Source organism: Heterodontus francisci, chromosome 4 (assembly GCF_036365525.1).
Source record: "Heterodontus francisci isolate sHetFra1 chromosome 4, sHetFra1.hap1, whole genome shotgun sequence".
Classification (NCBI taxonomy): Eukaryota; Metazoa; Chordata; class Chondrichthyes; order Heterodontiformes; family Heterodontidae; genus Heterodontus; species Heterodontus francisci.
This window is the reverse complement of record NC_090374.1, coordinates 105,332,609-105,620,966: the sequence shown is the minus strand read 5'-3', so window position 1 is coordinate 105,620,966 and position 288,358 is coordinate 105,332,609. Positions and strand designations below refer to the sequence as shown.

Here is a 288,358-nt window from a genome sequence, read left to right as displayed (position 1 = left end):
CGGGCATACCACTGGTTCAATACATTCAAAGGGCAACAGTCTTACAGATGGACAGGTAAAACATTCAAACTGCATGACACCCCCTCGAGAGGGGCCTGCAATAGTTAATATAATCACTAGGGCAAAATGGGCTGCTAATCAGGATGAGGAACTGATTCAGCTATTAGACCCGACGAAAGAGAATCCAAAAGAATATCCATCAAAGTACTTCTATTCAGAGACCCCCACTGGTATTGTACTGGTTAAGTTGCCCAAAGGTGTCTGGAAGGTACCCTGAGTCACAAACGAGAACAGCTTTTAAAACAAGCTCACAAGGGTATAGGTCAGGCACATAGTGGTGCCTGAACAATATTCGGCAAATTGACTCCTTTATGTTGGTGGCCAGGCATACTTAAAGCCTGTAAAACATATGTGGCAAATTGTGAGCCATGTAATTTGATCAAAAAATCATCACTTATTAAACTGCCACCGTTGGCTCCTGTGAAGCCTAATAAATCAATGGAGAAATTTTTTGGTGTCTTCATTGGACCACTTCTTCCATCAATGGGGTATAAACATGTTCTCGTTTGTGTTGACGGCTGCACTTCTTCCTGCTGGCTGGTCCCCACGAAAACTGTTTTGAAACCGCATTTGTGAATGCTATTGCTTACATCATTTCTGTTGCTGGTGCACCCAAAATCCTCCACTCTGATCAAGACGTAGCCTTTGTTTCCAAGGTTTTCAAAGACTATTGTGTGCAAAGGGGGATTGGGTAAGAGCACAGCACATCACGTCATCCGCAGTCAGTGGGACTGGTGGAATATAAAAAACAGGAAGTAAAAAAGCTATTATCCAAACTGTTGACAATCAGAGGGATTAAGTGGGCCGCCATCATTCTGGAGGTACAGTTATCACTAAATAATGTGCTCATCTGTACATCAGGGACAGTGTTCCCTGGAACACCATATTATTTAATGTATGGTGTTGAAATGCATACACCACTTACTCGCAGTTCTTTTATTGCCTCTATGCTTTCTAACTCTTTGATCCTACAGCAACTATTAGAATTAAAACAAGAAATAACAGATCAAGTTCATGAAATTGATCAGAGGATCAGAGAAACTAATAGACAAAAACAGGTAACTGACAATGCTTGGCAATCTGTAGTGGGGAGTGGGTTCAGGAGAGAAAGTTTGAACAGAAACCTGATTTGAGACCTAAGTGGAAGAAACCTGTTCAAATACATTCTGTGATTGATGAAAGAACTGTCAAACTATTTGCTAACCAGCTGAATGGCAAGCAATCTTACCTGAAGAGGTGTCCTGAAGGCTACAGGAATGGAGGAACAGTACAAGGTGCAGTCGTACACTATTTTTCAGGACCCAGCCTGGAGGATGGCATCGGGAACAAAGCTAATCAAACTGCAACCAACTGCATCAATAACTGTTCCTCCCTGACGCCAAGACCTCGCAGCGCCTCAAAGGTTAGTTTCATAGGGAACCACACTCGGCGCAAAGAGCAATAGTCAAGTCACAACGACTGAAGAAGGAAACACTGTGACAAAGGAACGAAACACTGCAGACTCTCAGTGATGGGACTTGCTCTCGTGTAAAGCGAGGATTAAGGTACTAGAGGATTCTTTGTTAAAGGTCTTCCGGCTGCAGGCAGTGCATGTGACATGCCAAGGATGTCACACTATGCGATTTCTTGCAGAGAAACAGAAATAAAACATTTTACTGCATTTGGCCTGTGTGACATTTGGGGGGGAAGTAATGAGAGTGATGTTCTTATTCATCATAACATTGGAAGAGTGCGATGGTACTAAGGAAACCATGGCGGAATGGATCTTCTTTGTATCGCCAAGTTAGCCTCTGATGGAAAGTACACCTGTTATAAAAATCATCAGGTTCTGAATTACTCTTCTATCCAGGTGACCTCAGAATTCCCTGATGTTAAGCTGTTTTCATTTTATTTCTGGTATGAGGACGTTGGCTGGAATGTGAATAAAAATAGACTAAAGCACATTTTAGTTTATCTCAACAGGACTTTATCGGTTCAAGAGCAAACGGCAGCTATAGAACCTTCCTTCTCTACCTCATCACATGGTTTTATCGATCGATCATTGATGTTGGACATGTTGTGATACAGACATCTTATGGAACATTTTGCAACCTCAGAATGCAGACGCTTTGCATAATTTTATTCTGAACTTTGTGATAGAATTAAAAGATTTATTTTTGGAGAATTTAGATGATCCATGTAAAACACAGACTATGATTGTTGTCAATTAGCCTTTTGTATTGTTGCACTGTTTTACATAATAGGTTATGACACTTTATTGAATGTTTATATTTTAGGCATCGTTTAGTTTAAACAATCTTTTTTGTTGTTCGCCTTTATACGGGTCGGGGGGGAGGGCGGTGATGGAATATAGTTATAATAAGCTTAATTAGGTAGCATTTAGATATAGTTATTATATTACACCTTTTAGAATTAAAGGTTTAATAAATGGTCAGTTTTCACGACTCACTGACATTCCCCTTTAAGAAGGTAGAGTTAAAATTTCAAGGTCTTTCAATATCCCGGCTGTGAACCAGAAACAAGTTGGGAAATCCATTGTGTCTATGTTGTCAGGGACTTGGAAGATAAACACACACATTGAAATATCCTGTGTAACATCAGTAAAAGGTAGCAATAAACGTAATTAGTTTATGGGGTTGTTGATGCAGACAGATTGGCTCAAAACATTGCTTTAAGGTACCATAAAAAAGTCAATTATATATAATAAAACAATAAATGGAATGGGCTTACAGGAACAAGAGGTCTAGTAAACACAATTATAAATATTTTGACCAGGTGAATGCTCAATTTCAAGAACAGGGGATTTCCAGTAACACATTAAGTGTAGAGTTAGTTAATCATACTACCAACTATACATCTTGAAAGCAAGAAAAAACACACACAGAAAGGTAACACCTATATGCTAAGAGATCACATTACACTTTAGAAGCAGGATAAACATGAGAGTTTTTGAAGCAAAGATTAGAAGTGTTGAATTCCTCAAACAATACTTCTCAACCTGTGCCTTACACTTTCCAGATGTTGCCTGACCTCTTGCTGCCACATTTTCCGTGATGGTGCCGACACCAGAGGCACTTCATGAGTCTGAGGGTCAGCATGGGCCTGTCCTGCCACAGTCCTCTGACTGTCAAGTGGCCAGGGCTGTCACAGCCTCTGGCAGCTGCTCGTGCACATCAGTGCTGTGCTCACCAGGTTGTGTGCCCAGATCTAACCATGAGTGCAAACCCACTGATGTGCAAGTATCTGCACTGGTGGAGGGTGCAGTGGTATGAAGTGATGCTGGACCCTCTGAGGGACTTTCCTCCCCTTCAGAGGTGGCGGGTCCCCTGCAGTCTCATAGGGTCTTTGAATAGGCACCGCGTGACCTCATTACGAGAACAGAGGCATGCAAAGGTCAAGGACCTCGCCTCCCAACGTATCACAAGGGATCTTGAGCAAAGGCAGAAAAATATTGTTGAGGTATGGATCAGCCATGATTTAACTGAATTTCAGAACAAGGTCAGGGCTTGAATTGCCTACTCCTGTTTCTATGTTCCTATAATAATTAAGCAGAGGCTTTCATTGATGAAGATGAAATCTCTTTAAATACCACTTGTGAAAGCTGTTTATCAATTATTCCCATTATGATTTGCTGCTTGGGCTAAGGAATTGACAGTTGAGGCACACACGGCACCAATTTTTAAAAATAGCCTAATGCAGATGCAGAATCCTTATTGTCATAACTAAATGATGCCTGAGCTTCTTACCAGTGATGCTATTGATGCCCATCAAGCACCCGAATCAATATGGTGTCACATGCTCTTCTAACAGGGAATTGCTGTATTCAAAACTTGTGAGACACATTGCAATTTCTCTCCAAATGAATAGAAAAAGTCACATTTTCAGCTTTCAGCATTCGTTGATGTGCCTAGAATATGTGAATAGTTCTCGGGTCAATTATAGCACAGGACAACAATGTCCATGAAACATTTTTCTTAATACTACAATAAGAAAAACGGGTTCTTCCAATGAGACATACCTTAAAAAACAAGCTGTTATGACAAAACAAATGATGGAACAACTTTAACAAGGTAATCATATTTGCCATTAAAGTAGAAATATACCAGAATGTCTTTATTCAAACAGATAATACTTCCAAAAACATTAGAGTTTTGTGGTTCTATTTTCAGGAAACATCCGTCAGAAATCCACAGAATCTGGTAAGATTGAAAGGGACTCTGATCTTTTTCTAGAAGTGTAAATAGGCTACTTATAAACCCATATACTTCAAATATTAACTCAGTTTTACAGTGGAGTAAGCAATATAATTGTTAATTTTCAAAAATGAAAACAATGAAAATAATAGGCCTTTTCTCATTCCATACTTGCTTACAGCAATAACTACATCACTTTACTGATTCAATCAGAATAGGCAAAAATGTAGTGTATAGGAATCCGAATTGAAGCAAATAGTAATAATAGATTATATAGCTTGAGAAGAGTTTGTTATTTTACAAACTAGAATTAATTTCAATATTGAAAATGACCAAGTTCTGTTTCCAAGAAGATATAAAATGATGGCAGGAGAAGTTGCCCAGGAGACAAAGACCACTGGCAAGGGGATGTTGGATTTAAAGGAGCTCACTGATATCAAGCAGCAAATTATCCCTGCACACCTACCACCCATACCCCCATTGCATGGGTGTGTTTTCAACCAGTTCATCTCTAACATCTTCCAGTTCTAATGAATGTATTTACCTGAAACATTAACTCTGTTTATCTCTCCACAGATGCTAACTGACCTGCTGAATGTTTCCAAGATTTCCTGTTTTCACTTCAGATTTCCAGCATGTGCAATAATTTGCTTTTATACAGATTATACAGAGCAAGGACTGAGAAAGAGAATGAATTACAGTAGGTGAATTAAATGACACATCAGGTACACAAAGAGAAATAGAGAGGAAAAAGAAAGAATGGATTAAGAGAGAGGGGAAAGAATCAGAAAGGAAAAGTAAGGAAAAAATGTTAAATGTAAAATTTTCTAAGATCTTCTAAAACAATTCAAATCTGAAGGAATGAGACCCCACACTTATAACTGTTCATTTTCTGGACAAGGGAAATTAATTGGTAGTCATTAACAATTATTATGTCATTAAAAGGTACTCCTTCTATTAGTTACTAGACTTAACTTTCTATGACAAGTTTAATGGGAAATTAATGTGCAAATGCAGCAAATTCTTGAAAATGAAGGATAACTTGCTGTTTTTGTGAAGCTAGCAACAGAATAGTGCAAATTAGCCAGCAACATGTGATGATTTGCAATATGCAAGGTATCTCTTCCTCACTATAGGTTATTGGCCAATTTGTGCATTAATAATACATGTGTTGTTTACACATTTTATTTCTAGCAAGTTCTAGCCCATTGAAGTGATGCTGCCTTTGAAAACATAAATAGGCTTATATATAATGAAGTTACTGTAGCATTTTACTCAGTTTAAGCCATAACTAGTGTTTTAAACAATATCAATACTTATAAAGATCAGCTTCCATAGCCAATATCTGAAATCATATGACAAGAAAGACTGGCTGTGGGAAAGGTAATAACATTAGTTTCTTGTGTGAGAGAGAGAACAAGTATTCAATATATGTGCGCGTGAGAGAGAAGTAGCAAGAGAAAACCTTTGTATTTTGTGAGAAAGGAACGCTACTGATGTCTCTGTGAAGGGATGAAAAGCAACAATGTTTCTGTGAGAGATGAGGGGGCAGGATAGTATCTTTGTGTGAGTGAGAACTATGTTAGTGCCTGTCAGATGTGAAGAATAAAATTATCATCTTGGTGAATCAGGGCAACATCACCATCTCTGACAGAAATAAGGCCTCAATAACTGGGAAGAAAAAGGGACCAGTCAGGGAAAGAGGGCAAGCCATTTTGTATCATACTGAGCAATTTTCCAGGTTCTTGAAAATTCAAGTTGTAAGAACAGATGGGAATGCTTTTAGTTTCCTCTGAGCAACTCTGTAACACCAACTGATTCTGAAATTTAGCAAATCATTCAGTACAGAGACTCAATTATCAGAACTTGGTACCATCACAAACTGACATTGGGCCTCTTCAATCCTCTCAGAAATTACCATAAAAATGTACTGGCAGGTAACGTTCTTAATACGGCTTAAAAGTAATTGCAGAAGACTTGTTTCATTTACAACAGCGTGTCAATGATTGAGAAAGCATTTTACAATGGTTAAACTTATCTTTTTATTCCCTTTGTTTCTTGTCCCTCTGGAAAAGCATAGGGCAATGGCAAGGTCAGCTAATTTGCAATGGTCGCTACTTTATCAAAAGAAGGAAGATGCTCCTTGTTATAAAAAATAATTATATCCATGCATCAATTTGTACAAATCTATGTACTATCCCTTGAATTAGATACACTTCTTTGGCCTCCTTATCTCGAGAGACAATGGGTGAGCGCCTGGAGGTGGTCAGTGGTTTGTGGAGCAGCGCCTGGAGTGGCTATAAAGGCCAATACTAGAGTGACAGGCTCTTCCACAGGTGCTGCAGAAAAATTTGTTTGTCGGGGCTGTTACACAGTTGGCTCTCTCCTTGCACTTCTGTCTTTATTCCTGCCAACTGCTAAGTCTTTTCGACTCGCCACACTTTAGCCCCGCCTTTACGGCAGCCCGCCAGCTCTGGCGAACGCTGGCAACTGACTCCCATGACTTGTGATCAATGTCACAGGATTTCATGTCGCGTTTGCAGATGTCTTTAAAGCGGAGACATGGACGGCCGGTGGGTCTGATACCAGTGGCGAGCTCGCTGTACAATGTGTCTTTGGGGATTCTGCCATCTTCCATGCGGCTCACATGGCCAAGCAATCTCAAGCGCCGCTGACTCAGTAGTGTGTATAAGCTGGTAATGGTGGCCGGCTTGAGGACTTCTGTGTTGGAGATACGCGATGCCAATATCATCACCCTCTATAAAAACAAAGGTGACCACGGTGACTGCAACAACTACCGTGGAATCTCCCTGCTCAGCATAGTGGGGAAAGTCTTTGCTCGAGTCGCTTTAAACAGACTCCAGAAGCTGGCCGAGCGTGTCTACCCTGAGGCACAGTGTGGCTTTCGAGCAGAGAGATCGACCATCAACATGTTGTTCTCCCTTCGTCAGATACAGGAGAAATGCCGCGAACAACAGATGGCCCTCTACATTGCTTTCATTGATCTCACCAAAGCCTTTGCCCTCATCAGCAGACGTGGTCGCTTCAGACTACTAGAAAAGATTGGATGACCACCAAAGCTACTAAGTATCATCACCTCATTCCGTGACAATATGAAAGGCACAATTCAACATAGCGGCACCTCATCAGACCCCTTTCCTATCCTGAGTGGCGTGAAACAGGGCTGTGTTCTCGCACCCACACTTTTTGGGATTTTTTTCTCCCTGCTGCTCCCACATGCGTTCAAGTCCTCAGAAGAAGGAATTTTCTTCCACACAAGATCAGGGGGCAGGTTGTTCAACCTTGCCCGTCTAAGAGCGAAGTCCAAAGTACGGAAAGTCCTCATCAGGGAACTCCTCTTTGCTGACGATGCTGCTTTAACATCTCACACTGAAGAGTGTCTGCAGAGTCTCATCGACAGGTTTGCGGCTGCCTGCAATGAATTTGGCCTAACCATCAGCCTCAAGAAAACGAACATCATGGGACAGGACGTTAGAAATGCTCCATCCATCAATATTGGCGACCACGCTCTGGAAGTGGTTCAAGAGTTCATCTACCTCGGCTCAACTATCACCAGTAACTTGTCCCTAGATGCAGAAATCAACAAGTGCATGGGAAAGGCTTCCACTGCTATGTCCAGACTGGCCAAGAGAGTGTGGGAAAATGGCGCACTGACATGGAACACAAAAGTCCGAGGTATCAAGCCTGTGTCCTCAGTACCTTGCTCTATGGCAGCGAGGCCTGGACAATGTATGTCAGCCAAGAGCGACGTCTCAATTCATTCCATCTTCGCTGCCTCCGGAGAATACTTGGCATCAGGTGGCAGGACCGTATAGATACATATATCAGAGTAAATTCACCAATCCTGGACTCAGCAGATAGCTGCACTTGAAGACAGCATGGGTCGGAGAACTGGTGCTCCAGTGCTGGATAGCTTATATTCGGAATATTCCATGGCATGTGTCTTCAAAATAGGATTGAAGTTATAGGGTAAAAATCATTCACACTGTAACAACAATTACATGGAAGTCCAAGTAAGCTACAGCTTTCTATTCTTCTTCAGTGAGTTTATCCATTAAGTAGCTAAACCATACAGACCATGAATGATCTAGTTTCAATTCCTGATCTGTACTGACTTAGCTGATTTCAGCCAGGTTAGTGGTAGAAATGCCACAAATGTTGGTGACTCTGATTAGGGAGGGAAAGTAGGCGCTGGCTTCTGCTTCTGTTCATTATTCAGTGACCCTTACTAGATGTATGAGCATTAATTGAGGGCAGCATTAGGCTCAGTTGTGGTTCAATTGACTTTTTAACAGCTTCATTACCAAAAACATTAGTAAAGTTCCCCTTGTGTGCTGGCAAACATTCCTCCCCTAACATAAACACAAAAAACATCTCATTGCTGTTTGTATGATTTTCCTGATGAAGACATTACCATCGATGCTTCCCATGTTTTCCCATTGTGCTGCAAGGATACCTGCTCCTTATTCCATGCACTACCAACACAATGCTTCCTCCTGTAATTACACACTATATGATCAGCAGGCTGCAAAATGTCTGTGGCCTAACACTCCCATGCCAATGTCAATTATTCAATACCCCTCTACTCTTCTTGCAGAAAAAGATGATCCATATCAAGAGAGAGAAGTGGCATTGGGAAAGGCTCCCTCAAACTGAATTTTCTCCCTTTTGAGGGGCTCTCAAACAGTTTCAGGGCAGAGACAATATGGAAGAAACAAGAAATGGGAAAGCTGAAGGCCTAGTCTTGGGTTAAGGTTTGTGCTTTCCTTCAATTATTCACTGACAGGCTGCAATCAGATCATGAAATGAACATTAGTGTCCTGTTTGTCATTGTTTGGAAAGTAGATTGAGCTGTAATTGCCTTGGACACTAACTCCTAGTGTTACGGCCAGGTGAAGAAGGGGGTCGCAGGCTTCCCTTTCACCCCTGCTCTGGTTTGACCACAACAGGATTTATCCCTTTTTTAAAATAGTGATTCAACTTACCACCTCAGTGAGCGCTTGTTCCTGTTCCTTTAATATAATTGCAAATAAACAAATCAGACAGGTGTTCTTGAGTTTAAACAAGAAAGATGTAAGTTAATTATTATTAACATCTAAACTGGTTAAAAATTACTAAAATATGCAACGCATTCACGCACACATTCACACGAGAGTCGCACACACACACAAATAGATTACAGAGGGGAAACAGAATTGGGTGGTTGGAGTAGAGTCCAGAATAAATGGAATTTAAATACTGAATATCAGTCCCAGAGTCCTCAGTTGAAATTGTAGTCCTGAAGTTCTCGCTGGGCCATGTTCACAGTTGTGGGCTTGCTTCTCAGGCTCTGGAAGGCAGAAGAGGGGGGTTAATCCTTGTCCCCTAGTTGTTGGCTGTGCTGGTCTGTAGGCTTGAGGCTTTAACAGTTGCAGCTGAGGCTTCTCTGGATCTTTACTGGAGAGAGAGAGAGAGCTGCTCTGTGGTTGGCTTCTCAGTTATTGTTCTCTGCTTTCTGAGAGACAAAGCTTAATCTCTCCAGAGCTGCACAAGCAGTCACATGACATTCCCAAACCTCTTTGTGTTTTAATGAGGCCCTTCTGGTAGCTTCTCTGATATTCTTGACTGTACCCCTCAAGCTGCTCAGTCACACTTGGTGGGGGTTGGCTCTTTCAAAATCAATGGGTGTTGATGGCCCTTGACGATTGTACTGACAAGGCCATTTCAAGTAATTTAATCAGAGAGCACCCCATTGTTCTGGCTAGGTTGAATCAGTCATGTTGTCTCCAGTCTGGTCTTTTGGTGTTTCAAATGAAAATTGCAGTAGCCATCTTGGCTGCAGTTTGCTTTTTTAAAAAAGTTATTTGTGAGAATTTCCAGCAAAAGTCTGAGGCAAAGTTCCAACCAATGAAATTAATATTTCCCATTTGGCATGTTTTCATGACACTAGCTATTGTCCTTCTATCATTTCTCTAGATCTGGCATAAATACAGGTCCTGATATATGGTTGCGGAAAGACTATCTCAAGTTGAACCATCACTCATACTTGCCCCCTACCCTCACCCCTCCACCACAATCACCAGCTCAGCAATATTCAGCTCATGGAATCTAAATAGTGAAGTTTGGAATGCAATGAGTGATACATGGAAAGGAAGTGAATAGGTGCAGGTGGAGTTGGCAAAGAAAAGAAGAATCAAATCAGAGCCTGAAAGTCAAATCACGTCCTTTCTTTGCTGAAGTGGACATCGACACACACTTCAGAGGTCCAATTTTTAAGGGGAAAATGCTTTCTAAGCATAATAACAACAACAGCAGTAAAATGTCCCAAGGTGCTTCACAGGAGTGTTATCAAACAAAACCTGACAGCCAGCCACAAAAGGAGATATTCGGACAGATGATCAAAAGTTTGGTCAAAGAGGTAGGTTTCAAGGTGTGTCTTAAAGGAGTAGAGAGAGGTAGAACGGCAAAGATGTTCAGCGAGGAAATTCCAAAGCTTTGGTCCTAGGCAGTTGAAGGCACAGCAGCCAAAGGTAGTAATTAAAATTGGGGATGCATAAAAGGTTAGAGGAGTGCAGAGATCTTGAAAGCTTGTAGGGCTGACGGAGATTACAGAGAAAGCGAGGAAAGAGGCTATGGAGGTATTTTAAAACAAAAATGCCAATTTTAAAATCAAGACATTGTTTAAATGGGAGCCAGTGTAGATCAACAAGCACAGGGGTGTTGGGTGAACTGGACTTGGTACAAGTTCGAACATAGGCACCAGAGGTTTGGATCACCTCAGTTTTACAAAGGGTAAAATATGGGAGGCCAGCCAGCAGTGCATTAGAATAGTCAAGTCTAGAGGTAACAAAGGCATGGATGGCACGTTGAAGTCATTGGACATTATATCTAGAACATTTCAGCACATGATGACTTGTGAAGGGTTCCACAACTCAAGTTGGTACTGTTCCATGCTTTTGGAACTCTGCAGTCTACAATGAAACATACGTTTCCTCTGGAGCTGCCTTGAACAGAGGCCCCCATGCACCATACAGGATCTACTTTTTTACCTTTCCTTAGACAGGCTAGAGTTTATATGAGTAGGAGCTTCAGTAATTTTATAAGACACTAAGACACTAGTTCGGCCTCAGCTGGTGTATTGCGTCCTGTTCTGGGTGCCCGCACTTTAGGAAAGACATGAGGGCATTGCAGAGAGTACAGAAACGAATATAAGAATGGTTCCAGGGATGTAGAATAGATTGGAGAAGTTAGGACTGTTTTCCTTGGAGAGGAGAAGGCTGAGAGGTGATTTCATAGAGGTATTCAAAATCATGAGTGTTCTGGACAGAGTAGATAGAGAGAAACTGTTCCCACTTATGAAAGGATCGAGAACAAGAGGGCACAGATTTAAAGTATTTGGTAAGAGATGCAAAACTGACATGAGGAAAAACTTGTTCGCGCAGAGAGTGGATAAGGTCTGGAATACACTGCCTCTGTGTGGTGGAGGCAGGTTCAATTGAAGCATTCAAAAGGGAATTAGATTGTTATACGAAAAGGAAGAATGTGCAGGGTTACAGGGAGAAGGCAGGGGAATGGAACTGAATGAATTGTTCTTTCGGAGAGTTGGTGCGGACACGATGGGCCGAATGACCTCCTTCTGCACTGTAACAATTCTGTGATTTTTTGATTCTGTAATGCTCTCCTTGAATTTTCTGTTATATCAACCAGTGGATCTGCTTAGACAGGGATAGGTATAGAATGAGCTTAAATGATGCTGTGCCTTCTGATTGGCAACACCTCTGTACCTTTGTGCCCCCGCCTTATTGAATGCCTGCAAGATCAAACTGCCCCTGCAACAACAAAGGAGATAGAGCCTGCAGCTCAGCTCACAGAGGTCAATGACCACTATTATCTCAGAAACCTTTAAGTGAAGCGTAGTAGCTAGCCAACCCTATGCACCAGTCATCAGCACGTTATTATGGATAAGAGTACGATAGTTAGGCACCAAGGACAAATACTGGGGTGGAAAACGTTAGAGACTCAGATGAAATGTAACTAAATAAAATTTTGTGGCACTTCATTTGCATTGTTTCCAGAAAGTGTGGATAGGAATCTAGGGTGATCTGCATGGTCTGGTTGGTGGTTGAAAAATAGTAATCATTATTGTGGTAAGGATACTTACTTCCACAATATGGTGAAAATGTTTAGGAAGGACCATTTATGGAAGGAGGCGAAGGTATCATCTAAAGAACTCATTAATCAAATGCTGGAGGATCCTCCTAATACTGGTACAGGACTTTGGGGTGCAGGTTTCACTCTCCGTTGGAAATTCCCCACAAGTTGGCACATGTGGCAATTCCTGGAGTACTCCACCGTATCTTTGTGGAGTTTTGGCCAGTCAAACTGCTGTCTTATGCGGGCTTTGATCTTTTGTATATCGGCATGTACAGCCACTGTAGTCTTGTGGGGCCTTATTAATATTTCTCTCTGGTACTTCTGTGGCACCACTAACTGGTGAACTACTGTACACTCCTTGCCCTCAGGTCTGTGAGGAGAACTCCATTTCCTCATCAGTACCTCAATCCTTAAATAGTAGCAATCAGGGGCTCCCTCTGCTTCACTTTCAGACTGGGCAGCCTGTGCTAACTCTTGCAATACTGGGTCAGCTCACTGAGTCTCAACTAGGGAAAATCCATTTAATTCATTCCCTGTGTCTCCTAACTTTCCAAAGAAAGTCTCGGATAGGCAGACCTCATGGTCATCTGCCTGTAGTGCCAATGCAGTCTCCTCTGGGGGAGCTGGTTTGATCATGGCCTGATCCACTATACATTCAGGGAAACTACAGGGGTCCATCTCCTGCCACTGCCCTGTCTCTCTGACCTCCCGCGGTTTTTCTTTCACTACTGGGGAGGCTACCACCTTCACCCCTGCCAGATCATTACCAAGGAGCTGATCAACCCTGTTCACAGGCAAACTAGGGACAATCACTATGGTCACCGGCCCTGAAACTAGGTCACACTCTAGGTGTACAGGTACAGGCATACACTGCCCTCCAATACCATTCACCACCATTCTGGTGTTCACTGCATTCTCTGGGGGAAAGATCAGGCCTTTTTCCAAGTAAAAGGGATATAATGGCCCCTGTGTCCCTGAGAATTACGATTGGCTTGCTTGCCCCAGTCGAGGGGTTTGGGGTTACTTTCCCTACAGACACAAAACCCTGAAAACCCTCAGGAATTCTATTAAATTTTCCTGCACTTGCAGCCGTAAGCTTCCTGGGTCTCATTCTTACTGCAGTTAAAGCCACAGCTTGTTCTGCTGTGCTTTCCATCAGGATCCCTTCTTCACTGAGCGGTTATGTCCTGATTAACCCTACAGGTTTTCCCTTTAGTTTCCAGCAGTCAGCTCTTAAATGCCCTGCTTTATTACAATGGAAGCACACAGGTCTCTGGGTCTCACTCTTGCTCAGAGCACCTTCCTTTTTGGCTAGAGGAGGGCCCCCTATGTCTCCTGCTTTCCTTTCTCTCCCAGGACTGTTTAGACTCCTATCAACTTCCCACCCTTTGTCCTTTTTGGAATTGTGGGGCTGACAAGGAAAGGTTCTCCCCTGAGAAACCAACTTATAAATTAAAGCAATCTCATCGGCCAGAACGGCCGCTTGCCGGGGTCTCTGAACCTGCTACTCCTCTACATGGGTCTTTATGGAGAGTGGGAGAGAGTGTTTAAATTCCTCTAACAGCAATACTTCTCTGAGATTCTCATAGCTGAGCTATACTTTAAGAGCCCTCAGTCACTGGTCAAAAGCCAGCTACTTACTTCTTTCAAATTCCAGAAAAGTTTGATTAGCTTGCTTCTTGAGGGTTCTAAACTTTTGGCGATAGGCTTCAGGTACTAATTCATATGCCCCAAGGATAGCATTTTTGGTCAGTTCCTAATTTGATGAACTCTCATCTGGCAACAGGGAATAAACCTCATCGTCTTTTCCAGTTAGTTAGCTTTGTAATAAATGAAGCTAGGTCTCAGCTGGCCGTTTTAGCTGCCTTGCCAGTTTCTCAAAGGACACAAAATATTCTTCTACATCTTCTTCATTGAATTTTGGAATTAGTTGAGCTAGTTTTAACAATTTTGTGCCCAGCCCTCAATTACACTCCTCCATATTGGCCTTGCTTTCACTGGGGTTACTCTGTCACCCACTAGTTAACTCAAGACACCTTAGCTCTCTTTCTTCACATTCTTTCTGGAATATTCTTTCTCTCTCTCTGTCCTCTCTTGCTTTCTCACTCTCCTCTTTCTCTCTTTCTTCATGTTCCTTCTGGAAGGCTCTTTCTTTCTCCCTCTTCTGCCTCTCTCTCTCTTTTTCCTGTATCTCCCATTCTTTTTCTCTTTCCCTGTCTTCTAATTCAAATTTCCTTTGTTCCAATTGTACCTTTGCCAGCAGTACCCTGTCTGAGTCTACTTCTAACACTGCTTCTACTTCTTCAGATTCAAGAGGACAATGATTGGCCACTAACCTAAGGAGTTCAGACTTCCTAGTCTTTTAACTCATCCCAAGTTACTTCACCCTGGCTTGGAGAGCTTCAGTTGCAGACATGTTAGTATTCAATCACACACAACCACAAGAAAACCTGTATTGAAATCTTGCTCTTTTTGATTGGGAACAATTTGGCATCCGACTTCCAATTTTTCACATTTGCCTGTGGGTTAATCCCGGACGCTAGCACAAAAATTTCTGTTATGACCAGGTGAGAAAGGTGTCTAAGTGTTCCTCTCAGCCTTCACCTAGTCTTATCATAATAGGGTTTAATTTTAACTGCACTGTGTTTTTAGCTCCCCCTTGGTGAATCCTTGTCACCGCTTTCCAATTATAAGGCAAAGAAACAGCACAAAAAGCTTCCTTAGCTTTAAAAAAGAAAAGTTGAAATTTATTAATTCAGTAAATGTCTACGGATACATGAGGCTCCCACGCCAGCATGCATACATGATATACACATGCAAACAGCATGGAGAAACAGCAGAAGAAAAATAAAGTGGAAATGTTTGAGGCAATATCTGAGGAGGTTTTTTGTGTTACGGGTCTTCGAGCTCACTGTAGTGTCCTTCATTGTAGGTAGATCTTTCTTTTCGTTGGGGCCCAGTATTCTTCTTAAACTTGGTTCGCTGTGGGAGACTTTTCTCTCTTGGGGTTCATGTTTCTTAAGTGGATTTGGAGATGGGCGCAGACAGACAGGAAAGACTGTGACAAGCCAACCAGGAGAGATCTTCTCAGTCCAGGGGCATTCTGCTTTCTGCCCAAACTGTTTGTACAAATTCAAAAAACTCATGTTGCCCAGAAGGTTAGTCATGTGACTAGCTAGTTTGACCATGTCTGTTTGTGTATTCAGCCATCTGAGCAGTCAACCTGGAATGCGAGTTCCCCCACCTTCAATGGCTGGTGATCAAAAGTCCATTGTGGGTTGAATGTGTCAGGGAATGGCTGTTTTGTCCTTCCAACCACTGTCTGTTAATATACAAATGTCTTTCCAACCAAGATCTGGCAATCTTTTTTAAAGCACGTCCTTTCTTCACTTCTTCACTTCAACAACAGTTTGAGATTTAATGTCCATGTGGTGAAATTTATATGCCTCATGCTTGGCAGGTGGGGGCCTGCATGACAGAGGTAAGGCAAATCTGGCAGAGTTGCCAGAGGCCATGTGCAGCCATGAATGGACGATGGAGGAGTTCATCCATGCCATGAGTGCTGCCATCTCTCAGGCATGTGAGCACATGGCTTCCTCCACTGAGAGGTTGCTGACCCTCATGGAGAGCCAGATTCCACAAATGTGCACAGACCTGCACACCATCCTCTTGGCCATGAGCTCAACTCAACAGTGGCAAGGTGAGAGAAGAACTAGGCACCTTGAAAGGGAGGAGGAGAGACTGCCCTACACAGCTGGTGGCCCTCCTCAGGACACTCCGAGTGTGGTCTGCGGCTCCTCAACCCTTCTGCCAGTGATCCCAGTTCCAGTAGGTGCGATGACTGAGGGCACTCCTGAGCCTGTGCAGGAAACCCTCAGCCAGCTGGAATCCTCCAGGCCTCAGGCACCCAGAAGACATCCGCCAAAGTCATCCCAGGCCAAGGGACAGCCTGATCAGCAGCTGCCTCCAGCCCTGCTGCTATCGCAGGGATTACACTACATACAAGCACACGAAAAATGTATAAAGAGGAGCATCTCGATGCACTTGGGAATTCAGAGGTGTATTACATTTGATCTTTATATTGGTGTTATAAATAGAGCTCACGCTCATTGTTGTAAAATGCTCATTTTTTCATGCCTGAATTGTGAGATGCTGTCTGCATCCTTGCTCCTTCAATGGACTGCCATTGTTGGCACAGGCCACCTTTGGTAAGTGTCTCAGATGTGCCAGAGCGTATGGTGAAGCTAGGCACTAGACACGGAATTGAGTTAGAGAAGAGTGACAGGCAGAATGCAGTGAGGTGAGTCTTTATTGAGTTCACCTTGAAAGGCCATCATGGTGGAAGGAACTGGGCATGTATGAGATTGTCTCCTGCCTACCTTATGCATCTCTCAATGTCCTTGGTCTTTGGTGCAAGGGAATCAATATCCAGTGGTGCCTGCTCATCTCCCTCCTCCACATCCTCGTCGTTGGATAAAGAGTGCTGATCAATCATGTCCTCTTCATGCAAGGCTTACTCCTCTGCAGTGCCAGACTGTGCAGAGCACAACAAGCCACCATGAAACGTGAGACTCTTGCTCGTGCATAGTGCAAGGCTCCACTAATCAATCAAGGCACAAGAATCTAATCTTCAGCCTGCTTGATGGTCACTCGGGTGGAGCCGTGGCAAATGTTGTACCTCTTTTCTGCTGCAGAGCAAGGGTTTCTCACAGGCATCAGTAGCCATGGCTTCAATGGGTAGCCCTTGTCCCCAAGAAGGCAAATAGGGGGCCTGAAAAGCTGTGGCACTTGGGGCTGTCACAGTATCTAGACATCGTGGCTGCTTCTCAGGAAGCGGACACACACTTTCAGGAAACGCTTTCAGTTGAACATTGATTGAATAGATGCCCTTCCTGTTGATGAAGGCGGCTGGCTGGTCTGTTGGAACCTTGATGGTCACATGCTTGCATTTAATGACACCTTGCACCTGGGGGGAATCCAGCCATGACCCCAAATCCGATGGCCCTCTCGGCCTGACTGTCATGATCAATTTGGTACCGCGCATAGTCGCCAGCCCTTTTGAACAGGGCATTGGTCACTTCCTGGATGCAGCAGTGGGCTGCCGCCTGGGAGACCCCACATATGTCACTGGTGGATCCCTCGAAAGATCCAAATGTGCAGCGGTTGAGTCCCATGGTGATCTTCAGGGCCACTGGCATTGGGTGTCCACTGAAGACCATCTGTCGTAGCTCGTCCTGCAGCATGGCGCATAAGTTGGTGATGACCTCCCTGGAGCCGCTGCACATACATTTGGATGTAGCTAAGGCGAGCCTAGTAGACTCTTTGGCACAGGTAGACCCTTCTTGGTGTGGCTGGCTGCTGCTGCTCTCCTCTTGGAGCTTCAGAGACAGGCATGGCTACCTCCTTGCCGTACCTCCCTACCTCTGATCTGCTGCTGCATGGCACGGGAGTCCAGACGAATGGGTGTATGGGGCCCAAGTACCCTTCAGCACTGTCCTTGCAGATACAGACTTGCCTTGGCACCTTTCCCTTGGCTAATCCCCTTGAAATACATACTAATGTCCCTCAGTTCCCACCCTTGCAGATAGACCAGCATCGAGAGATTGCCCATTGAACCTTTGCACCTGAGAGATTGCCCATCTGTGCAGAATGTTTAGGATGAGAGAGTCTAGGATCCATCCCAGTGGAAAATCGAGGGACTTCACGAATGGGTGGAAATCATATAGAACTGATTCCTGCCAAATGTCCCATTCTATTGTGTTGATCTAGCACCCAGTATTGGAATATAGCAGGAACCAACATGAGCCCAAGAAATATCAGGGCGTGATATCAAATGCAATTTATTTTATTCCTAGGAAACAAAGTACAATTGAAATATAAATGATTGATTCAACCATCCACCTACCTTAATATTTCAAAACAGTCATATTTAATACAAGGTTTCATTTGGGACGCCACCAAGAACTTCCTTTGGTTGGAGTGAGATTGTAGATCTATGATTATGATTTGGATTATAGCTGTCAAATTTAAATGAAATATTGACGGAGGTTTACATTTCTTTGTTAAAAACAAAAAATATTGTTTTACAAATATAAACTGGACATTCTACAGATAAATAACCAAATGTAGTAACAGGAAAGTAGGTAATCATTGTCATAGCACTATTGGATTGCTAGACAGAAAATTGTTGAATTTACCAATTGGTAGACAAAACTGTTATATCTTCTAACTGTGTATTGCAAATAACTTCATTTTACGAGGAGATAATGAATTTCATTCCTGTTGCAGTTTTGTTGTGAAATGTCTGTTTTCAGAGATGGGTCCAAGGTGTTCACAATGACAACTTTCCAATCGACATCAGAGCAATTTCGACGTTCAGAATCAGAACATCTTCACAGTTTCCAATTTCATGAATATTTTCTCGTTGTTTTGTCCTTGGAAGTGACTCTTAATTCAGGTAGAGTAAAATTCATAACACTAATGGAACAAAATAAAAACGGACCTTGTTAATTGGGTTTCAATAGTTATGCAGGGGACCAGTAAATCACACTATGACTTCTAAAAGATAAGGAGTCTCCCTTAAAAAATGTGTTAATGTCTCTGGGTGAGGACGGTAATTTAATACATTTATAAGAGCTGTCCTCTGTGCTGAAACCTTTCTGCTTATTGGAAACAAAGGCGTACTTGAATCAATAGCCCACTGGCCAGTTGATATGGTTAATTTGTATTAACCCATTCCTTCAATATCCATCATTCCAGCTGTTTGCTTCCATTGCACTTGAGTTTCCTTCACACGTGTGTCACAGCAAATGCATTTTTTTAAAGAAAATGCGCCATAACACCGCTTCAGAATAGAACATTTTCCATTTTGCCTCCGATAACCTTGTGCAGCACAGGCATATATCCCTGGGGCACCGCCTTTCTCAGTTTATTTTCTGGGAGTTGGTGGGGTTGATGGGGGTGGTTGTGGTGGGGAGGTGGAACGGACGGTGTGGGAGTGAGTGCCATAATTCTCACATCGCCAGAATAGCGCTTTGTATATTTTTTCTTGCAATCTTGAATCGTTCGTTGATCTGAGGGCCCACGACATCAAGTGCCAAATAGTGGAAGAATGTGAACATTGACACATTTACAAATGATTTGGAACATTCAAGTAGCTGTAAAAAAAAAGTATTTCTTTTGTATTCACTTTTTACTCGAGTCCTTCAAACGTGGCTTTAAAAGGATCTTGCTTCAGAAACCACTTACAATATATAAAGAATTGCCATGTAAATGTATGTCAACTCAATTAACCACAATGAGCTTTGCCAAAAAGTAGTTATATAACTCGTTAATTAAGGAGAGCTAAATTGAATAACAATTTTACAATGACTTTTGAAAGAAAAATATTTAACAATTAAAAACAAAACAAGTCCCAGACGAGGCTAAATGGTATTGTTTTGGGGGAGACTGTGAGCCAGTGGGGCCTCCTTATCAAAGCCAACATCTTTACAATTACAACTTTCGCCATCATCACAGTGCCGTCAGATGCTGATTTTACTGCTAATCTCTAGTCTTTGCAATTACCTCAGGGCAAAAATGAGTAAATTGGAGTGACGTGGAGGTGCTATCGGAAATGAAATGGGAGGCATGTCAAAATGACAATATATATTACATGGTTAAAAGAATAAATGATTCGTGCGATAGCTGCGGGTGATTTCAATTGTCTACAATACGCATTCTTTTTAAAGTGAATCTCGAGAACTGATTCCAATTCAATGCAGATTTGCTCGAAGCATCTCCTTGGATGAGCAATACCGTCCGTACATCGGATTGTAAGGAAAGCAACGTATATATAGGATTTGTGTACACATTCTAGCTCAAAACTTCACACAGGAAAAGCATCAAATGTCAGTTGTAGACGTTGAAACCAACGGATCTGGAAATGCAATGCCTATTTGCAGCGGTAAAGAAATTTGGCTCTTTTGTTTTTGTAGTGAACTGTTTCTAACTGCGTGTCAGTGTTCTTAAAATAGAAATCACACGGGATTTCCTATAAATTTGATCTGCACAATGTGTTTTCGATACATGCGGATTAATTTGCCTAGGTAGGAACTGACATCAAACAAGCCTCTGCATTCGTATTTTTTAGTGAATTGCAGTCTCACTTCGTGCTTTAAGCTTCCAAAGTACAAACGTTGGGTCAAATGAATATTTTACGGCTGCGTGGGGTTAGATACAAAACAGTTAAGTATACTCTTGACTGAAATGTTCGCATATGTAGTTTGCAGCGACAACGTTGTCACACATACGGACATAGAGAGAATATTTTTCAATGAGTATTTTTCCTAATGAACGATTCTGATCGATTTTGCACAATCAGGACGCTCGAGCTGGGCGTCTGGACGATGGAATTGATTCCGAGTCGAAATGTTTAAGCAACATGATTTTGCAAGGCGAAGAGGGATAGTTAGAAACCAGAACTAGCAACTTCAAGCTAAACCGAGTATTACTGTCTTTCTTAAACAACTTTGTTAAAATTTGCACATTTATGTTTGCAAAAAGAATTATGGGAAGAGACGTGGAACTAATATATTTAAATATCGAGTATATATAAGTAAAATAAAGCCTTAATCATTGCAATGCTCTATAAAGCAACTTAACATTTTTTTAAAAAGCACGGCATAAATTTGAGATTTAGTGCTCATATTCTTCCCTGCTACCTTACATTACCTGAAACCATTACATATCAGGAGGAGAATTTGAGTTACTGTAATTCATATTATGCAGAAACGTAGAACTCTGAAGCAACGTTAGAGGTGGTGTATTTCTGAGCTTTGTTGCGGTACATGACAGGTGGTTTAAAATTATGCGCAAGAGCACAGCATAGATATTTCCATTCCATGGTTGTGACCTTCACGGAATGTTAATCAACAGTCTGTCATTTTCATATGTTTTCCGGCATGGGGGCAGGAATTAATGTCATATATCTCCCAATTCTGAGGACTGCCCACAATAATATAGGGTCGTCTAAGTTTGCCGCTGCAAAGCTTTCTGTTTTGCTTTTGACACTGACAGTTCAAGTGATGTTCGGAGAGCGATTGGGTTCCTTTTAGTCACAGTTACCTATTTTGTACTTACGTTATTATGCTATGCAAAGTATGTAACTGTTAGAGAGCTAGGAATGTAAACTAGCTCCATAACCGACGATCAACTTTTGCAGTTGTCCGTCCGGCTCCTCCATAATGAGATTATCGGAAAGAGCGAGAGTCTTCTGAAAAGATGATATTCCGCTCGCATTAAGGCGGAATCTACCGCTCACATTTACAGTAGTCCAAACTAAAACACATTGAAGTGATAGAATGAAATGATCTCTGTTATATAGTGTGCTTCTTGCATTAGAAGCAGAATCCTCATTGGTAAGCTATTAAGCTGGATTTTTATGGCACTGGTGAGCAGTTCTGGTGAGTTTTGGACCCCAGTCACTTAGTGAATAGATTAATTATAGCATTGGCCATTGAGTACAACATATATTAATATCTAAACAAGGGTTACATGCATATCTATTACTTCCAAGGCATACATGACAAAATATGTTTTTCAACTAATAAGTATTTAAAGGGAAAATATTTCTCAAATGTGAAGGCTCATAATGTGTGCAAAGAATAATGACAACTGTTTATATTTCTTTTATAATCATTGCAGTATTTTTGGAATAAAGTTTATTTTTGGTGACATCCTGTACAGTGCAGTCACCATGGACGTTCTGCATACTGATTATTGAAGTATCGAACTCCAGAATCGATTTTCTTACAATTTTCTACAATTGGTATAAATCGTGAAAATATTTCAGATCTTAAACAGTCCTTAATTTCTCCCTTTTTTTATCCCAGTCCAATAAAGGGTCATACAATAGTACCAGCAAATCCTGCCGAGGAGTATAATGGATTCAAGCGAATGAAACATTTTCTTTATTGCTTTGTTTCCTTTTCGTTGACCTGACCAGTTATGCTTTATATAAAATGACTTAATTTCCGTTAACCTGCACAATAAGACAACCAGGTCCCGCACTGCCCAATGTAATTTTCAAATCAAATGTTACAGATAGAGTGAAAGAATTAGAAGGCATTTGTTTTTGTCTTACCATTTACGTCAACGTCAGCAGTTGAAGCAGGTTGAGACATCTCAATAAATATATAAGCGCCAAGTGTGATTCATTTAAAATTAGGCTTAGTCTGTAATAGTGATTTATTTTTGGGAAGTTGTGTGCTAGTAATCGTTAGGCTGGTCGTGCCAAATATTCAATAGATCTGTTAAGTTAGCAAGCAGTCTGTGCTCTCAGGTGCACGACCTATCATTACTTCGTATCCTAAACTGTTGCAACTTTGCCTCTTTTGTTCACTTTTCTTTAATGATGGATTTCCATAAAGATCACCCACAACAATTCTGACAGTATTTGTAAGCCAGATCATTTTCTAATACAGGTACAATTTTCTGTCCATTTTGTTTTGGAACTAAGTTGGAACAGGCGACTTCAGGTGAAACATATCCTGTTGTATCTCAGTTATAACAGTTACACATTCAGAAAAAAAAGGAGGAAAAATAAATAGGTAGGGGCCGATTAGAGCAAGAGGAACAACGTTGAATTTTTACATCGGATAAGGATGTTCACTATCTATGGAGGTATTTATATATGAAAGGCAATACCAAAATTGAATATAATACTTACAATCTTTGTCATAGTCATGAGAATTTCCTCATAAGTTTCACAAAATTAAAAGAACATTTGGCTAATGTTGGGCCGTTGAGGTTTCCACCAACTCCACCAATTTCTATAGGAATAAACTAATGTATATATAACCATATGCTCAAAGCAATCATTCTACTAAGTTTAAAGGTAGCAAATATCTCAAAAACTCTTTACGCTACTATAGTACTACAGAACGGAAAATTGCTGATTAATAACTGCCAAACATACATCGCCAATTTTCAAGATGGAAAAGTAGACTTTGTGTCAGGTAATACTTAGGAAAATACAATCCTAATCAAAAATATAAAACAATTAATGATTTATTGGTTGTCTTTTACGATAAATAAGCTTTGAAATCTTTGTCTTAAAGCAGGGGTCATCACATAAATTTACATTGCAGTCAGGTACATTTATGTGTGTCTGTTTGCTCAAGCCTAATCTCTGCACTTGTTGCTGTTGACACAGGGAATGCCACTCGATACGTCTCCGACAGTCTGCGAGTTGACGATGTTAACTTGCTTTGCTTTCGCGTTTCTAGTTGTGAATTAATGAGCTGCATTAGGAAATTGAGTTTGATATTGGGTGATGAGCCCGTGAACGGAACGCCAAGGCAAAAGAGATATTAGAAAGGATGATCAAAGCTTGGTCAAAGATGAGTTAACGTCAGCAATAACCACTGGCTGGCAAAGTATATGTGAGCCAGGACAAACTTCTATTTTTCTGCAACAATGTACCTTAATTGCAATCTCAAAAGAGGACACTTGTTGACCCAATATGTCGCTTTAATTTGACATATCATTCTTCCTGCCTTTTTGAATGAGATTGTCAAGTTATGACTAAGCTCTGGAAATAGTTATGCTGTGGTCAGATCTACCCAGCCCAGACTTATAGAACCATTGGCACCGACACTCTTGTAGGGCTCTCCATCAACTGAAAAGTGGTGGGGTGGATTGTCAATATGATCTGTAAAGGCAAGTGTCGTGAGGCACCTCATGTACTGTATTGAAAGAAACTGATCTGCGTTGCACTTTACGTAATGTCAAATATGAATTGTTTTTTTTACGGATGTTATGAATAAAGTATATCTTTGGGGAAAAGGTAAACTTTTAACCTGCCGAAGTGGACAGGCCAAGAACCCGTTCCAAATCCTCAGGATGGGTTATCGAAATGGATGGAGCTGGCTTGTGCCACCTGCAAGGGTGCAACAAAACGGACAGAACAGAAGCTAGAATCCAAAGCATGTTTGACCGTTGAGGTTTCCACCTATCTCAGGCAGCAACCTCATAACTGGTTGTAAATCAGGGTCCTGCAATATACGAAGGACCCAGAAGCTGTTCTAATGGCCTACTGGATGGAGTATCTATTGTGGAAGAAAATTAGTGAGTCAGTTGAGTTTTTAAAATCATCTGAAGCTTTCATGGTACTTTCTCTAGCACAAACCCACAAATTCTCAGTTAATTTTGCATTCAGTTCTCCAGTAGTGGGATTTGAACTCGCAACCATAACCATTAGACTATCATTAAGTGAGGAGCGGGTCTCATTTTCTAATCTACTCCAAAAATTCACACCAGGTAGATTTATTCTATTTAATTATTTCACAGAACTCAAACAGCCCAAATAAGTAGATTCAATTTTAACTTGGGCTGACTGGTGTAAATGGGACAGTAGCAGCACAATGGCTCACCATCCCACTTATGCCACCTCTCCAGCTGCCTCCACCTTCAAAGGGGGCTTACCTCCAAAGCGGGGTGTGGGGGGGGGGGGGGGGGGGTCTGAAATGTTGACCTATTTCAGGCGGAGAAACCCTTTTAATATACAAATTGAGGTCCTATGAACTACATAGTGCCTCAGCTAACATTTTATAACAGATTGGAATGTTTGCCTTGCGTGCTCCATTCAGTTTCAGCTGACAATCTAGCCAAAGAAGAGCCCAGGAGTAAGTACTCACTTATTTTAGCAGGAATGTTCCTCTGGGCTAAATTATTATATAACCTGAACCATTGTTAATCCAGGCCCCCTACACCTCCCAAAAATGGGTATGCCAACCAGATATTGGGCCAGCTCAAAATTGATCCCAATTATTCTTATATATGCTAGCACAGATCGGATGTCCACCAAAGCTACTAAGTTTCATTTCCTCATTCCACGACAATATGAAAGGCACAATTCAGCATAGTGGTGCCTCATCAGACCCCTTTCCTATCCTGAGTGGCGTGAAACAGGGCTGTGTTCTCGCACCAACACTGTTTGGGATCTTCTTCTCACTGCTGCTCTCACAGGCATTTAAGTCTTCAGAAGAAGGAATTTTCCTCCACACAGGATCAAATGGCAGGTTGTGCAACCTTGCCCGTCTAAGAGTGAAGACCAAAGTATGGAAGGTCCTCATCAGGGAACTCCCCTTTGCTGACAATGCTGCATTAACATCCCACACAAAAGAGTGTCTGCAGAGACTCATCAACAGGATTGCGGCTGCCTGCAACGAATTTGGCCTAACCATCAGTCTCAAGAAAACGAACATCATGGGACAGGACGTCAGAAATGCTCCATCCATCAATATCGGCAACATGCTCTGGAAGTGGTTCAAGAGTTCATCTACCTAGGCTTAACTATCACCAGTAGACGCTAACAAGATCATCGAAATACTGGAGGTTCATTTCAAGTCTTGAGATGGTTCTGAATAAAAGTCTTCAATTTAACCATGACTTTTTAAGGAATACAATATTTTTGCAGTGACAAAAATGGAAAATGCTGGAAAAACTCCCCACGTCAGGCAGCATCTGTGAAGAGAAAAACAGAGTTGACGGTTTGAACTGGAGTGCTGACTTGGGTTGCATTAGAGTGCTATAGTGGAAGTTTGGTAACTCAGTATAATTAAGGGTTAATTTTATCTTAAATCTAATCTGTCTTTTTATTTAGCAGATTAACTTAACAGTTGCTGTTAGGGTTGGAGAAGTTGAGTTTTAGACCAGTTTTAAACAGGGTTCACTCAGGCTCTGCTTGCAGCCAGCTGCACCTTGTTAATTAGATAACTGGCTTAAACCAGTTTTCAGGGGGTGAGAGTCAGTCAGTATAAAAGTGAGCCATCTTACAGTGCTGACTTTGTTTGCACTCGAGTGCTGACTTGGGTTGCATTAGAGTGCTATATTGGAAGGTTGGTAACTGAGGAAGTTCGGTAAGGAGGGAGTGAGGAGCTCCTTTATTTCCTACCTGTCCTCAGAGTGAAGGGAGCCGAGAGCTTCCAAGGAGCACAGCTGACTGGGAGAAGACTCGGAGGGCAGAGTTCCGGACCGGTAAGTATAAAAAAACTTATCTCTGGTAAAAAAAAACCTGAAAGTGACGTCACAGGAAAGCTGTGACCTGATTGGCTGGTAGGGAATTTTTTTTACTGAATTTGAAAATAAAACATTGATAAAAATTGATTAAAACCCTAATGAACTAACTAATAAATAGAGTAACTAAACCAGAGGGAGGAGATTACTGTATTTACTTAGCATTTAATATTTATAGTAGGAATCTAGCACGAGGGACCATATAGTTAATTATAACAATTTAGTAAGGATTTAATAAGTATTTATTTATTTGAAATTAATTTATTAATTAGTGCTAGAAATGTCAGTTAGAGGGGTGAAGTGCTTCACCTGTGAGATGTAGGAGGTCCATGATGTTTCCAGCATTCCGGACGACTACGTCTGCAGGAAGTGTATCCAGTTGCAGCTCCTCACAGACCGCATGGGTCGGTTGGAGCGGCAACTGGATGCACATAGGAGCATTCAGGTGGCAGAAAGTGTCATAGACAGGAGTTTTAGAGAAGCGGTTACACCCAAGGTGCAGGCAGATAGATGGGTGACCACTAGAAGGGGCAGGCAGTCAGTGCAGGAATCCCCTGTGGCTATCCCCCTCTCTAACAAGTATACTGTTTTGGATACTGTTGGAGGGATGGCCTATCAGGGGAAAACAGCAGCAGCCAGAGCAGTGGCACCACGACTGGCACTGTTGTTCAGCAGGGAGGGACAAAGCGCAGAAGAGCAATAGTTATAGGGGACTCTATAGTCAGGGGCACAGATAAGTTCTTCTATGGACGTGAAAGAGACTCCAGGATGATATGTTGCCTCCCTGCTGCCAGGGTCAAGGATGTCTCTGAACGGACAGGGGGCATTCTGAAGGGGGAGGGTGAACAGCCTGAGGTTGTGGTACACATTGGTACCAATGACATAGGCAGGAAGAGTGATGAAGTCCTGCAGGGGGAGTTTAGGGAGTTAGGTAGACAGTTAAAAGACAGGACCTCTAGGCTTGTAATCTTGGGATTACTCCCTGTGCCACATGCCAGTGAGGCTAGAAACAGGAGGATAGTGCAGCTAAACACGTGGCTGAACAGCTGGTGTAGAAGGGAGGGTTTCAGATATCTGGACCATTGGGATCTCTTCAGGGACAGATGGGACCTGTACAAGAAGGACGGGTTGCATCTAAACTGGAGGGGCACAAATATCCTGGCTGCGAGGTTTGCTAGCATCACTCGGGAGGGTTTAAACTAGTGTGGCAGGGGGGTGGGAACCAGAGCAGTAGGACAGCAAGTGAAATAAATGAGGGGGAACTGGTAAATAAGGCCAGTAAGACTAAGAGGAAGAGCGGGCAGGCAGATGTTGCGGAACACAGCGGGAAGTGCGTTTGTTTCAATGCGAGAAGTATAACAGGTAAGGCAGATGAACTTAGAGCTTGGATTAGTACTTGGAACTATGATGTTGTTGCTATTACAGAGACTTGGTTGAGGGAAGAACAGGATTGGCAGCTAAATGTTCCAGGATTTAGAAACTTCAGGTGGGATAGAGGGGGATGTAAAAGGGGTGGGTGTGTTGCATTACTTGTTCAGGAGAATATCACAGCTGTACTGCGGGAGGATACCTCGGAGGGGTCGTGCAGCAAGGCAATATGGGTGGAGGTCAGGAATAGGAAGGGTGCAGTCACGATGTTGGGAGATTACTACAGGCCTCCCAACAGCCAGCGGGAGGTAGAGGAGCAGATATGTAGACAGATTCTGGAAAGATGTAAAGGTAACAGGGTTGTAGTGGTGGGTGATTTTAACTTCCCTTATATTGACTGGGTCTCACTTAGTGCTCGGGGCTTGGATGGGGCAGAATTTGTAAGGAGTATCCAGGAGGGCTTCTTGAAACAATATGTAGATAGTCCAACTAGGGATGGGGCTGTACTGGACCTGGTATTGGGGAATGAACCTGGCCAGGTGGTCGAAGTTTCAATTGGGGAGCATTTCGGGAACAGTGACCATAATTCCGTAAGTTTTAAGGTACTTGTGGATAAGGATAAGAGTAGTCCTCGGGTGAAGGTGCTAAATTGGGGGAAGTCAAATTATAACAATATTAGGCAGGAACTGAAGAATTTAGATTGGGGGCGGCTGTTTGAGGGTAAATCAACATCTGACATGTGGGAGTCTTTCAAACGTCAGTTGATTAGAATCCAGGACCAGCATGTTCCTGTGAGGAAGAAGGATAAGTTTGGCAAGTTTCTGGAACCTTGGATAACGCGGGATATTGTGAGCCTAGTCAAAAAGAAAAAGGAAGCATTCGTAAGGGCTGGAAGGCTAGGAACAGACGAATCCCTTGAGGAAGATAAAGAAAGTAGGAAGGAACTTAAGCAAGGAGTCAGGAGGGCTAAAAGGGGTCATGAAAAGTCATTGGCAAACAGGATTAAGGAAAATCCCAAGGCTTTTTACACGTATATAAAGAGCAAGAGGGTAACTAGGGAAAGGGTTGGCCCACTCAAGGACAGAGAAGGGAATCTAAGTGTGGAGCCAGAGGAAATGGGCGAGGTACTAAATGAGTACTTTGCATCAGTATTTACCAAAGAGAATGATTTGGTAGATGATGAGCAGGGAAGGGAGTGTAGATAGTCTCAGTCATCTCATTATCAAAAAGGAGGAGGTGTTGGGTGTCTTGCAAAGCATTAAGGTAGATAAGTCCCCAGGGCCTGATGGGATCTACCCCAGAATACTGAGGGAGGCAAGGGAAGAAATTGCTGGGGCCTTGACAGAAATCTTTGCATCCTCATTGGCTACAGGTGAGATCCCAGAGGACTGGAGAATAGCCATTGTTGTTCCTTTGTTTAAGAAGGGTAGCAAGGATAATCCAGGAAATTATAGGCCAGTGAGCCTTACGTCAGTGGTCGGGAAATTATTGGAGAGGATTCTTTGGGACAGGATTTACTCCCATTTGGAAACAAACAAACTTATTAGCGACAGGCAGCATGGCTTTGTGAAGGGGAGGCCATGTCTCACTAATTTGATTGAGTTTTTTGAGGAAGTGATAAAGATGATTGATGAAGGAAGGGCAGTGGATGTTATCTATATGGACTTCAGTAAAGCCTTTGACAAGGTCCCTCATGGCAGACTGGTACAAAAGGTGAAGTCACATGGGATCAGAGGTGAGCTGGCAAGATGGGTACAGAACTGGCTCAGTCATAGAAGACAGAGGGTAGCAGTGGAAGGGTGCTTTTCTGAATGGACTAGTGGTGTTCCGCAGGGATCAGTGCTGGGACCTTTGCTGTTTGTAGTATATATAAATGATTTGGAGGAAAATGTAGCTGGTCTGATTCGTAGGTTTGCGGACGACACAAAGGTTGGTGGAGTTGCGGATAGTGTTGAAGATTGTCAGAGGATACAACAGGATATAGATCAGTTGGAGACTTGGGCGGAGAAATGGCAGATGGAGTTTAATCCGGACAAATGTGAGGTAATGCATTTTGGAAGGTCTAATGCAGGTGGGAAGTATACAGTAAATGGCAGAACCCTTAGGAGTATTGACAGGCAGAGAGATCTGGGCGTACAGGTCCACAGGTCACTGAAAGTGGCAACGCAGGTGGATAAGGTAGTCAAGAAGGCATACGGCATGCTTGCCTTCATCGGTCGGGGCATAGAGTATAAAAATTGGCAAGTCATGCTGCAGCTGTACAGAACTTTAGTTAGGCCACACTTAGAATATTGTGTGCAATTCTGGTCGCCACACTACCAGAAGGACGTGGAGGCTTTGGAGAGGGTACAGAAGAGGTTTACCAGGATGTTGCCTGGTCTGGAGGGCATTAGCTATGAGGAGAGGTTGGATAAACTCAGATTGTTTTCACTGGAACGACGGAGGTGGAGGGGCGACATGGACAGAGTGGATAGTCAGAAGCTTTTTCCCAAGGTGGAAGAGTCAGTTACTCGGGGACATAGATTTAAGGTGAGAGGGGCAAAGTTTAGAGGGGATGTGCGAGTCAAGTTCTTTACACAGAGGGTGGTGAGTGCCTGGAACTTGCTGCCGGGGGAGGTGGTGGAAGCAGGTACGATAGCGACGTTTAAGAGGCATCTTGACAAATACATGAATAAGATGGGAATAGAAGGATACAGTCCTCGGAAGTGCAGAAGGTTTTAGTTTAGGCAGGCATCAAGATCGGTGCAGGCTTGGAGGGCCGAATGGCCTGTTCCTGTGCTGTACTGTTCTTTGTCCTTTGTTCTTCGTTTCAGGTTGTGTTACCTTTAGAAGCCATGTTGAGTATGTCTAACGGCCCCTTCACTAACTGATTGATCATCAAGGGCATCTCTTAGGATCCCTTCAAGAATCTTACTATTGTTGGATGTCAGGCTGATGAGCCGACATGTGCTATCTTCCTGTCTAAGGGAACTACCCCTGACTCTATTTGAGTTATTGAAAATACTAGCAAGAGGGCCACAGAGCACTTGTCTCATCTCTTTAGAAACCTTGAGTGGATACCTTCTTGACCTGGTGTCCAATTATTGATATTGCCTATTCTATCCAAGATGATATTTCTGTTTTTTTAATATTTTATATTATTTAATACATGGTCTCCCACGTCTGGAAATAAGCATCGTCCACAGGAATACAGACTGATGTGAAATAATCATTTAACTGCACTGCCATAACTTGGAATCAGTTTGAATCTGTCCCAAAATGTCTTTCAGGGGCTCTAAGATTTTTAATGTTTTCTCACTCCTGATTTCACAGAAAAAGCTTTTGCTATTACTGCCACAATTGTGCACCATTTTCTTTTACAGAGATCTCTTAACTACTTTTGTCTCCATCAATTGCATATGATATTTGTCCCTTTTCTCCTGAGTTAAATTCCTTAAGTTTGTAGAATACTTTTGGCTTCAATCTAATTCATCTGAGTACATTTCTTGTCAGCTACAATGATTCCTGCAGCTTTGCTATCCTTCACCTATGAGAGGTTCCCTAATGCAGCTAAAAATACTGCAAGGGGCCCACCAAAATAAATTCAAATAAAAAAATAAATTGTTGCTTTTTACCTTTGGGTAAGTTCTTTTGTAGTGAAGGCCAAGAAACAGTCATTTGTACCTTCTTTTCTTTACTATATGTAAATACAACAGCACCTATTGTTAGTTGAAGGTTCTGCTCAAATAAGTACATTCAGGACTATATTCAGAACTTTCCTGCAAACTTTACTAATGGGACAGTCCTTCCAGAACTTGTCCCAGAACCTGTGATTGTGCAGCACTGGGGCTGGTCAGACAATCCAAGGTATGCCATGTCTGTGGATGTCCTATACGTTGGCAACATTAGAGAGTAAACCTGGGGTTTCACAGGACAAAAGTGTTAATATGTAGCATCTGGCAGCACTGCCAAGAGCAGGAAAGAATGACAGTAAAGTATGTGTTTCTCATTGGTTTTTAGAAAATGCCTGAATTAATGTTTTCAAACACTAACAGCGAATAAATATTTAAATATTTGTGTCATATGGACGTTGGAGTGAAAGAGTAAAGAATTTGGAAAGAAGTGCCCAGGACTTCTGCCTATAGAAGTGAGGCAATAGTTTTTTGATTTGTTCCTGGAAAATCAATAACTGAGGGAAGAAATTGTATGAATCCAAAGGGTATAATTAGACTTTAATTTCAATGAGGAGTGCCATAATTTGTGGTGAAACCAGGATGCCACTGTGTTTCTGCTGCATTGATGATTTACAGGAAATTACTGTGGTGGGAGATGGGGTGATCATTTCTACTCCCAATCCCATTGTGTTGTTCCAGCACATTGGAAGTATATCCAGAGCTCTTCAGGAATTCTTCCCAAAGTGCCTTTCATAGATCCAGCAGAACCTCTGAATGGTGTTCTGAGTCCAGGGAAGGCCATAGCAAAAAAAGATGCAAATGGTAATCAATCAAAGCAGCAAGTGGAAGGTCCATTCTGCACACTTGTGCCCCCTTACAAGGATCAGCAGAACATTGGAGCTTAAATAGGATGTAAATTAATAAAATTGATAGTCGCCAATTTACCCATTCAGTACTTTTAGATTCTATAAGAGAAATTTCCTGCAGTTTTACAGCAATAACTCATATGTTGCACTTGTGATCAAATACAAATCTCAGGCACTATACCCTGGGACCAAAAGTGGAAAATATGTGTAGACAACCTAGCTGTCATGCTTAGCCAATGTTGGAAAGGACTCCCAGAACGGGCATTTTTACGATAGAAAAGAATACTGATTCAGACCTTTAAAGACTGCGAAACAAACATTACATAAATGTAATCTGTCTACTTACTTTGGACTTCAAACAGATAGGATGACATGGAAGATGAATGCAAAGTTAACAGACCTCATCCGTTTGAGATTATAGGATTGCCTTCCCGTCTCCATTGAAGTGGATGTGTGGAACAGATTGTCAAGAAAGCATTTTACTATTGTATCACAGGCAAATTCACTTGATGGTCATTCCCATCGTTTTATATTTATAGACACTGCATCAGTGGCTTTGACATCTTAAGAGTTCAATGTCAAGAGTTTTACTGGTCAGAGTCTCAGTGATTCAGAGGTCAGAGAAGTAACTACCGTGGCAGGCTAGTGGGGTCCCTTTGCATGTGCATCCTGTTCTATGTGGGAACTGCACGACGTATCATATGTTCTGCATAACCATGTGTGGAAGAAATGCCACCAGTTGCATAAGCTTAATCTTCGGTTTTGGAGCTTGAGGAGTGGCTGGAGTCACTGTAGTGCACCTGCAGAGTCTGAGAGTTAACTCACAAGTTCCAGGAGATGGTTTCTCCACAGCTACAGAGTGTGCAGGAAGTGAGGGAATGGGTGACCACCAGACAGAATCGGAGGATGGCACAGGTGAAATAGGAATCCCCAAAGCAAGTGGCACTTGATAACTGTCATGCTAGGCCCCCACCTGCCAAGAATGAGGCACATTAATTTTGACATGAACATTGATTTTAAACTGTTACTGGAGTGAAGAAAGGGCTTGTTAAACAGATCAGCCGTGGCTGGAAAATACATTTGCATATTAACATGTGGTGCTTGAAAGGACAAAGGACCATTCCCTGACACATTCAACCCACAATGGGCCTTGATCACCAGGTATTGTGTGTAAGAGGAGAATTCCAGAAATTGCTAAGGTGATACAATCCAAGACGTGGTCAGACCAGTTAGTCACATGACTAACCTGCTTGGCAACCTGGGTTTTTCTGAATTGTACAAACAGTTAGAACACAGAAAGTCTGTTTGCTCCTGAACTGAGAAGATCTATCTTGTCTGCTCCCATCTCTTTCTCACAAGCCTCTGAATCCACTGAAGACACATGAACCCCAAAAGAGAAAAGTCTCCTACAGTGAACAAGGTTTAAGAAGAATACTGGGCCCCAATGAAAAGCAAGAACTACCTGCAATCAAAGACTCTACAGTGAGCTCAAAGAACCGTAACAAAATCTCTTCAGATATTGCCTCAAACGTTTCCACTTTATTTTTCTTCTGTTCTTTTCTGTCTCCATTTGCATGGGCCTGTCGTGTATCAGTAGGCGTCAACCGAATTAGAATTTAAGTTCAAGTTTAATAAATTTCAACTTTTCTTCTTTAAACCTAAGAAAATCTGTTTGTGCTGGTTTCTTTGCCTTATAATTGGAAAGCAATGAACAAGGATACATCAAGGGGGAGCTACAAACATGGTCTGTTAAAATTTAAACTCTGTTACGGTAAGATCAGGTGAAGGCTGAAACGGACTGGTAGACACCTTTCTCACCTGGTCGTAACAACTGGCTTACAGTTTTGAACACTGGGAAGAGTGATGACTCCTTGGAGGAATGCAGTAAGAATCAAAACCTGGGTGCCACAGAAAATTTGCACACAGAGGAAAAAGAAAGTAGAAATGCAGTAACAGTAGGAGATTCAATATTTAGGGGCATAGAGAGGCATTGCTGTAGCTGCAAATGTGATTCCCAAATGTTGCTTCCCTTGTTCTCAGGGTAAAGAATATCACTGAGTGAGTGCAGGGCATTCTGCAAGGGTAAGCAGAATAGCCAGAAGTCGTGGTCCATGTTGGAATCAATTACATAGGTAAAAAGAGTGTTGAGGTCCTCAGGCAGAGTTTCAGGAGCTTGGAAAAAGATTAGAAAATAAGACCTCAATGGTAGTAATCTCAGGATTACTCCCAGTGCCATGTCCTAGTCAGTATAGAAACAGGAAGAAACGACAGGTAAATGAATGGCTGGAGAAGTGATGCAGGACAGAGGGTTTCAGACTCTTAGGTATTAGGTTTGGTTCTGAGGGTTCTGGCACCTGTACAAGATGGATGGGTTGCAGCTGAACAAAGCTGGGACCAATGTTCTCACTGAAAGGTGAACTACTACTGTTGAGGAGTTACTTAAACTAATATGCTGGGGGAGGATTTGTGAGCTGCAGACACAAATTGCTACATGGGATTATGACATTGATGCATCAACAGAGACATGGCTCAAACAAGGTCATGAATGGGTTCTTAATATTCCTGGTTACTAAGAATTCAGAAATAATGGAGAAGAACAAAATCGAGGGGGCGTGACAATGTCGATAAAGGATGATATTACAGTTCTAGATGGAAAGGATATATTAGATGGTTCCAGCGTTCGCCAGAGCTGGCGGGCAGCCATAAAGACGGGGCTAAAATGTGGCGAGTCGAAGAGACTTAGTAGTTGGCAGGAAAAAAGACAGAGGCGCAAGGGGAGAGCCAACTGTGCAACAGCCCCGACAAACAAATTTCTCTGCAGCACCTGTGGAAGAGCCTGTCACTCTAGAATTGGCCTTTATAGCCACTCCAGGCGCTGCTTCACAAACCACTGACCACCTCCCGGCGCGTATCCATTGTCTCTCGAGATAAGGAGGCCCAAAAGAAGAAGAAGGACTGAATCTAATTTGCTTGAGTTTGCAACAAAGTGGGATTTGTTACATTGTTGGCAGTTCCAAACAGCGAAAAGGAGATAGGGAAAAATATACTTGACTTCATTCTCACCAATCTGCCTGCCGGAGATGCATGTCCATGACAGTATTGATAGGAGTAACCACTGCACAGTCCTTGTGGAGTCAAAGTCCCGTCTTCACTTTGAGGATACCTACCATCGTTTTGTGTGGCATGACCACCATGCTAAATGGGATACATTTCGAACAGATCTAGCAACACAAATCTGGGCATCCATGAGGCGCTGTGGGCCATTAGCAGCAGCAGAATTGTACTCAACCACAATTTGTAACCTCATGGCCCCGCATATCCTCCACTCTACCATTACCATCAAGCCGGGGGACAAACCCTGGCTCAATGAAGAGTGCAGGAAGGCATGCCAGGAGCAGCACCAGGCATACCTCAAAGTAAGGTGTTCACCTGGTGAAGCTACAGCCCAGGACTACTTGCGCGCCAAACAGGGTAAGCAGCATGTAATAGACAGGGCTAAGCGATCCCATAATGAATGGATCAGATCTAAACTCTGCAGTCCTGCCACACCCAGTCATGAATGGTGGTGGACAATTAAACAACTAACTGAAGAGGTGGCTCCACAAATATCCCTAGGCTCAATTATAGGGGAGCCCAGCACATCAGTGCAAAAGATAAGGCTAAAGCATTTGCAACAATCTTCAGCCAGAAGTACTGAGTGGATGATCCATCTCGGCCTACTCCTGAAGTCTCCAGCATTACAGATGCCAGTCTTCAGCCAATCCAATTCACTTCGCATGATATTAAGAAACAACTGAAGGCACTAAATACTGCAAAGGCTATGGGCCCTGACAACATTCCAGCAATAGTACTGAAGAACTGTGCTCCAGAATTTGCCGCACCCCTAGACAAGCTGTTTACAGCTACTACACTGGCAGGTACCCGGCTATGTGGAAAATTTCTCAGGTATGTCCTGTACACAAAAAGCAGGACAAGTCCATCCCAGCCAATTACCACCCCATCAGTCTACTCTCAATCATCAGTAAAGTGATGGAAGGTGTCATCAACAGTGACATCAAGCGGCACTTGCTTAGCAATAACCTGCTCAGTGACGCTCAGCTTGGGTTTTGCCATGGCCACTCAACTCCTGACTTCATTACAGCCTTGGTTCAAACATGGACAAAAGAGCTGAACTCAAGAGGTAAGAATGACTGACCTTGACATCAAGGCAGCATTTAACCGAGTATGGCAGCAAGGAGCCCGAGCAAAACTGAGTCAATGGGAATCAGGGGGAAAATTCTCTGCTGGTTGGAGTCATACCTAGTGCAAAGAAGGATGTTTGTGGTTGTTGGAGGTCAATCATCTCAGTCCCAGGACATGACTGCAGGACTTCCTCAGGGTAGTGTCCTAGGTCCAACCATTTTCAGCTGCTTCATCAATGACCGTCATTCAATCATCAGGTCGGAAGTGGGGATGTTCGCTGATGATTGCACAATGTTCAGCACCATTCGCGACTCCTCAGATAATAAAGCAGTCCATGCAGAAATGCAGCAAGACCTGGACAACACCCAGGCTTGGGCTGAGAGGTTCCAAGTAACATTCGCGCCACACAGGTGCCAGACAATGACCATCTCCAACAAGAGAGAATCTAACCATATCCCCTTGACATTCAATGGCATTCCGATCACTGAATCAATCACTATCAACATCCTGGGGGTTACCATTGGCCAGAAACTGAACTGGAGTAGCCATATAAATATCGTGGCTACAAGAGCAGGTCAGAGGCGAGTAGCTCACCTCCTGACACCCTAAAGCCTGTCCACCATCTACAAGGCACAAGTCAGGAGTGTGATGGAATACTTCCCACTTGCCTGGATGAGTGCAGCTTCAACAACACTCAAGAAGCTCGGCATCAACCCAGACAAAACAGCCCGCTTCATTGTCACCCCATCCACAAACATTCACCCCCTTCACCACCGATGCAAGTGGCAGCAGTGTGTACCATCTACAAGACGCACTGCAGTAATGCACCAAAGCTCCTTAGACAGCACCTTCCAAACCCGTGACCTTTACCACCTAGAGGGACAAGGGCAACAGATACATGGGAACACTACCACCTGCAGGTTCCCCTCTAACTCACACACCATCTTGACTTGGAACTATATTGCCGTTCCTTCACTGTCGCTGGGTTAGAATCCTGGAACTCCCTTCCTAACAGCACTGTGGGTGTACTTACCCCAAATGAACTGCAGTGGTTCAACAAGACAGCTCAACACCACCTTCTCAAGGGCAATTAGGGATGTGTAATAAATACTGGCGTAGCCATTGACGCCCACATCCCATGAACGGATATAAAAAACGATGAACAAATTTGTTGGAAAATATCAAAGGCATGTAACAAATATAGTGTAGTAATATAAGAAATCTTTAATTCCCAAATATAGACTGCGGATACACAGTGCTAATGGTAAGAAAGGAGAGGAATCTCTGATATGGGTACAGGAGAACTTTCTTGATCAATGTATCTCCAGTCCAACAAGGAAGGAAGTAGTGTTGGATCTGGTTCTGGGAAATGAAGTAGGGCAAATGGAGATCATCTAGCTAACAGTGATCATAGCATAATTTGATTTAAAGTAACATGGAAAAAAAACAGAAAATATAGAAGGTAAAAATGGTCAACTGGGGAAGAGCTAATTTCAATTATTTAAAAATAGACCTAGCACAGTAGATTGGAAAAGGCGATTGCAGCGTAAAGCAGTATAGAAGCATTTGAGGACATTGAGGGAAGATATAGTTCAGGAACAAACTAAACATAATCCTTTGAAGGGATAAGGTGGAGCATCCAAAGCTAATGCACCCTGGATGACAAAGGAAATAATTTTTTAAATAAAATATAAAAAAGAGGCTGATGACAATTGTCAGGAGTGAGATTCAGTTAAAAGCCAGGAAGATTATGAAAAGTACAGGAGGGAATTGAAAAAGTTAATACTGGATGCAAAGAGAGGTTACAAGAAAAGATTTGCAGGTAACATCAAATTGAACCCTAAAACATGTTATAAACATATAAAGTATAAGCAGTTAGCTCAATAAAAAGATGGGTCTTTTAAGAATCCACAAGAAAGAAGACTTGCATTTATAGAGCACCTTTCACAACCACCTGACATTGCACACAGCCAACGAAGTACTTTTTGAAGTACATCACCATTGTAATGTAGGAAACACGGCATCCAATTTGTGCACAGAAAACTCTCACAAACAGCAATGTGATAATGGCCAGATATTCTGTATTTTTGTGATGTTGAATGAGCGATAAACATTGGGCCAGACACTGGGGATAGCTCCCCCAAAATAGTGCCTTGGGATCTTTTATATCCACCTTCAAGGGTAGATGGGGCCTTAGTTTAACATCTCCTCTGAAAGACAGTACCCCCTCAGTACTGCACTGGAGTTAAGCATAGATGTTTGTGTCTAAGCCCTGGAGTTGAACTTGAACCTAGAACCTTAGAACTCAGAGAAAAGAGTGCCACCAACTGAGCCACAGCTGCTACAGAGAAAAAGGCCCCACTGGGAGTTTAACCCAGGATTGTCTGTTTATTGAGCAAGCATTTTGACTAGCTGAGCCATGGAACCAAATCACAAAGGGTCATCTTCATGTCAAAGCAGATGTTATGACCAGGTGAGAAAGGTGTCTAGGTGTCTTTTTCGGCCTTCACCTGGTCTTATTGTAACAGGATTAAGTTTTAAACGCAGTGTTTTGAGCTTCCCCTTGGTGAATCCTTGTTCACTGCAAAATTTATTAGAACTTAAACCTTAATTTGGTTAACGCCTACGGATACACGCCACACCCCACACTAACATGCATATGTGATATGCACATGCAAACAGACAGAAAAGAGCAGAAGAAAAAAATAAGTAGAGAGGTTTGAGGCAATATCAGAAGAGTTCCTTGTTACTGTGCTTCGAGCTCACTGTAGTCCTTTTGTAGGTAGTCTTGCTTTTTGTTGGGGCCCAGTATTCCTCTTAAACCTTGTTCATTGTAGGAGACTTTTCTCTTGTGGGGTACATGTGTCTTCAATGGGTCTTCAGTTCTATGAGAAAGAGATAGGAGCAGACAGAAGAGAGGTCTTTTCAGTCCAGGAGTAAACAGCTTTCGGAGTTTTAAAACTCTGTGGCAAGTTCAAATTCAAAAAACTCCAACCTCCAGTTAGTCATGTGACTAAACTGGTCTGACCAGGTCTTCTGTGTATTGGAGAAGCAGGGACTGGGCCCTTTGTTCCAATACTGTCTGCTAGTATGCAAAAAAGGTCTTTCCGGCAAGGGGCTAAGCAATTCCTTGTGATAGGCCCTCTTTTCTTTCCAGCAGCAATTTTAAGTTTTAATGTTCATATGACAAAATAATGTGTGTCTCATTCTTGGCAGGTGGGGGCCTGCATGACAGCAGAGGAAATGGCTAAATTAGTAAATGAGTACTTTGCATCTTACTTCACAAAGGAAGTGCATGATATGAACATTAGATTAAAATAGGAGAGTGAAGTTATGGACAGGATAGCAATCGATAGAGAAAAATGTACTAAAAAAATAAGTATTATTGAAATTTGGTAAGTCACCCGATCCATATGGAATGTGTCCTAATTGCTGAAAGAAGTAAAGGTAGAAGTAGTAGAGGCAGAGTCACAATCTTGCAGCACTCACTGGATGCAAGAATAGTGCCGGAGGACTGGAGGATTGCTAATGTTATATCACTATTTAAGAAAGGAGAGAGGGATAAACCATGAAACTACAGGCCAGTCAGCAGAGCATTGAACATGGGGGAGTTATTGAAAACCATTATCAGGAACATAATAAACGTTCATTTGAAAAGGCATTGGTTAATCAAGGGGAGCCAACATGAATTTGTTAAAGGCATATCACGTCTGACAAATTGATTGAACACTTCGATGAAATAACAGAGAAAGTTGATCAAGGTTAGTGTAGTAGAGCCTGTATATATGGACTTTTGGAAGGTATTTGACAAAGTGCCATACAGGAGGCTTATTCAGAAGATGGAAGCCCATGAATTAAAGTAAGTGAATGTGGTGGTCTGGATATGAAATTGGCTCAGTGACAGAAAGCAAAGGGTGGTGGATGGATGTTTTTCAGATTGGGAGGTGGTTTGCACTGCTGCTCTGGGTCAGTTTTGGGTCCATTGCTCTTTTCAATTTTTATAAATTCATGTTTAGGGAGCAGCAGTGTAAAGTTTGCAGATGATACAAAACTTGACAAAGCAGTAAATAGTGATGAGGATAGTTATAGGATTCAGGATGAAATAGCCAGGATTGTGAAATGGGCAGAAGCATAGCAGATGAACTTCAAAGTGGAGAAGTGTGAAGTGAACCTTGGGAGAACCAATATGAAAGGCAATATACTATAAATGGCACAATTCTGTAAAGTCTACATTAGCAGATTAGCAGAGCAGGGAGACCTTGGTGTTCATATATAAAAATCCTTAAAGGTGCCATGGCAAGTTTATAATTAGTTATTTGGGTTTTTAAATAGAGCAATAGAATATAAAAGCGAAGTGATCATGCTAGAATTTTATATATCACTGGTTGGGTATCAGCTAGAGTATTTGTACAATTTGGGCACCACACTTCAGGAAAGATGTAAAGGCCTTATAAATGGTGCAGAGGAGGTTTACCAGGATGTTAACCAGGGTTGAAAGGCTTCAGTAATGAGGAGAGGTTGGAAAGGTTAGGTCTATTCCCCTTGGAACAGAGAAGGTTAAAAGTTGAAATAAAAACAGAAAGTACTGGAAGTACTCAGCATGTTTGGCAACATCTGTGGCGAGAGAAACAGAGTTAATGTTTGAGGTCTGTGACCTTTCATCAGAACCCTGAAAAGGTCACAGAACTGAAACATTAACTCTGTTTCTCTCTTCACAGATGCTGCCTGATCAGCTGAGTATTTCTAGCACTTCCTGTTTTTATTTCAGATTTCCAGCATTCTCAGCATTTTGCTTTTATTTTAAGGTTAAGAGGTGGCCCAATAGAAAATTTCAAGATGATTAGAGATTTTGATAGAGCAGATAGAGAAAAATATTCCCTCTCTGGTCAATAACCGAAGATCATAGATTCAAAATCATTGGCACAATATCCAGAGCAGAGATGAGGAGAAATCTTTTCACTGAGGAGTTATCGGGGTCTGGACCATTTTACCTGAAAAATGAACAAAGAACAAAGAAAATTACAGCACAGGAACAGGCCCTTCGGCCCTCCAAGCCTGCACCGATCCAGATCCTCTACCTAAACATGTCGCCTATTTTCTAAGGGTCTGTATCTCTTTGCTTCCTGCCCATTCATGTATCTGTCTAGATACATCTTAAAAGACGCTATCATGTTCGCATCTACCACCTCCGCTGGCAACGCATTCCAGGCACCCACCACCCTCTGAGAAAAGAACTTTCCACGCATATATCCCCCCTAAACCTTTCCCCTCTCACTTTGAACTCGTGACCCCTAGTATTTGAATCCCCCACTCTGGGGAAAAAGCTTCTTGCTATCCACCCTGTCTATACCTCTCATGATGTTGTACACCTCAATCAGGTCCCCCCTCAACCTCCGCCTCTCTAATGAAAATAATCCTAATCTACTCAACCTCTCTTCATAGCTAGCGCCCTCCATACCAGGCAACATCCTGGTGAACCTCCTCTGCACCCTCTCCAAAGCATCCACATCCTTTTGGTAATGTGGCGACCAGAACTGCACGCAGTATTCCAAATGTGGCCGAACCAAAGTCTTATACAACTGTAACATGACCTGCCAACTCTTGTACTCAATACCCCGTCCGATGAAGGAAAGCATGCCGTATGCCTTCTTGACCACTCTATTGACCTGCGTTGCCACCTTCAGGGAACAATGGACCTGAACACCCAAATCTCTCTGGACATCAATTTTCCCCAGGACTTTTCCATTTACTGTATAGTTCACTCTTGCATTGGATCTTCCAAAATGCATCACCTCGCATTTACCCTGATTGAACTCCATCTGCCATTTCTCTGTCCAACTCTCCAATCTATCTATATTCTGCTGTATTCTCTGACAGTCCCCTTCACTATTTGCTACTCCACCAATCTTAGTGTCGTCTGCAAACTTGCTAATCAGACCACCTATACTTTCCTCCAAATCATTCATGTATATCACAAACAACAGTGGTCCCAGCACGGATCCCTGTGGAACACCACTGGTCACACGTCTCCATTTTGAGAAACATGGGGGAACTTGATTCCATAAATAATTGTAAAAGGGAAATGGACAGGTACTTGAGGATGAGGAACTTACCGGATTATAGACAAAAAGCTGGGATGTGGGACTAAGTATGATTGCTTTTTCTAAGAGCCAGCACAAGTTCGAAGGCCAACCGTCCTCCATCTGTGCTGTAAGTTTCTATGATTCTATTATCCACTAACTTTAAAATCTATCTGGATAAACGTGTTCTTATAGTTGAAGAAAGAGTTGGGAATTGAGACTTAACATAAAAAAATGAGTGTGCAGGATATAAGTATTGTCCCCAAATTTTCCTACATTTTCAGATATGCTGATGTTGCAATAGTCGTGGCCTATTCCATACAGGAGCACAAGTTCGGATAGAACCTATTTTTACTGAATTTCCACTCCATTTATGGGCTGACAAAATTTCTTGGTTTGGTGTGGGGCTGTTTCCCACACTTGTCCCTTTACAAACATAAATGTTTGAACTAAGTAATAATGTTGCAGTGACATCATTGATTCTAATCCCATTATTACTATCCCCTTGCATCTTTTGTAACTTATGACCAGATTAGCAAGATAATGTGATATCAGGGTCAGCTGATCCTTGTGGGTATTAACTGCCTGGACAACTTTTGTCCTTATTTGATATTTATTTGCATGGTGTTGTAAACATTTTCCCCTGAGAAGGTACTGATAGGAACCTTGAACTGACAGAGTGAGGAACTCTCTGGTTATTTGCAAATTTATGATCCTATTCATTGTGATGGACACTATTGGCGAGCATGTGTTACCAGGAATTCCTTTGGTAGAAAAAGATGAAACATGAATGAAGTGACAGCGTGTGTGGAAGCATCAAAGAAGGATGTGGCCAATCCACAACAATCCTAACCCCTTCCATGTGTTTCTATTGGTCCAGGAAGTCTTATGAGGGTTTAACTAAGGAGCTATGTCTTCACAGATTTAGATTCACTAAGGTACCCCTGAATGAAGTGTGCTAAATTCTATACGCAGATTTGTAGTCCAAAATAAGTGCTCTGCTAGTAGTTGTCAACTTTTATGCCTTTGGCTCATTCTAGCCCATAACTGGAGCTTTCAGTAAAATCAGTTTGGATGATATCCAATTCTGCATTCACTAGTTCACCAATGCCATCTTTAGGAGAGCTGGAGAATTCAATCATTTTGGGATGTCTTCAAGGTAGCAGCATGCAAAGGCCATTCAATTCTGTCACGATTTTGGTTTCCAAATTTTTAGGGGGCAATAGATGACAATCCATATTGCACCATGGATCCCGAGCGTAGAATTTCCTGAATAGAAAGAGATTCCAATCCTGAATGTTCACATTACTTTTGGCTGGCTGATTTTACCAGCCCTTTGAAGACTGGCTGGGTGGCAGCAGGGCTGGTAAAATGGTGGCGGAAATCGTCGGGAGGGGAACCCAACATCTTCCAACTACCACGGCAAAGTACCAGTGGCGGGACCTAAGTGGCGCGGCTGCCCACTGGGTGGTCAATTATGGCAATTATGTGCCCAATTAAGGGCCATCTCCTGCCCATGCCAACATTTTATCAGCGTTGGGAGGGGCCGCAGCCGCATGGGGAGACTGCTAGTGGGTTCCTGGATGGGGGGGGAGCCCTCCTTTAAGGCCGGAGCATGGCCCATGGAGGAGGCCCCATCCCATCCGGTGGCAATGACTACCCCGTGTCTACGGTGCTGCCTCTTGAAGCTCCCCCCCTCCCCGTTCGCCGTGCCTGCCCGGCCCCTGTTCATTTAAAAACAATCTTATCTTGACTTTGAGGCCACCCTCTCCATCTTGCAGCCTCAGCAATGGCCACCTCAAACGCCCTCTCATTGGGCTGGCAGCTCTGGGAGACAGGTCCCGTCCTCAATTGGACGGCAGTCCCAGCAGTGGACTCTTAGTTGGCTGCTACCAGTAAAATATCGCCCCAGCGTCCCACTGGCAAGGGATCAGCTCCTGCTTTCAGCCCAGCACACAATTTCTTCCCTGGTGATAAAATTTAGCTCAAACTTTCAGAAAATTGACATGATATTTTTACCATGAGAAACTCGAACCTCTCTGTAATATTCAGACACGGCAGCCATATGTTGGCATGGATGTTCTGCACAAATTTGCTATTTAAAAAAAATGGAAATGAAATCTGTGGAGGAGGGAAGCCCAGCTACTATGAATGCTGAGGCACCTGGAACCCAGCATCACAATGATCTTGACTTGGAGGAGGGTACCATCCTGACTGTCAAGGAAATTCATTTGCTTCAGATTAAAGGAATCACCTGACTCCATCTCCCATGTCTATTCCATTCCTTCCAAGAAAATTCATCTGTCTTTATATCTCACAACAGCCATGCCACTTCACCCCAGCCACACACCATGAGACCTAATGAGCTCACTGAACAGCAGAGCCAATGCGAAAGTCAACATCTGTTTTCTTGTGGATACACAAAGTTGACATTCAATATAAGGCTCTTCTTCTTATCACTCTGTTTCTATTCATGCTTTTTCCTTTGACCTATCGTGGTGTTTTTATTTCAATCAAGAATTGGAATGGACTTCCAGAAAGATGAGTGAGATGAAATCTTCAAAATATTTAAGAAGCAGTTGGACATTCAGAGCGGAAAATTGAAGTCTGTAGAAAGTATGAGCTAAGATGGGACAAATGCCCTTCCTCATTGGAATCTATCCAGTGCTCCATGTTTTCGCAACAAAATGTAGCACAGGGGCCAATTTCTCAGCTTTCGGAAGAGTAGACAGAACACTGCTCATAATAAAAGAAATTAGCAGTTAACAGCATGACTCTGCTTCAGGCTCTGCCCTCTGCTGGCTTATTTATATAATTCTCTACCCCCTCTTGCTAGGGGAAAAATCCAAGTGCGACCTGGATATTTTTTATACCTATTTGTGTCTCAATAGGCCTAATAAATGATATTTAAGTGCCTGGCGGGAAGCCATAAAGACAGGGCTAAATTGTGGCGAGTCGAAGAGACTTAGTAGTTGGCAGGAAAAAAGACAGAGGCGCAAGGGGAGAGCCAACTGTGCAACAGCCCCAACAAACAAATTTCTCTGCAGCACCTGTGGAAGAGCCTGTCACTCCAGAATTGGCCTTTATAGCCACTCCAGGCGCTGCTTCACAAACCACTGACCACCTCCAGGCGCGTATCCATTGTCTCTCGAGATAAGGAGGCCCAAAAGAAGTGCCTATGGCCTCTGACTCATTCTTGAAGAGTTATGGTTTGAATGTTAGTGTCAAAGCTCTTTGGAGAAGGAATATGTGATTTATATATCACAGTTACTTTCTTAGTGGTTCTGTGCTGGCTCCCTGGTAGACCCTTACAGATTACACCTCCAATAAGACCTGTTACTTTATGCTCAAGAGGAGAGAGCCTAAAGCAGCAAAGAGGAGTCTGCAACAAGAAAGACAATTAAAAAGAAAGTAGAAATTAAAAACTCACCAAGGTAAGCAATTCCAATATCAGTAGTACTGTTTTTTGCACTGCATAATGGACAGTAATCTATTTTTCTTGATCAGCAATGTGATGAGACACATACGACAATAACTTGCATTTATATAGCACCTTTAAAGTAGTAAAATATTCCTTGGCACATATTCCTGATCAGAATGTTAATCCTGATGTTACTGCCACAGAGGACAAATGCAGTATGCCTTAAAAGAGAGAAAAAAATGAGTGAAGCAATCATTTCAAAAGTGCATCATAAAAACAGATTGTTTATCACTTAAGAATGAGTGGCCATATTTGCTATGAAAAGACACTGCAGGAAACAGCTGTGCATATTTTTTTTATTCATTCATGGGATGTGGGCATCGCTGGCTAGGCCAGTACTTATTGCCCATCCCTAATTACCCTTGAGAAGGTGGTGGTAAGCTGCCTTCTTGAACCGCTGCAGTCCATGTGGGGTAGGTACACTCATAGTGCTGTTAGGAAGGGAGTTCCAGGATTTTGACCAAGCGACAGTGAAGGAACGGCGATATAGTTCCAAGTCAGGATGGTGTGTGACTTGGAGGGGAACTTGCAGGTGGTGGTGTTCCCATGCATCCCTTGTCCTTCGAGGTGGTAGAGGTCATGGGTTTGAAAGGTACCGTCAAAGGCGTCTTGGTGAGTTGCTGCACTGCATCTTGCAGATGGTACGCACTGCTGCCACTGTGTTTCAGTGGTGCAGGGAGTGAATGTTGAAGATGGTGGATGGGGTGCCAATCAAGTAGGCTTCTTTGTCCTGGATGATGTTGAGCTTCTTGAGTGTTGTTGGAGCTGCACTCATCCAGGAAAGTGGAGAGTATTCCATCACACTCCTGACTTGTGCCTTATAGATGGTGGGCAAGCATCGTGGAGTCAGGAGGTGAGTTACTCGCTGCAGAGTTGCCAGCCTCTGACCTGCTCTTGCAGCCACAGTCTTTATGTGGTTGCTCCAGTTCAGTTTCTGGTCAATAGTGGGAGATTCAGCGATGGTAATGCCATTGAACATCAAGGGGAGATGGTTAGATTCTCTCAAGTTTGAGATGGTCCTTGCCTGGCACTGGTGTGGCACAAATGTTACCTGCCAAGTATCAACCCAAGCCTGGTCTTGTTGCATCTGAACACGGGCTGCTTCATTACCTGAGGAGTCACGAATGGTGTTGAACATTGTGCAATCATCAGTGAACATCCCCACTTCTGACCTTATGATGAAGGGAAGGTTATTGATGAGGCAGCTGAAGATGATTGGGCTGAGGGTACTACTATGAGGAATTCCCACAGTGTCCTGGGACTGAGATGATTGACCTTCAACAACCACAACCATCTTCCTTTGTGCGAGGTATGACTCCAACCAGCGGAGAGTTTTCTGCTTGATTCCCATTGACTCCTGTTTTGCTCAGGTTCCTTGATGCCATACTCGGTCAAATGCTGCCTTAATGTCAAGGGCAGTCACTCTCCCCTCACCTCTGGAGTCCAGTTCTTTTATCCATGTTTGGACCAAGGCTCTAATGAGGTCAGGAGCTGAGTGGCCTTGGCAGAACCCAAACTGAGCGTCAGTGAGCAGGTTATTGCTGAGAAAATGCTGCTTGATAGCACTGTCGACAACACCTTCTATCACTTTGCTGATGATTGAGAGTAGACTGATAGAGCGGTAATTGGCCGGGTTGGATTTTTCCTGCTTTTTGTGTACATTACATGCTTGGTCAATTTTCCACATTGCTGGGTAGATGCCAGTATTGTAGCTTTACTGGACCAGCTTGGCTAGGGGCACAGGTAGTTCTGGAGCACAAGTGTTCAGTCCTGTTGCCGGAATGTTGTCAGGGCCCATCGCCTTTGCAGTATCCAGTGCCTTCAGCCATTGTTTGATATCACGTGGAGTGAATTGAATTGGCTGAAGACTGACATCTGTGATGCTGGGGATCTCAAGGGGAGGCCGAGATGGGTCAACCACTTGGCACTTTGGCTGACAATAGATACAAGTGCTTCAGCCTTATCTTTTGTACTGATGTGTTGGGCTACCCATTGTTGAGGATGGGGATACTTGTGGAGCCACCTCTTCCAGTTAGTTTATTTATTAATTTATTTATTTAGAGATACAGCACTGAAACAGGCCCTTCGGCCCACCGAGTCTGGGCCGACCATCAACCACCCATTTATACTAATCCTACACTAATCCCATATTCCTACCACATCCTCACCTGTCCCTATATTCCCCTACCACCTACCTATACTAGGGGCAATTTATAATGGCCAATTTACCGACCAACCTGCAAGTCTTTGGATTTAGAAGGAAACCAGAGCACCCGGCGAAAACCCACGCGGTCACAGGGAGAACTTGCAAACTCCACACAGGCAGTACCCAGAATTGAACCCAGGTTGCTGGAGCTGTGAAGCTGCAGCGCTAACCACTGCGCCACTGTGCCGCCCCAAATGTTTCTGCCCAGTTATGAACTGGGGACCTTTTGCGTGTTAGGCAAATGTGATCACTGCTCCACTACAGAAGCACAACACTGTCCACCACCATTCACAACTGGATGTGGCAGGACTTCAATGCTTAGATCTGATCTGTTGTTTGTGCTTAGCTCTGTCTATCACATGCTGCTTCCACTGTTTGGCATGCAAGTAGTCCTGTGTTGTAGCTTCACCAGGACTTTGACCCACCAACAGTGAAGAATGGCAATTATAGTTTCAAGTCAGGATGGTGCTGGTGTTTGCACGCATGTGCTGCCCTTGTCCTTTTACAAAGAACAAAGAACAAAGAACAGTACAGCACAGGAACAGGCCATTCGGCCCTCCAAGCCTGCGCCGATCTTGATGCCTGCCTAAACTAAAACCTTCTGCACTTCCGGGGTCCATATCCTTCTATTCCCATCCTATTCATGTATTTGTCAAGATGCCTCTTAAACGTCGCTATCGTACCTGCTTCCACCACCTCCCACGGCAGCAGGTTCCAGGCACTCAACACCCTCTGTGTAAAGAACTTGCCTTGCACATCCCCTCTAAAGTTTGCCCCTCGCACCTTAAACCTATGCCCCCTAGTAACTGAATGTTCCACTCTGGGAAAAAGCTTCTGACTATCCACTCTGTCCATGCTGCTCATAACTTTGTAAACCTCTATCATGTCGCCCCTTCACCTCCGTCATTCCAGCGAAAACAATCCGAGTTTATCCAACCTCTCCTCATAGCTAATGCCCTCCAGACCAGGCAACATCCTGGTAAACCTCTTCTGTATCCTCTCCAAAGCCTCCATGTCCTTCTGGTAGTGTGACGACCAGAATTGCACGCAATATTCTAAGTGTGACCTAACTAAAGTTCTGTACAGCTGCAGCATGACTTGCCAATTTTTATACTCTCTGCCCCGACCGATGAAGGCAAGCATGCCGTATGCCTTCTTGACTACCTTATCCACCTGCGTTGCCACTTTCAGTGACCTGTGGACCTGTACGCCCAGATCTCTCTGCCTGTCAATACTTCTAAGGGTTCTGCCATTTACTGTATACTTCCCACCTGCATTAGACCTTCCAAAATGCATTACCTCACATTTGTCCGGATTAAACTCCATCTGCCATTTCTCCACCGAAGTCTCCAACTGATCTATATCCTGCTGTATCCTCTGACAATCCTCAACACTATCCGCAACTCCACCAACCTTTGTGTTTTCCTTTGTGTCCATCTCTTTAAGTATTTTGTAAGTTTCACTGAGATCACCTCTCATTCTTTGAAAGTCTAGAGAATACAGGCCCAGTTTCCCCAATCTCTTTTCATAGGGTAGTCCCGCCATCCTGGAAACATGTCTGGTGAACCTTTGTTGCACTCCCTCTATGGCAATAATATCCTTCCTAAGGTAAGGGGACCAAAACTGCACACAATACTCCAGGTGCGGTCTAACCAAGGTTCTATACAATTGAAGCAAGATGTCACTACTCCTGTACTCAAATCCTCTTGCAATAAAGGCTAACACACCATTTGCCTTCCTAATTGCTTGCTGCACCTGCATGTTAGCTTTCAGTGACTTATTGACGAGGGCACCCGAGTCCCTTTGTAGATCTGCACTTTCTAATCTCTTACCATTTAAGAAATACTCAGCACATCTATTCCTCCTACCAAAGTGGATAACCTCACATTTCTCCACATTATATTCCGTCTGCCATGTTCTTGCCCACTCATTAAGTCTGTCCAAATCCCCTTGAAGCCGCTTTGCATCTTCCTCACAACATGCATTTTCACCTAGTTTTGTGTCATCCGTGAACTTGGAAATATTACAATTGGTCCCCACATCCTAATCATTGATATATATTGTGAACAGCTGGGGCCCAAGTACTGATCCTTATGGCACCCCACTTGTCACAGCCTGCCAACGCAGGAATGACCCATTTATTCCTATTCTCTGTTTTCTGCCTGTTAACCAATCCTTAATCCATGTCAGGATATTACCTCCTATCCCATGTGCTTTAATTTTGCCAACCAACCTCCTGTGGGGACTTTATCAAAAGCCTTCTGAAATTTCAAGTATATTACATCCACTGACTCCCCTTTATCAATTCTGTTGGTAATATCCTCAGAAAACTCCAACACGTTCATCAAACATGATTTCCCATTCATAAATCCATGTTGACTATGCCCAATCAGATCATTATTATCCAAGAGTCCATTTATCACATCCTTTAGAATAGATTATTGCACTTTCCCTACGACTGATGAAAGACTAACAGGTCTGTAATTCCCTGTTTTTTTTTCTGTCCCTCCCTTCTTAAATAGTGGGGTGACATTTGCTAACTTCCAATCTGCAGGAACCGTTCCAGAACCTGTAGAATTTTGGAAGATGATCACTAATGCATCCATTATCTCCACAGCTACCTCTTTCAATACTCTGGGATGTAGAATATCAGGTCCTGGGGACATATCAACATTCAGCCCCATTAATTTCTCCAATACAACCTTCTTACTAATACTAATTTCCTTCAATTCCTTATTCTCCCTAATCCCTTGATCTCTAATTCTGGGAGATTTCTTGTATCTTCCTCAGTGAAGATAGACACAAAGTAATAATTTAGCTTCTCTGCCATTTCTCTATTCCCCATTATAAATTCTCCTGACTCTGCTTGGAATGGACCCACATTTGTCTTAGCCAAACGCTTCCTTTTTACGTACCTGTAGAAGCCTTTATAGTCCGTTTTTATATTTTTTGCTAGTTTACGTTCATAATCTCTGCTCCCTTTCTTTATCAGTTTCTTTGTCCTCCTTTGCTATATTCTAAAATCCTCCCAATCCTCAGGTTTACCACTATTTCTGGCAACTTTATAGGCCTTTTCTTTTAATCTTACACAATCCTTAACTTGCTTTGTTAGCCACGGTTGACTGTCATTTCTTTTGAGGTTTTTGTGTCTTGAAGGAATATATAGTTGCTGTAAACTATGTATTAATTCTTTGAAAACTATCCATTGCCCATGTACTGTCAGACCTTTTCATGTATTTTCCCAATCCACCTCAGCCAATTTGCCCCTCATACCTTAATAATTTCCTTTGTTTAAATGTAACAGCCTGGCTTCAGATTGAACTACCCCACTTTGAAACATAATGTAAAATTCTATCATATATTAATTTTAAACACACCGTGTTTTTAGCTCTGCCTTGGTGAATCCTTGTTCACTACTTTCCAATGACAAAGTGATTCTTGACAACGCTGCCGGCCGCTGACATCATCAGACTGCGGCAAGCTGCGCACATGCGCAAACGGGCTTTTGCTCTCTGTGCGTGCACGACGTTCCGCATTGCCAGGACTAGTTGGCGCATGTGCAGTTAACATCATCGCGTAACACAGGGAAGCGGGGTAGAAAGCAAGGTGGAAAGGGGGGAGAGAGCAGGGTGGAAGCGGGGGAGAGATCAGGGTGGAAGCAGGGGAGAGAGCAGGGGGAAGCGGGGGTGAGAGCGGGGGTGGGAAGTGTGAGAGAGAGTGGGGGGGAAGCGGGGAGAGCGCGGCCGAAGACCTTGGTGGCAGCAGGTTCGGGTGCGCTCTCCTCCTCCTCCACTACTGTCTGCTCTCTCCACCCCCACCAGCTCTCTCCACCCCCACCAGCTCTCTCCCCCCCAGCTCGCTGTCTCCCCCCACACCCACCCGCTCTTCACCCCCCCCACCCCGCCCCGCCCGCTCTCTCCCCCCACCCCTGCTCGCTCTCTCTCCCCGCTTCCCCCGCCCGCTGCCCGCTTCCCCCGACTGCTCCCCGCTTCCTCTCTCCGGCCATTGTGTGCTGCCATGGGTTTACATTGCCTTTGTGTGATTATTTGAGCAGCGCCATCTTTAGTCCTGGCAACTGCCTGAACATCACAGACTGTGACAATTTAATGGAACAGGTTGCATATGCACATGTGCCAGTGCAGCACCACCTAGTTTGAATTGTCAGCAAACACAGCCTTCCAATTATAAGACAAAGAAACCAGCACAAACAGGCTTTCTTAGGTTTAAAGAAGAAAAATAGAAAATAAATAAAATTAAATTCTAATTCGGTTAATGCCTACGGATACACGACGTGCCCCATGCTAGCATGCATACGTGATACAGACATGCAAATAGAAACAGAAAAGAGCAGAAGAAAAATAAAGTGGAAAGGTTTGAGGCAATATCTGATGAGTAGTTGTTACTGTTCTTCGAGCTCACTGTAGAATCCTTGATTGTAAGTAAATCTTGCTTTTCGTTGGGGCCCAGTATTCTTCTTAAACCTTGTTCACTGTCGGAGACTTTTATCTCTTGGGGTTCATGTGTCTTCAGTGAATTCAGAGGCTTGTGAGAAAGCGATGGGAACAGGCAGACAGGAGAGGCTGTGGCAACCCAGCCAGGAGAGATCTTCTCAGTCCAGGAGCAAACAGCTTTCTGCCCAAACTGTTTGTACAAATTCAAAAAGCTCAGGTTGCCCAACAGGTTCATCTTGTGACTAGCTGGTTTGACCATGTCCGTTTGTGTATTCGGCAATCTTAGCAGTCAACCTGGAATGCGAGCTCTCCACCTTCAACGTCTGGTGATCAAAAGTCCATTGTGGGTTGAATGTGTCTGTTTCTATGCAAATGTCTTTTCCAGCCACGGCTGATCTGTTTAATAAGTCCTTTCTTCACTCCAGTAACAGTTTAAAATCAATGTTCATAACAAAATTAATATGCCTCATTCTTGGCAGGTGGGGGCCTAGCATGACACCAGTCTATGTGCAGATTCATGTCACCCATGCTACATGCTTCTCTAATCTCCTGATTAGTACCATGCCCCACACTACCACTACTGTTTGGTGGCCTGCAAACAACTCCTTCCAATGTTTGCTGCCCCTTGCTGTTGCTTAGCTCCACCCAAACAGATTCCACATTTTGTTCTTCTGATCTGAGATCCTCCCTTACTAAAGTATCGATCCCATTCCTTATTATCAGCGCAACACCACGTCCTTTTCCTTTTTGCCTGTCCCTCCTAAATGTCGAATACCCTTGAATATTCAGTTCCCAGTCTTGGTCACCCTGTAGCCACGCTTCCATAATGGCAATTAGATCATAGCCATTTACCTCTATTTGTGCCTTTAAACCATCTACCTTGTTGTGAATGCTGCGTGCGTTCAGGTAGAGTGCTCTCAACCTTGTCTTCTTGACATTATTCTGCATTCTAAGCCTTGTTGATGCTCGCCTTTGTTTCGCTTGCCTTCTTTTCTACCTCCTGTTACCGGCTTTACTTCCTTCCAATTTGAGCTACCCCTCAGGTTCCCATCCTTCTGATAAGCTAGTTTAAACCCTCCCCAACAGTACTAGCAAATCTCCCTGCGAGGATTACTTCTGGTCCTGTTCAGGTGTAGCCCCTCCATCTTGGACAGGTCCCACCTGCCCCAGAACAGATCCCAATGCCTCAGAAATCTGATGCCATCCCTCCGACACAAATTCTCCACCCACGTGTTCAATCGATCAGTCCTCCTATTCCTTTGCTCACTAGCACGTAGCACTGGGAGTAATCCTGAGATTACTGCTCTTGAGGTCCTGCTTTTTAATTTCCTTCCTAACTCCCTAAAGTCTGCTATCAGGACCTCATCCCTTTTCCTACCTATGTCATTGGTACCAATGTGGACCACAATCTCTGGCTGTTCACCCTCCCCCAGAAGGATGTCTTGCACCCACTCCATGACATCCTTGATCCTGGCACCAAGGAGGCCACACACCATCCTGGAGTCACGCTTACTGCTGCAGAAACGCCTCCCTGATTCCCTGACTATTGAATCCCCTATCACTATTGCTTTTCCACTCTTCTTCCTCCCCTCCTGTGCAGCTGACCTACCCGTGGTGCCATGAACTTTGCTCTGGCTGCACTCCCCTGAGAAACCATTGCCCTCACCAGTATCCAAAATGGAAAAATGATTTGCACTCAAGATAGACTCAGGGGGCTCCTGCACTACCTGCCTGGTTCTCTGAGACTGCCTGGCAGTCACCCATTCCCTCTCTGCCTGCATGCACCTAACCTGCGGTGTGACCACCTCCCTAAACATGCTATCCACATAGTCCTCTGCCTCACAGATGCACAACAGTGATCCAGCCACTACTCAAGATCCAAAACCCGGGGCTCAAGCTTCTGCAGCCGGTGACGCTTCCGGCAGATATGTTCATCTGGGACACGTGGTGCGTCCATGACTTCCCACATACCGCAGGATGTACGTTCCACTTGGCCAAGCTGACCTGCCATACTGTAACTTTAAAAACTATTTATTATAATTAGAATAAGTAAAATAACTTACCAGTTACTCACCAATCAGCTTCTTCCCCTGTACAGAAGAAAGAGCCAGCTACTGGAGGCTGGAAAAAGGTAGAAAAAGAAAAAAAGGAGCACTTCCTTCACCAAACTCCCTCACTCACCCAAACTCCCACTTTACACTCTGTGCACTCAAAGCAGCACTATTGTGTCAATGAAGCAGCATTGAAGAGCCCTGCTTTTATATTTTCTGAAAAACAACTGATTCAAGCTTCTGAAAACCAGTTTCAGCCAGTTTAACTAGCTGTAGCTGATCCCAGAGAGCTTGTATACATACCCCTGTTTTAAGGCTGGAATAAAACTTAACTTCTCCTGACTTAAGGAGTAATTTTCGTTAACTGCTAAATTGAAGAAAAAACGAGACTTTAGATAGAAATTAACCCTTAAAACTCCTCACTAGGCTTTTTTTAATATTCATTCATGGGATGTGGGCATTGCTGGCTAGGCCAATATTTATTGCCCAACCCTAATTGCCTTTGAGAAGGTGGTGGTGAGCTGCCTTCTTGAACCGCTGCAGTCCATGTGGGGTAGGTATACCCACAGTGCTGTTAGGAAGGGAGTTCCAGGATTTTGACCCAGCGACAGTGAAGGAACGGCAGTATAGTTCCAAGTCAGGATGGTGTGTGACTTGGAGAGGAACTTGCAGGTGATGGTGTTCCCATGCATTTTCTGCCCTTGTCTTTCTAGTTTGTAGAGGTTGCAGGTTTGGAAGGTGCTGTTGAAGGAGCCTTGGTGAATTGCTGCAGTGCATCTTGTAGATGGTACACACTGCTGCCACTGTGCATCGATGGTGGAGGGAGTGAGTGTTTGAGGATAGGGTGCCAATCAAGTGGACTGCTTTGTCCTGGATGGTGTTGAGCTTCTTGACTGTTGTTGGAGCTGCACCCATCCAGGCAAGTGGAGACTTAACAGACTCAACAGCCTTCGGTGCAGACTGGCTGGTCCAGTTCAGTTTCTGGTCAATGGTAATCCCCAGGATCTTGATGGTGGGGGATTCAGCGATGGTAATGCCATTGAATGTCAAGGGAAGATGGTTGGATTCTTTCGTTGGAGATGGTCATTGCCTGGCACATGTGTGGCTTGAATGTAACTTGCCACTTATCAGCCCAAGCCTGAATATTGTCTAGGTCTTGCTGCATTTGGACATGGACTGCACTTACTCTATGAAATCCTTTTATCCTTGATCCTAAAGCCCTTGATTCCATCACCACTCAACCTTCTAACCTCAAGGAAATACAAATGTGCTGATATGGTGCACGTTGTAACTTCAGTCTCTGAGGGCATAGCTACATTGTGTTTAAGCCTAGAGCCATTCTTTTGTCAACATAAGTGGTAATGAAAGAAGGTTTTCACTGCTATTAGGGACTTCAAAAACTTGTTATCGTGGTAGTTAATTGTTTGGTTCTAATGAGCAGAGAAGGATATAGGATGTTGTATTTTTGTTGAAATAAGTGAGAACCTGGCATGATAGTTAGAACATAATTTTTAAATAAAATAATGAGTTCAAAGTTCAAAGTATAAATTAACCCTCCAATATTGAAGCTCATCTTTAGAGAGGATATCACAGAGCTACATTTTGCAGTGCAGGCATATTTAAAACGTAAACAACAACTACTTGCAGCTTGAATTCTCTTCACAAAGCAAATTCCATTCTTTGAATAAATTTACTCATTTTTAAATGTCTCTCACCTTGTGAGGATTTGTTTCAGACTTCAGACATGTTTTATTGAATGGGTTCCAATAATATGCTTCAACTGTTATTCATTAATCCTTCCTAATGGCTGTTATTGGACATTTTCCAACTTGAATGGGGCACAAGGCAGGAATGCTCGATTGTTTTTTTTAGATTACAGCCTTCAACTTAGATGATACTACATTTTCCCTTAAATCCAGGGAATAATAAATAGGATAAAGCATTGCATTGATTTATATGCATTTTGGAAGGTCTAATGCAGGTGGGAAGTATACAGTAAATGGCAGAACCCTTAGGAGTATTGACAGGCAGAGAGATCTGGGCGTACAGGTCCACAGGTCACTGAAAGTGGCAACGCAGGTGGATAAGGTAGTCAAGAAGGCATACGGCATGCTTGCCTTCATCGGTCGGGGCAGAGAGTATAAAAATTGGCAAGTCATGCTGCAGCTGTACAGAACCTTAGTTAGGCCACACTTAGAATATTGCGTGCAATTCTGGTCGCCACACTGCCAGAAGAACGTGCCGGCTTTGGAGAGGGTACAGAAGAGGTTTACCAGGATGTTGCCGGGTCTGGAGGGCATTAGCTATGAGGAGAGGTTGGATAAACTCGGATTGTTTACACTGGAACGACGGAGGTGGAGGGGTGACATGATAGAGGTTTACAAAGTTATGAGTGGCATGGACAGAGCGGATAGTCAGAAGCTTTTTCCCAGGGTGGAAGAGTCAGTTACTAGGGGACATAGGTTTAAGGTGAGAGGGGCAAAGTTTAGAGGGGATGTGCGAGGCAAGTTCCTTACACAGAGGGTGGTGAGTGCCTGGAACTTGCTGCCGGGGGAGGTGGTGGAAGCAGGTACGATGCATCTTGACAAATGCATGAATAGGATGGGCATAGAGGGATACGGTCCCCGGAAGTGCAGAAGATTTTAGTTTAGGCAGGCATCAAGATCGGTGCAGGCTTGGCGGGCCGAACGGCTTGTTTCTGTGCTGTACTGTTCTTTGTTCTTTTGTTCTTTATTCTTTATATGTAGACAATATTAGCTGGAAAGTCCAGAATTAGGGGTTATAGTCTCAGGATAAGGGATCAGCAATTTAGGACTGAGATGAAGAGGAATTTCTTCACTCAGAAGGTTCTGAGCGGGAAGGTGGAGTTGAGATAGAAGATCAGCCATGATCTTCCTGAATGGTGGAGCAGGCTCGAGGGGCTGAATGACTTACTCCTGCTTTTATTTCTTATGCTCCTACGTTCTTGATGCTGTGTTGATAAAAGGTAACTTTAGGATTTGCATCAAGAGGTTCTACTTAATAAAGTGTGATCATTACTTGGAATGGAATTCTGGGCAGACAGGTAGAAACAAAATTCCTGGAATCAATTAAGAAACAATTAGATGCAACAAAGCAAGAGTGCGAGGGTATTTTGAATGGATGAATTAAGATGGACTTAGGCTGTCTTTATCCCTAAATATCCTATGGTTGTCAGAGTCTAGAGTCTGGGCAGAATACTGCTATTTTTGAAATTATGAATTAATTCTCAATATCATATTCTCAGAGAAATAGGGGAACAGATGCCAATTCATGAACATTGTCTTACACGAGCATAGTTTTGCCAAAATTAACAATGAGGATGCACTCCTCATCATTTAAAGCCATTTTAAACATTGGGAGGAAATGTCCTTGTGAGATGAATGGATTCCACTCACATATTCTTTCAAAAGCCAACTCTGTGTGTGATTTTATATTAATACCATCTCCATATAGGACTAACAGAGGGTGAGCATGATGGTCCATGCATTCTTGTTGAGTTGGGGAGAAGCCTAGAATTAACATTGAGAAATTAATGACACAATAAAAATGCTAGGATTAGAACTCTGTCTGACCCAAAACCATAACATTAAACTTTTTAATCTTAAAAAAAAGTACTGGAGTGGGTATGAAGGGATGATGTGAAAGTGCAAAGAATTCAAGTACAAGAGAATTTGATGAGCATCAGTCACTGGGCCATAGTCATAATTTGCAAGGTGGATGAAGGCTTTATTAAGGTATATGGTGCATAATAACATTCATTAATACTGTGACATGAACACAGCCAATGACATTTTGGCCTTGAATTTGATAATCCCTGAAAATGGGCAGAGGGATCATGATGTACAATTAACCCACGCCTGTTGCTTATGATGCAGGCAGCATGCAAACATTGTTCGCCCTGCGTACTTAAATTATTGTAGCATGCAGCCAGCACTAGGCACATTGTTAAATGGCTGCAGGCCTGAGCAGGGTGCAAGATCGTGAGAGTTTAGCATAAGTTAAAGACAGTCTGCACCTCTGAAAGAGGAGGTGCATTGTGACTGGAGTAGGTGCTGAACGTCATTCAGCAAATGATTCTGACCTGGGAAAGAGACAAGAATGGCACAACATGGCAGAGAGTGGAGTCCAAGAATTCCTGCGTGCATTACTAGTTTCTTGCTGCACCTGCATGTTAGTTTTCAGTGACTTATTGACGAGGACACCCAGGTCCCTTTCTACATCTACATTTGCTAATCTCTTACCATTTAAGAAATGCTCTGCACATCTATTCCTCCTACCAAAGTGGATCACCTTACATTTTTCCACATTATATTCCATCTGCCATGTTCTTGCCCACTCACTAAGTCTGTCCAAATCCCCTTAAAGCTGCTTTGCCTCTTTCTCACAACACGTGTTCCCATCTAGTTTTGTGTCATCCGTGAACTTGGAAATATTACATTTGGTCCCCACATTCAAACCATTGAAATATATTGTGAACAGCTGGGGCCCCAGTACTAATCCTTGCAGTACACCACTAGTCACAGCCTGCCAATGCGAAAATGACCCGTTTATTCCTACTCTCTGTTTTTTGCCTGTTAGCCAATCCTTAATCCATGCCAGGATATTACCTCCTATCTAATGTCTTTAATTTTGCTAACCAACCTCCTGTGGGGGATTTTATCAAAAGCCTTCTGAAAATCCAAGTATACTACGTCCACCGACTCCATTTTATCAATTCTGTTAATAACATCCTCAAAAAACACCAACAGGTTCATCAAACATGATTTCCCATTCAAAACTCCATGTTGACTATGCCCAATCAGATCATTATGATACAAGTGTCCATTTATTACATCCTTTAGCCATCATTGGTGTGGCTATGACTGAGGTCGAGGACAACAGCAGGGTTGAAACAATAGAACATGAGGGTATCCTCAAAGCTAATCTCTGTTCCCGCATCCCACTTCCCCCTCATTCCACAAAACCTTCTATTTTGCAGGCAGGCACCTCTTGCTTTTCCTCACTCCTGTCACCGCTGCCCTACCCTTTTGCCTTTCTCCTTTCAGGTACCCAAGAACTGCAATTTGGCCAGGCAGTGATGGGATAGCAAGAGATGAAAAAGCAGGAACATTGTAATAAAGAAGACTTGAGATCGGCCTTCCCACCCCGCCAGCAACTGAGGTCCTTAAGTGGCCAATTAATGCAAAACTAAGGGCCTTATCCTGCCTTCATTGGTAGTAACCCAATTGAGGGCGGGCCTATTGCCGCACGGGTGCATGCCGAGCAAAACCGTGCGGGTTGCTTATCAGCTCCGAGGTTGGGGGAGGGGAGTTCCCTCTCATTAAAAGGCACCTAGTGCCTGATCGAGAGACCCAGCAACAGGAGGGGGGGACCTGCTGAGTGCCATCCCTGCCCTTGCTGCCAACCCCCATACAACTCAGTCCCCCGCAACCCCCATCCCACGAAGCCCCTCCCGCCCTGACTTACCTGTGACGTGGGTCCATGGCCTCGGCTTTTGATACTTATAATAGGCACCAGTTGTGCAGTGGCACTGCTCAGTTAAAGAGCTGCCGGCCTCTGATTGACAGCTCTCAGCAGGCAGGACTTCCTTTGCTGGGGTCCTGGATCATGTGGATTAAGTTCTTAATTGGCACGTAATTCGACGGGCCTTCCACAGAGAAGGTAACACAGGGCTCTTGCCATTACTTTTGCTGGTGGTTGAGACACCCATTGCCCAGATAAAATCCCAGCCAGTGAGAAACCAAGCACAAGTGGCCTGCAGACAGGGCAGGAGACAAGGTAGCACAGGTGCCAGTTTGTCGGAGGGCGATATCACACATGTTCTGCTGTAGAGGACTCAGTCATGGACTTTGATCGGACCACCGGTAGAAAACGGCTGATGAGTATACATAATGAGATGCTCGATGCATTGGCAGGAGTGCTAGAGAGCCTGTTGTCAGTGTCAAGGAACATGGAGGATTCCGACTCCAACTTGGTACAGGGCTTTGGACAGAACTTGGATCCCATCCTTTCCAGCGTGGAAGTTGTGGTCAATTTCATTTGCTCAGATCCAACCAGGTTGCAGCATCTGACGGCCGATGTCTCAGGAAGCAAAGAGTGGGCATGAACAGGGTATTTTCAAGTTGGCAGTGGAGTGCCACGTGGATCAGTGCTCGGGCCTCAGCTATTTACAATCTATATTAATGACTTGGATGACAGAGTAATGTATCTAAGTTTGCTGATGATACAAAGGTAGGTGGAAAGGTAAGCTGTGGAGTGGATACAGAGAGGCTACAGGAGATATAGAGAGGTTAAGTGAGTGGGCAACAAGATGGCAGATGAAGTATATTGTGGCGAGGTGTGAAGTTATTCACTTCGGTCGTAAGAGGTGTGAAACTTGCAAGTGTTGATGTTCAAAGAGACTTGGGTGTGCTTGTACAAGGAATGCAGGAAGTTAGCATGCAGGTACAGCAAGCAATTAAGAAGACAACTGGCATGTTGGCCTTTATTGCAAAGGGATTGGAGTACAGGAATAGAGAAGTCTTGCTACAGTTGTATAGGGTTTTGGTGAGACCACATCTGGAGTACTCTGGTGCAAAAGTAAAACGGAAAAGGTAGCCAAACCATGGTTTACAAGGGAAATTAGAGACAGCATTAGATCCAAGGAAGAGGCATATAAATTTGCCAGGAAAAACAACAGACCTGAGGATTGGGAGCAGTTTAGAATTCAGTAAAGGAGGACCAAGGCATTGATTAAGAAGGGGAAAATAGAGTGCGAGAGTAAGCTTGCGGGGAACATAAAAACTGACTGTAAAAGTTTCTATAGGTATGTGAAGAGTAAAAGATTGGTGAAGACAAACCTTACAGTCAGAAATAGAAGAATTTATTATGGGGAATAAAGAAATGGCTGACCAACTAAATGCATACTGTCTTCACAAAGGAGGACACAAATATCATACCAGAAATGTTGGGGAACACAGGGCTTAGTGAGAGAGAGGAACTGAAAGAAATCAGTATTAGTAGAGAAATGGTGTTGGGGAAATTGATGGGATTGAAGGCCAATAAATCCCCAGGGCCTGATGGTATGCATCCCAGAGTACTTAAGATGCATTGGTGGTCATCTTCCAAGATTCTATAGACTCTGGAACAGTTCCTACAGATTGTAAGGTAGCTAATGTAAACCCACTATTTAAAAAGGGAGGTAGAGAGAAAGCAGGGAATTATAGACCAGTCAGCCTGACATCGGTAGTGGGGAAAATTCTAGAGTCCATTATCAAAGATTTTATAGCAGAGCACTTCGAGAACAGTGATAGAATCGGGCAGAGTCAGCATGGATTTACGAAAGGGAAATCATGCTTGACAAATCTACTAGAATTCTTCGAGGATGTAACTCGTAGAGTTGATGAGGGGGAGCCAGTGGATGTGGTTTATTTGTACTTTCAGAAGGCTTTCGACAAAGTCCCACATAGCATGTAAAATTAAAGCGCATGGGATTGGGGGTAGTGTATTGCGATGGATAGAAAATTGGTTGGCGGACAGGAAACAAAGAGTAGGGATAAATGGGTCTTTTTCTGAATGGCAGGCAGTGACTAGTAGGGTACTGCAGGGATCTGTGCTAGGACCCCAGCTATTCACAATATACATTAATGATTTAGGTGAGGGAACTAAATGTAATTTCTCCAAATTTGCAGATGACACAAAACTGGGTGGGAGGGTGAGTTGTGAGGAGGATGCAGAGAGGCTTCAGGGTGCTTTGGACAAGTTGAGTGAGTGGGCTAATGCATGACAGATGCAGTATAATGTGGATAAATATGAGGTTATCCACTTTGGTAGCAAAAACAGGAAGGCAGATTATTATCTGAATGGCTATAAACTGAGAGAGGGGAATATGCAGCGAGACCTGGGTGTTCTCGTACACCAGTCACTGAAGGTAAGCATGCAGGTGCAACAGGCGGTAAAAAAGGCAAATGGTATGTTGGCCTTCATAGCGAGAGGATTCGAGTACAGAAGCAGGGATGTCTTGCTGCAATTATACAGGGCCTTGGTGAGGCCACCCCTGGAATATTGTGTGCAGTTTTGGTCTCCTTATCTGAGGAAGGATGTTCTTGCTATAGAGGGAGTGCATCGAAGGTTTACCAAACTGATTCCTGGGATGGTGGGACTGACATATGAGGAGAGATTGAGTTGGTTAGGATTATATTCGCTGGAGTTCAGAAGAGTGAAGGGGGATCTCATAGAAACCTATAAAATTCTAACAGGACTTGACACGGTAGATGCAGGAAAGGTGTTCCCGATGGTGGGGGAGTCCAGAACCAGGGGTCATAGTCTAAGGATACGGGGTAAACCTTTCAGGACTGAGATGAGGAGAAATTTCTTCACCCAGAGAGTGGTGAGCCTGTGGAATTCGTTACCACAGAAAGCAGTTGAGGCCAAAACATTGTATGTTTTCAAAAAGGAGTTAGATATAGCTCTTAGGTCTAAAGGGATCAAAGGGCATGGGGCGAAAGCCGGAACAGGCTACTGAGTTGGATTTATCAGCCATGATCATAATGAATGACGGAGCAGGCTCGAAGGGCCAAATGGCCTATTCCTGCTCCTACTTTCTATGTTTTTATGTGTGCAGTTTTGGTCTCCACATTTAAGAAAGGATATGCTTGCATTGGAAGCAGTACAGTGAAGGTTCACTAAATTGGTCCCTGGGATGAGAGGGTTATCGTATGATGAGAGGTTGAGTAAATTGGGCCTATATTCTCTGGAGTTTCGAAGAATGAGAGGCGATCTCATTAAAATATACACGATTCTGAAGGGGCTGAATAAGGTAGACACTGAGAGATTGTTTCCACTGGTCGAGGAATCTAAAACACGGAAGCACAGTCTCACGATAAGGCTCCGATCATTCAGGACTGAGATGAGGAGAAATTACTTCACTCAAAGGGTTGTGAATATTTGGAATTCTCTACCCCAGAGGTTTATCGATGCTCCATCGTTGAATACATTTAAGACTGGATTGGACAGATTATGGTCTCTCAGGGAATCAAAGGGTATGGAAAGTGGGCAGGAAAAGTGGTGTTGAAGCCTAAGGTCAGCCATGATCGTATTGAATGGCAGAGCAGGCTCAATGGGCCATATTGGTGTTCTCCTCCTCCTATTATTGTGTTCTTGTTCTTGTGTTCAACTTTCATTCCGGCACGAGCAGAAGCCACCCAACATCTGGGTGCTGCAATGGAAGTTTAGACTGAAGCCATGCAAGCTTAGCTTGCTGTCATCATAGGTGTTCAAAGGGGCTTGCAGGGTCTCACAGCAGTCCAGTAATCCATTCTTCAACACATTGCTAAGATTGCAGAGGTGCCGCCCTGGGGGAGTGGCAGTGACTCTGTGGATCATGGACATGCTGTTTTCTCTCAGGATGACAGCATTAGTCCTCCCAACACTCTCACTTCACCTTTGCCTTTACTGCTGCTTGTCAGCCAGCCAACCCAGACTGCTGCCACCCATGTCAAGATGGTGCAGTCCAAGGCCCAGAGCTGCTTGAGGCCATCCTGCAAGGCCATCTGCAATCTCTCTCACTGAAAGTCATCAACCTTCCACTAGCCATTTTGCAACAACAGGTGTAGCACTATGTCGGAGCACTAGGAAAAAAGGCTCACAAAAGACAGGTATTTAAATGAATGCACAGAGATAATTAGTTGTCATTTGTATGCAATGTAGCCTGGTCAGTTTTATGCATTCAGTTTAGAATGTTTCTTTTGTATTGGCTGTTGTATTTGCATTATGGCCAAGTGAATGTCGTGATAGTCAGTAACAGAGGAAAGATAAGATGTGGGACTGTTGGTGAATGGGGAATTGGGGTTGTGTTTATTGATATTGCAGTCATATGAGTCGTTCATGGACAGTCCAGCCAGAAAGGTATAGTATTCGTTGCCTTCTTCCTTCCTCCTGCTATTCCTTCTCCTCCACCTCAGCTGGTCACCCTATATCTGTTGGTAAGGGCTATGCTTTCATGATGGTAAAGTAGTGCAGCATAGAAGAGACCACCTCTTGACACGTGCTCTGTCAAGTACTGCTGGGTTCCTCCAGAGCAGTCCAGGCCACAGAAGCGTTGTTTACATGCCCCAATTGGCTGCTTGGCCAAATTTCTAGTGGCAGCACGGCTTTTGTTATATGTAAGTGCTTGGCTGGTGCACTGGAGTCGTGAGCCATGTCATCAAGGGATAGCCCCTGTCGTCCAGTGGACACCCTCTGGTTTGTCATGGTCAAATGTATAGTGGACTGCTGCAGAGTGAAGGCATCATTATTGCAGCCAGTATGCAAGTCATTGACCTGCATGATACAGTTTGTATAGTGGCAACCCAGCTGGATGTTGAGGGAGTGCAATCCATTTCAATTGTAGTCCATATCAGAGTTGACATGCAGCACCTGCCAAGCAATGTGGATGTAATCAATGGCACCCTGCAAGATGGGAAATCCTACAATCCTCGCGAAGCCATGTGCTTGCTCTGCCTGCTCCTCTCTGGCAATAGAAATGTATTCAGCTTTCTTGGAATACAGAGCCTCAGTGACCTTCCTTATATGCAACAGTGGATGGCAAACTGTGAGATGTTGCAAATCTTGCCTGCTCCACCACGGAAGAAGCCAGACACAAAAAAGTTCATGGCCACAGCACCTTCAGTCATTGTCAATGCTATCCTCACCATGCCCTGAGACTGAGATTGTAGCTGCAGAAAGTGATAAATTTCAGTGAGGATGTCCTTAGTGAAGTGAAAATGTCTGACACACTGGCCAGGATTTGACCCCCAAGGCTTGCCATCTGCATGGAGCTGTGCATCAATGGGCCTCTCTTCACTCCTCCGAGGGGAAGAGACCAAAGCCGTCACTGCCTCTGCTACCTCTTCCTGCATGTCTGTGACATGCTCAGCAGATTGTGCCACCCATTTTACATGTGCAATGAAGCCCACTGTCATGAGTGCTTCTGTGCTGGTGGAAGTTGTGCAGGAATGAAATGACGTAGTGTTTTCACATGGCATTGCATCCTGCGAACTTTCAAATATAGCTGCATCGTTGGTCTGTCTCTCATCTGCTGCTGGACTTGGTGGAGAGAAAATAGTAAAGTGAAACATGTGGCCCTTCAGCTGAGGCATCTTGCCTCCCCTTGGTCAGGAGCTTCCAGTGCCAGTAAAGGCCCACACAGGTCCAACATGCCAGACATGGTGTAGGGAATGAACCAGATCTATACACACTCTCCATACCTTCTACACCTGCCTCACCCTCAGCGACAGGCTGCTCTGCAGTGACCCATCCAATGTGCATGACCTCCTTCTCCTCCTATTGGAAATTGAGTAACCATATCCATGAGAGTAAGTATGTATTGATGCTCCACTTTTGTTTTTGGCAACGATCCTACACAGTCTACTAATACCCTGCTAAATGGTTCCTCAATCGCTGGTATGGAAACTAGTGGTGCCAGTTTTATGGTCAGATGTGGTTTTCCCACCATTTGATAGGTATGGCATGTCCTACAAAATTGTCTCACATCCTTTGTAAGACATGGCCAGCAATAATGTTGGCTTATGCGTGATTTGGTCTTTCGAATTTCCTATGTCTTGCATAAGGAATGTTGGGTGCTAATCTTAATAATCCTTGACAATATTGAGGTGGTACCACTATCTGTTCAACAACTGTCAGTCTTCATCGGAAGGTCTATGAGGCAGTCTCCATTTCCTCCTCAAACATGTTGGTGTCAACATTGTGATAACAACAACTTCACCTCCGGTCCATTGGTGCTCCCTCGCGCTTCTCCTGCAAGCATGAACATTGGCAATGCCAGTACTGTCTCATGGTGTCTATGTGCTGGTCACTCTGGGGTGCTGTAAACATGCAGCACCAAGCTGCTGGGATGACATGGTGAGGCATCCATTCAGCCACCTCAATACAGCATTCACCAGTACCATCTGGCCTCACATATCATCATCATTCAATTACTACTGGGCTTCCATTTGCCAAATGTAAACACCACTCACCTTTCCAGATCATAGTAGGTCATTTAATCTTTTCCTGCACTGGATCCAGTTTCTGGCAACAACACCACAGTTGCTCACAACACCTGTCACTTTCAGCTATGCCTTCTTGGTGACACTTGCTGGCCTCCTCCTCCCACCTTCTGGAAAGGGGACCTGCCTGCTTTCGCAGACTGCTTCCACAAGTGCCTTAAGGAAGGCATTGCTGAAGCACAGGGCAACTCTTCCTCTTGCTGCTGCCAACTCTATACTGCCTTCTCAGCTGTCCACCCCCTCCTACTTGCCTGTGGGTTCAAGCTGGCTGACTGCTGCACAGGTGTCTTTAAAAATCCCAGCTGCGTGCCACTGCCTGGCACTAGGACCCGCCTGCCACCGTTAACTGGATGGCTCCCTCACCAGCAGCCCCATGATTGGCCACTAATGGTAAAATGAAGGGGGAAGTCCCGTCACACGCCTATGCGTCCTGGCACCACGCATTTCAACCTGACGCCGGGATCTCTGCACAAAACAATAAAATCCTGGCCACTATTCCTCACTGAGGTTCAGGTAGGAGAATTGCTCCCTGAGTGGAGGTCTTCTCCCTCTGCCAGTAGTTTGTCCTGCTCTATGCAGCCTCTGCTCATTCTCCCTGTCATGTGTTGTCCAATTGTAATGCATACCACTGCACTCATGTCTGGGATGTCTGGGAACAACTGGTTTGTGCAGAATCCTTGAAGTCAGAACAAAGTCCTACAGAACATGCCACACCATTCCCCGTAGACTTTAGCAACTTTAAGCAACTCTGTAAACCACAACACACTTCTACAATCACAGCAAGCACCAATAGAAATCAATCTGCAAATAACCTGAAAGTTGTTGATGTTCCTTTAATTAGCACTGGTGGGTGTCCTTCCTGCTGCTGAATGGTCAGATGTGAAAGGTTAAGAAAGGGTGTTAACTAGAATGTTGAGCACCAAAATAGCAGTGCCGGTGTCAAATCAGCATTCACACTGATCGACGTCACAATCTTCCTACTCTGCATACTTCCACTGGACTCTCCCTATGCACACATTAATGCCTTCACCAAAATGGCATCTGCCGTGGCTAGCACCAGGCTTGTACGTGCATGCTGCAGATGTCATTTTTGAGGCAAAATGGCACATAGCGCCAAAAGGCTGGGCACTACAGAGCTAAGTTTTATGGTACTTTCATTTATATGGCACCTTTACATAGAAAAACATCCCAAAGTGCTTCACAAAGGCATAAATCTCAAATGCACTGTTATTTCTTTTTTATTTGGGATAGCGCAGAAGGGCTATGGAGAAAGTGTGGGGGAGTGGTGGAGTGGAACTAATTGGAGCTGGGACACATATATATGGCCTCCTTCAATGCTATTTGATTCTATGACCTAGGTACAATGGGAATATGTAACTTATTCCATTAGTGGAAAAGATTTCACAGCATCAGTACAAAGTTACAAAGTAGGTTGCTTGTGAAGGTCATGCTGAAATGTGGACTCAACATTTTGATGTTACTTATAAGTTCTTCTGTTTAATCCCAAGTATAAAATGATAAACATAAGCAATTAAATTTATTAAAGGTCTTAATTATGCGGAATTGCTCAATTATGAGAGTATCCAAATAATGCATGCTTAAGTTAGCTCCAGATAGATTTAAAAGAAGACCAGAGGTCCAATAAACCTGTATGTTTTTAAAATTCTGGATGGACACCCCACCAGTGAAACACTTCATGCAGCATCACAGTAACATGAAACTACCTTCTTCAGAAGTCTCCCACTGCTTCTCTCAGGGTCAAGTATGAATCTGAATCCAGATTTATACTTCAGACTTGGTGTTGCTGTGAAGGATAAAATGACACTTAAGTTGTTATGTAAATGCATCCTTTCATAGATTCTGTACATCATGACTGTGTGTCAGCTGTGGTTTAGTGTTTGCACCCTTGCCTCTGAGTCAGAAGGTTGTGGGTTCATTTGGAGACTTGAGCACAAAACCTAGGCTGACACTCAGAGGTTCTGTCTTTCAGATGAGACTTTAAATGGAGATCCCGTCTGCCCTCTCAGGTAGATGTAAAAGATTCCATGGCATCATCTTGAAGAAGAGCAGTGGAGTTCTCCCTGATGTCCAGGTCAATATTTATCTTTAAATCTACATCACTAAGCAGATTCTCTGGTCATTATTGCTTTACTATTTATAGGAGCTTACTGTGTGAAAATTGGCTGCTGCATTTCCTACATTACAACAGTAACTACACTTCAAAAAGTACTTCATTGACTGTAAAGTGTTTATGAACATTCTGAGGTCATGAAAGGCAATACATAAATGCAATTTCTAACTATCAAATTTTATGACAAAGTAACAAGGCCAATGGGGGCAGTGGCAAAGTGAAAGTGTTCAACTTCAAGGAAGAGAGATCCATTGGGACAGACAAGAACTTCATAAACGGTTACATAGAAACATAGAAAATAGGAGCAGGAGTAGGCCATTCGGCCCTTCAAGCCTGCTCCGGCATTCATTATGATCATGGCTGACCATCCAACTCAGTTATCAAGTAAACATACCTCCACTTGCATCAAGCTATCATTGGTCTGAATGGGAAGTGTGACAAGAACCAGGAATGTGACAGATGTACAAAAGTCTATTCCCAATCTCATGAGGTCCAATAGCCAATGAACAAAGATCAATTTTGGTGATTCGGTAAGCAATTCAAGAGATGATACTGTAAGTACCCAGTGAGGTAACAACAGGAATAGCACTCTGGATCATTCGAGTCCACTTTAGCGCCATACCTATATGTACTGATCTGTTGATTGTAAAGAATGGAAACTGTGCCACAGTTCAGGTGTATTAGGGAAAATAAAGTTAGAACTTTTTATTTACCTGGTAATTATTAATAGGACCGATCTTTCAATATTTCTTAGGTAATATGTTTCCATGATTTTGACATATATATATGTGTGTACATAAATAATTTATTAAATATATAACGATCATATGTTATAACCTCAACTTGTTAGGAATGTTTGAAAACCATCCGTGATCATTACAATCAGACGTGATTTGGGTTATTCTATATGCTGCTGCTGAGGGGTGGGGATTTGCCCTTTGGACGTGCCATGTACTGTACCGTGGTTTCAGCCAATCGGTTCTCCGAATTTTAATAGTGTTAAATAACTCTGCTTCAACACCTTGTGGCTGACAACAAGAGCAGGAGAGCACTGCAAACTTTTTTAGCAAGTTATTATTTTGGAAGGAAAGGAAGCTTTGCTGTGCCTGAACTTGAATTGTGACTGTTCCAGGAACACAAGCAAACAAGCACAACATGAGTGCTCCAGCTGCCGACCACGAAAGTCCAGCGCCAGGTCCCCGCAATGTGCCCGTGCCAGTTACTGAGCTGGAAATCAAACACACCAAGGTGAGTGCGTTCATTTCAATCTCAGCAGTTCTGGCACTTACAACTTTCCCGACTGCAGCCCTTTGCGTTTAGTTGTCCCCTTCCGATTTGTTATTTCATGCAACATAATTTGTTTTAAATCTGAAACTAAAAGCTATGCTCGGAAGGGGAATGAATCCTATGCTTTGAATCCCAAAACTAATACCAAGCTTATAAAGTTTTGTTTGCCTCACAGTGGAACCTAATATATGATCGAAAAACAGTAGTTCTTCCTGAGATCAATGCCAGTGGAATTTAATTATTAAAAACAACAAGAAGTGAACACTTTCGCTTGCTCCCACTCAACGTCACCCTGACCTGTGGGAGAACTGGAGCCAGTAATCCTGCCAGAGCCGTAGTAAACAGCCAGCAGAAAGCTCAAATCTCACCGGTGCAATAAACTGGAAGATTAAAGTATTTGTTGATAACCAAAACAAAACATCTTCTCAAATAACTACGATTTTAAAAAGCACGTGTTTAGGAGCGTCTGAGGAAAACATAAATATCAGGAACCTTGACCCATGTGTTGTGTAAAGTGCAATATTAACTAGAAAACCAGGTCAGCCTTCAGATATTGAGAGGATTCACAGATTGGCATTTCTTTCCCTCTTATTTCCGTAAAACTAGGGCTGCACTCATCTGGGAAAAGAAAGAACGAGTAAGCGAGCTGTGCGGTGGGGTTTTGGGGGAACTGTTCTTGGCGGTACTATTTTGAGACGTTGCCCAATTTTAGGTGTTTGTTTTATTGTAGATCTTTATAAATAATGAGTGGCACAACTCCGGCAGCGGCAAGAAGTTCGCAACCTGTAACCCTGCCACGGGAGAGAAGATCTGCGACGTGGAAGAAGGCGACAAAGTGGGTATACTTGACAATTTCAGCATTTTTTGAGTAATTCCTAGAGTGCGCTTCGGATTTTTAAAAAACTGTTAGAACTTTGTTAGTTGTCTCTCAGTTTTCATACATATTCGAACAACTGAAATGGGACTATATTTGAATCCATGCTTGCACTTAAACATTTGTGCTTTGTCTGCTCTAAATGCCTACTATAGTATTCAGCGCTCATTGATATTAGGCATATTTTGACTTTTTCTTCAAGGATAAATGATGAAGTATCTTATGCTGAACACTTCGGTTAATTGTAGATAGGTATAGCTAGTTTCTAAGACAGATTGCATTCTTGACAGTTGGACTTGAGTAATAAAATATACATTAACGCAGGAGTTAAAATTACGTCAAAACACGACCTACTTTGTTTTGTACTTTTAATCTTTTTGCAATATGTGCTAATAGTCTGAATAAAATGATAGCCCAAACCCACGACCTCTGCCACCTAGAAGGACAAGGGCAGCAAATGCATGGGAACAGCACCACCTGCAAGTCCCACACCATCCTGACTTGGAACTATATCGCTGTTCCTTCACTGTCGCTGGGGCAAAATCCTGGAACTCCCTTCCTAACAGCACTGTGGGTATACCTACCCCACATGGACTGCAGCAGTTCAAGAAGGCAGCTCACCACCACCTTCTCAAGGGCAATTAGGGATGGGCAATAAATGCTGGCCTGGCAGCGATGCCCACATCCATGAATGAATAAAATCAGAAGTGACATAATAAAAGACAATAAAAATGCATTTAAAGTCATCATTTGAGAAACCTATTGCTTGGTGATTGATACGAGCACATTATAAAATCCCTATTCTGCAGTTCTAAAAAGTATCATAAGGAAATCAAGAAGTTATCGAACAACAACATATTTCTGAAGATACTATCAATCTTGTTCTGTTCTTGTCCAGTGCTCAGATAGTTCAAGTACCACAGCCATCACTACAAGGTCACAATAACTGGGTGAAGAAATGTGATTATGTCAGAATATCTTTGATAGCAAATTCTTTTTTTTATTTTTTGAAGGTCAAGGAAGTTGCATTTTTTGTTATATATGTACTCGATACACCGTGTATAAACTATATGGGTTTACTATCAGTTAAATTTGTTAATATGATTTTATTCAAAACTTTAACATTGAGGATATATTTTAAATAATCTCAAATGTCCTTTAAATACTTATTAAAAGTGACCTTATTGTAACTTGATATATATTTTCCTCCATTCATCAATAGGTTAACTTACAACAGTAATGCTACAGTTCTTTTCTGTGAAAGCCATACTGCACTATTCTTAGAAACCTGAAGAGAATAACATAGGAACCTCAAAAACCAGACGAAAACAGTTCATCTTTTGCCAATCTTCTTTTATCTTATGATTACTGCAAATGGAAGGGTGCCTTGATCTTTCAGAAAATAACATTTTGGGATATAGTATGTGAGTTGTTTGAAACACGATGCAAATGTTACACCACTATTTTAAAAAAACAGAGAGTATAAACCTGGCAGCTACAGGCTAGTTGGTCTAACATTGATAAGGAAACTCTTAGAGACAATATCCAGGACAAAATTAATTGGCATTTGGAAAAGTATGGACTGATAAATGAAAGATTTACAGATTTGTTAAAGGAAATTCATGAATGACTGACTTGATTGAGCTCTTTGATGAAGTAATGGTTGATGAGAGTAGTGTGTTTGATGTGTATGGACTTTCAAAAAGCGTTTGACAAAGTACCACCGACTAGATTTGTTAACAAAATTAAAGCCCATGGGATTAAAGGTATAGTGACAGCATGGATTCAAATTGGATATGGGACAGAAAGCAAAGAGTAGTGGTGAACAGTTGTTATTCATACAGGTGACAAGTATACTGTGGTCCTCCCAAGGGGTCAGTCTTAAGACCACTCTATAATATGGTATATATTATTGACCTGGAGTTGGGTATACAGGGCATAACATCAAAGTTTTCAGATGATGTGTAACTCAGAAATGTAGTAAATAATAAGGAGGATAGTAACAGACTTCAGGAGGGCATAGACAAATCGGTAAAATGGGCAGACACATTGCCGATGAAAGGTAACACAAAGAAGTGTGAAGTGATACATTTTGTAGGAGGAATGAGGAGAAGCACTATAAAGTAAATGGTACAATTTTAAAAGGGTTGCAGGACCAGAGACCTGGGGGGAGTATGTACACAAATCTATGAAGATGAAAGGACAAGTTGAAAAGGCTGTTAAATAATATGAATCCTTGGTTTTATTAATAGAGGAATAGAGTACAAAAGCAAGGAAGTTATGCTGAACACATAAAACACCGATTAGACCTCACCTGGAGTATTGTGTTCAATTCTGGACACCACACATTAGGAAAGATGTCAAGACCTTGGAGAGGGTGCAGAAGAGTAGAATGGTACCAGGGATGAGGGACTTCAGTTATGTGGAGAAACTGGAGAAGCTGGGTTATTCTCCTAAGAGCTTAAAAGGAGATTTGACAGAAGTGTTCAAATTTAAGTGCACATTGAAAGCTATTAGTCTGGACATACAGGTCACATTTTCATACATTTTTCTATGTTCTTTTTAACTGTTGGCATACTATAGAATTTAAGATAAATGTTTAAATGTGTGTTAAATTACAAGGTCACCTATAATTTTTGATTAAACATTGCAACTACAATCTGAGATTGATATCTGAGAAATGGGATACATGCTTGCTAGATTGGAATTATACTGCAGACTGTGTATCAATGAAGGTCACACTAGACTAGCTACAATGGAGTGCTGCACATGTGTGGTTCCTGAGTGGTTAATTTTAATAATGTGAAAGTGTGGATAGGGTCTTTCTTTTCCTATTATAAAATTGAAAGGTTGTTTAGATGCCCAAGAGATCCAATAAAATGCCTCTGTTTTTAAAATGCGGCTTTGCATCAGACTACAGTTATACAGCACTTTATATGAACTCAAACCCAAAGAGATCTGGCATCCCCTGAAGTTAATGCTCTCGGGAGTCTAATCAGAACCTGACTACCGGATTGTACTGTTATGTTTCTGGCAAAGTGCACCCACAATGCATTGACAAAAAATGATAGTATAACCGTACCATAATCTTCTTTGCAAAAAGGTACAATTTTAGCAGCACTACTTTCACAATTTTTGTGAACAAGTGTCTTGTACTCTCTAATATGAAGGCTTATTCTGTACTAAGATTATTTAACCTAAATTAACTTTAAATATGATACCTTAATTATTGTAATGCAAAGAGTTACCAAATCGCACCATACACAAAATCGCATCTGAGCAGACTGCACAGTGACCTAAATAACCAGTCTTGGAAGCTAGTGATAATTTATAGGAAAGTAAGTGTGTGTGCGTGTGCATGTGTGTGTGTGCAAGTGTGTGTGTGTCTATGTGTGTAAGTGTATGTGTCTATGTCTGTGCACATCCATGGCCCAGAATTTGTTGGAGTGGGGCATCTCACGGCCTGTTAGATTTGTCCAGTGGTTTTATACAACTGAGTGGCTTGCTAGGCCATTTCAGAGGGCAGTTAAGAGTCAATCACATTGCTGTGGGTCTGCAGTCACATGTAGGCCAGACCTGGTAAGGACAGCAGATTTCCTTTCCTAAAGGACATTAGTGAACCTGATGGGTATTTTACAACAATTGACAGTGGTTTCATGGTCACCACTAGACTAGCTTTTAATTCCATATTTATTAGTTGAATTCAAATTTCACCATCTGCCGTGGTGGGATTCAAACCCATGTCCCCAGAACATTAGCCTGGGGCTCTGGGTTATTAGTCTAGTGACATTATCACTACACACAACCTCCCCCCAGAAACTGAACTGGATAAGCCACATAAAAGCTGTGGCTATAAGAGCAGGTCAGATGCTGGGAATTCTGCGGCAAGTAACTTAACCCCTGTCTCCCCTGGGTTACTAATCTAGTGACATTATCACCCATCTACAAGGCACAAGTCAGGAGTGGGATGGAATACTCTCCTCTTGCCTGGATGGGTGCAGCTCCAACACGACTCAAGAAGTTCAACATCATCCAGGACAAAGCAGCTGCTTGATTGGCACCCCATCCACCACCTCAACATTCTCCATCACTGGCGCACAGTGGCAGAAGTGTGCACCATCTACAAGATGCACAGCAGCAATTCACCAAGGCTCCCTCAGCAGCACCTTCCAAACCCGCGATCTCTACCACCTAGAAGGGCAAGGGCAGCAGATGCACAGGAATACCACCACCTGCAAATTCCGCTCCAAGCCATCATCCTGACTTGGAACTATATTGCCTTTCCTTCACTGTGGCTGGGTCAAAATCCTGGAACTCCCTTCCTAACATCACTGTTGGTGTACCTACACCCCAAGGACTGCAGTGGTTCAAGAAGGCAGCTCATCACCACCTTCTCAAGGGCAGTTAGGGATGGGCAATAAATCCACCGATGTCCACATCCCCTGAACGAATAAAAAAAAATTGTTCCGCACCTTTGGTCTCAAATTGTTGCCCACAAAGTTGCTGGAAGTGCAAGCATCAATGACCCCAGATTACCTGGGACTTTGTGAACAATGGGACAAATGGTATATCTCTTTAAACAATTAAATTTAAGGATTGAGAAATAAACAGAGGAAGGACTTAGAAGGAGGGTGAATTAGAATAAGTGAATTCAATATCAAATCAGGTACAGAAAGATAACTAAAGAGAGTGAAAAAAGATTGAATTATGAGAGAGTAAGGAAAGAGACAGAAAAGAAAAGTAATATTTTTTTAAATGACACATTTAAAATGTCCCAATAACAATTTACCGGGGCAGTCACCATTGACCAGAAGCTTATTGGACCAGCCATGTTAACAGCATGACCAGAGGAGCAGGGCAGAGGCTGAAACTGTGATGAATTGCTCACCTCATGTCCCTTCAAAACTTTTCAATCATTTTCAAGAATCAAGTCAGGAGTGCAAGGGAATACTCAACTGGGTACAGCTACAATAATATTCCACCATCCACAACAGAGTAATCTGCTTGATCATTGTCCCTGCCAATAGATTGAATATCCACCTACTCCGCTGGCATACAGTGGCTGTATTAGGTACTACTACCAGTCCTATGACCATTACCTCCAAGATGAACAACAGCATTAAAATCATGGACATTCACTGCTATTGCTTTATCATCACTGGGTCAATATTCTGGGTCTCCTCACTTGATCATCATGGGAGTACCATGAGCACTGCAGTGATTCAAGGAGAAACCCCACATTCTCAGGCTGGCTGGAGACAGGCAGAAAATGCATCTTTAATTGCCTACATCCCAAGAAGGAAGTCATAAAAATTAACTTATAAAATGCATTAAATTCCAATTCGAGTGGAATGTCTTCCAATGATATCAGAATTTGACCACAATTTTGTGGCACAATGAGGATAATTTCTATGCAGCTATCATCCTGTTTCTTAAAAACAGGGTGGTACGGGGACCAAAATAATGTGACTGGTGGAGGTGCCAACTTACTGCCAAGTTGTCATCTACTTGAATTTTGAATGGGGCTTGATTCTGGTGGCCAGAGCTCCCATTGGATACACATAAATCAGAGTCTGAAGAGGCAGTTCATACTCCAACACCATTTTAGACTCGGCCCACCTGACTACCGGTAGTTGCTACTCCTACCCAACAACCATAGGTGGTACAAGTCAGGAGACACCCACTTCCTGTAATCGTTAAAGAAATCCTTAGCTACAGTCAGAAAATGTTGGATGCAGGCTCGGGCAACATTCGTATGGGAGTCACCTGTGCATTTTGAGCCCGAGTAGCTTTCAAATTTAATGTATTTGCTGCTGTAGATTCTAAGCACACATTGCCTGCTACTATAAAATGCTAATTCTTTTCATTCCTGATACCATTACCCTTCCTGCTTAAGTTGCTTTTGCAGGCCTTCACATTCATGCTCCAAGATGTTATCCTGTGCAATGATAGGATATAGGTTGAATTCCCTACACAGATTTTCAGATTTCAACCATTTCAGGCTCCCCTTCAAAGTAAAGAATGAAAGAAAATCGAGTGTGTTCAACCAAACAACTTTTAAGTACCTCCTATTGTCTGTTGGCAGGAGCTTGGGAGTAGGTTGTCTATAAGACAATATTGTATATGACATTCAAAGGGATGGGCAAATAAAAAGTTAAAATAGGCTAATTTTATTTTTTAAGGGAAACTCACCATTGTTCCTTAAAGAGTTAAGTATAGCACAACATGAAAGAATCATATTTTTTTGGGCCTCACTTTTGTTAATTTACTGGACTTTTGTTCTGAATTCTAAAGATGAAATTGTGAGAAGTAATTTCCAAACATCTAATGATGAGTGTAAGTTAGGACTATAAGTTAAATTATCCTATTTAAAAGGTAGAATTCTGTTTACACTGAATAAAAAGTATAGATTTACTCAAGATTAGATTACCACTACTCTTAGTTTCTCTGATATTTGACCAGGCAGGAATTACAAGATGAACTGTAATTGAATTACCTCAATCCATTTTTTGACAGCTCACTTAAAGCTCTGTTTCACTGGCTCCATTCTCCATGTACAGATGAGAGAATGGATAATGCTATTATGCCCACAGGTGCCTTTTTCTATAACTAATTGCCAGGGCAACAAGCTATGTTGCTGCAGACAAAAGAAGGAGGCATAATTTTTTCTTTCTTTCTATGTTCCTCTTTGTATTTCTTGTGCATTGCATTAAGAACATAAAGTATAGAATATTAAAAATAGGAAATGTTGAAAGTGCACATCTGGTCAGTCAGCATCTGACAGAAAATTGTTTCAGTTCTTACATCACTCTCATGAGCAAGACCCGATTCCTATTAGTTTTGAAAGTATCTGTTCTTGCCTTGAGATCTTGCTAAGCTTTTAATAATGTCGCCAGGAAGCAAATGAACAGAAAACCCTGTCAGGTAATTGATTTTAGCTACTTTATTTTTCTAATTTATGGGGTGTGGATGATGCTGGCAAGGCTGGCATTTATTGCCTGTACTAGTTACCCTGGGAAGATGGTGTGTGCCGCTTTCTTGGACCACTTTGGCATTCTGAATGTCTTCTCTTGCTAGGCCACTTCAGAGGGCAGTTAAAAGTGCCATATAGACCAGACCAAGTAAGAACGCAGGTTTCCTTCACTAAAAGATATTAGTAAATTATTTGGATTTATATGGCAATCTGAGAGCTAAACAAAGTTGAGATACAGATCAGCCAGGATCTAACTGAATAGTGAAACAGGCATGAGATGCTGGATGATGAACTCCTGTTTCTGTTCTAATGTAACAGCTAAATTTGCTTTGATTTTTTCTAAAAGGTAACCAAATCACTTCCAAATAAGAGTATACAACTACCATCTCTTATGAATCCAAAAACTATAGTCAAGAAATTTGGGGTGTCCATTTTGGGTGTGTAGGGGACACAGCGTACAATCCTAAATGATAAGGCCCACTGTGCTCCAATATTGTGCCTTGGCATCATTTCCATGGAGCCGGCAAGCTGCAGATAGGAACAGTTACTGTGATTGTAGTGCCACTTTGGTATGTAAGCAAGTGGGGTGGGAGTGCGACTGGGTTAGAAGGAGAGTGATCAGGTCAAAAGGGGGGCAATCAGGTAGGACGGATGCTGCCTGCACATTTAGGCAAGTTTTAAAAACTTGTTCTGTTGGGTGCTGCTTAATTTGCTCTTTTTTAAAGAACCACTTGTTAGACTGCATGTAGACCCAGTTTTCCTGAGTGTAGCTAATACTAGCACTAACTAAAATAAAAGCAAAATACTGCAGATGTTGGATGGACATCTGAAATAAAAACAAAAAGTGCTGGAAATACTCAACAGGTCTGGCAGCATTTGTGGAGCGAGAAGCAGAGTTAACGCTAACTATGTTTCTCTCTCCACAGATGCTGCCAGACCTGCTGAGTATTTCCAGCATTTTTTTAATACTAGCACTAACTAGTTGTCTCAGAGCAAACCAATCTTGCTGTGGAAGTTTCAAGTAGGCCTTTGAACTTGACCAATATGGCAGGCAGCGTACTGCTGTCTCTGAACGCACTTCCTGTCTACCTTACTGGAGGCATTGGAGGCCGTTTGGCACCTAAAAAATGGGTGCTGTGTGGCTGAATTTCCAGGCCTATTTGTTTCTAAGTATGTTAGCTTTAATTCTTTTCATAAATCACATTGCTATTCAATAAATGTTGTGTCTCTTGATTTGTAAATGTGTTTCTGCCCTAAAATGTATCATTATATTCAGCTATTGAAAAGTTGAATGTGAGAGGCTAAGTGAATATATTTGTAACCATTACTTCAAGCTAATATCTTAATGTTATATCCTGTAGTCTTCATTTTAACTACAATACAGTAACCCATTAAAATGTTGCCTAGTTTTAACAGTGTTAAACTTGCAAAAAATTTCAGTGTAACTGTTTTGCATGGGAATTGTTGCCTTTAAGGTGGAAGTTGACAAAGCAGTGAAAGCAGCAAGGGAAGCTTTTCAGATTGGATCACCATGGCGCAGGATGGATGCTTCTGAAAGAGGAAGGCTCTTGAATAAACTTGCTGATTTGATGGAACGGGATCGTGTTATGTTAAGTGTGAGTTATATTTTACATTTCCCTGATCATACGTGTGAAGATTCCTACATTGCTTTAATGGTATGCTATTGTACTAAAAGTACTTCTTACAACCTCACACTTAACAAATACAGCATGACTTCCAGCACAACATTCCCATTTGTGTCTGTTAGAAATTATTTTAAGAGTATTTGTACAGGTATAAATGTTCTAAAACAACCGCTTTCTCTTAAAATTCTAACTTTTTTTACTACAGTAACCTTTACACATTAGAAATACTATTCCTAGTTAAAATCAAAAAAGGTCAAGATAATTTGGAAAGGATTCATTGTGGTCATATTTTGAGCCAGGGAATCTGCAAGAAAGCTTTGCTAGCACAAGTGCCAGGGGGCCTGCTGAGAACCTCCACTCCCAACCTGGCTGAAGTATCTAGGTTCGGAAGGTCCCTCATTTCCATGTTGTTGTACCACTATGAGTGCCGTCCAGAAGTGTGTGTGGGGGTTTATATAATACAGCACCGGGCAGTCATTAGTTCTTCACTTAGCAGCTTCAACACAGCAGACTGTTTTCTTTTAAAGCCAATTGATTTTCTATATAAGGCAGTCAGTTTCCTTTTGGTTCTGATATTTTTTGCAGGGGCCCAAGCCAGGACCCCCTGGTGAGCTGTAAATTTGTCATGCCAAGGGTTGATTCACGTCACTGCATCAGGCATACTGGCTTCTCAGCGTAACCCAGGCTGTTGATACAGAATTTCTGGCGCAAGGTTTCTGCTGCCAGCCGGCATACAGTGTAGGAATTCCTTTTCCTTGATGTTAGTATTATGTTGTGCTGCCTCTGATGGTGGGGTGGGGTGCAAGGTAAGGTGAGGGTGGGGCTGATGAGTCTATACCCCATTGTTACTACTTCATTGAGAACAAAATCTCTCACTGTTTACCCTTTCAAAATATTTCATAGTTTTGAAAATCTTCATTACATCCAACAAAAAACACTCCTCTACTCCAGTAAAACAAAACAATTTTTCCAACCTTTCCAGGTATACCTCTCATTCTTGGCACCATTTTTCTACATATTTATTGCACCCTTTCTGTGGTTCTAATGCGGGATTGCTAACTCGGATTGGCCATTTTCCTGGTTATTTCATCATATGACCTCCCTCCTCCAATAGCCTCACCCCACCATTGCTATCCTATTCCAGGGTGCACATAATTTGCAATGTAATTGTCCAACTGTGGCCTCAGTAATGTCCTATATAAATTCAACATCACTTCCTTTCATATTCAGTGCCCTGTGTGAAAAACCCAGAATTGGATTTGCTTTTTTAATGGTTTTTCTATCTGCAGTTCCACCTTTAAAGATCTATGCATCTGCACTGCTGGGTTTGTTTTCGCTGTTCACTCTGTTAAAAGATTTACTATTTAGGGTGCACTTCACTTGCTTGTTCTTTTGCCAAAATGCATTACCACACATTTCTCTGCATTTTACTGAATCTGCTACCTATCTGCTCACTCCTTTAACCTGCCTATATCCTCCTACAATCTCTTGGACTAATCCTTATGCTCTGCCTTGTCTCCTAATTTATTATCATTCTTCTACCTATGCCCAGCCATTTGTATAAATAGAAACAAAAAGAGGTCTCAGCAGATTCCTGGGGAACACAAACCGCCCACATCCTGCCAATCTAAAAACCTCCCATTTAACCTGCTCTTTGCTTTCTGTCTGCTAGCTGACTCTCAAATGCCAGTTTGTTTCTGAATCAGTTGGAGTGCAGACAGTGAAGGCCATCAAAAAGGCAAATCCAATTCTGGGTTTTCCACAAGAGGCAATGAATATAAATGAAAGAAAGTGACACTGACTTTGTTGAAGCCCCAGCACTTCAGTATAGGCTGACATTTCAGTGCAGAATTGATGGAATGCTACATTGTCAGAAATACCATCTTTCAGATGAAACATTCAACTGAGGCCTAATTTGCCTGTTTATGTGGATATAAAAATTCTGCAAGACTATTTTTAAAGAAAAACAGGGATCTCACCCAATGGACTGAATTTTAATTGCCAAATCCGCTTGCAGTGGGGAATGCTGGTTATGCATTTCAATATTGTATTTATCAGTTGCTTTTTAACTCAGCCACAACATTTGCATCAGATTTCTGGGTTTCTCAACCAATTAGAGTGAATGCGAGAGATGACAATCCTCATCAGTCTGTTGCAGCGGACCCTGCGAGGGTCAGAATGAAATCATTCTTAAAGTGTTATAACAAAGCCAGGGTCTTGGCAAATGGAGCAACAACATGGAACGGCAGCACCATGGCACTGAAATACGTCCCTTGACATCATGCTTTTGGCTGTAGGGAGATTCTGTTCCCTGAGGACAGGAGGAAGAAGGCAACCTCAGAGAACAAGCAGAACTGGCTGGAAGAGGCAAAGGAGGTCAGCAGCAGCAGTGTGATGCCTCGCTTTGGATACAGTGCCACAAGAGATTTAATGACCTGATCAGGGCCACAGATGAGTGCTATGGCACATTCAAGTACAGACCTCCTCACTCAATCTTCTCCTGCACATCATTCTTCAGACCAACAAAACCTTGCAGGTGCCCCCATCCCTCTCCCTTGAGGCACCTCCTCACATTCCCATCTGGCCAGCCACCACTGATGTATCTTTTTGCAAAGCCACACCCATTCCTCACAGTGACCCTCCACAACTTTTATCCTTCCATCTTCTCAAAACATTCCATAGCTCAGAATTATAAGTCTCTTCTTTCTCTCCTAGCAGGTGAAGCGAGCTCAGAACACCAGACAGCTGTGGAAGGGGAGGCACTGGAGATAAGCTGGGTCTCCGTATGCATGGCCAGTGGCAATGGAGAGATGGGGGTCTCCCAGCTACATGGTGACAGAATTAAATACAACACTGCCACATGGCATGTAACACTCACTCATGTAGACTTGATTTATGCAGCCACTGAAATTTGATGATCTACTCAATGACGGTTTAGAACCCTATCACCTTGTCAGTTCTAATCCTAGAATCATAGAATGATTACAGAGTGGAAGGAGGCCATTTGGCCCACTGGCTCTCTGCAAGAGCAATTAGCTATCCCCACTCCCCTGCTCTTTCCCTGTAGCCCTGCAATTTTTTTCCCTCTTCAGGTGCTTATCCAATTCCCTTTTGAAAGCCATGATTGAATCTGCCTCCACCACCCTCTCTGGCAGTGCATTCCAGATCGTAACCACTTGCTGTGTAAAAAAAGTTTTTCCTCACATTGCCTTTGTTTCTTTTGACAATCACCTTAAATTAGTGTCCTCTGGTTCTCAACCCTTCCACCAGTAGTTGTTCTCTATCTATTCTGTCTAAACCCTTCATGATTTTGAACACCTCTTTCAAATCTCCTAACCTTCTCTGCTCTAAGGAGAACAACCCCAGCTTCTCCAATCTATCCAAGCAACTGAAGTCCCTCATCACTGGAATCATTCTTGTAACTCTTTTCTGCCCCCTCTCTAAAGCCATGTCTTTCATTTCCCATTGGTCTGACAAGTGTCCTTCAGGAACAATGCCTGAGGAGGACAAGGAGCGCATCAGAGGAGATCACTCACTCAAAGTAAGTGCTGTCATACGACTCCACCAGCTTGGCTAAACACGTCAGTGAGGCTGCCAAGACTGGCAGTTGGGCGCTCACATGGGGCAGAATCTTATGAGACATACTAGACAGGTTTGGAGGTGGGGTTGGGAGGGAAATAGGAAAAGTTGACATCAGTAAGAGCAAAATACAGCAGGTCTGGCAGCATCTGTGTAGAGATGCTAGTTCTCACCAATGGCCTGCCCACTCAGACTGCCACTTTAAGCAAGATGGAGGAAAGCCTCACCTTGGTCATTCAAAACTTCAATGAGGTACAGCAAAGTGCTCTCCAGCTCTTGGCTAGCAGGGAAGTGCAGATGGGCCATGAGAGGGAAGATGGAAAAAGAGCAGATGGAAATGGGGACTGAGCTCAAAGAAGTTCCACTCCTTCTCCCAACCCAGTCAGAGTCTCATGTGGTTCCTGCTATTCTGATGCCAAGCCTGCCCCTGCACATGTGCAAGTGGGGCAGTCTTTGGCAGGGCCCCTACGGGCTCCAAAACCCAGAGAGCGTCAGGCAAGAGTATTTGAGCAGTCAAAGCAGGGAAATGAGCAGCCTGCCTCTTGCTCTGCTGAAGCCACAGGGCTTGCACTACATAGGAGTACCATATAGAAAAAGGAAGACAAAGGATTTGAAGTTGCACAAGGGTATTCACTTGGGTGTTTAACGCTGTGTTACATTGTTGCATTAACTTCAAAGTTTATGAACCGCAAACTTTATTTCAAACCTCCATTGTCCCATCCTCCCCATTGTTGCCTGTCACCAAGTGGCCTTTTGAAGAATGCTATGATAAGAGTTAAAGATAAGCAATGGGTTTCAGTAAGAAGGATGGATTGTTGATTGTGGGACTGCTTTGTGCTTGGGGCTGAGGTGAATTGGGGTACAGTGGGTTTATAATTCGTGGATTCGGCAGCTGCACTGTCTCAGATTAGTTAAAATTGAGTGTCTACAGATGCCCTCATAACATCAGGATCCCCCTCCTTTTCTTCCTCTGAAGATGCAGAGTGATCATCACCTTTCTCTTCCTGGAGTTCCAGTCCTCGCCACTGCGCTATGTTGTGCAAGGCACAGCAGATCACTATCAATATGGAAACACTTGTTGGTGTATACTGAAGGGCACCCACAGATCTGTCCATACACCTGAATCGCATTTTCAGCGCCCCAATGACTTGCTCATCAGCCACATCCTTAAAGGGCAGCCTTTGTCGCCAAGGGCTCAACTGCTGACTCTGCTTGGGGGTGAAAATATCTGTGGGAGACTTGACTGGTGCAGAATGAAGGCATCATGGCAGCTCTCTGGGTATCTTGCACATACATGCATGAGGATCTTTCGGTGGTCACATACCAGCTAAACATTCATAGAGTGAAATCCCTTTCAGTTGATGAATACTGCTGGATGATCTGAGAACCCCTTGATTGCCACTTGTGCATAATCTGTGACTCCCTGTACCTGTGGGAATCCAGCCAGGGCAGCAAATCTGAGGGCTGTCTCATTCTGACTGGCTTCATCATTGGTGAAGTGCAGCTAAGTGCAAGCCCTGACAAACATGACATCTGTCACCTAGAAGATGTGCTTGTGAGCTATAACAAATGTCACTATCAGATCCCTGGAAGAAGCCGGAGGTGAAGTAATTAAGAGCTGTGGTGAGCTTGACTGCTATTGGAAACCCAAGTCTGTTAATTTCCATTGAACATAAATAAATCTCAGACCTGCCTGTCCCACGGGTTGGGGGCGGCGGGGGTGGGGCGAGTTTTCCGCATTTCCCGTGTGCTAACCAAACACGCTTGGGTTACATGTGGAAGTCAGCAAGTCCCTGCATGACGTCCTGATTAGCTAGTAGTTTCTGGTCTTTTAACCTGCTGTCACCACAGAAACACACCCACCCTGGCAGGTTAAAATATCCCCCAATGTCTTGGTCCACATTTGTTGCTCAAACAAAACCATCAAAAATAGATAACTAATCATTTATTTATATTTGCTATTTGAGAGGCCTTGTGTTTGTAAATTGACTGGTTGACAGCCATGTTTGCTTATTAACAACAGTAACTACAATTCAAATGTCGGTGATTGCACTTCTACTGAGTGTAACATTCAGCACTCTGTTCCACCCAATAGCACGAGTATCAGGTTATAACCAATTATTCCCAAGTAATATTTTAAATGAATACAGCTCAATATAATCTTATTTATAAACCACTGGGTAAATTTTATATCTTGGCACTCCCAGCACAGAGCTTCGCATGACAAGAGCGTGTATTGGGAATTCACAATTGGGGCTATTTTCTAACCATTATGAAATGCGGATCAGATATGCTAATTTTTACACTTACTTCCTGGTATACCTGCCCATGACATGAGGTTCTGGAAGTGAGTACTAGATCATAAAACTTATTCCTATTAGAATTATCATTGATCCTTAAGGTAAGAACAAATGCAGTCAAAACACATTTAGTAAGTAAGATTATAAGGATGAATTTCAACAGGGTTCTTCTGATTACCCACCAGAACTTCAGGAGAAAAACCATGTAAACCCCAGAAAAATGACCATTGACTCCATTCTTCCAGGGGTTCCCAGCTCTTATACAGAAGTTACAACAGACAAACTTTTGTGGAAAGCCACCTGCAATTTGTTTATGTGGTTAAGTAGCCACAGCCAATTCCTCTACCCATCCTTTCTCAATCTTCGCCCCATCTTTAAAATATGAAGAGTTAGAATCGTTGATTAACTACACTATCAGGAAAAGGAAAATTTAAACTTCAGAAGATATCGAATGAGAAAAGACTATTTGGCCCATCAAGCCTGCTTCTCTCAAACAATGTACCCTGTCATCCACACAGTCTAGCTCATTTAAGTATAAATTCAATGATCACATGCTGCTAGATGGGTGCCTTACTTGGACAACAACAAGAATTTGTAACTATAAAGCACCTTTAACATTGTAAAACATCTCAAGGTACTTCACTAGAGCAATTTTCAAACAAAATTTGCCACCTATCTGCATAAGGAAATATTAAGGCTGATGACCAAAAGCTTAGTCAAAGAGGTAGGTTTTAAGGAGCCTCTTAACGGAGGAAGAGCTGCAGAAAGGGAGAGCTTTAGGGAGGTTATTCCAGAGCTTAGGACTTTGGGAATTGAAGGCAGCCATTGGTAGAGTGATTAAAATTGGGGATGCTGAACAGGCCAGAATTGAAGGTGTGCATATACCTCAGAGTCTTTAGGGCTGGAGGAGCTGACAGAGTTAAGGAGTGGCAAGGCCCTGGAGGGATTTGAAAACAAGGATGATAATTTGTGCCTTGGGACATTTTCCTGCATTAAATACACAATATAAATACAAGTTGTTGTTGACTATGTGGAAAGGAAGGGAGGAAAGGTTGGAAATTGGAACTCGCGTTGCCTTCTGTACTTTAATTGCTAAAGAAAGGTCTGCACAAATGCTCCTTGATACTCAGGCAACTCCAGAAAATGTATTCATCATACAGCTGCACTATTCAAATCTGTTTTGCTGCCCTCCACACAAATATCCATTCCTCTCCCTGCATGCCCCTCCCCCCCTCCCCCCCCTCCCCCACACACACACACACACACACACACACATTCACTTCCTGATTACAGAAGTACCTATGCATCTCATGAAGCATTTGAATTATATGACGTCAATTAATTAATATGAGGACAAATTTAAATGTCTGTAAAAGATGGAACTACAGTGTCTTAATTACCACCCCAGGTTACTGGCGCCAGTTTCAATTATTGGAGATAGCTCCAACTAATCTTGGAATGTTAAAGCTGATCTAACTGTAGTTTTTTTTTAAATTGTTACCTTAATATTAATGGGAAGAGCTTCTACATTCATCAACTATTCAGATCTGACATTCAAAGGGATAGCCATTAGTGTGATAACCACAAAATAATGTGTCACATAATTCAAGAAATGGTACAATTACACTGAAGATCATGGTAGTAGATTATTAAAAATATATTTACAAAGTGTTTTGTTTAGCTATTTTTAAATTAAGATGAATTCTTAACTTCTCAATTATTGGAAATAGTGCTAGTCAATCTTAGGAAGTTAAAGCTGATCTAACTGTAGTTCATTATTATTAATATTACTGACTGGCAGATTTTTCTTTTTATTTAAGACAATAGAATCTATTGACTCTGGGAAGCTCTTCCTTCATGCATACTTTGTTGACTTAGATGGCTCAATTAAAACATTGCGTTACTATGCTGGCTGGGCTGACAAAATCCAAGGACGTACCATCCCTGTGGGTAAGGTTTTATTTATTTTCATTAATTGTGTTGAATTAATGTTCTCATCTGCCCTTGAAGTAAACACTGTGGGAATTTTCTAATAATGTGAGAATGTTTTTAGAAGAATGTTTATTTTTGGCCAAATTATTCTAATCTAAAGCTTTTCAGAACCAGAAACAAAATTATCTTGTCTGTTACTCGCAGTACAGGTCTTAAACTTCACTAATCCTTGAACAACTATATTAGAGAGAAAAAGTATTTAATTCTATAATTAGACAATTATATGTAAATTATTAATAAGTTATTCACAAAATGGATGGATTTGTAGATCTCTAGTTTTGGCTATCTTTCTCCCCTTCTAATCTGCTATAGACATTGATATCTTGTTAATGTATGGTTCCATAAGCACCCAGATAACTCCAGTGGAAGTGGTCATTCTTCATATGTGAACTTAGATAGTAAACATTAATAAAACTATTCACCTTTGATGGGCATCACAGTGGAATCTGATTCTGTGCTTACCAAATCTCCACACTAATGCATTTTTCAGCATAAACAATTTAGGATAGTATTCCACTTCTTACTCCAGAAATTGTAGTATCCCTACTCCCCTGACAGCAGAGACCAGAAACATGGGACTTCCAATTCTATTGGTGATCAGAGCTACAAGTGAATGGTGTGCTATAGAAAAATAGGTTTCAAGCTCATTTGTATTATTAGAAGCCCAAAAAATATAAACGAGCAGTTAACTAAGAATAAGGAGGTTCCTATGTCAGAGTTTTGTATCTAATTTATAAGATACATGGAGCTACATGTACATGTCCTGGACTTTCAACAGTGAACATTCCACTTTCGCTTTCCTTGGCTCCAGGATGTTTAATATTCCTGCTATTTTGGGCTTATAGATCAAGTATTCGCTACAGTTTATCACATTAATGTAGCTGCATGGTACTTAGGGGTGAAGTAAATTTAAATGAATTCTGGCAAGGATGTAAGGACAACTTGAATCCTTCAGACCCATCTCAGCTGCAGTATAACTACAACTGATGCAAAGAAAATTTTTTAACAGTTCGAAGGCAATTTGGTTGGGTTTCCTAGATACCTTTTAACCTTATTGTTAAACAGTTTAATATTGGCCAAGAGCCATTGGCTCTTCACGAATATTAAATCTTCAGCAAATTTGGCTTAACACTGTTCTAAATTGGCATTGATCCAAACTGGTACTTGGAGTATAACAGTGCCATTTTAAAAAAGTCAACTGGCACTACAACCTGCTAAATTAAAACATCGACCCCCACCCCCCCCCCCCCCCCCATTGCCAGAATGAGCCTTTTTAAAAGATATGTTGAAGGAGAATCTGATAATTCCCAGAGAGACCACAGGGCAGAACAAAGGAAGCACATCTAAATTAAGCATCAAATATAATTTAACTGGTAAATATATGCTTGCCAATCTTTCAAATAATTTGCAGTCCCTGAAATATAACCAAAAAATATTTCTAGTGCTGATTTGAGTCAAAAATAAATCAATTCAGCCAGACCTGTAGAGACTCAAGGTTAGTAAATTGCTTCTTGATATTAATACCAGCTTTATTGTTTATTTTTAAAGATAAAGTGGCAACACAAGTTTTAATTTTAGCATAATATAGGCTGTAAATTGCATTTATAAAATTGTGAGTTGAAATAAGTCATTGCTGTAAAGGTTATTTTCAACCATACTGTGAGGGATCCACAATGTTCCTTCATACTGTGACTGATCCGCAATATTCCACCATACCATGAAATATCCACAATGTTCCTTCATACTGTGAATGATCCACAATGTTCCTCCACAGTGCTGAAGGACTCACAACGTTGCTCCATACTGGTGTACTGTAACTGTGTCATTATGTTACCATTTTCATTTCGAAGCTAAATAATTTTTCATGCACATGAGCGCGAAAGCATTGGTTTAACTGAGAAAGTGATTGAATTTTGAGTGCAGCAAAGCTAAGAGGTACAAAACTACTGAGAGGCAGAGAGTCATTTACGGCACAGAAGGAGGCCACTCAGCCCATCAAATCCATGCCAGCTCTTCACGGAGCTGTCCAGTCAGTCCCCCGTAGCCCTGCAAGTTCCCAGAGGTATATCATATCTCTTGGGCTTTGCACCAAGTTAGTATAACTCCAGTCTGGACAAAAGCCATGTTTAAAAAGTTCCAAAGGACTTTTCAATATATCTTTTAATAATTTTTATAATTTATTTTTAATGTTATGAGACAGCTGATTCCTGTCCACTCTTATACTTAAAAATTAACATATGCGATGTTGCTATTTAATGCAAACTGTGACAATCACTTGGGTCTGCCGGCTATGCTTCTCATTATGCAGGTGCTGTTATGAGGCTGGTATTGTAGTATAGAAGGGAGCTTGAAGTTAGATTTTAAAATAGGGAATTTATTTTAAAATAATCTCACTTCTAATCAATATTAAAAAGTTTTTGCATTATTAGTGACTGGGTTAATGCCACTGTTAAAATAGCATGCAGGTCAATGGCATATGATGACTTGTAATATTAGTATTTGAAAATTAAACAATCATTTCTAAACTACAGAGCTAAGTACAAATGTATGATCTAGTTATACTTTAAATGCAAATTCTGTCAAATATGCTTCCCTTGTCTAAATTTTTTAAAATATATCTGAACAGCAGAACTATACAAATGTTTGCTTACATTATGTGATGAACTTATTTCTAAGTTGAATCCATATTTTCTATTAGATGGAGATTATCTCACATTTACAAGACATGAACCAATTGGTGTGTGTGGACAAATTATACCTGTGAGTGACAATTGTAATTTTATTTTATTTTACAAGTATTCCTTTTGACTTCCAGTTACATCTTTGTATATTTCTACAAACATGCAGACTAGTTGGTGGCGTCTCATAGAAAAGTATGCTTTCACCTCTCGGAGCCGCCTACAAGTTTAGCTCAAACTGATGACAACTGTGCCTTCACCTTTTAGGCTGTAAGTCAGTGTTGTCCTATACGATTTCAATGGTTACCAAACCTGTGGCGATCAAGTCACCATATTCACCACATGATACAAAATATATGCAATATTAATAAAACAAATGAGCAATCTTTTAATCTTTTGAAAATAGGTTTGAGGTTTTAAACTGTCAGCAATCAAGACCAATACACTCACTGCCAAAGCCAGGAGAACAGCTTCAAAGAGGTTTTGCAAAGCAAGCCTGCTGTATATACTCTCAAAGGGTGGTGACAATCTGTTAACTGAAGTGTGCTGTTTCTGACAGTGTACTCCAGTTTATTTCAAAAATTTATTTTCAGGCATAAACTCTATATTTTATCAGAATTGCTATATTAGGAGACTTGGGGAGGGAAAAGGATCGACAAACCTCTACATATTGGCTTCTGCACTCTGACTATTGCCTTTCGTACACTCTGTCACCTGCAATTTTTGAACACAGCGTCCAGACATTTAATAGACCTTTGACTCATAGCCAACCTCCTGTAATCTCTCCTTTTACACCAATAGCACCCTAATCCTTTCAATCACTCATTTCAACAGATCTATTAAGATGAAACAAAAACAAGAAATGCTGGAATCACTCAGCAGGTCTGGCAGCATCTGTGGAAAGAGAAGCAGAGTTAACGTTTCGGGTCAGTGACCCTTCTTCGGAACTGACCCGAAACGTTAACTCTGCTTCTCTTTCCACAGATGCTGCCAGACCTGCTGAATGATTCCAGCATTTCTTGTTTTTGTTTCAGATTTCCAGCATCCGCAGTATTTTGCTTCTATTAAGATGAAGGCTGACCATATTTGGATATTGATGCACTGCCCCAGCTTGCCAAAATTGCACATTTCAACCCTTATTGGCAGCCATGCAGAGCTGTTTGTCGCTCATGCACCTCAACTGTTTTGTGAAAACCGGCAACTACCAGCTAAACAAAACTACTTCTTCAGTTAGCATCCTCTGTGTCACTAGATACACCAAGAAAATTTTGAGAGCAATCAAACCTCTGTCCTTCCAAAGGCCAGTCCTGCTTTCACAGCGCTTGTCTTTCGAGCGGTCCTGCAGATCTAAATGCATTATTTAGAGGCACCCAGAGAAAACAGGAACAGAGAGGTGACAAATGGCAGACTGTTTTTCTTGTTTCATTGAGCAAATCGTCCTTCAGCTAAATTCGGGACGGATGTCAAATAGCGGTCTAGCGAGTGACAGCCATATGCTGCAACTTTAACGCAACTCAGTATTGTGTGGCTCAAAAAATGAACAGCAGCAAAGGCCACCACTGCAGCAATGGCACAGCATGTGTACCACGATCTCCTCTACGCCACCCGCCCATCCCGATCACCAAGGCCTGCCTGCCTTGCCCTGACTTCCCAGAAATATTCACCACTTCACCATTGAGGTGCATCCTCCTGGAGCTACAGGCTTGGCAGTGGCCACTGCTAGGGATGGTGCTGCCATGACTGCTGTGCTGCTGGCCATCTAATTGGGCCCTTTAGGGGGCGAGCCGCCATCCTCAACTGGACAGTGGCCCTGGCAGTAGCCTGTTAATTGACCATCGTCAGAAAAATGCCGCCCCAGGGTCCTGCTACCCACTGGAGTGGTGTCAGCTCTCGCTTTCAGCCCTGGTGGCAGGACATCAGCCTCTGCTGAAAAATTCAGCCTACAGTGTGATTACGTTCCTGTGAAGCACCTTGGAACATTTTCCCACATTATGGGCACTATATAAATGAAAGATGCTGTTGAGGTGGAAGGCTTCTTCCTCCTTCTCTTTCTCTTTTCCGCTTTCTTTCTCTTGGCGTCTCTGATGATTGTTGATGGCCCTAAACAAAACAAGTTTGGGTAGTTTCATTAAACAAGTCCAAACACAAAACTGTTTTTATTTATGTCCTTTGACCACTTTGATTCATATGAGGAACAAAATCCTATTAATACAAGAGTACTATCATTTTCTTGCTTATTAATAACCTATCCGTGCTCGGAATGGAATAAATCAGGCAGTTTCTGTAACAGATGGCCAAACAGCTTTGCACCCAAATAATAAATTGAAAATCTACTCTGTAGAATCACATTTAAGTATTATTTCACCATAAAGTAAATTTAAGAGATGAAATACCATCATTTTATACTGAACTGTACTGTAGTGTAATGATTATTTCTATTTGTCGTCAGTTCCTCATCTATAAATTATTGCAAACCATTCATTAAATGCTTTAGTGTGCAATCTGATAATTTATCCAGTATAATAGTCATTTATTGCTTTATGAAGTTCAACCAAATCCCAAGCCATTTAATTATGTAATATTATAGATGGTTCCCTGGCAGGCAACGGAATTAAAAGATGTGCATGAATGAGTTGAGGAGTCAATATATTAACAATTAATGCTCGATACTTCAAAGAATTCAGTAAATTGTATTTGAACGTATGGTTGTACATGGTCAATTTCTAGTGAATATAACAGTTAATTTGCATTTATTACATGCAAGTTAATTTTGATTCATTATTAACTTACTGATAAATATCACAGCCAAGAGCAACTTTGGCTAGAAAGTTATTGGCATACTAACAATCCTACATTAAGTCACATTAGGCTAAGTAGTTCACTATTGCATGGATCAGCATTGAAATTTATTTGTGAAAATATCATATGTTGAATATTTCTAGCAATAACCTCTTTTAGAACATAGGGTAAATATTATGATCCCACACTCACAGCAGGAAGCTGCACTTGAAGGGAGTGTGGGATGCAGAATTGTGTTGCAGCCCTGTCTCTGACCCATACACCCTTTAAGCTCAGTTCTGTGTGCAGGAGTGTTAACTTAACAATCATGTTTCTGTTTTTATTGGAGATGCCAAACATTGTGAAATTTCCTGATAACACTATACATATGAACCGAGTCTCTTTTCTCTTGTAAAAAGAAGTCTGACAGGTGACCTAATAGAGGTCTTTAAAATTATGAAAGGCTTTGATAGAGTGGATACAGAGAGAGTGTTTCCATTTGTGGAGAAGAGCATAACTAGAAGCCATCAATATAAGATAGTCACCAAGAAATTCAATAGGGAATTCAGAAGAAACTTCTTTACCCAGAGAGGTGAGAATGTGGAACTCACTACCACAGTGGGGGAGTGGTTGAAGTGAATAGTTTAGATGCATTTAAGGGGAGGCTAGACAAGCATATGAGGGAGAAGGAAATGGAGGGTTACAATGATAGATTTAGTTGAGGAAAGATAGGAGGAGGATTGAGTGGAGCATAAACAGTGGCATGGACTGGTTGAGCTGAATGGCCTGTTTCTATGCTGTATAATCCTGTGTAATTCTTATCCCATTATGACATATGAATATTATTATGCCATAGTTAGTATTATTATGTCCATACAGCTAATCTGTAATCAATAAATTCTGATGCAATTAATGTTATACATTTTTGTCACTACAGTGGAACTTCCCGCTGCTGATGTTTACTTGGAAACTTGCCCCTGCACTTTGTTGTGGCAACACAGTAGTGATCAAACCAGCAGAGCAAACCCCTCTCACTGCACTCTACATGGGAGCTTTAATCAATGAGGTAATTGGTTTAAATTGAGAATTATGAACTAGATACTTATTTATGATTCTTACTTAATCAAATAAATGTTTCTGCAGGTGTAGACTCAAATAAATTCATATCCACCCATGTAACTGTTCTAAAAGCATGAAATGACACCCAGCATCAACTGACAAAGGAGAAGCTACAGATTCATAGAAGTTCATTGTCTATAAAGTCTTGATGTGACTGAAACACAACAGCTGAATGAAAATGCCATAGGGATGAAATCTAACTTTGTTGTGCCTGCTTTCTGGGCATTAAACAAGTGAAATAAAGTCCAATTTAGGGGGCCAACACATCCAATGCTATTTTGGTTCAGGTACTATAGAAGTGTTTCCCACTGTTGCCTAAAACAGGTTTTAGACCCCATGAGTATGCTAATATGGAGCCTAATGCTACTTTTAGGATCCAAACCAGAAATGGTTTGCCCAGAATGCAACAGGCAATTTCACATTAAAACTGGGGGCTGCTGGCCACTGCTCACCCCCCTCCTGATTTCCCCAACCCCTTAGGCCATTTGTCGAAGTTTCAGCCAGCTGATCTCGCTAACCCTCATGTCTGGCGAACTGTCTTCAAGGCTACAACTGGCAACTATATGAATGAGGACGTTGGACCAATTTGCTCTGTTCCTGCCACTGACCTCATTAGGCGAGTGTATTGTGTACTTCAGCCAGGTTAGCCCCACCTCACCCTCACCCCCACCCCAAATCAAATGTGATCCAATTTCTAGACTTAGATCTTTCTGTCTTTGGGATGTGCTGATGCCTAAAATATTTACAATAATGCTCAAGTATTTACTCTATTTTTTAATATATTCTTTCCAATCCGTCTGCCACATCATGGTCCAAGTTGAAATTCTTTATATCCTTTTCTGCCTCATTTAGTGTCAGCTATTCTCTTTAGTTGTGAGTCACTTTGATTGTAAATGGTTAAATCTAGCAGGTAAAATGACTTTCATAAGTCACAGCAAGTAAATTATTTACTAGAACTCTAGACATCGAACTGGAATTGGTTGATCATTTTTCTTTCACTTCATACTAGAGGTCTAGGTCACGTCAAGCTTGAGTTGATATCCCCAGGCATCTTAGTGAACAGCTGCCATAAAGGATGCAAAACTTCCTGCTTTACTGATTTTTGAAATTAACTGCTAATCTGAGGCAAGCGTACTTTTCAGAAGCTAGGTATTAACGCTTCAGTTGCACAATGCTATTAAAATCAAAGTACTCATATTGTTATCAAGTTGTGCTGAGATTTCTTTGGGTTTGGATACAAGAAACATTAACATTTCTCATTACAAATCAACTTTAGCAACCAGTTGTGACATTGTTCCCATACAGTAAAAACACAGGGAGACCAACAGATTAGTATTTTTTGCCAGTGAAAATTAAAAATTAACTTCCATGGGAAAAGTGCTTTGATTTTTTTTTAGGCAGGATCCATCAAATGACTACAGAAGTGGTGTTCTTTGTTTCTTCATCCAATCTAAAGTTATTATTGAATTGAAAGATTTATAAATTATTAAATGTTTTTAAAATATCCTTAAGAATCTGCACTTCTTATTGAGAAATCTAGGTGAAGAGTTGACGCTAGGAGGACAAAATCACAAGTTGAAAGAAAGTTGGTAAAAAAAAATGAGTTAATCAAGAAGTTGTCATTAAATGATACAAAGCTTGTACTTTAAAAGACTGTTTTGTATTGTATAAAACTAAAACATAAAAACCTGTAGTGCATGGTTCATGTATGTGGCCAGAATAACTTCAACAACGTAGGACAAATTTCTATCTGTTTTGTCAAGAGACAAAAATGATCTTAACAGAGTTTCAACAGAGGCAATATTCATTAAAAGATTTATGAAGCCATCAAATTTAAAAATTAAGAATATTATTTTGCAATATTTAAAGGAAAATTTAGAATTTTATTACAAAAACGTTATCAACTTTATTTTCCTTTCTTGTTTATCCCTGCATTCAGGAATTGTAGAAATGTATCTCTTATAGCATAGTTGATACTTATTATTTATTAAGTTCTGTTTCAAATCACAATCCTGTCACCTGGTGAGCTTGGACAGACTTTTTAAAGCTAAATTTAAAGTCAACCGATTTCCCCCCATCCCTAACTGTCTTGCTGCCTCAAAGCACCAGTTTGGCACTCATAGCTCACTGGCTGCATGTCCATGAGACCCGGGCCTCAAAGTGGCTTGAACCTTGTCGCAATAACAGCGAGTGAGCAAAGAATGCACTCTGCCGACTGCCTGTTGTTACAATCGAAAATAAACCAAACTACCATGTCAGTGTAAAGCATGATAAGCCAGAATTTACACTTGATGATCAGAAGTATACTTCCTGCCAATGCCACAGGAAGAAAACATAACTCTATTCCTATTCATTATTGTACCAATCCTCCCTCCTCAACCCATAAGTATATTAATGTAGACAAAATGAACTTTGTGGGCTGGATTTTAACAAGCCCTCAACATTGTGATCCATGGTAGGGGTGGGGGCACCTGAAGATGGCTCCGGATGAGGCCCGCCACGGACCTCGACGCTGGCAGGGCCCGGCCCGATCCTCCCAGCACCAGCAAGGCTGCATGGCGGCCCCCCACCGCCCCCCCCCCCCCCAACCGCTAGGCAACGGGAAACTACTTGACATACATTAATCAAGTGAATGACTAAATTGCAATACACTCCCCTGAAAGCTTGAGGGCCCGCCGCGATCTTTGGCGCAGTGGCTGGCACTCCCACGCCTTCCATTCCCCGCCTGGGGAAAGGTGCGTGACACTGGTGGGGAGTTGGGAGGAGGTAAGATTTTTAGTACGGGGTGAGAATGGGTTCAAATACACGTAATGGGTGTAGGGGATGATTGAAGTTCAAACTTTGTGCAGTCTGGTTGGAGGGTGGGGGGGTGGGGGGGGGGAAGGTCACATTTAAAAGGTAAGTGTTTTTGGGGGGGAAGGGCAATTGAGTATTGTTATTATTGGGGGTGTGGGAAATGGGCATCAGAAATTTATTCATTTAATTTTGGAGAGAGTTTTCTTTAAAGGTTTAAATATGCCAGCAGTGCTGGCTGCCCTTAAAAAATGCGCCAGTGCCTGCACATAGGCAACTGACGCCATTGCCGGGATGGACCGCCCCGGCTTTTTAAATGAGCCGCCGTGCTTGGGATTGCGGTGGCTCTTTGGCATGCAGGCCATGTGAGCGGGCCACCATTTTCTGAGTTCACGGTGGTAGGCTCTTAAAATCCAGCCCCATGTGTTGCCTTGGCCAGTTTTCTCCCAACTTACACCAGTGTGCAGTAGGTGGGAATTCTAGTGTTACTGACAGGTGGTAAGGGGTGTGGGTGGTTTCCACTGTTTACCTCCCAATTATCATAATTCATAACGTTCCTCAAAATGTTTCGTCCTAATTTTTCACTATTGATTGTGGTTGGAGTGTGCAGGTTTTATCATTCTACCATCTATGTAAACTTTGAAAGTGCCCACAAAATACAAAATAAAGTATTGCTGTTAAAATGAGATCTAAGTGCTCTTATTGCAATAGCCAATCACTCCATTATACAATAGGAAATTTGCCTGTCATATTAGTAATATTTGTCTTCTTCCAGAGCAGCTTGCCACTTTTCTTCAGATTTGGTAGTGTTACTGACAGGTGGTAAGGGGTGTGGGTGGTTCCCACTGTTTACCTCCCAACTGACCGCAATCATGTTTTTTAAAAATTATGTTTTAGCCCCTGAGTGTCTTTAGGGTCAAATAAATTTTAAAATGACAGGTTTTCTGGTAGGTAAAAAAAAATAAATTACTTTTTAAATGAATCCCAAAATGATCGCAACCTCACTCACATGCACATTCACCCGCACACAGACAAACACAAGAATAGATAGATTGTGAAAAAAGGGTAAGAAATAGTTTAAAGTCCCAAATGAAGAAAGTGTTTGTGGTTTACAGAAGATTATTGAGTCTTCTCAGGAGGAAAAAGTATTTTGTTTTAAAACTTGCAGGCCTGATTATTCACAGTCTTGAACTTGAGGAGGTATTGTAGAGCTGTTGTGTTTGTAATACAGCCCAAAGCCAGTGGCGAGATGGTTAATCTCAAAGTCACTTTATGATGTCTCTGCTGTGGTGGCTGTTCTTGGTCAGCAGGGTTCACCTGTTGCCTGCTGGATCCTTCTCACAGGCTTCCTGTGATGTTGGCTTGATCTCCTCTCCCTCTCTCCAGAGAGCTATCTTTTTAAGGTAAAATTCTCTCACATTAGTTTCTGTTAGAAGACACATGGCCCTCTCCCCTATTATGACTACACAGTGGACTAAGATATGATATCCATGTCATCGTTTGATGTTTGAATGGGAATCATTATGTTACGATATTGATCCTTTACACCTTATTCATCTTCATTTGGCTATAAGCCAGATTGTCTCCAGCATTCTCTGTTAATCCAGTCATGTTGATCAGAGTCATTAATATGCAGTAGCTTCTTCTAATTTCAAAGGGATTCTTCCCAGAGCTATTTCAGATGAGGTTAATGAGCCTCATTTTTGCCGATGAATTTGCAGATTTCGAGTACAGGAGGGGTCACACGGCCGTTACTCTATTTTGACTGTGTATAAGTGTCCATGTTCTTGTGATTTTGTTTAGCAGTTGATTTTTTAAATTCATAATTCTTCCAGTTCATTGTTTATTTCATCATGTCTGCTTCCATGCATGACAGTAGTATTTCTGGATTTTTAATAACACAGAGAGGAGGTATAGGAAACTTACAAACATATGGAAATGATGTGCAGGATATGACCAGCCGGTCCATTGCATCTGCACCACACAATTGTGATGCCCTAAACGTCATGATTCAAAACACACCCCACCCAGCAGCTTGCCATATTATCACCTGGGAGAGGCATTAAAAAAAATTAAAAACCCACAGCCAATTTAGGGGCGAGAAAAGCAGAAAAATTCCTCTCCAACTGTCTTTTGCCATCAAAACTACACCAAGAGACTACACTGACTATGATTTATATTGCTTGGTTTACCACCTGTCTTCTCGATATTGTGATCTCTGCTACAGCTAAGAATTGATCCAGTTCTTTTTTGAAGGAATGCAGTGAATCAGCACTCACTGTACGATCCAGCAGCTTTATTTATTTTTTTATTTTATTTAGAGATACAGCACTGAAACAGGCCCTTCGGCCCACTGAGTCTGTGCTGACCAACAACCACCCATTTATACTAATTCTACATTAATCCCATATTCCCTACTACATCCCCACCATTCTCCTACCACCTACCTACACTAGGGGAAATTTACAATGGCTAATTTACCTATCAACCTGCAAGTCTTTGGCTGTGGGAGGAAACTGGAGCACCCGGCAGAAACCCACGCAGTCACAGGGAGAACTTGCAAGCGTTGCACAGGTAGTACCCAGAACTGAACCCAGGTCGCTGGAGCTGTGAGGCTGCGGTGCTAACCACTGCACCACTGTGCCACCCCTTGTTCCATAGATATACTATTCTTTGTGAAAGAAAAGACTGCCTGACACCTGACCTAGTTCTACCCTTGTGCAACTTACACAAATGACCCCGGGTTCTCTCTAAACTATCTTATTGAGATAATTGATCTACATGAACATAGTTTAGTCTCTTCTGGATTTTAAACACATTTATTAGATAGATTAGATGGAATTTAAATATTTCTAAAGTAAATCAACCCATATGTTTAAGTCTATCTGGTTCTAAGCTAGGAATCAGACTTGTGGCACTTTTATCGTTTCCTGACGTCTCTATATCACCCAACATGTGAAGAGATCAAAATGGGACACAGTATTCTCAAGTGAAACTTAACCAAAGTGTTATACACGGCTTCACTTATTATCACTTCTGGCAGGCCAAAAAGAACAGTACTAGTGGCAATAATGTCATACCTGACTATCATGCAAAAAGACACAAGCAAGATGCCTGCAGACCCATCAAGTGTCACTCAGCACCCATCATTCTGATTTAAATTTGTAACCTATTTTGATCTATTGCATTGAAAGATAACCACAGCTCCATACTTAAGTAAACTTATAATTTACCTCCATTTTCATGATCATAAATTTATTCTCAGCATTCTATCAATATTAGTAGTCTGTAATTTAAAGTAATTTAAAAACTAACGAGCACAACACATTCTTAACTAACTCATCACTAAGTTTTATGAATATTAACTCGCTGCTTTTCTCTGCAGGCAGGATTTCCTCCTGGGGTGGTGAACATTGTACCAGGATATGGATGTACAGCAGGAGCAACTATAACCAGTCATATGGACATAGATAAAGTAGCCTTCACTGGTTCTACTGAGGTACTTTGAGATAAATACCATTCCTTTGTAAAACTATGCAGTTCTCAAATCAATTTAGAGGGTTTTTTTAGATAATGTCAGTAATTATTGCTTTTGATAAATCACAGATTTCAAGAGGACTTTAACTATAGGGTTTGGAAGTCATTTTTGCTAATACAGTACATTTGAGTACATTCAACATAGTGTTGAATGTTTCACTAAATTCTGTGAATCAAAGTAACATTGCAAAATTCAAGCTCTATTTCCTAGCTAACAAATGTGATAAACTTCAGCTAATTGTAAAAGAAGCCATGTGCTTACTACAAAGCCTCAAATATCTTTCCCACTAAGATTACTATAGAGTTGGACATAAAGGTCCTGAAATTCTATTCTTCAGCAAATTCAGTGAGTGATCAGAGAACCTATTCCAACCATCATAAATTAACTGCAGACTCACCGACAGAACACTTCCTCCTTTCCCAATTCAGCTACCAAGGATTGAACAAGGACCATATAAGTTATGAATAAATAGTGCTTTTTTTTTTGCTGTGGCTGCAACACCATACATATTAGTCATTTGGAAGTGTGGTTGATCTCTGCAGACATGTGTATAGCAGGAATCATTTATTTAATCCTTGTACCATCAGCTAATGAGAACAGTTTTTCCTTGTCTACCTTATCCAAACCTGGCATTATCTTGTACACAAACACAAGAAATGCTGGATTCACTCAGCAGGTCTGGCAGCATCTGTGGAAAGAGAAGCAGAGTTAACGTTTCGGGTCAGTGACCCTTCTTCGGAACTGACAAATATTAGAAAAGTCACAGATTATAAACAAGTGAGGTGGGGGTTGGGCAAGAGATAACAAAGGAGAAGGTGCAGATTGGACCAGGCCACATAGCTGACCAAAAGGTCACGGAGCAAAGGCAAACAATATGTTAATGGTGTTTTGAAAGACAAAGCATTAGTACAGATTAGGTGTGAATATACTGAATATAGAACATCAGCAAGTGCAAACCTGAAGAAAAACAACCTGAAAAAAACAGTGGGTAAGCAAACTGAACAAACTAACATGAAATGAAATAAATGCAAAAAATGTAAAAAGGAATGCAAAAAAAAGGAAGAAAAATTAACTAAAAATGACTAAAAATGAAAGTAAAGTGGGGGGCTGTCATGCTCTGAAATTATTGAACTCAATGTTCAGTCCGGCAGGCTGTAGTGTGCCTAATCGGTAGATGAGATGCTGTTCCTCGAGCTTGCGTTGATGTTCACTGGAACACTGCAGCAATCCCAGGACAGAGATGTGAGCATGAGAGCAGGGGGGAGTGTTGAAATGGCAAGCAACCGGAAGCTCAGGGTCCTGCTTGCGGACTGAGCGGAGATGTTCCGCAAAGCGGTCACCCAGTCTGCGCTTGGTCTCCCCAATGTAGAGGAGACCACACTGTGAGCAGCGAATACAGTATACTACATTGAAAGAAGTACAAGTAAATCGCTGCTTCACCTGAAAGGAGTGTTTGGGGCCTGGGATAGTGAGGAGAGAGGAGGTAAATGGGCAGGTGTTACACCTCCTGCGATTGCAAGGGAAGGTGCCCTGGGACGGGGACGAGGTGGTGGGGGTAATGGAGGAGTGGACCAGGGTGTCGCGGAGGGAACGATCCCTTCGGAATGCTGACAGGGGAAGGGAGGGGAAGATGCGACTGGTAGTGGCATCACGCTGGAGGTGGCGAAAATGGCGGAGGATGATCCTTTGGATATGGAGGCTGGTGGGATGAAAAGTGAGGACAAGGGGAACCCTGTCACGGTTCTGGGAGGGAGGGGAAGGGGTGAGGGTAGAGGTGCGGGGAATGGGTCGGACACGGTTGAGGGCCCTGTCAACCACAGTGGGGGGAAATCCTCGGTTGAGGAAAAAGGAGGTCATATCAGAAGCACCGTCATGGAAGGTAGCATCATCAGAGCAGATGCGTCGGAGACGGAGAAACTGGGAGAATGGAATGGAGTCCTTACAGGAGGTAGGGTGTGAAGAAGTGTAGTCGAGGTAGCTGTGGGAGTCAGTGGGCTTATAATGGATATTGGTAGACAACCTATCCCCAGAGATGGAGACAGAGAAGTCGAGGAAGGGAAGGGAAGTGTCAGAGATGGACCATGTAAAGGTGAGAGAAGGGTGGAAATTGGAAGCAAAGTTGATAAAGTTTTCGAGTTCGGGGCGGGAGCAGGAAACGGCACCGATACAGTCATCAATGTACCGGAAAAAGAGTTGGGGGAGGGGGCCTGAGTAGGACTGGAACAAAGAATGCTCGACATATCCCACAAAAAGACAGGCATAACTAGGACCCATGCGGGTACCCATAGCGACACCTTTTACTTGAAGGAAGTGCGTGGAGTTGAAGGAGAAGTTGTTCAATGTGAGAACAAGTTCAGCCAGGCGGAGGAGGGTGGTGGTGGATGGGGACTGGTTGGGCCTCTGTTCCAGGAAGAAGCGGAGAGCCCTCAAACCATCCTGGTGGGGGATGGAGGTGTAGAGCGATTGGACGTCCATAGTGAAGAGGAGGCGGTTGGGACCAGGAAACTGGAAATTGTCAAAATGACGTAGGGCGTCAGAAGAGTCACGGATGTAGGTGGGAAGAGACTGGACCAGCGGAGAAAAGATAGAGTCTAGATAGGAAGAAATAAGTTCAGTTGGGCAGGAGCAGGCTGACACAATGGGTCTGCCGGGACAGTCCCGTTTGTGGATTTTGGGAAGGAGATAGAAGCGGGCTGTCCGGGGTTGCGGGACTATGAGGTTGGAAGCTGTAGAGGGAAGATCTCCAGAGGAGATGAGGTCAGTGACAGTCCTTTGGACGGTGGCTTGATGTTCGGTGGTGGGGTCATGGTCCAGAGGGAGGTAGGAAGAGGTGTCTGTGAGTTGGCGTTGAGCTTCTGCAAGGTAGAGGTCGGTACGCCATACAACAACAGCACCACCCTTGTCTGCAGGTTTGATGACCATGTCGGGGTTAGACCTGAGAGAACGGAGTGCCTCAAGTTCAGAGGGGGACAGGTTAGAGTGAGTGAGGGGGGCAGAGAAATTGAGACGACCAATGTCTCCCCTCGATCTCCTTTGCTCCAAGGAGAACAACTGAACCTTGTTGCTAAAAATCCCTCATCTCTGGAACCATTATGGTAAATCTCCTTTGTATCCTCCAAGGACTCTCACATCCTTCCTAAAGTGTGGTGACCAGAACTGGACGCAATACGCTAGTTGTGGCCTAACCAGAGTTTTATAAAGGTTCAGCATAATATCCCTGCTTTTGCACTCATACCTCTTTATGAAGCCCAAGATCCCATATTTTTTCTAACCACTCTCTCAATATGTCCTGCTATCTTCAACGATCACATATTCATAGAAGCATATTTGTCATTTTGTTATTTTGATGGTCCTAGGAACACAAGAATCGGCAATGCCCAATGCATTGGACTGCCTGCCAGGCAGCTCAACAACACATGGAAGAGTGAGAAGGAGTCCACTAAAACATGTGTGGGGCTCTGGCACATGACAACTACACTCTGCAGTCAACCATACAGTGTGTGGTCACCTCAATGAATGCTGTATACAGTCCCTTCTTACAGGAGTTGGTAGTAGAGACCACTGAATAACAATCAGAAGCAAGTGCCCTAGCAGATTTATTTTCCATAACCTTGAACATTTCTAATCTCTTCCATCTGAGACCAGCTAAATCGGCATGGAACAGGAATTAAACTTGAGGTTTTCTAGCCTAAAACACATTCTGCTTTTACATGGGCAGAGACAATTAGTGAGATATTTTAAGGAAGTGATGCAGATGTGGTTAATTGCTTTGCTAGGAGTTTGACCAATGTAATTAGTACCTCATGAAGGAAAATCTTTTCATTATTGTTGGTTTTGTGATCTTGCAGCATGAAAAAAATGGCATTCATGTTTTCCTATTCAAAGTTATGAACAGTATGTGAAATATTTTTAGTGCATTATAAAAGTAAGTATATGTGTGAACATTCTATTCACCATTCTAATTAATATTTTTCACTCAGGTTGGTAAACTAATACAGGAGGCAGCAGGCAAGAGTAATCTAAAGAGAGTAACACTGGAACTTGGAGGGAAGAATCCAAACATCATATTTGCTGATGCGGACTGTTAGTATTAAAAGTTATTTTTATTCTTAAATTTCATATTCATCAGATGTTTGTCCTGTGGTTTTTTTCTTGTTTGGTATCAAGATTTGGGTGATATTGGCAAGGTTATATTTATTGCCCATGTCAAGTTATCTCAAGAAGATGGTGATGGAGCTTCTGTGGATTTTGACACAGCAATGGGGACAGATTGGCAACACATGTTCAAGTCAGGATGATGTGTGACTTGTAGGGGAAACTGTAGTTGATGGTTTTTCCATGACTTTAGTGCTCTTGTCTTTCTTGGTGGTAGAGGTCAGGAGCGGGAAAGTTCTGGCAAAATGATCTTGTTACAGAGTTGTTGCATCCTTTAGATAGTACATACTGCAGCCACAGTGTGCTCATGGTAGAAGGAAGGAAATTGAGACCAGTTGCAAGAGCACCAGTCAAGCAGACTTGTTTGACCTTGATGGTGTCAAACAGTGCTGTTGAAGGAGAGAGAGAGGTGGTTAGGCCTTTTCTTGTTGGAGATGTTCATTGCTTAACAGTATGTGGTGCAGAAGTTATCTGCCACTTGCCAGTCTAAGCCTGGATGTTGTCCAGCTTCTGCTGTAGGCTGACATGGACTATTCATTATTTTTCATTTGGAGGTGTTAGGTTCCTCATCTTTGTTGTCTTCTTTTTAGAAACAATATTATTGAGTCTGTAATTTTGTTTATGATTTCAGATGCATTGGGGGTAGATTTGAACCTTCACCACAGGGCAGTAAATTCAGCATCACAGATTGGCCATCTGTTCTACAACCTGTCCAATTATCAGGCATGTGTATAACGCGCAGAGGCGATCAGGCGATGCTGAGTTTACTGCCTGTTGGTGAAAGATATAACCTACCCATGATGTTAAATTACAATCAAACTACAATAACTATTGACCAAAGGACTGTACATGTCATTTTATTATAATGGAATTTGACAAAGCAGATTAAAAGTTTATAGAAAACTGTTGTATTATTAAACTGTTCATTATTAAAATCTGGAATTACCTGGGAGCTAGCTGCACAATAATTAATTTTCTGAGTTTCACCATTTACAAATCTGAATACAGCTTGAATCAATCAATTTTAGTTTCTTGAAATGAATACAGCATAAAAACTGTTAATTCAGAAGTCCAGTTGTAATTGATTAACTGTGGCCAAAATTCAAACAATAATTCATAAACCAGAAAATGGCCATTGAACCTTATTGCCTGAGTCTGCTGTTCTCCATTTGCTGTCATTCCTGGTGTGATGTATAGTAGTAGCTCAAAAGCTATGCCAAGATCGCACTCATGTGGAGTAATATCAGTGGCAAAATCTCATAAATCCAAAACTGAGTTTGATATGACACCACCAGAATGGCTCGCTGAGATTACTTAAGATAACAGTGACTGATAATAAAACTGTCACAGCAGAAGGTACATTTTACCAAGTTAACTATTTAACTGCAATATGTAACCAGAGACTTGATGAATTGCTCTCGTTCCAATCATGCTCAGTTGACAGTAATATGATTTCCTTGGATCCTTCAGTTCCCAAGCTGTAAAGCTGTATTTGCTGTAAAGCTTATACCCCACTCCCCACAGCAGCTTGGCAATGAGAGGGATCTGACTCGAGGGGCTCCATGCCAGCAATAATACTGATATTTCAGAACAAAAGTCATAAAATAATGGGGAATCTATTATATTCTTTATGGAACAGGAGACAACAGATACCCAGACTTTCCAACCTCTGTAAGTAGAGGACCAATTTGGGAACTGGTAAACTTGATTTAAAAAAATTAAACTGTTTAGTAGGACCAGTCCATAGAACTACCAAGCTATGCTACAAAAAGGTTAAATGATTAGTAACATTATAAGTTTTGCTTTTTATGTATTCAATTCTATAATCTATTAACACATTATTGAATATAAATGGCATATAATGTAACTTCACATAATTAATTTCAAAGTGTAATAGGTTATAAACTGTGCGTGTTAATATTTAATAAATGGATCTAGTCAATGTGATGTGAGTAGTACTTCCTTCTGATTTTGCTGCTGTAAAATGCAGCTTTAATGATTATCCTACATGATCATAGAAGACATTTTAAGGTTTCTAGAGAAATCCAATAGGATTCAGTGGAATAAATTAACATTCTATTTGAATAGTGGATTTGAACTCTGATAAATCAAACTGTATTAAATTTTCCAAAATAATGTTCCAGATTTTCAAATATGAATGTTAATGTCAACCTGACTCATATTTTGCAGTGGACTTTGCTGTAGAACAGGCTCATCACGGTCTCTTCTTCAATCAAGGACAGTGCTGTTTGGCAGGATCCAGAATATTTGTGGAGGAATCTGTCTACAAAGAATTTGTCTGCAAGAGCATTGCACTCGCACAGAAGCGTGTTATCGGCAATCCTCTACATGTAGCAGTTACCCATGGGCCTCAGGTATCAGAGAAAAGGTGTTACACAGAATGTGCTGTAGACTAATTGAAGCGTTAACATGATGTTATAAAGTATGAAAGAAAAGCTCTTATGTGAACATCTGACCCCTGATATTCTGTTAGGTTTGAACTTATTCTGTATCAGCTATTGCTTTATGCAATATCTATTTTTGATTTTTTGTACTTAAAATCTAATTACGCTGTTGGAGTCTGCTACAGTTATGGGGTCAGCTGATCAGAGAGCCAGCATGGATTTGTAAAGGGTAGGTCATGCACTGATGAACCTGACTGAATGTTTTGAAGAGGTGACTATAGTAGTGGATGGGGGATATCTTTGGAAGTTATTTACATGGACTTCCAGAGGCATTTGATAACGTACCTCATAAGAAGCTGTTAGCTAAAGTTGAAACTCATGAAATTGAAGGCAAACTATTGACCTGGTTAGGAAATTAGCTGAGTGCAAGGAGACAGGGAGTAGGGATAACGGGCAGGCAGAATAATTGTGACTAAAGGTGTCCTGCAAGGATTTGTGTTGGAGCCTCAACTATTAATTGTATTTATTAACGATTTAGACAATGGAATAGAAAGCCACTTATCCAAATTTGCTGATTACACAAAGCTAGGTGGTATTGTAACCAGTGTAGTTGGAAGCATAAAATTACGAAGATATTGATAGATTAAGTGAATGAGCATAACTGTGGCAAGTGGATTTCAATGAGGTAAATATCAGGCCATCTACTTTGTGCCTAAAAAGGATAGCAGAGGGTACTTTCTAAATGGTGAAAAGCTAGAAACAGTGGCGGCCCAAAGAGACTTGGGGGTCCAGCTATTTAGATCATTAAAATGTCATGAATGGATACAGAAAATAACCAAAAATGCTAATGGAATTCTGCTCTTTATATCTTGAGGAATATCTGGAGGGTTAGAATACAAAGGGGTAGAAGTTATGCTTCAGCTGTACAAAGCCGTGATTAAAGCACACATGGGGCTGGATTTTACCAAGTGCACGATGTCAGGCTCCATGGCGGGGTTGGGGGGTTGGGGGGGTGCGGGTGGAGCACAGAATATGTGTCCGGCAGTGGCCCGCCCTGGAGGCCGACACCAGAAGAGCCCAGCCCGAGCCTCCCGGCGGCAACGAGGTTCCATGATTTATTTAATTCCATGACCTATGACAGAAAGGGAAATACAAACACACTATACAATACAGGGGCACTCAACCCTTTGGAAGACCCATGTAATATAAAATTGTGATATTAAAAGGATTTAGTGGAAAAGAGGATGGATTATAGCCATTCATGAAACATTTCTTCATGCAAAGGATGGTAGAAGTTTGGAACTTTCGCTTCCAAACAGAAATTGATGCTAAATCAATTGTTAATTTTAAAACTGAGGCGGCACAGTGGTGCAGTGGTTAGCACCGCAGCCTCACAGCTCCAGCGACCCGGGTTCAATTCTGGGTACTGCCTGTGTGGAGTTTGCAAGTTCTCCCTGTGTCTGCGTGGGTTTTCTCCGGGTGCTCCGGTTTCCTCCCACATGCCAAAGACTTGCAGGCTGATAGGTAAAATGGCCATTATAAATTGCCCCTAGTATAGGTAGGTGGTAGGAAAATATAGGGACAGGTGGGGATGTGGTAGGAATATGGAATTCGTGTAGGATTAGTGTAAATGGGTGGTTGATGGTCGGCACAGACTCGGTGGGCCGAAGGGCCTGTTTCAGTGCTGTATCTCTAAATAAAACTAAATAAATAATAGACTTTGGTTAGCCAAAGCTGGGCGATGGGACCTGAATGTCAATATTTAAATCAATAAAATGAATACAATGCATTCAATTCCCTGTCTGAGGAAAGCCGGCATGACACTGGGGGAGGGGCGAGGAGGTAAGATTCTCAGTGCGTGGGCAGTCAAATAACATAATGAATGTAGAGGATGGTGGGAAAGGGTGAACTTCAAACATTGTGCAGTCTGGGGCAGGGAAGGTCAGATTTAAAAGGTAAGTGTTTTTTGGGGGGGGAAGGGCAAATAGTTAATGTAATTGTTATTGGAGGGTGGGAAAGCGGCGTTAGAAATTTATTTGAGAACTTTTGAGGGAGCACAAAAATTTAAATCTGCCGGCAGGGCTGGCTTCCCTTTAAAAATGTAACCAGCACCTGCGCACAGGCAGCTGACGCCGGGGACGGACAGCCAGCCTCCTCCATGTCATTGGGGGGGGGGGGCCGGTGGGGGGAGCGGGGCAGGCCACCCCAATGGGAGATTGCAGCGGCTCTTTGCGCGGGCTGCCATTTATTGAGCTTGCTGCTTATCGCGCTCTTAAAATCCAGCCCGTGTAATACTGTGAGGAATGCTGAGCACAGCACCTTAGGAAGGATATATTGGCCTTGGAGGGAGTGCAGCGTAGGTTGACCAGAATGATACCCGGACTCCAAGGGTTAAAATACAAGGAAAGGTTACACAAACTGGGATTGTATTTGCTGGAATTTAGATGGTTAAGGGGTGATTTGATTGAAGTTTTCGAGATATTAAGCGGAACAGATAAGGTAGATTGTGAGAGACTATTTCCAGTAGTTAGGAACTCTAGCACGAGGGGACATAGTCAAAAAATTATAGCCAGGCATTTCAGGAATGAAATTCAAAAACATTTCTTCATGCAAAGGATGGTAGAAGTTTGGAACTTTCTCTTCCAAACTGAAATTGATGCTGAATGAATTGTTAATTTTAAAACTGAAATTAATAGATTTTGGTTAGCCAAAGGTATAAAGGGATATGGGACATGGGTGGGTAGATGGCGTTAGGTCGCAGATCAGTCATGATCTCATTGACTGGCGGAACAGGCTCAAGAGGCTAAATGACTTACTCCTGTTCCTATCTTCATATGGAAATGGGGCAGTAGCGGCCTGAAATTGAGATTGTGCCACTTAGCACCCAATTTACGCTGGCACCTTGGCTGCCACCATCTTTGATGGGTTCCTGAGATGGGGGACCAAAGCCACCATCTGTTGCATGTGGGAGACCACTTGTAATATGAAAATCGAGGTCTTAAGACATGCATCAGATCACAATTGCAATTTTGAAATACAAATGGGTAAATCGTATGTCACCATGCTTTGCCCAATTGTACCTCCTTAAAGGGACTGCTGGAGGCTGCTCAGAATATGGACAAAGTTTCTTTTTAACTCTAGCCTGTGTGAGGCCTGCCACCGGATGAAGAAAACCCTGCTCCCTGCCCCCACCCAAGCTCCGACTATCTGCTGGACCCATGTAGAAGCCGGCTGATTTCCCAGCTTCCCCAGAGATGAGCTGCCTCAGAGAGCTGGTTTCGGCTCAGTAGCAGCCAAGTGAAGTCTGGGCCTCAAAATAGCTCAGGTCTCATGGCATTAACAATGGATGGAAGGTGGGTGTATCCAATCCAATAACTACCCATTGTGTGCCTCAAATTAAAACTGGTGCCACCAGGTGTAGAAACTAGGCTTTCAAATTCAGTGCTGAAAACAAAATAATGCCACCAACTGATGCTGCAAAACTCCTAAATTAATTAAATGTTTTAGTTTCAGCACAGTCCACAATATAAAAGATACATCTAGAAACCTACCAGGAAATTTGATATTTAAGTGCAAACAGTAGAAATCCCATTCAGTGTGCTGACTGGTGTTTGTTTAAGATTTGAACCTGGACATATTATCAACACAATGTAAAGTCAGAGGAAATAGTTACTGATATTTGTGGGATTGTTTAATGTTGCCGTTAAAAGCAGAGTGCGAGTACATTTCAGACTTTAATACTGTCCTCTGTCAACCATAACTCTGATTAATCACTGCCACTTCTTAAAATATAATCCAATTGCAATATCACTTAATATCTCACTGAACTGTTAATTATAGGATAAAGGTTTTGTACCTATCCCATTTAACAGAATTGCCATACCCTGGCCTCTTCTTTAATGTTAATTAATGTCACAACGCCACAGCATTAAATTAACGTGACAGTGGAATGAGTTGTTGACTGTGGGACTGGTTATTATCAGTGTTTGAATATGATATTGTAACAGTAAACTTCGTTACATCAGCATTGCAGTACTATCTAGCAACTAGAAAATGCTATAATTGCAATATGTTGTCCTCCCAAGAATTCTACTGAATTATCATTTTCACTGATAACAAATAGTGGCACAAAGGGCTGAATTTTTCTGGCCCATTGGGGTCAGGATGGGAGGCGGGAGGAGTCGGGATATCTGAACGGAAAGCATCGGGACAGAAGCTCGACGTCTTCACATTGCAACTGAATATTCCAAAGGCGGCTGGCATGATGGGAGGACCTCGTGTTTGCATGCAGCTGGCAGGTAATTAAACCTGTTAAGCAGGTAATTAACTTCAATTTTACCAGGGTTTTCTAATTTTTCCTGAAGTGCATACGAACCACGGGGCTTCAGAGCCTCACCAAGTATAAGGGCCGGGATTTTCAATCCAGAGTAGGAAACCTGATGCCTGGATCATTTCCAGGTCATGACCCCCCGTGGACAAGAATGCAAAGGGCCAAATTGGCCCAGGCGAGTTCGACATCCAATTAGAGGCACTGGGAGTGGCCTGGAGGCGATATACAGTAATCAAGGGCCCTTTGAAAAGGCAAACAGCAGCTATGACTGGGCTTGCCATTCATTTTCTGAGATGGAGCAGCAGGACGCTCAGAAAGCCAGTGCTGGCATGGGCAGAAATCCAGAGGAGACACCAAGGTTCTCCTATAGCGCCCTTGAGGCTTTAACTGATGCAGCAGCAGACAGGAGAGAGATCTTCTTAGCGTCTGGAAGAAGAAATGCGCCTCGAGACACAAAAGGGGCCTGGATGGAGGTGGTGATGAAGGTCAGCAGCCGAGGAGTGACCAGAAGGATGTGGGACCAATGTCAGAAAAGATTCAGTGACCTGATAAGGCCTGGAAAGGTGAGTGGTAACAACAGCTCATGTGAACATCATGCTGGACTAGGTGAGGAGGACAGCCCACTCATAAATCATTCTCTCCTCATCCTGCAGGATAAGAAAGTGCACAACCCCCGGGAAATGTCTCGGACAGTTGGTGCTATGCTGGACCTCTACACCCTGATCCTGATGGAGGCGATTCTGGAAATTGAGAGTGCCATAACGTCAGGCCATGGCGATGCCGAGATGGGAAGCCACGAAGAACAGTGTCATTTGATAGCTCCATCTTCAGCAAAGGGCATGGAGGAAATTCCTGCCCAATGTGCACTGTGGCTATACAGCTGCTGTCATCTATGGGGTTGGTTGTGCTGAGGAACCTCCTGAGTTGCCTGAATTCTTATCACCACCTTCTTGTGTTTCCCACAGGTCAGTAGCAGAGCGGAAGCAGAGTGTTCAGGCTTCTTCGGCAGGGGGAGATGTTCCAGAGCCTGCACTGTCACATCATTCCTCCGCGCCAGCGCAGACACATTTACCTCATTTGGGCCTCAATAAAGATTGGAACAGGGAGTACTGGGTGAGCAGCACATCACATGAATGGGAGGCGGAGTGAGGCAGAGTCAGCTGTGGGCAGACGGAGGACAGACACAGCCATGCTTCACTGGGCAAAGGTGCTGGACCTCAGGTGTCACAAACAAGGAGGATTTTTCTGGGGCATCAGAAGTAGATGTGTTCCCTGAGGCATTGCGGAGCCATGGGCAGACAATGGAGGAGTCCATGCAGCACATGTGCAACGTTATGACTCAGGGTTTTGAATGAATTTGCTCCTCCATTGAGAGAGCGGCCAACCTCTTGGAGAGCCATATGCAGCACCACTCTGACTGGATGCAGGAGCAGCACGCTGATATGCACAGAAAGAGTGACACACTCTGTAGGATGGACTGCTCAGTGTCACTGGTGGTGCAGAGATGCTTGGACTGGAGGCCAGGTGCGTTCCAGCCGGTGACCTCATCCAGCATGCATGTGCACCATCTTCCTCGGCTGAGGAATTCGAAGAGACTGATGAGGGGAGCCACTGCTCACTGGGTATCAGCATTATCCCTCACCTCTTTGGCCACTCTGACTGAGGAACCATCCATGCTGCAAGGCCCTGTGACTGAGGCTGCCGCTGTAATGACACAGGAGCAGCAGCCTATGCAGGAGCCCCCACAAGCACCTCCACGACAAGGATGGAAACCACAGGCATTTCAGCAGGATGCAGAGGGAAGAGAGCAGGCTGGCTCCACCTCATCCTCATCCACGGGGGGAGTACCTCATAGAAGTCGACGGGAACACAAGGCACCACACCATTACTTATGGCTCACCTGGGTGATGTTTTCTCAATTTGTTTCATCTTTGACTTTTCCTATAATCATAACTCATGCTATCGCTCAGACCTGTGTGTTATTATTGTTGATGTCAAAGGGAAATGGAGTTTGAGGTTGGGCTGGGGGCAGGGTGGGGCCTGGGTTTTGCTGTGGTGCTGTGGTTTGTGGTTTGTGATATGGGAGAATGTTGCAGTGGAGACTCCATTCTCAATGGTTTTGGGTGGTAATGGGATTATTTGGATGTGTGTGCTTGCTGGATGATTTCTCCCTCTGATGGAAGGTGTGTTACAGATTGATCTGTCATAAGGGTTGAGAGGTGCTCAAGTGAAAAATTGCTGAATTAGCACGGCGCTTGCCAGCCTGCCGATTGCCGTGAGGCCTGGGACCACCATGGCAACCATCCTCCAATGCCTGGACTCCGGGCAACTCTGGAGCACCTGTTTCATCCTCCTCTTCTTTTTCTTCTTTCTCCTCGTCCCCATCCTCTTCTGAAGTAGAGTGATAATTCAGGTCCTCCTCATCATCCAGCTCCAAGGCTCTTTCTATAGTCATGTTTTGCAGCACACAGCAGATGACCACAATACGAGATACCCTGGCTGACTCGTACTGGAGGGCACCACCCGACCAGTCAAGGCAACAGAAACACATCTTCAAGAGTGCTCTGTGCTTTACAGTCATTCACACCCTATCTGTACTAATGTTTTGTCTTTCAGCACACTATTAACATACCGTTCACCTTTGTTCCATGACCTTCTGGTCAGTTAGTCTCTGTGACCTTGTCGTATCAACACCTTCACCTTTGTTATCTCTTGCCCCACCCCCACTTTACTTTCTTAAAACCTTTTACATTTCTAATATTTGCCAGTTCTGAAGAAGGGTCACTGACCTGAAACGTTAACTCTGCCCTTCTCTGTACAGATGCTGCCAGACCTGCTGAGTATTTCCAGCATTTCTTGTTTTTATTCAAGAGACCATTGTAGTGCAGCTTTGTGTTAGAAGATGGCTCTAGTTGTAGCTCCTTTCTCCATCTGTGTCTGGGTACTTAACGGGCGAAAGGTGCCTCCTCCTTAGGAGATAACCCTTACCCCCAGCAGCCACCCACGGAGCACAGAGTCTGGGTGTGGCCTGAAGAGGTGTGGCACCTGGGATTCTTGCAAAGGAATCATGACGGCTTTATTTCATTTTATTTTATTTAGAGATACAGCACTGAAACAGGCCCTTCGGCCCACCGAGTCTGTGCTGACCAACAACCACCCATTTATACTCATCCTACATTAATCCCATATTCCCTACTACATCCCCACCATTCTCCTACCACCTACCTACACTAGGGGCAATTTACAATGGCTAATTTACCTATCAACCTGCAAGTCTTTAGCTGTGGGAGGAAACCAGAGCACCCAGCGGAAACCCACGCGGTCACAGGGAGAATTTGCAAACTCTGCACAGGCATTACCCAGAACTGAACCCGGGTCGCTGGAGCTGTGAGGCTGCAGTGCTAACCACTGCGCCACTGTGCCGCCCACAACCAAGGCTGCCCCGGAACCAAGCACAGACCTGCAAGATTCGCTTCCTATGGTCACAGAACAGCTGGACATTCAGTGAGTGGAAGCCTTTTCCGTTCAGGTATCTGACTGACTGGTCTGAATCAATGACCCCTGGATCTGAGGAATTTTATCAATGGCAGCAAGCCCAATTCACTGTTGCCTGAGCAGGCCCATCTGTGTCAAAGCGAATGTAGTCCCGCACCCTCTGGAATACAGTATTCATGATCTGCCTGATGGTGTGATAAGCTGCCGACTGCGAGATGCCACCTAGGTCCTAGCTGATTCCTGGAACGACCTGGTGGCATAAAAATTCAGGATGATGGTGACCTTGATGGCTCCAGGCAAGGATTGCCATGGGGGCCACGAGGCCTCAGGTTATTGTGGATCAGAGTGAAGATATCTGAGACCATCTCCCTGGATAGGCGCAGTCTCGTACAGCACTGGGGATCTGTCATTTGCAGGTAGCTGCCTCTTGGGCAGTACAATTGATGTTGTAGGTAGCACATTCTTTCCCTTGCAGGCCATCGCTGTGCTCCTCTGGCCTTCTGCTGACCGGGAGGTTGCATCTGCTGAAGCTCCTCCTCGCTACTCTGTCCAATGTCTGAGTAATGTCTGCTCCCATTTCCATTCCCTCAGCTGGTGCTTGTACATTCACCAGGGCTTCCTCTGCTAACCTCTGCTGCCCAAGTGATGCCAGCAGCCTCACATTCCTCTCAAGATTCCTACCACTCACTGCTCACAAATGCAAGCCTCTCAGTCCAGTGATGCCAACTCTGTGATTGAATAACTGAGTATTATTCTTCACTTCTTAAGTTTGTTGACTAGTGCATCCACTAGCCCTCATGGCTCCCCACTGTGTTCATGACAGTGGCACCCTGACATGTCCCAGATATTTCATTTTCCCCATGCTTCGAACTGCTCCTCTGAAGCCTTTTAGTGAGCTCAGTAACGAGCTCAACAACCACTAAATTGGAGGTGTGTAGGTTTGCGATTCCTCCCGCAGCCCTCCCATTAAAAAATCACATTGTGTTTCGGAGGTGTCGGGCTCCAGTGACACCTTCCGGGAACACGATCTACAATGTGCGCCTGCACTCACCCCCATGGGCAATTGAAAATCAAGCCCAAGGAGCAGTGAGCTAGCGGGAAGTCAGTTCTGGCTGCAGACAGCAGCCATTGTGAATCCTAGCGTGACTTCGCAGGGAGGGTGGAACAGAGCAGGCCTTGGCACTATCAGTCAGGAGAAGGGGAATAGTTGACAGAACTGTGGGGGCATACCGCCAGATTGCCATTTTGCAGCTGGCACTTGTGTGGGTAAAGCAGGGGTTTTAAGAGGTCCTGGGGACTGAATGAATCTACAGGACATGGGCCTCATTCACTCAGGATTTGGTTCCTCCAGTGAGGAGGAGCAGTAGAGAGGTAGAGAGCTGCATCCAGCAGCAGGTAGCAGGAGCCCCAGCCTTGGTAGGGATTGAGATGGAGGAAAAGAGTGTAGAGGGGCATGCACCCAGCCTGCTGTGTGAACAAGAAATTACCCACCACAGAGGGTCTACCATCCAAGGCTCAGCTACCTTCAAATGTTGGAGCAGTAGTGTTGCCGAAGACTCCATCTACCCAGGGCAGTCATCACAGAGCTGTGTGCCATGATGGAGAAAGAGCTGAGCCCAATGAGAAATGGTGGCCACCTAAAGCCAGTGGCGCTGAAGGTCACTGTGACTACACCTCAGGATCATTCCAGGGATCTAGTGGAGATAGTTGTGGGATCTCCCAGTGTGCGGATCATCACTGCATCAAGATGGTCACCAATGGCATCTTCAGGAGTGCCAGCCAATGTGTGTACCCTTTCATACCGATACGGACATTCAGGCTGAGAGGGCTATAGGATATGGGGCCATCACTGGATTCCCCCAGGTGCAGGGTGTCATCGACTGGATGCATGTGGCCATCATTTCCCCCACAGACCAGACAGCAGACTTCATCAACAGGAAGGGCTTCTACTTGCTCAGCATGCAACTGGTCTGTAACTACCACAAGTGCTTCCTGCAAATGTGTGCACACTTCCTGGTAAGCAGCCATGATGCCGACATACGAAGGTAGTCTCAGGTGCCAGGCCTTTTCAGCCCCTCTGCATGTCTTCAAGGATGGATACTGGGTGATAGGGCTACCCATTGAAGATGTGGTTACTGATGCCTATCAGAAACCCAAGCACTGCTGCAGAGGAGAGATGCAACACCTGCCACAGCACAACTCAAGCAACCATCAAGCAGACCATAGGACTTCTGAACATGTGGTTCAGATGCCTAGATAGATCTGATGGAGCCCTTCAATATGTCCCAGCAAGGGGCATATCGTGCTGCTGTGCTATGCTCTGCACAACCTGGCGCTACAGAGGGAAGAGGATTTGAACAGTAAGGATGTTGTGGAGTGTGATGCTTCCTTCAACGATGAGGAGATGGAGGAAGATGATGACCAAGCGCAGACGCTGAAGATCCTGTGCTGAAGAGGAAAGGTGCCAAAAGGTAAGCACATGGGAGGCTGAGGATGCATTAAAACAGGCACAGTTCACATGATCAATAGTGACAGATCCATGCAATTCAATAAAGCTTCAGCACTCTGCAGCCCTGTTGCCGCCTCCTTCAGTCACCTTGCCAGTTGCCCGCACCCAGTTGAACATTGCACTTGGCATGGGGAATACCTTGACCTCACGTGGTGTGGTCCCAGCTATTGCATTCTTTGACTGAGTCAGGGTACTCCTGAAGTCGCAGAAGTCTCGAAGAGATGCAATGATACCTTTCTGTCTTGCCACAACACACATTTACTGGCGAACTTAAAAATTGCAAGGTTGCATGCTTCATGAACCCTGAGTGCAGCTAGCTGCTCTTCTTACAACTTTCACGTGTACTTCTATGTTGTGCTCCTCCTGTGCTGTCAGCTGAGGTGGAGGCAGGCAGATGACCTTGCTGCCCTGTGGCTTGGGATGACCTTGACCATCGTCCTCTGGCTGCCTGAGGGCTGGCGGGCCTGGCATTGTGCAGGAGCATCTCCTGTCATTGCGGCTAAGTGAGGCACTGGTGTAACCGGCAGAGTAGCCAAGGGGCCGCTGTCCATGCCAGGAGCGCTCTGAGAGGAACCCTAGATGCATCAGGCAGCAGCTGCTCTGCCATGCGAAGGCACACCTGTACCACCCTGCTCACTTGAGGAGTGCAAGGACCTTATGGTGAGTTCAGGTGCCTCGCCACCCTCCGCCTTTATGCCCAGCCATTGCTGCACAAAACTCATGGAGTTGTCAATGACATGCAGGTCCACTCGCTTCAATGGCATTCACTGAGTGGTATGCTGGACATGACTGTGCATGTTGGTTGTCAACCTCTCAATGGAGGAAGCCAAGCGCACACATGCCAGAGACATGGCAACACTCATGGCCTGAGTGGACTCCTCCATCGCCTGTGCCAGGGTGCACATATTCTCTGGAAGCTCCACCTGATGTTCCTTCACCTCACGCTGCAGCTCCAACATCTGCCGCTTCACTGACTTCAGAGGCATGTCATCAGCCTGAGGCTCAGCATCGCTGGCCTTCCCACAGTCTTCCGAGTGTCAATGGCTTCGGTTGACACAGCCTCCATCAGCTGCTCGGATGTGTCTATGGTGTGCTGAGCAGATTGTGATTTCAGATATATTTGTAAACAGATACCCACTGATGTGAGTGCATCTGCGTTGGTGGAGGGTACGGGGGAACAATGTGATGGTGCATCCTCTGAGGCTTCTGCTTCCTCCTCCTCCTGCTCAGAGATAAATGGCTGTTTCCCAGTCTCAGGAGTCTGCTCTTGCCTTTGACCTGCGTGAGAGAAGATTAACTGGAGGGTGATGCGCATTCCATCACTCTCTTCAGACTACTGCCAGTGTGGAGCTCTATGTGACCAGTGGTGGACACATGAGCACGATGCCACATGTTCGCCTGAGACTCTCTTGTGCCCTTCCATGTGGCCACTGACTCACTTGTGTCTCTTCTCCTATCTCACCATCAGCGATGGAGCAGCCCCCATGCTGTCCTCCAAGTTCTACTGTCTCCTTCTCCATGGAGGTCAGGATTACGAGCAATGGGACACCCTTGCCTTGGCATTGTGGGTTGTCTACTCCTGCAAATCCATTGATGAGCATTGTTGATCGCCTGACAAAGACACGTACAATACGTATGCTGTTGGCTGCCTGAATCCATTCCACTGGAATGCCTCCTACACATAGCCACTCAGAAGCAGCAGTGCATGAGCCAGCCGGGGCCATTCACCAAGATGGTGCCATGCCTCTCACAGGCAATGCTGCTGCCTGGCCCCAATGCCAGTGAATGGGTTGGCATTCTTTCTCTAGCAAGCTCACCCTCATACATAGCCACATGTCAGCCCCTAAGGAAAGCAATGTGTGGTGCACTCACCTTGACAGATCGAATGAGGTCATTAACCTGGTTGCGGCACTGCAGCCAGGCTCTAGGGACGACCCTTCGGCTGCTGACCTCCTCTGCGATCTCTGTCCACACTTGCCTGACCTGGAGGTCAGGTCTCCTCCTTCCATTCTGGGGGAAGAGGACATCCCACCATGCCTGAGCAGCCTGGAGGAGAACCTGCAGGGAGGCATCACTAAACCGTGGGGCCACCCAAGATCTTGCCTCTGCCATGATTTGACAGGCCTTCTTTCACAGGTCTTCCGCTCAGGCTTCTTTATGGTTGGAACGATTTGAAAGAGTGCTGGCAGCCCTTTAAATATGGTGTCAGCAGTTCCAGCAGCGTCACCTCTCGCCACCACTGAAGCCTTACTGGATGCCTCCTCCACCAGCTGGCAGTTAATTGGCTGGCACAGAATATCAGTCCCTAGCCCACCCCTGCCCAAGCGGCGGGCTCCTGCTTCCAGTCCCGGTGGCGAACCTTCGGCTCTGCTGAAAAATTCAGCCCATCGTCACACAAAGCAGTAATAGATTTATAGGGATATTATACTGAAAGGTACAGTTACCATAACTGAGTCATAACACATTCATAACACATGAAATTACACCAAAGGATACCTTACCAATAATTAAACAATAAAAATTAAACTGCAGATGCTGGAAATCTTAAATAAATACCCAAATAACGGAAACACTCAGCAGGTCCGGAAGCAGCTGTGGGGAGAGAAAGGGTTAGTCTTTGTCTAATGTCATCAACCTGAAACATTGCCAAAAAAGGTAAGTTTAAGTAAGCTGGGGAGTAAAATTTTTTAAATATCAAACCCCAACCTAACCCGCTTTGAACCCACCCATTTCCAGTTTTAATAGAGATGCAACCAGAAGGCAGGCAAGCAAACTGCTCCCAGAAGGTAGGTCGATCATTTAAATACTTTAATGAGGTAGCATGTCTCAGATTTTATCTTCATTTTAAATTTGAGTCTGGCCAGCAAGAGTCCTGGCAGCAAAAGGGAGGCAAAGACGGCTGTATGGAAAAGTTAAGTGCTTTTAGAGCATTGCTTGTGGGCCAGGAGGAGCAGGAGTGCTTCCTCCCAGCTCCCTCACCACCCCACCCTCCCACCCAAGCTAAGCTGCTTCTCTCCCCACGATCGGATGGCACCAGCAATCAGACCAAATACCCTGCGATCGAACACATCCCCCACACAAGACAGCACCCCCATGACATCACCAACCCCACCCCCACGATTCAACCCCCGCTCTCAATTACTGACCCACCCAATGATCACCAAACCGCCCCCAAGATTGAATGTCTCCCCCCACCACCCACAATCACTGATCCTCGAGCCCTTATCTCTGCTCCCAATCTGTCTCCAACTCCCTGCAATCGCACCTCCAACCCAACTAGCCACTCTTTGCTCCTCGTAATCTCTAACCAGCATGACCTTACCTGCTCTTGGGCTGTGGCCTTTGCTGCATCATTCCCTGCCTGACTGACAGCAAAGTAAATCTTCACACGAGGACACCTTCCATCGTGTTGTGTGGCACTACCAGCTTGCTAAATGGGATAGATTCAGAACAGGTCTAGCAGCTCAAAACTGGGTATCCATGAGGCACTGCGGATCATCAGCAGCAGCAGAACTGTACTCAACCACAATCTGTAACCTCATGGCCCAGCATATCCCTCACTCTACTATTACCATCAAGCCAGGGGATCAACCCTGCTTCAATGAAGAGTGTAGGAAAGCATGCTAGGAGCAGCACCAGGCAGACCTAAGGAGTGGGGTGCCAACCTGGTAAAGATACAACACAGGATTACATGCATGCTAAGCAGCAGAAGCAGCATACTATAGACAGAACTAAGTGATCACACAACCAACGGATCAGATCTCAGCTCTGCAGTCCTGCCACATCCAGTCATGAATGGAGGTGGACAATTAAGCAACTAACTGGAGGAGGATGCTCCATGAATGTCCACCTCCTCAGTGGAGCCCAGCACATCAGTGCAAAAGACAAGGGTGAAGAGTTTGCAACCATCTTCAGCCAGAAGTGCCAAATGGATGACCATTCTTGGCCTCCTCCTGAAGTCCCCACCATCACGGATGCCAGTCTTCTGCCAATCCGATTCACTCCACGTGATATTGAGAAATGGCTGAAAGCACTGGATACAGCCCTAACAACGTCCTGACAGTGGTACTGAAGACTTAGGCTACAGTACTAGCTGCGCCCCTAGCCAAGCTGTTCCATTACAGCTACAACACTGGCGTCTACCTGATAGTGTGGAAAATTGCCCAGATATGTTATGAGCACAAAAAGTAGGACAAATCCAATCCAATCAATTACTGTTCCATCTCTTAACTATCAGCAAAGGGATGGAAGGTGTCATTTCATTGCAGCAGCTTTTTCGGGAGTAGAGAGTGCGAGCGAGTGAGCAGCTGGTAGGTCAGTTTGAAAATAAACTTAATTTCCTTTTGTTTTCGGCGGAGACCAGGGGGCTGCTGGGTAAGTAAAACACGATATATTTGGGCGGTTTAAAATAACTTTCCTTTCATTGCAGCAGCTTTCTCGGGAGCAGAGAGTGCGAGCGAGTGAGCAGCTGGGAAGGTCAGTTTGAAAATAAACTTAATTTCCTTTTGTTTTCGGCGGAGACCAGGGGGCTGCTGGGTAAGTAAAACACTATATATTTGGGCGGTTTAAAATAACTTTCTTTCATTGCAGCAGCTTTTTCGGGAGCAGAGAGTGCGAGCAAGTGAGCAGCTGGGAAGGTCAGTTTGAAAATAAACTTAATTTCCTTTTGTTTTCGGCAGAGACCAGGGGGCTGCTGGGTAAGTAAAACACTATATATTTGGGCGGTTTAAAATAACTTTCCTTTCATTGCAGCAGCGTTTTCGGGAGCAGAGAGTGCGAGCGAGTGAGCAGCTGGGAAGGTCAGTTTGAAAGTAAAGTTAATTTCCTTTTGTTTTCGGCGGAGGCCAGGGGGCTGCTGGGTAAGTAAAACACTATATATTTGGGCGGTTTCTGAACCCGAGACACCACATTTGTAGTGTCTCCCACCCGCCCTCCTCCTCTAACCAAAAAAAAGGACTCGGTGGGTTTATATAAGGTAAGGCTTTTTCTATTTCTCTGGTTTTATCGTGATTGGTAAAAACTTTTCGTTCCTTTTTTATTTAACTAAGTTAAGCTTAAGATTAAAAATGGCAGGAGATCTCAGACCCGTGTCATGCTCCTCTTGCTCAATGTGGGAGCTCAGGGACACGGCTGATGTCCCTGACTCCTTCACGTGCAGGAAGTGTGTCCAACTGCAGCTCTTGTTAGACCGCATGACGGCTCTCGAGCTGCGGATGGACTCACTTTGGAGCATGCGCGATGCTGAGGAGGTCGTGGATAGCATGTTTAGTGAATTGGTCACACCGCAGATTAGGATTGCTGAGGGAGAAAGGGAATGGGTGACCAAAAGGCAGAGAAAGAGCAGGAAGGCAGCGCAGGAGTCCCCTGCGGTCATCTCCCTCCAAAACAAGTATACCGTTTTGGATACTGTTGAGGGAGATGGCTCACCAGGGGAAGGCAGCAGTAGCCAGGTTCATGGCACCGTGGCTGGCTCTGCTGTTCAGAAGGGCGGGAAAAAGAGTGGAAGGGCTATAGTCGTAGGGGATTCGATTGTAAGGGGAGTAGATAGGCAGTTCTGTGGTCGAAAACGAGGCTCCCAAATGGTATGTTGCCTCCCAGGTGCACGGGTCAGGGATGTCTCAGATCGGCTGCAGAACATTCTAAAGGGGGAGGGTGAACAGCCAGTTGTCGTTGTGCACATAGGCACCAATGATATAGGTAAAAAACGGGATGAGGTCCGACAAGCAGAGTTTAGGGAGTTAGGAGCCAAGTTAAAAAGTAGGACCTCAGAGGTAGTAATCTCAGGATTGCTACCAGTGCCACGTGATAGTCAGAGTAAAAATGAAAGAATAGTCAGGATGAATGCGTGGCTTGAGAGATGGTGCAGGAAGGAGGGGTTCAGATTTTTGGGACATTGGGACCGGTTCTGGGGGAGGTGGGACTATTACAAATTGGACGGTCTACACCTGGGCCGGACTGGAACCAATGTCCTTGGGGGTGCTTTTGCTAACGCTGTTGGGGAGGGTTTAAACTAATTTGGCAGGGGGATGGGAACCAATTGAGGAGGTCAGTTGACAGTAAGGAGGTTGTAACAAAAGCCTGTAAGGAACTAGATAATGAAATCAGTGTGACTAAGGGGAAGAGCAGGCAGGGAGCAGATGATGAATGTAAAGGGACTGGTGGTCTGAGGTGCATTTGTTTTAATGCAAGAAGTGTAGTAGGTAAGGCAGATGAACTTAGGGCTTGGATTAGTACCTTGGAGTATGATGTTATTGCTATTACTGAGACTTGGTTGAGGGAAGGGCATGATTGGCAACTAAATATCCCAAAATATTGATGCTTCAGGCGGGATAGAGAGGGAGGTAAAAGGGGTGGAGGAGTTGCATTACTGGTCAAAGAGGATATCACAGCTGTGCTGAAGGAGGGCACTATGGAGGACTCGAGCAGTGAGGCAATATGGACAGAACTCAGAAATAGGAAGGGTGCGGTAACAATGTTGGGGCTGTACTACAGGCCTCCCAACAGCGAGCGTGAGATAGAGGTACAAATATGTAAACAGATTATGGAAAGATGTAGGAGCAACAGGGTGGTGGTGATAGGAGATTTTAATTTTCCCAACATTGACTGTGATTCACTTAGTGTTAGAGGTCTAGATGGAGCAGAATTTGTAAGGAGCATCCAGGAGGGTTTTCTAGAGCAGTATGTAAATAGTCCAACTCGGGAAGGGGCCATACTGGACCTGGTGTTGGGGAATGAGCCCGGCCAGGTGGTTGAAGTTTCAGTAGGGGACTACTTTGGGAATAGTGATCACAATTCCGTAAGCTTTAAAATACTCATGGACAAAGACGAGAGTGGTCCGAAAGGAAGAGTGCTAAATTGGGGGAAGGCCAACTATACCAAAATTCGGCAGGAGCTGTTTGAAGGTAAATCCACATGTGATATGTGGGAGGCTTTTAAAGAGAGGTTGATTAGCGTGCAGGAGAGACATGTTCCTGTGAAAATGAGGGATAGAAATGGCAAGATTAGGGAACCATGGATGACAGGTGAAATTGTGAGACCAGCTAAGAGGAAAAAGGAAGCATACATAAGGTCTAGGCGGCTGATGAAAGACAAAGCTTTGAAAGAATATCGGGAATGTAGGACCAATCTGAAACGAGGAATTAAGAGGGCTAAAAGGGGTCATGAAATATCTTTAGCAAACAGGGTTAAAGAAAATCCCAAAGCCTTTTATTCATATATAAGGAGAAAGAGGGTAACGAGAGAAAGGATTGGCCCACGAAAGGACAAAGGAGGAATGTTATGCTTGGAGTCAGAGAAAATGGGTGAGATTCTAAACGAGTACTTTGCATCGGTATTCACCGAGGAGAGGGACATGACGGATGTTGAGGTTAGGAACAGATGTTTGATTACTCTAGGTCAAGTCGGCATAAGGAGGGAGGAAGTGTTGGGTATTCTAAAAGACATTAAGGTGGACAAGTCCCCAGGTCCGGATGGGATCTATCCCAGGTTACTGAGGGAAGCGAGAGAGGAAATAGCTGGGGCCTTAACAGATATCTTTGCAGCATCCTTAAACACGGGTGAAGTCCCGGAGGACTGGAGAATTGCTAATGTTGTCCCCTTGTTTAAGAAGGGTAGCAGGGATAATCCAGGTAATTATAGACCGGTGAGCCTGACGTCAGTGGTAGGGAAGCTGCTGGAGAAGATACTGAGGGATAGGATCTATTCCCATTTGGAAGAAAATGGGCTTATCAGTGATAGGCAACATGGTTTTGTGCAGGGAAGGTCATGTCTTACCAACTTAATAGAATTCTTTGAGGAAGTGACAAAGATGATTGATGAGGGAAGGGCTGTAGATGTCATATACATGGACTTCAGTAAGGCATTTGATAAGGTTCCCCATGGCAGGCTGATGGAGAAAGTGAAGGCACATGGGGTCCAAGGTGTACTAGCTAGATGGATAAAGAACTGGCTGGGCAACAGGAGACAGAGAGTAGCAGTGGAAGGGAGTTTCTCAAAATGGAGACGTGTGACCAGTGGTGTTCCACAGGGATCCGTGCTGGGACCACTGTTGTTTGTGATATACATTAATGATTTGGAGGAAAGTATAGGTGGACTGATTAGCAAGTTTGCAGACGACACTAAGATTGGTGGAGTAGCAGATAGTGAAGGGGACTGTCAGAGAATACAGCAGAATATAGATAGATTGGAGAGTTGGGCAGAGAAATGGCAGATGGAGTTCAATCAGGGAAAATGCGAGGTGATGCATTTTGGAAGATCCAATTCAAGAGTGAACTATACAGTAAATGGAAAAGTCCTGGGGAAAATTGATGTACAGAGAGATTTGGGTGTTCAGGTCCACTGTTCCCTGAGGGTGGCAACGCAGGTCAATAGAGTGGTCAATGAGGCATACGGCATGCTTTCCTTCATCGGACGGGGTATTGAGTACAAGAGTTGGCAGGTCATGTTACAGTTGTATAGGACTTTGGTTCGGCCACATTTGGAATACTGCGTGCAGTTCTGGTCGCCACATTACCAAAAGGATGTGGATGCTTTGGAGAGGGTGCAGAGGAGGTTCACCAGGATGTTGCCTGGTATGGAGGGCGCTAGCTATGAAGAGAGGTTGAGTAGATTAGGATTATTTTCATTAGAAAGACGGAGGTTGAGGGGGGACCTGATTGAGGTGTACAAAATCATGAGAGGTATAGACAGGGTGGATAGCAAGAGGCTTTTTCCCAGAGTGGGGGATTCAATTACTAGAGGACACGAGTTCAAAGTGAAAGGGGAAAAGTTTAGGGGGGATATGCGTGGAAAGTTCTTTACGCAGAGGGTGGTGGGTGCCTGGAACGCGTTGCCAGCGGAGGTGGTAGATGCGGGCACGATGGCGTCTTTTAAGATGTATCTAGACAGATACATGAATGGGCAGGAAGTAAAGAGATACAGACCCTTAGAAAATAGGCGACATGTTTAGATAGAGGATCTGGATCGGCGCAGGCTTGGAGGGCCGAAGGGCCTGTTCCTGTGCTGTAATTTTCTTTGTTCTTTGTTCTTTTGTTCTTTGACAGTGCTGTCAAGCAGCACATACTCACCAATAATCTGCTCACCGATGGTCAGTTTGAGTTCCACACAGCTCCAGATCTCGTACAGCCTTGATCCAAACATAGACAAAAGAGCTGAATGCCAGAGGTGAATTGAGAGTGACTGCCCTTGACATCAAGGCAGTATTTGACTTAGTGTGGCATCAGCAGCCCTAATAAAATTGAAGTCAATGGGAATCAGGAGGAAAACCCCCAACTGATTGGAGTCATAGCTACCATAAAGTAAGATTGTTGTTGTTGGAGGCCAATCATCTCAGCCCCAAAATATCACTGCAGGAGTTCCTCAGAGCAGTGTCCTAGGCCCAATCATCTTTAGCTACTTCATCAATGACCTTCCCTCCAACATAAGATCAGAAGCGGGGATGCTCACTGATGATTGCACAGTGTTTACTGTAGGAGTTGCGAATGAAACTAATGAAACAGTCTATGTCTGCATGCAGAAAAACCTAGACCACATTCAGGCTTGGACTAATAAGCGGCAAGTAACATTTTCACCACACAAGTACCAGGCAATGACCATCTTCAACAAGGAAGAATCTAACCACCTAGCCTTGACATTCAATGGCATTACCGTCATTGAATTCCCCCACCATCAACATCCTGTGGATCAACATTGGCCAGAAACTTCACTGGGCCAGCCATATAAATTACTGTGGCTACAAGAGCAGATCAGAGGCTGGGTTTTCTGCATTGTGTAGCTTACCTCCCAACTCCCAAATCCTTTCTACCATCTACAAGACACTAGTCAGTAGTGTGATGTAATACTCCCCCGTTTGCCTGGATGATTGTCATTCCAAGAAGCTTGGCACTGTCCAAGACAAAGCAGCACACTTGATTGGCACTCCATCCAATATTCACTCCCTTCACCACTGCCGCACAGTAGCAGCAGTGTGTACTGTCTACAAGTTGCACTGTAGAAACAGGCCAAGGCTCCTTCGTTAACACCTTCTAAACCCTTGACTCCGACCGCCTAAAATAACAGCAGCAGATGCATGAAACACCATTGCCTGTAAGTTCCCCTCCAAGTCACATATGATCCACACTTGTAAATATATTGCCATTCTTTCATGTCGCTGGGTCAAAATCCTGGAACTCCCTTCCTAACAAAACTGTGGGTGCAGCTACACCATATGGATTGTAGCAGTTGACTCACCACCATCTTCTCAAGAGCAATTAGTAATGGGCAATAAATGCTGGCTTTGCCAATGACACTCACATCCATTAATGAATAAAAAAACTCTCTTCATAGCATGTTTTCTCATCCTAGCATCATCCTGCTCAATCCAAGCTATATGCTCTTTCGATAATGAACATTAAAACAGCAAACAGTACTCTTAACTGCGGCCTTAAACTCTTTATACCTATTTATAAAACTATATTTCTAATGGACATTTTTCTGGCTTTATCTACTTTGTTATGACCAGGTGAGAAGGGGTCTAGGGGTTCCCTCTCAGCCTTTGCCTGGTTTAACCGTAATAGGACTTAATTTTAAAAACACCATGTTTTTAGATTCCCCTCAGTGAATTCTTGTTCACTGCTCCAATTGTAAGGCAAATAAATCAATACAGATATGTTTTGTTAAATTTTAAACAAGAAATGTAGAAGTTTATTAATCTTAAACTCTAATCTGGTTACCGACTACGAATATGTGACGTGACCACGCTCGCATGCATATGAGCTAAACACACACGCAGATAGAGACAGAAAAGTAAAAAAAGAGTAAAGGGAAAAGTTTGAGGCAATAGATGGGTTTCTATTTTAATATCCTTTGAGTTTGCTGTGAAGTCTTTGGTTGTCAGTCAGACTTGCAATTCGTTGTAGCCTAGTGCATACTTCAGCTTGTTTTGAGGTAGCAGTCTTTTCTCTCTTGAGGTTTACGTGTCTTCCGTGGGCCCGGTGGTTTGGGAGAAAGCAAGAGGGAGAGAGACAGCCAGGCTTGTTTCAGCTTCAGATTCAAATTCAAACTGCCTCTGCCTTTCTCTGTGGCACAATTCAAAAGCCTCAGGTTGCCCAGCAGGTTAGTCATGTGACTAGCTGGTTTGACCTCTTCTGTTTGTGGATTCTGCCATCTTAGCAGTCATCCCGGAAGGTGAGCGTCCTCACTTTCAATGTCTGGTGATTACAGCCCATTTTGGGTTAAGTGGACTAGGGAATAGTCCTTTGTCTCTCCAAGCACTGTCTGTTAGTATGCAAATGTTTTTCCAGCCAAGTGTCTGCTGATCTTTTTTAAACAAGTCCTTCTTCACTCCAGCAACAGTTTAAAATCAATGTTCATATGACAAAATTAATATGCCTCATTCTTGGCAGGTGGGGATCTGCATGACAACCTGCTATTGCAAAGTTTCACATAGAAGGTCTAAACATGCACAATTTTACATCAGTTTTTGTTGTCAGCCATAACAAGCAATAGCCATTTTACTAAATATTTCCAAAAACGAGGAATGTGAGAAGCATTTAATATGCATGAATACTCCATTAACAGTTTCTTCACACAATGTTCCATTTTAGTAACCAATTATGCAGTCAATAAATGTTGGCACAGGAGAGATTTCAACCCAAAGCTCCTTGCTAAGAACAAACAATTTCTTGTATAAGCAAGCTTCCTTTTCTTTAAATTACAATGTTCTAATCAGAGTTGAAGGTTTAGAGTGAGGAGTTCAGTGTAAACAGACATAACAGATTTTGCTGTAGCATTAGAAACTTAGTGCACTGCAGTCAACTAGGCACCTTACCTCAGCTTGGCAACATCCCACAATGCTTTGATTAGTAAGCTCAAAGAGAACTCAGATCACAAACTCTCATCATGACATTCTGTCGGAGTGCACTGAACCATCACTTTCCTCAGAACTGCTTATTTAAACTGATAGTAAGGTGAGGCATGGCAGTATTGTGCAGCTGAAACTCCTGATCCTCATCATCCTCTTCAATACCATCATCTTCCTCCTCCTGCGCTGTGGTGTATTTGCAGAAAAATGTGAGTAGCATTAAATCCACTACGCGATGTGTTTCAACCTTGGACTACCTCACCAAGGTCAAAGCCGACCTATTGTTTCTGCAGGAGTGTGGAATACCACACCTCAGCACCTACAGGCAATGGTTGCAATGGTGGTCCCATGGGCCATCGATCTAGTCAGGGGGTAATGATTCCCGTTCCTCCAGCCTGGGTATTCTGCTGCGGGGAGGTAACTTCACCATCTCCGAAATTAAGGAGGTGGTGGGCGGTCGCCTCCTCGTAGCAGATGTAATGTACAACAATGCTGTGCTCTGGTTGATCAACGTGTACTCCCCAGTTCAATGCAGCGAGTGGCTGACCATCTTCCAGCGGCTCCCACTGCTGCTGGCGACGTCCAGGCCGGTCATTCTAGGCGGTGACTTCAACTGCATCATCGATGCAGCCGGACGATCCGGCAGAGAAGACAGCAAACTGGATGCTACGTCGAGATTCCTAATGGAAACAGTAAAAGATGTCAAGCTGCACGATGTCTTCAGCAAACCTGCAGACGGAGCGCAGCTTAGTTACACCTGGTCAAGATCGGACGTGTCTGCCCAGGATTGACTTCCTGTTTGTGTCCCGTGCTGTCACAGTCAGATTCACCGACGTCAAGCCGGTGTTCTTGTCCGACCATTCCCTCTTACTGGCCGACTGTCACTTACAGGATGACTAGCAGGTTGGCAGGGGGACATGGAAGCTCAATGCTACACTGTTAACCCCAGAGAACGTTGAGGAACTCAAAGGGAATTACAAAGGTTGGAGAACTGTGAAACCCCGCTTTGAGTCTCCAGTTCACTGGTGGGAGGCGATCAAGGAGAACATCAAGAGGTTCTTTATCTTCAAAGGCGTTCAGAGGGTGAGAGAGAGACAGAGGGAAATTTCCCGACTCCAGAAAAGAATGCAAAATCTGCTCTGGCTGCAGTCGATGGGGGTCGAGGTCAAGCAGGATCTCCAAGAGGTGAATAGCCAGCAGGCCTCGCTCTTTGCCACGGAGGCCTCCAAGATCATCTTCCGCTCCAGAGTCCGCTGCGTTGAGCAGGATGAGATGTGCTCGCGTTACTTCTTCCAAAAGGTACACAGAGAGAGCTCTGTGATCAGCAGCCTGAAGGAAGAGAATGGCTCGGCAACGTCTTTGCAGTCCGACATACTAAGGATCAGCAAATCCTTTTATGCTGGGCTGTACGACGTGAAGCCCACGGCCAGCACGGCTTCCCAGTCCTTCCTGTCATCTATCACGGAGGTCTTAGATGACAACATGAGGGAGAGACTGGACAAACCGCTAACTCTGGAGGAGCTGACAAACACTGTTAGGTCCTTCGAGATGAGTAAAACTCCCGGAAGCGATGGCTTACCGGTTGAGTTGTATTCGGTTCTGTGGGACTGGGTCAGCCCAGACCTGCTGGAAGTAGACGAGAGTATACTTCTGGCCAGAAGCATGTCAAAATCCATGAGGAAAGGCATCATCACCCTCATCTACATGTGGAAGGGGGAGAGGGTGGAAATCAGAAATTGGCGGCCCATCTCACTGCTTAATGTTGACTAAAAGATTCTGTCCAAAGTCATCGCCAGTCAGGTCAAGTCTGCTCTGGAGTTAGTGATTCACCCTTACCAGACCTGCAGTGTACCTGGCAGGAAGATCTCTGATAGTCTCGCGCTGCTCAGGGATACCATCACCTATGTACGAGACAGGAGGGTGGACACCTGCCTCATCAGCTTGGACCAGGAGAAGGCTTTTGACAGGATATAGCACACCTACATGATGGACGTGCTTTCCAAAATGGGGTTTGGAGAGGAAATTTGCAATTGGATCAAACTGCTCTGCACAAACATCAGTAGCGCAGTCTCAATCAATGGGTGGGAATCAGAAAGTTTCCTGATCCAATCTGGAGTCAGACAGGGCTGTCCTCTCTCCCCTGTCTTGTTTGTTTGCTGTATCGAACCTTTTGCTGAGCCCATTAGGAAGGATGCAGGCATAAGAGGAGTGACAATCCCAGGCAGTGGAGGCACTCAGGTAAAAGCCTCCCTGTAGATGGACGACATCGCCATCTTCTGCTCGGACTGTTGAGCATCTGCGACCAGTTTGAACTGGCCTTGGGAGCCAAAGTTAACCACAGCAAGAGTGAGGCCATGTTCTTTGGGAACTGGGCCGACCGATCCTTTGTCCCTTTCACTGTCAGGTCAGACTACCTGAAGGTGCTGGGGATATGGTTCGAAAGGGCCAGGGCGTGTGCCAAACCCTGGAAGGAGTGAGTAGCCAGGGTACAGCATAAACTGAGCATGGGGGAGCAGCGATCTCTCTCCACTGTGGGTAAGAACCTGGTCATCAGGTGCAAGGCGCTCATGTTGTTGCCGTACGTGGCGCAGGTCTGGCCCACACCCCAGCCCTGCGCCACGGCGGTCACCCGAGCCATTTTCCGTTTTATCTGGAGATCCAAAATGGACCACGTCCGGAGGGACACGCTGTTCAAACCTCTGGATAAAGGTGGGAAAAATGTACCCAACGTCGCCCTCATCCTGATGACCACCTTCGTGTGCGGCTGCATTAAGCTGTGCGTAGAGCCCAGTACACAAATACCAAGTGTCACTATGTGCTGAGGTTCTATCTGTCCCCGGTGTTGTGAAGGATGGGTCTGGTCACATTGCCACGGAATGCTCCATCCAGTTGGACCGTGCCGTACCACCTATCCTTCATGGGAAAGTTCCTGCAGGAAAACACCTTTGACTACCAATCCATCAGGCAGTGGTCTGCATAGTATGTCCTCAAGGCCCTACGGGGAAAAGGAGATGGTGGATCCTGTCAGATGGTTCCCCGAGCAGACTGCCAAAGTCATTTGGCAGAATGCCTCATCACCAGAACTTTCAAACAAGCACCAAGACGTAGCTTGACTGGTGGTGAGAAGGGCCCTTCCTGCACGCCCAGAGTCTCGCCCCCTCCACACGCTGCCTCAAGGTGGCTGCGGTGAGGAAGAGACAGTTGCCCACCTCCTTCTGCAATGTGTCTTTGCAAAGCAGGTGTGGAAAGAGATGCAGTAGTTTTTTGTCGACTTTCATCTCAAGCAGCTCTGTAACACAGGAGTCTGTGCTCTGCGGGCTGTTTGCAGGGACGTACACCGAGATGAACATCAACTGCTGCTGGAGGACTCATCAATTCAGTGAAAGACGCTGTTTGGTCTGCCTGAAACTTGCTGGTCTTCCAGCGCAAAGTGTTGTCCACGACCGGGTGTTGCAGACTGGCACGTTCCAAGGTCCAGGACTACGTGCTGAGGGATGCACTAAAGCTTGGGGTAGCTGCTGCAATGGCTCAATGGAGAAAGAACACTGTGTAAGGTCCTCCCACTAAAGTGAACTGAGGGGCTGGACCTATGGGAAACCCCTCGGGCTGTATACACCAGTTATGGGTTTGCTGTAAAATGTACATGGCATGTAAAATGGAATGGAAGGGTTGTGAGGCAACTGATTTCCTTTGCACTTTTTGGAATGTCAACTTGGTGCTGTTTTGAACTGGTTTGTAACGCATTTTTTAACAGATTTTTATGAATAAAATATATTTTGGGGGAAAAAAAAGTATTTGCAGAAAATGACGATGGGGTTGTTTTCCTTAGAACAGAGAAGGCTGAGAGGGGACATGATTGAAGTATACAAAATTATGAGGGGCATTGATAGGTTAGATAGGAGGAGACTTTTTCCCTTAGCGGAAGGGTCAATAACCAGGGGGCATAGATTTAAGGTGAAGGGCAGGAGGTTTAGAGGGGATTCAACGAACAAATTTTTCACCCATAGGGTGGTTGGAATCTGGAATACGCTGCCTGAAGGGGTGATCGAGGCAGGAACCCTCACAACATTTAAGAGGTATTTAAATGAGCACTTGAAACGCCATTGCATACAAGTCTACAAAGCTACGGGCCAAGTGCTGGAAAATGGGACTAGAATATTTAAATGCTTGATGGCTGGCACAGACACGATTGGCCGAAGGGCCTGTTTCTGCGCTGTATAACTCTATGACTCTAAGCCTATAATGAGTAACCATCACTCCTTTGCAATTTAGGAGACAGTGAAGGTGATGAAAGATTCTGGCAGTGTACTGTGCTTTAGAGGGAAGTCAGGATGACAGTACAGGTGCTCAGCCACTAACCTGGTGCTGGCAGGATGCCACCAACACCACCATCTCCCACATCAAGAGTAGGGTTCCTCCTCACAAGATACTGACCTTGCCCTCAAAGAAGGTAAGGGGTTCAAAGGAGGGGAAGCCTCCATTGGCCTGCCTTTGCTGGTCATTGAGCATTGATGAGGTGAAGTCAGGTGGGGGGATGTAAGGCTGTTGAATTGGAGGAGCCCTTTGAGGTTCTCCAATAGAGTAGTTGTGTGTTAGAGAAGCTGAGTAACCATTAGGTAGGATAAGGATGAGAAATTGGGCTCATTAGAACACTTTTTTGGATCTCAAGAGTGCCCTTAGCACTTCAAAATAGCGGGCAAAATTTTACAAGCCCTCTGGCATCGGGGATCATGGCGGGAAGGCCCAGAAAATTCTTTGGGGAGAGGTCCGCCATTACCTCCAATGTCGAGAAGGCCCCATCGCATTTTACCGGCGGTGGTGAGCTATCTGCTCCCACTGCCTTTTGACCATGTGTTTGGAGGACCTCCTTCCCCCCCTGCGGGTACAGGACATCTTTCCTCCTCCCCAGCTCTCCACCAAGACCTCCAGTGCAGTGTCCAAAAGCCTTGGAGCCTTCTCTCACTGCTGTGCTATTCCTCACTCTTTCCTAGGTCAGATTCTCTTCAACAATGACTTTCAACACCTGATCAACCCACAATGCACCTTGCCTTTTAGCAGTGCAGGCTAGTTTTAAGTGGTGCTAGCCATTCACGATACTGGCCTCGACATGCGTCGAACCAATGATCAGCGCAGTTAGTGCTCGTTGGACTGGAAGCTGATTGAAATGAGCAGGCAGGAAAAAGTTGGCATGCTGCCTGCTTTGCTTCATTGCAGTCAACTGGCCCACATTGCAAGCTCCCACCCATTTTCAGGAACTGTCCAATTTAACTGCCAAGGAGTTTGTGAAACCTGTAACCCGAGTGCAGAGTAAACGGTCAATTGTATGATTTTGATTTTAATAAGAGTAAAGAGTGTGCTGGTTCCCAGGATGGGCAAGCAAGACAAAGGAGATGTGTGCAGTGTGTTGCCTTGTCTCCCCTGCTGAGGATGTGGGAAATCTTGTGGTTCTTCTCTTGAATCCTGGGGTGAGAGTGTTCACACTCCATACCAATATTGCTTCCCTCCAGGTGGAAGAGGTAATAATTCTGGGTGACTTGGCACAGGGTTTTAAGCCCCTGCTGGGGGTGGAAACAGAGGCGGGCAAGTACAGAATTTTGTGCCGCAGGCCTGCGTGCCAGTTCCTGGTCTCCATCCCACCCCTGGGCCATTTTCCCAGAGGCAGGTTGGAGGGGTGAGGCCTGCAAGTGGCAGTTAGCCTATTAAGCCAATTAAAGGCCTATTAAAGCTTGTTAACTGAGACAGACTGGGATTTTCCATTCAGCCTTTAAGTCCCTGCAGGCAGCGGGAAACAATGCAGCTGCCTCGAGGCAGGCTCCCATCAGCAGACTGTTGGGCCAGTGCTCTAGGTATACTTTGCACCCCCACCCGCCTGCCTGGGTGCAGCAGCTGCAGCAGCCACAGACTGCCCTGTTGAGGGGTTCTCCCCCACACCCCAATGGCAGACTGGCTGCAAAGGACATTTTTTATCTTAAATGTGAAAAGGTTGGAGAGAGGGTGCCTCCATTTTGGGGTGCCCTCTCCCTCACTTAGCTGCCATGGCAGCCTGCTGCTGTTTCCAAAATGGAGAGCCTCCTATTGGCTCTCCGGCTTCGAGAACCCGCTCGCTGTCCTTTATTGGCCAAATTGGGGATCACAAGTGAGTGACCGTTTCCCACATGGTGTGGGCTTCTGATGCCCATTTGAGCCTGACAGTGGGATTCAGAACCCTGCAGGAAAATCTGACTTTATTAGCACCTACACTGAGTGCCCCTGAGGAGAGGTTGAACTGTACAGCTGAAGTTGTGCATTCTTCTCCTATCTAATTCAGATATTAATAAAATACGCAGTGAAGTAATTTGAGAAAATAATAAAATAGCCATCCAGTGTTCCTGCCTTACCTTCTTGTCCCTCAGGGCTCTGTTGAATAACACAGGTTACAGAGTAGTTTTCTGTTCATTCAGCTGCTTGCAGCAGTTTAACAACCAATTCCTGCACCAATGAATATGCAAATGAAAGCTTCCATGTGTTTTCCTCTGGAGGCCTCAGGGCAGATGACCGCGAGTGGGCATTACGATGACTGGGAATTGAATCTGGGTCAATTGCTTGGAAGGCAGATATGCTCACCACTATACCAGCATCACTGGCAGACATGTAGCTCTTCATTTATACAGTATACGCACCATAGCTCTTTGGAACTGAAATGTAATTGATGAAATGCTTTCCAACCATTTCAATCTGCACCTTAACACCACGTTCATATTCCCATTGGAAGATAGAATCATGGAATGGTTACAACATCTCATAGAAACCTACAGAATTCTAACAGGACTGGACAGACTAGATGCAGGAAGGATGTTCCCGATGGCTGGGGAGTCCAGGACCTGGGGTGATAGTCTAAAGATAAGGGGTAGGCCATTTAGGACTGAGATGAGGAGGAATTTCTTCACCCAGACAGTGGTGAACTGGTGGAATTCTCTACCATAGAAAACAGTTGAGGCCAAATCATTAAATATATCCAAGAAAGAGTTAGGTATATTTCTTAGGTCTAAAGGGATCAAGGGATACGTGGAGAAAGCAGTAACAGGGTACTGAGTTTGGATGATCAGCCATGATCGTATTGAATGGCGGTGCAGGCTCAAAGGGCCAAATGGCCTACTCCTGCTCCTATTTTTCTATGTTTCTATGTAATGCTGGAAGGGAAATTCATTAGAGCTGATCCAACTGCTCTGCCATAAATGCCATTTACAATGGCACAGAAGGAAAAGCTTTGATGAAGTTCTTGCCCTCTTTAATTTAAACTTAAGTTTAACTTACAATGAGGAAAGACAGTACCATAGCTTTTTTTTCCTTTTGTTCTCAGGATATGGGTTATGCCTAGACTTTGTCCTGAGAAGATGGTGGCCATTACTGATTACTTGAGTAATTACTCAAGAGATCATTAAGAATCAACTACATGATGTCAACTAGTGTTGTATACCGGCGAGAGCAGGAAGAAGTGATAGGCTTGAAGGACATCAGTGAACCAGTTTGATGATTACAAAAAAATTAGAAGCTAGTGTATGATCACTTTCTTGGCTGCTATAAAGACTGGCACAGCCTTGTCTCAATCACCTATCCAACAGAAGTAGTAGAATCAGTAGTGGAAGAGGCAACAGAAGGATCTGTAGCTAAAGAGCTAGAAGTAACTACAAGTAGTGGGAGACAATGTACTCTCATTTTTTTAAAGTGTGCTGATGATTTGTTTAACTGCACAGCCCGTTAAATATTTTTGCGCAGCCATACACACGCAATAACTTAAAGGGGCCGACTTGTCCAAAGACTGCGCAGGAACCTTTGGGTTGCTGCACAATTAAGCGGGAACATTATTGGGAGAGGTATGAAACTCTGGAGCAGTAAAGTGCACAAGGTGAAATCAGCTTCTACTGAAAAGTTCTTTGTTAATACAGAAGTCTTGTTTTCTTCCAGCTACTGCCAGTTCTCTAACTACAGATCCTGCTGCTGCCTCTCTCATTGCTGCTGCTTTTCCCATTCCTGGTATTGGTTCCTTTCCCACTCTACCCTGGTGGCTCTCCCATTGTCAACTCTTCTCCTACTGGATCTCTTGATTCTGCTACTGCCTTTTTTGGTCCTAGTTTCTCTACATACAACAGTGACTACACTTCAAAAGTATTTCATTGACTGTGAAGTATTTTCAGATATCCTGAAGTCATGAAAGGTACAGGTACTCCCCCTGTCATGATCCCTCTCCTGCTCCCATAGTTTGCAAAACAGAACTTATTCTCCCCCTGTTAACTTCTGCTCATGGTGGCTGGTGCTAGCTGCTCTCTAGTGTTTGTCTAGCTGGTTGCTGGTAGTAAATGGCGCAGTGGTTAGCACTGCAGCCTCACAGCTCCAGCGACCCGGGTTCAATTCTGGGTACTGCCTGTGTGGAGTTTGGAAGTTCTCCCTGTGTCTGCGTGGGTTTTCTCCGGGTGCTCCGGTTTCCTCCCACAAGCCAAAAGACTTACAGGTTGGTAGGTAAATTGGCCATTATAAATTGCCCCTAGTATAGGTAGGTGGTAGGGAAATATATGGGGACAGGTGGGGATGTGGTAGGAATATGGGATTAGTGTAGGATTAGTATAAAATGGGTGGTTGATGGTCAGCACAGACTCGGTGGGCCGAAGGGCCTGTTTCAGTGCTGTATCTCTAAACTAAACTAAATGGCTGTGGGCTGATTGGCTTCTGGTGGGGAATAGCCCACAGTGGTTTGACAGGCTGCAGTAGTGGGCTTCTGATGGCTTTATGATTGCTGATGGCTGACTAGTTTTTGGGTTCTGGAAGCAGGCGTAGATTGGTGACTGTGTGGCTTTTGATACCCTACCAAACCTCTTCCCCTCCCCTCCTTCACTACTGATGGTGACTGATTGGCTGAGTGGGGGCTCACAGATTAGCTGGCCTTCCTCATTTGTCTGAGCTAATCAATGGATAAAATCACTGAGCCATTAGGAAACCATGAAAAGTCTACTCGAAAGTGCTGTGAAATGCAACCCACTTTCAACTCCACTGCCCACCCTATCCTCCCCCCACCAAAAATAAATTTAATGATTGACTTCCCTCACTGGGGAAGGGGGAGAAGAAGAGTGCCTTCGTGAATGGAGGGGAGATCAAGAAGAGTGATTTCATATCACTGAGATGACTATGGAAACTGTTTTCATAATCAGACTTTGCAACAGATACCTCTAACATACACCTGCAATAGTCCATAGTTTCACCTCATGAATCCTGGGAATTCCTGCCACAATCTTGTGCTATACATGCCATGGAATGTTTGGCTGAGTTTTGACAAGCCTGTGTCCTTTTCAGTGTAATTGTGTGTATTAGGCCTACATTCAGGCCTGTATCTGAACTGACAGCTTTTTTGAAGCTGCTGTTCAGCTCTTGCTAGTTTTCTAGGTTGGTTTTAGACTTCCATGTTTTCATTCTGAAAATAACCAAAACAAATTGAGGTCAGTTTTTAAATAGCCTTTGTTGATGCTGCTTGCCTGATTTTCTGATTTCCACATGTATCTCACTGAGTATCCACGGATAGTAATGGCATACTAGTGATGTCGGTGTTTTTGTGCATGAGAGTCACATCTCGCACTTAAAAGTGGAGGGAATCTTAGTGATCACTGAAATTATGCCTGGCTGATTCTTTACTGTCAGGGCAATTATCTCTGCTTGCCCAGTCTACCAGTGATGGTGCTAATTTATTTATTTGAAGTATACCCTTTCATCAGTTTATCCCAGTGGTAACTGCCTGTCAGTCACTGCAGGACTTAAGTACATAATCTAGGCTGACATGCTAGCATGGACTTGATGGGCCAACATGGACTCAATGGACCGAATGGCTGCCTTCTGTGCCATAAATGGCTGTATGTCTTGACATTTCAGGACAGTTTTGAGGGAGTGCTGCATGTCAGATGTACCATCTTTCAGATGAAATATAAATCAAAGCCCCATCTCATCTGCCTGTTCAGATCCCACAGTACTATTCAAAAAGTAGTTATATCTTTCAATCAACACCAGCAAAAATAGATTATCTGGTCATTTAACTCACTACCTTTGGTGGGACAATGCTATGCACAAATTGGCTGCTACATTTACCTACATAACAATAGCTACACTTTCAAATTCATTCATTGACTATACAGTGCTCTGGGATATCCTGAGCTCACAGAATGTGCTACATAAATGCAAATTCTTTCTTTTCCAAGATCAGAAAATAGTAGAAGCAAAGATAGTAATGGTTTTCAATTAGCGATAGACAGTACTTCAGCTCAACTGGAAAACTTTCCCATCATGTTTAATTTAAATACACTTTCTCAGACTTAACAAATAATTAGCACATGGATCTGAAAATCTATTTAATTTCAATAAAAAATAAAATAACAGCTTTCTAAGGTCCCATATATTTAAAGTTCTAGCTTAATTGTGGAACAAATGGCTAAACCTTAAAATTAAAGCAGTACAAGCTTATTGCACATGAGAACTTTTGTGCTTGTTAACAAATAGACCAAAATTAATAAGATTAAAATAAAAACTGTGAATGCTGGAAAGCTGAGTTAAATGATAGAAATTACTATAAATACAAAGCAAGCTGTTATTTCAGACCAAAATAAACAAGAATACTGAAAAGGAAGACTTGCATTTATATAACACCTTTCATAACCACCAGATATCCCAGAGCACTTTGCAGCCAATGAAGTTACTTTTTGAAGTGGATCAATTATTGTAATATAGGAAACGCAGAAGCCAATTTGTACACAGCAAGCTCCCACAAGCAGCAATCTGATAATGACCAGATAGCTTGCTTCTGTGATGTTGCTTGAGGGGTAAGTATTGGCCAGGACACTGGGGATAACTCCCCTGCTCTTCTTCAAAATAGTGCTATAGGATCTTTTATGTCCACCTGAGAGGGCAAACAGGGCCTTGGTTTAACATCTCATTCAAAAGGCAGCACTGCTTACCTCAGTTCTGCCCTGGAATGTCAGCCTTGATTTTTGTGCTTGAGTCCAGGAGCAGAATCTGAACCCACAGCCTTCTGGCTGAGAAGTAAGAGTGCTACCAACTGAACCATCGCTGACACAATTTATATTTGAATTGTGGGATTTTAATGCAGGATGATCAAGTAAGGCAAACTATATTCTTTTCTTTGTAATTTAACATCCGCATAATTTCTACAATAAATTGTATAAAAATTTCCCAGAGATAAAAGATGTTCAGGCACTTATGTGATCATCATTGTACCACTTTGTGTGATAAATGTAGTCATTTATTTTCTGTGATAACGTTTCGACAGATTGACAAAGAACAGTATGATAAAATTCTCAGTTTAATTGAGAGTGGGAAGAAGGAAGGAGCCAAGCTGGAATGTGGAGGTTTGCCATGGGGAGATAAAGGCTTCTTCATTCAGCCTACAGTTTTCTCCGAGGTTACAGATGAAATGCGCATAGCCAAGGAAGAGGTAATGTAGCTTTGCACATGCCAGCTTCTAATACAGATATGTATTTCAGACTCATACTCTTCAATAATTCATCATGAAATGGAAGGTCATTATTATTTTGTTTACAGAAGAAGTATTCTCTTACATGGCCCATTAGTTCTGGCACTACAACATGAGTAGGAATGTTGGCCCTGACCGATATTTGATTCCAGCATACCCTCAATGGGTGAGCTTCCCCACTCACAGCGAGGCTGATAAAAGACAGAATTTCGCAATGGTGGAGTGCTCCAATTTGGGGGAGGAGAGGCTGGCCGGGTCCTATCTCATAAAAGAGAAGCAAAGCTCCTGGTACGAGTCCCAGCATACTACTTAAAGCATCCATGACTTCTGCAGCCCAGTTCATTTGAGCTAATGGAAAATAATATTGGTGAACTTAAAAACTGGGAATATAGCGAGAAATGTTGGATTTTTTTTTAACTAAAAGCTACATTTTCTCCAAATTATGTTGCATTTTTAGAGCTCAATACGAATACATGTTTTTAAATATGATATTGAACACATGTTGATTAATGTCAGATGAATTAATTTGTATTTGCCTTGTCATAACAAGCAATTTGTTGAGGATTGCAAATCTATTGGGTGTAGTGAAATTGTACACATGTTCTTAGTTTAGTTTAGAGATACAGCACTGAAACAGGCCCTTCGGCCCACCAAGTCTGTGCTGACCAAAAACCACCCATTTATACTAATCCTACACTAATCCCATATTCCTACCACATCCCCACCTGTCCCTACAACCTACCTATACTAGTGGCAATTTATAATGGCCAATTTACCTACCAACCTGCAAGTCTTCTGGCTTGTGGGAAGAAACCGGAGCACCCGGAGAAAACCCACGCAGACACAGGGAGAACTTGCAAACTCCACACAGGCAGTACCCAGAATTGAACCCAGGTCGCTGGAGCTGTGAGGCTGCGGTGCTAACCACTGCGCCACTGTGCCTTGAATACATTTATGCTGTCACTCCACATAGTAATCAGAGCAGTTTTTCACCCCACTGTGTTGTAGGATTTATTTAACTTAATTTAATTTTAAAAAGGAAAAACAAGAAAATAAAATAGAATAAATCATATAAGTTAATATCAGTGGCCAGAATTTTGACAGCGGCTTCAAAGATTGTGGGGTGCACGCGTAGGATTTGCCCCACGGAGCCCCCACGGTATTTAGCGCAGTGGCTCATTTACATGTCCGGGGCGGACCGCCCGCTTCCGATGATGCAGATGGGGGCGGGCACTCCATCCCGGCAACGGCGTCCGGCGCCACTGCGCTGGCTCCAGCGCCAGTTTTAAAGGGCTTCATGCCCTTCTGAATCATTTACATTTTTAAAGTTATAGGGGAGAGAAAATTAAAGTTAAAAATTTATTCAAAGTTTCAATCCCCTCTCCCACCCCCCCAGTGACTAATTAATTTATTAATCCCCTCTCCCCCCAAAAAAACTAATCTCATGATCCTGACCCTTGAGGACTGTGGTGGGTCTCTCCTGGAGGTTCTTTCGGGCCCCCCCCCCCCCACCACGACCCCTGACATGGGGGGCCTGATAAATTTCAGCCCAGTGTATAAGGATTGCTGAAATGATTGTCCATTAAGTCTTGTTTCCTTGACAATTTATTTCCTGCTTCATATTTTAAAAAATAGATTTTTGGACCGGTGCAACAAATTATCAAGTTTAAAACAGTAGATGAAGTAATCAAAAGAGCCAACAACACCCATTATGGCTTGGTTGCTGCAGTTTTCACCAAAGACATCAATAAAGCATTTACTGTGGCTTCAGCTCTTCAAGCTGGAACTGTGTGGTAAGCATTTTTTAAGTATTTACAGAATATGGTAACATTCCATTGAGCTATATATGAAGTTGAAGTTCTATTGCATTTAATTGCACTGCTAAATATATTAATATTCCCTTAGGGTTAATTGCTACAATGCAATGCATGTTCAGAGTCCTTTTGGAGGATTTAAAATGTCTGGAAATGGTAGAGAAATGTAAGTATTGAAAGAAAATCCTTTTAATATTGTGCCTGCTTTTAGCTCAATGCCATTTTGTGTTGCAAAGCATATGCAAATTTATATAAAGGAAATACGTTAATTATGCATTTGTGGCAGAATGGATCTGAATTACATTTTCTATTTTGGAGAGTCATGAGCCCACAGCAAAATAGGAAAAATTGAAAATACCAAGAAAGAAAATCAAGGATTAAGGTTAGGGTTATAATCGCACCAATTTTAAAAGGAAACCCGATGGTAGAGAAATTAATTTTCGTCTCAGACTTTAATTGATTCCCCGGGGCAGATAGCATCACTGGCTGCTACCTGTGTGCCCCAGGCAGTGTTCTTCATTGATATAATTGAAGAATGCTGTGCAGGTAGCAGCCTGCAATATCGCCCACCCAAGGAATCAACATAAACCATTAGTATGTGAACAAATTTCTCCCTGTATTATATATATATATGGGATTAGGGTACATATTTTAAAAGCAGCATCAACTCCAGGTTGATGCAACAGTCCTGAATTTCTAAGACGATGGGCTCGATTCTATAGAGCCCTTGACATCTGGATCCATGGTGGGGGAGGCCTGAAGATGGCCCTGGATGAGGCCTGCCATGGATCTCGACACTGGCAGGGCCTGGCCCAATATTGCCAGCGGCCATGAGGCCTCGTGGCGCCCCCCCCCCCCCCCCCCCACCGCTCAGCAACAGGACCACAATTTTAATATTTAAATAAATTAAAATACCTGAATTAATTGCTCTCCTGTCGGCTCCTAATGTCCCTCCACAATCTTCACCCCGGTGGCTGTTACTGCCGCGCTTTTGGATCCCCATCCGGGGAAATGACGCAGAACACTCGTGAGGGGTGGGAGGGAGGTAAGTTTCTCAGTGCTGGGGGGGTGGGGGGGAAGGGGTCAAATTAGCACCATGGGTGTAGGGATGATGGGAAGGGTTATAGTTTAAAGTTTGTGCAGTTGTTGGGGTGGGGGAAAGGTCAGATGGTAAAGGTAAGTGTTTTGGGAAGGGCACGGTAAATAATGAATTTAATTGTTATTGGGGGGTTGGGAGAGGGGCAAAAGAGATAAATTTATTTAATTTCATTTAATGTTTCTTTAAGTATTTAAATTTACCGGGAGAGCTAACAGCCCTTTAAAAATGGCACAAGCGCCTGTGCACAGGCAGCTAACACCATTGCCGGGGATGGAAGGCCTGCCCCCTCCACATGATCGGTGGGGGATGGGGGTGCGGTCCGTCCCAGCTATTTAAATGAGCTACCGTACTTGGAATCGGGGCGGCTCTTTGGTGGGCCGCCATTCAGCCTTTTGAGTGCACCGTGGTGTCTTGCTAGAATGAGGCATGGCTTGGACCCTGTGCTGACGTGTGATTATTTTTCGGGTAAAAGGAAGCTGTGCTGCTGTAATGCACAAGCCTCATTTCAATAAAATTTATGAAAATTTGGCCTCGCATTAAATTCATTAAGCTTGATGATACTCTGTTCCCAACCTTGTCCATATATAATGGGTATGATATGGAAATAAACACGGCCTGCCTTGCATTGTCTCTTAATATCAGGTTGCAGTCTCTATCACTGAGTGCTGAAGTTTAGATTTTTGACAGTAAGCATTTCTCTGCTTATGTATGAGCATCTGTTAGTCTTTCATTTCTCTCTTTTTTTGTTTTTGCATTTTTGTTGAAACTTTCAGTTCGCTAAGATGCACTTTCCTGGAATCTTGAGAATTACTGCAGCAGTATAAAATATAGTTAACAAAGCTGCAATTGAGGAGAATCCTTTTGGCTGTTCCCATTATGCTGCATGAATTGGATGAAGCGGACATATTCACAAAAGCATAGCATTTTCAGCTCCAAAGACACCTTGGGGATATTTCACTGCTTTCAGTACTTAAGGACTCATGTTTACAAACACCGCTCATACCTGGTTATGTCACAGGAGATCTGTCTTGAGCACCTCAATGGCAGTGACAGAGCTTTGCATGTGCGCAGCCTGAACATGTAGCTGACCACAACCAAAACGATGAAAGGAATCCCAAACAATCTCTCTCCTGGGCCAAGACTTTGTGAAAGAGTTATTGGGAGGAATTTTATGCTCTCCCCCATGGCAGGTTTGGAGGCAGGGAGAGCATAAAATTGGGTGGGATGGTGGTGGGGTGAGTCCTGCCACCATCCCGCTTCTGCTGAAATTTAGTCCTGGGCAGGAAGGCCTGTGAACAGCCTTTCCGTCCCGCTGACTGCTGAGGACTTAACTGGGTAATTCATTCTCAATTAAGGGCCACAGCCACAATTAGCTGTGCGGCAGGCGGCCCTGTTGCCACACAGGAAGCATGCCATGGAAAACCGTGTGGACTGTTTCCCGGCTGCAGGGGTGGGTGCGAGGGGGTGAACGAGGGACCTGACAATGTGAAGGAGGGGGCTTACCACCATCCACCCCACCCCACCCCATGACCCCCACTCCGCTCGACCTCTCCTGCCCTGATCTTGCTGAGGTCTGGATCCAGCGACTCTCCTTAGCCTCCAGGACGGTCACCTCCAGCAGCAGCCACCACCTCCGCGATGGTGTTGCAGCTGCCAGCCTCTGATTGGCCGGCAATTCTCCAAGGGCGGAACTTCTGGCGACCAGGTACTAGATCCTACAGAAGGCCCGCTGCTGTCCACTTAAGTGCCTGATTGGCAGTAAGTTTGGTGGGCCTTCTGGAAAGGAGGCGATGCGGGGATCGAGGCAGCAGTTGCTCCTGATGTCGAGACCCCTGTTGCCAGGATAAAATTCCCCTCTGCTATGCAGGTGGAACTGGAAACTGGCACGCATAAAATATTACTGTGCTTCCCTGCAGTTGTATCTTCCACCTTCTGTTGTATGCAAGAATGCAACATGGAAGGGTAAATATTCTTTGCACTCTCTCTCCATGAGGGGACAGAAGAGAAGCATTTCCATACATAGATGAAAAGCAAGTATGCATGCAATTAAGGGTACACTTATCTCAGTATTTCTCTGGATTTTGGAAAACTCCTTCCTCAGTTACTAACAGAAATGATGGACCTTAGAGACTACATTCACTGTCTCTACCACCTCTCTCCATATAGCATAAACCATCACCTTTTCAAGAGACTAGCCTCCTGCTCCATAAGGACAGCGACACCTCTTGCAACAGGTATTCCATTGATAGTAAAAGGAGCAATTTAGTCCACATTGCTACTTGCAGACATATCTCTATCCAACAAACGGTTTGTTTTTGGTGCCAACAATTGTCTCCTCTTTAAGGGCCAGGAGCAGTCATTTAAGAGCAGCTAGCCAGCTGGACTTTGCAACTGGCAGCCAATTGTACTGCTGGCCTGACTCCCTGTGGATGTGTTCCATGTGGAGGGAGCCTGTTGTGACGGAGAGGAGGAGCTTGTCTCATTAAGTTCAGTAAAGCGAGCCCTCTTTACTGCTGACCTGGGTGTATACATAGTTGCAATTTTGCTGTTCTTAGAAACTTGGGGCTAAAGTGATCAAATACAGACCTGTGTTCAACTATGTAAAGACTTTTAGATGAATAGGAATTTTGACAACCTACATTACATAGAATTCAATACAAAAGCCGCATTACTGAATATTATTTTTTTTTCGTCTAGGGGAGAATATGGTCTCCAGGAGTACACCGAGATTAAGACCATCACCATCAAAATTCCACAGAAGAATTCCTAAAATATTCCAATTAAAATATGTTATGCCTGAAGAATTAGAAAGTGACTAGTTACAGCTCAGTAATTTGCGGCTTTTAAAGTCTAAAGTAATGCATCATGTTTCATCTGTGTAGTTTCACAATAATGCAGGCTTGTATCTTACAGCTGCTCTGCCCCACAAAGTATAAATAATGCATCAAAATAGTATTTACCTGTTAGTTAGTTTTGCTAATGCTTAGTTTGGATTTTTTTTGTTTCTAACTTTTGGGGTTTTAGTCATTTAATGAGAGGCTCAGCTCATCTGACTCCGTCAATCAAAGCGATAAACGTTTCATCTTTTGTTTGATGTAGTAATATTTACTTAATACTGCAAGTCTGTCAAAACTGCTTTGAAATTCAGTGACCCATCAGTTTATTTGAAGTCAGTTCATATTGTGCAGGTTGTAAAAAAAAAATTAATACATTCCCACTATTTTTCCAATCATTTTTGACAGATCATGTAAATAGTGCACATGATATCAGGATAGATTGAATAAAAGATAAATGCTTTGGTTCAAGAAAACTCAGAAAATAAGGGGCCATAGCAGCTCTAACAATCAAAATGAAATTCCTCAGCTAGAATAATGAGGATCACCACCACAATTCAACCATAATATAAGCAGAGAGATTTCACTAATGCCTTAAACTCCACATAAAGAAAAAGACTTATATAGCACTTTATTGCGACTCTGAAAAGATCTCAAAGCACTTCACACGCAATGAGTTTCTTTGAAGTGCAATGACTGTACTTATGTAGGTAATTAAAAAGTAAAATAAATTACACTCTTGAACATCGGTTACCATAGTAAAAACATCGGTCAGTTGTAAACAGTGAGATAGACAGATGTTAGGTTGTCAGGCTCATAAGAAGATCTCTGAGTATAAATACAAATCATTTAACATTTTTTTCCATAATTTTTTTCTTTCTCATCCTGCATTGAAATCCAGGCTGACCATGTTGGGTTAAAAGTTTTTCTCGTCATGTGTAGAAAATTTGTATTTGAGTTCATGAAGGTTTCTTCTCTTCTGTGTTTCCAGCCTAATCATAAATGCATTCTTTTTTACAGTGTATTCACAATACAGATTTAGTACCAATGCAAAGTGGTATCATCTCACCAAAGCTAAACATAAGCACTGGAAATTTCTTTGGGACATTTCCTCCTCTGCCACCAAAACTGCAGCTAGTGCTTGTAAATGGTTTCTGCTGGAGTTAGGTAGGTGAGGGGAGAGAAGCCCCGAGGAATGGCCTAGTGGTGGAGTGTAAATCGAGTGCTAAGGTGCAAAGTCGTCAGAAGCTGGAGTGACACTGCCTCTTAAAGAATCATAGACTGTTTACAGCAAAGAATGAGGCTATTCGTCCATGTGGGCTGTCTGCAAGAGCAACTCCTCTGCCTTTTCCCCGTGGCCCTGCAATTTTTTACTTTTCAGGTGCTTATCCAATTCTCTTTTGAAAGCCACTGTTGCATCTGCCTCCACTACACTCTCAGGCAGTGCATTCCAGATCCTAACAACTCACTGTGTAAGAAGATTTTCCTCATGTCGCCATTGTTATTTTTGCCATTCACCTTAAATTGGTTCTCAACCTTTCTGCCAATGGGAACAGCATCTACTCTGTCTGGACCTCTCATGATTTTCAACACCTCTATCAAATCTCTTATCAACCTTCCCTAAGGAAAATAACACCATCTTCCCCATAGGGGAGGTGGTGGCATAGTGGTAATGTCACGGAACCAGTAATCCAGACAACCAGGCTAATGTATTGGTGATAATAATCGGCTGCGGCTGTTCAATTTTCAGTCCGTTAACACCCTATCTGTACTAATGCTTTGTCTTTCAACACACCATTAACATATTGTTTGCCTTTGCTCCATGACCTTCTCGTCAGCTATTCTGTGACCTTGTCCTATCTACACCTTCTCCTTTGTTATCTCTTGCCCCACCCCCGCTTTACTTGCTTATAACCTTTCACATTTCTAATATTTGCCAGTTCTGAAGAAGGGTCACAGACCTGAAACGTTAACTCTGCTTCTCTCTCCACATCCACAGATGCTGCCAGACCTGCTGAGTATTTCCAGCATTTCTTGTTTTTAGATTTAGATTTAGAGATACAGCACTGAAACAGGCCCTTCAGCCCACCGAGTCTGTGCCGACTATTAGCCACCCATTTATACTAATCCTGCACTAATCCCATATTCCTACCACATCCTCACCTGTCCCTATATTCTCCTACCACCTACCTATACTAGTGGCAATTTATAATGGCCAATTCACCTATCAACCTGCAAGTCTTTTGGCTGTGGGAGGAAACCGGAAACCCATGCAGACACAGGGAGAACTTGCAAACTCCACACAGGCAGTACCCAGATTTGAACCCGGGTCGCTGGAGCTGTGAGGCTGCGGTGCTAACCACTGCGCCACTGTGCCGCCCTATTTCAGATTTCCAGCATCCACAGTATTTTGCTTTTATTTTAATGCATTGGTGATGTGTGTTCAAATCCCACCGCTTAATTAATAAAAAATCTAGAATTGAAAGCTAGTCTCAGTAATGGTGCTATGAAACTATCATCAACTATTGTAAAAACCCATCACTAATGTCCTTCAGGGAAGGAAATCTGCTGTCCTTATCTGGTCTGGCCTACATGTGACTCCAGACCCACAACATTATGGTTGACTCCTAACTGCCCTCTGAAATGGCCTAGCAAGCCATTCAGTTGTCAAGGGCAATTAGGGATGGGCAACAAATGTTGGCCTTGCCAGTGATGCACACATTCCATGAAAGAATAAAACAAATCTATCCATGTAACTGAAGTCCCTCTTCTCTGGAACCATTCTTGCAAATCTTTCCTGCACCCTCCCTAAAGCCTTCACATCCTTCCGAAAGTGCAGTGCCCAGAATTCACCCTAATACTCCAGTTGAGGCGAAACCAGTGTTTTATAAAGGTGCACCATAGCTTCCTTGTTTTTGTACTCTATGCCTCTATTTATAAAGCCCAGAATCCCATATGCCTTTTTAACCATTTTTTGGACCTGCCCTGCCACCTTTAATGATTTGTGTACATATACCCCAGGCCCCTCTGCTCCTGCACCCCTTTTAGCATTGTATCCTTTATTTTTTATTGATTCTCTACATTCTTCCTACCAAATGTATCACTTCACACTTCTCTGCATTAAATTTCATGTGCCACATGTCCGCTCATTCCACCAGCCTGCTTATGTCCTCTTGAGGTCTATCACTGTCCTCCTCATTTGCAAATTTTTAAATTGTGCCCTGTACATCCATGTCTATGTCATTAATATATATATCAAGAAAAGCAGTGGTCCCAGTGTCAACCCCAGCAAAACCCCACTGTATACCTTCCACCAGTCAGAGAAACAACCGTTCATCACTACTGTTTGTTTCCTGTCACTCAGACAACTTCATATCTATGCAGCCGCTGTCCCTTTTATTCCATGACTTTCAACTTTGCTGGCAAGCCTATTATGTGGCATTTTATCAAATCCCTTTTGGATGTCCATGTACACCATATAAACTGCCTTCATCAACGATCTCTGTTACCTCATCAAAAAACTTAATCGAGTTTAAGATGATTTGACTTTAACAAGTGCTTCTAACAAGCCTATAAACTGGTTTTCCTTAATTAATCCACACTTGTCCAGTGACTGTTAATTTTGTCCCAGATTATTGTTTCTAAAAGCTTTCCCAGTACTGAGGTTAAACTGACTGGGTTGATCCTTACACTCTTTTTTGAAAAAGCTTGTAACATTTGCAATTCTCCAGCCCTTTGACACCAATGCTATATCTAAGGAGGATTGGAAGACTATGGCTGGTGCCTCTGCAATTTTCTCCACCCCTACCCCCCCGCCCCCTTACTTCCCTCAGTATCTTCAGATGCATTTCATCTGATCCTGATAAGTTATCAACTTTAAGTACAGCCAGCCTTTCTAATACCTCTTTATTCACCAGGAAGTCTCCCTCACTTCAATCTGATTGTTGGGTTGGGTCCTAACTCTGGATTCATGCTGTACTTACACTTTAACTGCAACCACAGTTGTAATCTGAATGTACCCTGAGAAACAAAGGCTGGAATTTTACGCCACCCCATCCCCCCGCCCCCGTGGGAGCAGGCTGGAGGCTAGGAGGGGTGGAGTGTGAAAATTGTGTAGGAGGCGGGGGCTGCCATTCCCGTTGCTTTCCCGGCCAGGCTGCAATTTTGTGAGTGGCAGGGCAGGAAACAAATGGTCCACCTTCCCCAGGCCAATTGAGGCCGTTAAGTAGCCAATTAATTTCCGCTTAAAGGCCTCCTCCCACCGCCGTTGGTATATTACCAGCAGTGGTCAGGCACTTAATCAGCTGTGGAGGCTGCCCGGTAATACCAGGCAGCCTCCTTGTGGGCCCGGGGGGGGGCCTTCTGATCGGGCATCCTGTGCCCTATGGAGGGTCCCCCAGCAGCTCCCGCTGGTGCACCTCCCCCTCCGCCTTCCTGATCAATTACCACCCACCTTGCTGGGGTCCAGCCAATTGTCCCTGGTGAGGCCTGAAACCTCACTTAGCATTTTCGGCGCCAGCGTCCATGATCCTCTTGAAGCTGGGTGCAGTTCCAGCAGAGGCCACCACTCCCGATGGCGCTGCAGGGACTGAAGAGCTGCCAGCCCGCTGATTGGCTGTCAGCTCCTGGATGTGGGACTTCCTGCCTCAGAGGGGCAGAAGGCCCACTTGAGGCCAATTAAGGGCCTGGGCCATATAAAATCTCTGCGTGACTTCCAGGCCTGTCGGAGGTGGGCTCACCGCCCCCCCCAATTTTTAAGCCGGTGGGCAGGACCTCCCCGACGTAAAATTCCAGCCAACGAACAGAGGAAATCTTCAACAATGCATATATGATGTTGCTATACACATCAATCAGAGGAATTTTTATCCATCGTCTCCTCCTCTAACTCAGTCCTTCTCAGAACATCAAAATGATACAGCTCTTTGCCTCTCTCATTCTTTCCCTTACAACCTGCAGATATTTAAAATTTGGCTTGCCTAGTCACTACTTCATGACTTAGCTCATCTTTTATAACCATTTTTCTGTCCTCTACCAGGGCTATAGAAGTCATTTTAATGATGTAGCAACCCTGGAACAGAGCTTCAGGTGATGGGAGTGCAAATTTGGAATTCAGGTATGGATGTTCATGCATCCAATTCCAGATCCAAATAATTTTCAGTTATTAAAATTAATGAACAGAAAGTCATGTGGACCAGGAATTCTGCATGCTGACTTCAACATCTACATTCCCAATTTGTGCTCCCGGCGCATGAAGCTCTGTGCTGAAAAACACTATATTTAACCTAACTCACTGTGCAGGAAATCTACAGGATTTAGTTGAATGCTGGTTTAACAACAAGCCCAATATTACTCTCCATTAATTGGAAACGTGTAAAATCAACATTGCATCCAATTTGCCTGTTTCCAACAGGTGGGTGAGGTTAAAATTGCCCTCCTGATGTCTACCCTATATTCCTTCATCTTGGTTATTTAATAATTAAAAATACCATCATAACTGATAATGTCATGCTGTAACTATAAAATGATCTTATTACCTTATATTTTAACATGCATGTAAATGTAGTCAAAATGAAGGAAAAACTGAAATATTGTTATAATCTTGCTTGTACTAGTGCTAAAAGTTTTGCATGCAGAATATAGTACTTCAGTAAGTGTCACAGACTACTGACTACATTCAGGTTGACCTGTGAACAAGTTGCTAAATTTGAATTTATAATTTTTTCCCCCAAATTTGTCCATTTTGGATTAATTCAGGCTTGGGAACCAAAATGTGTTCACCAAAGGTGTACTAGCTGGTAATTGCTGAAGCTGATCTTAAAACTTATTGTCAAACAATGAAATGTGAATCCAGATTTTGGATTCAGAGTACTGAGTATCAAATCCATTTCCTTCACCTGCCCCTCCACCCCATGCTTCAATCTAATCTCGACACTGAATTCTAACAGCAGTCATTTTAGCACTACTGCTCCAGAAACGTGTATGCAAAAGGTACCATTTATGTTATGTCTTTGTGATTTAATTAATTGTTGTAAGATATTTCAATGTAGCTTTTAGTAGTTAATAGCTTAGTGCTTTACACTGGACAATCGTTGTTATGACACCATTGTGTTATAGAAATGTACAACATAATGGGCTTGAACATTTATTCCATTTTATTTTTGAAGACGCAATCATTAAACCTGAGTAATGTGAGTATACCAACTTATTTGTATTAGGATTTTTTTTTATTCCACAATTAAACAGGATTTAAAAAAAAGCAATTAAAAATATTTTAAATATGTTCAGTTATAAACTTGACAAAAAATTTTCAGGATTTTGGGACTTTATCACCTCCTTAGAAATAATTTTTTAAACTGATACTTTGAAACGGCATTCTGAAAAAATCTTTCAGAACACATTTGGAACAAAGCAGAATAACTAAGGAAACACAGGGATGGTGTTTGTCTCCCTTCTGCTCTATTTACATTTCTAAAGTGATTGGTAGCAGGATAAAAATTGCAAGAGAAAAAGAAAAGCACTGATTTATGCTGGTGGTTAACCCATTCTGGGCTGGATTTGTTCACCTCCGGACGTCAGGCTCCGGGGAGTGGGGGCCGGAAGATCAGAGCGGCAACAGCCCGCCAAGGAACCCAACGTCGGGACTGTCTGGCCCGATCGTGTCTGCCGCTCTGCGATGGGACCCTGGTTTAAATATTTAAATGACCTTTCTGCATTCATTTAAATGGAATTCCCTGCGTTCTCATCTACAGTTCCAGACCTTCAGAGCAGCGGACGACACTTACGTGATTGGGGGGAGGGTATATGGGAATGAGCTGCTGGGTTCAAGATCGTGGCAGCTTGCAACCTGTGCATGCCGGCCACTATTTTTTACGTCTGCCGCAACAAAATGCAACCCTCTGATATTCACCGGGTGGGCCTCAATTTAAGCTCCTGCCAAAAACAAACAGGAGCCGAGTAAATACATTCAAATAGAGTCAAGCGAAGCAGTTAAGACCCCAGCTTGATTTTAATAACAATCAACGATGCCACCATTACTTCCTCAACTTGTCTGCAAATCATGGATGTAAAGGGTAGGAGGCAGCCATTTTCATTGCTGAAGGGATTTTAAAACACTGCAAATATTTAGATTAGATTAGAGATACAGCAGGTGACCCTTCGGCCCACCGAGTCTGTGCCGAACATCAACCACCCATTTATACTTCTTTTTCTTTTGGGCCTCCTTATCTCGAGAGACAATGGATACGCGCCTGGAGGTGGTCAGTGGTTTGTGAAGCAGCGCCTGGAGTGGCTATAAAGGCCAATTCTGGAGTGACAGGCTCTTCCACAGGTGCTGCAGAGAAATTTGTTTGTTGGGGCTGTTGCACAGTTGGCTCTCCCCTTGCGCCTCTGTCTTTTTTCCTGCCAACTACTAAGTCTCTTCGACTCGCCACAATTCGCCGAACATCAACCACCCATTTATACTAATCCTACACTAATCCCATATTCCTACCAAACATCCCCACCTGTCCCTATATTTCCCTACCACCTACCTATACTAGTGACAATTTATAATGGCCAATTTACCTATCAACCTGCAAGTCTTTTGGCTTGTGGGAGGAAACCGGAGCACCCGGAGAAAACCCACGCAGACACAGGGAGAACTTGCAAACTCCACACAGGCAGTACCCGGAATCGAACCCGGGTCCCTGGAGCTGTGAGGCTGCGGTGCTAACCACTGCGCCACTGTGCCGCCCTTTGGGAGATATTTTGTTGGTAGTTTGTGGCAAGTTAATTAATTAATTTTAAAATTCTTGCGATGGCTGGACAACCTTCTGAAATCCTAAGGGGGTACAGAAAATGTACTTTTTTCTTAAAATGGACAACCTTCTAACAATTCCATTCTAGCCAGAGGAAGAGAAACAGCAGACAGATATGTCAGGAGCACATAGAACTACAGGAATCTCCCAACAAAGGCTCTAAACCTATGAAAGAATTTTTTAAAAAATGCCTGCACTTCCCTGAAGAGCAAAAGGAGGTTGCACATCTCAAGGTGAACTGTTATAGAGTTGTGTAACTTCCTGCAATGTGATCTGCAACTCACTGCCACAGCTGGCACTGCATTGCTTGTTGCAGTCAAAACCACACAGCCCTTTGCATCCAGCTCCAGCAACATCAATTAGAATGCAGTTAATGCTCATAGAATCATCGAATGAAAAGCATAGAATGAAGCTATTTGACCCATCAGGCTGGATTTAATGTTGACGGCCAGAGTCCCGTTGCCGGGGCTGAAAGCTGGGGCGAGCAATCCCACCTCGGTGGGACCTGGGGCCTCATTTTGCTGGTGGTTTCTAAACAAGTGGCTGCTGCTGGGACTGCCATCCCTGTTATGGACAGCGGCCCACCCCCAAGTGCTGTGCACCCAATCAGAGGGCCGGTAGCTCAGCAGCATCACCACTGGAACTGCGCTGGGAGGATAATGATGCATTGATGGCCATGCACCCTCAAAGACAGGCATGTGGGGTCTGGGGGTGGCAGGGCTAGTCAGGCAGGTCCTGGCGAGGGGGGCAGGGTCACGGAGGGCAGATGGTGCCATTGCTGCGGGGGAACCACTCTGTAGGCCAAAGAGTGCCCAAAAAGGTGGGTTTGCACCCCCCCACTTCCCCCCCCCCACACACAGAGCCTGCTGGGATGCTGCCAAGGTTTACCAGCAGCTGGTAAAATGCCAGCGGAGCTGGGAAAAGGCCCTTAATTGGCCAGTTAAGTGGCTCATTTGGGCTCTGGATGGGCGGGCCTTCTGCCACCTTTCTCTTCACTGGCAAAATGGCATGGTGACATGAAGATGATGGGCACGCTACCCGACATCTTCCCGCACCATTTCACCAGCCTTCCTGCCTCCCAGCCCATTCCCCAAAGGGCTGGTAAAATTCAATCCATCCTGTCTGTGCTTTGAAAGAGCTATCCAATTAGTTCCATTCTTCCACTCTATCCACATAGCTCAGAAAGCTTTTGCTTTTCAAATATTTATCAAATTCCTTTTGCAAGTTTTCATTAAATCTGCTTCCATCACACTTTTAGCATAAGCAGGTGAATGCTTCCTGTTTTGCCAAAGCAAACATTTTCATGTTCTCCATGAATAACCATTAACTGCAGAATAACCTCTAGAGTTCACTCAGGTTGTAGGCTTCCTATATAACTGACCATAGTCAACTATGGCTCCTGATCCCTCTCAAACTGTCTGCAGTTTTTGACACAATTGACCACACCTCCTCCTCATCACCTCTACTCTATTGTCCAGCTGGGTGGAACTGTTCTTCGCTGGTTCCATTTTTATCTGCCCAGTTGTAGCCAGAGAATTTCCTGCAATAGCTTCACTTCCTGCTTCCACACCATTACTCCTGGAGTCCACAAAGATTCTATCCTTGGTCTTCTGCTCTTCCTCATCTACATGCTGCCCCTCAGTGACATCAGGCTGAATTTTACCGGCCCCTCAACAGCGTGGGTCACAGCCGGGGGAGCCGGTAAAATTCTGTAGGGAGAGCTTGCCTCGACCCGCGACATCGAGAAGGGCCCGCCGCATATTACCGGCAGCGGGGGGGTCCTCAGTTCGGCCCTCCCAACGCTCGGCAGCAGCACCCCAATTAGAATATGTAAAACACTACTTACCTCTGCAGATTATGCATCCCGCCGCCTCTTGCTCCACACTTCCGCATTTTACGTAGAATGGGCGGCCGTCACGTGCCGTCCCGTTCACGAACAGAAAATCAGACGGGACAGTAGAAGCAGGAGTACTGGACAGTGAATGTAAATGGGGATTACAGGGGTCTCAGCTTTGCATTCTGGAAGGGAGGAGGGAGGGGTCTGGGATTACTGGAGTGAAAGCTCTGTAGGCATGAAGGGAGGTACTGTGTACCCTCCCTCCATAAACAGTGTACGCTCTGTGTTTCTTTGTGTTTGTGAAGGAGCAATGGCACTGTAGTCACCCTTGTGTCAGGAGGGTGCCAGAAAGGGTAGGAGCATTAAGGTTATATGGATGATGGGGGCAATCGATGCAGCTGGTAGGGTCTTGATGTGGTCATGCTGTGCCACTCTGAGTGTTAGCCAAGATGGTCAATGCCATGCCACGCCACGTAGTTGATCCATTAAAGCACCTGATGTACCCATCAACACAATCCCTGCCCTGTTAGGAACCTTCGAATAAATGAAGGGTTCAACTTTATTTATCACATGGAAATGGGATTGGCTCATCCTACAATGTGTGATCCGCTTCTCCTGAGGATCCATATGCACCAGGTGCAAAATCAACAGGCAGGTGTGGTGCAAGCAGAGGCCCCCGGTCGTGAGCAGCAGCCCCCAAGGGAAGCTCGCCATTATGGTCGCCGTGCATCTACAGGCCCCACATGACATGCCATCGCATGTCAGAGCACCAGTGGTCAGAGGCGATTGTACATGTAGAGAGGGTGGTGACACGTCTCTGTGCCCTGCTCAAAGATGACCTGCAGCCCGTGGGCTTCGGTGGACATCCTATGCTTGCTGTCCTCATTGTGGCAGCGGTTCTTAAGCTTGACGCCTATGCAGCTTTTCAGGGGCCCACCATACAGTTAGCAGTGCACCACTGCATCAGGGAGGTCACTGATGCCCTGCACCAGAGGGCCAGTGAGTATGTTCACTTCAGGATGGACTGTCACAGCCAGGCCCAGAAAGCCATCGGTTTCGGCATCATTGCCGGAGAACCATAGGGTTAGGGTTCATAGACTGCACTCATGTGGCCATCAGTCCTCCAGCCAGGCTATCATCTGCAGACGTCACCATTAAAGGAATTCTCTCAATCTAGGTGCAGCTGGTAAGTGATCACCAGAGATGCTTCATGCAAATCTGTGCCCACTTCTCAGGCAGCTGCCATGACACCTGAGCCCTGCGCCATTCCCAGCTGCCACTGCTGTTCACTGAACTGGCTCAGATGGAGGGGTGGCTTCTTGGAGACAAGGGCTATCCCTTGCAGACATGGTGCCTGTCACCAGTGAGAGACCCCGCCACTGCTACAGAGGAGAGATACAACACCAGTCACTGAGCTACAACAGCCACCATAGAGTAGGTGATGGGCATGCTGAAAGAATGCTTCCAATGCCTGGATGGATAGGGTGATGCCCTGTACTACGGGCTGAAAAGGCCAGCTCCTTTCTTTGCTGCTCACTGTGCTTTGCACAACTATGCACCCAATAGGGGGCAGGCCTGGCATGATGAGGAGAGACATCAACAGGTTTCCTTCTCGGACCATGAGGATGCTGAGGACCTACAATAGGAAAGGCGCACGGGAGGGCAGACGGCACCCAGGCTCCATGCAGGGTTAGCAGTGAGCTAGGGATGTACGGCAGTAGCTTATCAGACAAAGGCTCTCGGCTCCATAGGAACTGATATGAGCTCTGCAAATCACTCATCACCCTCGCTCACCTGCTATGCATCAGTCCATGTCTGCAGCATCCCCGTGTAAACCATTAGAAGCAGCAGCTGACTGAGCCAATGTCCATGTCACTGCATCCGTGGAGACGCTCATGAGTAATGGTGGCATGGCAATGATGTTAGTGCATACAGTGGCTTTCCTGAAAGACCATGGTGAAATGAGATGTGGCATTGGCGCTACATGCTGGGACACATCATTCACACAGAGAAAAATACATACATGTTGGTGAGGAACATTTAGTGAAAGACATATTTACATTGCTGTGACACCCGTGCATTCCTATTTGAAAACCAATGCAGGACATGTGAGGAAATCTGTGCTGTTCTCATTGTTTTTCAACTATTCCACATCGACGCATGTTCACAAACACTTTGCTTCTGCAGCAGCTGATCATAGTTATTATATTTAATATATCTAGTTAGCAATGCAGCTAGAATATGAACATATTTTCATGTTTATTAACAAAGCTCGTTCATTTGCAGTTACATGTATTTTCACATAACAGCTAGCAGAGAAATGAATATAGATTCCAAATGCACATTAGTCTGTGGCTTTTCACAATCAGATGATTAGAAGGTCTGTGAACTTGGTCACCGACTTGAAACTTAGCTCTGCTTCTCTCTCCCACAGATGCAACTTGACCTGTTGAGTTTCTCCAGCACTTTCTGCTTTACTGCCAGATTGACAGCAGCCTCACTCTTCAACAGTAAGGTAAGTATTTCTTTGACAGCTGTCAGGAAGCAGGTGCTGGGGCACTTTAAATAGGGCCCCAGCACCTGTTGCACAGCTGTCAAAAGCTTCCTCACTGTGCTGGATGTCCCCCTCTCCCCATGTAATATGGGGGGTGGTGCGTTGCACTGATGCTAATGAGCCCCCGCGCGTAATATCGTAGGGGCTCGGTGGCGGCTGCTGTATGCAGGCAAACCACTGAGTTCAAAGCGCGCCACCACGCGAATAAAATTCAGGTCATCATCTGAAAACACAAAGTCAGATTCTACATCTGTGCTGTGACACCCACCTCTGCCTCATCACCACTTCTCTCAACTCCTCCATTGCCTCTAATCTGTCACGTTGCTAATCTGACATTCAATATTGGATAAGGAGAAGTTTCCTCGAATTAAATATTGTGAAGACCAAAATCATTTTCTTTAGTTTCGACCATAAAATGGATTCCCCAGCCACCAGCCACCAATTCCATATCATCCCCTGCAACTGTCTGAGGCTAAAACAGACCATTCACAACCTAGGTGTATTTGACTCTGCGGTGCGCTTCCAACCACATATCCGCTCCACCACCAAGATTTCCTACTTCAACCTCTATCGTTGCCTAACTTCACCCTGCCTCAGCTCATCTGCTGCTGAAACCCTCACCCATGCTTTCGTTACTTCTAGACTTGACCATTTCAATGCATTCCTGGCTGATCTCCAATTTTCTACCCTCCATAAACTTAAGCTCATCCAAACTATTGCTGCCCAAATCCTAACACACACCAAGTCCCGTTCAACCATTGCTGATGTCCACTGGCTCCTGGTCTGGCAATGTCTCAATTTTAAAATTCTCATCCTAGTTTTAAAATCCTTCCATGGCCTCGCCTCTCCCTATTTCTGTAACATCCTCCCACCCTATAACCCTCTGAGATTTCTGTGCTTCTCAAATTCTGGCCTCATACCCCTCCCAATTTTAATTGCTCCACCATTGGCAATCGTGTCTTTGGCTGCCGAGACTGAACGATAATGACTGCACTTGAAAAGTATTCATTGGCTGTAAAATGCTTTAGGATGTCCTGGGGTCATGAAAGGTGCTATATGAAGACAAATCTTTCTTTTTAGATCCTAACCTCTGAAATCTCCTTCCTAAATCTCTCCACCTCTTCTCCTTTAAGACACTCCTTAAAATGTATCTCTTTGATCAAGATTTTGGTCATCTGTCCGAATATCTCCTGATGTGGCTTAGTGTCAAATTTTATTTAATGTCACTCCTGTGAAGCGACTTGGGATAATTTACAATGTTAAAAGTGCTACATAAGCGCACTGTCGGCAATGCTGCATGCCTTTATTTAAACCACTGCAGAAAAAAAAAACCCTTAGCAAATGTAATCACCTCTAAGTCTGCCAAATGATGCTTCACCTCCCGAAGGACGTGGATGAGCTTTCCGGACGTCGATGGTGGGCACTGAGGAAATGGCTTATTACCTGCACCAGATTCCACCCCCCCTCCCCCCCCTTTACCCCCTTCCACCCCCCCCCCCCCACCCCCGTCCCCTTCCCTGCTCCACCCTCTCAGCTCACCCCCTCACAACCCCGTCCCAGCCCGCCCCCCCTCGCACCATCTTCACCCCGCACCCCCTTCCCCTGCACCCCCCCCCACCCCCTCCCTCTACCCCTCCCCACCCCCTCCCTCTACCCCTCCCCCTTGCATCCCCTCCTCCCACCGGCACCATCCTACACCTGTGTAGGGGCCCCAACAACCCCACTGCCTTGTGGGCGTCTCGGGAGAGACCAAGGCTAAGGGAGTAAACCCTAACAGAAAATCCGGAGCGGAACCCCGTAGGCGGTCATGTGTCACCTTTGGCATGTTTCCGGCAGTTCCTGCAGCCATACTGGTGCCAAACGTCGTGTCCTGCACTCCTTTGGACCCCACCAGAAAGGCCGAGAGGGGGGTTTTGACGACTGGGCAACTCTCAACCTCCATAAATTTGCCCAGGCATGCGCCATGGAGAGGTCACTCCATAGTTGCCTCACAGCGACTGAAACAACACGGAAGGCAGCAGTTACGGGTTATAAGTCCAGATAAATTGGCGTAGAAACTGGGCGCCACGGGTTGCCTTTGTCGGTGGGAGAGGTCATTGCACCTCACTGGACAGCTACCGCCCGCCTCAAACCGGGCAGCCCCCGGTCAATAAGGTTCTGTCCCGCCACAGTCTGCCTGCTTCAATGGGTGCTTGGAGCTCAGGGTCATTGCCCGAAAGGTGGACTGATACACCGCACCAAACAACATGAAAAAAGGAAAGAAGGTACCAGCCCTTCGCTTTGCAAGCTGGAACGTCAGAACTATGTGTCCTGGCCTGTCGGAAGACCTTACACAAATCAACGATTCTCGGAAGACCGCCATCATTAACAACGAGCTCAGTAGACTCAATGTGGACATTGCAGCACTTCAGGAGACTCGCCTCCCCGCGAGTGGCTCTCTAGCAGAGCAAGACTACACCTTCTTCTGGCAGGGCAGGGATCCTGAAGAACCAAGACAGCATGGAGTGGGCTTCGCCATCAGAAACTCCTTGCTCAGCATGATAGAGCCTCCCTCAAATGGCTCGGAACGCATACTGTCCATCCGACTGCTCACCACCTCTGGTCCAGTACACCTACTCAGCATCTATGTTCCAACACTCTGTTCCGCACCTGAAGCTAAAGACCAGTTCTATGAACAACTCCATAACATCATTAGCAGCATCCCCAACACCGAACACCTATTCCTGCTGGGGGACTTTAATGCCAGGGTTGGGGCCGACCATGACTCATGGCCCTCCTGCCTTGGGCGCTATGGCGTTGGAAGGATGAATGAGAACGGGCAGAGACTGCTTGAGTTGTGTACCTATCATAACCTCTGCATCACCAACTCGTTCTTTCACACTAAACCCTGTCACCAGGTTTCATGGAGGCACCCAAGATCACGTCGTTGGCACCAGCTAGACCTCATTGTCACAAGGCGAGCCGCCTTAAACAGTGTTCAAATCACACGCAGCTTCCACAGTGCGGACTGCGACACCGACCACTCCCTGGTGTGCAGCAAGGTTAGACTCAGACCAAAGAAGTTGCATCATTCCAAGCAGAAGGGCCACCCGCGCATCAACACGAGCAGAATTTCTCACCCACAGCTGTTACAAAAATTTCTAAATTCACTTGTAACAGCCCTTCAAAACACTCCCACAGGGGATGCTGAGACCAAGTGGGCCCACATCAGAGACGCCATCTATGAGTCAGCTTTGACCACCTACGGCAAAAGTGCGAAGAGAAATGCAGACTGGTTTCAATCTCATAATGAAGAGCTGGAACCTGTCATAGCCGCTAAGCGCATTGCACTTTTGAACTACAAGAAAGCCCCCAGCGATTTAACATCCGCAGCACTTAAAGCAGCCAGAAGTACTACACAAAGAACAGCTAGGCGTTGCGCAAACGACTACTGGCAACACCTATGCAGTCATATTCAGCTGGCCTCAGACACCGGAAACATCAGAGGAATGTATGATGGCATGAAGAGAGCTCTTGGGCCAACCATCAAGAAGATCACCCCCCTCAAATCTAAATCGGGGGACATAATCACTGACCAACGCAAACAGATGGACCGCTGGGTTGAGCACTACCTAGAACTGTACTCCAGGGAGAATGCTGTCACTGAGACTGCCCTCAATGCAGCCCAGCCTCTACCAGTCATGGATGAGCTGGACATACAGCCAACCAAATCGGAACTCAGTGATGCCATTGATTCCCTAGCCAGCGGAAAAGCCCCTGGGAAGGACAGCATTACCCCTGAAATAATCAAGAGTGCCAAGCCTGCTATACTCTCAGCACTACATGAACTGCTATGCCTGTGCTGGGACGAGGGAGCAGTACCCCAGGACATGCGCGATGCCAACATCATCACCCTCTATAAAAACAAAGGTGACCGCGGTGACTGCAACAACTACCGTGGAATCTCCCTGCTCAGCATAGTGGGGAAAGTCTTTGCTCGAGTCGCTCTGAACAGGCTCCAGAAGCTGGCCGAGCGCGTCTACCCTGAGGCACAGTGTGGCTTTCGTGCAGAGAGATCGACTATTGACATGCTGTTCTCCCTTCGTCAGATACAGGAGAAATGCCGTGAACAGCAGATGCCCCTCTACATCGCTTTCATTGATCTCACCAAAGCCTTTGACCTCGTCAGCAGACGTGGTCTCTTCAGACTACTAGAAAAGATCGGATGTCCACCAAAGCTACTAAGTATCATCACCTCATTCCATGACAATATGAAAGGCACAATTCAACATGGTGGCTCCTCATCAGAGCCCTTTCCTATCCTGAGTGGTGTGAAACAGGGCTGTGTTCTCGCACCCACACTTTTTGGGATTTTCTTCTCCCTGCTGCTTTCACATGCGTTCAAATCCTCTGAAGAAGGAATTTTCCTCCACACAAGATCAGGGGGCAGGTTGTTCAACCTTGCCCGTCTAAGAGCGAAGTCCAAAGTACGGAAAGTCCTCATCAGAGAACTCCTCTTTGCTGACGATGCTGCTTTAACATCTCACACTGAAGAATGCCTGCAGAGTCTCATCGACAGGTTTGCGTCTGCCTGCAATGAATTTGGCCTAACCATCAGCCTCAAGAAAACGAACATCATGGGGCAGGATGTCAGAAATGCTCCATCCATCAATATTGGCGACCACGCTCTGGAAGTGGTTCAAGAGTTCACCTACCTAGGCTCAACTATCACCAGTAACCTGTCTCTAGATGCAGAAATCAACAAGCGCATGGGTGAGGCTTCCACTGCTATGTCCAGACTGGCCAAGAGAGTGTGGGAAAATGGCGCACTGACACGGAACACAAAAGTCCGAGTGTATCAGGCCTGTGTCCTCAGTACCTTGCTCTACGGCAGCGAGGCCTGGACAACGTATGCCAGCCAAGAGCGACGTCTCAATTCATTCCATCTTCGCTGCCTTCGGAGAATACTTGGCATCAGGTGGCAGGACTATATCTCCAACACAGAAGTCCTTGAAGCGGCCAACACCCCCAGCTTATACACACTACTGAGTCAGCGGCGCTTGAGATGGCTTGGCCATGTGAGCCGCATGGAAGATGGCAGGATCCCCAAAGACACATTGTACAGCGAGCTCGCCACTGGTATCAGACCCACCGGCCGTCCATGTCTCCGTTATAAAGACGTCTGCAAACGCGACATGAAATCGTGTGACATTGATCACAAGTCGTGGGAGTCAGTTGCCAGCATTCGCCAGAGCTGGCGGGCAGCCATAAAGACAGGGCTAAATTGTGGCGAGTCGAAGAGACTTAGTAGTTGGCAGGAAAAAGGACAGAGGCGCAAGGGGAGAGCCAACTGTGCAACAGCCCCAACAAACAAATTTCTCTGCAGCACCTGTGGAAGAGCCTGTCACTCCAGAATTGGCCTTTATAGCCACTCCAGGCGCTGCTTCACAAACCACTGACCACCTCCAGGCGCGTATCCATTGTCTCTCGAGATAAGGAGGCCCAAAAGAAAGAAAGTGCAAATGCAAGTTGTTGTTGTTTCGGAGCAAACAAGTAAATGGAAGAAAAGTTGGATCAATGAACCAATGGATATAAGTGAGGTGGTATCAATCTATATTCACTGCATTGGGCCCGCATGCACACAGAAAGGAATTTCTACATGCCATCTTTTTATAAACCTATTCCAACAAATACCTATTTACACTTAAATTTTCTATAAAGAGAAACAAAAAATGCTGGCAATATGAATAAACCCATAAAATGCTGGAAATGCACAGCAGGTGTATTTGCATCTCAAAGAAAAAAAAGACTGGTGTTACAACCAGGTGAGAAAGAGGTCTAGGGTTCCCTTTCAGCCTTCTTACAGGTCTTACTGTAACAGGGTTTAATTTTAAACACATCATGTTTTTAGCTCCCCCTTGGAGAATCCTTGCTCACCGCTTTCCAATTATAAGGCAAAGAAACCAGCACAAACAGGCTTTCTTAGGTTTAAAAAAGAAAGGTTGAAATTTATTAAAGTTAAACTTAAACTCTAATTCGGTTAATGCTGACGTATACATGATGCGCCCCATGCTAGCACGTATAAGCGATACACACATGAAAATAGAGACAAAAAAAACAGAAGAAAAAATAAAGTGTAAAGGTTTGAGGCAATATCTGAAGAGTTGTTACGGTTCTTCGAGCTCACTGTAGAGTCTTTGATTTTAGGTAGATCTTGCTTTTTGTTGGGGCCCAGTATTCTTCTTAAACCTTGTTCGCTGTAGGAGACTTTTCTCTCTTGGGGTTCATGTGTCCTCAGTGGATTCAGAGGCTTGTGAGAAAGAGATGGGAGCAGACAGGAGAGATCTCAGTCCAGGAGCAAACAGCTTTCTTCCCAAATTGTTAGTAAAATTAAAAAAATTCAGGTTGCCCAGCACGTTAGTCATGTGACTACTTGGTTTGACCATGTCCGTTTGTGTATTTGGCTATCTTAGCAGTCAACCTGGAATGCGAGTTCCCCCACCTTCAACGTCTGGTGATCAAAAGTCCATTGTGGGTTGAATGTCAGGAAATGGCTGCTTTGTCCTTCCAAACACTGTCTGTTAATATGCAAATGTCTTTCTCAGCCATGGCTGATCTGTTTAACAAGTCCTTTCTTCACTCCAGTAACAGTTTAAAATCAATGTTCATGATAAAATTAATGCGCCTCATTTTTGGCAGGTGGGGGTCTAGCCTGACAATTGGTGAATATTTCAGGTATAAGTCTTTGTTAGAACAGAAAGGTAGACGTTTGCCATTGTAAGGAGAGGAAGGGGTCAGCCTGGAAAACTGGGTTGATGCAGTCAAATACTGTCAACCCCTTGCCCTCACTTTCCACCCCAACAGTTCCAGAATGGTGGTCTATTTCTTTACTCATTTCAGAATTGGCTGAGCTCATGAGTCTTTTCAGCATTTTCTGTTTTCGCTTCAGACATACTCTATCTGCAAATTTTCTCTCCAATTTCTCCCATATTTTACTGCTGGCTTTTTGTGGGTCCAACAGTTTCCTACATTTCTATTTTAGAGGTTGTATTTCACACACAGTTGGAGTATTAAGTACATTTTGGGGCAATGAATTATGAAGAGAAATTTGGGAAGTTAGAGCTTTATCACTATAGATGAAAGGGTTAAAGACCTGACAGAGGTCTTCAAAGTGATGAAGAGTTATGGTAAGGTAAATTACAATACATTGTCCTTGTAGGTCATTGAGACAAGAAAAGGTCACAAAGTCGACAGTCACAAAAATAATAAAGTGAAATTAGAAATAAAGCTTTGCAAAAATTGCTTAGAAATTGGAATTTTCTGTCACAAATCAATGTAGAAAGAGATTCCATAAATTCTTTTTAAAAAGAGTTAGATATCGTGAAAAAGAAAAATGGTCAAAGGCTGGGGATTAAGGAGGAGAGTAAGATTAATGTGGAGAAATGTGGTAGCACAGATTTGAGAAACTCTTTCTGATAGTGAGCTGCATTCATAGAAATATAGAAAATAGGAGCTGGAGTAGGCCATTCAGCCTTTCGAGCCTGCTCCACCATTCATTATGATCATGGCTGATCATCCAACTCCGTAACCTGTTCCAGCTTTCGCCCCATACCCTTTGATCCCTTTAGACCCAAGAGCTATATCTAACTCCTTCTTGAAAACATACAATGTTTTGGCTTCAACTGCTTTCTGTGGTAGTGAATTCCACAGGCTCACCACACTCTGGGTGAAGACATTTCTCCTCATCTCAGTCCTGAAAGGTTTACCCCATATCCTTAGACTATGACCCCTGATTCTGGACTCCCCCACCATCGGGAACAAGTCCTGTTAGAATTTTATAGGTTTCTATGAGATTCCCCCCTCACTCTTCTGAACTCCAGCAAATATAATCCTAGCCGACTCAATCTCTCCTCATACGTCAGTCCCGCCATCCCAGGAATCAATCCATTAACTTCTCTAACTTTAGTAAAATGCTTATTTGCTTACTTTTCAGTTATAAGTCTATCCCCGTTACTGGTCTGGAGGTTTACTCTGGGTATCAACAACTCAAGTCTACCAAGTTATTGTTCACACATCGCACGTTTATTCAGCGTTTCAAAATCTTATCTTCAACAGAGATTGTAGTCACACGTCCATGTAAGCTAGATTACTTGGATTCATCCGAGAGTCAGAACAGAGCAGATGATCAGTCCTTCTCTTCCAATTCTCCAAGTAGTTGATTAGACTACTTAGTCCTGAGCTAGCTAGCCAGCACTTCGAAGCACTCTTTCTTATACCCTGTTTCGTGCATGCTATCTGCATGATCAGCTCAGGATAGGCTGGACCTGACTACCCGATGTACAGTGATTGGTTGACATGACACATCGGTTACAAACTTAGCAACAGATTGGAGATGCCTTCATCAGACCTTGCAGGTTTTAGTACATTCACTTCCCCTTTAGCAGTTCAGTTACACCACATCGCTGCTTCAACACATCCCACTTACCTGCTGTGGACAATTGTTTACCACTTTTAGCCACACGCACTACTTCCCCACGTACCAGGTTACATACAGTTCACGGGTTGGATGGTGGTCGCCTACAGAGCTGCACCCCTTTAAACCTTACCTGGTCCCTTTAGGGTCCAGTTAGTTTTAGATAAAACCTTCCAACTCATGATCCTCCGACCTCCCCCGAGGAGTCCCTTCTTGGAAAACCTCTCGTGTAAGTGCCTACATTTCCCGTTTCTTAGTTCGTCACCTTAGCTGACAGAGGATGATGAGGAGGCAAAGCAACACCACACGCTGAGCTACAATCAGAACATGAGAGAATATTCTGATCCAGGGGTGAACTTGCATGTTCCCACCAGGTGGTCACCTGTATTTCCTCAATGTCCCGTTGCAGTTGCCCACTCCTTTGCTGGAGGATGTAATAAACCTTATGCACTCGGTCCAGCCCTTGTCTAACCTCTGTCATATGCTCTGGCAATGGGGGTATGGGGTATGAGAATTGGCTAACATACAGTTACAGATCGTCCCTCAAACTTTCAATGGCATTGAGGACCACTACCTCTCGCCTGTGTATGTCCACCAGTTCCACCTGTCCTATCCTTGAGGGAAGCATTGGGGTAAAACATACTGTACTATTCTCTCGGGGGCACTGTGTCCTACCATGCCAAAATTATGTCTGGGAGGTAGTCACACAATATTTCCCCTTACTCATGTAAGCCGACGAGTTGGACTCATAACTGCTGATACTGCCTCCATTATGCAGTTAATTGTTACATTAAAACCACAGAGTGTTTCCTCAGTAGCATAGACAGGATGCGAACACACTATAGTTGATTCTCCCGTACAACATCCTCTCAATGGTGTTCCCAGCATTACTTTTCTAGAGCGGACTGCATAGGGATGGATGTGATAATACATGACATGGTGTCCTTCCCTCATTACTCTAACATTCTCTACCCAGTATACATCCTTAGATGCATGATTCAAAGTAATAATAGGTATTGCCGGTACCATTCCCAATAACATTCCCCCCTTTTCAATACAGTTAGTATTAACAGCATACACACATATTAATCCCCTGAGTTGGCAACTGGTCAGATTGGTTGGTTTCGAAACCAAATTCTTAACCTGATCATTACTGATCCAGAGGGCTATCTCTCCTTGGTGAATTTGCCTCAGGTTTTCCCGGGCCTGTTCGACAACCCAACTACCGTAGGTAGAACAGGCATCGTTCTTAGCTGCTCTCTTTCCTGACTCCTCCACTTCCCTAGGCAATTTATTGATTATTTTCGCATGATCCTCCATGGTGGGCAATGACAATTTAACCCATTTGGTCAGTCTTTGGGCATTCTGAAACCTATCTGTTTGGATCTTTTGTCTATCCCTTAGAATTTCTTTCAGCTGAGTGCTGAGGGTCCTAACCTTTCGCTCCAAATTGGCTATGTCTAAGGTGTCTACTACGCCTGTCCCGGTAATAAAACCTGTTATTACATCATTCACCAATCCTCTTTTACTCCTTCTCAAATTTCCCCAAGACCCTCATCTCGGCCCAGTCACATGCCTCCAAGCCCAGTCTCCCTCCAGAGCTCTGGCCTGGGATCCCTGTGCCTGGGTTTCCTGTTCGATCACTCACTTCACCAATCTTTCATATATTGTTCTAGTCAGATTTGAGCACCACAGGGGTAATCCCAAATCTGAGATGTTTAGGACCATGGGTACCAACTCATGGTGTACATTATCATACAAAACTTTATTTGTTTTTGTCAACATCAGTCCATTGTCTGGTCCAGGGCTTCATGCTTTATTTAAAAAAAAGTCTGGTGGGGGAAAATGTTATGGTATTTTTTTTTCCACAAGTTGTGTTGACTCTAGTAATCTTCAACAATCGGTAGAACATTTACATCACCTTTACCATCTTCACTGAAACTGCAAACAATTCATGGGGATGTGTGAACAATTAACACATCCAACAGGCAGTATGGTCATGTTTGTTACCACAGTGAGGGAGGAACAGTTCTTGGCTGGATTGAGATGGAATGTTGGAACACAAAGCATGCCAATGTCATGACCCAAGTGATTTCACTGTCCAATGTTTTACTTGTTCCTGCAAATTCTGCTCTAGGCTGTACCAACCAATCATCGCCTATGTGGGCCCAAAAATTCCATGTGATATTCTCTAGCTGTAATGATGGAGGCTGGCAGGAATTCACAGGTAAACAGACTGTTTACACACTCATTCCAGGGTTATCTGCTGGTCTCCTCTCAAAGTTATGGCGGGAGACCATTTTCAGATTTAATAGATTAGGTTTTCTATCATCTCCAGACTAGAATATTATGAAATTAGACTAATTGATTTGATATTAATCATTCTAAATGTTCCTTTATGACATGCCACACCACACTTTAGCAAACATTATTTTTCAGTGACAAAGTATATAAATACCAAAAGCAACTACATAATTATTACTGGTGACATGATTTATAATGCACCTGCATTTAAAAGTCATAAATCATTATTAAAGAAATACAAGAACCAAAAATCCCATCAATAACTCTTCATGCTTAAATTTATGCCATTCTTAATGGCCATCAATATAGAACCAACTTCAACATCTCAAAATAATTAGTGTACTTATAATTCATTTCCATCAGAAAACATTGTCTTTACATTAGCTTTACCTCAAAACCAGTGCCTATATGAACATAATGTATAATGATTTCAAACAAATTTTGTAAGAAACATCAATGCTTGAGAAAAAGGTAATCCATCAAGCTTAGACTATTATAATCAAATTATTGTTGCTTCTTATAGAAAATGGTGAGTTTATCGAGGAAAGGTGTAACAGTTTTGGAGTTGGGTAAAAAGTTGCCCAGAATGATGTCTATATTTGACTCGACTTTTGTACCAACAATTCCATACTGACAGCTGAAAGTACAGTTGAGAGATGATTATATTTTCCGCTCGCAGCTCAACGTCTTGGTTGACCAGGTGGAGGTCTACGTGGGCCTGGACCTGGAGTTCCAGATCTTGGTTGTCCTGGTAGGCGTGATGTTTGTCTTGGGTTAGGTGGTTTTGTTACTACCATTCTCGGAGGTGGTGGCAGCTGTGTCATTTCTTTTCCATCCTTTCCATTAGTTCTTGTCGCTCCATTGTTGACAGTGGGCTGTTTCTCTACCACAATTTTATTTGTGTTTTGCCCTTTCAACATAAAAGAAAATAAAAATGTTTTTATCTCAAGTAGAATTTAATAGAATAATATTAAAACAATGAATGAAAGAAAAGCGTGGCAACGTGTTGGCTAAAATAGGCTTCCAACAAATACTGTTAATCGCAGTGTATACGTCAACCTTTGAAGCCTCCAAATATCATTCCAACAACAGGGGTTAACTTATACGCCAAGTCTAAAATGGGATCTGCCGGAATGGTTGTGGGTGGTCGTCATTTTGAAATGTGAAAAAAAATAACACCGGTAATTCATATTAAATCAATGTGGCATGGTTTATTGAATAAATTAATTCTACAAAGATAGCTTTACCCACAATCAAAGCATTTTAAAGGCCATCAAATCCATTGTCTTCGGCATCCAATGCAAAGAAGTCATCCAATTCATTCTCAGTCACTTTGGCTATGGTATTATCATAAGGATCCCACTTTGGATCAGATGTGGCACTTTTAGTTTCACAATCATTCCTCTACAACAAATCATTTTCCTCTTCATTCATTCAATTGGATATTCTGTATTTTTTGAAAGGTCTGATGACAGTTTGTGCCCTAATAGTGTCCCATGATTTGATGACGAAACCACATAAAACATCAGTGGGGCAGCATGTATATTTCCACTCATTGTGAAGGTTTTTTTCTATGTCAACCACCCACCTATTCCATTCTCGTGAACACAGTCCTTGAATGCCTTGTTGAGGCACACATCCAAAGGTTGAACTGCAGATTTTAGACCCCCTGGTATAACTGCAATGTCGGTGCTATTTCTTTCCAGACACCTCTTGATCTCATCAGTTATATGGGATCTGAATGTATTCCATACTAATAAGCTGCATTCTTTACGCAGGCCAGCGGGATGCCTATTCACACACATTATCGATCCATAACTTCACTCCATCCTCATCCATCCAACCGCTGTTATGGACATGTACGAACACTCCTGCAGGCAGCTTGGTTAGTATAGTTTTATGTTTGAAAATAACCATAGGTTTTCATTTTGTTCCATCAGCCATATAAGTTAGTACCACCATGAATCTTGTCTTTTCATGTCCTGTAGTTTACTGTTTTTGAACCTTTCCACTCCATGGTTCAGTTGCTGGGCATATGAAATTCATGGGCGTTTCATCTATTTTGCCAATGTGGCCTAATGGGTACTCGTGTTTTTGCTGCTATTTGATGATGAATCGCTGGTGTTACGACCAGGTGAGAAAGGTGTCTAAGGGTCCTTCTCAGCCTTCACCTGGTCTCACTGTAACAGGATTTAATTTTAAACACACACTGTTTTTAGCTCCCGCTTGGTGAATCCTTGTTGACCACTTTCCAATTATAAGGCAAAGAAACCAGCACAAACAGGTTTTCTTAGGTTTAAAAAGAAAAGTTGAAATTTATTAAAGTTAAACTTAAACTCTAATTCGGTTGATGCCTACGGATACACGACGTGCCCACACTAGCATGCATATGCGATACACACATGCAAATAGAGACAGAAAAGAGCAGAAGAAAAATAAAGTGGAAAGGTTTGAGGCAATATCTGAAGAATTTTTGTTACAGTTCCTAGATTGTAGGTAGTTCTTGCTTTTCGTTGGGGGCCAGTATCCTTCTTAAACCTTGTTCGTTGTAGGACACTTTTCTCTCTTGGGGTTCCTGTGTCTTCAGTGGATTCAGAGGCTTGTGAGAAAGAGATGGGAGCAGACAGGAGAGATCTTCTCAGTCATGGAGCAAACAGTCTTTGAGTTCAAAGTCTCTGTGACCAGTTCAGAAGAAAACCTTGGAACAGCCAGTTAGTCATGTGACCAGCTGGTCTAACCAGTCCTGGCCCTTGTGGATTGTATCCTCCTTAGCAGGCCCTGGAATGCACTTCCTCATCCTTGGTGTCTGTTAGTATGTAAATGGTTTGTTTCAGCCACCGTTGATTTTTTCAACAAGTCATTTCCTCGCTCCAACAACAGTTAAAACTGTTCAATTGTTCATAACAAAATTGATGTGCCTCGTTCTTGGCAGGTAGGGGCCTAGCATGACACTGGAAATTGGTAATTTTGGCATCGAGGTCTTTTGGCAGTCTCTGAGCAATCTTGGTCTTCTGCCACAACACTAGACATTTTTGTTCCATAAAGTGGCTACACCAACTGGCTTTTGCTCTGAAATCTTTGCTGGGTTCAGGGTTTGATTTGGCCCACTTAAGTGCCTATATACCCATTGCATTTCTGGTGACGCTGTAACCATTCTGATGTTTTTTGAGGACCTGTTCCGATGCATGCTTCTCAAGATCAGGCCAGTGACCGGTCCCTGTTCCCATGATGCATTTGGTCTTGGGCATCTTCTTCAGGACTTCCACCTTCCATCTTCACCTTCTTCCATTCTCACCCCAGTTTTTCACTAACACCGAATTCCCTCGCTGCAGCTCAGTTATTTGACGAGTTAGCAAATGTTATGACTTATATCCTGAGCTTGGCCATGTGAGCCGCATGGAAGATGGCAGGATCCCCAAAGACACATTGTACAGCGAGCTCGCCACTGGTATCAGACCCACCGGCCGTCCATGTCTCCGCTTTAAAGATGTCTGCAAACGCGACATGAAGTCCTGTGACATTGATCACAAGTCGTGGGAGTCAGTTGCCAGCGCTCGCCAGAGCTGGCGGGAAGCCATAAAGGCGGGGCTAAAGTGTGGCGAGTCGAAGAGACTTAGCAGTTGGCAGGAAAAAAGACAGAAGCACAAGGGGAGAGCCAACTGTGTAACAGCCCCGACAAACAGATTTTTCTGCAGCACCTGTGGAAGAGCCTGTCACTCTAGAATTGGCCTTTATAGCCACTCCAGGCGCTGCTCCACACACCACTGACCACCTCCAGGCACTTACCCATTGTCTCTCGAGATAAGGAGGCCAAAGAAGAAAAAGAAGATATCCTGAAATCAGCATCATACTTCATTTGTTTTGCTGGAGAACCCATTTATCTTTGTCATTCGCCATGCGGGGTCTGCTCTGTGTTGGCGTGTCTTAAACTCCCACGCATTTTCGTGACACAGCCCATATCACCTGCTTGATCCCTTGCGTCCAGTTATAAGGTAAGTAAAATATACATTTTTGGGGCGACAAATTGAGGTTGACTACTAATGTGAGTATAGAATGTCGTGGCTGAAGAGGGGGTTTGACTTATATCAAGTATATGCAACATCATCATTTTTGGGATTGGAAAAATGGGGTGTCCTTATATGCCGGGTCAACTTATACACCACTATTTCCAGTAAATGCAATCACTTATTCACAATTTTGCTGAATGTTCCTGAACCCATAGTTGTTACAATTGAGAGAATTTACATTTAATGGAGTCAAATATTATTATTTTGATGTACCGTATAAGTAACTAGCAATAAATTGAGCTGTTGTTCGAAACTGTAATCTTGGGCTGAATTTTCCGAGCACTTTGGGGATGGGCTTGAAGGTGTTAGGGGGCAGAATATCGGGACGGAAGCCCAACGTCTTCACGTTGCAACCGGATATTGCGAACTGCCATTGGCGTGGTGGGGACATCTCGCCTGAACATGGCGGGAAAGTAATTAAGACAATTAATTAGCCATTTCACAGCAATTTTCCAAAGGGTGCATGGGAACCACAGGGCTTCAGAGCCTCACCCAGTAAAACGAGGTGGTAAGCAAGCATGAGCTCAGTGCTGGCTTCATCTGACAGCCATTGTGAGAGCCAGCGTGGTGTGCCAGGGAAGGTGGAGCAGCACAGGCATTACCAATTGCAGGCAGGAGGGATAGGTGGGTGCCAGGGTCCCATCTGGGTACTGGCACTTGTGTTCAATAAATGGTGGGGGTGGGGGGAGGGGGAAAGCAGTTGGATAAGAAGCCATGGACACAGAGAAGACAACTGCCATGTGTTTCATTCACTTCAGCTTCGGCACCTCTAGTTAGGAGGAGCAGTGAGGGAAATGCAGCCACAGGCAGCAGGAGAGCAATAGGAGGGCCTGCATCGGGGTGGGGACACAGAAGAAGGGTACAGAGGGACATGCGACCAGACCCCTGTGCGCAGAAGAAGGTACCCTTCAGAGAGGGTGCACCGTCAGAGGCTCAGCTACCTTCAAATGTCCCAGCAGCAGTGTTGCTGTAGACTTTGCTTTTCCAGGGAAGCTTTCACTGATCTGTGCGCCATGATGGAGGATGAGCTGAGCCCCATGGGAGATCACCGTGGCACTGAACTTCTACATCTCTGGATCTTTCCAGGGATCCACTGGAGATGATATGTGTGGAACCTCCCAGTCTGTGGCTCATCAATGCATCAAGGTGGTGACCGATGCCCTGTTCAAGAGGGCCAGCCAGTATGTCCAGATTGGTGAGAATATGTATAAACAAGCTGAGAGCACCAATGAGTTCAGGGCCTTCACTGGATTCCACCAGATGCAGGGTGTGATCGACTGCACACATATAGACAGCCAGCGGCCTTCATCAATAGGAAGGGTTTCCATTTCATCAATGTCCAACTGCTCTGCGACCACTGCAGGCAGATCCTTCAGGTGTGTGCATGGTTTCCAGGAAGCAGCCACGATGCATATATACTTTGGCAATACCAGCTACCACAGTTTTTCTGGCTCCTCACATATCTTCAGGGATGGATACTAGCTGACAAGGGCTAACCACTGAAGACATGGCTATTAACACCTGTGAGGAACCCACACATGGATGCAGAGGACAGGTCCAACACCTGTCATGGGTCAAATCCAGCAATCATTAAGCAGGCCATTGGTATCCTGAAGATGCAATTCAGGTGCCTTGATCAATCTGATGGAGCCCTTCAGTAGGCCCCAGCAAGGGTCTCATGTATCATCATGGTCTACTGTGCTCTGCACAACCTAACACTGCAGAGGGGGGTAGCATTGAACAATGAGGACATCGTGGATCACGATGCCTCCACTGACGAGGATATGGAGGAGGCTTCTGACCAGACGATGCAGGATGAAGGACCCCAGGGACCATAGGCAAAGCGCAATGAGATACGTACAAGGGAGGCTCAGGTGCGCTAATACCCAGATATTTCAGATAACCCTTACTATCTGTAGGATCTATACCAATAAAGCCTCACCTTTCTGCAGCCCTGCTGTCACCTCCTTCATTCACCATTCCGTTGCCCTGTGCCCAGTTGCACATTACACAGTGGCAAGGGTGAAGCATCTGCCACACATGGCATAGTCCCTTACATTCAGCCGCTTAAGGGTGCCAGGGTATGCTGGAAATCCCAGAAACTCACAAAACATGGAAGGAGATCTTGCACCATCACATTAAACCTTTATTAAACAGAACAAGAAATGCAAGGCTTCAATTTTAATACTCCCTTCAGCCGTAAATGCCGAGCGTAGCTAGGCGCTCTGAAATCTCTTAAGCGTGGTTCAACGGCGTGCTCCCCCTGCGTTGTCTGCTGAGGTGGAGGCAGGCTGCTGACCTTCCTGCCCTGTGGTTTGGGATGACCTTGGTGGTCATCCTCTGGTTGACTGAAGCCTGGAGGTGCATGGTGAGAGGCTCCTACACAGGTGCAGGACCCTCCTCTGTAGTTGTGGCTACTTGAGGCACTGGTGTCACTGGCAGATGGGCTAAGGAGCCACTGTTCACACCAGGAGTGCCTTGAGAAGAGCCCCCAGATGCAGAGGTCAGCCACTCCTCCTCCCTTGCAAGGCCCACTTTTACCTCCCCAAGGACCTGGTGGAGAATCCAGGTACCTCATCGTCCTCTCGCCTTGCCACTGCTGTATAGAGCTCATGGACGAGGCAATAGCCTGCAGGTCTGCACATATCTTCAGTACTCACTGAATGGTCTGTTGGATCTGGCTCTCCATGAGAGTCACCAATCTCTTGATGGAGGAAGCCAAGCACACAGCCATCAAATACATGGCAGCACTCAAGACCTGGATGGACTCCTCCACTATCCATGCCAGAGTGTGCACACCCTCTCAAAGCTCTGCCAGATGTTCCTGCACCTCAAGCTGCAGCTCCAGCATTTGCTGCCTTACCGATGATCGTAGAGGCTAGTTATCAGCCTGGGGCTCAGCAGCACTCTGGCTTATGACAGTCCTCCAAATGTCAATGGCCTCAGCTGTCACAGTTTCTGTCAGCTGCTTGGGCACATCTGTGCTGCGCTCACCAGGCTGTGACCCTGAATCTATGCGCGAATTGACACCCACTGATGAGAGGATCCACGCTAGTGCAGGAGAAAAAAATCAGAGTATGAGAGGAAGCTAGCTAGAAATGTAAAAACGGATAGCAAGAGTTTGTACAGGTATTTAAAAATGAAAAGAGTAAGAAAAGTCAGTGTTGGTCTTCTAGAGAGTGAGAATGGGGAGTCAATAGTAGAGAGTAAGGAAATGGCTGATGAAATGAACAAATATTTTGCTTCTGTCTTCACTATAGAGGATACAAAAAATATTCCAGTAATAGCTGTAAATCAGGAGGTGGAAAGAAGAGAGGAACTTGGTGAAATTACAATCACCAGGGAAGCGGTGCTGAGCAAACTGATGGAGCTGCGAACTGACAAGTCCCCAGGTCCTGATGGACTTCATCCTAAGATCTTAAAAGAGGTCGCTAATGAGGTAGTAGATACGTTGGTGTTAATTTTTCAAAATTCCCTAGATTCTGGAAAGGTTCCATCAGACTGGAAAGTAGCAAATATAACCCCTCTATTCAAGAAGGGCAGGGGGGAGGCAGAAAACAGGCTAGTTAGCTTGACGTCTGTCATGGGGAAGAATCGTTCATTAAGGAGGTTATAGCTGGGCACTTAGAAAAACTCAAGGTAATCGGGAATAGTCAGCATGGTTTTGTGAAAGGGAAATCATGTTTAACCAATTTATTGGAGTTCTTTGAAGGAGTAACATGCACTGTGGATAAAGGGCAGTCCATTGACGTACTGTACTTGGATTTCCAGAAGGCATTTGACAAGGTGTTACATAAAAAGTTATTGCACAAAGTAGGAGCTCATGATGTAGGGGTAACATATTAACATGGATAGAATACTAGCTGGCTGGCAGGAAACAGAGAGTATGCATAAATGGGTCCTTTTCTGACTGGCAGGATGTGACAAGTGGAGTTCCGCAGGGGTCTCAACTTTTTACAATTTTATCAATGACTTAGATGAGGGGAGCGTTGGCTAAATTTGCAGATGGTAGGTAGGAAATTATATTGCGAAGAGGACATAAGGAGCTTGAAGACCGATATAGATAGGTTGAGTGAGTGGGCAAAAATCTGGCAGATGGAGTATAATGTGGGAAAATGTGAAGTTGTTCATTTTGGCGGGAAGAATAAAAAAACAATGACTTAAACGGAGAGCGACTGCAGAATTCCGGAGGGCAGAGGTATCTAGGTGTTCTAGCACATAATTATGCAGGTACAGCAAGTAATAAAGAAGGCTAATGGAATGCGATCCTTTATTACGAGAGGAATTGAAAGTAAAAGTAAGGATGTTATGCTTGTTGTACAGGGCATTGGTGAGACCACATCTCAAATACTGAGTGCAGTTTTGGTTTCCTTATTTAAGGAAGGATGTAAATGCATTGGAGGCGGTTCAGAGGAGGTTTACTAGATTGATACCTGGAATGAACGGGTTATCTTATGAGGAAAGGTTGACAGACTGAACTTGTTTTCACTGGCATTTAGAAGAGTGCGGGGAGACTGGATTGAAGTATATAAGATCCTGAACGGTCTTGACAAGGTGGATGTGGAAAGGATGTTTCCTCTTGTGGTTCAGTCCAGAACTGGGGGGCACTGTTTTAAAAGTTTTAGGACAGAGATGAGGAGAATTTTTTTCTCTCAGAAGGTTATGCGACTTTCTGCCTCAGATGGTGGTGGGGGGTGGTTAAATATTTCTAAGTCAGGGTAGATATATCTTAGTTAGGCAAGGGAATCAAAGGTTATCGGGGGTAGATGGAGGTGTGGAATTTGAAACAGATCAGCCATGATCTTACTGAATGGCGGAGCAGGCTAGAGGGGCCGATGGCCTACTTCTGCTCCTAATTCATATGTTCGTTTGGAGGGTGCGGGGGATTGATGTGAGGCTTTGGAGAGGGTACAGAGGAGGTTTACCAGGATGTTGCCTGGTCTGGAGGGCATTAGCTATGAGGAGAGGTTGGAAAAACTCGGATTGTTTTCACTGGAAAGACGAAGGTGGAGGGGCGACATGATAGAGGTTTACAAAGTTATGAGCGGCATGGACAGAGTGGATAGTCAGAAACTTTTTCCCAGGGTGGAAGAGTCAGTTACCAGGAGACATAGGTTTAAGGTGCGAGGGGCAAAGTTTAGAGGGGATGTGCGAGGCAAGTTTTTTTTTACACAGAGGGTGGTGAGTGCCTGGAACTTGCTGCCAGGGGAGGTGGTGGAAGCAGATATGATAGCGACGTTTAAGAGACATCTTGACAAATACATGAATAGGAAGGGAATAGAGGGATATGGGCCCCAGAAGTGCAGAAGGTGTTAGTTTAGGCAGGCATCAAGATCGGCGCAGGCTTGGAGGGCCGAATGGCCTGTTCCTGTGCTGTACTGTTCTTTGTTCTTGTTCATTGCCCACGAGGGTGGTGGAAATGGAGACAATCAATGATTTCAAAAGGAAATTGGATGGGCACTTGAAGGAAATAAACTTTCAGGACTACGGGAATCGAGCAGGGGAGTAGGACTGACTGGATTGCTCTGCGGACAGCCTCCACGTCCTTCTGGTAGTTCCAGATCATTATCACTCACTCTGTAAAAAGGTTCTTCCTCACATTCCCCAAAACCAATCTTTCCCCTAGTCCTTCTACAATCAATCAATGGGAACAGTTTGTCCTTGTCTAAATTAACTAAGCCCGTCATAATCTTGTACCCCTCTAATAAAATTTCCCTTAATCTCCTTTGTTCCACAGACAACAACTCCAGCTTTTTCAACCCAATCTTGTAACTAAAATCCCCCATTCCTGGAAGCATTCTGGTAAATCTCTTCTGCACTTTCTCAAGAACCCTCACCTAAAGTGTGGTGACCAGAACTGGACACAATACTCTAGTTGGGGCCTAACCAGAGCTTTATAAAGGTTCATCATAACTTCCCTACTTTTGTATTCTATGCCTCTATTTATGAAGCCCAAAATCCCATATGCTTTGCTAACCACTGCCACCTTCAAACATCGATGCACATGTACCCCCAGGTCCCTCTGCTTCTGAACATTCTTTAGAGCTGTGGAATTAAGTCTATATTGCCTCATCTTATCCCTTCTGCCAAAATACATCACCTCACACTTGTCTGTATTAAGTTCCATTTGCCACCTCTCTGCCCAATCTGCTAGTCTATCTATGTCCTGTTGCAGGCAGTTTCTATCATCCTCACTCTTTGCCACTCCTCCAAGTTTGGTATCAGTGGCAAATTTTGAAATTCTACTCAGTATTCCAAGATCCAAAACATTTATATATAGCAAAACAAAAGTGGTCCTAACACTGACCCTTGAGGAACACCACTGTCTACCATCCTCCAGTTTGAAAATCTACAATTTGTTACAACTCGCTGTTTTCTGTCCTTAGGACAATATTTTATCCAATTGGACACTGACCCTCCTATTCCATGAGCCTCAATTTTGTTAACCAGCCTTTTATATAGTACTTTATCAAACGTTTTCTTAAAATCTATATAGACAACATCCACCACATTCCCTTCATCAACCTTTTCTGTTACTTCATCAAAAACTTCAATTAGATAGTCAAGCATGATCTGCTTTTTACCAATCCGTGCTGGCTATCCTTAATTAACTCAAACATCTCCAAGTGCCTGTTGATGTTTTCCCTGATTGTAGTTTCCACAACCTTACCCACCACTGTTGTTAAGCTAACTGACCTGTAGTTGCTAGAATTGTCCTTACACCCTTTCTTGAATAAGGCTGTCACATTTGCCACTCTCCAATCCTCTGGCACCTTCCCCATATCTAGGGAAAATTGGCTATTATGGCATGCTCTTCCATTATCTCCACCCCCAATTCCTTTAGCAACCTGGGATGCAAGCCCTCCAGACCAGCTGACTTATTTACCCTAAGCATAGCCAGCCTTTCCAGTACCTCCTCCCTCAATTGTTACCCTATCCATTGCCCCTACTCTCTCTGCTTCTACTGATATTTTGTTAGATTCCTTTTCCTTAGTAAATACTGATACAAAAGTACTCATTAAGTATTCTAGCCTTGCCCTGTGCCTCTAAGTATATATTACCCTCTCTGTCCCCAATAGGCTCCACTCCATCTCTTAATATTGACATGCTGGTGGAAGATTTTTAGGTTCCCTTTTATATTGACTGCCAGTCTATTCACATTCTCTGTTTGCCAGTCTTACTTTCCACTTTACCTCCTCTCTCAACTTATTGTATATGGTCTGGTTCACACTTGAAGAATTCACCTGACATGCATCATACACCCTCTTTTTTTGTTTCTTCATAATCTCTATCTCCCTCATCCAAGGAGCCCTGTTTTTGGTTCCCCTAACTTTCGCCCTTGTTGGAGTGTACCTAGCCTGCACCTGAAGCATCTCTTCCTTAAAGATAAACCATTGTTCTATTATAGTTTGTCCTGTCACTCTTTGGTTCCATTTTATCCTAGCTAAATCCCTTCTCATTGCAATGATAGTACCCCTCTTCCAATCTAGCCATTCTACGTTATATCGTTCCTTACTTTTCTTCACTCCGAGTCTAAACATTATGATACGATGATCATGATTATCCAAATGCTCTCCCACAGACACTTGGTCCACCTCATTCCCCAGCATCAGATGCCTCCTTTCCAGTTGGACTGAGAACATACTGATGAAGGACGTTTTCCTGAACACATTTCAGAAATTCCTGCCCTTCCTTTCCCTTTACTCTAAAATTATCCCAATTGATATTTGGGTAATTAAAATCCCTCAGTATCACCACTCTATAGTTCTTGCACATCTCTGTGATTTCCCTACAGGTTTGCTCCTCTGTCTCTCTTTTTCACTATTTGGAGGCCTATCGAATACCCCTAGTAGCGTGATCATAATCTTTTTCCTTCCCAACTCTAACTGAATGGATTCCGTCCTTGCCCACTCAAGGACATCCTCTCTTTCTAACACTGCAATGTCTTCCATAATCAGTAAGGCCTCCCTAACTCCCTTTTTACCTTCTCTATTTTTTCTGAACGCTTTATATCCTTGTATATTAAGCACCCAGTCCCCACCATTTTTAAGCTATGCTTCCATTATTGCGACTACATCATATTTCCATATTGCTATTTGTGTTTGTAGCTCACCAACTTTATTCACCACACTTTATACGTTTACACATATGCATTATAATCCTGACTTTGTTTTTCTTATAGCGCTTTTCAGTCTGCTGTCTAATATGGAACTACTCCCTTCTCTAGTACTGTCCAACACTCTCACATTATGCACCTTATTCCTATTTTCCACTTCTATATGCTGGTGCCAATCCCCTGTTAATTTATTTTAAACCCTTCCCAACCACATTAGTGAACCTCCCCATGAGGACATTGGTCCCAGTCCCATTGAGGTGCAACTCATCCCTTTTGAAGAGGTGCTTTCATGAAGGCCTCCACCTGCCAAGAACGAGGCATATTAATTTTGCCACATGGACATTAAATTTTAAATTGTTGCTGGAAAGAAGAGAAGGCCTGTTCAAGGAGTTGCCAGGTCACTGCCTGGAAAGACATTTTTGCATATTAACAGGCATTGTTTGTAGACAAAGGACCATTCCCTGACACACACAATACACAGAGCCAGCTTCCTCCACCTACCTCAACTCTCTTTGAGGGTTCTCTGTCATTGAGGTGCCGTCTCCATGGAGCTGCAGTCTCAGCAATGGCTACTGATAGTGATGGCATTGCTGAGCTGCCTGGCAGTGGCCTGTTAATTGGCTGCTGCCTGCAATATGCTGCCCAGGGTCCTGCCACCTGCTGAAGCGGGGTCACCTCATCACTTTCAGCCCTGACGGCGGGACTTGCCAGTATGCGGCAAAATTCAGTCGATTTCTTTTTGTGTTGTGTCGTTGCTTTCTCCACTCTGGGCATTTTGCATTTTCTATAACTGCCATTGCTGCTGAAAGTCTAATGTGACCTGCTCATGGGCACTGGTAAACATTCTTTCACTTGTGAAGGGGAAACTCCAGTTTGGTTCTCAGAAACCCCTGATATGAACATGTCCATTAGTTGTGCTCCTATATTTGGTGTTGATAAATTATGTCAAAAATTATTTTGGTTATCGCACAAATGAGATTATGCCAATCTTTAAATATAACGGTGGCGAATGGATTAAGAAAAAAAATCTTTACGGTCATGTATGATTTCTTTTGATGTGGCATCCACCTTGTAATTTGATATTGGGACCTAGAAGGCGGACAAGTAGGGCTGAATTTTGTGTTCTCACTACCGAGAGCGGCGGTGAGCAAAGGAAATGGCAGCTGGCATGCACGGGCCGCATGCCACCACCCCGCCACAATCTTGAGCATGGCAGTTCATTTAAATATGTAAGGCGATTGCGCCCCCCCTCCCCCCCCCCCCCAATCACATGGTGGAGGCAGCCTCAGCAATGTCATGAATGGCATCAGTTGTCTCTGTGCAGGTGCTGGCACAATTTTAAAGGGCTGCCAGACCCGCTCAGAAACTGCAGAGTTGAACCCCATACCTGCCACCCACCGAAGATAAATGCTGGCCCTGTTCCCCAACCCCAAAACACTGAAATAACAGAGTTGACTCCTTTCCCCCAACAACTGCACAAAGTGCAGAGGTCACCCCTTCTCCCCCCCCACTTACACTATTAATGTAGAGTTGACCTCCATTCCTCACCCCCCAGGACACTAAAAATCCTGAGTTCCCCCCTTTCTCACCTTGGTGGCGCCAGCTTTCCCTGGACGGGAATGTGAAGATACGTAAGTGCTACCCGTCTCATGGAAGATCCGGATCCAACAGTAAGATTGCGGGGAATTGTATTTAAATGTATTCATAATGTTTATTTAAATATTTAAAGTTGTGTCCCGTCACTGAGTGATGGGGGTGCCGCCACGGAACCTCACTACAATTGGGAAGTTTGGGCCCACCAATCCTGGCATCGGCGTCCGTGGTGGGCTATTGCTGCTGCAATCCTCTGGCCACCCCCCACCCACCCCCTCAGCCCCCACCCCGCCACAGAGCCCGAAGTCGGGAGCTGAACAAAATTCAGCCCATTTTTTTTTTTACAGAAAATAAGTGTAAAATAAATGGACTGGGACATATTTGATACTTAGAAATATAAAAATAGAATGTATAGAAAATGGAGTGAACAGGTAAGGCAATGAAGAACAGTAGTGTTTTTTAAATGGAAAATTGTACATTTTATTTCTATAGGTTTATTACAATAATAAAGCTACTTGTGACAACTGAGTAGTTTTAAGACTGCAACATTAGTGTTTACGTCAGCCTCATGGGCTATGTGCTGCAAACTTAAAGAAATGGTTATCCCAGAGATCTAAACTTCTGTCTCCTGCTTTCATTCCCACTGTAGCTCAAATACGGAGTCACTTAAATATTAGAAACAGCAAAAAAGTGCTTGCCTCCATGGTGGTAGCATAGTCTTGGAGTAACTCTCTATCATTTCAACAGTCTGGCTTAGTAATCATTCTTCTGGGAGTGAATACCATTCTATTCCTCAGTGTTCGGATCCACATTCAGCCCAGAAAAGATCCAGTGCAGATAAGCAGATGTAGGTACCACTGAGTTTATCAAGGACCTATCTGGTGGTATTCCCATGGTAATCCAGGCACAACTGCAGACATGATCCCAAACTGTTGCTAGATGTAATCCTAAATCCTAACTGGGTTAGAAATTATGTAGCCTTTGACAAGGAGGCAAAAACTCAGCAGATCCGGATTCTGCCCTGATTTACAACTACCCCTGCTAGCGTTCAAAATATCATGCAGTTTACACCTCAACATCTTGCATAAACCATTGCAAGAGACAGACACAGCTCACAAATTAGCTCTTGCAAATGGAAAGGGGGTAAATACAGCCCTTAATTTGAACTGTTGCATTTCATTGATGCACCATTCCTACAAAGCTTTTAAAGAAAGTCAAAAGCTAAAACTGAGTAAGATGTTTCCTACGTAATACTACTAAATGTTAAAAGCAGAATTAAGCTCACATTTATACAGTACAGTTGTTTTACTAGTAAAAATACAATCAAATTTAATCGTGCAAATATTGGTATAATCAAATAAAGATTTAAATGCAATTGTCTTTTCTAGCTATCTATTTTTATCAAAATTTGACCACACACACACAAAAAAAAGCTTATAATAAAGCTCTCGCTCTCACCTGATTCAAGTTTGCTCGCATTCACATTATTTGGCAAAAGATCTTGCAAATCTTGCAACATAGGATTGACAGTATTTTTGTTGTTCCTTCTATTCTTTTGTTCCTCACGTAGCTTTTATAAAAGGAAAGGAATTAGACTATATTTAATATCTCATTGTAAATTATGACTATATTTACAGAATACACACAATCTGGAGTTTGTTCAAATGTAAAGCAGAGATGATGGCATTGTTATCCATGAGCAATGTTATTGTTTTGGAACATAATGTGACATAATGCAATTATTTATTAACTTATGCGTTCAGCTTACAATTTTCAGTTTTAACAGAAAGCTGTTTTAGCTGACTAATAGACAAGTGGCTTTTTTCTTGTGAACAATGCACTCAAGCTTGGATTGTATTTTTAATCACATGACTAGGCCCAAACAAATATCAGAAGTTATTCCACTAGTTGATACGAGAAAATGTTATATAGTGCATCAATACTCCAATTTTAGGATTACTGCAAAGCAATTCAGCTTTACACTGGCTTTATACTCACGTAGCTCAAATTGTGTTGAAGGCATAAATGGACTCTAAAGCAAAGCAAAGTGAGATTTCTTGAAGAAGTCTCACTCTGCTTTGCTTCAGTGTCAGTTTGCGCCCTGACTCTGGCGTTATAACTATTGGCAAAAAGTGAAATTGCTGTGCACTAAAGCAGTAATCTTACTGTGACTGCACTCATTCTATGCAATGACTAATACATTCAAGCAGTAGAATTATAAAATAATGTCTTATAAACTCTGATAAAGTTTGCAAACACACATTTATTATTTATTATCTATTATTTATGCAAATGGGTCACAGCATTCCATTTTAAAAAGCAGTGAAAATTCCTATGTCAAACTCTACGGCAAAATCCATTTTAAAAGCATCAACATTTACTTAAGTACCAGTTATGCTTGTGAGTGGTGTTATGATAGAGGTTAGTGCTGTTAAATGCAACATACCTTTAGCTGCAAAACAGTCACGGTGATTAAATACTGCTGATTTTAACAGTGCATGTCCGTTTATACCAGAACTTCCAGACACTAGAAACCAGCATGAAAGGGCTGTAGGGTTCACTCCTACAGCAAGCTTCCCCCACTATCAGGCTGTAATAGACCATAACCATGTGACCATCTTTATGGTCAGCTGGTGTGTGATCACCACCAGTATATCATGCAGGTCTGTGCCTGCTTTCCTGGCAGCTTCTTACAGCCTCCATCACCAAACTCTTTCATTCGCACGCCAAGCCAGAGGCTGGCTGCTTGGGTGCAACTCTACAAAACCCACATTTGCCGGCTAAGCAGAGGTATAACTTGAGTTATGATACCAATAGAGCCATCGTCAAGCAGACCATTGGAGTGGTCATAGTGGCTGGAATTTTACTTTGGGCAGGAGGACCTGCCCATTGGCCAAAAAGTCGGTGGCGAGCCCATCTCCACCAGGCCTGCGGAGCCACTTCGGGATTTTTCGCTTCCCAGCCCCTTAATTAGTCTTGGGCGGGACCTCCATCTCCTCGAGGCAGGAAGTCCTGCTTAATGGAGCTTCCGGCCAATCAATGGGCTGGCAGCATTTAGTCCCAGCAGCGCCACTGGGAGCGGTGACCACTGTTGGGACTATACTTAGCCATCAGAGGCAAGAGGAAGGATGGCCCCAGAACTCTTACGTTTTTGGAGCCTCGCTGGGCACCATCGGCTGGGCCCCGGGGAGGCAAAGGGATCGGTTGTGGGGTGAGGGGGAGGGTGCTGTGCATTGGGGGTGGTTGGGGCTTCGGGGGCATCCTTCTGTGGGGTACAGGGTGCCTGATCAGAAGGGCCCCCCCCCTCCCCCAGCCCGCAAGAAAACCACCTGGTTTTACCAGGCGGGGTTCTTGGGGCCTTTGTCATCAGGCCGCCAGGGGTAAAATACCACTGGAGAGAGGAGGAGGTTCTTAAGTGGCAGTTAATTGGCCATTTAAGGGCCTTGATATGCCTGGGGCGGGCAGGCTGTTTCTCTCCGACGCCGCCCTGTGTAAGATTGCAGCAGAGGCGAGAAGGCATCAGGAACAGGCCCCCGCCTCCCTTTCAATTTTTCCGGCCCCCCCGGCCACCAACCTGCTCATTGGGGGGGGCCGTAAAATTCCAGCCAGTGATTCTGCTGTCTGGACATGTTTCATGGCTTTCTGCTGTACAGCTCATAGAATGGGCTGGGTTGTGGTTGTCCATTACTTGTGGCACAATGTTGCTGTGCAATGTAGACAGTAAATGGAGCAAACATAGCAAGAAGACCTTCTACCATCAGATGCGGGAAATCCTGACGATGGCGAGGTTGGAGCAGAAGCAGGAATGCAACCAAATCAGACTGCTACCAGAGCTCTTATACAACCGTTAATGAAAAACTGCTTTGTCTGAACTCTTACTTCACCCACACTCCCCACACATACACATTAACTGTCTTGAATACTTTCTCTGCCAGTGCTTTCAGCCTCCTGTAAAGTATTTCCAATCATTGACCTGCATTAATATACATGACATCTGACACTGCAAACTAGCTACTGCAGAACCACACTGTAAAGTCACAATTTGTGATGCTGTGACATTTTAATGGCTGACATGTCTGCCGTCAAATAGTATTTTCACTCATGTGAACAGTGAGCAGAAGAGTCAGATTTTTTCCAGCTGTTATTGTAATAAGCAAGGTAACAGCAGCAGGTGAGTGTGTGATTTAAAGGAAGATTGGTGCAGTGGTGGGGAAGCATGTGAAGTGTGGGAGTGAAGGTTTGAAGTGCTCAGGGATAGAAATGCTGTGACAAGATGTACTGCAGAGAAATAAAGATTGCAAGACATAATTCTCAGCTTTGCTGTTTGGGTTAGGTCAGTGAATCTCTTGTGGCACTGAATCTATGTCCTGCATTAATGTTATCTGACACCTCCCTCTAAGCTTGCTGCAAAGTTTGTTTTATTATCCTCCATCCATCCAAAGAGAAGAGGAGCTGCCTGCAATCTGAATCATAGAGAGATATAGCACTGAAACAGGCCCTACGGCCCAACGAGTCGGTGCTGACCATCAGCCACCCATTTATACTAATCCTACATTAATCCCATATTCCCTATCACCTACCTATACTAGGGGCAATTTACTATCAACCTGCAAGTCCTTGGCTGTGGGAGGAAACCGGAGCACCCGGTAGAAACCCACGCAGTCACAGGGAGAACTTGCAAACTCCACACAGGCAGTACCCAGAACTGAACCTGGGTCGCTGGAGCTGTGAGGCTGCGGGGCGAACCACTGTGCCGCCCTCCACAAAGATCTCTACCTCTTATCACTAAACCTCAGTGCTTGTGACATCTGCAGCTTAAACCTCCAAAAACATCTGCAACAATTAGTTTTAATTTTCCAAAATATCCTAGATTCTGGAAACATCCCATCAAATTGGAAAATAGTGAATTTAATTCCTCTATTCAAGAAAGAATGAAGACAGAAAGCAGGAAACTACAGGCCAGTTAGCTGAACATCTGTCATTGGAAAAATTCTGGAATCTATTATTAAAAGGTTATAGAAGGTCATTTGATAATCTCAATGCAATCAGGTACAGTCAACATGGTTTTGCAAAAGGGAAATCATGTTTGACTAATTTATTAGAGTTCTTTGAGGAAGTAACAAGCAACGTGGATAAAGGGAATCTGTGGATGTGGTGTACTTGGATTTCCAGAAGGCATTTGACAAAGTGCCACATCAAAGGTTACTAAACAAAATAAGAACCCATGGTATAGGGGGTGACATATTGGTATGGGTAGAGGATTGGTTAGCTAACAGGAAACAGAGAGTAGGCATAAATGGGTTGTTTTCTCGTTGGCAAACTATAACTAGTGGAGTGCCACAGGGATCAGTGCTAGGGCCTCAACTATTTACAATCTATATCAATGGCTTGGATGAAGGGACAGAACGTATGGTTGCTAAATTTGCTGATAACACAAAGATAGGTAGGAGAATAAGTTGTGAAGAGGATATAAGGAGTCTCCAAAGGGATATAGATAGGTTAAGTGAGTGGGCAAAGATTTGGCAGATGAAGTGTAATGTGGAAAAGTGTGAACTTGCCTATTTTGGCTGGAAAAATAGAAAAGCAACATATTATTTAAATAGAGAGAGAGTGCAGAACTCTGAGATGCAGAGGGAATCTGGGTGTCCTAGTACACAAAACATAAAAAGTTAGTATGCAGGTCCCGCAAATGATTAAGAAGGCAAATGCAATGTTGTTTATTGCAAGGGGAAGGGAATATAAAAGTAGAGATGTTTTGCTACAGTTGTACAGGGCACTGGTGAGACCACATCTAGAGTACTGTTTACAGTTTTGGTCTCCTTATTTAAGAGAGTTATAATTGCATTAGAAGCAGTTCAGAGAAGGTTCACTCGACTGATTCCTGGGATGAGAGCATTATCTTACGAGGAAAGGTTGGACAGATTTGGTCTGCATTCATTGAAGTTTAGAAGGATGAGAGGTGATCTTATTGAAACATATAAGATCCTGAGATGACTTGACAGAGTGGATGTTGAAAGGATGTTTCCCCTTGTGGGAGAGACTAAAACTAGGGGGCACAGTTTAAAAATTAGGGGTCTCCCATTTAGGACAGAGGTGAGCTGGACTTTTTTTCTCTCAGAAGATCGTATGTCTGTGGAACTCTCTTCCCCAGAGAGTGGTGGAGGCAGGGTCATTGAATTTTTTTAAGGCAGAGATAGATACATTCTTGACAAACAAGGGAGTCAAAGGGTATCAGGGGTAGACAGGAAAGTGGAGGTGAGTCCATAAATAGATCAGCCATGATCTTACAGAATAGTAGAGCAGGCTTGAGAGGCCGAATAGCCTACTCCTGCTCATGGTTTGTATGTTCATATAATTTCACGAGTGTAAAAGGACACCGTACTTTAAGAGGTGCAAAAACATTTTAATTAGGTGCCATGCCTATAGGTGACAATTTTACTCACCAATGGATCATTCTCCAATCAATTGCCAATGTATGCAGCATCGCAGGACTACGAATAGCCTTGTATGGAGGAGATGGCAGGATTTTGAGGGACAGCCTGGCATTTCACCAGATATGTCTCCCAAAAAATGGCATAATGCCGGAGCACTGGTAGTCTGTCGAAACCTTCCAGGGCATAAGCTACTTTTGGCCCACATTCCTGCCCAACAGCTCCCACTGTGCTGAATTGCACCCCCAGATGCTCAGAATTTCAGAGCTTTAACATTTAGTTTCTTTTCTATATAAATCATAAATATAAGCAACCATGTGCGTCCTATGTTTTATTAATAACTGTATATGCAGGATGAGTATTTTTCAACATGAACTTACCATTTGCATCTTCTTCTTTAGCTCCAAATTAGCTGCTTCATATGTTTTTGAAATAGCATTGAGATAGTATATGGCTAAACTGCAATTAAATAGTGGTTAAAACATAGTCAGACATCTTAATACTTGATAACATATAACACATTCTGTTAAAAATACATTTTATACCCATGTAAAATGCTTATTAATCACTATTCAGAGTAACAATTAAGATAATGGCTGCTTGGCCAGATTTATAAAGGGTGAATCCAATATTGTTTTCAAAACTGATATTTGTCTATTTATAGTCAATCTAGCCCGATAAACCTCTTCTTGTAAAGTAAAAGGATTAAAAACATGCAGGCCGGCCAACCTGGCAGTTATTCCAGGATCGCACCTGTGGTGACCTCTGTCACTCACCCCACTGAGTGTTTGGTTTTGGAGAGACCCCCAGTTTAACTACAGTTGGTAGGAACAGTACCGGTGTTTATCTCAAGCACCCACCTTTCTCAGGAGGCTACAAAATGCAGCCTTGGTGCCCAGACTGGATCCAGCCCAATCTGTACCCTTTATAAAGAGGTGGAAATGAATCACAAGCCAAAATTATATTGGGGGACCAGGCCAGGTGGATCCCACACACCAGTGAATTGATCTAGATGTTGGATTTACCAGGACACCTGGTGGTAGAATGGCTGGACCAAGGAAATTCCCAGCATGAGGATTCTTTCCCTTTTGGTCTACCTCACTTAATACAAGAGGCCTTGTTTAGGGGAAGCAGGAAGGTCAAGGTGCTGTACACCCCTGCATGAACTGGGAGAAAATTGGATGCTGAAAGGAGAACTGGCATCCCCAAGTCATGCCAAAAATATAGCATTCACGGGGCCTTCTGCATCGGATTTGCACCACAGGAATGCAGTTTTGTTTGAGGAATTGTGGCTCCCTTTATTTTTATATCAACCCTAACTTTCTCCCTTTTTTGAATCAATTTGCATCCTTATCTTTTGCTCTTTGAATCAGTTTACTGCATTTCTGAAATAAGAAATTCCTACCACTAGTAACTAGGTTCAAAAACTTTCAGGTGACAAATTTTTGGAAGTAAAATATGGACATTCTGCAACTAAGTTATCATTAATTTCACAAGTAGAATATATGTATTATTTTTTGATTCTTCATCATTTATTCTTTTTATAACCCATTAAAACAAGAAGTTCAGTTCCCTAGATGGCCTGCTTGAACTACACCAGACAGACAAGAAAGTCTCAGATTTAATTTTGGGTTAGGTAACCTCAATCAAACCACTGGGCTAAGTAAGGGCAAAATATCAGCCAAGGTTCCTGGTCCTGATCCTCCCCTATATAATGGCAATATTTGGAAAGTGCAAGTGTTATAGATATTAGATATAAGAAAAGCTGTTCCCATTAGCTGATGGTACAAGGATGAGGGGACACTGGTTTAAGGTTTTGGGCAAGAGATGCAGTGGGGATGTGAGAAAGAACTTCTTTATGCAGCAAGTGGTAATTATATGGAACTCGCTGCCTACGAAGGTGGTGGAAGCGGAGACAATCAATGATTTCAAAAGGAAATTGGATGGGCAGTGGAAGGAAATAAACTTGCAGGGCTACAGGAATAGAGTAGGGGAAACGGGACTGACTGGATTGCTCTACGGAGAGCTGGCATAGAATTTATAGGCCAAACGGCCTCCTTCTGTGCCATAAATGACCGTATGTTTCTATGATTCAACGATTGGGCTCAGTTCAGATGCCTTCCACAGACAAACAGCTTCCTACTGTCTAAGCTCACACAATGGATGGTCAATTGAGTACCAAGTGGGTATAAGGCTGCAGCACAAAACTGTCCATTCAGTGGCAACATCTCTTTTAATGTTCCCATAATATAATCAGTCATTATTCCCTCCTCCTCATATCAGGCACAATGTAGGCAGGAGCTTGCTTGGATAAATCTAAATATATAGGTTGATAGGTAAATTGGCCATTATAAAATTGCCCCTAGTATAGGTAGGTGGTAGGGAAATATAGGGACAGGTGGGGATGTGGTAGGAATATGGAATTAGTGTAGGATTAGTATAAATGGGTGGTTGATGGTCGGCACAGACTCGGTGGGCCAAAGGGCCTGTTTCAGTGCTGTATCTCTAAACTAAACTAAACTGATATTGAAATCAACTGACTAAGGAAAATCCAATAAAGTTGCTCTCTAGACAAAAGCTTTTATGCCAGTCCCTTTGGCTAGAGAACTTGTAAGGTATTTTATTACCTCCTTAACTGCCTATCAATATCATTATATGCTGCAGAAAATTATTTGTTATAAATCTTAATTTTACTTCATTGCACATGTACCTTGGGCTACTGCATTGTCAAAGCAATGATGTTTGAAAGTAATAATAATAAATTGAAGGACAGTTCGACATATTTATTTGTAAACCATTGTCTTTCCAATGTTAGATTAGATTAGAGATACAGCACTGAAACAGGCCCTTCGGCCCACCGAGTCTGTGCCGAACATCAACCACCCATTTATACTAATCCTACACTCATCCCATATTCCCAACAAACATCCCCACCTGTCCCTATATTACCCTACCACCTACCTATACTGGTGACAATTTATAATGGCCAATTTACCTATCAACCTGCAAGTCTTTTGGCTTGTGGGAGGAAACCGGAGCACCCGGAGAAAACCCACACAGACACAGGGAGAACTTGCAAACTCCACACAGGCAGTACCAGGAATCGAACCCGGGTTCTTCCCTTCTTTCCTCATTTGAAGGATTGTCATAATATTATTTAGACCACATGTGCTGGCCACCTTCCAGTACCTCACCCAAGTGTCTGTTATTCAAGTGTAAGCCTTATCCATAAATATTGGCAGAGTACTCAATCACGGGGATATTCTAGTGAAGCCCAATCCTGCCCTCATCCAGTATTCGTATTTGGACGTATACTCTTCCAGCAGGGGTCATTGGTGAGCAATCAAAAGCAGGAACCCTGGATAATTTTACTCTCCCTTATCCAATGGCCATTCCCAATTTCGTACCCTGCTATTGCAGCTAAAATGGCATCAATAACGGCAAAGAAATAGGATCAAACCTGAAGTACTGCAGTTACTCATTGGATTAATTCATTGAGTCATCAGGGGAGCAGTTTAATGTAATTAGTTTAGAAATTCATACACAATTAAAGTGCCTGAAGAGACTATAAATTGGCCCAACAGAATCAATGTGGGATTACTGGATGGATTTTTAATTCCTTTTGAAGTGAGCATTTCAAAGTAAATTTCAAAAAGGTAAATTAAAACAAAGCACAATTGATAGGATTGTATTTTATTAATCAAGCCGTTAAACTCATCTAAAATAATTGATAAGAATTAATTATTGATGTACATTATTGAATAAAAATTGTGCTATATCTAAAACCTAAACTACAAGAGTGTATTAATTGTTTACATGTGCCTCAAGTAATGTGGCTTGGTTATGTGCGTGCGTTGTAACAAAGCTCAGGATGAAATTCATCACTTATGACCTACCAGTCAGCCTCATTGTGGAAACATGCTTTATGGGAGCAACCTGTTAGGAACCAAATTTCTTTTAATACATCTCTAAAGATTAACCTGCCTGTTTAACAAGGCAGCCAAATGCTGCCCATCTGTTGCGTTGATTGACTGAAATGCTTGGTCCAATACCAGTGCATACAGAACCAAGTCCACAGCTGGCTGCACTGTTTGCAAATTTTAATTTGGATTCTGCATTTATGCATAAGTAAAATTGCTGAGTTGTACAAATGACTGTAAATTCTGCTTCACTCTTCCTGATTCAGTGACCTCCCTAGTCTAGCTGCATTTCAGTCACAGAGGCGTACTAACAGATTTGAGGTGGCAAAACTTGTTAATCAGTTCAAATCGGTACCCATTAAAAGACTTAAATGGATTCTACTGTTCTGTAGTTACAAATGGAGGATATATTGGGCCAGTCAGGAAAACAATCAAAAAAATATTTATAGTAATCAGTGATTACTATAACCTGTCATGAAGACCCCCACTTGCCAAGAATGAGGCAAATTAATTTTGTCACATGAACATTAATTTTAAACTGTTGCTGGAATGGAGAACTGGCTTGTTCAAAGAGATCAGCAGTGGCTGGAAAAAAAGTGCATTCTAGGAAAAGACAGTGAGAACTGCTCACTGATTCAATTAACAGAGATTGGTCTGGGCAATGGTGATCCACATCTTGTCAGTGTAAGAGACAGCAGTACACCCCCACCCCCGAGAGCTTTGGAATCCACAAATGCAGGAGTTTGTTAAAAAAAAAAGCAAGTCATGTGACTAACCTGCTGGCCCAGGTCTGGTTTTGAATTGCTCACAGGATAGCTTGGGTGAGACTGCAGATTGCAACTGAACTTGGAACAAGAGCCTCTCTCCTGTCTGTCTGTCTCTCTCTCATCTCCAGATCCACTGAAGTCACTTAAACCTCAAGAAAGAAACACTCCTACATTGAAACAAGTTTTAAAGCATGCACTGGGCCCCAACGAAACGGCAAGACTTATCGGCAACCAAAGACTCCACATCAAACTCAAAGGACCATAAATAGAACCCAACTATTGCCTCAAACTTTTCCCCTTTATTCTTTCTACTTCTGTCTCTATCTGCGTGTGTGTTTATGGCGTATGCATGCTAGCGTGGTCGCATTATGTATTCGTAGTGATTAACCGAATTAGAGTTTAAGATTAATAAACTTCCACCTTTCTTGTTTAAATCTAAGAAATCCTGTCTGATTGATTTCTTTGCCTTACAATTGGAAAGCAGTGAATAAGGATTCACGAGGGGGAGATAAAAACACGGTGTTTTTATAATTAAACCCTGTTACGGTTAAACCAGGCAAATGCTGAGAGGGAACCCTTAGACTCCTTTCTCACCTGGTCATAACAAACCATTGACATGATTTTAAGTTTCCAACATTACCTTTTATGATGTTAAACCACAATTATCAGGCAAGTGATTAGATATTTTCTTTCGTAGAAGTAAAGTAAATAAACTTACACCATAAGCAAGATTCCAGGAAGAATCAGCCCTGGATTTGATGCATAACTGAACAGCTTTCCAATAAATGCTGGGAAATCATACTGGATTGTTTCCATAATGACCTCAAACATTTTAGCTTTCCCACTGTTGGAAAAAAAAAGACTAAAATGTGGTCTAAATAATTCCAAAAAGGTCTAAGTTGAACACTATTTTAGTGAGGAACAATTCATGTTGTTTCAAGGCAGTGTGCCATTCATTCATTTTTAACATGCAAGCCAGAAATAGTTTCCAACAAGAGTCTTCATGTCATTGTACTTCAATCCAAAAAGTGCCATCTTAAAAAAACCTTTAAAAGTCCCACCTAAAATAACTGACTGGAAGGCTCACAATTGCCTACCGTTATAACTACATGCCAAATACTTCTATTTTCCTTAACATCTTAGAATAATCTACAAGTCCAAGGTTTGAATACTACACAGATAGTTCTCTCATATCGCTGCACAGGATACAGGAAGTAAGTTTGCTGTCCAAAAGCTAATTCCTCTCTTATCTGTCCATTCCAACATTTCTTTCTTCAAATATGCTGGACTACTGGCTGTTTCTCCTCACTGGGTCTCCTGACGATGTTGAAATCAAGACTCATCGTACAGTTTCTTATTCTAACTCATTCTTTCGCAAGGATTCAAAACTGTGGAACTTCTCACCTCCTTTAGTTTTGCCTCATATTAAACTTAAGTTTTGTGATATTTAATCCTTTTCCCCATGCTTCACATCATCTTCTGCTGCTATTATTGACTTATCGTGCCTCCCTTCCCAATGTAATGGAGCTTCAAATAACTGTTTACTGACAGGTATAAATAAACCATAAAACAGTCCTCATATGATGCAATAATTCCAATTGTTAGGGGTACTTCCTCATGGACAGTTAAATCAAAAATTGATGTATACTAGTTGATCTCCTATGGCATTGTACACAATGACTAAAGAGCAGGGGATAGAAGTCTGTCTTCACTGCTTGGCGAGTCATCTGGTAGATCAGATCAACGCATAGTATAATTGCATCTGACAAATTCCCAATGTAAATGTGGACATAGGAATTTATATTAGGAATAGCTGACAGGAAGTGCATATATTACTTGTCAAACTACTGTGGTATTGGACATGGAAAGTCAAAAGTGAAATGGATACATTTGCCCAGAGCTTTGAATTCTGTGAGCTGAACCTGAATTACACAGTGTAACTAAGTTCTGAGGATGCATCAGTACAACTCATTCAGCTGACAGAATAGTTTTCTATTGGTGGAAGATGGGGGCGGGGGGGGAGGGGGGGTGATGGGGGAAGGGGAACTATCTTGGCAAAATAACATCAGGTAGGATCAGAGTGGGAAAGGGAGAGTGCATGTCGCACTCTGGTTTTAGGTTGCTTCATGGTGGACCAAGTTAATATCAGTCCTCCTAATCTCTGACTTACCCAAGTGCAACGCCATAGGAGATTCAATAGTAATATATTAAAAGTCTTGCATATACCACACACTTTTTCTACTGCATAATACATGGCCTAACACCCCTCTTGTTATAAAACTGCATCCTCCAACATATTGTTAACAGCATCATCGGAGATCCACATTTTAAAAAATAAATGATAAATAAGATTGAAAGACACAGATGTCTTAGATGCAACTTATATTTTTGTCTTAAAAACATCATGCCAAATACTTAGAAGCCTTGTTTATCATCAGATTTCATGGACCAAATGTATTTTACAACAGTTCTAAACTTTTTCATTATTGGCTACTAAAAGAAGTTAGAGAAAGAAACTCTAGTGGATTATTAGAACATGAAATGCTTTGTAGAAATGACTAGTGATGCAGTGACTATCACAATTTATAGAGAAATTGGATCAGTTTTTGAAAATTAAGAATATAAAATGATATGAGGAACAGCTGAGAAATGGAATTAGATTCCACTTGAAGAGTTAACATCAGCACAGGAGTAATTCGCCTTCTGTGCTGTAATAGCTATGATTCTATGATCAGATTACTTGATAATATGATCAAAATGGAAACTGTGGACACCGTTTGATGTGCTGCTGTAATTGTATGCCGTATTAACCTATAGATAGAGTAACTTACTATGAGCAGTAAATTTAAAAAGTGAATATTATGTGTGAGAATCTCGGCAGTAACTGAATGCAATTTGATGGAATGCATATCCTTCTTAGTGCATGGTTCATGATTTGTTAAGATGTGAATTAAGGAATACAGAAAAAGAATAAAATATAAAGAAGCCTTATTTATATGTCTTTTGATCATGCAGGAAAGAACATTTTAGACTTAAACAGGAATGCATTGTACACTCATTATGCTATCTTTTGCAATGATTACCTGAATGGCCCACAATCAAACGAGGGGGTAAATGTCATTATGGTGTAGACTACTGGCAATAAACTTAGGAACAAGATCAACAGTAATAATGACATATAAAAATTATTAGATCCTGATGCCTTGAAAACTCTTGACTGAGGGACATTGCAAGACATAACAGCCCAGCACTGAAAGTACATGGATGTCAACAGCCGTAGAATATTGATGCCAATTAAGCCGGGAGAATAGAAAGTACCCATCCTGAAAAAAAGAAAAATACGCTTCAGTTCCATATAAAATTCATGCATGCAAGTGCAGATAATGTAAAGACTATCTGATCTAAGTTTTTATTGTCTTGTGTTTCATACCAGTTAAGTGGAGTAGTTCTATTCTCTAATATTTCTGCTGATGAATGCCTCCATGATATGTAACCACAACATGTGACACTTGTCACTTTTTCCCCTATTCATTAATGCTACACACTTACTGCTAAGATGCTCCACTCCGTTAGTTCATCAACATTCTTTACAAGCCGAACTTTATTGACAGATTAATTTGATTTTTTTCTGTGTACCCTTTTTATTTAAAAGATTGAGTTACAATTTACTATTGGTGTCCTTTCTTCAGGCTGCAAGCATAAAACCATTTTGATGGCAAACTTGGCATAAATTGCATTCAGTTACTGCCGAGATTCTCACACATAATATTCACTTTTTAAATTTACTGCTCATAATAAGTTACTCTATCTATAGGGGTGTAGGAAGTGCTAGACAAAATAAGATCAAGGTCCATCGAGTTTGCCTTCTACGATCCTAGTACTCACTTGATGTGATAATGGAGTTGTTGTCTAATCGTAGCAATTAATCTCTAACAATTAGTCCACAACAGACCCAAACACAACGGGAAGAAAACTCCAGTGGTTTGGGAACTATAGGTACAAAGTCACCTGTTTCTTCTAAGCATGCTATACCACAGGTCATGTCTCAAATTGTTCATATACTGTATCCCAAAATGCTATTTTCTGAAATCCAGTGGGACATTAGTTGAAATATGTCAAATTTATCATTCTTGTTTGTGGTTGAAAATCCACAAGGGGCACACCCCAGCATAAGTACTTGGACATCCCTGCTTGGGATCTCCAGAGTTCCTGGGTAGGGGGCACCCAACTTCAACAAGAAATCATACTCCCGCTGCTACTCTAGTATAGGGTCAGTTCCACCCAAGAAAGAAAACTAAATTATTCCCATTGTTGCTCTTTTGAAAGGGGATGCACATTCAATTTTTTTTAGTATAAACATTTTTTCAGGAGTCCCACATCCACCATTTTGTGGCCTGGTATACCAAACATATCACTGCCTATGGTGTGTCAGGCCTCTGCTACATCAGAGTTACAGGAGTTCTCGGCATTAGTAGTCCCTGTCTCCATTCCTGACCATTTCTGCATCAATGGGCTCTCTCTTGTTGGAGATCATCATTACCTGGCACTTGTGTGACAAGAATATTATCAAAAGGGCTCACTTTTGGTTGTATATAAAATCAGCAATGTTGTTAACAGCCAGTATGATGTGGAAATAATCAATTGATAATTGGAAATATGTTGTTAGGTTCAAATTATTCACAAGTGAAAGATGTCATTGATGGGCAAAAAAGGTGGAATATGGACAGACACTAAAATAGACTAATTACAGACCCGCCGAGTAAAGAAAACATCAACTTTTCTTTTAGGTCTGCAGTTTCTGATAATGATACAGTTTTAAAATTCTAATACATAAAGATATACTAATTATAAGAATGTTTTTCCAATATGCTTATAGTCTGGAATAAAAATGTTTAACTATCATCTACAATGTTTTGCATCTGTAATTATTTGCTGTGAATGAAGTTTATTACCTGTGACTTCAACTACATTGTTGTGATATTGCTTGAACTGCCTGAATACTAGTTAACATACTACTGAATATGTGAATATTTTGGCACACATCATCACAGGAAGTGATGCAAGCTAAAATGTGATACAGTAGTTGGAGCAGTGTTAGTCAGTAGGTAGCTTGTGTATTGAAGAGCCCTAATGTAATTCTGTTATCCTATAATATAGAAACTTTCATTCAACTTACGAATAATCCTCATAGTGTTTGGTACATTTGTGATAAAAACCAATAACATAATATGGTGGCAGCAGAACACAAAAGTGAAGCAGCGATGCAGAGGTGCACAAAGTGTTGGCATGGTGTTCGACACAATGACAGTGATCACAAGCGCAACATCATGGATGATGATTTCTCCCACGTAAAGCCATAAAAGCCAGGGACAACATTGAGAATCGCTGGAGGAAGCAGCGGCAGCGTTGACATAGGGCCATATTAGAGAAGCAGCCTTGAGAATTGGTACTCCAGGAGAGAGTGAGTAACCAAAAGGAGGAATTTTATGAAATGGTATCTGGCCAGAAAGACAGCATTTTGCGGAATCGGGCTAAAAAGAAGAAAAAAATGGTTGTTCCGAGTCGGGGCCGTGAGACTGCACCGCCATTAAGCGTTGCAGTTTTCCTGCTGAAAGAGCTTTGAGGGAAGAGTTTCTCTGTGCAAAGCCTGAAAGCCCACGCTGCAGCCAGAGCTGAGGGCGTGGCAGACCTGCATTGATTTTTCCTTGAAGAAAAGCTATTAGAAAGAAAATAATTGAAGAGGAAAGCTCGAGCAGAAGAATTCCTGTGAGCAAATAGTTTTGACACAATGATCACAAAATTCCCAGTTATGACTTGGAAGGTGCCCCGAGTCTCCCACTCCATTTTACGCCCCATCCCACTCTTTGGGTGGGGGTGGGGTCGTAAAATTCCCGCCGTGGTCTCACCAATGCCCTGTATAATTGGAGCATAATATCCTTACTTTTATTTTCAATTCCTCTCGTAATAAAGGATAGCATTCCATTAGCCTTCTTTATTACTGGCTGTACCTGCATACCAACTTTTGAGACTCATGCACTAGAACACCTAGATCCCTCTGCACCTCGGAATTCTGCAGTCGTTCTCCATTTAAGAAACTGAATTGGAGCAGCCACATAAATACCGTGACAACAAGAGCAGTTCAGAGGCGGGAAATTCTGTGGTGAGTAACCCACCTCTTGACTCCCCAAAGGCTATCCACCATCTACAAGGCACAAGTCAGGAGTGTGATGGAATACTCTCAATTTTCCTGGATGAGTGCAGCTCCTACAACACTCAAGAAGCTCGACACCATCCAGGACAAGCAGCCTGCTTGATTGGCACCCCATCCACTACCGAAGCACAGTAGCAGCAGTGTGTACCATCTACAAGATACACTGCAGCATCTCACCAACGCTGCTTCGATTGCACCTTCCAAACCCGTGACCTCTACCACCTAGCAGGACAAGGACAACAGATGCATGGGAACACCATCACCTGCAAATTCCTCTCCAGGTCACACCATTCTGACTTGGAATTATATCACCGTTCCTTCACTGTCGTTGGATCAAAATCCTGGAACTCCCTCCCTAATAGCACTGTGGGTGTACCTGCATCAGATGGACTGCAGCGGTTCAAGGAGGCAGCTCACCACCACCTTCTCAAGGGCAATTGGTGATGGGCAACAAATACTGGCCTTGCCCGTGATGCCCACATTCCATGAAAGAATTTTTAAAAAAAGGTATTTTCACCACCAGACAGCCTCAGCGATTGGCTCCAGGGGACAAAGGCCACCCACTCAAGACCTGGCTGATGGCTCCAGTGAAGAACTCTACCACAGAGCCACAGGAGCCATGTCACCAGCAGGGAGACAATTAAACAAACCATCAGATCACTCAAAATGAGGTTCTACTGCCTTGCTCAATCTGCAAGCAGCCTTCATTATGCCCCAGAAAGGGTCTCCAGGACAGTAGTAGTCTGCTGTACCTGCACAACATGACACAGCAGGGAGGACTGGAGCTGGCACCAGAGGAAGGTGGGGATCACCCGGTATCCTCAGAGGAGGAGAAGGAGCATCAGTATCCTGATGTGTCATTCGTGTCAGCAGCCACAGATTGCCTACCAGAGACGTTTGTGACGGCCTCATCCTGGCATGCTTCACTTGAGAAGTATGCTTGCAGCATTGCAAGCTTCCCATCATGATCTCTGTACAAACACCCCAACACCACCAAACCTCCTCCCTACATCATCCAGCTAACCATCACATTCTCTGCCTTACCTCCTCATCAAGGCGGCTCATTCCATTCCCCAGAATGAAACTGAACAGGATCAAAGGGGGATCCAACAAAGTCGAGGCCATGACAAAAAGTAGTTCACCTAAACTCATTCGTTCGTTCAAATAAAGAGCATCAATGGAGCAGTAACAATGTAATAACCACCTATGTGAATCCCTTTGCACAACTAAGACCTTTTCTTCATATTTTCTATTACTTCTATGTGGTGTTCAGCAGAGCTAGAGGCAGGCTGCTCGTTTCCCTGCTCTGACACATGAGATGCCCGTGGCCAATATCCTCTGGGTTTTAGAGCCCGTGACAGCCCCACTAAAGACTGTCCCACCTGCATCCATGCAGGGCAAACTCAGTCATCAGGGTAGGAGGCAGCGTATGCAGCTCTGTCAGAAGGGCAGAGAAGTGAGGGTGCCTTGAGAAGACTCCCCACTGCCATGTGCCCTTTCTCCATCTTCCTTCACTTCCCTGCTAACCAAGAGCTAGAGAGCCCTTGGCTGCGTGTGAATGTGGCGTTCAGCCACCAAGGTTGATTGATATTTTGTAAGCTGGCAGCCAGAGTGTGCAGACTATTGCTGTGGGCCAGCATGCACTTGGTGGCCTGCTGCATCTGATTCTCCATGAGGTTGGCCACTCTTTCAATGGAGGTGGTCATCAGCGCAAATGCCGAAGATATTATGGCATTCATGCTGGAGATTGACTCCTCCATTTTCTGTGCAATGATATGCACTGCCTCTAGAAATTCTAACAGAAGCATACACATTTCCCATTGCTGCTCCACAAGTACCCATTTAGTATATTACCCCTGAGGCTGAGCATCTGTGTCCAGCTGAGCAGAGCATGAAGTGTCCTGCGCCCTCTGACGAGGACTCTTCACTGCTGTCGCTGTCTCCAACACCTGCTCCTGTTCACATGCGCTGTGCTCCTCACCATTCTCCGCCCTGTCTGAGAAGCTGGACCACCAAGGTGTGTGTATCTTCACTGGTGGGGGACATGCAGGCGTTATATGATGGTGCATCCTCAGAGGACTGGTCCTCTTCTCAGGACTACTCAGGCTCATCCTTCATTTCCTCTACTGGCACTGTCAATAGACCTGTGGGAAATGAAAGACATGAGTTAGTGCTGAACGTAGGTGAGATTGGGTTCCAAGATAGCATTGTGCAGATTATGACATTTAATATAAAAGTGACATTGATTCAACATGAGTGATAGTTAAGTGCCAAGTGCCAGTGTGATATTTATTGCTGTCACCAGGTTTTTGCCTGCCGATCTACAGGACTTCCTCCTCCATTGCAGTCAGGGTAGCCAAGGCTGCAGCTCCATCCCTGGTTCCCTGCCTCTCCCTGGAATTCTGGGCTTTTTTCTCCTGCAATGAGAAAAGGCAGAGAGTTAGGAATGCAAGGAGTGAACTGATTGTTGAGGATGAAGAGTAAGCATTTGAGGAGGGTGACTGTCAGGAATGGGCATGAAAGGGCAATAGGATGAGGGTGATTTTTAGTGTTGTCTGGTAAGATGGAGATTTGAGGAGGAGACTGGAGAGAAAGAAATATGTGTGGCAGTAAGATGTGCCAGTTAGAGGAGTGTTGTACAGGAGAATGCTAGGGAGGTGAGAGAGTGATGGCTGTCAGGTGAGAGTTGCAGGACACTCAGCTTGCTGCACCTCATGAGGTCATTAAACCTTTTCCTGCTTCATATCCAGGTCCTTGGCACCACACTTCAGCTACTGACAGCCTTTGCGACTAGTTGTCATACCAGTTTGGTGAGGCAGGCTGGCTGGCCTCCTCCTGCCATCCTCAGGGAAGAGGACTTCTCTTCATGTCCTCACCGCACCAATCATCATCTCCAGGGATGAGTCTAAACTGGGGGACGGCCTTTCCATGTCTTTCATCCATAATGCAGCTCTTTGCTCCTTCACACTGGATTGTTTGCCGCAATCATTGCTGCCATTGTGAATCTTGCTGGGGTTCCTTTAAATAGAGATCCTTCATTGCTTATTTAGGCACATTATCCTGCCTGCGCTCCATGATTGGTCGCAGACCTGAAGGTGGGCTGATAATTAGCTTGGTCTGGGAAAGAGCAACAGCAAGGCACACAATTTAGGTTCTTGTGTTCCTGTTGCATCAGGGACTAAGTGGAAAAGATTCCACCCTACACTTCAAAAGTACTTAATTGGCTGTAAAGTGATTTGGGACATCCTGAGATCATGAAAGTTATTTCATCCTCGTTCTTCTTTTAATTGTTCAAAAATGTTTCCAGCTGCTAACCCCATCTACTGGCAGAAAATTACTTCTGCAGAATTATTTTCTTCTTACAATTCCTGATAAAGACCAACTTTTCTTCTGGTGGATCTTACAAAGCATTCATTATATAAGAAAATATTATCCCAATAAACTAGTTATTGGTGGTTCCAGTCCTATGTCAAATATTCTACACAAAGATTACCCAGTCTATTTTAATTCCTGAAAGTAATCTAAATTTAGTTAAAAGAGCAAGAATGTAATTATTGGTAAGACAAGGACATATATGAATAATAGAACACCAAAAAATACTGCAGGCAAAATCTTTGTGATAATTAACCAACAAACATTCTATCACAATTGGATATTGTCATTGCATATTTAACTAATTTATTTCTATCCAGCTCAACTCCATTGAGACAAAACTTTTGTGAATTAATAGCTTCTGTAAACAGCACAAGTGTTTTCTCTTCATTTAGTCATAAAATGGGAAGGCAGACAAGGATACAAAATAAACTGATATGTCCAACTGGTTTCTATATTTGACATTGCATAAGACATTCATGATGGAAATGATATGTAACTGAGTTCTTAAAAATGTCAGAATTATTTGATAATGCATCCATGAGATTAAGAGAACATGAAGTTACAAGCTCAGAGCTCAGAAGGCCGAACCAATGGTGCGTGGGATAGGGAAATAGACAGAGACAACTCTGCTCTTGCCTAGTGAACTGATCAGGAGAAAATTAGTTCAATTTTATGGCAAAGATATGTATTTAAAAATTTAGGCTGTGAGAATAACCACAAAATGTGCTGATAACAAAATGCACAGAGAGAGTTAATGGGGCGGAGGCTGAAATTTTAACTCCTGGGCAAGAAAGTGGCCTAATGAATGACTGTTCCCAGAATAGAACACAAAAAATTCTGGGAACAGCTGAAAGAGGCACCGCTGATTTTAATAGCTGGGCCTCATCAACATGTCACTGGCCGATTTCTCAACCAGAACAGCTGAAAAATTAGCGAAAAGCAGCTGCCCAGCCATTAAAATAGGGTGGTTCGTAGGAGACCGTCCTGGCCCAAGGTAGGTGTGGGGACAGTAGGGGAACGGGAGAAGGACAAGGGTTCCAGGGCAGTCAACTGTTTGTGAAGACATCCCAGTGACCCACTCAGTTCTCCATGCGACACAGTGACCTCAGCGCTCAGCCTCTCATATACGGGTCCCACCTTGTGGCCTCAGAGGAGGTGGAGGCAGCCTGCTCACTGGGCGCTGCCTGGGCTGAGATGTAGTGGCTGTCATCCTCGCAGTAGAGGTGTCCATGGCAGTGGCATCTCCAGAACCTGCTGCAACTGCACCACTGCAGTGGCAGCCTCCGTCACTTGTCCCTGCTGCACTGAAGCTCCCATAGTCAGAGGAGCCAAGGAGGCCGAGGATGATGAAAGCACTCCGTGAGGGGTGCCACACTTATCCTCCTCCGTGACATTCTCAGCCTTTGTCTGGTGCTCTGGACAACTGGAGGGGGACATCAGCTGGGGCACAACAACTGCCATCCACTCCAAACATCTTTGTGCCACCAGCGCTACTGACAGCTCCAGACTTCACAGTGCGGTATGCATCTTGTGCATGCCGTGCGCTGCTCCTGCATCCATTCAAAGTGATGCCACATATGGCTCTCCATAATGATGGCCACTCACTACATGGAGGAGATCATGCGCTCATAGCCCTGAACCATGGCGGCACACATGAGCTATATTGTCTCCTCCATCCTCAGCCCATGACTCCGCACTGCCTCGGGGAACTCTGACATATGGAAGTCCATCTCCTGCTGTTCCCAGTATAGCCTTCTTTCTTGAGATTCCTGAGGTCTTGCACCTGTGCCAAGCTGAGCAGGACTGTGTCTGCCCTCCCTCCTCCTAGAGGAACTGCCCACAGCTGCCTCTGCCTCGGCCTCTGACACCTCCTCCTGCACACTTGTGCCATGCCACCCTATCTAAATGCATGTCAGACCCACTGAGGTGAAAGTATGTGTGCTGGTGGATGGTGCACTTGTCAGGTGTGACGGTGCTTCCTTGGTCTTGTGAGGTTCCTCTGGGGCCATGGAGGGGGAGGGGGAGGGAGAGCAGTCATCGGTGGATGCCTGCACCTGTGGGAAATACAAGAGATCATGAGAACCAGCTGAGGAGAGTTGAAGCCAATGAAGTGCTGAGGCTACCCAATGCAAATCAGTACTTGGCATGCAACTGCACTGGGAGTTGTACACTGCACTCACTTAATGAGCACTTTGCCCTCTGTAATCACCATCTGCACCAGGGCTTCCCAACTTGCCTGGCCTGACTTCACCCTCATCGGGGATCCTGGCTATCTCCATTGCTCTTTCCTGCATTGGAGTTATCCTTTGGTAGTATGGAACACCACCACCTATCATCACCGTTTCCTGGACATTATGTGCCTGTTTCTCCTGCAAGGAAAGAGTGTGAGATATAGCCAATGGTATCCGCCCCATCCATTAGAAGCTGCATGTATCAGTGGTGACAGGTTCTCAGCAGCATGGGCGGCACAGTGGCGCAGTGGTTAGCACCGCAGCCTCACAGCTCCAGGGACCCGGGTTCAATTCTGGGTACTGCCTGTGTGGAGTTTGCAAGTTCTCCCTGTGACCGTGTGGGTTTTTGCCGGGTGCTCCGGTTTCCTCCCACTGCCAAAGACTTGCAGGTTGATAGGTAAATTGGCAATTGTAAATTGCCCCTAGTGTAGGTAGGTGGTAGGGAACATGGGATTACTGTAGGGTTAGTATAAATGGGTGGTTCTTGGTCGGCACAGACTCGGTGGGCTGAAGGGCCTGTTTCAGTGCTGTATCTCTAAATAAAAATAAAACAATTCTGAGGGCTCAGTAAGTGCCCTGGGCGCACATCCCTCCCATGTTTAGGTGCAGCATGCACCCTAAGGTTCCTCAAGTGGTGTGTCTGCTGGAGGGTGCAAGCCCAGAGGTCTGCCTTGAGGGTTTAGGGGTTGCACTCACCTTGCCAGAATGTATGAGTTCATTGAATGTTTTACAACACGGAATCCAGATTATTCTGATTACACTTCTCCTGTTGACATTGGCAGCTGTTTCAGCCCAGGCCTGTTTAGTTTGAGTGGGTTGGCCTCCTCCTGCCACCCTCCAGGAAGTGAACCTCCCTCCTCTCCCTCTTGGCTTCAAGAATCACCTCTAGGTTGTTATCAGAGACTGGGGGGCTGCCCTGCCCTGGGAGTCAGGCCTCCAGCTTTCCATTGACATAATTTCACACAGCAGTCCACTCCGTGGCTCTCATAAACTCTTCTGCTTGCTTCCTCCAGATTCAAATGGCAGCCACAGTAATGGCTGTCATGGGGAGTTTAAATTGGGCCCACACTTCATCTGACCCGACTCTACTACTAGCCCCACGGCCTCGAATTGGCCGCCAAATCCAACTCCAATCCAATTAAGAGGTTGCCCCAGAAAATAATGAATTTAATCTACTACCTGCCACCACCAGCCCCCCCGCCCCGCCCCCGAGGAGGATTTGGGACCCAGAAACAGACCTGACTTCTGTTTTCCACCCCAAAGCAAGAATTCAGCCCAAGACATTTCAGATCTTTTATATAGACAGTACGTGGATATAAAACTGAGGCACCTGTGCATTACATGTAAAAATGGAAGGATATTAAGAGGTGACTTGAAAATAGAACAGAAATTGGCAAATAACTGTTCCTGGTCCATGTACATTTGAGAACTCTCATTTTGATGGGAGGAAAATATGGTTAAAGTAACCTTGTGCTGCATCCCTAATTGGCTGAATAAAGGGCAGTCCTGTTTAAAACAAATCAAATGTATTGTACCACAGTTCATCATATGATCTTCCTCAGCCATCGTAATCAGATATGTGGGCAGAATCTTCCTGGTCCCATGAGGGTTGGCTTGAAGGCAGGACTGGGAGGAAATTCACAAAACGTGGTGTGAGGTGAGTGGGCCAACTTGTTCCGTGCTCCAGGCGATCTTCCTGGAGGCAGGTCATCAACGGCAGAGGCTACCCACACGGCAGTGACGGGTAGCTAATCTGCATAATTAGCTGCCCATTTGTGCACTGATTGGGGTCACCACCAGGACGGGTCCCCCATTGAGGGCCAAGCCAGGCAGGTGTCTGGAGGCGGCTTGCCTGTGGCTGGGCTGGGGGGCCCGCGAGGCCTCCTATTATTGCCCCATCAGTAGGCCACAGCTACTGCTGCCGGCCATCCTATGGAGGGGTTTCCCTTGCAGTCCCCATCCTGCTGCAGCACCCACCTCTGGTGGTGGGGCTGCCATCCTTCCAAGGCTGCAGGCCTGAAATGTTAACTCTGCTTCTTCCTCCACAGATGCTGCCAGACCTGCTAAGTATTTTCAGCATTTCTTGTTTTTATTTCAGATTTCCAGCATCTGGAGTATTTTGCTTTTATATTATTGCAGGCCCTTTGGTTGGGCCTGCAGCCTCAGGAACCCGCCAACCATGGGCCTGGAGGCAACCTCGTAATTGGCTGCCTCTGGGAAGATCTCCCAGCCGGCCACCCTGACAGCCAGTGGAGGAGGTTGGGACCCAGAAATGGTCCTGACTTGCGATTATTTTTTAAAGGGCACAAGATTTCACCCATGGTCTCTGAATACTTTCTGTGTCAATTAACTGGTTGATTACCCTTGCACAAGTAAATCACAAAAGAAGCAATGGATACATCCCAAACATAAAATGGTTACTCAACTATAAATGCTTTCACCTGTTTATATTAATATTTGGGTTTGGTTTTTACCCTACCTCACTTGTTTATAGGACATATTTGGTGGTCCCCTTGAGCAAGATTAGAGAGCTCTACTGTAATAGGAAAATATGATGAATCATAAAGTTGTAACAAAAAGCTTCCTTACCATATCATTCCTTGATTGAAGATAAGTCCTAGAACGTTTCCACTGATGTCAAACTCAGTGTAAGAAGGCTAAAATGTTATGGGTAAAAGTAGCAAGGTTAATAGAAGTGAAGCAACAGCACAAGAGGTGTCCTAGTGACACATACTATTAACTAATGAAACATACAATGATAGTGATAGTGATCATTAATGCATTCAACACATTTCTTTTGATAAAATATACTTACAAATCCATACTCCAGATCCCAGCACCAGCAGTAGTTAATAAATCTGACAAACACAGCACGTAGAAAATCCCCAACCAATATACTACCATAAGTTACGAGAATGTCAGAAACAGTAAGCTTTGTAAATTCCTGTAAATAGCAATTAACAAAAAGTTTCATTATTCAGCAAAGAATGCAATGATCAGATATTTCAATAATCTTAAGTGTTAATTTCACAGTAACATATATCAAAACAAAATTATGATTGAAACAGACAGTATATCACTTTTTCCCTATTAACACAGCTTAAATTGATCAAAACAAATGTGAGCTATATACATTATTCTACATTGGAATGTAGTGAAGCCTATGTGATACAAGAATGTGTCTTGTACCACAGATGTGAGAAACACATGAATACTAGAAAATAAAACATCTCAAAATCCACTTCTACCATATAGATTCAGGTGATTTACCATTCCAACACCTGTCTCCCAGCAAGGCCCTCTGGGAAAATCTGCAGGATCTATTAGAGGAATTCTTTCAGAGGTCGAATTAGTTAAATTGAAGGAATTCATCATGGCTAAAGTCTTATTCTTTATACTTTCTTCCTCTGCCAACTGAACAAAGCCAAAGAAAACATTTTTAGAATATGAATACATACTTTTAGCTATAAAGTTTTAAGGAAATTAGTTAGCAGACAATGTAGCTGCAACAACTTAGCCTGCCACCTGAGGTCACCCCTGTTCCAAGCCAGGTTTCAGGATAAGCAAATAATTTTGGGAAGTGACCAGAAAAAAGGCTGAAAACCTGTTACCTCGTAGAATGTCTGACAGCCTCTGAGACAACTGACCAGTACCAGCACTATTTTTTAAAAATTGACAGTATTTCTGAAGCCATGGACTTAACTTGATTGCCTCGTGATTGATTTAATTCTCTTCTCTCAGGGACTTACCGTTTAAAACCTCACGCTCTGCTGTCAATACCCAGCTTTGTTCACGCACAAGTGAACAAGAATAAATTGAATGAAATATTCTCATGATCAATTGTGTCAAGAAAACATGCTATGCCAAATGAGGATATTTAATTAATCGGTTGGAAACTTACATTAAACTTAAAAAAGAAGGATGGAATATTACAGACAACTTTTACAAAGACTTTGCCATAGCTAAAAATGACCGCCACAATTTGCATTTGAAAACCTTGCACATTCCAAGCCTGTATCCAAAACAATGGCTTGCCCTATCGTAACAGAATTTTGGGGGCTCGAGTCTATGGTCATAACCCAATGACAAATGAGAAATTGGAAGTGGAAAACCAAATTGATCACTATCAAAACTTTTAAAACTTCAGTACAGGTTTTCTTGTGTTTTTGTTGCTACAGTACTAACATGTCCACATTTGAGGCCAGTACCTTGCTAAGCCAGAGTGAAGTAACTTGCGACAAGTAAAATGCCCTATCTATTGAAGAGCTGAGGAATGTAACTGGGCAGTTAGGGATTATTATCTGTCCAAAGGCTAGGAAACCCCAAATCCTAAAACTTGTGGTCAACCATTTTGCACTTGAAACTGAACAACAGGAGACAGGCTTAGAATCAGAAAAGACAGGATAATGGTAGCTAAGATACAACTAGGACAGAGGAGATTAGAATTAGAATTCCAGAGAGAGAAAGAGCAGGGAGAATGTCAGGAAAGTGAAAAAGAAAGGGAAAAAGAAAGTGAAGAAAGGGGAAAAGAGCAAGTTTCCAAAGGGAATTAAGACAGCTCAAATTAACTCGGGGAAGACCTAATGCACCGAACGAAGGCATGGCTAGTGAGGGAGCTACCCGTAGGTCAGGACCGAGTGCTGAGCTCTTAAAGTTCTCCCAGTTGATAACAAAGTTCAATGAGGGGGATATGCTTCCATTTTACGTCACGTTTGAAAAGCTTTCAAAACAGTTGAAATGGCTGGCTGACAGCTAGACTCTGTTATTTCAAAGCAAACTAACAGGAAAAGCACATGAGGTTTATTCATTGTTGCCAGATGAGAGTTCATCAGATTAAGAGATGACTAAAAATGCTATCCTGGGTGCATATGAGCTAACACCAGATATGTACCACCAAAAATTCCAAACCCTCTGAAAGCAGCCTGAACAAACTTACCTCAAGTTTGAAAGAGTTAAGCAGCTTGCTTTTGACCAGTGGATACGGGCACTCAAGCTGCAGCCCACATCTGAAAGAAAACCTCAGAGACGTGATCCTTCTCGAGGAGTTCAAAAACTCGCTTCCCCTTCCCAATAAAACACACATAAAGAAACAAAAGGTTCCATGAGCCAGGCAGCCCGCAGTTATGGCTGATGAATTTACGTTTGTACACAAGCCCTTACCCCAAGGAAAACCCTTCCCTAGTCACCCCCACAAACCCGAAAAGGATAAAAGATGGGAGGGTGATAGGAACTTGAACAGCTATGGGAAAGGGAAAGCTGGATACACAGGGGGCCCTCCTCAGGCCAAAAAGGATGATGCTGAGGACAGCAGTGACACCCGAAGAGCTGTGTGTTTCCATTGTAACAAGGCAGGTCACCTTCGAGCTGACTGCTGGAAGTTACGGGAAAAACTTGTAGGATTAATCAGGGTACACCAGACCAGTGCAGGAAAAGGGGCCCTGATGGAAAGCACAGCAGAGCAAGCTGTGGCTTTAACTGCAGCAGTAAAACCCAGTAAACCTACTACTGTGAGTACGGGAAACCTTAACCAAATCCCTGAAAGTTACCAGGATTTTATGTCCCAAGGAAAAGTAACCCATACCCCTCGAGTGAGGCAAGCAAGCCCACAGTCATACTTAGGGATATGTCGTCATCAAATCCCTTCTGCTGGGAAAAAGCAAGACCTTTCCCCCAGAGAGTGCATTGAATGCGAGGGTGTTATTGAATGGTATCGAAAGGCAGTATATGCCCATTCCTTTATACCCGGTGCACCTGGAGGGTGACCTTGCTTCAGGACTGGTAACCGTGGGGATTGACCCTAGTCTATCGGTGGATGGGGTCGACTTGCTCCTGGGTTATGATCTGGCAGGGGAAATGGTGGTAGCTTCCCTTGTAGTTTTTGAGAGACCGAAAGAGGTCAGAGAGACAGTGCAGTTACAGAAGAAGGTCCCCAGCATTTTCCCTGATTGTGGTGATGCTTTCTATGGCCAAACAAGCTCCATCAGAGGAGGCTGAACTGGCACTGCAGACAGATGGGCCTACAGTCCTACAATCTGGTTATCTGAAAACTTCTTTGGGAAATTAGAGGACCCAAAGGATGGGTTAAACCGATTTTCCTTAGTCGAGTCTCAGCAAACCGATCCAGTATTAAGAGGGTTAGCACAGACTGCCCAAACCAAAGCTGAAGCAGACGGAGTCCCAGAGTGTTACTATTTAAAGAATGAGAGTGCTGATGTGGAAGTGGAGACCTCCTCACAGACTTGCGGATGAAGAGTGGACAGTGGTGCACCAGATAGCGGTGCCGCCGAGGTACCATAAGGAAATACTAAGAATAGCCCACGATCTTCCAATGGCTGGACATATCGGTGTACGGGAAAACCAAGCACACATAAGTCAGCAATTTGTTTTGCCAAAACTCCACAAAGATGTGGTGGAGTTCTGTAAAACTTGCCATACATGCCAGGTTGTGGGGAAGCCACAACCTGCAATAAAGCCTGCACCCCTAATTCCCATAGCAGCTTTTGGGGAACCCTTCAGTAGAGTGCTGGTGGATTGTGTGGGACCTCTGCTAAAAACCAAAGGGAGCTACCAGTATCTTCTCATCATTATGGATGTGGCTACCTGATTCCCAGAGGCCATTCCCCTAAGAACTATCTCCGCCAAAGTAGTGGTGGAGGGGCTAACCCAATTCTTTTCCAGATATGGGCTGCCTGCTGAGATACAGTCAGATCAGGGCACAAATTTCAAGTCTGAAGTCTTCCAGAAAAAGTCATGGATAATCTGGGCATTACTCAGCTAAAGACCTCAGCCTACCACCCACATTTACAAGGGGCTTTGGACCGCTACCATCAGAGCCTAAAGACAATGATCAGGTCATACTGCTATGAGTACCCCCATGACTGGGACAAAGGGCTGGAATTTTTTTTAATTCATTTTTTATGGGGATGAGGGCATCGCTGGCTGGGCAGCATTTATTGCCCATCCCTAATTGCCCAAGAGAAGGTGGTAGTGAGACGCCTTCTTGACCGCTGAAGTCCATGTGGGGTAGCACCCACAGTGCTATTAGGAAGGGAGTTCCAGGATTTTGCCACCAGGGCCTCACCCAATGAGTCCACTGGTTTTAGTCCCTTTGAATTAGTTTATGGACACTGTTGTATGATTGCCTTTAAGAGTGATAACCCTTTAAGATCTTAGTATGCTAATGAACTAGGTGACAGGATGCAGTCATGACTCAGAGCCAGAATCACTCTATAACTGTAACACGCAAAGGAAGGTTCTCTAAATAATTAGCTCTGCAATGTATATACCTGTTAGCGGTTCATAAACCTGTTTGAGATCTTCAAGCAACTGGACTCCACGCATCTCATTTGTGTTGCATCAGACAACATAAAAAGAATTCATTACATGGTGGGAGCTCTTCATTAAATGGTGGCAGCGATGGTGAGAAGACAACGTCTAAATTGAAGACCACAGGGAAAACAGCTTTAAAAATTACCTTCCTACAGCTAAAAGAGAGAAAGTTAAAAAAAAAAATACTGGCCCAAACAGGGAAAGAAGAAAACACTTACCTCAAACTGTAGAAGATGGAGTGCTGAGCAACAGGCTGCAAATCAATCACTGCAATTGGGTGAGTCATTGTCCTGACAGTCCAGGAATCCCCGTTAAAAAAAATGCTTTGAGGTGCTTGCAAAGTTGATTTTTTTAAAGGCTCAGTAAAAAAAAAAACAGGGAAAACCCAATCCCTATCTCAGGCTGATCGATTGTTTTCAAAGGCTCCCCCAGGCTGATCGAGGTCCGCACCATTACAGGAGGCACAACAGCAAAAAGTGCGGGAATCCTCCATTCACACAGCTCACAGCTAAAGCTTAAAAAATTATCAAACCACTCAAGCATGAAAAGCTTTCATTCACTCAGCCAGAGTTAAAAAAAACTCATAAAACCACTCAAGTGTGGAGAGCTTTCATTCACTCAGCCAAAGTTTAAAAAGAACCCATAAAACCACTCAGGCATGAAGAATTGCCTATTGAACAGTTGTATAAACAAACTCTAGCAGATAGAAAAAAGCACTTAAATGCCTATTGCACAACTGCATAAACAAACTGACTAGAGTGCTAGAAGCTAAATAACCAAACGAGCACCAATGAGTCCACTGAACAAACATCTGTTCCTGTCAATCAAAGTAGCCAAGAGAGTTTATTTTTAAAGGGAAAGCAGTATAGAGTCACAGAACCAAGTCTTAAAGCAATTTTTAAACAAAAGAATAGCAGGAAGATGGATACCAAATTTCCCAGCATGAGCTGGAAAGCTGTGGATATCATATCCGAGTTCCAGCTTTTCAAACAGAGAATGCAGTCATGCCTCACCAACCAAGTGATTACAGAACCAGAAAAACAGACTGTAAAAATAATGATAGCAATTGGAAATGAGGGATTACACAAAATTAATACCTCAGGCATATCTGAAGAAGACCAGAAAGATCCTGCAAAGATATGGAAAGTGCTAGAAGATCAGCTCAGATTAAGACTGAATTTTAGAATTTACCACCTGGAATTGATCTCCTACAGGCAACAACCACAGGAATCAGTAGATGTCATAGTAAGGGCAACAAATTAAATGCAACTCATCAGAAGCTGAGCTATCAGATCAAATAATGGAGCTGGTATCGTATCAACACCCATTGAAGCATTTCAGAAGGACCTCTTGGGGAAAAAGAAAGGCCACAGCATTGATGCACTGCTGGAAGATGGCAGGAAATATGATGCCATTGTAGCTGGACAACAGCATCTGCAAGGACAAGGTGCAGCCAACAGTATCAGCACCATAACCAGGTCAAAAAGAGCAAGGAAGCTGTGTGATAAGTGTAGTTGGTCCCACTCACAGCAACGTTGTCCTGCATTTCGAGACCTGTCTAAGGCATGCGTGCAAAAGGACACTGGGCCCGCCAATGCAAGAATTCTGGCTCCAAAGACGCAGCCAGAAGTCACTGTAGAATACAAGTAAACAGAAAATAGGGCGACAGCAGCAGGGAAAGCGCCAGAGACCAGCGTAAACGCAAGCCGATACATGAAGTCCACAGTGAAACAGACCTGAGACCAGACTCAGAGAGAAGCAGTTCTCAATCAGAAGACGAGCAAGCATTCCACATTGTGAACCTGACACACCATGCTGATGAAGTCAAACAACTGGAGGCTTTTGCCACTATTAACATCATGTGCCCAAAGAAAGCTGGCAAACGTACTCTCAGGGTCAAGACTGACACCAGCGCTAGTGCAAATATCCTACCAGTCCGAATCCTCAAAGGTATTTACCGGAGGCATTGGAAATCAATGATACAGTGACAACTGCCAAGTTGTGCATTGGGGGTGGTTTAGGCTTCGGGTTGGTCCTCTGTGAGGCACAGGATGTCCGATCAGTAGGCGCCCCCCCAGCCCGCAAGAAGGCCCCCTGGTTTCACCAGGTGGGCGTTTTGAGGCCTCAGCTGCCCATCAGCCAAGGATAAAATACCCATGGTAGCAGGAGGAGGCCCTTAAGTGCCAGTTAATTGGCTACTTAAGGGCCTAGATTGGCCTGGGACGGGCAGGCCATTTCTCATCGCTGCCACCCCATATAAATTTGCAACGGGGGCAGAAGGGTGTCGGGAACGGCCACCCCCACCTCCTTCTCAATTTTAGGCCCCCCCGCCAACAGCCCACTCATTTGGGGGGGGTGTAAAATTCCAACCCACATGTCTCCTGTTGTGGTCAAATCAGAGGAAGGACAAGAGGGGAGCCTTGTGACTCCTCCTCACCTGGTCATAACAATTGGTAATTATAATACATTCATCCATATTTGGTTGAATGTGTTACATGCCCAAAATCATCACCCGGAGAAACTATGGCAGCAAATGAGACAGCAGCTCAGCAGCAACTGAGAAATTTCTTACTCTCGCCTAGGTGTATAAAGGTATATTGGTGTACATGATATTTGATATCCTGAAAGCCATTGCTATGAGGTTACATTATAACTGAGAGTAGCTTTCTTCCATCTGCTCCGACTTTCCCTCTCAATGTATTCTATCTTTGCGTCATGCTCTCCTGAGATTGTTCATTAATTCATAATTCACAATGAATATACATTCTATTTAGTAATAAAAACTTTATAGGAAAAGTGGTCCAACTATGGCTAATAAGAGAAATTTAAGGTAGTATTAGATTAAAGGAAGAGCCTTATAATGTTGTCAAAAAGAATAGTAAACATGAAGATTAGGAGGATTTTAGAACTCGCTAAAGGATGACAAAGAAATTGATTAAGAGACAGAAAGGAGAATAGGCGAGACATAAAAACTGATTGAAAAAGCTTCGATAGGGTTGTAAAAAGGAAGAGATTAGCGAAAGTAAATGTGGGTCCCTTACAGGCTAAAACAGGAGAAATTGTAATGGGGAATAAGAAAATGGCAAAGACTTTACACAAATACTTTGTGTCTGTCTTCATGGTAGAAGACACAAAAACATCTGGAAATAGTAAGGATCCAAGGATCTAGTGAGAATGAGGAATTTAAAGAAATTAGTATTAGTAAAGAAATATTACTGGAAAAATTAATAGGACTGAAAGTCGACAAATACCCTGGACCTGATGGCCTACATCCTAGGTTTTTAAAAGAGGTGGCTACAGCGATATTGGATGCATTGGTTTTGATCTTCCAGAATTCCCTACATTTTACAACGGTCCCCATGGATTGGAAGACAGCAAACATAACCCTGCTATTCAATAAAGGAGGGAGAGAGAAAACATGGAATTATGGTCCAGTTAGCTTGACATCAGTAGTACAGAAAATGTTAGAATCTATTATTAGGCACATGATAGAAACTTAGAAAATCATAATTTGATTGGACAGAGTCAACATGGATTTATGAAAAGGAAATTGTGTTGGACAAATCTGCTAAGAGTTTTTTCAGGTTGTAATTATCAGGGTAGATAACAGGAAACAAGTAGACAAAGTATATTTGGATTCAAAAAGCATTTGATAAGGTGCCATACATGAGTTATTACATAAGATTATGTCTCATGGGATTGGGGGTAATGTATTAACGTGGATTGAGGATTGGTTAATGTACAGAAAAGAGAGAGTAGAAATAAAAAGATCATTTTCAGGTTGGCAGACTGTAACTAGTGGGGTGTCATGGGGATCAGTATTTGAGACTCAGCTATTTACAAGCTATATAAATGACATGGATGAGGGGATCGAGTATAGTGTGTCCAAGTTTGCTGACATCAGGTGGGACAGTAAGCTGTGAGGAGGAAGCAAAGAGGATGCTAATAGATATAGACAGGTTATGTAAGTGGGCAAGAACATCATAGATGAAATATAAAATGGAGAAATGTGAAGTTATCCATTTTGATAGGAAAAATAGAAAAGTAGAAGATTTTTTGAGATGGTGAGAGACAGAGAAATATTGGGATCCAGAGGGATCTAGGTATCCTTATACATAAACCACGGAAAATTAACAAGTGGGTACAGCAAGCAATTAGGACAGAAAATGGTAAGTTAGCTTATTATCAAAGGATTGGGGTAGAAGTGTAAAGAAGTCTTACTGCAATTGTATAGGACCTTGGTGAAACCACATCGAATGAATGTGTACAATTTTGGTCTCGTTACCTAAGGAAAGATATGTTAGCATTAGGGGAAGTGCAACAAAGGTTCACTAGACTGATGCCTGGGATACGACTGTCCTGTGAGGAGAGATTGAGTAGACCAGGCCTATATTCTCTAGCATTTAGGAGAATGAGAGAAAATCTTGTTGAAATTTACAGAATTCTTAAGGGGCTAACCATGGAGGATATTTCCCCTGGCTGGGGTGTCTATAACTAGGGGGTCACATAAGAACATAAGGAAAAGGAACAGGAGTAGACCAAATGGCCCCTTGAGCCTGCGCCACCATGGCTGATCTTCTGCCTCAACTCCACTTTCCCACCGCTCCCCATATCCCTTGATTCCCTGAGAGACCAAAAGTCTGTCGCAGACTTAAATATACTCAACGGTGGAGTATCGACAGCCCTTTGGGGTAGATAATTCTAAAGATTCACAACATTCTGAGTGAAGAAATTTCTTCTCATCTCAGTTTTAAATAATTGACTCCTTATCCTGAAGCAAGCGCCCCACTGTTCTAGATTCCTCAGCCAGGGGAGACAACCTCTCAGTGTCTACCCTGTCAAGCCCCTTCAGAATCTTGTATGTTTCAATGAGATCATCTCTCATTCTTCTAAACTTCAGGAGTATAGGTCCAATTTACTCAGCCTCTCATCCTAGGACATCCTTCTCATCCCGGGAACCAATCTAGTCAACATTTTCTGTACTGTCTTCAAGGCAACTATATCCTTAAATATGGAGAACAGAACTGCACATGGTACTCCAGTCTCACCAGAGTCCTATATAATTGTAGCAAGACTTGCTATTCTTGTACTCCAATCCCTTTGCAATAAAGGTCAACATGCCATTTGCCTTCATAATTGCTTGCTGTAACTGCGTGCTAACTTTCTGTGTTCCTTGTACGAGTACACCCAAGTCTCTGAATATTAACATTTAGAAGTTTCACACTTTTTAAAAAATGTCCTGCTTTTCTAATCTTACTACCAAAGTGAATAATCTCACACATCCCCACATACTCCAACTGCCACCTTGTTGCGCACTGCCTGGGCTGATAAGTGGCAAGTAACATTCATGCCACACAATTGCCAGGCAATGGCAATCTCCAATAAGAGAGAATCTAACCATTTTCCGTTGACATTCAATGGCATTACCATCACTGAATCTCCCACTATCAACATCATGGGGGCTACCATTGACCAGAAACTGAACTGGAGCAGCCCACATAAATGCTGTGGCGACAAGAGCAGGTCAGAGTCTGGGAATTTTGTGAAGAGTAACCCATCTCCTGACTCCCTAATGCCTGTCCACCATCTACAAGGCACAAGTCAGGAGTATGATAGAATACTCTCCCCTTGCCTGGATGGGTGCAGCTCCAACAACAGTAAGGAAGCTCGACACCATCCAGGTCAAAGCAGCCTGCTTGATCAGCACCCCATCCAGCTCCTTAAACATTCACTCTCTCCACCAGCAACGCACAGTGGCAGCAGTGTGTACCATCTACACGATACACTGCAACATTTCACCACATTTCCTTTGACAGCCCTTTGAAACCCACAACATCTTCCACCTAGAAGAACAAGGACAGCAGACGCATGGGAACACCACCACCTGCAAATTCCCCTCCAAGTCTCACACCATCCTGACTTGGAAATATATCGCCGTTCCTTCACTGTCACTGGGTCAAAAGCCCGGACCTCCCTTCCTAACAGCACTGTGGGTATACCCATACCAGATGGACTGCTGCGATTCAAGAAGACAGTTCACCACCACCTTCTAAAAGGCAATTAGGGATGGGCGACAAATGCTGGCCTTGCCAGCAACCCCCACATCCCATGGAGGAATAAAAAAACACACTTAGCCTGTCTATATCTCTTTGTAGCCTCTTTGTGTCCTCCTCACAGATTACATTCCGACCTAGCTTAGTATCATTACTCTTCGTCTCTTCATCTAAGTCATTAACATAGTGTGACGGAAAACCCACATGCCAAATAGAAAATATTAATTTTGTCGTATGGAACTCTACCTGAGACATTTTTACTGGACATTATTACAGATAACTTTTAAAAGGCAGAACAGAACAGCTAAATATGGCCAAGCACAATTTACATATGAAAAGACAAAGACCGATTAGGAGACAGAGTCTAGCCAGAACAATAGGGGTGTGCTCTGATTCAATTACCTAGAATGGTTTTTGTCAATGTTGGTCGTCAAAAGACATTGGCACCCATTGACTTTGATAGAGCCAATTCCCCCCCGCCCCTCTCCCCACCGCCCCCCACCCCCCCCCCCCCCCCGCCCCGCCAAGTATCTCTGGACGACCTTGAATTTCAATGATCATTCCAGAAACTTCTGTTTCAAATAAAGAGGTGGTCACAAGACATGACTGCCTGTGTGACTCTGAGAGTTTGTGATTTGTGCCTCAGAAGGAAGACAGTATCTGAACTCCAAGGATGAAAGCACATCTCTCCTCATTCCCTCTCCTGCAAAGTTCCAGCAAAGCCTCAGTTGCAAACCTACAGCCCAGCACAGCCAACAATTAAGGGAAGATGGATAAAGCCCCTCTTCTGTCTTCCAGAACCAGAGAAGCAAGCCTGAATTGTGCACGTCGCCCAGCGAGGACTTCTGGACCACAACTTCAACTCAGGACTCTGGGACTAAACTTCCGTATTTAAATTCCATTTTTATTAAGCACTCTACTCCGACATCCCAACTCTGTTTCTTCCCCTCTGTATCTATTTATATGTGTGTGTGCCTCTCATGTGAATGTGAGCATGGGTGGATTGCCTATTTTAATAGTTTTTAACTGATTTAGAGTGATAACGTTAATAAATTTACATCTTTCTTGTTTAGACTCAAGAAAACCTGTATGATTGGTTCATTTGCAATTGCATGTTAGAGTAACAGGAGCAAGTGCTCACTGTGTTGGTAAGTTAAATCACTGTGTTTAAAGGATTAATCCTGTTGCAGTCAAACCAGAGAAGGGTCAAAAGGGGAGCCTGAGACCCCTTCTTCACCCAGTCGTAACAATAGATTGTAAATAACTGAGGCCCCAGCACTGATCCTTATGGTACTCCACTAATCACAGCCTGCCAAATTGAAAATGTCTCATTTATCCCTACTCTCTGTTTCTTGTCTGTTTGAATTGCTTCTTTAAATGTTTCCAACTGTGTATTTATCACCATACCTTTTAGTTCATTTACCCAATCAACCTTAGCCAGCTCTCCCCTCATACCTATGCAATTAGCTTTGTTTAAGTTTAAAATTCTTGTTTGGGACTGGAGTATGTCACTCTCAAACTTAATATATAGCTCAATTATTATTCTGTCATAGTCTTATTATAAGGGGTGGACCACTTTAGGACTGAGATGAGGAGAAATCTTTTTACTCAGTTGATTATAATTTTTTTTTAATTCTCTACGCCAGAGGGCTTTGGATGGTCTGTTGTTGAGCACATTCAGGATAGAGATCAATAGATTTTTTGATACTAGAGGAATCAAGGGCTATGGGGATAGTGCAGGAAGGTGGAGATGATGCAGAAGATCAACCATGAGCTTATTGGGTGGTGAATCAGACTCAAAGGGCCAATTGGCCTACTCAAGCTCCTATTTCTTAAGTTCTTATGTTCATATTCTATGTGGCTCCCTTGGCTGGCTCCTTCAGTTTCTAATATCTCTTGATCAATTTCTGTCTATTTCTCTGCATCCATGTCAATTTCAAACACCTCTTGCTCAATACTGATATTGTTCACCTTTTGAATAAACGAAGTTGCAGCGGCTCAAAAATATCCCCAATAGGCTTTTTGGGGTTGGTATGGAATGACATAGATCTTCTGCCCCACAATAATAGCAAGTGTGGAAATTGTTACAGTGTAATTTGATCCTGCCCAGTGCATATTGCTGTTATGCAGAAGAAGTCAGGGAAATTCAGACCCTGTACATTGATTTTATTCTTACTGATCCCTAAAGATTGTGAACAGCCCACCATTTTTATTTTTCACTTCATGAAGACAGTATATATGTTATCTTTAATATAAAGCTTATGTGTGTTGAAAACAAAACAAAAGTTAAAGCAAATAAAAATTCAATCATAATCACGTCACATGGGAGAATGCCATGGAGCTTCTAATCTTTTATGATGTCTTTGAAACCACTGCTCTATCTGTGGCTATGAAGTGGACAACCGTACTCAACTTTTATAGCACCAATTTCTTTCAGGAAGCCACAGAGAACATCTGAGGGGAAACTTTATCCTGGTGGGGGTCGCGACGTTGGGAGAAACCAACGCCGAGTCCCAGCGTTGCCCCTTTTCTGGAAGGCCCGCTGAATCTAATGCTAATCAGGCACTTAAGTGACCAGCAGAGGGCCTTCCATAGGAGCTAGGACGCCGTCGCCGGAAGTCCAGCCCCTGGAGAGCTGCCAGCCAATCAAAGACAGCTGCAGCGCCAGCATGGAGGCAGTGGCTGCTGCTGGAGGTGGCCATCCTGGAGGCTGAGGTAGCCAGGCCTCAGGTAGCTCAGGGTGGAAGGGGACTCGTGCGGTGGGGGTTGCGGGGGAGAGGGGAGGGTGTTTCACAGCAAGGGCAGGGGGGTGGCCCTTAGCAGGCCCCCTTCCCAATGCCAGGTCCCTCATTCAGGCACTAAGTGCCTTTGAATGAGGGCCCCACACCCCAGAGCTGGGATGCAGTCTGCATGGATTTTCATGATGACTTCCCGTGCGGCAACAGGGCCGCCCGCCACATGGCTAATTGTGGCTGTGGCAGGAAGAGGCACTTAGTTGGGCGTTAATTACCCAGTTAAGGGTCTCAGTCGGTGATGGGGCTGAAAGACCGTTCAGAGACCTTCCCGCCCTGGACTAAATTTTGGCGGAGGCGGGATAGTGGCAGGAATCCTGGCTCCCCCCACCACCACCATCCCATCTGATTTTGCTTTCCCCGTCTCCAAACCCACCGCGGGGGAGAACACAATATTCCACCCTCCCTGCCCCTGAAAATTAGCCAGGGAACGGTATGGGCATGCGTTCATCAGGTGTCTGATGAACTTTACAGGAGACACGGGGAATTCATTGGCCCACTGGTAAATGCACACATGCATCTCTGGGCAGTGCTGACTGGATCTTGCTTTGGCTTACAATGAGTACATGTAGATGCTTCAATACTCAAGGCAGGTTGTGACAGCGGGCCCGGGACCACAAATATGTTAGCCATTTTGCTAATGTTTCTTCAGAAGCACTTCAATAACAGCATATCATTCTTTATGTCAACCTACACAAAAGGAACCAGGGTGATCATCAGTCAGAAAAAGGCTGACTGACTGCACCCACCGAGATGCCACCATATCTGAAAGCATTGTCACCCCAACCGGTTACCGATATAGTGAAGTGTCTATATCAGTGCGAAGCCAGATGTAGGGTTGTTCCATCTGCTATAAAAACACAGCTGCAGCATAGTACCTATCAGCTATGGCTTTACAACAGACAGCATTTCCTTTCTATTCATTACTGTCCATCACTATTTAATCTCCTGCCCATTCAGCCGTGGCAAAGGCTGCTAACAGAACTTAAAAACATGGCTAACCAGTTCAAAAGCACCTAGAAACAAAGATATACCAAAGGAAATATTACAGTAACAAAGAGACCGGCTCACCTGTGCATTAACTTGATCAATAAGAGCCAACAGGAACGTATACAGATTACCAAGGAAAAGAGCAAACATTCGCCACAGCTGCCACTTCAATGCAATACGGGGATGATAATTTTCCAGAGTAGCAATGGTTTCAAACAGCGGAGGAACAAACATTCCCAACAACGCCATAACTAAATCGATCTGCAAGAAGAACAATGTGACAGGATAGTTACTGCTATTCTTTTCCAACTATTTATATGATTTCTGCAAATGTAATTTGCACTACAGAATTTATGTTAAATACAGTCAAATCAATAAACATACAGCTCTTGCGAATTGATCCATAAATGAGAGAACAAATTACATAATATGAAATGATTATCGTACAGCTATTAAAAGACCTTGCTACAAGATTGTGATTATGAAGTGGCAATGAAGGTGGCAGAAGTCAAGAGTTCACCAAAGGTGATACTGTAGCCACAGGAACTGGGATCAGAATTGTTGTTCCAATTATAGACATTGTTCTCGGAATGACAATTAGGTCTGCTAAGTTCAACAGCCTTCTATGTCAACGAGTCTTTAAAGTCAGAAGACATTTTTGTATTTTGCCACTGAACTGGTACTCAGTCAGCTAGATAACCTATAGGCACATTTTAAAAAATTTTTGAAATATTGTATTTCATTGGCTGTAAAGAACTTTGAGACATCCAGTGGTTGTGAAAGGTGCTATATAAATACAAGACTTTCTTTTTTTTTCTTTATCCAGAGCCAATCACTTGGAGGCTTGGAATGGCAGGAAAATCAAGACAGAGAGAGAAGCAAAAGAGGACTGTGAGATGGGCAAAGAGCTGAGGAGAGAGAAGAAAAAGAGGCAGACAGAAGCACTAGAGGAGAAGACCAAGAACACAAGAAATAGGAGCAGGAGTAGACCATATGGCCCATCGAGCCTGCTCCACCATTCAATACGATCATGGCTGATCTTAGGATTCAACTCCACTTTCCCGCCCGCTCACCTTATCCCTTGATTCCCTGAGAGACCAAAAATCTATCTATCTCAGTCTTAAATGTAATATAGGTCCATCAGAAAGGGGTAAGATTGTGAACATATTCTCTGCTTTACAGTTGTCAACACCACATAAAATTAACTAGTGAATAGTAATGTTCTCCATAGTTAAGTATGATAGAACATATGAACATACAAATATACGAATTAGGAGCAGGAGTAGGCCACTCGGCCCCTCGAGCCTGCTGCACCATTCAATAAGTTCATGGCTGAACTGATTACTCCACATTCCTGCCAACCTCCGATAACCTTTCACCCCCTTGCTTATCAAGAATCTATGTACCTCTGCCTTAAAAATATTCAAAGACTCTGCTTCCATCACCTTTTGAGGAAGAGAGTTCCAAAGACTCTCAGCCTTCTGAGAGAAAAAAATTCTCATCTCTGTCTTAAATGGGTGACCCCTTATTTTTAAATAGTGACCCCTAGTTCAAGATTCTCCCACAAGAGAAAACATCCTTTCCACATCCACCCTGTCAAGACCCCTCAGGATTTTATATGTTTCAATCAAGTCACCTCTTACTCTTCTAAACTCCGTCAGATACAAGCCTAGCTTTCCAACCTTTCCTTATAAGACAACCCGCTCATTCCAGATATTAGTCCAGTAAACCTTCACTGAACTGCTTCCAACACATTTATATCCTTCCCTAAATAAGGAGACCAATACTGCACATAGTACTCAAGATGTGGTCTCACCAATGCCCTGTATAACTGAAGCATAACCTCCCTACATTTGTATTCAATTCCCCTCACAATAAACAATAACATTCTATCAGCTTTCCTAATTACATGATGTACCTGCATACTACCCTTTCACGATTCATGCACTAGGACACCCAGATCCCTCTGCATCCCAGAGCTCTACAATCTTTCACCATTTAGATAATGTGCTTCTTTTGTATTCTTCCTGCCAAAATGGACAATTTCACATTTTCCCACATTATACTCCATTTGACAGATCTTTGACCACTCACTTAACTATCTATATCCCTTTGTAGCCTCTTTGGGGGTTGGGGGTCATGGCGGAGGGGCCTGGATAATACCTCTGGGAGAGGCCCACCATGGGCCTCGACACCAGGAAGGCCCCGCCCCATATTACCGCTAGTTGCGAGGCCTCATGGCGGCCCCTCCCCCCCACCCCACCACCATACGGTGATGGGAACTTCATTTCAATATGAAAATAAATATTAATGAATAAATTATTATTTACTTCGTCACGACGACCGTCAACATCCAATATTCCGGCCAGTTGTCTGAACTCCCGCGCCTTTGCATTTCCGTTCCGAGGCGGAACACTGGTGGGGAGGGGGGAGGAGTTACATTTTCATGGCGGGGGGAGTGGGGAAAACTCTTGAGATTGGTGGAGGGGATGGTGGGAAGGGGTTGAAGGTGAAAGCGAATAAAATTCGTGGGGAAAGGTCTGGACTGGAAGATACTTTTTTTTGTGGGGAGAGGGCAATCAATAAAGTCTTTAGTCACTGGGGGGGTTTGGAGAGGGGCCTTAATCATTTATTACATTTTTAAAATTAAATTTATAGTGACTGTTCCCTTCAACGTGTAAATTGACTGTTAGGGGTGGAAGCCCTTTAAAAATGGCGCCGGCGCCTCTGCAGTGGCACTGGATGCCGTTGCCAAGGATGGAGCACCCGCCCTCCTCCCTGTCATCGGGGGGTGGCTGTTCCGCCCCTTCCATGTAAATGCGTTGCCATGCTACATGTCGCGGCGGCTCCATGAGCGAATCCCGCACTTGCGCACCGCAGCTTTTGAAGCTTGCTGCCAATTCCAGCCCTTGTGTCCTCTTCACAACCTACTTTTCTACGTATCTTTGAGTCATCAGCAAATTTAGCAACCAAAATTTTGGTCCCTTCATCCAAGTCATTTATATAAATTGTAAAAAGTTGAGGCCCCAGCACTCATCCCTGCGGCACATCACTTGTTACATCTTGCCTACCAGAAAATTACCCATTTGTGCCAACTCTCTGTTTCCTGTTAGCTAACCAATCTTCTATCCATGCCAATATGTTACCCCCTACACCATGAGCTTTTATTTTCTGCAATACCTTTGATGTGGCACCTTATCAAATGCCTTCTGGAAATGTCAGTACAATACATCCACTGGTTCCCCTTTATCCACAGCACATGTTACTTCTTCAAAGAACTTCAATAAATTGGTTAAACATGATTTCCCTTTCACAAAACCATGTTGACTCTGCCTGATTACCTTGAACTTAGAAAAGTGCCCTGCTACAACGTCTTTAATAAAAGCTTCTAACATCTTACCTATGACAGATGTTAAGCTAACAGGCCTGTAGTTTCCTGCTTTTTATCTCCCTCCCTTTTTGAATAAATAGAGAAGGGCAACACTAGAATAATGACAGGAAATACACGCAATACATATCGTCTAAGTATAATACAGGTTAACTTTGTTAACAGAATTTAGAACTTGTCATGTTCCACTGTGAAAATAGAAGTTTCAAGTAAATATTGACTGGAATTTTTCGCATAGCGGACAGGAGCCGTCCACTGACTGAAAAGTCGGTGACGATCCCGCCTCTGCCAGGCCTGGGGATCCTATCTGGATTTTACTGTCCCCAGACCCTTAATTGGTCGTAGCTGGGACTTCCATCTCCCTGAGGACGGAAGTCCCGCCTAATGGAGCTGCTGGCCAATCAGTAGGCTGACAGCCCTGAAAAAGGTAGGTTTTTAGGGCCTCGCTGGGGGTGATTTGTCAGGCCCAGGCGAGGCAAGGGGGGTCGATTGCAGGTGCGGGAGACGTGTTTGGCATTTTAAGTGGTTGGGGCATCGGGGGCAGCCCTCCGTTGTGCATAGGGTGCCCGATCAGGAGGGGCCTCCCCCAGGCCATCAGAAAGCCACCTACTTTTACCAGGCACCTTTTCTCAGGCCTGCGCCATCCGCCTGCCAACAGTAAAATCCCTGTGGTGGTAGGCGGAGCCCTTAAGTGGCCATTAATTTGCCACTTAAGGGCCTTGATTGGCCTAGGGTGGGTGGGCCGCATCCCGCCACCGCTATCCCATGTAAAGTGGCGGTTGAGGCGGGAACAGGTCGGGAAGGCCCCCCCCGGGCTTCCCACTCCATTTAACGCCGCCCTCAACCCCGCCAGCAGCCCGCTCTTTGGGGGGTGGGCGGGATGCATAAAATTACGGCCATTGTCTACTTACAAAATTAACAATATGACATTTTTGAAAAAGCATAAATTTGAGTGTCTTTAATTATTCCTTTCATTTTAAGATAGTAACTTACAAAGGAACACTTACCTCATTTTTCTGATACCATGTTAAATGTTCCAATGCTGCATATGTTTGGGACTTTTTCACAACATAAAAAATGAGATAGCCACTTCCAGCAAGACAACAAAATATAAGAAAATTAGCCAAAATAATAAGAAATCTCCTTAGGTGAACATTTTCATCTTTGAGGTTTTCCTCTTCATCCACAATGGATTCCTGACAAAATAATGTATATAAATATATAAAATAATTGCTTCTGAACAGGCGTAACATTATTAAAATTAACAGACTCCAAGAAGTCACAGACAGACTGGTGAAATGGACAGGCACATGGCGATAAAATTCAACGCAGAGAAGCGAGAAGTATTTCATTTTGGTGGAAGAATGAGGAGAGACAATATAAACTAAATGGTACAGTTTTAAAGCGGTTGAGGAACAGAGAAACCTAGTGGTACACAAGTCTTTGAAGATGTCAGGACAGGTTGAGAAGACTGTTAAAAAGGCATACAGAATCCTAGGCTTTATTAATAGAAGCATAGAGCACAAAAACAAGAAACTTATAATCAACCTTTATAAAACATTAGTTAGGCCTCAGCTGGAGTATTGTGGCTATATCTGGGCACCACACTTTAGGAAGAATGTCAAGAGGTTGAAGAAGAGATTTACTAGAATGGTACCAGGGATGAAAGATTTCAGTTACGTGGAGAGACGAGAGAAGCTGTGGATGTTCTCCTTAGAGCAGAGAAGGTTAAGGAAGGACTTGACAGAGGTGTTCAAATTCGTGAAAGGTTTTGATAGTATAAATAAGGCGAGACTGTTTCCAGTGGCAGAAGAGTCAGTAACCAGAATTAAGGTAATTGGCAAAAGAACCAAAGGCAACATGAAGTAAACAAATACATAGCAAGTTATTATGATTTGAAATGCACTGCTGGAAAGGGTGGTGGAAGCACATTCAATAGTAATTTTCAAAAATGAATTGGATAAAAACTTGAAGAAGGAAAATTTGTAGGGCTACGTAGCGAGTCACTCAATTTGAGATGATTTTCACAACTGAACTCTTTATAAAAAGTCAACATGCACATGAATAACAATGATGTAATTTCCAAGAGTTCTAAATTTACCTTAAAGCTAGTTGTAATGGATGCAAACTTGTTATCAGCTGTTTCAGGATTTCCAATTAGGTAATCCCAACTGGTAAACATTTTCCAGCTAAAGTTGAAATCTCCATCATCTCCATCAACTCCACTTTCATTCGCATTTCTCGCCATTCTATACAGGATTAATATTGTCATTAAACAGGAATGATTTTAACTAGTTTTTTCTGCATATAAATTTGTTTCAAATTTGCACTTTCTGCTTGGGATTCAGGTGACAGTTATAAACATCTCAAGCTTCATGGCTTGCAATGCCACTTGAACGTTTTGATTAAAACTGTCTTATAATCACCTATCCCTGACCTATCCCTGAGCAGAGGCCCTAACAACCCCACTGCCTTGTGGCCATCTCGGGAGAGACCAAGGCTAAGGGAGTAAACCCTAACAAAAAATCCGGAGCGGAACCCCGTAGGCGGTCATGTGTCATCTTTGGCATGTTTCCAGTAGTTCCTGCAGCCATACCGGTGCCAAACGCCATGCTCTGGACTCCTTTGGACCCCACCAGGAAGGCCGAGAGGGGGGTTTTGATGCTTGGGCAACTCACAACCTCCATACATCCGCCCAGGCATGCGCCATGGAGAGGTCACGCCATAGTCGCCTCACAGCGACCAAAACAACACGGAAGGCAGTAGTTACGGGTTATAAATCCAGCTCAATTGGCGTAGAGATTGGGCACCACGGGTTGCCTTTGTCGGTGGGAGAGGTCATCACATCTCACTGAACAGCTACCGCCCACCTCAAACCGGGCAGCCCCCGGTCAATAAAGTTCTGTCCCGCCACAGTCCACCTGCTTCAATGGGTGCTTGGAGCTCAGGGTCATTGCCCGACAAGTGGACTGTCGGAGTGTAAGGATGACCTTACACAAATCAACGATTCTCGGAAGACGGCCATCATTAACAACAAGCTCAGTAGACTCAATGAGGACATTGCAGCACTTCAGGAGACACGCCTCCCTGCGAGCGGATCTCGAAGAGAGCAAGGCTGCACCTTCTTCTGGCAGGGTAGGGATCCTGAAGAACCAAGACAGCATGGAGTGGGCTTCACCATCAGAAACTCTTTGCTCAGCATTATAGAGGCTCCCTCAACTGGCTCGGAACGCATACTGTCCATCCGACTGCTCACCGCCTCTGGTCCAGTACACCTACTCAGCATCTATGCTCCAACATTCTGCTCCCTACCTGAAGCGAAAGACCAGTTCTACGAGGAACTCCATAATATCATTAGTAGCATCCCCAATACTAAACATCTGTTCCTGCTGGGGGACTTTAATGCCAGGGTTGGGGCCGACCATGACTCATGGCCCTCCTGCCTTGGGTGCTATAGCATTGGAAGGATGAATGAGAATGGACAGAGACTGTTTGAGTTGTGTACCTATCATAACCTCTGCATTATCAACTCGTTCTTTCATACTAAACCCAGTCACCAGGTTTCATGGAGGCACCCAAGATCTCGCCGTTGGAACCAGCTGGACCTCATCGTCACAAGGCGAGCCTCCTTAAACAGTGTTCAAATCACACGCAGCTTCCACAGTGTGGACTGCGACACCGACCACTCCCTGGTGTACAGCAAGGTTAGACTCAAACCAAAGAAGCTGCATTACTCCAAGCAGAAGGGCCACCCACGCATCAACACTAGCAGAATTGCTATCCACAGCTGTTACATAAGTTTCTAAATTCACTTGAAAAAGCCCTTCAAAACACTCCTACAGGGGATGCAGAGACCAAGTGGGCCCACATCAGAGACGCCATCTATGACTCAGCAATGACCACCTATGGCAAACATGTGAAGCAGAATGCAGACTGGTTTCAATCTCACTTTGAAGAGCTGGAACCTGTCATAACCCGCTAAACGCATCACACTGCTGAACTACAAGAAAGCCCCCAGCGAGTTAACATCCATAGCACTCAAAGCAGCCAGAATCGCGGCACAAAGAACAGCCAGGCGCTGCGCAAATGACTACTGGCCACACCTATGCAGTCATATTCAGCTGGCCTCTGACACCAGAAACATCAGAGGAATGTATGATGACATTAAGAGCACTTTTGGGCCAACCATCAAGACGATCGCCCCCCCCTCAAATCTAAATCTGGGGACACAACACAAGCAAATGGACCGCTGAGTTCAGCACTACCTAGAATTGTATTCCAGGGAAAATGTAGTCACTGAGACCACCCTCAATGCAACCCTGCCTCTGCCAGTCATGGATGAGCTGAACGTACAGCCAACAAAATCGGAACTCAGTGATGCCATTGATTCTCTAGCCAGCGGAAAAACCCCTGGGAAGGACGGCATTACCCCTGAAATAATCAAGAGTGCCAAGCCTGCTATACTTTCAGCACTCTATGAACTGCTATGCCTGTGTTGGGACGAGGGAGCAGTACCACAGGACATGCGCAATGCCAATATCATCAACCTCTATAAGAACAAGGGTGACCGCGGTGACTGCAACAACTACCGTGGAATCTCCCTGCTCAGCATAGTGGGGAAAGTCTTCGCTCGAGTCACTTTAAACAGGCTCCAGAAGCTGGCTGAGCATGTCTACCCTGAGGCACAGTGTGGCTATCGAGCAGAGAGATCCACCATTGACATGCTGTTCTCCCTTCGCCACCTACAGGAGAAATGCCGCGAACAACAGATGCCCCTCTACGTTGCTTTCATTGATCTCACCAAAGCCTTTGACCTCATCAGCAGACGTGGTCTCTTCAGACTACTAGAAAAGATTGGATGTCCACCAAAGCTACTAAGTATCATCACCTCATTCCATGACAATATGAAAGGCACAATTCAGCATAGCGGCGCCTCATCAGACCCCTTTTCTATCCTCAGTGGCGTGAAACGGCTGTACACTGTTTGGGATCTTCTTCTCCCTGCTGCTCTCACACGCGTTCAAGTCTTCAGAAGAAGGAATTTTCCTCCACATAAGATCAGGTGGCAGATTGTTCAACCTTGCCCGTCTAAGAGTGAAGACCAAAGTATGGAAAGTCCTCATCAGGGAACTCCTCCTTGCTGACGATGCTGCATTGACATCTCACACTGAAGAGTGTCTGCAAAGACTCATCAACAGGATTGTGGCTGCCTGCAATGAATTTGGCCTAACCATCAGCCTCAAGAAAACGAACATCATGGGACAGGACGTCAGAAATGCTCCATCCATCAATATAGGCGACCACGCTCTGGAAGTGGTTCAAGAGTTCACCTACCTAGGCTTGGCCATGTGAGCCACATGGAAGATGGCAGGATCCCCAAGGACACATTGTACAGCAAGCTCGTCACTGGTATCAGACCTACCGGCCGTCCATGTCTCTGCTTTAAAGATGTCTACAAACGTGACATGAAGTCCTGTGACATTGATCACAAGTCGTGGGAGTCAGTTGCCAGTGATCGCCAGAGCTGGCGGGCAACCATAAAGGTGGGGCTAAAGTGTGGCGAGTCGAAGAGACTTAGCAGTTAGCAGGAAAAAAGACAGAAGCGCAAGGGGAGAGCCAACTGTGAAACAACCCTGACAGCCAATTTGATCTGCAGCACCTGTGGAAGAGTCTGTCACTCTAGAATTGGCCTTTATAGCCACTCCAGGCACTGCTTCACAAACCACTGACCACCTCCAGTCGCTTACCCATTGTCTCTCGTGACAAGGAGGCCAAAGAAGAAGAAGAAGGTAATCAGTTTCTATCGAATAGCTGGTTTGGCCTGTTCCTAGATGGATTTGGTAACAACTACGCAACAATCTAAACATTCTCTCCACAGTTTATTCAATACTCACGTTCTAATCACAACCATGAGACTATATCCGAAGGTGCCCACACCAACCATGAAATAAGACAATGGTAATCTATACTTGAAAACACCAATCATTCGTTCACTATTGTAATATCCATAGAAAAGAGCTGAGTACTTTATATATCCCTGTAAAATACAAAATAATTTATTTTCAGTCATTGTGGTATACTAATGTTTTACACTTTAATGTTCAAACATCATAACTTGGTCTTACTGCATACAATGCATCCAAGCCACCGAAAGACATCTTTCATCCCTGTCCACAGCAATGGTTGAATAATACCTTTGTAGGATGCCATAATAGTACACTTCATGCCATAATTTCTTCATGCCATCATTCGGAAGTCTTAACAATGCACTTAGAAAATCATAGTATGATCAGACAGAATCAACAAAAGGGAAATCCTGTTTTACAAATGTATTAGAATTTTTGAGATTATAATGAGAAGGGTAGATAAAGGGAAGACATTTGATAAGGTGCCACACAAAAGGTAGTTCGCAAGACAAGGGCTCATGGAGTTGGGGGTAATATATTAGCATGGAAGGAGGACTGGTTTACATACTAGAAGTAGAGAGTCGCATAAAGGGGCATTTTCAATTTGGCAGGCTGTGGATGTTGTCATTTTTAATGTTGAAGGCACTAACTGGTAGGCCCCAGATCGGCATAAAAGTAGGTGTGATCTTGTCCTCCACGTGTACCAAAGGAGCAGCAACAGATTGCTGCTTCTCACCTCCAGGTTGCCACCTCCATCTCCTGAACCCTTCAGCTACTATGCCCTCAACTAGTCAATCTGCGATGACTGTAAGTTGCTTAGGAGTGAACTCAGCACAGGCGAGTGATTTTCTGGCCAGGAACAGGCTGAAGTTGAAAAACTAGTATTAACAGTGGCCAGTCACAGGCTCAGCAGGAAATTGAAGTCTCTCAATCACAGCAGTGGTGGGGGAAGGGCAGTAAACTGATCACATTTACTTTAAATATCACAACAAAGCAGCAATTCGAGACAAAGTTGGTCTTAGGTTATAACCAGTGTAGTCCAGAGCAAAAGCGTCTTCTCAATGTTGAGGTAAGTACAGAAATTTGAAGCCAACTTTGAAAGTAGATCTAGATTTTGCCAGATCTTTATCACAACTCACATATGCCTGTAACTTGTTCTCTTTGACTACAAGTGTCAAGAACACCGTGGTCATAGGACAAGGTGTTGCATCTTCACCCCGATTGCACTAAATAACATCCCACTGGAAGTGGTTAGCAAATTCTGCTACCTTGGGTTCATGGTGACAGACAATCTGTCCCTTGGCGCAGAGCTCGATACATGCAAAGGGAAAGCAGCTACCACCTTTGGCCGACTTGTGAAACGTGCATGGGATAACACCAAGCTGACCCTTAGGACCAAATTGATGATTTATAAGGCCTGTGTTCTCAGCACCTTGCTGTGAAACATGGGCAGCTTACAGCTACCAGGAAAATAGGCTCAATAATTTCCATCTTCGCTGTCTGTGGTGTATTATGGGTATATCCTGGAAGGACAAAATCACAAATGTGGCAGTCCTCTCAACGGCAGAGCTCACGTGTGTTGGCACTAAGGCCCTAAATGTCAACTATCACACCTGGGAATCATAAGCTGACGAAAGAGGGAAATGGTGACACATCCTATGGACTGGTATGCACTATCACGATTACCAGTTGTTAACAGCAGCTTGGCAACAGGCGCCACTGTCAAAAACAACAATTCACAGTGTCACCTGGCAGCTTCACGTGCCGCACTTGTGGCAGAACCTGCCTGTCAAGGATTGGCCTTCACAGCCATCAGCAAAGATGCACCAAGAGCAGACACACCTAAATGGATTGTTTGCTGCACATCCATCATCTTTCATAGATGGAAGGATGCCAACCAACTAGTGGAATGCAGCACAGGATAGTGCTGGGGCCTCAGCTATTTTCCAATCTTTATTAATGGCTTAGACAAAGAGACCATGTGTAAAGTATCTAAGTTTGCTAGAAGTATAAAACTAGGTGGGAATATAAACTGTGAGGAGGACACAAAGAGGCTGCAAAGAAATATAGGCAGGTTAAGTGAGTGGGGAACAAGATAGAGTATAATATGGGGAAGTATGAGGTCATTCACTTTGATAACAATAGAAAAGTGGAATCTTTTTTAAAAGGTGTGAAACGTTTAAATGTTGATGTTCAGAGATACTTGGGTGTAATTGTACAAGGAACTCAGAATGTTAGCATACCATTGCTAATTAGAAAGGCAAATGGCATGTTGGCCTTTATTGCAAGGGGATTGGAGTACAAGAATAAGGAAGTCTTGCGACAATTGTACTGGGCTTTGATGAGATAACACCTAGAGTATTGTGCACAGTTTTAGTCTCCATATCTAAAGAAGAATATACTTGCCCTGGAGGTGGTACAGTGAAGATTCACTAAATTGGATCCTGGGATGAAAGGGTTGTCTTATGATGAGACCTTGCATAAATTGGGCCTATACTCTCTGGATGAGTGGTGATCTCATTGAAACATACAAGATTCTGAAGCGGCTTGATGGGGTAGACACTGAGAGGTTGTTTCCCCTGGCTGAGAAATCTAGAACAGCGTGGCTCAGGATAAGGGGCCAGTTATTTAGGACTGAGATGAGGAGAAACTTGTTCACTCAGAGTGTTGTGAACCTTTGGAATTTTCCACCCCAAAGGGTTGTGGATGCTCCATCGTTGAGCACATTCAAGATTGGAATCGATAGATTTTTGGTCTCCCAGGGAATCAAGGGATATAGGAAGCAGGTGGGAAAGTGGAGATGAAGCAGAAGATCAGCCATGAGCATATTGAATGGCAGAGCTGGCTCAAGGGGCCATATGGTCTACCCTGCTCCGATTTTTTATGTTTCTTATCTTCTTAGGAAGCTTAATTACAATCTAATTTGAAATAATAACTTTTACAAAAGTGCACTACTATAAGTTAAATATAAAAATTATATGAATATAATTATTTCATCAGTCTGCAAGATCTTCAATAGTTCAGTCATGACTTCAGTGAATCAGCTCCCCACTATTCACTCAGATGTGACTGAATAATTCAGTCGTGTAGACCTGAACTTGGGATGACAAAATGGATCCATTTCACAAACATTTCAAGCTATAAAGAATATAAAAGCTACCAGATATATTCTGTATCCAACATGTGGACCCATTCCATGTAAAAAAAGTGCCATTGATTATCAAATATAAAATTCAAGATCATCTATACAGCAATACCCGAATGAACTGCAATCAAGCTTTAGAAGGGGAAGATCCTGCCTAACCAACCTCTTCAACTTCTTTAATGAACTGACACTCAAGTGAACTGTGGGAATCCTTAAAACATGGTGTACCTTAACTTTCAAAGGCTTTAGATGAAGTTCCACATCAAAGATTATGAATTAAATTCAAAGCTGTGGGGATTTAAAATAAACTGTGGGAATGGATAAGAAACTGCATAAAGAGCTGCATTTTACATTGCTGCTGCTAAAATTGGTGGCAGACGTAAACAATGGAGGCCTGCGCTTTGTGGAGCTGCCGTGATATTAAATGCGGCGGCTCACTTATATGGCCGGGGCAGACCGTCCCCCCGCTGATGTGGAGGGGGCGGGCAGTCCGTTCCTGACAATGGCGTCAGCTGCCTTTGCGCAGGCGCTGACACCATTTTTAAAGGGCTTTGAGCCTGATCATTACATTTAAATCTTTAAAGGAAAATGGTTTTTAAAAAATTAAATTAATTGATCTTGACCCTCTCCCACCACCCCCCAACAACCATAGATTTAATTCCTTGCCCTCTCCCCCCCAAAAATACTTACATTGTGCACCTGACTTTCCCCCCCAAAGTTCCTAAACTTCAGTCTTTACCCCATCCCCTACACCAATGAAATCATTCTGATGCTGCTCCCCCACCCCGGCACTGAAAAATTTACCTGCTCCCCCCTCCCCACCAATGTTCCGCCTCGGATGCCCCGACAGGGACCTGAAGGCACGGGAGTGCCGGCCAGCGGTACCAATATGACTCCGGAACACACGGCGGGGAGCGGGTAGGTCACTTATTTGTTAATTTAAATCTGTGCCGCTCCCTCCACCGCTGGGCGATGGGACCTGGCTTACCATATTGAAATGAGCACAATGCATACATTTAAATAAACTTACCAGCAATCATATTGTCATGCCATGATCTTCAAAGCGGTGGCCAGCCCTCCCGCATCTTCACTTTCCTGTCTGGGAAAAGCAGGTGCCGCCGTGGTGGGGAAACGGGAATGGAGATTTGTAGTGTGGTGGGTGGGGGAATGTGGTCAAACTCTCATCGTTAGTGTAGAGATTGGTGGGAAGGGGTGAACTGTGAACTTTGTATAGTTTAGGTGGGAAGGTCATATTTGTAAGATAAGTGTTTTGTGGGGGGAGGGGAGGGCAGATACCTAATTTTATTGTTATTGGGGGTGGGAAAGTGGCAACAGAATTTTGATTTGAACAGTGTGGGGGGGGGGGGGGGGGGGCGGTTCCCTTTAAAAATTTAAACTAGCCAGCAGGGCTGGCTGCGCTTTAAAAATGGCACCAGCGTCTGCACACAGGCAGCTGACACCATTGCTGGCTTCGGAAAGCCCGCCCTCCCCATGTGATTGGGGGGGGGTGGCCGACTGGGGTATTTAAATGATCCGCCATGTGGGTGATCGCAGCTTGTGTGTGCGGGCTGCCATTTTTTGACGGGCGCTTAAAATCCAGCCCCAGGACTTGAGCACAAAAATCTAGGCTGACACTCCAATGCGGTACTAAGGGAGTGCTGCACTATCAGACGTGCAGTCTTTCAGATGAGATGTTAAACTGGGGCCATGTTTGCCATCTCAGCTGGATATAAAAGATTCTCATATCACTATTTTGAAGAAGAGCAGGGGCGTTATCCCCAGTGTCCTGGCCAATAATTATCCCTTAATCAACATCATGCTAACAGATTATCTGATCATTATCACATTCCTGTTTGTGGGAGATTGCTGTGCGCAAATTGGCTGCACATTTCCTACATTACAACAGTGACACCACTTCAAAAGTGCCACATTGGCTGTAAAAGACTTTAAGAAGGGGTTCATGAAAAGGACTACATAAATGCAAGTATTTCCTTTTCCTTTCTTTTTTCAAAGAGTAATCAATGTATGGAATAAAATTCCAGATAATATAGTGGAGGCAAAAATCTCGGAATAATTTAGTAAACAATTGGATGCTACAATGGTGGAACATTATTCATTGGTAGCTTGTTAGAATAGCTACAGCTCACCCCAAACTCCCAAAGTATTGAAAAATCCATAGCAGTCGGCTGTTCTTTTCTTGGCACAGTCTTCCGAGGTATGCTGCCATATGGTAGGCCCAGCAACACCTGAAGTATAAAAGTGTTGTCATCATCCCTTTGCAGTTTCTTTTGCTGCTTGAACAAATTAACTACTCCTTCTATTTTGGTATCATCTGCAAATTTTGACAGCACTACCTCTCACTCTGAATTGAAATAATTGGTATACATCGTGAACAGAAACAGTCCCAGAACTGAACCTTATGGGACACCATAGCCTACTTTCAACCACTCTGCAAAACTGCCCTTAACTTCTACAATCTTTTGTTGTCCTTTGCAACCAATTTTTAATCTAGTTGCATACTTCTTCATCATCTCTAGTATTCTCCCACAGAGGAGTTCCCCTACCCAAGTCTGCAAGCAGGCCACCTTGTTTTAGTGGGTGACCTCCTCGTGTGGTGGAGGCCCTCTATGCCGCTGGTTTAATTCCAGCGGTGGTGAGAAGAGGCCCTTAAGTGGCTACTGATTAGTCACTAAGGGCCTCAATTGGCCTTAGGATGGGAAGGCTGACTTCAGCCTTTCCTGCCCCTGACAATCGTGGTGTGACAGGAAGATGACAAGCCCTCCGCCCCTGCCCGCCATTGCTATTCTATGCCCCCCCCCCCCCCCACTGACATCCAGCCAGTGTCCAGGGGGTCCATTAAATTCCACCCTTTGACTCTGCCTACTGTGAGGATAATTCAAAGAATTAACTGTCCTTAATTTCATTTGACATAAAACATGAATGTTTTTTAAAATTCCATATAATTTTATATATTTAGGCTTGAAGTGTAGTCAAAAACTCAAGACCTACCTCTGGAATGACAACCAAGCCAAAAGTTAAACCAAAAAGAACGAGATTAATTCCATAGAGCCACCTTAGAAAAATAAAATATGAAGCTACGGAAGAACCAAAGTGACCTGTGATAAAAGAAACATTCTTAGAAATCTCATATAGTTTAAAATTACTTTTTGAAAACATATTGATTAAATGTGCACATTTTCACTCTCCCATTCAATATGTTTACTGACATTAGGTTTCTAAGCGACTGAATAAAAATAATAGCTTTCAATATTCAACAACAGGTTGCTCTGATAGAGCACCCTTAGCATAATAAATTGTCCCAAGTCACTTCAAAACAAAAGGAAAGGGTCATTGAGCAATAGTATCAAGTATTAGGGAGGTGACCAAAGATGTGGTCAAACCAATAGGTTTTGAGGAAGACATTGTAGGTTGACTGAGATGTAATGAGTCAGCAGGTTTTTGAACAAGGTTCCAGAGGACAGTGGTCACTTCTGGAGAGACAGAGGAAGAAGGGATATACAAAAGGCATGAGTCAGAAAAATGGAGCTTATGAGCTGGATGAGGGGGTGAGGAGGAGGGCTGTGAAGCCAATGTATTGGGGGACAGGGAATTAATGAAGGTCAGCTAAGATATAAGTGGGTGATGCATCGTGGGACTTAGTGTGGACAAGAATATAGACGATGAGGTTTTGGCTTAGTTAGTAATCATTTAACGTAATGCTTGAGGTCTGGTCAAAGCAACACTGGAGAAGGTGAGTCAGCAAGTGATGAAGGCAGACATGAGGACTTCTGCAGCAGTGAGACTGAGGTGAAGAGGAGGTGGGAAATGTTACAGAGGTGGAATTAGGCAGTCTTGGTAATAGATATGATATGGGGTGGAAGGCTGAGCTCAGGGTTAAAGATGACATTGAGGTTGTGCACTGTCTCATTTAGCCTGAGTGAAAGAAGGTTCTCAGCTCACTCAGAAGGTGAATCAAGCTCTGTTACTCTATCTCCAATGCATGCATTTTTTATTCCTGGGATGTGGGCATTGTTGGCAAGGCCAGCATTTATTGCTCAATCCTAATTGCACTTGACAAGGTGACTATGAGCTTCCTTCTTGAATCACTGAAGTCCATCGGGTGTAGACACATCCACAGTGCTGTTAGGGATGGAGTTCTAGGATTTTGATGCTGCGACTGTGAAGGAACAGTGATATATTTCCAAGTCAGAATGTTGTGTGACTTGGGGAACTTAAAATTGGTGGTGTTCTCATGTGACTGCTGCCTTTGTTCTTCTGGATGGTAGAAGCCACAGGTTTGGAAGGTGCTGTTGAAAGAGACTTGGAAAGATGCTGCACTGCATCTTGTAGATGGTAAACACTGTTGCCATGGTGTGCTGGTGGTGGAGGAAATTAATATTTAAGGTGGTGGATGGGGTGCCGATTCTTATGAATGCTGGACTTTTATGATTATGTTTTAAAAATCTGGGATTTTTAATGCAGTGTAAGGATTCGGAGAAAACATGTGACCTCATGCCAACTCCACCTAGAGACAAGATAGGGATCCTGGTTGCTATGTTAACAAGGAACCCAGATCAAAGACCCTTTTGAAAGCAGAACTCAAGGTAGTAACACCTGAAAAACAATGGGTTTCACTTGCTCACAATCTCAGATCGTACACGGTGAGCGAGGTGCTCTGAAAGTGCAAACTCACTATCTCCCTTTGACATTCAACGGCATTACCATCGCTGAAACCCCATTATTAACATCCTGAGTGTTACCATTGACCAGAAACTGAACTGGACCAGCAACATAAATACTGTGCCTATAAGAGCAAGTCAGAGACTGGGAATTCTGAGGCGAGTAACTCACCACCTGACTCCCCAAAGCCTGTCCACCATATACAAGGTAGAAGTCAGGAGTGTGATGGAATACTCTCCACTTGCCTGGAAGAGCATGGTTCCAACAACACTCAAGAAGCTCGACACCATCTAGGACAAAGCAGCCCACTTGATTGGCACTCTATCCACCACCTTCAACATTTATTCCCTTCATCATTTATGCATAATGGCAGCAGTGTGCACCATCAACAAGATGCACTTCAGCAACTCACCAAGGCTCCTTCAACAGCAGCTTCCAAACCGTGACCTCTACCACCTAGAAGCATAACAGCAGCAGATGCATGAAACACCACCATCTGCCATTCCTCCTCCAAGCCACACACCATCCTGACTTGAAACTATAATGCTGTTCCTTCACTGTCGCTGGGTCAAAATCCTGGAACTCCCTTCCTAACAGCACTGTGGGTGTACATACACCACATGGACTGCAGCAGCTCAAGAAGGCAGCTCACCTCAACATTCTCCCCCTTGGTGAATCTTTGTTCACCGCTGTCCAATCAGAAGGCAAAGATACCAGCACAAACAGGTTTTCTTAGGTTTAAAGAAGAAAAGTTGAAATTTATTAACCTTAAACTCTAATTCGGTTGACGCCTACGGATACACGACGCGACCTCATTAGCATGCATACGCGATACAGACATGCAAATAGAGACAGAAAAGAGCAGAAGAAAAATAAAGTGAAAAAGTTTGAGGCAATATCTGAAGAGTTTTTGGTACGGTTCATCGAGCTCACTGTAGAGTCCTTGATTGTAGGTTGCTCTTGATTTTCGTTGGGGCCCAGTATTCTTCTTAAACCTTGTTCGTTGTCGGAGATGTTGCTCTCTTGGGGTTCATGTGTCTTCAGTGGATTCAGAGGCTTGTGAGAAAGAGATGGGAGCAGACAAGAGAGATCTTCTCAGTCCAGGAGCAAACAGTCTTTTTTGAGTTCAAACTCGCTGTGGCTAGTTCAAAAATCCTTGGTACAGCCAGCTGGTCCAACCAGTCCTGGCCCCTGTGGATTGCATCACTCCAGCAAGCCCTGGATTGCACTTCCCTACCCCCTCACTGTCCGGTGATCAACATCCATTGTGGGTTGAATGTGTCAGGGAATGGTCCTTTGTCTACAAAAGCACCGTCTGTTAGTATGCAAAATGTTATTTTCCAGCCACGGCTGATTTGTTCAACAAGTCATTTTGCCGCTCTAGCAACAGTTCAAAATCAATGTTCATATAACAAAATCAATGTTCCTCATTCTTGGCAGGTGGGAGCCTACATGACACCTTCCTTAGATGAGGAGACCAAAACTGTACACAATACTCCAGGTGCGGTCTCACCAAGGCTTTATACAATTGCAGCGAGACTTCTTTACTCCTGTACTCAAAACCCCTTGCAATGAAGGCCAACATACCATTTGCCTTCTTAATTGCTTGCTGCACCTGCATGCTAGCTTTTAGTGAGTCATGAACAAGGACACCAAGGTCCCTTTGGACATCAATACTTCCAGACCTCTCACCATTTATGAAATACTCTGCATTTCTGTTTTTCCTACCAAAGTGGATAAACTGACACTTATTCACATTATATTCCATCTGCCATGTTCTTGCCCATTCACTTAGCCTGTCCAAGTCCCCTTGCAGCCTCCTTGCGTCGTCCTCACAACTTACATTCCCTCCTAGTTTAGTGTCAGCAAATTTGGAAATATTACATTTGGTCCTCACATCCAAATCATTTATATAGATTCTTGCAGTACTCCACCCGTAACAGTCTGCCATCCTCAGAATGACCCGTTTATTCCTACTCTCTTTTTTCTGTCTGTTAACCAATTCTCAATCCTTATCAGTATATTATCCCCAATCCCATGAGCTCTAATTTTGTTTACTGACCTCCTATGGGACTTTATCAAAAGCCATCTGAAAATTCAAATACTTCACATCCACTGGTTCTCCTTTATCTATACTACAAGTAACATCCTCAAAAAACTCCAACAGGTTTGTCCCTTTCATAAATCCATGTTGACTCTGCCCAATCATATTATTTTCTAAGTGTCTAGTTATCACATCCTTGATAATAGATTATAACATTTTCCCTACTACAGCTGTTAAACTAACAGTTCTGTCGTTCCCCATTTCCTCCCTCCTTCCTTCTTAAATAGTGGGGTTACATTTGCTACTTTCCAGTCTGCAGGAACCTTTCCAGAATCTATAGAATTTTGAAAGATAACCACCAATGCATCCATTATTTCTATAGCCACCTCCTTCAACACTCTGGCATGTAGCTCATCTAGTCCAGGGGATTTATCAACCATCAATACAGTTAATTTTTTGAGTACTACTTCTTTATTAGTACTAGTTTCTTTCCGTTCCTCATTTTCACAAGTCCCTTGGTTCCCTAGTATTTCTGGGAGATTTTCTGTATCTTCCACCATGAAGGCAGACACAAAGTAATTGTTTAGTTTCTCCACCATTTCCCTATTCTCCATTATAAATTCTCCTGTCTCCACCTGTAATGGACCCACATTTGTCCTTGCTAATCTTTTCCTTTTCACATACCGAAAGAAGCTTTTGCAGTCCATCTTTATGTTTCTTGCTAGCTTGCATTCATATTCTCGTTTCCCTTTCTTTATCAGTTTCTTGGTCATCCTTTGCTGGATTCGAAATTGCTCCCAACCCTCAGTCTTACCATTTTTTCTGGCAATCTTGTAAGCCACTTCCTTTGATCTAATGCAATCTTTAACTTCTTTTGCTAGCCATAGTTGATTCATCTACCCTGTTGGATTTTTGTGTCTTACAGGAATGTATAATTGTTGTCGACCATGTAATACTTCTTTAAATGTTAGCCATTGCCTGTTTAACATCAAATCTTTTCGTGTAATTTCCCAATCCACCATCACCAACTTGCCCCTCATAACTTCATAGTTATTCAGATTTAAGACCCTAGTTTCTGAATGAACTACATTCTTTTGGGCCTCCTTATCTCGAGAGACAATGGATACGTGCCTGGAGGTGGTCAGTGGTTTGTGAAGCAGCGCCTGGAGTGGCTATAAAGGCCAATTCTGGAGTGACAGGCTCTTCCACAGGTGCTGCAGAGAAATTTGTTTGTTGGGGCTGTTGCACAGTTGGCTCTCCCCTTGCGCCTCTGTCTTTTTTCCTGCCAACTACTAAGTCTCTTCGACTCGCCACAATTTAGCCCTGTCTTTATGGCTGCCCGCCAGCTCTGGCGAATGCTGGCAACTGACTCCCACGACTTGTGATCAATGTCACACGATTTCATGTCGCGTTTGCAGACGTCTTTATAACGGAGACATGGACGGCCGGTGGGTCTGATACCAGTGGCGAGCTCGCTGTACAATGTGTCTTTGGGGATCCTGCCATCTTCCATGCGGCTCACATGGCCAAGCCATCTCAAGCGCCGCTGACTCAGTAGTGTGTATAAGCTGGGGGTGTTGGCCGCTTCAAGGACTTCTGTGTTGGAGATATAGTCCTGCCACCTGATGCCAAGTATTCTCCGAAGGCAGCGAAGATGGAATGAATTGAGACGTCGCTCTTGGCTGGCATACGTTGTCCAGGCCTCGCTGCCGTAGAGCAAGGTACTGAGGACACAGGCCTGATACACTCGGACTTTTGTGTTCCGTGTCAGTGCGCCATTTTCCCACACTCTCTTGGCCAGTCTGGACATAGCAGTGGAAGCCTTACCCATGCGCTTGTTGATTTCTGCATCTAGAGACAGGTTACTGGTGATAGTTAAGCCTAGGTAGGTGAACTCTTGAACCACTTCCAGAGCGTGGTCGCCAATATTGATGGATGGAGCATTTCTGACATCCTGCCCCATGATGTTCGTTTTCTTGAGGCTGATGGTTAGGCCAAATTCATTGCAGGCAGACGCAAACCTGTCGATGAGACTCTGCAGGCATTCTTCAGTGTGAGATGTTAAAGCAGCATCGTCAGCAAAGAGGAGTTCTCTGATGAGGACTTTCCGTACTTTGGACTTCGCTCTTAGACGGGCAAGGTTGAACAACCTGCCCCCTGATCTTGTGTGGAGGAAAATTCCTTCTTCAGAGGATTTGAACGCATGTGAAAGCAGCAGGGAGAAGAAAATCCCAAAAAGTGTGGGTGCGAGAACACAGCCCTGTTTCACACCACTCAGGATAGGAAAGGGCTCTGATGAGGAGCCACCATGTTGAATTGTGCCTTTCATATTGCCATGGAATGAGGTGATGATACTTAGTAGCTTTGGTGGACATCCGATCTTTTCTAGTAGTCTGAAGAGACCACGTCTGCTGACGAGGTCAAAGGCTTTGGTGAGATCAATGAAAGCAATGTAGAGGGGCATCTGTTGTTCACGGCATTTCTCCTGTATCTGACGAAGGGAGAACAGCATGTCAATAGTCGATCTCTCTGCACGAAAGCCACACTGTGCCTCAGGGTAGACGCGCTCGGCCAGCTTCTGGAGCCTGTTCAGAGCGACTCGAGCAAAGACTTTCCCCACTATGCTGAGCAGGGAGATTCCACGGTAGTTGTTGCAGTCACCGCGGTCACCTTTGTTTTTATAGAGGGTGATGATGTTGGCATCGCGCATGTCCTGGGGTACTGCTCCCTCGTCCCAGCACAGGCATAGCAGTTCATGTAGTGCTGAGAGTATAGCAGGCTTGGCACTCTTGATTATTTCAGGGGTAATGCTGTCCTTCCCAGGGGCTTTTCCGCTGGCTAGGGAATCAATGGCATCACTGAGTTCCGATTTGGTTGGCTGTATGTCCAGCTCATCCATGACTGGTAGAGGCTGGGCTGCATTGAGGGCAGTCTCAGTGACAGCATTCTCCCTGGAGTACAGTTCTAGGTAGTGCTCAACCCAGCGGTCCATCTGTTTGCGTTGGTCAGTGATTATGTCCCCCGATTTAGATTTGAGGGGGGCGATCTTCTTGATGGTTGGCCCAAGAGCTCTCTTCATGCCATCATACATTCCTCTGATGTTTCCGGTGTCTGAGGCCAGCTGAATATGACTGCATAGGTGTTGCCAGTAGTCGTTTGCGCAACGCCTAGCTGTTCTTTGTGCAGTACTTCTGGCTGCTTTAAGTGCTGCGGATGTTAAATCGCTGGATGTTAACTCACCATCACCAACTTGCCCCTCATAACTTCATAGTTATTCAGATTTAAGACCCTAGTTTCTGAATGAACTACATACTTTCAAAATTAATGTAAATGTCTATCATACTATGGTCACTATTTCCCAGAGACTCCTTTACAGCAAGGTTATTAATTAGTCCTTTCTCATGACATTATACTAAATCTAAAATAGCCCGATCCCTAGTTGGTTCTTCAACGTACTGCTCCAGAAACCCATCTAGTACACACTCCAGGAATTCATCCTCCACAGCATTAATGCAGATTAAGTTTAACCAGTCTATATGTAAATTGATGTTGCCCATTATTACTGTATTACTCATGTTACATGCACCTCTAATTTCCTGATTTATACTCTGCCCAATATTACCACTACTGTTTGTTGGCCTATAAACAATTCCCACCAATGTTTGCTGCCCCTTGCTGTTTCTTAGCTCTACCCAAAATGATTCTACATTTTGCTCCTTCGATCTAAGATCTTCTCTCACTAATGTATTGATCCCATCCCTTATAAGAGCGGTACCTCACCTCCTTTTCCTTTTTTTCCTATTCTTCCTAAATGAATATCCTTGACTATTCAGTTCCTAGTCTTGGTCACCCTGTAACCATGTCTCTGTAATGACAATGAAATTATACCCATTCACCTCTACTTGTGCCTTCAAATCATCCACCTCGTTGTGAATGCTGTGAACATTCAGATAGATCGCCCTTAACTTTGTCTTTTTAACATTATTCCACATTCTGATCCTATTTGATACTTGCCTTTGTTTAGTCTGTCTTCTAATTTCAGTTAGGGCGCTTGAGAGTTACAAGCTAGCCAGGAAGGATCTAAAGGGAGAGATAAGAAGAGCAAGGAGAGGACACGAGAAGTCATTGGCGGATAGGATCAGGGAAAACCCTAAGGCTTTCTATAGGTATATCAGGAATAAAAGAATTACTAGAGTTAGATTAGGGCCAATCAAGGATAGTAGTGGGAAGTTGTGTGTGGAATCAGAGGAGATAGGGGAAGCGTTAAATGAATATTTTTCGTCAGTATTTACAGTAGAGAAAGAAAATGTTGTCGAGGAGAATACTGAGATTCAGACTACTAGGCTAGCTGGAATTGAGGTTCACAAGGAGGAGGTGTTAGCAATTTTGGAAAGTGTGAAAATAGATAAGTCCCCTGGGCCAGATGGGATTTATCCTAGGATTCTCTGGGAAGCCAGGGAGGAGATTGCAGAGCCTTTGTCCTTGATCTTTATGTCGTCATTGTCGACAGGAATAGTGCCGGAAGACTGGAGGATAGCAAATGTTGTCCCCTTGTTCAAGAAGGGGAGTAGAGACAGCCCTGGTAATTATAGACCTGTGAGCCTTACTTCGGTTGTGGGTAAAATGTCGGAAAAGGTTATAAGAGACAGGATTTATAATCATCTTGAAAAGAATAAGTTCATTAGCGATAGTCAGCACGGTTTTGTGAAGGGTAGGTCGTGTCTCACAAACCTTATTGAGTTTTTTGAGAAGGTGACAAAACAGGTGGATGAGGGTAAAGCAGTGGATGTGGTGTATATGGATTTCAGTAAGGCGTTTGATAAGGTTCCCCACGGTAGGCTATTGCAGAAAATACAGAAGTATGGGGTTGAAGGTGATTTAGAGCTTTGGATCAGAAATTGGCTAGCTGAAAGAAGACAGAGGGTGGTGGTTGATGGCAAATGTTCATCCTGGAGTTTAGTTACTGGTGGTGTACCGCAAGGATCTGTTTTGGGGCCACTGCTGTTTGTCATTTTTATAAATGACCTGGAAGAGGGTGTAGAAGGGTGGGTTAGTAAATTTGCAGATGGCACTAAGGTCGGTGGAGTTGTGGATAGTGCCGAAGGATGTTGTAGGGTACAGAGGGACATAGATAGGCTGCAGAGCTGGGCTGAGAGATGGCAAATGGAGCTTAATGCGGAAAAGTGTGAGGTGATTCACTTTGGAAGGAGTAACAGGAATGCAGAGTACTGGGCTAATGGGAAGATTCTTGGTAGTGTAGATGAACAGAGAGATCTTGGTGTCCAGGTACATAAATCCCTGAAAGTTGCTACCCAGGTTAATAGGGCTGTTAAGAAGGCATATGGTGTGTTAGCTTTTATTAGTAAGGGGATCGAGTTTCGAAGCCACAAGGTCATGCTGCAGCTGTACAAAACTCTGGTGAGACCGCACCTGGAGTATTGCGTGCAGTTCTGGTCACCGCATTATAGGAAGGATGTGGAAGCTTTGGAAAGGGTGCAGAGGAGATTTACTAGGATGTTGCCTGGTATGAAGGGAAGGTCTTACGAGGAAAGGCTGAGGGACTTGAGGTTGTTTTCGTTGGAGAGAAGGAGGAGGAGAGGTGACTTAATAGAGACATATAAGATAATCAGAGGGTTAGATAGGGTGGATAGTGAGAGTCTTTTTCCTCGGATGGTGATGGCAAACATGAGGGGACATAGCTTTAAGTTGAGTGGTGATAGATATAGGACAGATGTTCGAGGTAGTTTCTTTACTCAGAGAGTAGTAGGGGCGTGGAACGCCCTGCCTGCAACAGTAGTAGACTCGCCAACTTTAAGGGCATTTAAGTGGTCATTGGATAGACATATGGATGAAAATGGAATAGTGTAGGTCAGATGGTTTCACAGGTCGGCGCAACATCGAGGGCCGAAGGGCCTGTACTGCGCTGTAATGTTCTAATTCTAATTCTAATTTCGCTTACTACTTTTCTACTTCCTGTTACCAGTTTTTCTTCCCTCCAATCTGAGCTCGCTCTCAAGTGTCCATCCCCCTGTCAATCTAGTTTAAACTCTCCCCAACAGCACTAGCAAATTTTGCTGCAAGGATGTTAGTCCCAGTCTTGCTAAGGTGCAACCCGTCCATCTTGTATAGGTCCCACCTGCCCCAGAACTGGTTCCAATGCCACAGAAATCTGATACCCTCTCTCCTACACCAATTCTCCAGCCGTGTGTTCAATCGGCCAATCCTCCTCTTCCTATGCTCACTGGCCTATGGCATTGGGAGTAATCCTGAGATTACTGCTTTGGAGGTCCTACTTTTTAATCTCTTTCCCAGCTCCCTAAAATCTGCTTTCAGGACCTCATCCTCTTCCTACCTATGTTCTTGGTACCAATGTGGACCACGACCTCTGGCTGCTCACTCTCCCCCAGAAGAATGTCCTGCAACCACTCTGTGACATCTTTCATAGAACCACTAAGGCAAATAGTTTTCAACCTGGAGACAAGGGACTAGATTTGTTGCCTTTGCCTGTGGAACCATTGAAAGCTCGGTTCAGTGGATTTACTTCATTACAAGGAACATTAGTGAGGTGGCACCGCAGACAGACAGAAAAGCCAAAGAGTGTGTCACATGAATATGTTGAAAAGACACTAGGACCATGAACCTTGTCAGCCAGTAAATGTATGCTGAATGACAGAAGATGAGGATAAGGATAGTATTATTTTTAATGAATTGGATGAAGGGGCAGAGTCTGAGAACTCTCAGATTGAACCCCCTGTGGTGAAACTGGCAAACATAGAAATGTTAGAAAGTTTATTTACAGCTCTACACTATCTTCCTGAGCAACATAGAAAGGACATAGCTGAGCTGTTAAAAGAGTTTAAAGCAGTATGTGCAGATACGCCTGGTCAAACTCCTCTGGCTATTCAAGGGGTCAATGTAGGGACAACTACAGCTTTTACCAGAACCCTTATCAATTCAATCCTGATAAATTGTCTCAGGTCAGAGAAGAGGTTCAATATGTGCTAACAAATGCTAAATTGCGACCAGTCAAAGTAGCTGGAGCTTTCCAGTTGTGCTGGAACCAAAGCCAGATGGTTCCAAATGATTTTGTGTTGATTATTGGAAAGTCCTTGCAATAACTAAAATAGACTCTTATCCAATCCCACAACTTGAGGATTGCATTGACAGAGTGGGGAATTCAGTCTGTATTAGCAAGATTGATTTGCTGGAAGGATATTGGCAAGTCCCCTTGACCAACCAAGCTAAAGAAATTTCTGCCTTCGTGACCCCAGATGGACTATTTCAATGTAAGATCATACCGTTTGGTATGATTGACTAACCAGGCGACTGCTGGACTAAGTTTGTTGTGGACTTCAGCACAGTAGTTATCCCACTGCCAAATTCGTTAAAAGAGAAATGTGAAGGTCAAATGGACAGAATCCTATTAAATGGCTTGTGAGAAATTAAAGGCCAGTTTAATAAATGAACCCATTCCGGCAGCACCAAATTTTAGCAAGCCCTTTAGCTATAAGTAGCTTATGATGCTAGTGATGTGGGAGTAGAAAGTGTTACTTTAGGATGATGTGCTGGTATTGGAGGATTAGTTCTCTAAAAAACTAAATAAATATCAAAAGAGGTACACTACTATTGAAAAGGAGGCTTTAGCTCTTCACCATTTTGAAGAATACGTCAATAATGGCCAAGGGGAAATAACGGTTTCCACAGATCATAATCCATGAAGGGTTTTAGAGAAATTCAGGACCATGAATATAAATTATTCTGATGGAGTTTAATGTTACAACCATTTACCTAAAGATTGTACATGTTATAGGAAAGAACAATATAATTGCCGCGTTCTGTCCAGAATTTAAAGAAAGGGTATAATGGAGGCAAACAACTCGGAGATAAGAAAATAATGTTGTTAACTGTGCAAAATGCAACATGTTAATGATGGAAGTGTTTATAATGTTATATGTTAACAATATTGTAGAAAAGTCATTACAGAATCACAGAATTGTTACAGTGCAGAAGGAGGCCATTCAGCCCATTGTGTCCACACCAGCACTCCGAATGAGCAAATCGCAATTCTCCCACCTTCTCCCAATAACCCTGCACATTCTTCCTTTTCAGATAACAGTCTAATTCATTTTTGAATGCTCCGACTGAACCTGCCTCCACTACACTCTCAGGCAGTGCATTCCAGACCTTAACCATTCACTGCAAGAAATAGTTTTACCTCATGTCACTTTTGCTTCTTTTAACAATTACTTTAAGTTGGTCCCCTCTCGTTCTCAATCTGTTCATGAGTGGGAATAGTTTCTCCCTACCTACTTTGTCCAGTCCCCTCATAATTTTGAACCCCTCTATCAAATCTCCTCAGCCTTCTTTTCTCCAAGGAAAACAGTCCCAGCTTCTCCAATCTATCTTCATTACTGAATTTCCTCATCCCTGGAACCATTCTCGTGAATATTTTCTGCACTCTCTCCAATGCCTTCACATCCTTCCTAAAATGCAGCACCCAGAACTGGACACAATACTCCAGTTGAGGCTGAACTAGTGTCTTATACAAGTTCAACATAACTTCCATGCTCTTGTACTCTATGCCCCTATTAATAAAGCCCAGGATACTGTATGCTTTATTAACCGTACTCTCAACCTGTCCCGCCACCTTCAATGACTTATGCACATATCCATCCAGGTCCCTCTGCTGCTGCACCCCCTGTCGAATTGTGCTCATTATTTTATGTTGTCCCTCCATGTTCTTCCTACTGAAATGAATCACTTCACGATTCTCCACATTGAGCTTCAAACCTCATATGCTACCTATCTGCCCATTTCACCAACTTGTCTATGTCTTTTTGAAGTTCTACAGTATCCTCCTCACATGTCACAGTGCTTCCAAGTTTTGTATTATCCACAAACTTTGAAATTGTGCCCTTTACGCCAATATCTAGGTCATTAATATATATCAGGAAAAGCAAGGGTCCCAACACTGACCCCTGGGGAACTCAACTATAAAACTTCTTCCAGCCCGAAAAACATTCATTAACCACTACTCCTTGTTTCCTGTCACTCAGCCTATTCTGTATCCATATTCCTACTGTCCCTTTTATTCCATGAGCTATAACTGTATTCACAAGTCTATTGTGCAGCACTGTATCAAATGCCTTTCCCTCATCAACCCTCTCTGTTACTTCTTCAAAAAACTCCAGCAAGTTAGTTAAACATTATTTTCCCTTAAGAAGTTCATGCTAGAAGTTCTTTAATTAACCCACATTTGTCTATGTGACTATTAATTTTATCTCAAATTATTCTTTCTAAAAGTCAACCCACCACCAAAGTTAAACTGATTGGCCTGTAGTTGCTTGGCTTATCGTTACAACCTTTTTTGAACAAGGGTGTAACGTCTGCAATTCTTCAGTCCTCTGGCATCACTCCCGAGGACTATGGTAATGAATTTTCTATTTTTAGTGGGGGGAGGTGTTATGAATGTTGGACTTTGTAGTATGATTATGTTTTTAAAAACTGTGAGTTTTAATGTAATGTCAGAAGGATTTGGAAGAAACATGTGACCTCACATCAACTCTACCTAGAGACAAGACAAGGATCCTGGTTACCATTTGAACAAGGAACCTAGATCAAAGACCCTTTTGAAAGCAGAAGGCAAGATGTAACACCTAAAGAACAATGGGTTTTGTACTCTCACACTCTCAGATCATAAACAAGGAGCTAGGCGCTCTGAAGGTGCAAACTTGAGTTGCAATTTTTAACACCTGGAAACAAAGGCAGGCCCAGGTGGTTCTGCTGTAGCCAGACTTGTGAACTCTGCATATTGGAAAAGACAAATGGCGATTGACTCTTGATTCTGAATAAATTCAACAGACTTTCAGAAATCTGGAGGCAGGCTGCAAGGAAGACCGGAAGACAAAGACCATCAATGGCAGCCTCAGAAGAGAAAGAGAGAGAGAGAGAGAAAACACCTGCTTTCAGTACACTGATACAGCAAAAGGCTGCTAAACTGTGAAACCAATACGAAAGCTGAGGTTTGCAAAGGTAAAAAAAGACCAACAGGGTCACCAGGGCCTTATTCACGGAAGTCCATGTCGAAAGTGCCCGGAAGAACTGAGCAACGAGGACATTGACTTTGAGAAAGACTAACCTATTGCAACTGAGAGGAATTTGGGACTATTAACTGCAAAGGTATCGCTTCAATGAAGACATTGTGTAATGTATTGTCATGCTAGGCACCCACCTGCCAAGAATGAGGCACATTGATTTTGTCATGAACATTGATTTTAAATTGTTGTTGGAGCAAGGAAATGACTTGTTAAACAGATCAGCTGTGGCTGGAAATCCATTTGCATATTAACAGACAGTGCTTGGAAGGACAAAGGACCATTTCCTGACACATTCAACCCACAATGGACCTTAATCACCAGGTACTGTGTGTAAGAGGTGCATTCCAGAAACTGCTAAGGTGATACAATCCAGGACTAGTTAGACCAGCTGGTCACAAGACTAACAAGGCTGTCCTAGGGTCTTTTGAACTAGCCACAGAGAGATGAACTCAGAAAGACTGTTTTCTCCTGCACTAAGATCTCTCCTGCCTGCTCCCATCTCTTTCTCACAAGCCTTTGAATCCACTGAAGACACATGAACCCCAAGTGAGAAAAGTCTCCTACAATGAACAAGGTTTAAGAATAATACTGGGACCAAATGAAAAGGAAGAACAACCTACAATCAAGGACTCTACAGTGAGCTTGAAGAACCGTAACAAAAACTCTTCAGATATTGCCTCACACCTTTCCACTTTATTTCTTCTGTTCTTTTCTGTCTCTATTTGCATGTATCGCGTATGCATGCTAGAGTGGGCATGTCGTGTATCCATAGGCATCAACCAAATTAGAGTTTAAGTTCAAGTTTAATAAATTTCAACTTTTCTTCTTTAAACCTAAGAAAACATGTTTGTGCTGGTTTCTTTGCCTTATAATTGGACAACGGTGAACAAGGATTCACCAAGGGGGAACAAAAAACATGGTGTGTTTAAAATTAAACCCTGTTACAATAAGACCAGGTGAAGGCTGAGAGGGAACCCTAGACACCTTTCTCACCTGGTTGTAACATGTATAAATGTGGTGTGAAGTTTTCAAGTGTTTTCATAAGTTAAAGGGAAATACCTTTCTCAGTAATTTAATGTATTAGCTACTTACAAAACACTATTTAGTTAAGGTTGATTTTTTTTTAGTTTAGGTGTTATCGTAAAAGTTTTAATTCATGAAATCTTGTCATGTACTTCTTTAAATTGGCCTGGGGACTTCATATCTTGTGCTTCAACATTATCAATCTCACTGAGGTCATAGCACAATCAAGTGGTCTGCTTTGTCCTGGAAGGGATCAAGTTTCTTGAGTGTTGTTGGAGCTACTTTGATCTAGGGAAGTGGGGAGTATTCCATCAGACTCCTCACTTGTGCCTTGTAGATGGTGGACAAGTTTTGGCTCACTGCAGAATTCCCAATCTCTGACCTGTTCTTGTAGTCATAGTATTTATCTGTCTGGTCCAGTTAAGTTTCTGGTCAATGGTGACCCCCAGGCTGTTGATGGTGGGAGATTCAGCAATGGTAATGTTGTTGAATGTCAAGGGGAGATGTTTAGAGTCAATCATGTTAGGGATTGTCATTGCCTGGCACTTGTGTACTGTGAATGTTACTTGTCACTATCAGCCCAAGCCTGAATGTTGTCCAGGTTTTGCTGCATGCAGGCACAGACTGCTTCATGATCCGAAGAGTTACGAATGGAACTGAACACCGTGCAATCATCAGCAAACATCCCCACTTCTGACCTTATGATGGAAGGAAAGTCATTGATGAAGCAGCTGAAGATGGTTGGTTCTAGGACATGCAGCATACCTCCACACTGGTAACATGAAGCAGAGAATTACCCTCTACGTGTTCCCAATAAATTCATGCCCCCACCATTTTAACTAGTCTGAAATCAGGCACAGCAAGGCCAGGGGCCTAATTTAAATAGCAAAGTTATGACATGAAGACATTATCAGGACACATATGCCATTTTAACCACAGGCCCGTGACGGGCCACATGTTCTCAAACTTGCCAGTGAATGCTCCTAGCAGTCAGGATCTTGGCCAGCGGAATCCCAGATAAGTTTTTTTTAAGGTTTGAAGGTTCCTTGTGAGCCAGGAGGAGCCCCACAAGGATATTTTGGGTCTTGCCTGCATCGAACATCTCCCTCCACCAATCTGGGAATCTGCTGATCCCATCCCCCATTCCTTACTTAACTTGCCAAGGCTGACAGCAGCCTGAGCCCACCTAAGTTTTGACAGCAATGAGGTAATTCCCACATACTTCGGGTGTGAGTCTGTGTCAGGAAATGTTCATCAGGCCAGTGTGTTCCAATTTCCTGGGACCAGACAATTTGGTGCCTGATTCAGCTACCAGACCACAAATTCCCAACTCATGTTCAAATTGGGGCCTATGTGACAATGTACAGTGCAGGACTCAAGTCATGGCCCAGATGTTTAGATTCAATTTGCATCAGTTAGTGTAGCAGGATAGGAGGTGATCACAATATACTAATAAAGAACACAAGGCCATAAAGGTTTTTTCACTGTCTGTCATTGAAGTCCAAAAAGGCCTGAACTATCCTGGAGATATGCATAAACAAAGTTTCTCTCTTCGGTATTAAAGCAATTTGTCAAATAAGAAGACAGTAGCAAGGATGCCACACACAGGTTCAAGTGAAAATACCTCAGCAATCAATACAAAACTCAAAGTCGGATGTTATTGTAAATCAATTGGCAGGAATCACTGCAGAAATGTTGGCAATGAAACTGTCAGTGTCCTTGATATGCATCAGACCCAAAGTACAAACAACCTCCCCCATCCACTGTTCCTTCCCCAATGGAATATTTGGCAGCATACTACCATATTACAGATAGTTTAATGGAGGTCATGATTCAAACTAAAGTCTAATGCTCCCTCAATAAACAAGTAGCCAGCATCTTATAATTTACATTTGTAGCATCCAATATATGTAGGTAGAATTCAGGAATGCTTAGGGCAGTTTTCCATAATACATGGCTCAAGCAAGAGTGGGATTTGCCTTCATTTTGTGCTTAGCATGTTATTAAAATAGAATTTGAAAAGAATCAATGTAATGGCCTCATTCCTCCAGGATTAATTTGATCCATAGGATCAATGGCAGGAAAAGGAATAGCCTTTGCTAATCTAATGGTTGTTCTGTCTGAACCATGGGCAGTGTATTGTTTGTACCCAACTCACGATGGTCCAATCCTTTTCATGAAAGTGCACTGGAGTATTGATATGGGGGTACAATAAGGAGCCAAATTTATAAACTTCTAGAAAAGGAGATTGGATGACCTCATATTATTCCAGTTTTAAGTCTTGGCATTTATAGTGTTCTCAACCCGTTTGCTGGACAGTGTTTTTGACTTTATGGACATCTGGACACTATTTGAAGCCTCATTTTGTTTGTTGTCTACTGTGCACCAGTAGATTTTTTTAAAAGCATGCATTTAATAACTGAAGTAACAGAGCTGGATTATACTGTACATTGATCTTTTACAACGAAAAACAGGATTAAAATCCATTTCGCACTGATGGCATATGAAGGGAGGGAATTCTGGACCTTAAGGCCCAGGAAGCTGAAGCGTGGCCACCAATGGTGAAGTGATAAAAACTGGAGATGTACAAGAGGCAGAATTAGAAGAGAGTTGAGAACTCAAAGTAAGTCTGGAGGAGATTACAGAGATAGGGAGGGGCAAAGTCATGGAGGGATTTGAAAACATGGGTGAAAATGTTAAAAGCAAGGCATTGTCAATTTAAGTTAGAAAGCACAGAGGTGGTGGGGGAGCAGGAATACTTGAATTAAGAAAATAAGAAAGAACTTATATTTATATAGCAACAATTGACTGCTTTAGAATTTATAAGTGCCAACTATCTTTATATACTGTGGTGAATACGCTCATGAAAGTTCTTTGCCGTGAAATTCAGCTCTATATTGCCTGGTTTTTTGGTGCTTCAAATGCCGTTTTGCCTCGAAAATGGTGTCCCGAGCACACATACTTCTGTTGTTGGCCATGCTGGACACCAATTTGGTGAGTGCATTGGCGCGCATATAGGGAGCATTCAACATAAGTATGCTGATTTGGCAGATCCTGACTTTAATCAGCATGTTTTGATGCCAGCACATGCAGATCTCGCCTCTAAGCTATCTTCTAAAGTATGCAAAGTATCAGTATCTGAGCAGGTGGTTGCGGGTGTGAGAGCGAGTGATGGTCTTTCTTCTTTTATCACTGTCTTCCTGTTCTTCTACCTTTCGCTTTTCCACCACTCCCTGGCTGGGTTGCAGTTCTTCAGCATCTGAAAGCAGAAAAAGCAAGAGTAGGGCTGTTGTGAGTGGAGTGGGCATGCCTACACCATCTGTTGCTTGTAAATCACAAGATTGTGGGATGAGGATGTAAAAAGGAGGACTAGCAATGAGTATACCATCATCTTCAACGGTTTCAGTCTTGTCTCTGGCCATGGCCTCAGTCATGGCTGCTTCAGTGATGGCAACACCATCTCTTCCATTGGAGTAAGGACATGCTGATGTGCCTGTCCCCTGCTGGTTAGCTGCTGCTGCTTCCAGTTATGAGCACCTTGTCCTGCAAGAGACAGGGAAGTGTCAGTGAATGTGGTGCAATGTGTTTGGGTGATGTACCTATCATGGTTGAATAGCTGGCAGTGTGTGCAAGTTGTGAAATGTTGGTGTGAGCTTTGCAGCAGTGGTAAATGTGTGAGGGTGAGGTGAAGCTATGAATGATGGATACAAGTCACGATTGATGGAGATTGTTAGTAGATGAGTGATAGGGAGGGGTAGTGAATTCAGCAGTTTCTAAGGCTACTGGTGTAGTTGGTGGCATATGGCATTTCAAGATATATTCTTGATCACTTGATCACTTTATCACTTGTGTGAGGTCATTAAACTTCCTGTGGCACTCCACAGCTGCTCAGCACTGCACTCCCGGCATTGACCATCATGAATACTTGCTCCTACTGCCTTCTCAGGGTTTGTCAGGAAGGCTTCATCATCTCCTGTGGATAGATGACATCTCTCCTCCTGTCCACCTCCCACAGCAAGGTCTCCAGCGCAGCGTCGGAAAGTATTGTAGTCTGCTCTCTGCCCTGTTGTCCCATTCCTGTGTCTTTCAACACATCAAAATCACTCTGAGAATAATTTGCAGCATCTGCTCCAAAGAGGACCTCCCCTTTAACAGGTGCACGCCAGCTTCAAGTAGGGCAGGCTAACCTGAACTCATGCTAGCCTCTCATGAATTTGCACCCCTGCTCAGGCGTGCACACGGCAATCTTTCAAATTAGCAGGTAAGGACTTGTGCTGTCTGCATTGAAAGCGAATTAATCGGTCACTCCGATCCCTGCACTCATTTTCAGGGGGGTGCCGAGTTTCATGGCTCTAATGTCTATTTACAATATTATTGAAACATTGCATGCAACTCTTATATAACAGGGACAAAATTTTGATAGTCTCTGAAAATGAATGTGGCGATCGCAATGGGCTATAAACCCACACCAATTCATTCTAATGCAGGCAGCACACAATCTTCCTGCTGCCTGCTCATTTACATGATTGTAGTGTGCAAGCACACTAAGCTCTATTGTGTGACTGCATGCCTAAGATGGGTGTGCAAAATCATGAGAGGCTAACACAAATTCAAGCTAGCCTGCACTACTTAAAACCGGCGTGCACCTCTAAAGGGAGGAGCATTCTGGCTGGAGCAGCTGTTTTCTAGAAATGAGTTTGACCTGGGAAAGACACAAAAATGGCAGAGAGTGGGCTCCAGGTTTCTCTGACACGGCACTGGAGGCCTTGGTGCAGGAGGCGAACAGGAGGAGAGAGGTCCTCTATCCACAGGCGGCCAGAAGGCCATGGGAGCAGATCGCCATCATGATCAATATCAGCAGTGTAGCCCCAAGGACAGAGATGCAGTGCTGCAAGAAATTAATGACCACACAGAAGTGGTCAAAGTCATTGTATGCATCTTCAAATACCCCACTGTAGACTTTGTTAAACAGGCAGATGTCCAGTCACCAAAATGAGGAAGCCAATGACAGTCTCTGATCCACAACTGTTTTATTGGCAATTCATAGTTCAGTCTAAACATCAGTTCCCACTCTTTCCTTCTGGACTAACTCTCTGTTCAGAGGCAACTCCCCACTGGGGCAAAAACCGAGCCCTTAAATACAAAACTATAATGAGCATCACCTGCTCTCTATTAACATTGAAATGAGTCCTGTTTAATTAAAGGGACCAGCATTTTCAATATTGTCAGACTTCACCAACTTTAAGTAACAATACAAATTTCCAAACGCTTCTACTGATTCAGTCACAGTAGAAATCGTTCAGCAACTAACTTGAAAGTAGTTGATGACCCCTTTAAATACCACTGGCAGGAGAGATCTTTCCTGCTGCTGAACACATGTTCAGCTGTGCGAAGTTAAGACAGGGCATTAGCTGGAGCGTTCAGGTCAAAAATGGCAGTGCTGGTGTCAAATCAGCATTACACACAGACTGATGCCATAATCTGCCTATTCTGCATACTTCCAGTGCACGTTCCCTGCACCCCTGCTAACAATCTACCCAAAAAGGTATCCAGCACGGCCTGCTTTGAATGTGTACACATGCGGTGCAGACACTTTTTTGGATCCAAAACAGCACCAATAGCATTGAAAATACAGGAATTACGCAACTGAATTTTGCTGCCAATATATTAATTTTACAGAACCATACTTACTTTCAATTTCTTTTATTTTCATCTCCCAAGGTATGCATGAAGTCTTAAAATTCTCAAAGTCTCTTTTAAATTTGATCCATTTCTGAAATGAATATGCAAATGATGGTTGACCTTTAATAGGCCTAAAAAAAGTATAAATGTATACACTTTAAAAACTAAACAATTCCTGTACAGATACAATGCTCAACAACCATTTTGAATAAAATGATTCAAAACAGGTTTTTCATATTAAAGATATAGTTTATAATGTATTTAAAGTAATTATGAATTAAGAACTGATTTATCATCCTGTAAATTTCTTTAATTGCTTCATCCTGTCTGCAGTTACAACAGTAATGGCAGCATGATGGCAAACTGCTTTGTTGCTCCAATGTGCTGTGCTATATTGTACCAAGGTATGGGTTTGTGCCATCACTTGCGCTCAGGCTCAAGCCATCAAGAGAAGCAGGAAGGGCACAGGAGACTGGACATGAAGCTACATTATTAGGGCACAGTACCATATTCTGCATTGGTTTATATGATACCTCACATGAGGATGCTTAATGTACGCCTTGGGTAGTCAAAGTATTCTATTCCCTTACACTGATGAGTGCAACAAAATCGAAATTTAAAAAAATGTTGTACTTATGATATGCAAGATTAAAAGTTGGCAAATTTTACCTTCACTTGGGGTGGTAATCTGCCATGGTAGCACACCTGCCCACTGCAGAACCCACCCGATCTTCATCCTATTAAAATTTTAAACAAACATGCAAGTGACATTTGCCCTCTTATTATCACGAAAATAAAAGTAGCCATGGTCTTGCAATTTTTTGCCCTGAGTTCTCTGAGACAGCGTTTTAGCAATCTTTGTCACGTTAAGCAGGCAGCACCACAATAGTGTACAAACAAGGTCACTGATGCCCTACTTAGATGGGTCACACAGTTTATTAAGTTTTTTTTATTCATTTATGGGATGTGGGCGTCACTGACTAGGCCAGCATTTATTGCCCATCCCTAATTGCCCTTGGGAAGGTGGTGGTGAGCTGACTTCTTGAACCGCTGCAGTCCATGTGAGGTAGGTACACCAACAGTGCTGTTCGTAAGGGAGTTCCAGGATTTTGACCCTGCGACAGTGAAGGAACAGCAATATAGTTCCAAGTCAGGATGATGTGTGGCTTGGAGGAGAACTTGGTGTTCCCATGCATCTGCTGCTCTTGTCCTTCGAGGAAGTAGACGTCGTGGGTTTGGAAGGTGCTGTCGAAGGAGCCTTGGTGAGTTGCTGCAATGAATCTTGTAGATGATACACACTGCTGCAACTGTGCATCAGTGGTGAAGAGAGTGAATGTTGAAGGTTGTGGATGGAGTGCCAATCTGCTTTGTCCAGGATGGTGTCGAGCTTCTTGATTGTTGTTGGAGCTGCACCCATCCAGGCAAGTGGAGAGTATTCCATCACACTCCTGACTTGTGCCTTGTAGATGGTGCACAGGCATTGGGGAGTCAGGAGATGACTTACTTGCCGCAGGATTCCTATCCTGTGACTTGCTGTTATATCCACAGTATTTATATGGCTACTCCAGTTCAGTTTCTGGTCAATGGCAGCCCTTAGGATGTTGATAGTGGGGGATTCAGCGATGGTAATGCCATTCAACTTCAAGGGGAGATGGTTAGATTGTCTCTTGTTTGAGATAGTCATTGCTTGGCACTTGTGTGGCATAAATGTTACTTGCCACTTCTCAGTCCAAGCCTGGATGTTATCCAGGTCTTGCTGCATCTGGACACAGGCTGCTTCAGTATCTGAGGAGTCACGTATGGTGCTGAACTTTGTGCAATCAGCGAACATCCCCACTTCTGACATTATGGTTGAAGGAAGGTCATTGATGAAGCAGCTGAAGATGGTTGGGCCTAAGACACTACCCTGAGGAACTCCTGCAGTGATGTCCTGGAGCTGAGATGATTGACCAACAACCACAACCATCTTCCTTTGTGCTACGTATGACTCCAACCAGTGGAATGTTTGATTCCCATTAATTCCAGTTTTGCTAGGACTCCTTGATGCCATACTCGGTCAAATGCTGCCTTAATGTCAAGGGTAGTCACTCTCATCTCACCTCTGCAGTTTAGCTCTTTTTTTCATGTTTGGACAAAGGCTGTAATGAGGTCAGGAACTGAGTGCCCTGGATGAACACAAACTGAGCGTCAGTAATCAGGTTATTGCTGAGCAAGCGCTGCTCAATAGCACAGTCAACACCTTCCATCACTTTGATGATGATTGAGAGTAGACTTATGGGGCGGTAATTGGCCAGGTTGAATTTGTTCTGCTTTTTGTGTACAGGACATAGGTGGGCAATTTTCCACATTGCCGGGTTGATGCTAGTGTTGTAGCTATACTGGAACAGTTTGGTTAGGGTTGCGGCTAGTTCTGGAGCACAAATCTTCAGTACTGTTGCCAGAATGTTGTCAGGGCCCATAGCCTTTGCAGTATCCAGTGCCTTCAGCCGTTTCTTGATATCATGTGGAGTGAATCGGATTGGTTGAAGACTGGCATCTGTGATACTGAAGACCTTAAGTGGAGGCCAAGATAGATCATTCAACAAGCACTTCTGGCTGAAGGTGGATGCAAATGCTTCAGCATTGTCTTTTGCACTGATGTGCTGGGCTCCCCCATTGTTGAGAATTGGGATATTTGTGGAGCCTCCTCCTGTTAGTTGTTTAATGGTCCACCACCATTCACGACTGGATGTGGCAGGACTGTAGAGCTTAGATCTGATCCGTTGGTTGTGGGATCGCTTAGCCCTGTCTATCGCATGCTGCTTCTGCTGTTTGGCACATAAGTAGTCCTGTGTTGTAGCTTCACCAGGTTGACACCTCATTTTTAGATATGCCTCGTGCTGTTCCTGGCATGCCCTCCTAGACTCTTCATTGAACCAGGTTGGTCCCCTGGCTTGATGGTAATGGTAGAGTGGGGGATATGCTGGTCCATGAGGCTACAGATTGTGGTTGAATACACTTCTGCTGCTGCTGATGCCCACAGCACCTGATGGATGCCCAGTTTTGAGCCGCTAGATCTGTTCAAAATCTATCCCATTTAGCACAGTTTGGGTTCCTCCACACAACACGGTGGTGGATACCCTCAGTGTGAAGACAGGACTTCATCTCCACAAGGACTATGCGGTGATCATTCCTACCAATACTGTCATGGACAGATGCATCTGCGACAGGTAGATTGGTGAGGACAAAGTCAAGTAGGTTTTTCCCTCTTGTTGGATCCCTCACCACCTGATCCTGTGAAACAAAGCATGGAAGGGAAGCAGGTTTGAAGGCAGGACTGGGAGCAAATCAGAGATTAGGGCATTGGGACGGCAGCCAGAGGCAAGTGAATACCGGCAGTGGCTACCCACCCAGCAGTGGCAAATAGCCAATAACGAGCAATTAAGGGTCTAATGAGGTGAATGGAGAGGACACCGCCAGGATCTTCCTGGCATTGGAGCAGACTCCCGCTGAGTGCTGAGACCGGCAGTTCCGTAGAACAGCCTCCCAGCGGCAGGCAAGATGGCCATTGGACCCAGAGGCTTCATGCTCCAATGATGGAACCAAGGGCATGGAAGGCTGTACACATTCTCCAGAGGCATTTTCCCTCCACTCTGATGGCCATACTGGCTTCATCCTTCTTTGTTTTTGAAATGTTATGCATGCTTCCAAGGGTGCCTCCGCTGATTGGGCCTGCAGCCTCAGGAACCTGCCTGCCATCCTTAATTAGACAGCAGATCCAGAGGCTGATAATTAGGAGGGCACATCGCAGAAGATCGTGCCGCAGTGCGCTCTGCGCATCCACGTGGGTTCAGGATCTGGAAATGGTCCTGACTTCTGAAAATAAACAATCACCAAAAGATTCCACCCAAAGGGAGCAAGCTGTCTAATTCAACAGATTAGTAAGTCTTTCCCAGGTGCAAGAAACAATTGACAGAACTCAAGGCACTGAAAGACCCAAATAACAACCCCTAAATTTCATGAATAGGAAATAAACATCCAACTAATATGTGATCCCAATTATTTTATCATGCGTGTTAATGCCTTCTATCCAGGAGGCTGTCATTGACACTTCTTTCATGTGCCAATCCACCACACCAGCATTGACGAGTCAGAACCATATATCAGGAAGGTTGCTTGGTGATTAAAGATATCCCCTGCACTCATAACTTATGACTCAAATCGGTCATCCACAGAAAATGGGATTACAAATGTGAGACTTATGGAACTAGAACAATTTAGTACAGCAGTTCACAAGTATTTTTAAGTCTCATTTTAGGCACCTGGATAAATATGGCAGAGCCCTGAAGTATTGCCCAATAGGAATCTCCAGAAACATCGTTACTTGTTGTGGTTCTGCATAATATCACCATGCAGAAAAGATTAGGCCTTCCTGAAGCCAAAGGAAATAATGTAGAAGGAGAAGGCCTCCAGCCAACAGGAGGGTGTAGAGGAAAGAGAGGAGCCACCAGCCTGCAGCCAGAGAAAGGAGGCAGTGAGTGTATTAAGCAAATAAAAATTGCAAAACCAAATAAATGTCCCCTCATTTGTAGCCAAAGGCCTTACAAAGAACTGCATTCTGTATATTACTTCCAGTGTGATTTGGACAGGTTGAGTTAGTGGGTAAACACATGGCAGATGTAGTATAATGTGGATAAATGTGAGGTTATCCACATTGGTGGCAAAAACAGAAAGGCAGATTATTATCTGAACAGCGATAGATTGGGAAAGGGGGAGGTGCAGCGAGACCTGGATGTCCTTGTGCACCAGTCACTGAAAGTAAGCATGCAGGTGTAGCAGGCAGTCAAGAAGGCAAATGGTATGTTGGCCTTCATAGCGAGAGGATTCGAATACAGGAGCAAGCATGTCTTGCTGCAATTATGCAAGGCCTTGGTGAGACCACATCTGGAGTATTGTGTGCAGTTTTGGTCTCCTTATCTGAGGAACGATGTTCTTGCTATAGAGGGAGTGCAGCGAGGGTTCACCAGATTGATTCCTGGGATGGCAGGACTGACGTATGAAGAGAGATTAGGTCGATTAGGCTTGTATTCGCTAGAGTTTTGAAGAATGAGAGGGGATCTCATAGAAACCTACAAAATCCGAACAGGACTGGACAGACTCGATGCAGGAAGGATGTTCCCGAAGGCGGGGGAGTCCAGGACCAGGGGTCTCAGTCTAAGGATAAGGGGTAAGCCATTTAGGACTGAGATGAGGAGGGATTTCTTCATCCAGAGAGTGGTGAACCTGTAGAATTCTATACCACTGAAAGCAGTTGAGGCCAAATCATTAAATTTATTCAAGAAAGAGTTAGATATAGTTCTTAAGGCTAAAGGGACCAAGGGATACGGGAAGAAAATGGGAACAGGGTACTGAGTTTGGATGATCAGCCATGATTGTATTGAATGGCAGTGCAGGCGAAAGGGCCGAGTGGCCTACTCCTGCTTCTATTTTCTACGGCCAGAATTTTACACCAACCCAGCAGGTCAGATGGTGGCGTGGGGGCAGCGTAAAATTGAGCGGCAGGCTCCGGGGGGCCTAACTGCCCCGATTCCGCCTCCGACCAAGTTTATGGAGGTCTGGCAGGGGGGCGGGGGGTGAGAAGCGGCCCGCCCACCCGCCCGAGGCCAATCAAGACCCTTAAGTGGCCACTTAACGGCCACTTAAGGGCCCTCGCCCGCCTCCACTGGTATTTTACCCGTGGCAAGCGGGTATGCCGGGGACATGAAAGGCCACTCAGCTATAGCTGCCGGCCTTTCCGCACTCCGGGGGACGGGAGGGGCCTGGCAATCGGGAGGGCCGCCTCCGCTTCCCAACCCAACCCCGGGATCCAAGACGTCCCCTTTCCCCCGAACGACCACCCTAGCCTCACCAAGGCATGACCAATTCCCCTGGTGAGGCAACCCAAACTTACCTTCAGTCCCGGCTCCTTGGTATCCTCCTCGGTCGGCTGGGCTGCAGTCCCAGCAGTGGCCACCGCTCCTGGTGGCGCTGCTGAGACTAAGAGCTGCCAGCCCGCTGATTGGTCGGCAGCTCACTGAGGCGGGACCTCCTCCCTCAAGTGGGTGGAAGTCCCGCCTCAGGCCAATTAAAGCCAGGGAATCCGTAAAATACGGGACAGATCCCCAGGCTGGGCAGAAGCGGGTTCAGCACCAACATTTACGTCGGAGTCCAGCTGCCGTCCGCCCACTGTAAAATTCCCGCCTTTGTTTCTATAATATAGAAGTCACATTCTCAAGTCATCAGCCAAGCTAAGTTGTAGCTATCGATTGAAGTGAACTCTGGAGTCCACGTGGACAAACATTATTTTGCTTTTCACAATAAAATTCACCAAAAGTTTCTAATAATTTCTTTCATCAAACTACAACTACTTCTTACCACTGTGTTTACCCTTCATGCCAACAACTTTACTTGTTCTAGCTCCTAATCTACTAATACTATTAGGTGCACCCTGAGTTATGAAAGTTTGTGAGGTTTCTGGCTGAGAAGATTTTTCTGGAGTCTTCACAAATTAAGGTAACTCTTGTCCAAGCGAAGCTGCTGCCCCCTAGTCAACCAATTCTGGTTACCATTCTCTTGTTAAGGGGAGCTAGGTACAGGTTTGGAGCTAACCATTGCAAAGGGCCTCAAGAAGCAGGAACACTGTTATCATTATGAGAGACAACAACATCTATTACAGCCCTTCACAGCCCATTGATGCAGGGCACAAGTGCAGATATGCTACTGTTTGGTATCAATGTGCAAAAAGCTTCATATATCATTTACAAAAGGTGTAAATACGGGTTAAAATAAAATGAATGTCAGATACTGACCTTCATCATCATCACTTTGTAGGCGTAAAATTTTCTACCTTTTCCCTTCCCCAGAGCGCCTTCATATTTCTCTATAAATGCCTGAGATTCCCTGAAAAATACAAGTTAAAACTGATTTAATAAGACAACAGCCGCTGAAAGATCATTTTACCAGTTCAGGAGAGTAGAATTATTCAGCCCTGAAATTCCACGGGGGTTCTCCTGATCTCCCACCATAACTCTGGCAGGAGACCAGGGGAACCACTGCAAAATTGCTTCATGTCTGTTATAAACCAAAATATTTTATTCACAAAATATTACGAGCAAGAGTTCCACTGCCTGGATGAACTGAGTTAACTGTTTTCAGTGTCTCTCAGTCAGTTTACTCGAGCATAAATGCTGAAGAAGAAAACACTGTCTGAATTAGTGTTCTTTGGCTTTGCAATGGAGCATCATGGATTGAATAAGGATAACTTAAAAATGTTATCTTGCCTTCACACATGGTCGTAGGAAGTACTCAATAAAAATGAGTTTAGTTCAAAGTGTAACTGGTGACATCTGCAAGCATCAGTGCTTTCTTCACACCATCATTTAAGTACTCTCAATACTGAACATTCCATTTTAAGTTTGTTCTTGATTAACTCAAATACTTGAATATAGTTGAACCTCTAATTTTTATGTCTTCTAATTTTTAATTTTTATGTCAAGGTATCCATAAAATTTGAACAAAAATTCACAAAATTTGCAGATGACACAAACTTGGAAGTATTGTGAAGTGTGAGGAGGTTAGTGAAAGACTTCAGGAGGTCATGAACAGGCTGGTCGAATGGGTGGGCAAGTGGTAGATGAAATTTATTGCAGAAAAGTATTAAGTGACACATTTTGGTAGAAAGAACAAAGAGAGGCAATATAACAGAAAGCACACAATTCAAAACGAGGTGCAGCAACAGAGAGACCTGGGGGTACATGTGCACACATCATTGAAAGTGGTAGGGCAGATTGAGAAAGTAGTTTAAAAGGCATATAGGATCCTGAGCTTTATAAATAGAGGCATAGAGTACAAAAGCACCCTGACATAAAATTATGGCCATTGTGCCCAATTGTGGGAAACACATTTTAGATAGGGTTTGCAAAGATTTGCAAGAATGATTTTAGGGTTGAGGGATTTTAGTTATGTGGATGTATTGGAGATGCTGGGGTTGGTCTCCTTAGAGATGAGAAGGTTGAGAGGAGATTTGACAGAGGTGTTCAAAAGCATGAGGGGTCTAGACAGAGTAGTTAACAAGAAACTATTCCTGTTGGCAGAAGGATCGAAAACCAGAGGACCAGATTTAAGGTGAATTGCAAAAATAGCAACTCAGAGAGTGGTTAGGATCTAGACTGGAATACCTGAGAGTGTGGTGGAGGCAGATTCAATTGTGGCTTTCAAAAGGGAATTGGATAAGCACCTAAAGAAAAAAAAAATGCAGGACTACAGGAAAGGATGGAGGAGTGGGACCAGCTGTGTTGCTCTTGCAGAAAGCCAGCATGGACATGACAGACCGAGTGGTGGCCTCCTGTGCAGTCTTCTTTGGCTTCCTTGTCTCGAGAGACAATGGGTAAGCGCCTGGAGGTGGTCAGTGGTTTGTGAAGCAGCGCCTGGAGTGCCTATAAAGGCCAATTCTAGAGTGACAGACTCTTCAATAGGTGCTGCAGAAAAAATTGGTTGTCGAGGCTGTTGCACAGTTGGCTCTCCCCTTGCGCTTCTGTCTTTTTTCCTGCCAACTGCTAAGTCTCTTCGACTCGCCACACTTTAGTCCCGCCTTTATAGTTGCCCGCCAGCTGTGGTGATCGCTGGCAACTGACTCCCACAACTTGTGATCAATGTCACAGGACTTCATGTCGCGTTTGCAGACGTCTTTAAAGCGGAGACATGGACGGCCGGTGGGTCTGATACCAGTGACGAGCTCGCTGTACAATGTGTCCTTGGGGATCCTGCCATCTTCCATGTGGCTCACATGGCCAAGCCATCTCAAGCACCGCTGGCTCAGTAGAGTGTATATGCTGGGGATGTTGGCCGCCTCGAGGACTTCTGTGTTGGAGATACGGTCCTGCCACCTGATGCCAAGGATTCTCCAGAGGCAGCGAAGATGGAATGAATCGAGACGTCTCTCTTGGCTGACATACGTTGTCCAAACCTCGCTGCCGTAGAGCAAGGTACTGAGGACACAGGCTTGACACACTCGGACTTTTGTGTTCCGTGTCAGTGCGCCATTTTCCCAAACTCTCTTGCCCAGTCTGGACATAGCAGTGAAAGCCTTTCCCATGTGCTTATTGATTTCTGCATCGAGAGACAGGTTACTGGTGATAGTTGAGCCTAGGTAGGTGAAATCTTGAACCACTTCCAGAGCGTGGTCGCCAATATTGATGGATGGAACATTTCTGACATCCTGTCCCATGATGTTCGTTTTCTTGAGGCTGATGGTTAGGCCAAATTCGTTGCAGGCAGCCGCAATCCTGTCGATGATCCTCTGCAGACACTGTTCAGTGTGAGATGTTAAAGCAGCAGCGTCAGCAAAGAAGAGTTCCCTGATGAGGAGCTTTCGTACTTTGGTCTTCGCTTTTAGGCAGGCAAGGTTGACCAACCTGCCACCTGATCTTGTGTGGAGGAAAATTCCTTCTTCTGAAGACTTGAACGCATGTGAGAGCAGCAGGAAGAAGAAGATCCCAAAAAGTGTGGGTGCGAGAACACAGCCCTGTTTCATGCCACTCAGGATAGGAAAGGGGTCTGATGAGGCGCCGCTATGCTGAATTGTGCCTTTCATATTGTCAGTGAATGAGGTGATGATACTTAGTAGCTTTGGAGGACATCTGATCTTTGCTAGTAGTCTGAAGAGACCACATCTGCTGACGAGGTCAAAGGCTTTGGTGAGATCAATGAAAACAACGTAGAGGGGCATCTGTTGTTTGCGGCATTTCTCCTGTAGCTGGTGAAGGGGGAACAGCATGTCAATGCTGGATCTCTCTGCTCGAAAGCCACACTGTGCCTCAGGGTAGACACACTCAGCCAGCTTCTGGAGCCTGTTTAAAGCGTCTTGAGTGAAGACTTTCCCCACTGTGCTGAGCAGGGAGATTCCACGGTAGTTGTTGCAGTCACCACGGTCACCCTTGTTCTTATAGAGGGTGATGATATTGGCATCGCGCATGTCCTGTGGTACTGCTCCCTTGTCCCAGCACAGGCAAAGCCGTTTGTAGAGTGCTGAAAGTATAGCAGGTTTGGCACTCTTGATGATTTCAGGGGTAATGCCGTCCTTCCCAGGGGTTTTTCCGCTGGCTAGAGAATCCATGGCATCACTGAGTTCCGATTTTGTTGGCTGTACGTCCAGCTCATCCTTGACTGGCAGAGACTGGGCTGCATTGAGGGTGGTCTCAGTGACAACATTTTCCCTGGAATACAGTTCTAGGTAGTGCTCCACCCAGCGGTCCATTTGCTTGCATTGGTCAGTGATTGTGTCCCCTGATTTAGATTTGAGGGAGGCGATCTTCTTGATGGTTGGCCCAAAAGCTCTCTTTATGCCATCATACATTCCTCTGATGTTTCCGGTGTCAGAGGCCAGCTGAATATAACTGCCTAGGTGTTGCCAGTAGTCATTTGCTGTGCGCCTGGCTGTTCTTTGTGCAGCACTTCTGGCTGCTTGAAGTGCTACGGATGTAGCTGTAACCTGTGCCGTAACCATTCAATAATTCTATGATTCTATGAAAAGAAGCCCAAATGTAGATGACTAATTAGTCTTACATATAATTTCACACCAATTAATCCTGTCCAGAAATAAAGTTAGTTCAGTGAACTGTAATGTGGCCTCCAAAGAGCTCAGTTAAAAATAGCTGATACAATGGGATTACTTCTGATTGCTGCTGAGAACCTTGAGCTGGACTGGACTCTGGACACACTCTGGTTTTTAAGACAAAAATAATTCTACTGTCATTTAAACACTGAAATGGCATGCAAACAGGCAAATTCAATCCCTTGAAGTCAAAACAAACTTTACACCATGAATGTGTCCCCAATGTCCTTGCCAACTAAATGAATCACCAGACAACAGTGTGAAGCTTTTCTTTTGAAAATTACTTTTATGTCATTGCACAAATATTAGCATACAAAGTTAATCATGTTTGTATGAAATGTCTTTGACTGCTATTTTAATTAATGCACTAGTCTGCAAAAAAAGCATTTATGTCTTAGTTAAACTAAAATAATGGACAAAGGAATTGTACACATATTAATTATTTGTACCCTAATATTCGCAAAGGGTAATTTCAAGATACATTTCTTGAAAAATATGCGCTGATGCTATAAAATATCCATGATGCAATGGTCTGGCTAAATGGAGTGTTGAATCTTTGGGAGAGATCATATTGATAGCACTGATTTTGTTGTGGACTGTATTTTTTTTGAATGAACACGGATTGTTGGATCTCAAATTCTTTAAAAGGTGAATTTAACATGGCATGTAGATTATTTAAGGACGAAGAGGATTCTAAAAGATTATGCAGAAATTGCAAATCAATTACTTTAGCTTTGCAAGTTTCCTTTTCATACGCCAAGCTTTGGTCCTTATGATTGCTACTAGCTTCTTCTTTTCTTCAACTTCTTCCAAAACCTTGGCAAGTTCTCCCTCTGACAAAGAATCTTCACTGTCTGATGAATCTGATGATGAGCTGCAACAAAATTAGAGGAAAAAGTGTAACAGTTGGATACAGCTCAGGACAATTATTGGGATAGATCTTCACCTTTACTACCTGGGTGTTAAGCATCGCCAGGGTGGGCTGCAGAAAGAAAACTCTGGCTGGGAGGATTGCATGCTTCTCACAGAAGCTGCCGGATTATCTTTCCATTCATTTAAACAAGCCAAAACTTATTAAAAAAAAACCTTGCCCATTGCTGACACTCATAAAATCTAACTAAAGGTTTGGTTAAATGGGTGTACAAATTTGGCATAATATTAGCTGAAAAGAATGTGGTCAGATTTTATATATATTATTGTCTAAACAATATTGCACAAAGTTTTATTTAGTAATTAATTAAATATTTTATAATTGGTTAGGCTATGATGCTTATTGCTAACACAGGGCAGGATTTTGTGTTTTGAGTCGGGACCCCAATGTGGGAATCAAACACAGTCACCTGACATTGATTTTTGCCTGGATTGTCCAATTAGTGGCCAAGAAAGACAGTGTGTGGGTTCTCAAAGCTAGACAGTCTAAGGCCAGAAGGAGCTGCAGCCTGCCATTGCAGGTAAGAGAGAGGCCACCGCCATCTTGAGGCACCCTCTCAGTGCTTATAAAACTTTTGAAGTAAAAAGTAACCACTGCTGCCAGACCACCACTACAGAGGGGAAACTCCTCCACAGGGCAGCTGGCAGCTGCAGCTGTATTCAGGTAGGCGAAGGCTCCTCAAAATCCTCCTGGAGTGCTAGCCCCCTGATCTACCACTGGGAGGCTGGCTCCCAGCAATTACTATGCCCCTGGCACCATGGCGGGGGGCCTGAAGGTCGACTGGAAAATTGGTCTTAATTAGCATCTTAATGACCTAAACAAGCTATCTGCCGCTTATGGGTGGGTAGCGTTCTGCCCCTGATCTGGCTTCCAGGAAAATGGCTCAGGGACAGGATGGTGCTGAAAAACTGGCACACCAGCCGACGGAGCAAAATTACATGCCTGCCCACCTCCGTTCCTGTCCACATAGGGGAGAAAATCCTGCCCAGGGAATCATCCAGCTTTCTAGCAACAGGCAGGACAGGGTAATTTCACCTCTCATTAGCTTCCCACAAAACAAGTCGGACAACAAATATCAATGCAAAAGTGCCAGTGAAAAACGGAGAGTAATATTTATGGTACTGCTGTACTGCTAAAAGTAGCGCTGTCTCAGAGAGGAGCAGTTTAATTTTAAAAAATGTCAACACTACTGCCTCAAGAAACCCCTTGAAGTGATTTTTCTTCTGTGCAGTTGTCGGGAAACAACTGCTAGTGGCAAATATAAATGGGTACTACCAACTTTGCTAGATGCTGAAGCCAACAATTTTTCTCAATGCAGGCATGCTAAACTCTCAACCCACTTATATAAGACAGTGGTGTAGAATTGCTTTCCTGGCTGCACTAACTAACCCTTATCCTTGTAAAAGGTCAATTCATAGAAAATAAAAGTCACAAATGTGACAGTTTAAAACCTGGCCTTAGCTCAGTAGTAGCACTTGGACTTCTAAGTCAGAAGGTTCTCAGAAGCCCCACTCCAGACACTTGAATACATAATCTTGGTTGACAATTCAGTGGATGTGCTACACTGTCAAAAGTGCCATCTTTTCATGAAACATTGAACTGAGGCCCGTGTGCCCTCTCGGGTAAATGTAGAAGTTCCCTTACCTTATTTGAAGAAGAGCAGGAGCATGGAGCTGATGTCCTGGCCAATTTTATTCCTCAACCAATATAATTAAAAACTTGTCATGCATCTCATTGATATTTGTGGGAGTTTGATGTGTACGAATTGACTATTTGACCCCCTACATAACAACAGTGAATATACTTCAAAAATTGGCTGTGAAGTGCTTTGAGATGTCCTGAGGTCATGAAATGTGCTATATAAATGAAAGTCCTTTCCTTTCCTTTAAAACACTGAACATCCTAAGGTTAAATTATTTAAATAACATTTTCCCCCTCATATTGCACCAGGCAGTTCTGCTGTGGTGGTCTGTCTTTGTTCAAATGCTTTGGAATATTGCACAATTCAACTGAACAATGTGTGCTGAAAATAAGTAAAATTCTTTCATTGATTAAATATATGCTGCATATGTTGGATATCTGAAATAAAAATAGAAAATGATGAAAGCTCACTAATTCTGTCAGCATTTGAAAAGAGAACATAGCTGAATGTTCTAAGATCCTTAATCAGATTACAAAGTGTTAAGGAAAAGTTACACTCAAAACACCTGTTACTGACAGACCTGCAGTGTATGTCCAACATTTTTTTTAAATTTAATATTCTTTAAAAGTGTACTCTTTTCTATAAGTCTTGTGATGAATACAAATCACCCTCAGCCCCTTAAGGGTGCCTCTGCGTAAAAAAAACACCTCTTTGGGATCATCGTAACATGTGGACAGGAAGGAAAATAGGGGATTTTTTTTGCATTCTCTGATGTTGGAAATCTCCTGGGCTTTACTCATTGACTCCTTATAATCATAATTGTGCACTTAATGCAAAGCACAAAATGTGACAGCTAGTTCTCCTTCTCTCTTCTTTCTCCACTCCCTTATCCAAAGGTAGAATATACTTCTCATTCAATTAAATGCTCAGTCCATGTTCCATGCATTGTGTGATGGGAGATTTCAAAGTAGCAGTGCCCTTCTGTAAGTATACAGAACAAAAAACATACAGCTCTGTGTCTTAACAAATACATTATAGTCAGTTAGCTTTTACCTCTTTGTCTTACATTCAAGTGCTTCTTTTGCACCAATGCAATTTCTACTGTAATGCATGGGCAATGTCCACACACAGTAAACAGCAGCCAAATACCTGGAGGATTTGCCTTTCTTCTTCTTGTGCTGCCCGTTGCCCTTTTCACCCTTCTTGTCACCTTTTTTGTTTGCTTGTTTCTCCTTTTTATTATTTTCATCCTTCTGTTTTTTGTTTGTATTGTTTCTATTATTTCTATTATTATGTGCTGGGTTCTTTTTCATTTTCTTATTTTTTCCTTCTGGTTCACTGTCATCACTTTCCTCTACTTTACTATTCTTCTTGTTTTTTGTTTTTATCCTGGAATTTTTAGCTACTTTGCTTTCTTCTTCACTTTCTTCACTTTCATCATCTTGATTGTTCTTGTCGTTCTTTTTTGTCCCATTCTGAACTGGGGGTCTCCTCCTGTTGTTCCTTTGTTTGGGTTTAGCATCTTCTTCTGAACTATCCTCTTCATCCTTCGACACTTTCGAAGGTTTTCTACTATTTTGTTGCTTCCCATTCTTCCCTGGTTGCTTCACATCCTTTTTCTTCTCTGCATTGACAGAAGAATTACATTAAAATCTGAAAATTTTGTAACTCTTCTGATGACTCAAATAGCTGAATAGCTGAGCAATATAGACCAGAAAGTCCCAAACTTGATTTCTATCGGGGCTGCAATAATTGGTTTCAGTCAAGGTGTCAGGATGGATGCTACAATTGACCTCAATGTTCCTGGGATAGAGAAAGGAAAGTCAACCAGGGTTCCCTCTTCTGATTGCAATCCAGCTTTACGTGCTAGAACTTATGAGCATGTAGATCTCAGGTGAGGGCAGGATCAGGCTTCACTGTCATGTGGTCCATAGTGGAACAACACAGTGTCTAGGTTTACTGATGGTGTAAAGCTCCTTGGGCAAGATGCCTAATCACTCACAGAACCAAACCCCAGCAAGAGTCGACATTTTCAGGAGAGGGAGAGATCATAAAAGGGGAGAATAATTGACCCAAAGGAAGTTACTGTAAACATTCAATATATTTATTGAATAGAATAGAAGTTGCACCTCCATGTTAAAGTATACAAGAATTCATAATGCAGGAGATTTTATTGTAAGTATGGTGTAAAAAATTTCAAAAACTCATTTTATGATTCACATCCAAAGCATGGTTCAGGTAAATGTGATGGATTTGAATAAAGATCATTTAGCTCTGAGTGTTAATTTTGGACTGTCAAGTATAAAGGATTTTAGGCAGTCTTCTATCTGAAGGAACATACCTTTACCCCCCAGACATATTATATGGCAATGCATTGTAACAAAGAAACAAATCACATTTATACAGCATCTTTCATAACTTCAGAGCATTCCAAAGCTCTTCAAAGCCAATAAAGTAATTTTTAAGTGTAGTCATTGTTGCAATGTAGGGTAATGAGACAATGAATTTGTGCACAAGTTAAATAACCAGATAGTCAGTTTTAGTGATGTCGGTTGAAGGATACATGTTGGGCAGGGCACTGTGAGAACTCCCTTTCTCTTCATCAAATAGTTCTGCAGGAGAGCAGATTTGGCCTCAGTTTAACAGCTCCTCCAAAGCCAGCACCCTCTCACTAAAACATTGAAGTGTCAGCCTAGAATGTGTACTGAAGTCCCTGGACTGCAGCTCGATCCACAACCTTCTGACTGAGAGGCAAAAGTACTAACATTGAGCCAAAGCTGACACCTTTATACCTAGGGTTAATAGGATTCACTGTTTCAATGTTTGAGCAAAGATATGTTTTAGAATGCTTTATTTGGTATAATTATTTTACATGGTTAGCTTTTAGCAGGCATATTGTTGGTGAGCTCTATAAACAGGCCAATGACAATTTTTCAAAGAAGTAATTATGTTTATCTTACCATCATCATCATCATCTTCCTCTTCCTCTGTCTCAGTCATTTCATCAGCATCTATCTGAATTCCAACTGCAAATAAGAATTTGATTTTATTTTGAGATGCTGTTTTCATTTATTGCTTTGGACATTATACAAAACCATAAGGTAACTAGAAGTTTGCTTTATTTTTAACACATTTCCACTATTTTGTATCCATATAAAGAGCAAAGTAGGGCCTAGCTAAACTTTTGCAACCCTGAGACTGGAAATTGGGTTTGTTTGTGCCACCAATGCAGGCACATAGCACAGAAAGAATAGAAATTCTGGAATTTCAACCCTGTGCCAGTTCTGCTATAGGGCCACCATGTTTCATGCTGGACTTGCTCCAGGGAAGCAAGAAGCTTGTGATTCCCCATTGCATGAGCTTCAGTAAAATATAAACTGAGAGGGGCGGGGGCAAAGTGGGGGAGGGGGAGGTGGTTAAATTCCACATGCCTTCCCAGAAATTGTACTACTTTGTGCTATTTGCACATTCTGTAATGCCTAAAAATGTGCAGCAGAGGGCAGGTCTACTGGTGCAGCACCCCCAGAACCTCTTAAAGATGTGCTTATTCTCTCCATATACAACTTTGACAATCTTTTTGTGTGGTACTTATTGTGCCAGGTGCCAATGGTGAAGCAATTAAAATCAGGGATGCTAAAGAGGCCAGAACTGGGAAGAGTGCAGTGATCTCAAAGACTTGTAAGGCTGGAGGAGATAACAGACATAGGAAGGGTGAAGACTTGGAGGGATTTGAAAACAAGGATGAGGATTTTAAAATTTTTGGATGAGGAACTAGTGAAGGTGAGCTGATACAGGGGTGACAGGATAATGAGATTTGGCACAAGTTAAGCCACGGACAGCAGAGTTTTAGATCAGCAAGTTTAATTAGGGTGGAAGATGAGAGGCAGGCCAGGAGAGGATTGGTATAGTCTCGAGGTAACAAAGGCATAGATGAGGGTTTCAGCAGCAGATGAGCTGAGGCAGGATCAGAGTTGAGCGATGTTATGGAAGTAGGCAGTCTTGGTGATGATGGGGATATGCGATCAGAAATTCATCTTGGGGTCAACACCAAGATTGCGAATGATCATGCTCAGCTTCAGACAATTGCCAGGATGGAGGTTGTGGACAGGGAACCTAGTTTGTGGCATGACCAATACTTACCAATATTTAATTCTTGCCATCTCACTCAGATCTGCTACTCATATCTTACTATCACTCAAGAGGCAATCTGTGATAATTTCCTTGTATTGCTGTCTGCCCATATTCCCCTTTCCCTTCCCAACCCCACTTCTTTCTGTGTCTGGCCCTGGGGGAAAAAAACTCTCCATCAGGTCACTTACCACTGCAGTTTCAAATGTCTTACTATCTAGCCTTTGGCCTACAATTCAGTATGACATTTCTGCAGCTATCCATTTGCTAAATTAAACCCTCTCCACCACTTTAAATTCTCTTATTCCCATTAGAACTATTACTGTCCCTCACCATAATCGATCTCCTTCACCTTTGCTTCCTCAAGTCCAAGGGATGCAGATTTGAACATCTTTGGTGAACAATTGGTTCACCCATTCATCCATCACCAGATCAGGTTAAACCATTTAAAGCATATTCAGGTTATGCTCTCCATCACTAAAACTGTTCATTATTTAAAGATCATCCAGGAATGGAATAATGATCCCTGCCTTCTCTTCACCACAGATTGTCTTCTTAAAACACCCTCCTCTGCCTCTTCCAACCTCACCTTCCACAATAAGCGCAAAGAGCTTAAGGACTTTTCAGTCACCAACATCAAGAGTATCTGTTCTGCTGCCTCTACTACTTCCTTCCCCTCCTCAGCCCTTCAGACCAAATTTCCCCAAATGTTTCCCACTGCCCTAGCCCTGAAATCACATCTTTCTCTATAAATTTGACCACTCCTAAATCACAACTCCTAAGCATGAAAAACAAAAGGTACAAATGTCAGGGAGAAACACATATTCTTGAGTGCTGCCAGTGCCCGAATATATTGAAAATACTATTACAAGTTAACTAATCAATCTTAAGATAAAAAAAAACAGAAATAGGTTTTGTAATAAATGACATTATTACTAAATTCTGTAGTTAGCAACAACTATAGAATATTCACTCTTTGTGAACATACATGATTGAATTCACTTTTCACAACCATGAAAATCTTTTTATATTAGAAAATGCAAACCTCGGACATCTGGAATAGTAGGCAATCATAGAATCAAAGAAGGTGGCCAATCAGCCCATCGTGTCTGTGACAGCTCTTTGGTAAAGCTATCCAATTAGTCCTACTCTCCTATTCTTTCCCACAGCCCTGCATTTTTTTTCTTCCAAGTATCTATTCAATTACCTTTTTGAATACGCTTCCATCACTCTTTCAGGCAGTGCACTGCAGAAATTAACCACTCACAGTGTAAAACAAATGTCCTCATCTCTTTTCTCTTTCTTTTGCCAGTCACTTTAAATCTGTGTCCTCTGGTTACCAAGTCTTCTGCCATTGGAAGCATTTTTTTCGTTATTTACTCTATCAAAACCATTCTTGTTTTTGAGCACCTCTATCAAATTTCCTTTTAACTTTCTCTGCAATACGGAGAATAACCCCTGCTTCCCTAGTCTCTCCACATAAATGAAGTCCCTCATCCGTGCTGCCATTCTAGTAATTCTCTTCTACACTCTTTTGAAGGCCTTGAAATCCTTCCTAAAGAGTGGTGCCAGAACTGAACATAATACCCCATCAAAGGCCTATTGAGTGTTTTATAAAGGTTTAGCGTTACTTACTTGCTTTTGTACTCTGTCTCTATTAATAAAGCTAAGGATCCCGTAGATTTTTTTCAGCCTTCTCAATTTGTCCTGTCACCTTCAAATATTTGTGTACATACACCCCAGCTTCCCTCCACAACACCCTGGTCCACTCCTCCATTACCCCCAACACCTCGTCCCCTTCCCACCGCACCTTCCCATGCAATTTCAGGAAGTGTAACACCTGTCCTTTTACCTCCTCTCTCATCACTATCCAAGGCCCCAAACACTTGTTTGGGTGAAGCAGGTGAAGCAGCGATTTACTTGTACTTCTTTCAAGTTACTATACTGTATTTGCTGCTCACAATGTGGTCTCCTCTACACTGGAGAGACCAAACGCAGATTGGGTGATCACTTTGCGGAACACCTCCGCAACACCACCACCACCGCGCCCCCCCCCCCCCCCCCACCGCTCTCATGCCCACATATCTGTCCTGGGTTTGCTGCAGTGTTCCAGTGAACATCAACGCAAGCTCGAGGAACAGCATTTCATTTACTGATTAGGCACGCTACAGCCTGCCAGACTAACCATTGAGTTCAATAATTTCAGAGCATGACAGGCTCCCCTTTTTATTTTGTTATTTTTTCTTTTCTTTTGTTTACTTTATTTTAATTTGTTTCATCATTCATTTTTTTTTTACCATTTGCCTACCCACTTTTTTTCATGTTTGTGCTTTGGCCCAGGGCTGTTCATTTTTCTGTCAATTAACACTCTCTTTGTCTTTCAGCACACCATTAACATATTGTTTGCCTTTGCTCCATAACCTTCTAGTCAGTTATTCTCTGTGACCCTCTGTCCTATCAACACCTTGCCTTTTGTTATCTCTTGCCCCACCCCCACTTTATTTGCTTAAAACCTATTACATTTCTAACCTTTGCCAGTTCTGATGAAGGGTCACTGACCTGAAACGTTAACTCTGCTTCCCTCTCCACAGATGCTGCCAGACCTGCTGAGTATTTCCAGCATTTCTTGTTTTTACCCCACGTCTCTGTTCCTACACCCCTCTTTAAAATGGTATCATTTAGTTTCTCTTGCCTATTCTCATTCTTCCTATTAAAATATATCACTTGGAGGCCAAAGAAGAAGAATGTTGAATCCGCACAGCCACTGTTCCTTTAAACGTACAGGTTTAAATTTTGCTAACAAGTCATCCTTCATTAGGATGACAGGCTAAGCTATTGTCCTTGCAACAGTTATTTGAGGATCACCTTCCCAATTTAAAACAATGAGACCGAATATCAGCCAACCACAAAACAGAGGTTAACTCGTTCCAAAAGCCCATAAAGTTGACCCAAAAAAGATTGAATTAAGCAATTGGCACTATTCATTGATTGCTCACCAAACTATTTGGTGTAGGAGAAAAGTGTCTTAGCAAAGCATTAAACACTCACCCTCTTCCAAATCGCTATGATTTTTGTTCTTGGTCTTATTCGTATTTACCATGATCGTATGGTTTCACCAACTTCTCAGTAAAAGAGACGTTTCTCCTGTTTAAACTCAAAATCTCTCCGGACGTCTAGTGTGAAGATCGCCACACAAGCGTCAGATGGCGTTCGGGTGGATTTGACGGCTCTGTCTCGGGGTTTGCTGGGCTCCCGGTGCTGCTGCCGCGCTCTGTGACAAATTGGATCCGATGTGACCCCAGCAACAGGCAGAGGGGCTGGGCTACAAGTCAAGGAGAGTCTTCCTGCACTTGACACTTGTGGCTGTCTGCCATTCAACATTTATTTTACGATTGTATTGCGTACTCTTTGTGCGGAACATTCTAGTGTTGATTTTCTTTATAAATTTGTCCAATTTCATTAAATTTGAATTGACAGCAACACTGAGACATTCACAGTTGGAGGCAGTGTTATTTTAAGAGTGGCAGGAGTCTTGCTCCTCAGGCTGCGCCCATCAGTGAACAAATCGTAGTCCCTTGGATCATACAGAACATGATCCAAGCGTTTATGATCCCCACAGAAATGGGCAATATAGATGCAAGCAGATTAGTTCATTTGGGGCTGGGAGCACAAAACGAGAAGCACAGGTCAGAGGCTGGGAATTCTGCAAGGAGTAACTCACCACCTATCTGCCCAAAGCCTGCCCACAAGGCACAAGTCAGGAGTGTGATGGAATATTCTCCACTTGCCTGGTTGGTGCAGCTCTAACAATACTCAAGAAGCTCAGCACCATCCAGGATAAAGCAACCCGCTTGATTGGCACCCCATCCACCACCTTCAACATTCACTCCCTCCACCACCGACACACAGTGGCAGCAGTGTGTACCATCTGCAAGAAGCATTGCAGCAACTCACCAAGACTCATTCAACAGCACCTTCCAAACCCACGACCTCTACCACCTAGGACGTGCAGCAGATGCATGGGAACACCACCACCAGCACATTCCCCTCCAAGTCACATACCATCCTGACTTGGAACTATATCGCCGTTCCTTCACTGTCGCTGGGTCAAAATCCTGGAACTCCCTTCCTAACAGCACTGTGGGTGTACCTACACCCCAAGGACTGCAGCGGTTCAAGAAGGCAGCTCACCACCATCTTCTCAAGGGCAATTAGGAATGGGCAATAAATGCTGGCATAGCCAGTGACACCCACATCCCACAAACTATTAAAAGAAAAGGTACAAAATCAACCAGCCTCAAGCAAAGTTAGAAATTAGAAGTAAAAACAGAAAGTACTGGAAATACTCAGCAGGTCTGGCAGCATCAGTGGCAAGAGAAACAGTTTATGACTGGGATTTTGCCAGCCCATTGGAGATGGACTGGGAGCTGGAAGGTGCTGGAAAATGGTGGTGAAAGGTGTCAAGAGGGAAGCCTGACGTGTTCACACCTCCCGGGGGATATTTCCAGAGGCAGCTGGGCTGGCAGGAGGAGGCCTTGTTTGAAGACAGGGGGACGGTAATTAAGCCAGTTAAACAGGCAATTAATTGTGATTTTAGCAGAGTTTTTGCATTTTGCAAGAGCGCATAAGAACAACGGAGCTTCAGAGCCTCGCCAGCTAAAAAGAAGTGGAAGCTCAGTGGAAGGTCAGTCTTGGCTACAGTCGGCAGCCATTGTGAGAGGTAGTGTGGCTTGGTAGGGAGGATGATACTGAGTAGACAGTGGCAGTAGCAATCTGGAGAAAGGACAAATTTGGCTGGCACAGTGGAGGCATTCTGGCTGATTGTCCTCTCTGATTTGGCATTTGTGTGCATGAAGAAAGGGGGAATGGGAGGCCCTGAAAAGTGATTGGATCAATTTCCCATTGGCCTCATTTAGTCAGGCCTTGAGACTTCCAGTGATGAGGAGCATCAGAGAGGGAGAGAGCTGCTGCCCGCAGGAGTGGGCAAAGGGGAACCAGGTTCATGAATCTGAAAGGGGGCAGGGAGAGGAGGGCTCAGAAGAGCACACAACCAGCCTCTTGCGTGCAGAATACGTTACCCACTAGAGATGGTCTACCGTCAGAGGCTTTCGTTCCTGAAAAAAAGTGAGAGCAGTAGTGTCACCAAAGATTGCGACTCTCCAGGGAGGCAGTCTCCGAGCAGTGCACTGTGATATAGGAGGAAGAGCTGATCCCTATAGGAAGTGATGGGGACCCATTGTCTGTCGTGTTGACGGCTACCGTGGTGCTGAATTTCTATTCCTCAGGATTATTCTAGGGATCATCTGGAGATATCTGTGTGATCTCCCTGTCTGCAGCTCATCGCTGCATCAAGATAGTCACCAAAACCATCTTCAAGAGGGCCAGACAATACTTGCACTTCCACACTGATCTGAACAGTCAAGCTGAAAGAGCTGTAGGATTTGGGGCCATCACTGGCTTCTTCCAGTTGCAGGATGTCATCGGCCATCAAGACTCTCACAGGCCGGGAAGGGCCTCCACTCGCTCAATGTACAACTGGTCTGCAACAATAGCAAATGAATCCTTCAGGTCTGTGCACGGTTTCCAGGAAACTGTCACGATGCTTCAATACTAAAGCAGTTCCGGGTGCCCAACCTTTTCAGGTCCCCTGCACACCTTCAAGGATAGATACTCGGTGATAAGGGCTACCCACTGAAGAGATGGCTACTGACACTTGTGAGGAACCCAAGCACAGATGCAGAGGAGAACTACCTCTGCCACAGGACAACTCAGTGACCAATGAGCAGGCTGGAGAGCTTCTGAAGATGTGGTTCAGATGCCTTGATAGATCTGGTGGAGACCTTCAATATGCCCCAACAAGGGTCTCACATATCATTGTGGTGTGTTGGGTGTACACAATCTCATGCTGCAGAGGGGAGAAGCTTTGAACAATGAGGACATCCTGGAGAGTGAAGCCTCCTCCGAGGCTGAGGATATGGAGAGGAATGGTGATCAGGCGCAATATAATGAAGACCCCAGGCAAGGCACAATGAGATACGTGTAAGGGAGGCTTTTGAGTCACTAATACAGACATGTTTCTCATGAGCCTTCCTTGCACACCCATTCAATCAAATGAATCTTCCACTCTCTATAGGCTTGTTGCCCTTTCCTTGAGTGCCCTTACCAGCTCACTGAATCCATCATTACATCAGGTCACAGCATGGGAAATGCATTGACCTCATGTGGTGTGGTCCTTCCCATCCCACCCTTTGAGAATGGCATCCACCTATTAATCACCCAGTAGTGACATCTATCTACATAATCTAACCCCGTGAAACCCAAGTGCAGTTCGGTGGACTTTATTACTTGCTTGCAGGTGCTTCTACGTGGTGTTCCCCTGTACTGTCAGCTGAGGTGGTTGCAGGTTGCTGACCTTTCTGATCCGTGGCTTTTGATGGCCATTGCGGTCGTCCTCTGGTTGCCTGGCATGTTGGGGTCTCCTGCACAGGTGCAGGAGCTGCCTCTGTCATCATGGCTTCCTGAGGCATTGGTGTCACAATTAGAGAGGCAGAGGGCTAGCCAGCCATGCCAGGAGCATCATGAGAGGAGCCTCGATATGCTTCAGGCAGCCACCCCTCTACTGTTTCAGGGCACACTTGTCTCTCCCTGCTCACCTGAGGAGTTTGAGGACCTGGCAGTGAATCCAGGTGTCTCATCCCCCTCTTGCTCAGCCATTGTTCTATAGAGCTCATGGAGGTGGTGATGGCTTGCAGGTCCGCATGCATCTCCGACATCCATTGGGTGGTTTGCTGGATATGGCTCTCCAAGAGGGTCGTCACTCTCTCAATGGAGGATGCCATGTGCACATGTGCCAGAGTCATGGTGGCATTCATGGCCTGGATGGACCCCTCCATTATTCGCACATGGGTGCACATAGCCTCTGGAGGTTCTGCCACATGTTCATGTACCTCACGCTGCAGCTCCAGCATCTGCCACTTTGTTGATGACTCCAGAGATATGTCATCAGCCTGAAGCTCAGTACCGCCATGCTCTCCCACAGTCCTCCAAGTGTGAGTGGCCTCAACTGTCACTGCCTCCGTCAGCTGCTCAGGCGTGTCCGTGCTGTGCTCACCAGATTGTGACCTCATTACTAATCATGCACAACTACTCACCACCGTTAAAGTATATGCGCTGATGGAGATTGTAGGGAAATAATGTGAAGCTGCACCCTCTGAGGCTTCCTCCTTCTCCTCCTCAGAGGTGGGGGGGGCTGTCACATAGGCTCAGCAGCTGGCTGCTCTAGTCCATCACCTGCAAGAGAGAGAAAAGAGATGAGAGGGCAATGTGCATTCCAACACATCCTTCTGAATACTCATCAGCTGGAGCTCTGTGTGACTGGTGGTGCACACATAAGCACTATGCCTAGTGCTTGCCAGAGGGTCTCTTGCCCCCATCCATTAGGCCAGTCATCATCACAGGGATCCATACCCATCACACCATCAGCAACTGCCTGCTCTGCCTCCATGTCTCCCAGCTCCAAAGCCTCTTCCTCCATAGGAAGAGGATCACCATGTAGGGCACGCTGCCTCCAGTTCTTGATCTTTCCTTTGCATTGTGACCTTTCTTCTCTTTCAAGCACATAAATTTCCATCATTACTCACCCATCAAAGGCAAGCACTATGGTTATGTTGGTGGCAGCCGAACTGTCCATCATAATGCCACAAGCACTCCTCCTACATGCGACTAATCTGTACTCGCTGTGTGGGAGTCACCTCTGTCTGACAGGTAGCCTGCACAGAGAGACTAACATACATCTGACATCCAATGCTGATGCATTTCCGCTACCTGGGTGGGCATCCCCTTCTCCAATCTCATATACATTTTTCATCACATTTAAAGCTGCAAACTTAATACATTCCATTGCACTCAACTTGCCACAAGGCATCAGGCCATTGATCTTCTTTCGGCACTGTAGCCAGGTACGTGAGACTACTCCATGGATGATCACCTCCTCTGCTATCTCCATCCATGCCTGCTAGGTTTGACGAGCTGGTCTCCTCCTGCTATGCTAAGGGAACAGGACATCCCTCTGAACCCTAACAGCCTGGAGGAGCACTTCAGGGAGGCATCAGTGAACCTTGGCGCAATCCCTTCCTCTGGCTTCTGCCGTGCCACTAATGTCATTATCTCTGTCATTATCAGGCCTCCCTTGCTGTTCCCTCAGTGCCTGCTGCCTTTGAAAGTAATGCTGGCTGCCTTTCAAATATGGTGTCATGAAGACTACACCTGCCACGACAGAGACATATGAATTTTGTCAGATGAAACATTAACTTTAAACTGTTGCTGGACTAAAAAGATGAATTGTTTAAAGAAATCACATAAGTAGCTGGAAACATTTGCATGCTGTGAGACAGTTGCCTGGAGAGACAATGGAACTGCTCCCTGATCCAATTCACCCAAATGGATTTTGATCACCAGAAATTGAATGGGTAACAAGCCAGCATTCCATTTCCTGCCTCCCCACCACCACCCCTCACCACTGAGGATGTCTGTTGAGATGAAAGGAATCCACAAAAACAAAGGAGAGTTAAAAAAACAACTAGTCACATGACTAACCTGTTGGCCCTGGGTTTTTGAAATGTGTTCACAGAACAGTTTGAAGACAGACTGCAACTTGAATACAAAAGAGAAGGAAGGTCTCTCTCTGGCTCTCTCTCTCTCTCACGAATTTCCAGATCCACTGAAGCCACTTAAACCTCAAAAGAGAAGACTCCTACATCGAAACAAGTTTGAAAGCGTGCACTAGGCCCCAATGAAATGGCAAGATTTAACTGCAATCAAAGTCTCTACACCGAACTCAAAAGATAGTAAATGAACTCCAGCTATTGCTTCAACCTGTTGACCTTTATTTTTTCTCCTCTTTCGTCTCTATCTGCATGTGTGTTTATCGCGTATGCATGCTAGCATGGTTGCATCACGTATTTGTAGTAGTTTTAACCAAATTAGAGTTTTAAGCTTATAAACTTACACCTTTCTTGTTATATCTATAAAAAACCTGTCGGTTGATTTCTTTGCCACTACAATTGGAGAGCAGTGAACAAGGATTCACAGAGGGGAAGCTAAAACATGGTGTTTTAAAAATTAAACCCTGTTACAGTCAAACAAGGAAAAGGCTGAGAGGGAACCCCTAGACCCCTTTCTCACCTGGTCAGAACAATGGCGACAGCCATGCATTCGCTGGTACTTGCATTTGCCGTGGCCTCCTAAATGGCTGGATCGCTCCATCTGCTCGCAGTTAATTGGACAGCCCCATGAATATTGTGCTCTCACTTCTGCCCACTGTCCGAGCACCCATGCCACCCGCTTAAGATCCCGACATTGGGATTTTGCTGCTGCTGGTAAAATCCCAGCCAAGGTTGCAAGTCTGTGACCTTTCATCAGTTCTAATGAAAGGCCACAGACATGGAACATTAACTCTGTTTCGCTCTCCACAGATGCTGCCAGATCTGCTGAGTATTTCCAGCATTTTCTGTTTTTATTTCAGATTTCCAGCATCTGCTGTATTTTGCTTTTGTATTAGAAATTAGAAGGATGTTTTTCCTTACAGATCTGAGAAGACATTTTTCCTCTTACTCTTGCTCTCTCTGCTTCTCACAGACATTCATTGCCATTATTTGTATTGTCGTCAACTCTCCTTCTTAGTCTATGTGTTGTTTAATGTCTCCTTTTCTCTAGCCCCTCTCATCCATATGTCTCTCATTCTCTCTGAATCCCACCGTTTCTATGGGCTGGATTTTGTGCAGCCGGCTGGGGTCCCGACACAGGGCCCAAAAGGAAAGGAGAACCCCATCTCGGCCCTTTGGAGAACTCGTCCCCCGCCCTCTACGCCCCCCCCCCCCCCCCCCCAGCTGTATTTAACAGATCTCGGGCAACTAACTGCCTGGTGCCAAGCTCCCCGTCCCTTTAAGGTTGGGGATCCCGCCTCCAAGAGCGGCTGGCCAATCAGAGCAGACAGCACACAAGGAAGACGCTGAAGTCCAGACTGCAGAGAAGTGGGGGCGGGCTCGCTGGGGCCACTCAGGTAGGCCTCGGCGGTGGAGATGAGAGGATGGGTTGTTGAGGGCAGGTGGGTGGGTGATGGGAGCAGGGCAGCCTTTGCCTCTGGGGGGCCCTCCATGGACCACAGATTGCCCACAGAGGAGGGCTTTTCCGATGCCCACATGGAGGCTGCCTTGATTTACTGAGTGACCTCCCCACGTGGCGGAGGCATCCTCTGCCACTGGTAAAATTACAGCAGTGGTGGGAGGAGGCCCTTAAGTGACCACTTAATTAGTCACTTAAGGACCTCAATTGGCCTCTGGGCAAAATGGCCATCTTTGGCCTTACTTGCCCCAGACTAAATTGGATGGCATCAGGAAGGTGCTGGGCATGCCAAGCCCCATCTTCCCATGCAATTTTATGGGCCCCTTGCCTCCATTCCTGTCGCTAAGGGGCCCATAAAATTCAGCCCTATATGTCTAGACAGCATTGCAATGGAACAGAGCAGAAAGCTAGACCCTGAGGCTGAAACGGGGAGGGAATGAGGCCCAAAGGCTGGCGCGGGCTCCATTATTAACATTAACTGCTAAAGGACCTTCCATGGCATTGCACAGTAAAGCAAGTATCTCTTACTGTTTGCTGTCCTTGTTCTGAATCCTCTCTGATCGCTTTACATTCTTTCACTTCCTAATGCATTATAATGCCTTTATTGTCAGTTACTTGTTGACTGTCCTTGCCATAACAGGTATCCTGTGAACCATGTTGTCTTATGTGGTTTAGACAGACACCACCATCATCTAACATGACAGTTCTTCTATCTCGTTGTGTTGCACATACTCGCTATTGTGAAATCAAGAGAAATGTTATCTCCTGATTACTACCTACCTTTCTCCTAAGTATTCTTTGTGGAAACACTGCAATACCTATACCTCTTCCCCTTTAAGCCTATTCATGTGGTGTTTTAGTCCTCTATCATCATGCATTTGTTTGCTTCTGCCCCTATTGAGCTATTTGAGTTTCAGTAATAGTTCTGGCTTTGATCATTATACTGCTCTACCATGCTGGAAGAAGAATTTGAGAAGGAACTGTAAGTGTAACAAGGCTTGAAGAATGGCCAAGTTGTGGGCAGCAGGACCTATGCTTGGCCTATGGAATCACACTGGGATGGGCTCGGGAATCAGGCCTGTGAATGAGGTCAGGCTGTAGCAGGGTTTCAACCGGAATTTTTCTTTTTAAATTGATGCTGGAAACGGGATGAAAAAATGGGGCTGTCAAGTGGATTGGACAGATTTATCGAGCAGCAACAGGCTTTCTCCTGAATCATGCAAAGGAATCTATTGCCAGCATGGGCTGAGGAGCAGGGCTGGATAATAGGTGAGCAGCAGTGGAAGTTTCCACCAAGCAGAACCAGTAGAGGTGGCACAGAGCAGGAGTGATACAGAGCTGTATCATAGGAGGCAGAGCATGGAGACGGTAGGGCAGCTGTGGCAGTGAAAAGGTTCAGAAAAGTTGGTGGTGGTGGCAGAGTAGGCTAAACATGAAAATAAACAAGTAAAAATAACAGAAATAGATAACTTTAAAAATAAAGAGAAGGCAGAATGGCATAAAAACAAAATGACAGAAAGAGCTGAATGAGCCAAGCCACAGGACCATTGCTGATGGGAGAACTGAAAAGACAATGACACATGAGTAATGGTAATTTT

At 43.8% G+C, this 288,358-nt stretch overlaps 2 protein-coding genes across 3 annotated transcripts; one reads left to right on the top strand and one right to left on the bottom strand.

The window, feature by feature from the left end:
- The first annotated feature begins 69,933 nt into the window (after positions 1 to 69,933).
- Positions 69,934 to 150,972, top strand: LOC137369178 (retinal dehydrogenase 2-like). 2 transcript variants are annotated; one of them, XM_068029958.1, is made up of 13 exons: positions 69,934 to 70,229; positions 70,999 to 71,103; positions 79,591 to 79,731; positions 87,461 to 87,590; positions 90,331 to 90,392; positions 94,026 to 94,154; positions 100,386 to 100,499; positions 104,519 to 104,621; positions 106,884 to 107,068; positions 140,574 to 140,738; positions 142,413 to 142,570; positions 142,683 to 142,757; positions 146,388 to 150,972. In XM_068029958.1, the coding sequence occupies exons 1-13, from the start codon at positions 70,137 to 70,139 to the stop codon at positions 146,458 to 146,460; spliced, it is 1,533 nt and encodes a 510-aa protein (XP_067886059.1). In that variant the 5' UTR covers positions 69,934 to 70,136; the 3' UTR covers positions 146,461 to 150,972. The 2 variants fall into 2 exon arrangements, with proteins under 2 accessions (XP_067886059.1, XP_067886060.1); XM_068029959.1 differs by lacking the exon at positions 69,934 to 70,229 and adding an exon at positions 70,837 to 70,905.
- A 19,082-nt stretch (positions 150,973 to 170,054) lies between these two features.
- LOC137368698 (transmembrane channel-like protein 2-A) lies at positions 170,055 to 279,738 on the bottom strand. Its single transcript, XM_068028858.1, has 20 exons — positions 279,687 to 279,738; positions 275,471 to 275,536; positions 273,660 to 274,134; positions 270,665 to 270,811; positions 266,135 to 266,225; positions 259,317 to 259,398; positions 238,791 to 238,897; positions 237,929 to 238,027; positions 232,625 to 232,767; positions 228,832 to 228,979; positions 227,738 to 227,926; positions 223,424 to 223,603; positions 209,449 to 209,592; positions 208,994 to 209,122; positions 208,768 to 208,835; positions 197,445 to 197,684; positions 195,080 to 195,205; positions 190,055 to 190,133; positions 184,702 to 184,813; positions 170,055 to 170,377 (listed from the first exon to the last, which is right to left on the bottom strand). The coding sequence occupies exons 1-20, from the start codon at positions 279,736 to 279,738 to the stop codon at positions 170,148 to 170,150; spliced, it is 2,907 nt and encodes a 968-aa protein (XP_067884959.1). The 3' UTR covers positions 170,055 to 170,147.
- Positions 279,739 to 288,358: the final 8,620 nt, after the last annotated feature.

Excerpts from the sequence above, each read along its gene's own strand:
- LOC137369178 (XM_068029958.1), top strand. The coding sequence starts at position 70,137 with ATGAGTGCTCCAGCTGCCGACCACGAAAGTCCAGCGCCAGGTCCCCGC. Across the intron at positions 87,591-90,330 it reads AGGACGTACCATCCCTGTGG|ATGGAGATTATCTCACATTT; the intron begins GTAAGGTTTTAT and ends ATTTTCTATTAG. Across the intron at positions 100,500-104,518 it reads CCTTCACTGGTTCTACTGAG|GTTGGTAAACTAATACAGGA; the intron begins GTACTTTGAGAT and ends TTTTTCACTCAG.
- LOC137368698 (XM_068028858.1), bottom strand. The coding sequence starts at position 279,738 with ATGGTAAATACGAATAAGACCAAGAACAAAAATCATAGCGATTTGGAA. Across the intron at positions 232,768-237,928 it reads CAATACTTTGGGAGTTTGGG|GGATATATAAAGTACTCAGC; the intron begins GTGAGCTGTAGC and ends TGTATTTTACAG. Across the intron at positions 228,980-232,624 it reads CTCATGGTTGTGATTAGAAC|AATGGCGAGAAATGCGAATG; the intron begins GTGAGTATTGAA and ends AATCCTGTATAG.